At 27.6% G+C, this 288,358-nt stretch overlaps 40 protein-coding genes across 53 annotated transcripts; 24 read left to right on the forward strand and 16 right to left on the reverse strand.

Annotated features, from left to right (window-relative positions):
• Window positions 1–5,535: 5,535 nt before the first annotated feature.
• Bm7074 (Uncharacterized protein) lies at window positions 5,536–17,979 on the forward strand (the record flags this gene model as incomplete). Its single annotated transcript, XM_043076575.1, has 13 exons — window positions 5,536–5,716; window positions 9,513–9,568; window positions 9,975–10,215; window positions 10,579–10,777; window positions 12,156–12,380; window positions 12,901–13,008; window positions 14,022–14,164; window positions 14,425–14,582; window positions 14,701–14,867; window positions 15,057–15,187; window positions 15,298–15,696; window positions 16,061–16,321; window positions 17,855–17,979. 13 exons carry the CDS (start codon window positions 5,536–5,538, stop codon window positions 17,977–17,979), a joined length of 2,394 nt encoding a protein of 797 aa, XP_042932509.1.
• Window positions 17,980–20,063: 2,084 nt separating this feature from the next.
• Window positions 20,064–20,592, reverse strand: Bm1467 (Uncharacterized protein; the record flags this gene model as incomplete). The annotated part of the gene is made up of 2 exons (XM_001892826.1): window positions 20,064–20,222; window positions 20,491–20,592. The coding sequence occupies 2 exons, from the start codon at window positions 20,590–20,592 to the stop codon at window positions 20,064–20,066; spliced, it is 261 nt and encodes an 86-aa protein (XP_001892861.1).
• Window positions 20,593–22,145: 1,553 nt separating this feature from the next.
• On the reverse strand, window positions 22,146–23,482 carry Bma-cox-14 (Uncharacterized protein; the record flags this gene model as incomplete). Its single annotated transcript, XM_001892825.2, has 2 exons — window positions 22,146–22,312; window positions 23,383–23,482. 2 exons carry the CDS (start codon window positions 23,480–23,482, stop codon window positions 22,146–22,148), a joined length of 267 nt encoding a protein of 88 aa, XP_001892860.1.
• A 956-nt stretch (window positions 23,483–24,438) lies between these two features.
• Bm10728 (Double-stranded RNA binding motif family protein) lies at window positions 24,439–28,533 on the forward strand (the record flags this gene model as incomplete). The annotated part of the gene is made up of 9 exons (XM_043076576.1): window positions 24,439–24,519; window positions 25,124–25,384; window positions 25,662–25,769; window positions 26,290–26,357; window positions 27,067–27,150; window positions 27,296–27,425; window positions 27,661–27,810; window positions 27,910–28,111; window positions 28,274–28,533. 9 exons carry the CDS (start codon window positions 24,439–24,441, stop codon window positions 28,531–28,533), a joined length of 1,344 nt encoding a protein of 447 aa, XP_042932510.1.
• Window positions 28,534–30,483: 1,950 nt separating this feature from the next.
• Bm5426 (uncharacterized protein) lies at window positions 30,484–31,892 on the reverse strand (the record flags this gene model as incomplete). 2 transcript variants are annotated; one of them, XM_001892823.2, is made up of 4 exons in its annotated part: window positions 30,484–30,753; window positions 31,010–31,114; window positions 31,302–31,389; window positions 31,792–31,892. In XM_001892823.2, the coding sequence occupies 4 exons, from the start codon at window positions 31,890–31,892 to the stop codon at window positions 30,484–30,486; spliced, it is 564 nt and encodes a 187-aa protein (XP_001892858.1). The 2 variants fall into 2 exon arrangements, with proteins under 2 accessions (XP_001892858.1, XP_042932511.1); XM_043076577.1 differs by lacking the exon at window positions 31,792–31,892 and having other exon boundaries at window positions 31,302–31,373.
• A 3,330-nt stretch (window positions 31,893–35,222) lies between these two features.
• On the reverse strand, window positions 35,223–40,901 carry Bma-stt-3 (Oligosaccharyl transferase STT3 subunit homolog, putative; the record flags this gene model as incomplete). Its single annotated transcript, XM_001892822.1, has 15 exons — window positions 35,223–35,297; window positions 35,659–35,865; window positions 36,146–36,327; window positions 36,546–36,651; window positions 36,878–37,049; window positions 37,273–37,515; window positions 37,812–37,962; window positions 38,167–38,370; window positions 38,503–38,629; window positions 38,731–38,849; window positions 39,067–39,250; window positions 39,344–39,503; window positions 39,755–39,864; window positions 40,320–40,428; window positions 40,717–40,901. 15 exons carry the CDS (start codon window positions 40,899–40,901, stop codon window positions 35,223–35,225), a joined length of 2,334 nt encoding a protein of 777 aa, XP_001892857.1.
• A 2,831-nt stretch (window positions 40,902–43,732) lies between these two features.
• Window positions 43,733–44,674, forward strand: Bma-cutl-19 (Uncharacterized protein; the record flags this gene model as incomplete). The annotated part of the gene is made up of 4 exons (XM_043076578.1): window positions 43,733–43,949; window positions 44,156–44,231; window positions 44,397–44,487; window positions 44,669–44,674. The coding sequence occupies 4 exons, from the start codon at window positions 43,733–43,735 to the stop codon at window positions 44,672–44,674; spliced, it is 390 nt and encodes a 129-aa protein (XP_042932512.1).
• Window positions 43,851–44,390, reverse strand: Bm14258 (Uncharacterized protein; the record flags this gene model as incomplete). The annotated part of the gene is made up of 2 exons (XM_043076579.1): window positions 43,851–43,938; window positions 44,350–44,390. 2 exons carry the CDS (start codon window positions 44,388–44,390, stop codon window positions 43,851–43,853), a joined length of 129 nt encoding a protein of 42 aa, XP_042932513.1.
• A 1,110-nt stretch (window positions 44,675–45,784) lies between the features above and the next one.
• Bm4736 lies at window positions 45,785–47,499 on the reverse strand (the record flags this gene model as incomplete). The annotated part of the gene is made up of 4 exons (XM_001892821.1): window positions 45,785–46,153; window positions 46,502–46,594; window positions 46,985–47,177; window positions 47,360–47,499. The coding sequence occupies 4 exons, from the start codon at window positions 47,497–47,499 to the stop codon at window positions 45,785–45,787; spliced, it is 795 nt and encodes a 264-aa protein (XP_001892856.1).
• A 1,178-nt stretch (window positions 47,500–48,677) lies between these two features.
• Bma-rnf-113 (Zinc finger protein 183 homolog, putative) lies at window positions 48,678–50,937 on the forward strand (the record flags this gene model as incomplete). Of its 2 annotated transcripts, none has more annotated exons than XM_001892820.2 (6): window positions 48,678–48,884; window positions 49,130–49,378; window positions 49,702–49,888; window positions 50,260–50,458; window positions 50,571–50,677; window positions 50,816–50,937. In XM_001892820.2, 6 exons carry the CDS (start codon window positions 48,678–48,680, stop codon window positions 50,935–50,937), a joined length of 1,071 nt encoding a protein of 356 aa, XP_001892855.2. The 2 variants fall into 2 exon arrangements, with proteins under 2 accessions (XP_001892855.2, XP_042932514.1); XM_043076580.1 differs by having other exon boundaries at window positions 50,617–50,677; window positions 50,816–50,821.
• A 2,816-nt stretch (window positions 50,938–53,753) lies between these two features.
• On the forward strand, window positions 53,754–61,669 carry Bma-ndg-4 (F26F3.2 protein, putative; the record flags this gene model as incomplete). The annotated part of the gene is made up of 13 exons (XM_043076581.1): window positions 53,754–53,949; window positions 54,791–54,881; window positions 55,385–55,536; window positions 55,771–55,843; window positions 56,677–56,767; window positions 56,967–57,120; window positions 57,813–57,990; window positions 58,485–58,647; window positions 59,381–59,583; window positions 59,871–59,991; window positions 60,673–60,862; window positions 61,110–61,252; window positions 61,487–61,669. 13 exons carry the CDS (start codon window positions 53,754–53,756, stop codon window positions 61,667–61,669), a joined length of 1,938 nt encoding a protein of 645 aa, XP_042932515.1.
• A 523-nt stretch (window positions 61,670–62,192) lies between these two features.
• Bm17371 (Uncharacterized protein) lies at window positions 62,193–62,503 on the reverse strand (the record flags this gene model as incomplete). Its single annotated transcript, XM_043076582.1, has 2 exons — window positions 62,193–62,202; window positions 62,409–62,503. The coding sequence occupies 2 exons, from the start codon at window positions 62,501–62,503 to the stop codon at window positions 62,193–62,195; spliced, it is 105 nt and encodes a 34-aa protein (XP_042932516.1).
• Window positions 62,504–66,664: 4,161 nt separating this feature from the next.
• On the reverse strand, window positions 66,665–75,655 carry Bma-ceh-43 (Homeobox domain containing protein; the record flags this gene model as incomplete). 2 transcript variants are annotated; one of them, XM_043076583.1, is made up of 3 exons in its annotated part: window positions 66,665–67,168; window positions 73,208–73,398; window positions 74,944–75,655. In XM_043076583.1, the coding sequence occupies 3 exons, from the start codon at window positions 75,653–75,655 to the stop codon at window positions 66,665–66,667; spliced, it is 1,407 nt and encodes a 468-aa protein (XP_042932517.1). The 2 variants fall into 2 exon arrangements, with proteins under 2 accessions (XP_042932517.1, XP_001902381.2); XM_001902346.2 differs by lacking the exon at window positions 66,665–67,168 and having other exon boundaries at window positions 73,196–73,398; window positions 74,944–75,367.
• A 22,624-nt stretch (window positions 75,656–98,279) lies between these two features.
• Bm8463 lies at window positions 98,280–104,659 on the reverse strand (the record flags this gene model as incomplete). Of its 2 annotated transcripts, XM_043076584.1 has the most annotated exons (9): window positions 98,280–98,374; window positions 98,830–98,984; window positions 99,183–99,359; window positions 99,818–99,986; window positions 102,492–102,666; window positions 102,914–102,971; window positions 103,864–103,990; window positions 104,317–104,371; window positions 104,597–104,659. In XM_043076584.1, 9 exons carry the CDS (start codon window positions 104,657–104,659, stop codon window positions 98,280–98,282), a joined length of 1,074 nt encoding a protein of 357 aa, XP_042932518.1. The 2 variants fall into 2 exon arrangements, with proteins under 2 accessions (XP_042932518.1, XP_042932519.1); XM_043076585.1 differs by lacking the exons at window positions 102,492–102,666; window positions 102,914–102,971; window positions 103,864–103,990; window positions 104,317–104,371; window positions 104,597–104,659 and having other exon boundaries at window positions 99,818–99,975.
• A 7,927-nt stretch (window positions 104,660–112,586) lies between these two features.
• Bma-ilc-17.1.2 (Uncharacterized protein) lies at window positions 112,587–114,982 on the forward strand (the record flags this gene model as incomplete). Its single annotated transcript, XM_001894387.2, has 4 exons — window positions 112,587–112,694; window positions 113,434–113,577; window positions 114,500–114,688; window positions 114,875–114,982. The coding sequence occupies 4 exons, from the start codon at window positions 112,587–112,589 to the stop codon at window positions 114,980–114,982; spliced, it is 549 nt and encodes a 182-aa protein (XP_001894422.2).
• Window positions 114,983–115,695: 713 nt separating this feature from the next.
• Bma-slc-17.2.1 (Major Facilitator Superfamily protein) lies at window positions 115,696–119,552 on the reverse strand (the record flags this gene model as incomplete). The annotated part of the gene is made up of 9 exons (XM_001894386.2): window positions 115,696–115,878; window positions 116,069–116,310; window positions 116,624–116,756; window positions 116,986–117,135; window positions 118,067–118,206; window positions 118,311–118,406; window positions 118,541–118,628; window positions 118,826–119,062; window positions 119,310–119,552. The coding sequence occupies 9 exons, from the start codon at window positions 119,550–119,552 to the stop codon at window positions 115,696–115,698; spliced, it is 1,512 nt and encodes a 503-aa protein (XP_001894421.2).
• Window positions 119,553–121,925: 2,373 nt separating this feature from the next.
• Window positions 121,926–124,332, forward strand: Bma-ilc-17.1.1 (Uncharacterized protein; the record flags this gene model as incomplete). Its single annotated transcript, XM_043076586.1, has 4 exons — window positions 121,926–122,033; window positions 122,774–122,917; window positions 123,849–124,037; window positions 124,225–124,332. 4 exons carry the CDS (start codon window positions 121,926–121,928, stop codon window positions 124,330–124,332), a joined length of 549 nt encoding a protein of 182 aa, XP_042932520.1.
• A 713-nt stretch (window positions 124,333–125,045) lies between these two features.
• On the reverse strand, window positions 125,046–129,185 carry Bma-slc-17.2.2 (Major Facilitator Superfamily protein; the record flags this gene model as incomplete). The annotated part of the gene is made up of 10 exons (XM_001894388.1): window positions 125,046–125,228; window positions 125,494–125,735; window positions 126,086–126,218; window positions 126,332–126,481; window positions 126,720–126,859; window positions 126,972–127,067; window positions 127,213–127,300; window positions 127,399–127,635; window positions 127,914–128,131; window positions 129,161–129,185. The coding sequence occupies 10 exons, from the start codon at window positions 129,183–129,185 to the stop codon at window positions 125,046–125,048; spliced, it is 1,512 nt and encodes a 503-aa protein (XP_001894423.1).
• A 12,872-nt stretch (window positions 129,186–142,057) lies between these two features.
• On the forward strand, window positions 142,058–150,479 carry Bma-obr-1 (Oxysterol-binding protein; the record flags this gene model as incomplete). The annotated part of the gene is made up of 14 exons (XM_043076587.1): window positions 142,058–142,203; window positions 145,000–145,205; window positions 145,812–145,931; window positions 146,333–146,481; window positions 146,865–147,015; window positions 147,286–147,355; window positions 147,473–147,563; window positions 147,637–147,786; window positions 148,109–148,354; window positions 148,548–148,682; window positions 148,869–149,051; window positions 149,350–149,516; window positions 149,767–149,987; window positions 150,337–150,479. 14 exons carry the CDS (start codon window positions 142,058–142,060, stop codon window positions 150,477–150,479), a joined length of 2,178 nt encoding a protein of 725 aa, XP_042932521.1.
• Window positions 150,480–152,251: 1,772 nt separating this feature from the next.
• On the forward strand, window positions 152,252–154,105 carry Bm2930 (ShTK domain containing protein; the record flags this gene model as incomplete). The annotated part of the gene is made up of 5 exons (XM_043076588.1): window positions 152,252–152,315; window positions 152,504–152,581; window positions 152,824–152,907; window positions 153,650–153,826; window positions 153,981–154,105. The coding sequence occupies 5 exons, from the start codon at window positions 152,252–152,254 to the stop codon at window positions 154,103–154,105; spliced, it is 528 nt and encodes a 175-aa protein (XP_042932522.1).
• Window positions 154,106–156,687: 2,582 nt separating this feature from the next.
• On the reverse strand, window positions 156,688–157,860 carry Bm7896 (Uncharacterized protein; the record flags this gene model as incomplete). Its single annotated transcript, XM_001894822.1, has 4 exons — window positions 156,688–156,733; window positions 156,899–157,071; window positions 157,214–157,377; window positions 157,827–157,860. The coding sequence occupies 4 exons, from the start codon at window positions 157,858–157,860 to the stop codon at window positions 156,688–156,690; spliced, it is 417 nt and encodes a 138-aa protein (XP_001894857.1).
• A 1,128-nt stretch (window positions 157,861–158,988) lies between these two features.
• Bma-jmjd-4 (jmjC domain containing protein) lies at window positions 158,989–161,808 on the forward strand (the record flags this gene model as incomplete). 3 transcript variants are annotated; one of them, XM_043076589.1, is made up of 6 exons in its annotated part: window positions 158,989–159,091; window positions 159,686–159,890; window positions 159,978–160,118; window positions 160,392–160,635; window positions 160,984–161,136; window positions 161,500–161,808. In XM_043076589.1, 6 exons carry the CDS (start codon window positions 158,989–158,991, stop codon window positions 161,806–161,808), a joined length of 1,155 nt encoding a protein of 384 aa, XP_042932523.1. The 3 variants fall into 3 exon arrangements, with proteins under 3 accessions (XP_042932523.1, XP_001894856.2, XP_042932524.1); XM_001894821.2 differs by lacking the exon at window positions 158,989–159,091 and having other exon boundaries at window positions 159,691–159,890; XM_043076590.1 differs by lacking the exons at window positions 158,989–159,091; window positions 159,686–159,890; window positions 159,978–160,118 and having other exon boundaries at window positions 160,414–160,635.
• Window positions 161,809–162,176: 368 nt separating this feature from the next.
• On the reverse strand, window positions 162,177–163,667 carry Bm7897 (RIKEN cDNA 2310038H17, putative; the record flags this gene model as incomplete). Of its 2 annotated transcripts, none has more annotated exons than XM_043076591.1 (3): window positions 162,177–162,482; window positions 162,834–163,088; window positions 163,497–163,667. In XM_043076591.1, the coding sequence occupies 3 exons, from the start codon at window positions 163,665–163,667 to the stop codon at window positions 162,177–162,179; spliced, it is 732 nt and encodes a 243-aa protein (XP_042932525.1). The 2 variants fall into 2 exon arrangements, with proteins under 2 accessions (XP_042932525.1, XP_001894855.1); XM_001894820.2 differs by lacking the exon at window positions 163,497–163,667 and adding an exon at window positions 163,481–163,483.
• A 19-nt stretch (window positions 163,668–163,686) lies between these two features.
• Window positions 163,687–164,257, reverse strand: Bm17372 (Uncharacterized protein; the record flags this gene model as incomplete). Its single annotated transcript, XM_043076592.1, has 3 exons — window positions 163,687–163,771; window positions 164,163–164,203; window positions 164,249–164,257. 3 exons carry the CDS (start codon window positions 164,255–164,257, stop codon window positions 163,687–163,689), a joined length of 135 nt encoding a protein of 44 aa, XP_042932526.1.
• Window positions 164,258–164,932: 675 nt separating this feature from the next.
• Window positions 164,933–169,880, forward strand: Bm2745 (PHD-finger family protein; the record flags this gene model as incomplete). Its single annotated transcript, XM_001894819.2, has 10 exons — window positions 164,933–164,995; window positions 165,618–165,743; window positions 165,933–166,106; window positions 166,762–167,009; window positions 167,441–167,573; window positions 167,785–167,946; window positions 168,277–168,588; window positions 168,690–168,867; window positions 169,124–169,305; window positions 169,662–169,880. 10 exons carry the CDS (start codon window positions 164,933–164,935, stop codon window positions 169,878–169,880), a joined length of 1,797 nt encoding a protein of 598 aa, XP_001894854.2.
• A 5,188-nt stretch (window positions 169,881–175,068) lies between these two features.
• On the forward strand, window positions 175,069–177,854 carry Bma-unc-119 (Uncharacterized protein; the record flags this gene model as incomplete). Of its 2 annotated transcripts, XM_043076593.1 has the most annotated exons (5): window positions 175,069–175,207; window positions 175,747–175,857; window positions 176,090–176,204; window positions 176,582–176,754; window positions 177,742–177,854. In XM_043076593.1, 5 exons carry the CDS (start codon window positions 175,069–175,071, stop codon window positions 177,852–177,854), a joined length of 651 nt encoding a protein of 216 aa, XP_042932527.1. The 2 variants fall into 2 exon arrangements, with proteins under 2 accessions (XP_042932527.1, XP_042932528.1); XM_043076594.1 differs by lacking the exon at window positions 175,747–175,857.
• A 1,548-nt stretch (window positions 177,855–179,402) lies between these two features.
• On the reverse strand, window positions 179,403–181,593 carry Bma-sir-2.4.2 (the record flags this gene model as incomplete). Of its 3 annotated transcripts, none has more annotated exons than XM_001894817.1 (6): window positions 179,403–179,591; window positions 179,867–179,990; window positions 180,250–180,420; window positions 180,660–180,773; window positions 181,069–181,325; window positions 181,528–181,593. In XM_001894817.1, 6 exons carry the CDS (start codon window positions 181,591–181,593, stop codon window positions 179,403–179,405), a joined length of 921 nt encoding a protein of 306 aa, XP_001894852.1. The 3 variants fall into 3 exon arrangements, with proteins under 3 accessions (XP_001894852.1, XP_042932529.1, XP_042932530.1); XM_043076596.1 differs by lacking the exon at window positions 179,403–179,591 and adding an exon at window positions 179,614–179,622; XM_043076595.1 differs by lacking the exon at window positions 179,867–179,990 and having other exon boundaries at window positions 179,570–179,591.
• Window positions 181,594–183,117: 1,524 nt separating this feature from the next.
• On the forward strand, window positions 183,118–188,060 carry Bm7898 (Uncharacterized protein; the record flags this gene model as incomplete). Its single annotated transcript, XM_043076597.1, has 13 exons — window positions 183,118–183,228; window positions 183,567–183,709; window positions 184,131–184,290; window positions 184,665–185,084; window positions 185,206–185,306; window positions 185,536–185,589; window positions 185,685–185,817; window positions 185,944–185,984; window positions 186,142–186,276; window positions 186,513–186,723; window positions 186,947–187,176; window positions 187,422–187,641; window positions 187,863–188,060. 13 exons carry the CDS (start codon window positions 183,118–183,120, stop codon window positions 188,058–188,060), a joined length of 2,157 nt encoding a protein of 718 aa, XP_042932531.1.
• A 1,625-nt stretch (window positions 188,061–189,685) lies between these two features.
• Window positions 189,686–192,479, forward strand: Bma-nmad-1 (LD42289p, putative; the record flags this gene model as incomplete). Its single annotated transcript, XM_001894815.2, has 7 exons — window positions 189,686–189,786; window positions 190,353–190,524; window positions 190,692–190,817; window positions 191,032–191,261; window positions 191,531–191,611; window positions 191,867–191,984; window positions 192,414–192,479. The coding sequence occupies 7 exons, from the start codon at window positions 189,686–189,688 to the stop codon at window positions 192,477–192,479; spliced, it is 894 nt and encodes a 297-aa protein (XP_001894850.1).
• Window positions 192,480–193,145: 666 nt separating this feature from the next.
• Bma-apc-2 (Anaphase-promoting complex subunit 2-like) lies at window positions 193,146–199,232 on the forward strand (the record flags this gene model as incomplete). Its single annotated transcript, XM_001894814.2, has 16 exons — window positions 193,146–193,213; window positions 193,636–193,765; window positions 194,099–194,194; window positions 194,654–194,796; window positions 195,092–195,230; window positions 195,632–195,748; window positions 195,906–196,053; window positions 196,224–196,341; window positions 196,525–196,667; window positions 196,887–197,068; window positions 197,222–197,353; window positions 197,718–197,786; window positions 197,882–198,071; window positions 198,189–198,295; window positions 198,622–198,836; window positions 199,097–199,232. 16 exons carry the CDS (start codon window positions 193,146–193,148, stop codon window positions 199,230–199,232), a joined length of 2,133 nt encoding a protein of 710 aa, XP_001894849.1.
• A 1,022-nt stretch (window positions 199,233–200,254) lies between these two features.
• Bma-pyp-1 (inorganic pyrophosphatase, putative) lies at window positions 200,255–201,709 on the forward strand (the record flags this gene model as incomplete). Its single annotated transcript, XM_001894813.2, has 2 exons — window positions 200,255–201,077; window positions 201,501–201,709. The coding sequence occupies 2 exons, from the start codon at window positions 200,255–200,257 to the stop codon at window positions 201,707–201,709; spliced, it is 1,032 nt and encodes a 343-aa protein (XP_001894848.2).
• A 1,151-nt stretch (window positions 201,710–202,860) lies between these two features.
• On the forward strand, window positions 202,861–206,007 carry Bm4668 (Uncharacterized protein; the record flags this gene model as incomplete). Its single annotated transcript, XM_001894812.1, has 7 exons — window positions 202,861–202,975; window positions 203,266–203,366; window positions 203,519–203,656; window positions 204,701–204,837; window positions 205,123–205,258; window positions 205,531–205,762; window positions 205,865–206,007. 7 exons carry the CDS (start codon window positions 202,861–202,863, stop codon window positions 206,005–206,007), a joined length of 1,002 nt encoding a protein of 333 aa, XP_001894847.1.
• Window positions 206,008–207,518: 1,511 nt separating this feature from the next.
• Window positions 207,519–212,869, forward strand: Bma-vms-1 (conserved hypothetical protein,hypothetical protein; the record flags this gene model as incomplete). Its single annotated transcript, XM_001894811.2, has 12 exons — window positions 207,519–207,657; window positions 208,042–208,200; window positions 208,494–208,710; window positions 209,036–209,158; window positions 209,710–209,817; window positions 210,521–210,645; window positions 210,952–211,157; window positions 211,431–211,670; window positions 211,774–211,836; window positions 211,931–212,146; window positions 212,278–212,406; window positions 212,759–212,869. The coding sequence occupies 12 exons, from the start codon at window positions 207,519–207,521 to the stop codon at window positions 212,867–212,869; spliced, it is 1,836 nt and encodes a 611-aa protein (XP_001894846.2).
• Window positions 212,870–213,434: 565 nt separating this feature from the next.
• On the forward strand, window positions 213,435–215,544 carry Bma-idi-1 (isopentenyl-diphosphate delta-isomerase, type 1 family protein; the record flags this gene model as incomplete). Its single annotated transcript, XM_001894810.2, has 5 exons — window positions 213,435–213,460; window positions 213,986–214,122; window positions 214,574–214,815; window positions 215,037–215,211; window positions 215,417–215,544. The coding sequence occupies 5 exons, from the start codon at window positions 213,435–213,437 to the stop codon at window positions 215,542–215,544; spliced, it is 708 nt and encodes a 235-aa protein (XP_001894845.1).
• Window positions 215,545–216,177: 633 nt separating this feature from the next.
• Bm14054 (Signal peptidase subunit family protein) lies at window positions 216,178–217,567 on the forward strand (the record flags this gene model as incomplete). Of its 2 annotated transcripts, XM_001894809.2 has the most annotated exons (3): window positions 216,178–216,320; window positions 216,557–216,719; window positions 217,334–217,567. In XM_001894809.2, 3 exons carry the CDS (start codon window positions 216,178–216,180, stop codon window positions 217,565–217,567), a joined length of 540 nt encoding a protein of 179 aa, XP_001894844.1. The 2 variants fall into 2 exon arrangements, with proteins under 2 accessions (XP_001894844.1, XP_042932532.1); XM_043076598.1 differs by lacking the exon at window positions 216,178–216,320 and having other exon boundaries at window positions 216,606–216,719.
• A 1,277-nt stretch (window positions 217,568–218,844) lies between these two features.
• Bma-usp-46 (ubiquitin carboxyl-terminal hydrolase 46, putative) lies at window positions 218,845–222,776 on the forward strand (the record flags this gene model as incomplete). Its single annotated transcript, XM_043076599.1, has 10 exons — window positions 218,845–218,847; window positions 219,342–219,425; window positions 219,621–219,735; window positions 219,892–220,014; window positions 220,406–220,598; window positions 220,748–220,832; window positions 221,475–221,624; window positions 221,742–221,885; window positions 222,328–222,471; window positions 222,618–222,776. The coding sequence occupies 10 exons, from the start codon at window positions 218,845–218,847 to the stop codon at window positions 222,774–222,776; spliced, it is 1,200 nt and encodes a 399-aa protein (XP_042932533.1).
• A 2,766-nt stretch (window positions 222,777–225,542) lies between these two features.
• Bm7899 (Dual specificity phosphatase, catalytic domain containing protein) lies at window positions 225,543–230,001 on the forward strand (the record flags this gene model as incomplete). Its single annotated transcript, XM_001894807.1, has 13 exons — window positions 225,543–225,605; window positions 225,780–225,918; window positions 226,269–226,494; window positions 226,648–226,795; window positions 226,936–227,054; window positions 227,567–227,673; window positions 227,766–227,851; window positions 227,951–228,114; window positions 228,338–228,484; window positions 228,583–228,664; window positions 228,851–228,953; window positions 229,317–229,438; window positions 229,735–230,001. The coding sequence occupies 13 exons, from the start codon at window positions 225,543–225,545 to the stop codon at window positions 229,999–230,001; spliced, it is 1,773 nt and encodes a 590-aa protein (XP_001894842.1).
• Window positions 230,002–242,174: 12,173 nt separating this feature from the next.
• Bm17373 (Uncharacterized protein) lies at window positions 242,175–243,119 on the reverse strand (the record flags this gene model as incomplete). The annotated part of the gene is made up of 2 exons (XM_043076600.1): window positions 242,175–242,376; window positions 243,052–243,119. 2 exons carry the CDS (start codon window positions 243,117–243,119, stop codon window positions 242,175–242,177), a joined length of 270 nt encoding a protein of 89 aa, XP_042932534.1.
• Window positions 243,120–245,015: 1,896 nt separating this feature from the next.
• Bm205 (Uncharacterized protein) lies at window positions 245,016–245,225 on the forward strand (the record flags this gene model as incomplete). Its single annotated transcript, XM_043076601.1, has 1 exon — window positions 245,016–245,225. A coding segment is annotated over one exon (210 nt), but the record flags the coding sequence as incomplete, so codon positions are not given.
• Window positions 245,226–266,201: 20,976 nt separating this feature from the next.
• Bma-ncl-1 (B-box type zinc-finger protein ncl-1, putative) lies at window positions 266,202–282,642 on the forward strand (the record flags this gene model as incomplete). Of its 3 annotated transcripts, XM_043076602.1 has the most annotated exons (15): window positions 266,202–266,310; window positions 272,193–272,260; window positions 274,662–274,827; window positions 275,794–275,936; window positions 276,057–276,272; window positions 276,596–276,793; window positions 276,963–277,139; window positions 277,560–277,788; window positions 278,586–278,908; window positions 279,202–279,303; window positions 279,666–279,823; window positions 280,254–280,431; window positions 281,384–281,527; window positions 282,029–282,172; window positions 282,463–282,642. In XM_043076602.1, 15 exons carry the CDS (start codon window positions 266,202–266,204, stop codon window positions 282,640–282,642), a joined length of 2,535 nt encoding a protein of 844 aa, XP_042932536.1. The 3 variants fall into 3 exon arrangements, with proteins under 3 accessions (XP_042932536.1, XP_042932537.1, XP_001893127.2); XM_043076603.1 differs by lacking the exon at window positions 266,202–266,310 and having other exon boundaries at window positions 272,195–272,260; XM_001893092.2 differs by lacking the exons at window positions 266,202–266,310; window positions 272,193–272,260 and having other exon boundaries at window positions 274,755–274,827.
• Window positions 282,643–288,358: the final 5,716 nt, after the last annotated feature.

The following is a 288,358-nucleotide window of genomic DNA, read 5'->3' on the forward strand; positions in this document are numbered from 1 at the left end:
AACGTAATTTTACGCATTTGTAAGGTTTATTCTACAGTTAGCTGTCCAGTAGATTTGTTACTTTTGTTTATTGCATAATTTATAAGTATTAACATTAAAATGATCTAACTAGTTAAACATATCATAACAAATACCTTTAATATTTGCAGTACCATTTATTACATATGATAATATAACAAGCTAAATAAGTTATCAAAATAGCAAAATTATTAAATTGTTTTATTTTAATCTAGAAAATAACAAAGACTAAAGTAAATAACTAAGAATTGATTTTAAAAAAATGTTTTCCTCTGATTTTTCAAGATCAAATTTTTGACCATTTTAAAAATGTTCTTTTTGCTTCTCCTAATTTTTTCTTTTTTCTTCTTTTCTTTCTTTTTTTTTATTTGCTTATAAATTTAATTTCTAAACAAACTTTCAGTATTTGTCAACTTCAACATTCCAAAGCATTCATTGAAATCAATTCATTATCCTTTGCAAATATTTAAAAGAGAAAAGAAACGAAATGAAAAGAAAAGGAACGAAAAAAGAAAAAATGAAAAACTTAAACAAATTTTTGCTTCCCATTTTTCCTTCTTTTTTTTTTACTTTTTGTGAATTTTCATCATTAAATTATTGTCAAATGTTTATTGTTGTTATTTCTTTAAGCATTTAGAAAATCTTTTAAATATGCAAAATTTGTTGAAGATTATCAAAATGAAGAAAAAAAGTAAATTAAAATATTAATTCATATGCATCATTAAATGCTTGAAAATTTTTCATTCAAATGATTTGATAACTTAAAAAGATAATATTTGTTAATAACTTATTTAGTAATGACACTGATAATCTCTTTGTTATCTTTTGATGGAAGTTTACAGTCTTTTGTAGTTGAAATATTTAAGAATAAAAAACAAGGAAGGAAGAAAGCTTTTTTAAAAAATAATAAGCAAAGATTATTTAATAGAAAATATTAGTTTTTTTAGCAGAGAAAACAAACAATAAAGCTTAGATTATAATATATTTTAAATTTATGTGTTATTTTAACAGTTCAAGTCATCTTTTTTCTTGTTTCCATTATTATAACTTGGAAAAAAAGTTTTTTAAAAATAATTTATGCAAGAATATCAATCGCTTTTTATGGTAATAAAAATTATTGATATTCAAAAATAATTTTGTTCGATAATTAAAAAAATTTCCTTTGTACTTTACAGCTTTGCATTTCTGTTCAAATTTTAAATGAAATAGTTGTTGATAGGGCGTTAAATTGAAATGAGATGAAATGAAGTGATGAGAAGTGAAATGAAACGAAGTGAAGTGAAATGAAGCAAAGTGAAGTAAAGTGAAGCAAAGTGAAGTAAAGTGAGGTGAAGTGAAGTGAAGTGAAGTGAAGCAAAGTGAAGTAAAGTGAAGTAAAGTAAAGTGAAGTGAAGTGAAGTGAAGCAAAGTGAAGTAAAGTGAAGCAAAGTGAAGTAAAGTGAAGTAAAGTAAAGTGAAGTGAAGTGAAGTGAAGTGAAGTGAAGCAAAGTGAAGTAAAGTGAAGCAAAGTGAAGTAAAGTGAAGTGAAGTGAAGTGAAGTGAAGTGAAGCAAAGTGAAGTGAAGTGAAGTGAAGTGAAGTGAAGTGAAGCAAAGTGAAGTGAAGTGAAGTGAAGTGAAGTGAAGTAAAGTGAGGTGAAGTGAAGTGAAGTGAAGTGAAGCAAAGTGAAGTAAAGTGAAGTAAAGTAAAGTGAAGTGAAGTGAAGTGAAGTGAAGTGAAGTGAAGTGAAGTGAAGTGAAGTGAAGCAAAGTGAAGTAAAGTGAAGTAAAGTGAAGTGAAGTGAAGTGAAGTGAAGTGAAGCAAAGTGAAGTAAAGTGAAGTAAAGTGAAGTGAAGTGAAGTGAAGTGAAGTGAAGTGAAGCAAAGTGAAGTAAAGTGAAGCAAAGTGAAGTAAAGTGAGGTGAAGTGAAGTGAAGTGAAGTGAAATCAAGTGAAGTAAAGTGAAGCAAAGTGAAGTAAAGTGAAGCAAAGTGAAGCAAAGTGAAGTAAAGTGAAGCAAAGTGAAGTAAAGTGAAGTAAAGTGAAGCAAAGTAAAATAAAGTGAAGTGAATTACTCATTAAAATTAATTATCCAACTATCAATTCCTCATTAATTACATTTTAGACAATTTCCAATCAATTACATTTTGCCATTAATTACATTTTAGCTTTTAAAAATTTTAAATTATTTGAAAAAAGTGTATTATCAAAAATTTGCGTATTATTGATAATATTGAGTGCTGAAATGATTAAACATTTCAATTATCTCAAATTTTAATAATGTGTATAGTGAATAATAATTTTGCATTAAAATGGCAAGCAAATAATTTGAATAATAAATTCATCGAGTTAATTAACTTCTTCATTCATTCATACTCACTGCTTTCATTCTTTCATTTTCTAAACTTAAGCTAACATGATAAAATGAAAATGCTTATCTGCAATTCAATTTATCCATTTCACTTGTCCAATCCTGAAAAAGTACTTTAAAGTTGAAAAAATAATCCAAGCAAAATGATTAATAATATATAAATCATGTAATCAAAATATAAAAGCAAAAGTGGGTAACATATAGAAAGTAAATAAATAATAACTATATGCGATTTTCATCTTCCAAAATTTAATTATCATTCATTGCACAATAAATAGAAAACATTGCTAAATAATGAAATAAATAATTAAGGAATGAAAAATATCAAAATATTAAATTATATATATGTAAGAAAAAAATTCACGTGATTTAATTAATTATTGTTTTTCTTCAATTGTTTTAATTGCTAATTATTCATTAATTTGCAAAGAATATATTAATAGCAAAAAATATACAAAAAATAAAAAATAAAAATTATATGGAGACTCGTATAAATTTAATTTTCTACTAAAATTTCATTTTCATCTATTCTTTTTTGCATCCGAAAATTCATTGTTTTTTTTTTTCGTTTCATTGTTTACTTTCTTATATAATTTTTTGCAAAATTAGTGATGAATTGCATAGAATTGATGGCATAAAAAAGAAAGAAATATTTTTTCATCAACAAATCATAACTTTTGGTTTAATTTAGTTGCAAAAATTATTTTTCAACAAAATATGTATCAATATTCATTTTTTCCCTTCCTTCCGCTTCGTTTTTTATTTTTTCATTTTGTCCAAAATTTTTATTGGTAGGAAGAAAAAGAAATTTCGTGTGAATTAATAGACTATTTATAAATTTAATGTGAGAAGAGATGAAGTGCAAGTGGATACCGTTCATTTTGCGCCTTCCGTACTTTCTCGCTTTTCTTTTTAATTTTTTCTTCTTCCTCTTCTGTTCTCATATATTTAGAATTTTGCATTTAATGCTAAAATTTAAATTTTTGAACTGATTTTATTCTATTTCCTTTTCCCTTTTCATTTTTGTTTTCTCGCTTGTTAATTATCGTTATAATCCTAGTAATACTATTGTTAATCATTGTTAATTATTATCATACCATCATTATCAATTTCCTTTATTATCATTATTGTCAATAATAAATTATCATGATTATTACTTTAATGCTACCATTATCATCGCCATCACTATCATCTTCATCATTATTCTCATCATCTTTATTATAATCATCATTCTCTCAACCTTGATCTTATTATGGTCAGCATTATTATCATCATCAAAATTTAAATTGACCATTTTATTATGAGTGTCGTTTGTCATTATCACTATCACTGTTTCAATCTCACCATTATCATTGCTATCCTTTCAGTCTTATCATTATCATCATCGCTATTATCTTATTGTAAACTTTTCAATTATCATTATCATCATGCCGTTATCATCAAAATAATCTTACTAATATCATTCTTTTTGCTAATTGGTAACATGAAAACATATAAGAATTAGAGAGAAATGACATAAATAAAAAAAAAGAGAAACAAATGACAATAGAATTTGACATAAAAACGAATGAAATCAAAAGTTGGAAAAAAGAAAAAAATTCTACAGCAAAAAAAAAAACGAAGCGCTTCTGTCCTTTCCTTCTTTCCTCCCTTAATGTTATCATTTGCTTTTTTTCTTTCTTCAATTAGCTTCAAATAAATGATAAAGCGGTAATGTACAATGATAATAGCATTTATCCAATCTTATCTGAACGTTAACATTTCATATCACATTTTCACCTATTATCTCATATGTATATTTATTCCCAAACAACTGTTCCTTTCAGTCCTCTCATAAATTCATCATCCTATCATTGCACATTTTCATATATATAATCCTTCCTTTCTTATATTTCAATAATTCAATCAAAGATTTCTTCATATTTTAGCAAAATAGAAATCGATGAAGCGGTAGAGAAAGTGCTCGATTAACTGATTGATTGATTGATTGTCGGTCGATCGATTGATCGATTAATTGATTGTTTAATTGATCACATCCTTTTGTATTTATTTTGTCTTTGAAATGATCGATGTATAAATGTACTATGTATAAGTTCAAAATGCAAACATACAAATGTCGATGTACACATATATACATATACATACATACATGCATGCTTAAACAGACATACATACACAAATACATTCACATACACACATATATGGGCAAACACATGCACACACAAACAAACGCACATACACTCACATACATGAAGTTTGAAATTTGCAAATTTATCTCTGTGAAATGATCGGAGTCTGTCTGTCTGTGCGTGTGTGTGTGTTTCTGTCCATATGTATGCATGTGAAGAAAAGTTTGTCATACCAAAAGATACAGAAAAAATTTTTAAGAAAAGTTTTTGTATATACATATATATACTAATATGAGTACATGTATAGTGTATCTATGTATGTGTGTGTATGTATGTGTGTGTGTGTGTGTGTGTGTGTGTGTGTGTGTGTGTGTGTGTGTGTGTGTGTGTGTGTGTGTGTGTGTGTGTGTGTGTGTGTGTGTGTGTGTGTGTGTGTGTGTGTGTGTGTGTGTGTGTGTGTGTGTGTGTGTGTGTGTGTGTGTGTGTGTGTGTGTAGTCAATATACAGACATATTTGTGATCATTTGTCGTCGATTTGTTACTGATCATTACGATATGGATGTGCTAGATGTAAAGTTTGGGATAAGCTTCACGTCGGTTAGCTCAATGTTATTTCTGACAAGATAGCTTAGAATGAGTCTCTCTCTCTCCTTCTTTCTCTCTCTCTCTCTCTCTTTCTCTCTCTCCCTTTGCTCCCAGTTTTGGTTCCAAAATGTATTATTACAACTGTTACCATCGATGATTCCTTCCTCTTCTCTTCTAACAATTTACATTAAATAATTCTATTCTATTTTCATCCATTCCGGAAATTTTCCAATCATTCAGATTAATTCCAATTTTACTATAATTCATTTGTTTCTTTATTTATTTATCTTTTAGGTTAATTAATAATAATAATTGTTATTATTATTTATTTTTTCGAATTAAAAATTACGGTAGTATAACAACTAATATTTAATTGTTATTATTGAATTTTGGTAATAAAAATGATACGCAAATATTTCAAAAAAAAAAAAAGTTATATTTAAATTTATTTATGAGATGCCGGGATTATTCTCATCTTGGAAGCCACGTTTTCGAACACGTAAAACATCAGATTCGGAACGTTCATCAGTTTCTTCATCAGTACCACCATTTTTACATTCTTCTTTCTCGCCTACTCCGTCTAATTCACCAATGTCTAAACATTTGAATAAACGTATGGTGCATTTTCATGAAAATGGTAATTATTCATTTCTTTTGCTTTTTTTTAAAAATCTTTCTTACTTTTTATTTAAATATTTATTTCAACTTTTTAACGATTTTTGATTATTGAAATGTTAAAACAAAGTTGGTTAATCTGTTAATGTAATTTATTTCTTTAAAAATATTTCATTATTCAATCTGATAATTCCACTTAGCATTTTATTATGAATGTATGATTTAAATGAATACTTACATTTTAATTATTACTTTTCCTGTTATTATGAGTGCTTTTAGTTTATTTTAAAAGATTGACAAATTTTTTGCCAAATAAAATTTTAATTCTTTTTCTCAAATAATAAATAAACTGCAGAATTTATATTATTACATATAAATCACTTAGTTTAATAAATATTTAAAAATTAAAACGGATTATTCCGCCTTGTACGCCTTGTATACAATCATTTTTAAATCTATTTTGTAATATCAATAAATTACCACAATTTGATTTACAAATTCCTTCCACTTTTTCCACTTTTGTTATCCTTAGTTATTATGAATTATTATGCTGTTATCCAAAAACACATAAGTGAATAGTTACAATTAAAATGGACAAGCAAATAAGCAAAAATAAACAAATAATAAACAGAAACAATAAGGAAGTGAATAAGCAAATCATAAAGGGAGAAATAAACAAATAAAATTACGGAAAAAACATAACGGAAAAAGCGGAATAAAGGGAAAAAACAAATGAATTCACAAGTAAGCAAGAATAATAAAAAACAGATGAATATGTTATTATATAAAATAAGTAAACAAATAAATGCATAAATAAGTGAATAAATAAATAAAAAAAAATGCAAACTATAATTGCAATGAAATTTTTGTCATTTATTTTGCTGTCAAATAGTTTTTTCCTCTCGAAAATTTCAATTCCTTTCTTCAGTTAATTTGTTTGTTTGTCAAGGTCATACAATGAATTAAATGACAACATAACAAAATATGTTTTTTTTTCCCTTCTTTTTTCTAATCCGAAATTATATATGTATCCTTTGTATTAATTCTTTTCCATGTCTTTTTTTTTTAAACTTCTAACCTTCAAAAATTTCTAACAATTCCTTTTTCTAATATTCTCACAAAAAGCATAAAAGTTAACAATTTCTTTTTCCATCACATTAATTTCAATTTTAAGATTAATCAATGAAATATGAATAAAGTTTGAATATTATATAGTGCATAGAATATGAGTGAATCATCTCAGCCAAATTTGGAAGAAGTGGATGTTATGATAATAATCAGTAGCAGTAGCGCTATTCTTATTATTTTTATCATTATTATTGCTATCATCACAACTATTACCATTATTATTGTTCTCACCACTATTATTTATTGTTATTACCACTATTATTTATTATCATTATTGTTATTATTATCATCATTATTGTTATTATTTATTATTATTGTTATTATTATACAATTTCACTTATTTTGGTGATTGATGCACAGGCATATTTCTTAATAATAACAATAATTTTACTATTATTGCTACTATACTAAAATAATAGCATTAATGACAATAATAATAATAATAGCAATAATAATAATAATAATTACTATTACTAGTGGAAGTAAATTGAATTAAAATAAAATGAACTCCAATTATTTCTTTTTTTTTAAAATGAAAAATATAATTTAATTTTTAATTTATATAGCATAATTATAGAATGCAAGTATAAAATTGATTCTTTCTTTCAAATCTATTTGATAAATCCATAGCGGTAGTAAAAATATATTGAAGCTAGCAGATTGATAAATATGTTACTTAGCATTTTCAGTTGTATTGTCTAAATTTTAATTTTAAAAATTGATAAACTCTTCAAGACATAAAATTTGAAAAGTTTGCAAAAAAAGGAAGGAAAATTTTTGCTCCATTAAATTTTACGAATGATATAATGCAATGAAAGAATAATTAAATTAAAATTTCTCTATGTTAAATTTAATGCATTATCACATTTCATATTTCCATTATTATTTTAATATATTATGAATTTAATTTTTAAATTTCTTCCAGAAACAGTTTTAAAAGATAAGAAATATGATGAAACGATAGAAATGGGAAATTTTTGGTGAAAATAGCTGAATTAATTATATTTGACTTTTATAGAAACAAGAGAAATTCATTAATTCGATTAGTGCAATAAATATATGCGTAGATTACTGTGAATTTATCAATTTAATAGTCTATACAATAAATCTTAATAATATGTTATTTTTCATTTAAAATTTGTATACAAATTACAATTTCATCCACCATCGCTAATTTTTTCATTTTTAATTTTTGAATTCTGTCATCAAACATATATTATCAATTTCTTATTTCATTCTCAAAATTTTGTCAGTCAAAACTTTTCTACTCATTTTCAGCTTTTGTTTGCTAAATTTGCATCTGATCACCGATTTATTTTAGTTATCAGAAAAAAAGAAATCGTCATTTAATAATTAAAATTATTTGAGCTATTTTTAAAAGTCATACTTACCTGGTATTTTTTTTTCACCCATCTACCTTTTTCTATAATAGGATAACTTGAAAAAGCTGGAAATTATTATTTCCAATTTTTTAATCACTTATTTTTCAAATTTTATCTTTTGAGAGAATGTCGTTAATATATGTTGCTAAATTTGTCATTTTTGAAATATAATAGTAAATTACCATTATATTATCACAGATTTATTTATGCAGCAAATTAGAGCAAATTTAGAAAAAATTAGTGCGCATTAGGAATAATGCAAAAGTTACATTATAAATGATAATGAAAAAATTTGATTAATTGCTATTTTCATAAGAATTCATTTAATTTAATTACCAATGAAATGAGAAACAATGGGCTTATAAATTTTGAAAATTGATGGTAAATTTGGGAAAAGTGGTGAGAAAAAACACTGAAAATAAAATGAAATATAATTATTGTTGTCAGGAAGAACAATTGATAATGGGTGCGGGAAGTTAATTACCATTGTTAGATATGATTAATTAAAAAATGGAACATATATAATGTTTTATTGTAATAGATCTAATCTAGTTGATAGTTTCTTAAAGTGTAGAAATACTAAAATTCAAATCAAAGTTTGTTTTTGTTTTTCTGAGTTTTCAGCTTTTCTTTACTTTTATTAGTATAGCAAAGTTAAATAAATGTTATGCAGTAGCAAGGTCACATAAATATTAACAAGTAAATAAATCATTTGGATTGAGTGAAATGTACATTTACAAGTTTTCGTACTGTAGTAGAAATTAATTAATTGATAAAAATTTCAAATGATTAATTCATATTACGGAATAATTGATATTAATACTCTATGTGACAGCTATTTATTAGTAATTATTCTGATTAAAATAGATTAGACAAAACATTTCAACTAATTAATTATTTGAAATAAATAAAGTAATCTGATTAGCAAAAATAAAGTGCCGAAAAAAAAGTGAAATAAAGAGATAGGATAAACGAATAAATAATGAAAATAAGAATTAATATTTCTGATGAAAAAAATTTGATTAAAAATGTTTTATTATTTTTTTTTTTAAATATTTTTATCAGCAATGACTATTGCTAATGATAAAGAATGCTAAATAAATTTAAATTAAATTAAATAGTACACATGAGAATATTTTTTCAATTTAAGGGAATGAAATTTTATAGAAAGAAAAATTCAGTCGTTTAAATTGAAAAATCTAATTAGCAGTTTGAGTTAAAAAACAAATAAGCAGAAAAACTTCACCTTACACTTAGTTTTAAAAATGGATACTTTAAAAAATAAAAAAATGATATATTTTTTTATAGGACTGATAAGCAATCGGGATGGAATAGTGGATTGGAAACAAATTGATGATAAAAAGGTATGCGTTAATTGCGCTGGCAAACAATTCAATCATTGAATAAAATTTTAAAAGGAGAGAGAAAAAAAAGTGGAAAGAGTGAGATATCAATAATAAAATGAATTGTTTGTGTAAAATGAATTGTTGTGTTAAAATTAAATTTTAAACTATAAAATGAATTGTTGTGTTAAAATTAAATTTTAAACTCTTTCAGATTGACAATAAATCATTGAAATGTATAAATGAGGAATTTGTAAAGATTTTTAGAAGTTTTCTCTTTTTTTTAACAAAATATATTGAACATATGTTTAAGAATTTGAGAAATTTAAAAAGAAAAAAAAATTTTAAGAAGAAAGGAAGCAAATTTAAATAAATAATTTATTGATAATAAAAATGAAACCATTTTCATTTCTTTTTTTCTGTTAAGGCACCATTGGCAAGCAGTGAATTAGATGAAATGAAAGATGAAGCACAAAAAAGTGATAAACAATTCTTGGAGTTATCAGTATCACAGCAGCAATTCGAACAACAACAACAACAGCAACAACAACAACAACAACAACAACAACAACAACAACAGCTGCAAATGAATGACAATTTGAATGAAATAAAAAGTGTCGATGAGATTCATTTGAATGATAGCCAAGCAATTAAAAACAGATCATTTGGTAAATAATTTCCATTAAAATTAATGTATTATTAAAATGAAATTTATAAAAAAGAATTTACGAAAAAAATCACAGATAGCTCTCTTTTTTTTCAAAAATTTATAAAGTTAAAAAAAAAGACATAAAATTCCTTTCGATTTCACTCAATTTTCGATGCCTATTTTATTAAATTGCTATTTCCCACAGTAAATTATTCTTTTTTTCTCAATATTTAGTCAAAACCTAATTATGAGAGAAATAATGAACGACAAAAATTAATTATTGTAAAGTTTATTTATCATAATTAATTAATAAATTTCATTTAAAAAAAAATGAAAAATCTAATTTTTTTTTGTTGTAAATTCTTTAGAAGAATTATTTTAGGTGTGGTATATCTTGAATTAAACGATGAAGTTAAACGAGCTCTTTTGCCACCATCGGTGCGTAGCATTGATACTGTTCGAGCATTATTTCTACGATCCTTTCCACAGCTAACATCACAGTACCTTAGTCTACCATACGTTAAAATTTACATTCAAGAATCCTCGAAAGGACAACTTTTTTACGAGCTTGATGATCTCAGGTAAATATGCTTAATTAATTTGCAGTTAATAGCATTAATCATTTTATATTTTACTTAATATTCATCTAACTTTTTCTTTTTTTTGAACTTTCCATTGATCATTGCTGCTATAATTACTTTTTCGAGCAGCCTTTTTTTTAAAAAAAACGAGAAAATTTTGAAAAAAAAAGAGTAATTATTATTTGCAAAATGCGTAATTATTACAAATTTGATAAATAAAAAAAATTACAAATTTTACAATTTTTTTTCATTAAAAAATAAGCAATGTGGATTTAATTAATGCCAATATTCATTACTTTTTGTAAAGATTCAATAGAACTTTTCATTAAATCATAGCAGATTTTATAATTTTTTCATAACAAAATAAGCAAATATAAAAATTGCTAATTTCAAAGGCTTATGTAAATCTAATTCTAGTAATAATTAATTAATTAACTGATTAAAGAACTGTTAAGTTTTTTTTCATCTTTTAAAAGGGAAATAAAAAATGAAAATAATTCATTCAAATAAAAAAATAAAATGAAAAAATGTTGCGAAAAGTAAATAATAAACATCAGATGTAAATATTAAAGATGAATACAAAAAGTTTGAAGAAAAAGATTCTAAAATGGAACTTCAAACAAATTATTTCATTTATGATGATACAATGTATTGCTGTAAATGTTTGAAAAAGCGAAAGTTATATTTGATAATCTAACAAATGTTAAAATTTTTAGCAATTTTCAACTTCGATTTCAATAATTTTTATCGAGTAATCAATTAATTAATTTTTTTCTAAAAATTATAGTTATTATTTCATTGTTCAAACATTTTTTTTTGGAAAAACTAATTTAAACGAAATTCGCTTAGTCATACTAAAATAAATAGAAGCACACATTTTATGTATACAAAGCTTTGTATTCATTCTGTCATTCTAAAAACCGCCGAGTGTCAACCACTTCTTTACTTTTTTTCAGATCACCACTATATTCAATAAAGCAAAATTTGTTCGTTTGAAAAATTTTAAATTTGTTTAATTGGATAAGAATTTTGCTAATTTCTGAAACTTTTAATGAAGTTTGTTTAAATTCATTAAATTCTAGAAGCATAAAGTTTTTAAATATTCTTGTTCTGCTTTTTTGTGTTGTTAAAAAGAAATGACTTTATTTTTCAGCTGATATTTTGAAAATACTGAATTTTAAATTTTTTTTGAAAAAATTGAAATTGATCGGACTTGATTGAACTTTGAAAATCAAGCAAAAGATGCATAATATTCTAATATTCTTTCATTGCAATAAAATCAACAAAAACGAATAACAATTTAGCAATTAAAAATAAAAAAAAATAAAAAAAAAGAAGCAAGAAAAAACTTTCATAAATAATTACTTTATTTTTTTAGAGATATCAAAGATCAAGCAGTACTAAAATTACGTGAACAATCAAATGGATATCAAACGACACAGTCGAATCGTTTTATCAGTAATCATTCATCGCTTGACTATTTAAGTGAATCGGAAATTGATCTGATGGATTATCGGAATCGTGTACCGGCACATCGTTATCGACCAGCAAGTGCTTTAGATAGTCGAATGCTCTCTGCTGCGGGTACTATTAAATCAACCAGGTATTTCAGAAATATTTTTTAATTTTACTTTTTTTGGTAAATTGTCGAAATAGCATGAATTTACTGATAAGAATGGTAAATTTATATTGCTAGAATTACAAAAAAAAAAAAAAAAAAAAAAAAGTAGTTTTAATTTTTTGAAAATTAAAAAAACCATGATATTTAATAAGTGATAGTACCTCTGCAACTGTTTATTCATTTAATAATTCAAACGGTATTTTAATAATATTTTAATACTTAATAATTTGCGCAAGTGTAGCATATTTATTCATTTGGTAAGTTAAGCAATAATTAAATAATATGATTACCATAGAATAATAATTTGTTATAATAAAATGTTATTGCTACCATTGTTATTATTATTGCTTTTATTGTTATTGCTATTATTGTTGTTGTTATCGTTGCTGTTTTTGTTGTTTATTGTTTGTTGTTGTTGTTGCTGGTTGGTTGCTTGCTGTTTGGAATTTTTTATTTGAAATTTAGTGACAACTAATACCAACTAGATATTGTTTTATTTCAGATCTCCCATATCATCACGTTTTGATGCATACTGTGATCCTTATGCTAGTGATACAAGTAGTCAGGAACGTTCTGGATCAATTACGCCAATAATTGATAAGGAAGCAAGGCTAGTTAATTTTAAAATTTTAATAATCTGAAGTGAAATAAATTTTTTTATTAAATTTAATTGTTGTTAACAATTTAAGAAAAAAAAGCATCCATTACATATATTTTTGTCAAATGAAAAGTTTCAGTTCTATGATGTTAAACATTTCCTTTACTTGATAATACTGCAAAAGCAAAAATTTTTAGTTATACCACAATTCTTTTATCAAAACTTATAATATTTGAAAACATTATATATATTTTACAAACATAAAATTATACGATTAGATAATTTAAATATCAATTTACATTTAAGTACTAATCGATACTTTCATAGATTTAATAAATGATCTTTTGAAACCGAAAAATGCTCCAATTTATTAATTTTCATACCTTAATAGAATAATAAATGAAGAGAAAAAATAATCTGAAATAATAACAATCGTAACTTTCGTTTCTTTTTCTTCGTTTTCTTTCTAATTAAACTGCTCATTAATTTCTTCCTTTTCTTTTATGTCCAGTAATATAATCCTGTTCTTTTATGTAAATGCGACTGAAAAACTTGAATTTAATTATGGAAAGATATTTAACGGTATTATAAGTACGATTTTGCTCAATTAAATATGGCAAATGATTCATATGTGATATTTTTCTTTTTTTTTTTATCATTTCGATTCAGTAATTCTTGTCAACAATTATTGCATTTGAAATGCAATAGTGAAATGATGATGCCTCCCACTGACAATTATCAATTTAAAAAGGGAAAAAAATTGATATAATTTGAGGAGAAAGGAACAGAACTGATATATAAGAACAAATGTATTTAGTGGAATATTATAAAGAAATGAATTTTTAATATAAAATTCATTATTGAATTACTGTTCTTTCTAAAAATTTTCAAAAAAAACTTGTAATATTTTAAAAAAAAGTGTTGGAAATGGATCGTTTCTATTGTTTTTATTTAAATTTTGAAAAGCTTTTCCAACATAATTAATATGTTAAGTGTGATCTAAATTTGATCGTTGTATTGTTTAGATTCCGCATGGAAACGATGGAACGTCAATTAGCAGGTTTATCCTCTCTGGTGCATTCCGCACTGATAAGCAAAGGAATGAGCGAAACGAGCCAAAGAGATATGGAAGAATTACGAAAACAAATTTTAGCACTTCATCCAGACGGTTTCTAATAATCATTATTTTTAACACTATTACTATTATTATTATTATTATTATTATTATTATTTCTAAGCATTTTTTCTTATTGTACTGAACATTTCATAGGCATCTTTCGTATTGCCAACATTTATAATTTGGTTTACTTTTTTAATTGTGTGCTTTTGATAAATTCACTCTCTTCTTTATATCAATGATTTTAAAATTCAGTTTACATTTTAGACTGATTTAGCATTATTATTATTATTATTACTTAAAAATTATAGTAGCATCAATTGCATCAGAAAGCAGTATACCAAGCACTGATCCGTCATTGATAGATTCTGTATTTCTAAATGGTGAAACACAACAACAAATTTTAAAATTTAAACGACATATAATTGAAATGCAAAATCAATTAAAACAAATTCGACGTACAGTACAGGTATTTTTCATTTATTATTGAAAATAATAACCAAATAAAAAAAGGAAATCAATCAATAATTCTTCTTCTTTACTTTATTTTCTTAAGATATCGTAACTGTTATTAAAATTTATTGCAGATGAATACGCAAGCGTCACGTGATATTTTATCAGATGCATTTGATCGAGTTCATCAGTACATTGCAGATTATTTGGGTGCAACGCCACATCGCTCATCAGCGCACGTCAATGATACACTTAAATCGGAACACATTAATCAAGTTGCTAATCTTCAAAAATCATTGCAGTGAATTTTTTTTATTGATAACTTAATAAATTGATTTTTTTTTTAAGAAAAGAAAAGTGAAATATGCAAATTTATTGCTTTAATTAATATTTATTAAAAAGACAGTGATTTCATGAAATTCTTTGAGATAGAAATGGTTAAAAGTATTTGATAGAGACCAATACACACTAAATGGTATAAAATTTTCAGAATATTTGAAGAAAATGTTGAGGAAGTGAGACATTTGGTATTAAATACAAATCGGAAATTACGTATGAGTGAAGTGGAAGCATTTACTGAAACGCTTACAAGAATTGGTCGTAATGCAGCAAAATTAAAAAGTTTGCTCATTAATTTTACTTATTCATTTATATGTTACGAAAATTGCTTAACTTCTTTATTGGAAGACGTTTTCAAAGGAAAAAAAGATCAATTTTTTTTTTTTTTTTAGCACAATTTCCAACACTACAATATGAATTACAAAAGGAAATTAAAACAAATATGGAACGAATTGTTTGTGAGGAAAAATTCATCAAAGAAGAAACTGCACAAATTGATCAGTGCTTACGACGTTGTAAAACATTAGCCAATATGATGGTAACAATGAAAAAATTAGCAATGGTCCAAGACCCAAGTTTAAATGTCTCAAAAATTGAAAAGAATAACAACAATCGTACATTATTTACGCTTAAAGAAAATGATTCAACAAATAATTCTACTAAATTTATGCAAAATAATCAAATAAATGGTTGCAATGATGCAGTAAATATGCAACAACAAATGGTGAATGAAAAAATAAACGAACAAATATTACCGCCATTAATACCACCACCGCCAATTTATTATGAAGGTATTTCTCGTTTTTTTTCTTCACATAAATTTAAAATGTATCAATGATGAAAACAAATTACCAGAAACTTAAGCAATAAAAAAGAAAAGTATTTTTGAGTATGAAGTACAAATTACTACATTTTATTAATGGCAAATATTTTCTTTTGGTAGAAATAATATTTAAATTTTTTGATCCTTTATTTGATCTTTTAGTAATTATAGAAAAACATAAATAAATGATTAAAAACTTGTATAACGCAATATATATATATATATATATGGAGAGAGAGAGAGAGCATAGATTAATAATTGGGTGATAGAATTATTCAATTTAAATATTTATTAAGAAAAAATGACTAAAATAATTTTTGATTTTTATTTAGGTACTTCAACATGTAATTCAAAAAGAAATGCAGATGCGAATGTTTTGGATACAATCTTAGATGAACTAACAAATACGGTAAAACGTGATATGCGTTCTAAATCAAAATCACCCAATTCAACAATGTCAGTTTCAAATGGTCGAAATGGTCCACCAAAACCGCCCGAGCGTCATTCGACAATTGATGTTCGAAATCGTTTTACATCATCTGAAATACATGAAATGCAACGTCGAGCAATTGAAAGTGTTTCACCTATTGCAGGCTAGTTTACATCAAACATCGCAAAGTATTTCATCTAATCAAAATTAGCGAACATTTTAAGGCATTCAATCCATTTTGGATTAATTAAAGAAAGTATTTCTAAATTTTAATAAATTCGATGGGATGATGCTACAAAAAGTAATATAATATTCGAATTTAATAATTAGCCATTTCTTATTATTCATGTTTTATCTCAAATATTCGATTATCAAATTGCTATTTAATGGACTTTCATTTCAATAAAACTAAGTATAATTCAAAAAATTTGCATTTTAATAAAAAAAATAAAAATTTTATAAAAGTTTTCGCTTTTTTTTATTCCCAAAAATACTGTTATCATGATTTTCTTTCTCTCTATCTTTATCTCCCAGTCCCTTTCTTTTTCTCCTTTTATTGCACAGCACTGCTAATTAATTATCATTCACGAAAGCTTCCTTTTCTCCTTTCTTTTAAATCATTGTTTTGTTTTGTTTTATTTAACAAAGATTGGGAGAGAACGATTTATAAAAGAAAAAAAAAAAAAACGGCTCGTTATTTCTCTAAATGATACTTGAAGACATTGTTAGATTGATGTATTTGAATAAATGGCGCAAAAGTACTAGCGAACAGATGTCGATGTCTTTCATATGACAAGTGATGAACATATGGCAAAATATTTCTGCAAATTACTTATTCCATTCCATTTAACGCCTAAAAAAAATACTTCCTTTTCCACTTAAATTAATTATAAATTTACATCGAATTTTGGGGCATATATTTTAATATCACTAATATATTACAAATATACTTTTGTAAAGTTAAATAATTTTCAATATTTATCTTTACAAAATAAAGATAATAACTGAATTAATTGCGAAGTTCATGAAGTTTTATAATATTAATCAAATTTAATTAATGATTATTTAGAGATTAACTGGTGAAATTTAAAAAAATTTTTCCTATCTACAACAATATGATTGTATTATGAAAATTATGACCATCAATTGGATGATTGATATTGATGAAATATTAAAAAAAAAAAAAAAACTAAAAGTAATACAATTAATCATTGAATGACAACTTAAGCAGAATAAATCTTATATTATTTTACTTATTGTTTTATCAAAAATTCAACAAAGTAAATTGATAATTTTAAACAATCCTAATAATAAATAAAAAAGAAATTCGATTTTCAACATTAATTTTTAAGATTAATGGCAAAAAATCCAAGAAATAATAAATATGTGTGTTATAATTTACTTATTAAATCAATTGTTTTTTATAAAATAACCGTAATTTTAGCAAATAAACAGAATGTGATTAGAGAAATTTGTAACACTGCTATGTTACTATGGTGATAAAATGAAAAAACGATGAATTTTTTTAGCAGTTCAATAAAATATAATAAAACTTTGGTCTTTTTTTCTTGATGGAATATATATTTAGAAAAAAAAATAAATAGTCTAATTAATTATTAAATAGATGACTTAAGCAGAATGAATTAATTGACTATTTTTAAGAATGAAATATTTAAGTATTCAAATTAAATTTCAGGAAATCATTCAACAGTAGCAATGGAATTAGATGGGCGACAGGAAAAATTAGTGCAAAAGCAACGACAATTGCATAGTCAATTTGAACAATTACAACAATTATGTGCGCCATCTAATATTATTTAAAGAAGTGCAAAAATTTGTTTACTTTTCATTTTCTTTCTTTCTTTCTCTTTTTATTTATTTATTTTTTGTTTAACTTTGAAATTGTCAACAAAATTTTATAAAAAGAGGACAGGATTAAGAAAGAGAAAAATTTATGTAAGAAAAATTGTTTAAAATTATTCAAAATGAAAGTACAATTAAATAAAGAAAAAGAGGAAGAAAAGGTAAGAAAGGGAAGTTTAAATAAGAAAATAGCATGTTTTTATTAATTTAAAAATTTTATGGACTTTTTTTTGTGTTTTATTTTTTTTTTTCTTTCGCTTTTCTTTGGACGAGAAATAGATTGTATCTACTCACTACAAATAATTCGAAGTTTAATTAAATAATAATCAGTAAAAATGAGAAATTATGCATATTATAAGGCACTCACTAGTAATAATGAATAATTAAAATTAATAATTAAATTATAGATTGAACTGCATTATTTAGTCTTGTAAAAACAGAATTAATTTACATTTGTGATGAGAAAAGATAATGTATCATAAATAACCGGATGAACCGAAGCATTACGTTACGTATGCTGGATATTCTCATCCGTGTTTTTTAATCATTTCAAATTTAATTTGAAACAAATAGAAAACAACGATTTATAATTGTTTAATTTAATCTAATTTAATTTTATGTTTGTATGATACGTTCTTCTCGAAAATTTATTATAATATGGAAATAATATTAAAGTTGTTTTTCTCAACTCATCCTAGTCATTCATTTATCATTTATTTTATTCTTTCTTTTTTAAGACTTACTAAATTTCTCATTTCGAGTGATTATTTCATGTTAATCTTAAGTTAATCAGTTAGTAATTCTTTTTTCTTGCACATCTGAAATACAATTAACTGCACTAATTAGCAAAATAAAAAGAAAAATATCTTCTGATGATTAATATATGTGGGTTAAATGGTTTTAATTGATTTTTTTTTTTTTTTTGCTTGATATTTAGAACTGAAAAATTTTATGCGACATATTATCAAAATTATGTAAACGTAGAACCTTTCCGAGAAATCAATCAAATTCATACATAATCAATAAATGACTAATGCTTGCCTACTACTGATGATGCAAAATTGTAGCCTATTTTCTGCATATATTTATTTGATCAGTTTATCAGTCTGATAAAATTCTCGAGCCAAAAAATGAATAGCAATAAGTACAATGGTTGCAGAGCGAAAATTATTACAATGGCAATAAATAAACTTTAGTCATTTGCTTGTTTTAATCGTTGCCGCATAGTTTAAAAAATCTTGAAAATTTTCTTCCAGCATTTAAATTTTACAAATGCATCAACAAAGGATGAAAATTTCACACAAATAATCTTTTTTTTCTCCTATTTTCTTTTCAATCTAACAAATGTATATAACAAACTTTTGCTAACTTTTTCTTGTCTAAACACGAATATTCCAAACTATCCCAGTTCTTTCAGATCATTTTTTTTTTCAAAAATTCCCAGGTCATATTTTATTTAATTGTTATTCTAAACCAAACCTCAGAAAAAAGTTCGAATGAAAACATATACAATCTTAAAGCAATTTCAACCGAAAAAGAAAAAAAAAAAAAAAAAACTAACTAATTATTGAAAAGTCATACCAAAAAACAAGAAAAAAAAACCGGAAGAGTCGCATTTTAGTGCTTTACAGAAGTCAAAGGAGGTATCCAGATTTCGCGTATGCCATTTTAATATAATTTTACCAGAATGTATTAGCAAGGAATGAAGCTAGGTAATATATATTCATTTAAGGTAATATATAATTTTTCGAGCCAATTCAAACCAATATCAGTACAAGCTCAGTTAAGCATATTAGAAACTCCGGAAAAAAAATTCAAAAAGCATTATTAAATAGTTAGTTTATCAGGGATAATTTAAAAACGATAGTATTTGATAAAATACAAAAATTTTCAATAATCAATATCAAACATGAAATTTATCAAATGGATGTGAAATTCTAAATGTGAAATATTTGAGTGTTACTTGTTGTCTTATTCAATACCTCAAATACCTACACACTCATAATAACCATTCGAATGATTATTTTTGGTTCATTTAAAAACTACTTTTTTTCTCTCCTTGCTTCAATTTGTGATTGTACAGCTTGTGCAGATAATGAATCCATTTGTTTCAACCAATTCTCAAAATCTTCTAATTGTTGTTGCATCTGTTTCTTCCTAAATACCGTATAGTAGTTCACACCCATAAATGTGAATTTTATCTGAAATATAAAAACAAAGGAAACCAAAGAAAAAATGCATCCAGATGGAATAAGTATGCTGAAATTTCTTCGCTAATTTCAAAAAAAAAAAGACAAAAGAATTTATCCATAGATTTATAAAAGTGATTAATATTTGCATTAGTTATAGATCACTTTTTAGTTATTCATAGATATTATTTAATATTTTAACAATGAATTAAATTCAGAAATCATAAATACGGAAATTTTACAGATGAAAAAAGAATAAAGCATTAAAAGAAAAAAATACTTTAAATAATTCAAAAGCTGCTCCTAATAGTATACATGCCGGAAACCAATAAAATACATCCGGTCCAACTAATTGAATGAAACGCTTGCTACGTGAAAACATCTGGAAAGAATTTTAATTACATATTGAAATATATTAGCTGAATTCAAATTTCACGACAACGAGAAAGGATTAAAGAAATTTTTAATTAATTCTAGCATAGCAATTATAAGTTATTTTTGTGGGAAAAACGAAAACGAATTTTACAGAAAAATTTCACTGGCAAATTTCTTCTTATAGAGAAAAAACTAATTTCGATTTCAATAATAAAATCAGAAGGAAAAAAAGGACGAAGAGAATTAGAGTAACCGTAAAAACGATTAGGAGAAAGTTAACCATAAAATTAAACTTGAGTGATTGGTAATGCAGAAAAAAAACACTAGGCAAAAAACTATAATTACCACAAAAGGAAAATTTCGACAAAATTCAACCAATCAAAAAGAGAAAAGTGAATCATTCCGAAACTCTCCAATTTCCAGGAAATGGAAGAGTATTTCACATTTTACTCCATCTTTTCATGAATTTCAAAAAAATGACCGCCAATTAATTCCGATATTTCATATGTATTGATTAATCAAAAAAAGTATCAAGAAAAAGTCATCAAAAAATCGACGGATTTCATTTATTTCATCAAAATAAATAGTGCACAATGGTTGAATTACAAAATGTGAACAATGGAGGCATAACAATTTCACAGAGCATATTTTTATCAAAATAACAGAGAAAAAGAAACATGAAAGCGAAAAAAGAAAAACTAAAATATACAACTGAAGTACAATCAAAAACAATATAACAGGTAAAATTACAAAGTTGAGCAATTTATAACTAACTGATTTTACTTCTAAAAGCTTTTGATCTATTTTTTTTTTGCTTAAAAGTTGAATAAATTGCAAATATCACACTGATATATGAAATAAGATTTAACATCTCAAAATATTAAAATGTAACAGATGAAACCTACATTATTTTATCAATTGACCTATAATTTAATCAACTACTGGATTGATCAGACGAACTAACGCACCTCGTATTTTTTTTTAAAAATTTATGCAAGGATTGCTTTTGTCTCGTAATGAAAGATAATAATTTCACACAGCATATTCATTAAGTGGAACTTGCATAAGACTGCAAAATACCTGCAATATTTAGAAATTACATTATGTTTATCTGAATAAAACTATAATTCATGAAGTAGCACTTCGCCAAATGTTATAGAATGATCGCTATATAATACTGATAGCGATCATTCTATAACATTAGCAAATGCAATTTTTTAATGTCAAAAATAAAAGTATTAGTAAATGCAATTTTATGTCAAAAATATTCATACATTTTATTATCTCGAGCTTATTTCAGTGTTATAAAATAAGTATTTCCAATAATACTTCCAAAACTGAAATGTCAAAACTACAATAAATTTTGAAAATAAATAACTTTGCAATTATGCCTTTGCTAGAATAATAAGAAGCAACACATTTTATAAAAAAAAATTAGTTTTATAAAAATATTTTATAAAATTTATCAAGAAAAAAATGCAGACAAAAATTTTGGAAATAAATAAAACCAGATATAATGATTCCATTATAGCAAGTTAAAAACAATAGATGACTTATTTTTCAAATTTTCAATGAGAAACCGGCTTCATCAGCTTCAATTAAATCTTTCTCTAATCGTTCACGGTCTGCCTCACGTATTGGTTTCACCACTTTGTAGTACATCATAACATTAACCAAAGCTACCGATGTCATACATAATGCACCACCAATTAATACTACCACCGTGGCTAAAAGTTATACAAATTTCTTATACACATAAATATTTTTAAAAAAGTTTTTGGAATTTAATGGTATTTTTTTTTCTTTTTTTTTGGAATGTGTGAATACTGAACCCTAAGCTGAAATTACTTTGAGAATTTAAAATTTCCGCAACTGTTTATGGTCCTTTAAATTTAATTCAAAGATATGATTTTAGTCACGCAATTTTCAAAAGTTGATCATCATCAAAGTTATTTTAGTCGTATAGCTTTTTTATCCATAAAATTTACATTTCTCACTTTCATGAATTCATAAAATTTGCCTAAAACTATGCATATAAATCAACGAGAAAAAGATGTTCTTTTATTATTATCCAAAGAATTTCCTTGGAAGATACTACTTCACTCTGAAAGTTAACTTCTTGCTTTAACTTTGACTTCTTGTAATATTTCTAGGCTAAAATACATTATCTTCGAAGTCATATAAAATTAACTCCTCTTATCTTATCTAAAATAGATCATATCTCTGATAAAGACACATTGTCGTATTATCAGATGTACATCAATAATGAGTCATTAAATTAATACATACCTGAATCACTATTAAATAGATTACTGAGTAACAGATTACATTATCACAGCATATCTAATTTCTGAATGAGATAATAAATGAACTAACATTAACTAATAAAATTAGCCAGTTATTAAAGAAAATTACGTCCAATTGTTGTAGAATAATTGGTATGCCATTGGTTACTAGTAATTAAAAGACTAAGAGATTATAGAATACAGTTGTTATATTTATGCATACTCACTAACTAAAGTTAAATTTGAAAAGGAATACGCAGTTTGAAGAAAAACGCAATGTATAGTTATAATAAGTAAAATAATATATATATAGTAAACTGATAAGTCCTGATAATTCTGATAAGAGCAATTAACACATAAAGGAATGGAGGATGATCTGACAAAAAATTCACAATAAAAATTACAACTAATCAAAAAAGAGGAAAAAAAAATAAAAGAATAAGAAAAATTTCCTTACTCAAAAATTGCAAATTTTTCTAAGCTTGAGTTAAGCTGAGAAAATGCAAACTTACTACGATACATTTTATCAAGTACATTGTCGGTAAAAATACGTTTATGAAGTGGTCGTAAATCAGTTCGCTTAACTGCCAACCTTATCCACGATAATAACATATCCTTCAAATATTTATTATCCTTATATTATGTAATAAAAATAAACAATAAAAAAGTAAAAATAAATTTAGACATGTAAATCAAGCGCAAATTAAAATAAATTCAGAACTGTAAATAAAAGGCTGAAAAAAACTTGAGCGTATAAATTAAAGTAGAAATTGAAATAAATTCGAAAGTGTAAATTATAATAAAATTTAACCCATTCCAATTAATAACAAAATTGTATAACTAATTACAAAGAAAATATTAACTAAAAAATTCAACTCATTATTCCATTCAGTCCTTAGAATAAATTAAAATAAAATATAAGATACAAAAAAGAACTAAATTAGATAAAAGAGAACATAAACTATAAACTACCAAAATTCAACGAATCTAAAAATTTCTTTGCAATTTGTATCCAAACCCAACTTGTTAAAAATCAGCTCATTTCGTTTGTACTAAGTATTTTTGCATCAATCTCTGTAATCTCATTCTCATTTGTACTCTTTTCTTCCACCATCGCATACTGATCCTACCAAAAACAAACACTCTAATTCAATAAACTTTTCAATCTCTTATAAACGACCTTTTCATATGTCCCTATTGTCTCTGCCTTCTCTTCATTCTAAAGCTTTCTGCAATCTTCTCACAGTTATTATTTCTGGCAAATATTTTTATCATTTTAATTGTCATCGCAGTCTTCAACATTTAATTCACTGGAGACAGTTGCTCCATTTTAATTCAGTTTTTTTTTTTTTTTTAATTCAACGTGGCGAAATTCTCAATTTGGAATTTATTTGAATTAGGGCAATAATGATATTATATATGATTGAGCAAATATTACTATCTATGTATCATTATGAATTATGTCGAAAATTATCTGAATACTAAATAAAATTTAATTCAAATATTAAAGCATCTTCTGTTTTATTTGATATTAATTTGAATTTATGTTTCATGTTCAGTGGTAACACATGGTGGAGAAATTATATGATGTATTTACTCATGTTGATGTGCTGAAAAGTCGCGAACCGGAATATTTTATTTGCGAAAAGGTTAATGCTTAAGAATGATGTAAATATGATGAAAATGGTAAAGTTGTAGTACGAAATGCGAGTCAGCAATCATGTTGATAACACTAGAAATTTGCGCTTCTCTTTTGCATCGATCTATTTATTTCTTTCATATAGCGATTATTAGTAAATATATATCAACGAAGAAGAGTATAATTAAGGGTCAATATACAAATAGGAGAATAAATGGATAGCATTGATTACAGTGAATAGATCAAAAGATTCAGTTCAAGATGTTAAAAGTAGATAAGATAGGATAAGATTGTTAAGTTTAGGCTAGTATAGATGAAGAATATTATGTGAAAGGGACGAATCATTCATGCTAATCGGTCATATGTCATTAAAATTAAGGTTTTTTTAAAAAAAAAGTTTTAAACAACTGTTAATTATTATTCATAGATATTGATAGTTAATTGAAATTTAGCTGGAAATATTTCCGAAAAATCAGCTAGGAAGGCGCTTTTTTTTCCTTAGTTTTCTTCTGTTTCAAAAATTTATTAATTTTTGGATTATTAAATGATGAAAAAATATGATGCAAAAATTTTTACACTTTAACTTTTTATACTTCCTTTTTTTCTTATTTTAGCCAATAATAGTAGATTTCGACAGTTTGATTGGCAACAAAAATTCGAAGAGTAGCAAGGAAATTGAAAAGATGGAGAAGTTAAACGTGATGGATACCGATAATGAGCGAATAGTGGAAATGCAACAAAATGAAGAATTGTTAACTTCATCAACGGGAATATCAGTTACTCCCACGAAAACATTCGTTTCAATTTTGGAAGAGGGGTGTAAAAAATATTATGATGGATCACCGCCTGTTTTTACATCTAATTTCGTGGAAATGGTTAGTAACATTTTTCAGTTAAGTAAGAAAATTTTTTACCTATACTTGTAGTTGTACAAAGTTTTATTTTTATATACATATACATAGGCAGTTAATGAACGAATTTGGTGTTTTTAATGATATCTACATGCTTCTAGAAGATAGAACAGATCCGATTTTTTTACTGAGTTGTTGTGATTTAACATTGTATAAATTCAGGCATAGTATTTCCTCCAAATTATGATATAATAAAACATTTGAAATATTTAGTAAATTGTGTATAAGCTTATCATTTTAGCGTAATTTATTTGCAACTCGATGTGAATTATACGGCATCTATACGATGGGTTATGGAAGAACAAAGAAAATCGCTAAACAAATGGCTGCAAAAGATATGCTAAAGAAGGTTTCTTTTTGATTTTGTTTAAGAAAAAGACAGTTCTATTTTTAAGGAAATTATGATAAAAAGTTTCATTCGTATATGCATATACGTAGGCAAATAATTGAGCGAAGTTAACATTTGTAATGTTATCTTGCGTACTTCTAGAAGATAGGGCGGGTCTGATTTTTTATCGGCACTATCACTTGATTGCTCTTTGTTGGGGAATAATATAATTTAAGTTGAGGAATAATATAATGTAAACTTTTCATTTTTGATACTTCAGTCAGTATCACAAATACTTAATATTGTAAATGCTCGAACTCTCCATGTATGGGATATGTTGATTTTTACCATAATTGACCTAAAATTCATTAAGCATTCTATGATTATATCGGAAAATTTGCTTCACCTATCAGTTATATTATAGTTGCGAATGTTTATACTTTCAGACTGATTTGTTTAAAAGCTAAAAATTTTGGTCTTTTGAGAAATGGTTTTAGCATTTCTTTTCAGCAAATGAAACTAATTCTCCAGTTTATTTCAGATGATTGAAAAGGAATCATTCAGTGATTTCGGGCTCGGTAAAACAAAAGAAGAGGCACTGGCTAATTTGTGAGTAATGTTTTTTTTTTTTTTTTTTTTTTACATTTGTTGTAACATATTGGCAAATCAAGATACAGACTATATAAATTATAGCCAAGTATTTGTTGAAATAAAATAAATAATATTTTCCTTATTGCTTTATTAGAATAAAATTTGGTATCTTTATGCTTTTGTCTTATTAATAACTCTATGAATAAAGTTTAGTGTAGTTGTCGATAAATAGTTATTGAGAAACATCTGCTAAGATTGCATAAATACCGCAATTAAACCTGTTAACACTTAAAATTTTGAACTAAATACTAACCCGAAACTTTTCTGGATTACAAACTGGAAGACTGTATAACATCATCATTAGTATTAGTAACGCAGAGAATAACTTCCTAATTTCTTGTTTACGTTTAAGGTAACACCTTAGGTAAAGGTGTGAAACCTTGCATATATATATGATAATCTGATAGATGGTTAAAAAAATTTGTGTCCTTCTGTTTTTCTTTTTTTTTTTTTTTTTTGTATTTTCTTGTAAAATATACTTCTAGATGCTTATTATTTATGACAGTTATAATTCAAAATGTAGAAAATTTGGAAACCGAAATACAAATTAACCTTCTAAAACATTTGGTTCCGGATTTTTTCTTTGTGTGCTTTCGACATCTAAAATGGAAAGAAAATTAGGATTGTCTGTTGTACTAGAATTAAATGTGGTCCTTTTTTTTTGCAGGGAGAATTTAACGATAGATTTTCAAAATCGAGGAAGTACTGATGATTCTGTTGTAGAAAATTGGGTGGGAAAAGTAAATGAAAGGTTCGATTTTTTTTATTGTTGCAAAACTTTACCTGATATATTATAGCATTTTCTATTTTGTTTACGTAACAGGTAATTTGGCTATGAACTTAAGTTCAGACTTTGTTTTCAACAAGTTTTTAAAACTCTTGTCGTCCAATTTTAGATGTCAAAAGTTGAAATTATTAAATGCTACATATGAAATTGATGAAGAAGGGCCTACAAATCAACGGATTTTCATTGCTACATGCACAGTAGGGAAGATTCATGTTGTGGCGCATGGAAAAACGAAGAAAGTAAGTCAATAATAACTGTCAAAATCATTATACCATTATGTTTATCTATCTGAAAATTGTTTCTAGTAGTTCTTATTCTCTCCAATTTTGCTTTCTCTAAGCTTTTTTTTGTGTGTGTGTGTGTTTTTTTTTCTTTTTGCACAGTTATCAACTTATTTCATCTTCTAATCACAATCATCAGTGATTTGAAAACCTCTTTTCGAATTTTTTGAGCAGATATGGAAATGTTTTACAGATTGCAAAGACACTAGCAGCCCAAAAAATGTGCACTCAATTAGAAAACTGGAAAGATTTGGCATATGATGTAGAAAATGCGATGTTTCCTCTTGCTGCCGCTGCTGCTGCAAGTCAAGAGACTACGAGTAGTAATGAATCTGCAGCAAATGTAATTGTAGCTAGTAATTAAAGTTCAGATGAAAAAATTTAAGATTAATTGTTTAAATACAATTTCTTCAAATATATTTGTTGAGTTATAATTATTAAGAACTTGTCTCCGAGTGCATCAAGAGATGCAGTAATGCCTCTACAATCGTTGCAAAAAGTTCGTGCTGCATTTCAAAATGGCAATGGTACACAGGATTTTACAAAAAAATTGACTGAATTGATTAATTCGGATGACGAAAATATCAACAGAATTTTTCTGAATCAGAAATTGAAATTTATATTTCTTGAACCAGATTTGGATGGTATGTTTAATTTTATTTTGCAAAAATATTCTGCATTTTGATTTCATTTAAAAAACGAGAAATGAGGAATAGATTGAGAATTAACTCAAAGCAAGTCATGTGATGGGTGAGAATATAAAGAAAATGTCCTGGAGATTATAATTTCATAAAAAATTATTTCAGGTAACCTTCAGTGTATGTTGTCAATTAATGGTCCTAATGATATGAAGAATGCTTTCTATGGATTTGGAGCGACGGAAGAGGATGCAAAAGATTATGCTGCACGAATTGCACTCATACATTTGGAATTGTTTATGCGAACCCCTGAGCCAACACGAAATTCCACTAATTCATCAGAGACGCAAGTAGCGGTTAATTCATTAACACAAGCTAAAAATCCTCCAGAAAATGGAAGTCAAAATTCATCACCCGAAAAGCAGTAAGATATTATTAATCCGGATAATTTCTTTGCATTGATTTTTTTTACACGAATTTGAAAGTTTATCTTTTGAATGTTTGCATCAGGGAACCAAAATAAGATAACTACCAAAAAATATGATAACTTCTAAAACCGTTCTTTTGGAAATTGATATATATGAAATGGACAGTTATCTTTGATTTGATTTGGTTTATTTCTTCGAATGTTTTATAATTTATTTGATCCATTTCTATGTGATGACTCGATGTTTGTACTATAATTTTATTTGATGCATTCAATAAAACGATATCCCAGTACTCGACAAGTTGAAGACTCAAACTGAATTGACAAATAAAAAAAAATCTCATTTTTGTCAACTACTAAACTATTCACGTGAAATAATCTATTCTAGATTTAATTTCTAATAGTTTTGAAGATAAAATGAATTGCTACTACTATTACTACTTGTCACCATTTGCTACTAATTACTATCACCTGCTGTCATCTTCCATCACCGACCATCCGCCTACTGCCACTTACGACCTTTGATATGATCTGCTTTGCTACTTGCTACCACTTGCAACCGTCTGCTACCATTTGCCACCCACTGCATTTGCTGCTATGCTACTACTTGCCATGACACTTGCTAGTGGTCGACATCACTTTATACACTCGCTTGACCAACTGCTACTTACCAGTAATTTGCAACCACTGTCGTTACAAGTAACTCGCAACCACCCGGTGCCACTTGTACTACTTCTTACCGCTTGTTAGTACTTACTACCACTCGTTACCTCCTGCTGCAACTTGATAGCATTATATCGTAGCGAATTAATTGCATATTATTTAGCTATTTTGTATCATAAAAGAAAACTTTCAAATGTAAAAGGGACATTTTTACATTTATACGCTAATTTCTGGTATTAGTTTTATATATTTAAAAATTAGAAAAAAAAAAGGACTACATACTTCTTGCATAGTTACATCAGATAACACTGATTCATATTCATTCTATCAAAAATGCCAAAACAATTGTTTTTAAATTAAATTTTAAATCCCACCTATAAATATAGTAGCCTCATCAGAATTTTCCATTTATTATAATAGAAATGAACTACACGTTTCCTCCGTTATTTGTTTAATAAACTTTTCTTGTTAAATCTATTTATTATTTAATATTATGATACTTTAATACCTGCACAATTATTTTTTAACATTTTATGGAGAGATCTAAACAATATTTACCAACAAAACACTTCATTTAATTCACATTTTCACTATTCTATTTGATTCTTTCAACAAACATAACATTTATTCAAAAACATTAAGCACTAATACTGCTAAATACAATATAAGACAATATGCATAAAATATTAGAAATGAGGAACAATCATGAAATTAAAAAAGTATGCCTAAAGAAATATCAACTGCAAATTTAAAAAAACAAATTAAAATTATTTCATTGAGTCTTTCTAATATTGAAGAAATAAAGTGAATTAAAGAGATAATAATCGGATTTACCTATGCCATTATTGATCACTTTATTAATACAATATCGATAGTTCCTATCTTTCTTTCCTCAATTACACATCTTTTATAACTTTTTCCTTTTCCTAAGTAAAACGAATCCACTTTTATTTCTTTCGTTGTTGTTCATCGATTTCCATTTCAATTCGTACTTTTTTTCCCAGTTTACTTCTTTCTTTTTGCCATTCCTGCCATCATCACCATATACCAGCGATTGATTTATAAATAATTCATTCTTTTCCTATTTATAATTGATTCTAGAGATATTTTATATTTATAGATCCTTTCAATTCTACTAGCTTAATTAGGTATTGTTCTAATAACAACAGTAGTAATAAAGTAAGAAAACTTTTGGTCAAAAATGACATTCAGACAAGCAATTAGAAGAGCGAATTAATGCTTTTGATAGTACATATTAATGCAAAATTTTGAAACTTCTAAACCATTACTACCGGATTTTTTTTAAAACTTTAAAATTTTTGTAATGATCGAAAGACGGTGGACCGTATTTAGTTTCAGCTCTTTTTAAGAATGCTACAACCATACTTTCCACAACATGATCGAAAAAGTGATGTGCAAGAACGGTATGAAACATTGAATGGAATTCAAAAGAAAGACTAAATATTAGAGTACAAGAACGAGTATTGTTAACTTGACCTGCACTAAACTGCCATGTCGATTCCAATGTTTTGAATAGCGTTTTGTCGGTACAGACAGACTGAAACAATTGTTGTAGTTGTTATTTTCTTCAACAAATTCTTATAAATATTCATTATATTTGAAAAATACGCTTTTCCGATGCTAAAAGCTATCGACTAATCAATCATATTCGGTATAGTAAAAATATAACTTTTTAATATGCCGGAAGAAGTATAATACAGACAGTATTCATAGTATGTCGTCAAAAATACAGTTAAACAGAATTAAAGGCAAATACAGATATTCAGTGGTATTAAAATCATTCGATAACTTACTCGAACTATACTTGGTTTTACGGTAGAAACTCGAGACGTATACGTTTCACAAACAGGCGGAAAGCCGATCTTCAGCCGAGCAGTAAACAAATTTGGTGAATGTTTCTGGAAATAAGTTAACTTTTGTAATAACTGAAAAATACAGTGGAAGATTAATATCGTGAGATGAATTATGGCATAAGCCATAAACAAATACAATAAATGACTGTTCTTAGCCTCATTTAAATCATTAGTAAAATCGTCCTTTAAATACTTATTTATCTATAAAGAATAGAAAAAAAATGTAACTTACTGCAACACTGGCACCTTGACACCATGGTACAAATTGAGGATATTCGGATACATTTGCTGCGATATTGAACATCTCCTCTGCAGTGTACCTAACAGAAAATATAAATTATTCTAACAAACCCATATTCCTATTTAAAGAAAACAAACAACTAAATGATTTGTCAGGAAAAACAAGCCATTACTGACTGAGAAATAAACTTTCTCAACTGATTCTTACCATTTAAATTTTTATTCAGACAATCATCAAAGTATGATCACAACCTCAATTCTTATAAATGATAAATTAAGTTATTAAATTATAACTATCATTACTCATAATACATAGTCTCATATAATTAAAAAGCATAAATAGCTGTTTCAATCAAGCTACAATTATTTCTTATTGCATATTAAAACTTTACATTAAATTCCTACAATTTATATGATTTTCAATCATATGATTTTCAAAGTTCAAAAAATTTCTAGTTGAAAGAATGCATTATAATTATTACCCAACAAGACGTTTTTCCTGATATTCCTTTAAATTTGCCAACTGTTTCAATGAAAGGAATAAATTCCTCCGTGATATGAAATAGGCGTATTTTAATGCCATTGCACAATCATTAACATATCTAAAAAAGTCTTTAATAATAGAGAATATAAATCATTCAATTTAAAGCAATTTGGTACTTCAAAATCCTTAGCTATGAAAAAAATTTTTGACCAAAAATACGAAAAAAAAAAAAAAAAAAAACAGCCGGAGAGGTTACCTAGGAGCAACAGGAAAATTACTTAAACTATATTATACATGCAAATATAGCTAATTTATAAAAAAAAAATTGAAATTTCGGAAAGAAAAAAAGAAAAATAAAAAGTATGGACAAAGCAATTGCAATTTATAGTATGTGACATATATTCTAATTATACAGTTTATACTATTTTTCAAATTCTGCTATTATTTTAAGGATAAATTCTTTTTTGTCCGCAGTATAATGCTTAAAGTAATTTATTGCTAATAATTTTATGATAATTTATCATCGCAATGAAAACAATATAATCATGTCATTCATATTTCATTAATAAGATCAAAAAAAAAAAAATATATATATATATATATATATATATCAAAACCATAAAGCAAACAAAAGTATTTTAAAATTATTCTTAAAAAGACTGTTACATTTATAACTTAAAACAATTTATATAAGTAATAAATAATATATTATTATATTACATCGGGAATATTTACATAAGTAATAAAAATTATAACACATCGGAAATACTTTATAACTTAATGCTTTATTGAATAATGATAAAATAACACTTATATATTAAGTATAACATTGTAAAATGCAGAGAAACAAAATATGAAAGTTCTCTTGATTAATACATGACCAGCTTTTTTCAAATTGATTTATAGATTGATTACATGTTGTTCATTCATTATCATGTCATTGTTAGCTACAACAATTACTGCTATCATTAATTGTTTTGATTTATCTAATATTACACTCTTATATTTGCAAAGAATTTTATTTTATATTTGTGCCGATTTACAAATAAATGATAGGATAATAAATCCAGGAACTGTTGTAGTGTAATGATTCGGCACAAAGAAATAATTTATAGCAAACATATTTGATAAGAAAATTTTGCAAATTCATTTCAAAGTCTTAATAAATTGACCAACATTATTAGCAATTTACATGTGACCATATTTTTACAACTATAATCTAATAAAATAGACATAGACAACAAAAACAAAAATTCAGTAATAGTGAGCTGAAATTTAATATCAATTTTAGTGAACTGGAATGTGCTGTCAGTTTCAGTGGGTTGAAATTTGATACTTGTAATGTTCAAATTCAGCACAGCAAACGAAAATATTTATGTGTTATGCAAAATCGTAATAGGGAATTACTGTGAAAGTGACTTCATTTTATTACAAGTTGTAAAAATGCAAATAATATGTAAATTACAAATTATACTAGCTCGAATGTTCAAATATTTCGACTAATCTCTATTACTAGTTCATACTACTAATAAACTATAGAAGATTCAGTATATCCTGTGCCAAATTCTTCAATGCGTAGTTTTCTTTCAATCAAAAGACCTTTTATCTTTGACAACAGCTCATATAAACTAATAAAGTGTATTATTAAGCATTATGTGAATATAAAATAAATAGCTTTGCATATTGTTTATCGATATTGCAACAGCAATAATTACACAATAATATGAAAGAACAAAAATCTTCCTGGAATTTCATGAAAACTATGAAGGTCCATTATCAGAATTCTACTTGACTAATATGTCATTTTGCTGAAACAATAAGTTTGCTATTTTTAGCCTTTTCTGAAAGCATAATTGGTATGCGGTGTAGTAAACATCGAAAATGCTCAACTGAATAATCATATAATCTGAGCAATGCAAGTAATGACTACTATATTAAATAGATGAAATGATCTGTAATAAATTTTACTACAATTTTTTTAGGAAAAAAGGTATATATAACAAGACTAAACATAAGAGAGGAATGTGATCAGCAACAATAACGGTATTGTAACAAGCGAAATTCTTAAACACAAAGAAATATGCTAAATAACAAAAAAAGGTATCATTGCCAAGAATTTTAAAAAATGACAAAAGTACCTGAAGGCAAAGGAGAAATGTTCACCGTAATGAAGAAATTAATGAACAAACTTATTGATGAATTATCCTAAAAAAGAAAAAACTTTGCAGAATTAAGAAACATTTCCAGTTATCCACCATTAAGTACGAAAAAAGATTTAAACCTAAAATCTCACCTGAAAATCAATTTTATAGGTTAAGATAAGCCATCAGCTGATTAGCGATACTATCTCCAACAGGTCTGAAAATCTACTGAAAGAAGCAGGGGATCACAGGAAATTTAAAAAAATATTTAATAAATATCGGATGGACAAAACAAAATGAACAACGATATTAATAAATATGAGTACTTAGTATCTCATACAAATGACCTATCATTTTCTAAATTTGCAATTTTAATAATTTAAACATGATCAGTAACTCTTCTAAAGCTGAACTGAAGTGATTAAAAATCACAGTTAACAAAAACTGATACCAATATTTCATACCAATATTACATTCGAGATTAGAAGAGGGCTTCCAGTCTTCTAATAACAAACAACTTTTTTAAATTAGGAACAAAAAAATTTTCTAAAAATTGCAGTTATGTGACTAAATTTCCATTATTAGCACCATTTTCTATACTGCTACAAACGAAGAAAAAACTATGTGCTTCACAATAATTTTCTTTTTCCTATTTAGAAACGCACATTTTCATTTCTTCAAAAAATGTAATTTAAAAGAAAACTGTCCTCTTCCTACTTCTCGAAGCAAAAACTTTGCAAATATCAACTGCATAAAAAGTAAGATAATAAATTAGAAACGCATAATAAGAAAAAGAAAGTACAAAAATCAAAGGTAGAAACGTAAACTGATAGCTTCATAAAAACTTAGATCAGCAAATTAGTCACAGACTTAATACGAAAATATAAACGCTTGGTTTAAACTAACTTTAGTTACTCTATTGGTAAGTAAAAATATTACTTAATGAATTCTTGAATTGAAGACAGTGAAAGAAATTTAAGAAAAAATTGTTATAAAGGAACAAGTATATACGGAAACCAGTAACAAAGCATCGCAAATTAAGACATCATTTTTTCTTAACAGAAAAATATAAAAGAAATGACCAACCTCATTCGACAGATCTTTCGAAAAAAAAGTTCATTTTGATTGAAAGTAGTGTTTGGTGCTATAATATTTTTTAGTATTGTCCTTCTTTCTTTTGAATTTCTTTATCCTAAGTTCCCATAAATAAAAACATAAACGAACATTCACCCGACCAGTGCCGGCGAAAAACAAATTCATTTATACAATCTAGAAGATCGCAGAATTCTTAAGCACGCTTCGGCGGTCGATGTCCCTTCACTACTATTGGTTTTCCTTGCACGATTCCTTTCTTTGACTTATCCTGAAAATTATCATGATATATTGTCATGTGTTAATAATTTAAAGTGAGTAAAGCTTGACAGTATAATTTCTCAATAAGTTAATAACACTGAATTAAAATATTATAAAAAGAACTTTCAAAAAAAAAAAAACAAATAGCTAATGAAGTTTGGTAATTGAAACGATAAAAATTTTTAGAAAAGATCTCCACCCAAATTTTTCCAAAATCGAGGAATCTGCAACAAATGATGAGGGATACATTTGGAAATGAGTAATAAGGAAGTTTAATTCTCTCTACTAACGGATATTAAAATGGGAGATCAGTTCTTTCTATTCAATTTTCAATAACGACATTTGAAGAATGTATAAGTAAATATTCATACTTTTTTCGAATAGGAATGTAACGCTGGCTGTTTTCGCCTGTTCTTCTTTGGAATCACCGGTCTGTTCTTTTGCTTCAGCACTTTGTAAATTCTTACAAGCCAGTTTTGTGACGTATAAGCTTCTTCCAAGTGTTCCAGTACAACATTTTTTCGACCAATTACATAACCACGGGTTCTATCAAAACCTGCTGGTTTTCGATAACTCATCTGAAACTTGGTCTCATTTGAGTTCAAAATAATACAATACTTTGAGAAATGAGAACAGCACTTTTCAACCACTGATCATAATTGATTAAACTTATTGATGGTTCAAAACGTCTGGTCATAATTAAACCAATTTTGGTTAACTTGACTGTGTCCTGTCAATCTTATTCGAAGATGCCAGGATATAATAAATCCAACTATGTTTCAACATTATCTAATTGCGAGATCTGTGTCCCAACAAAACATCCTAATTTGATTTCACACCAATTCTTAAAACACTTACTTCAAAGTCTCCGAAACGATAATAACTTATTTTGTACATTACAGAACTTAGCATTGTTTCGGAAGCTTCTGCTCCAACGCTGTAATCACCCGATTCGGTGAAATAATTTGCTTCATGTATTTCTTTTGGATGTTCACCTTCAGCTATTCGTACCATCCACAGAAATTTATTAATATCATCACCTGAAAGAATTTAATCTTGCAGTTGGTGTCAGGATATAATTTTTTTTAATACAAGTTAGTAAATTCCTTATTTTTAGTGCAATGAGGCAAACGGATTTTATGCTCAAAATTCTCCTAAATCCTTTTCTTTTTTAGCTCACAGATCTCAAAAACAGATATTAAAGTAGAGACAAAACCAAAGTTATTTTGGCATTAAATTTAATAAATGAGCAACCAACCCGAATAACCAATGACGCCTCCAAAAATAACCAGAACATAGTCAACATCTAGTGCGCGCATAATTTCATACGCTGATGACTCATTTGATGCCATAGCTTTTCCAACCTAAAAAAATGATCATCCCAATTATCAATGACTTCTCTGAACAGTGAGTAGTACAGATTGAAATCATATTTAAAACAAAAGAGAATGCTAATTTGCTTAGAATGCTTAAGGAAAGAACATTACTTGGTAAAAGATTATCATTTACTATCAAATGAAAATCTTTCATACTGTAAGCTTTACCCAACGCCACGAATACTAAAAATAGAAAAAAGTGACAAATAATTACTAGAGCTATATGTGAGTTATTCCATGTATTGTTGTCCACTAAAGTAGTACGATTTGCCATACCAGCTATCTGATAACCATAATCCCACCAGCTCATCACACGAGCATTCTCCGCGGTATTTTTTCGTAACCAATAATAAGCTTCACGAAAATCATCCATTATTTCGCGACCTCTATAATAAACGAAACAAACCAATTGTTCTTCTCATCGAATTGTTCTTTCCTTTCAATCCAGTTCCAGAATTATTCAGAAATAATTCGAGATCGAAAAAAAAATAAAGTCACATTCAAATTATTTCATTTTTTAAAATGAATTCTGTGATCATCATAACGTAAGTGTTAAACACCTGAAACATATTATTGGTAATAATGTTTCATAAATATCAATAAGCCTACCCCTTAGAATTATGTGATTGTAAGACAACAGATGGATGAGAGTATGCATTGCTTGTAACATATGTACAATGGACAACAAACATTAGCAGCATTAAAACGAGTACTACTGAAACGATAGATCGCGCATTCATCCCAATTGACATTTCACCATTCTCCGGTGCTGCCTGATTCGTCCATGAACCACCTTTCCGGCCTTTTCCGACTTTATCATATAAATGCTTGTTTTCTTCTTCATTATTAACACTGAAATAGTTTCCCATTTTACCATCCATTGTTTACTAATCATTTATTATTACTTCAACATTCGTCGGAGGATGAACAAAATTTTAGGATAGTACAATTTGTAATGCTTTACCTTATTTTACATTTAGTTATTGTGTATTCACGACGATAAGTTATTTTAAATAGTAACAAAATAAATGAAAAACAACACGCACATACATTTCTTTCTTTTTGAAGAGTACAAATAGAAATCACATAGTTGCTTTTTCTTTTTTTCTTACAAGCTTCCTTTTTAGATAAGCCCAATGAAAATGAACCTTTTTGATTGATCACCCTCGTCGACCAGATACCTTTCATATGTATAAGAGAAGGCTATTCCAGAAAGTATGCAAACAACTGGAGTAAGCGTAAGCATTAAACGAACCATTACACCAGCAAAATAAACAGCCGTTACTGCATAAAGTATTACTGCAAAATACAATTGTGACTATTCTCATGATTATTTATTAAAAGCGAAAAAAGAGGAAATTTGCTATGCTGTGACTCTTTATACGTATTATAATTTCAAACTTGAAAATTCTAAAAATGTATGAATAATATCTAGGAAGTTGAAACGAAGAAAGAGATCTTTTATCTCTAAATAGAAATCAGAGTAATATCAGAATAACTTACCGAAAACTCGCTCATCATTAACATTTTTAACACAGTACCACAAACCCACCGGAAAAACAGCAGCTGTGATGTGCAAGTCGAAAAAGAATGAAACCCAAGTAGTGGGCTGATGTTCCGAAACAGATGCAATAATTGGTATATGAATTTTAGCATAACCCGTATCCCATAGTGAATAAAAACGTCCCGACCATGGTGCTATGTAGCCTATAAATATTTCAATGTATAAATGAGCATTTCAGAGCCATGTCGAGAGAGCAACTTAAGAAGCAGAAACTGTTCCGATGTACAAATTAACTTAATCGAAAATTGTAGGAAATTTAAGATTTTAAATCATACCAGCATATGTTAGGAGAACAATCGTAGAAATTCCTAATACAAATACTAATGAAACTCCACCGAAAAATAAAGTTATAAATTCCTTCCTCGAAACTCGATGTTGCATATATTTTAGTGCGGCAATAACCTACGAAAAATAGAATAATCCGATTGCTTATAAATAGCATTTAAAAAATCTTTCAAATTTCAAAATTAATAACGTGCGAGTGTACACAAAAATCTATTAACCTGTAACAAGCCGAAGATACCAGCAGCAGCCATATGTTCAGATGTTTTTACAGGCTGGAAGCCAACAAATGGTACTTGCATTGCCATTATTTGTCCCAAAACATAGAAAGTGGTATATGCTGGAAATAGGAAAACTACAGAATAAAATTAAAAATCTTTTTAAACAAAAAGGAACATATGGACTATTTCAAATATCAATATAAAAAAAACAATGCAATGAAGAATGAGTCATGTTCAAGATATAAATCACATTTCAGAGTTATATGAAAAAGGTAGAAAACCATCAAACTTGACCAAAATCAATATAAATTAAAAGGAATCCAATGAAAAGCTTACCAATGTAAAGCTTAGAACAATACCGGCCAATTAATATGAGGGTGAGAACATGTAATGGGATCAAATTTATGATGAACAAATAACCTCCCCAAGCTGAGACCATATAGAAATATGATAACGCAGTTAACGTTGCCCAAAACACGGAACCAGTTTTCACAGAACGTACCCATAAGAAATAAGTAAACTGCAACAAAAAAAAAAAAAAAAAAAAACATGATAATCTCTTATAAAAATTAATTTGAATTTTGGAACGCAGTGTAAATAGGTACATGTATACCTGCAATGCAAAAATTGCAATTGCTTCGTTGTCGTAGGAACCAGCAACCGAACGACTAGTATAACCAGGCGAAATAGCGATGAAGCATGCTGCAAACAGACCAGCACCAGGAGTCCAAAGTTCTTTCGTTAAAAGATATGTAGCTATTGCCGTAAGACCACTGAAAATAATTATATAAAATCATCAAAATAGGTCAAACTATGATTTCGTGTCGATAAAAGGCAATAAATTCATTTGAAAAATTAAATGATCTATAATGAAGTGAAATCACCAATGATGTCAAAATTATTTCTGAAGTATACAAATACAAATACAAATTTAGAAAAAAAAAAAAGAATCGCCAGGAAATATAATCAAATTAACAAATTGAAACTAGTTTTCGACTGCTGAAAAGAAAACAATAAATTATACCTAAACGTTGGAGCGAGGAAAACACAAACATCTCTGATATGTACAGAAATATTTAAAGCTGACAAAATGTAATGTATTGTTCCTGAAGTTACCATGAGTCCAGGATAAACCTGTGTTAATAACATCATCACCATTTCAACGAAAAAAAAATAGAAGAAAGTTATTTTGGAAAAAATATTACTTGTCAGCATGATGATAAATTTTGTTGAAATAAGTAGTTGAAAAGAAACTTAAAAGTAGAAACACTATTTACATTAATCATATAAATTCTCATATATTCATGATATATGTGAGGTGTATAGATAATAAAATACTGCGATAACTATACATATCGAAAAATGAAAATATCAGCAAATAAACTGATGAAATCATAGCTTTTAATGAGTACTGATCAATTCAACAAATCTCTTTTTCACACACACACACACACACACACCACACACACACACACACACACACACACACACACACACACACACACACACACACACACACACACACACACACACACACACACACACACACACACACACACACACACACAAAAGACAGAACTACAACTTACTGTGCCACCAACAATTCGTCCAAGTGGATACCATGCCCGCTCATCGAACCAGTTTAAGAAATTATAAAAGCCATGTTCAACCATATAATGTGTTGACCGATAGTTAAACCTGATATTTAATAAAAAAAAAAACTGCAACATATTTAAGCTACACTGCTCTTTGAATTAATCTCACAGTTTTCATTCCTATTACTCCATGAATTCCTGATGTCCAAGAACTAGATCGAAGTAGTGCTTATCAAACCACCATATAATTGTAACATGCTATAAAACTTTTTTAGTTTGCACCAAGTTAAGAATATACCTTACTAATAAGCACCAAAATAAAAAGTTTATTTCCAGAAAAATAGATAAGAGAAAAAAAAAGAACACGGATGAAAAAAGAATATGAACGAACCATGGGTCGAATTCATGAATGATGGATTCAAATCGTATAACAGCAAATAATCGTGAAGCAAAACCAACAAGCCACGCTAACACAAGGATGATAAATGTTAACAAACTGGTAATACCCAGTGAATTTGATGCTAACATTTTGTTGCTTTCAGTTGGGCCAGTTGAAGTTACCACTGAATCGACCATATGCAAAAATTGCAACTTGAAAATACTTCAATTTACAACAAAATTTTCACAAAATCCTCTTAGCAATGTAATATATTACCTAAAGTCTAAGTTTAACAAAAAAAGAGATTATTAAGTTGTATAAGATTATTAAACGTATAAAATTATTAAAAAATTCCATCTTCACCCACAACCATCGCACAACATCTAAACCTCAACAACCTCTTCCGAAAAAAAAAAAAAAGAAAAACACTTCCCATAAAAGCACGGACCGCATTTACGTATTTCTTCGCATGCGTTACGAAAAATGCAAATCTCAGCTGCGTGCAATGTCCACCTGCTAAATCGTCACAAGTTTTCACTATTCTCAACCGGATCCGTTTACATACGTATGCTACGGAAATATCAGTCGCATTTAATAATCTTATACAAATGCATTATCTTTTTATTAAACGGATCTGATTTAATGCTAATTGATTTACTTTTGTATTATTTTTTGCCTACTGTTTTATTTTTTTACTATTTTCTCTTTAATTTTTTTCGCTTATTCTTTTTTATAATAAACAATCGCTACTGTTAAATCTTATTTATACTGCTTATTACAACTGTAAACGATGGAAGAACAATGGAACCGAAAACTGAGTAAAATTCATACTGATTTATTAATTAAAAAAAAAAAAAACCTTACAAGTTTATATTTCCTGTAATGGCGAGAAAATGAGGAAGAACGTATAATTTCATTATATTTTTTTAAGAATTGCTTTTTTAATTTAATTCCATTTATTTAAAATAATATGAAACACACAAAACAAAAAATAAATTTAAAAAATTCGATATTTTTTAACAATTCTTTAACGTTCTTTTCTCCTAGTTTAATCAGTGATAAAGAACATAATTAATAAACTAATAAAAATTAAAATTGAAGTCAATGAAAAAATGAAATCCAAAGAAAACGGAAATAGATTACCTGTTTTGCATTAAATTATCAATGCTTATTGATTGCAAAAGTATTTAATAGTAGCATACATTATTATATTATTAATTTCTTGTCGCATTATATTGTAGTGTAAATTGTTGTCACATTTACTATTCATTCATTTATTTATTTCTTTCACATTTCTATACCAAATTTTTCTTTCAATTCTTTTTTCTTCCTTTTAAAAAAGAAAATAAACCAATTGAATTCAAACCAAAAAATAACTAATCATCAAATTAAATAAATTGAAGTAATAAAAACTTTCACATAATTATCAAAGGGAAAATTACTTTTGTGTTATTTGATTAAAGTAATAATAAAATTACACTACAGCTCATTTCTAATTTTTCGTTTTTGCTCTTCCCATTTTTTTTAAATGTTTTGTTGCGGAGATCAAATAAATGTATGAACTTGTTGAATTAAATTTGCATTTTATTGCCTTAAAAATATGCGAACAAATATGACAAACTTTTCATTCATTCATTGAAAATGTCAAACGAACGAATGGACGAAAGGAAATATTTGATGGCCCCAAGCCAAAGGCAAGTTTTAATTTTGATGACACTGAGAGAAATGACATTTTTTTCAAGAAGCACAAATAACTTCTCTCTTCTCTACCATTGCGTCTTATTCCGTTTCGTTCCGTCAATTGACGCTCCATCATTTGCACTTAATTTTTCCAATGTTATTGTTATTCGATTTATTGTTATTCGATGTACTTTGCACTAGTTCAAAGTAATATTTAATTGATGGCATTGAAAGTAATCGAAACTTTTTGTCAAAACAAAAGGTTTCAAAAAAATACTTTGCTGATGATAACATAGAATTTAATATAAGGTATAAATATTGTGATTTTAATTAATTGTTTATTGTTTTAAGAAATTATCAATAGCATATTTAAGTTTGCTGATATTAAAATTGAAGACATTTCAAATTCAACATTTCTTTTTTTTGAATAGTACCATTTGATAATAAATGATTTATGCATGCTTTGTGCCATTTTTAACAATTCTTTTAATTGGCAAAACAGTTTAATCTCGAGAGAATTACTTCTATTTGATAAGATTTTTTCATTTTTGAAAAAAAATTTTTATTTTTTGATTTATCCTTTGAAAAGAAAAAAGAAGGAAATGAAATAGAAAAAAAAAGGCATTGTAATCAATCTGCGGTTATTTTGGCAAAATCTGTCAGCCTCCCCCGTGAGATAGTAGTCCAGTTGATGTCACCATCTAAGATGACTTCTTGCTCAGTTCTTTACCATTTATTTCAAATAATTTTATGCAGCTTATGCCTGGTAAGTAAACAAATAATCGCAAGAAATATTCAAACGTTACAAACTTTAAATTTTTGTTCTTTTTTTTTGTGCAAAAAATTTTCATATAGTTGTATTGTCAATCTATTAACAGTAGATTGATAATGACTACTGAATAATTACTAGATTCGGTGAAAAATATTTTGACAGTGATTTGTTAAAAAATGGTATTGTAATCAGTGAACAGCTTAGAAGGAAACGAATATTTGAAATAAATGATGTCATAAGTATTCTTTAAGTAATTTACGTCAAATTATGTCCAAATTATTACTTATTTACTGATCAATTAATTGCAACAATATTATTTCAATTATAAGCTATCCTTATCAAAAATTCTTCAGTAAAACATAAAAATACGATTAAACTAATAAAAGCCAATAAAGAATAAGTTCTATAAAATTTAAATTTATTTTTCAATATCTCACTGATTGAATTTTGTATTGAATAAGTAGTTGAATTTAATATATGAAAAGTTTCAAATTTACTTTTTTTTTGTCAAATTAATGTAATCTAAGCTTGTGTAAACCGTTTTTTTTTCCGGTCTCTATCACATTTCCGTTTGCAATGAAATCAAAAAACGATCAATATATTAGTTTGGTAAATAACGAAGTTCGAGTACAAATCGATAGTCTTACCGTTTATGGAGGACATAATTTAAGTAATCCGGCAGATAATTGCACATTTACTTTACATCGTACAAATTGCAATAAACCACCAATTGAAGAGAATGAAACAATTGCATGGAATACTCGAATATGTTTTCAATGGCACTGCAATATTTGTAAGTTCTTATTTCTATTATCTTTATTATCTATTAAATAATTTATTTGTGATGGTTTCAATTAATTAACTAATTAATTTTAGTTCTAATTAGTTTTTACACTCATTACTTGTTTATTTTACTTTTACAGCTAAATTTTATTTAACTAATTTGATTTAGTCAACAAATATTGTATGCAATTAATCATTCCTAATTTATCATTATAGATGAACATGCAATTAGAGTTGAAAATTGTTGGGTTGGTAGCAAATATCATCCGGTATATTTGATAACAGCAGATGGGTATATGAACTGTTATTTATATTTTAAATATTATTTGAATAAAAAATTTAACATAATTTCAAAAAATAAATTGAAATTAGAAAATAATTTGGAAAAATTGTAATAAGATAAATCATACATGTAAATAATTAAAGATGACAATCTTTGGTAATCAATCATTTCCAGATGTTCATCTGAAACAACAATGATTAGTACACCACGTTATGATTCTAAAATGCAAAAAGCATTATCGTTAGGTTGGTTGTCAGTCCGACAAGTTGGTTTTACATATCTTCGATTAAAATGCCACATTCAAATTTGCCATGTTTGCGACGATGAATGCACATTATTAACAGTTAATCTTTTCTCCCTTTCCCTAGCATTTTTTTTTTTTTTTTTTAATGTTAATTTAACAAACTAGTAATAATATTTTTTTAACGAACTATACCTACATATAGGTATAGTTCGTTAAAAAAAAATTCAAACTCTTACTTTAAAATTATGAAGTAGATAAAATGATTCCTTTCAAGTTGTATTAGTAAAAAAAAAGTCCATATATCAACGAAACTTCTAACTTTATGAACACATCAAGGAATAATCCACTATCGGTTAGATTACATCAGCATTGTTCCAAGACATTCAATAATGAATGGCATTGAATAACATTATCATTTAGCAATCAGTTAAAAAAACTGAAAACTTTCGATCTACGCGGTGTTTTTAAGTGCATTGTAGTTTTTGATAAATTGATGATGAGATTTAGTTACAATAGGTAGGAGTTAATGTCTTTGGCTGGTTGTGTCTGTTAATAATTACAATTGGGTAATGATAAGTTGATAACCGATTTTTCTACATCTCTTGTCAAGAAAAAAAATCTTATTACGAGTCCAGATTATTGACATCTCACCCGAAAAAGGATATTTTTCAGCCACCAATGAATTGTACAGATTATTCAAACTCATACAATCATTATCGACAGGTAAACTTCTGGAATTCAAGTTCATATTTCAACGAGACTTGTAATTTTACCAGCTCATCAAGAAATGATCCAGTATCTTTAAATTTATACTTGTTTCTCATAATACATTTGTTCTATCATTATTTTATGTCTTAAAACAAGGTGTGCAACATAACCTTTGGCATTTTATGGTAGATTGCATACATTTCGTAAGCAATATCCGAGAAGTCATGGAGTTTTTCAACAAACATCAGCATGTTCTGGCCCTCTTCAAGGAGAATGTTCTAATATTTCTGTCTTTTTCCCCAGGAAAATTTCTGTAACTTTCTGTTTATACATGTGATTTAACTACAGCATTTCCATACAAAATAAAATTATTTATAAAATAAAAATTATGAAAACATCAAGAGAGGATCAGATCAAAACTGCTGCACGAAAAAGAAGGATAAAGTTTAGCAATAGAATAACATAAAAATAGCTAAGAAATCGCAGCAAAGCTCACTATTTCGTCAAGTGAAGTCTAAAGAATAATTGACAAAGTAATTCCCCATTTTTCATTAAATACGTAACTACTGAAAAAGAAATACAGCTAAAACCGGTTATTCATTATTAACTGTTATTCCAATCTATCAATTATATCTTTCAACGAGCAAAGAATATTTTGCTTATTATCACATGCTGATACTTTCTCAGGCCTTAATAGAACGGCCCTTATACCTGCCTTCTTTGCACCATTGAAGTCCTTCTCTTCGTCATCACCTACATGAAGCATTTCCTCCATTTGATTGATTTGAAAGTATTTCGCAGCTTTTTCGAAAATTTGCTTATTTGGTTTTTCCATACCTATTTCTCCGCTTAAAAGCATCATTTCGAAATAGGACGACAGCTTTAAGCCTTCCAGAATATTTCTAAGACGTCTGTCAAAATTTGATATTATACCTAATCGAATTTTCCGACTTTGCAGCTCCTTCAAATGATCGTGCACCTGTAAATAAGTTGCTGAAAACATTTTCATACCCGACTGTATTATAAATTCACTGTTTTTGAATTGGGTTCGATGGTTTTGAAATTGACAAAGAACTTTTATAACTCTGAAATCTAGCAATACCATAATTAAACAGAAAAAAAATAAGTACACCCGCTGACATGCACATATTTCTGAACACAGCGGATTCCTAAACGAAAGCTAACGATATCGGTAATAAAACAGTTTCGTTTAATCTAACATCCTAAAAAATGTATAGATAATTCCAGAAACGTTTCTTCTATCGAATGATTTCTTTCCTCTTGCCAGTTAAATACCTAAATCTAAATATCACAAATTAATGGGTACCTGATTGTCAACTAATTTCCATGGATCTACAGAACCGTAATAAACAAAAAGTTCATGAGCCACTTTGTCTATCCCGACACTATTCTCACCAACCTATAAAAAAGAAAAAAGTGAAGGTTTGTGAAATAAATTTAAAATTTTCAAAGACACATGCAGAATGCACTATCGCATTAGATCGCATTACAACCGATTTACTAAAAAATAGTAGTCTTATTCTGGAATCGAATTCAGATTAAATAAAAAAGAAGTAGTGGAAAGAAAATGCATAAAATAAGACATACTAGTATAACTAAGATTTTTTAATGTTTAGCGGACAATCGATCACGAATAACTGGTAATTCTAGGTCTCACGGGAATCATAGCAATTTTAAAAATACTTTTGATCCTGCAAACGCTCCAGATGATGGTATAAATCTAAGATTACTAGATAGTTAATAGGTTTATGTATGAAAAAAGTAGCAAATGATGAAATCTAAAGCTAACATCTGCGAAGCAATTCTTCACCAGCTCAATCCACCATGCTATTTCACCATCTTTCTTAAACCCATAACATAATTTTCGTTTCGACAAATTTTTAAAATTTAGTCGAAATGCATCATCTAATTCATCGGCATTGCATTGAACATTGATACGCTTGGCAAAATTTGCATATGTATGTCCTGGTGATTGTTTTAAACTACAATATAACTCAGTTTAAACTTAATTATTTGCTTTAAACTGATAAAAAAGGAACTATTATTACACTTTTTCCAACCTAACATACCTATCAACATATATTTTGTACAACTGTAAAATATGCGTGTCAGATCAAACAACAGTAATATTTAGAGACTAAATTTATCAATATATTATACTTACCGAATTAATGTATTCAACGCATCCAACGTTACAACACGAAGCTTTGTACCCTGGAACACTGGACAATTTGATGAAGTAAACCGCTGATTAATGTTTGGTAAAATGCTTTCCGTTAAACGTGATCCATTTGCTTTTAACATCTTCTACATACCATCCATATACTGAAAAAGAAAATGCATACATTCTGATCAATATGATATTTAAATCCTTTAACAGTCATTTACCTCGTTTACTAATCTTCACAAATCACAAACAAATTGATTGGCTAAAATAATTCCCAAATTTTATCCTAAAGCCTGAAGACGAAATCCGACTAAAAAATGAATTGGGAGCTTTTGTAGGAAACTTTGATATCTCTCCGATTTTCATTTTCACCAATTAATCCTGGAGGCAATTGCCAAAAAGTCTCATTTCAACATTTCTGGTTGAAAACTTTCTTAGTATGAGGAGAGATGAAAGATTGATAAAATAAGGTATAGTATGAGGAGAGATGAAAGATTGATAAAATAAGGTATAGTATGAGGAGAGATGAAAGATTGATAAAATATATGAAAGAGTGATATTTGGTGATTGAGAAGGAAAAGAAGGAGCAAAGTAGCATGCAAAATTATGGAGAAGGTGAAGAAGCGATGGAATTCATTGGATAATTTGGAGATAGTTTTATAATTCATAAACAAAAGTAAATAAAAAAGAAAAAAAGACATGGGAATGTGAAATGCACAGTGACTAAAAAGGTAAAAAATATTATGCTACTAGAAAGCTAGAATGATAAAAATAGCCACGTATTACAACGAAAGCAGAGAATGAGAGCACAACGAGAGATAGAAGAGAGAGAGAGAATAGGACGTAAAAATTGAAATAACAATAATACGGAATTGGTATTAATTCAAGTTGCGATAATTTTGATATTTTGCGAGAGATGTGTATTTGTGGAAGTTTTTTCTTCCATCGTTTTTCTCATTTTATTTGCTGGAATTGTTCCTGAAATTATTCCGCTTTCTATTTTTAATTATTTTCATGATCAATTTACAATATATTTGCAATATCACAATTGATGATATTAAATTTCTGCTTTCTCTTATTATGGTTATTACTGCAATGTCGAAATGAGATATCGAATTGATTTTTTAAAAATTATTTCCACTTAACTTCCTTACTATTAATTTCGTCCGTATTTAAATCATTCATGATTATTGCTTATGATAAATGTCATATTAGTTATTATTCCAATTTCATGTAATTATTGTGTGTCACAAGTAATGTTTTTTACATCTATATGTAACGCATTTGATTACTGTTTATTTCAGAAAATTCGAAAATGTCCAATCAGGAATTAACTGAGAAAGCAGAAGCATCATCGTCTATGACTGTATTTAGGAGCCGTAAAGGAGTGAAAGGAAATGTAGCATCAAGAAGAAAATGTATTTCTGAAATGTCGACTTCCTTAAGCGATAGTGAAGATATGAATGAGGTAGTCAAATATGTTGATGGAAGAAAGAAAAGAAAGAATCCGATGATACAATCGGTTTGTTTTCAACAAATTTGTATATCTCTTATCAATTTCAGAATTATTTCTGCTTCCTCCTCAGCTATTTTCTCTTTTTTTTCCTTTTCCCTTTGTTATTCCTTTGAAGAAATTTTTGATTTAAGACATTTCAAAATTTTTTTTTTTCACGGTTCGTTTACTATTTGTAAAGCATTCTAAATTTCCTTGTGAGATAATGAAATATTAAGCAAAAATCTTTATCAAGAAATGATAATCTTTTCTAGACAATCAACCGGAAAGTTCAGAAAACACTAGAATCCACATCGGATAGTACATCATCATCGGGTGAGGAGGAATTAGCTCAGAACGATCCGTTGCGTGTCACGTTTGCATCGAGTGGGACAGCAGAACGTGCTGGACCATCAGATATGGGTGCAACAGCAGTTAGTGAGATTGATACTGATGTAAAAAGTGATGCTCAAGCGCAGTTTGAACGGGTACAGCAAATTTTGAAAGAAGAACGTGATGATAAGGTGCACCTAACATCAGACTTGTTTTCTTCTTTTTTTGATTAGTTCTGCAATAATATTTTTTTCAAAGGTTAAAAATTTTTTTCATTTCAAAATTTGAAATTTTGAATAATCTGTATTCTATTCTAGCGCTCAGAAATTTAGTGAACTAATTTGAAGTCCTGCTTATAGATGCTTGACAGAACCATATCATGTCATTAAGCATTTTGCTATTGTTTTAAAGATTTAAACAATTACGTTCAAATATGGATCTATATTTTGATGTAGTTTATACAGCAATTTGTCAAGAATCGTGTGAATTAAAAGTTTTTAAACATATATTTCAGGTTTATCGTGGTGCAGCTCTGTATGGGGCCAAGGAGAAGAAAGATACGGTTTGGGGGAATGCTTCATCAGGGCTTAATCGATTTGGACCTATCAGAGCACCGAATTTTTTGAGGCAATCAGTAAGATGGGATTTTGCACCGGACATTTGCAAGGATTATAAAGAGACAGGATTTTGCACTTTTGGAGGTTAGTTCCAACTTATTTTCTTAAATTTACTGGTATAATTATTTCTATTATGTTGTTCGATTGAATTTTTCTCTTTCTTTTCGTTTTGATCATAATATTAAAGGGTTGGTTTTTTTATTAGTAAAACTTCAGATTAATCCAACTATAAAATTTCTTGAGATTACAAATCGAGGGAATTCTTTTATAATTATCAACACACTGTAAGGTCTTTAAATTTCTTTGTTAATAGTTGAAATTTCAGTGTTATTGTAGATGGTTGTTTGTTAGTCATTTATAGTTATTCATCAGTATTCAATCATTTTACTTTTTCCTGAAGCAATTGTTTACTTTTACTTGAAAATCACACTCTTTAAAAATGTTCAGTTTCATAGATTCATGTAAATTTCTACACGATCGTACCGATTACAAGCATGGGTGGGAAATTGAACGTGATTATACTGCTGGTAGGATGAAAGAGGATGATGATGACAAGTATCGGATAAGTAGTGAGGATGAAGAGGAGAAAGAAAGTGAACTGCCATTTAAATGTTTTATCTGCCGACAGTCATTTGTAAATCCTGTCGTTACGAAGTAAGTTTGAATTGAATTGATCATCAAATTTGGACAAATGATTGTTTTTCTTTTTTTTTTTTTTGATATTATAGATATAAGCATCTGCTTTCATCAGTTTGTTTTTTCAAAGGTGCAAGCATTATTTTTGTGAAAAATGTGCGCTGGAACATTTCCAGAAGACATCGAAATGCTACATATGCGAGCAGAATACAGTGGGAGTTTTCAAAGTTGCCAAAGGTAAGAATTTTTAAGAAAAAAAAAATTAGCGAAGGGATTATTAAAAGCAGATTTTTTATATTAATTTTTCCAGTTTTGGAGTCTTGCAAGCATTTTACTAGAAAATTCAAAATATTTTTGCTGAAATTATTTGTTTAGATTTGATTGCGAAACTGAAAGAGAATGAGGAAAAGCAAAAAGACGATTTAAAAAATGACGTGGAACACGAAAACGAAGAAATAAGAGATAATGAAACGGTTGGAGATGGTCGACTGAGTTAGCTACAAGCTTCCTTGTACTACTTGGTATTTTTTTCTTGAAATATTCGGAAATCTTTTTATATTATTATTATTAACTTTTTATTTATTTATTTATTTTTTTTTGTGTTCTAGATTTGTCTTTTATAAATTGATGATTGTATTTTAAGTATTTTGTTTGCTTTTTGATCTGGAATAACAATAGTTAGATAGTATGGAAATTTTGCGGTTTGATCTTTTTTTCGTAACAAGAATTTATAGAGCAATGGTACTCTTCGTCGTTTCATTCTGTGTATTTGAAAACTGATTTGTTAATTTAGTTGTTTTTTATCGAGTTTTTCACTTTCTTTTTTGAATTTAATATTAAAGAAGATTTATTAAATTTCGGTATGTTCCTTGTACTTTGTTTTACAAGAATTTTTTTTTTAATTGTGATGTTATTTTTTGTTGTGACACAATATCATTAAGGTGTGTTATATTTTTTGTTTCATTTTTTTTTTTCTTTTGCAATTCAGTTGATGATTTTAAATTGATTTTCTCATAATATTTAAAAAGGAATTAAAAATTTTTTCAGATCCATTTTTGTTTTATGCGTTATAAAAGAAAAAAACATGCATACAAGAGAAGAAAAGAAGAAAAAGAGCAAGAGATTGAAATGAGCGAGAACTTTTACAATTATTCTTTTAAAAATTTTATGATTGATCGTAAACTATTGTCTGCTAAACATACAAATATCATTCACAATGCACTAGCACAGCTCTGTTTGCATTAGTAACAATACCCTAGCTTTTTATTTTTATTTTTTATATATTCATTGTTTTACGGCGATAATATTGTTTTTATTTAATTGACTAATAATAATTATTTTGTTGCTTATTAAGTTTGTAATTTGTTCATCTTCCATGTTTTTTCCCTCCACTATATTATATCTTAATGATATATAATCTATAAATTATAATTGTTAGTTTAATTTTATCAAACAATTTAACTGAAATTAAAAGACCATCTATTAAATTAAAGATGCTACGAAAAGCTGTCCAAATGATCTCGTAAAGATTTTACATTAAGTTAATAATATTTTCATAAGAAAGTGTCAGCTGTTCAAGAGTTTGAGAATGCGTTTATCGATCTGTTGATGGCGAAATAGCAACAGATGTTTTAAATTAAATGCCTGAATCCTTAAATTTCTTATATTTATTTCAACTTGATTCTTGATTCGTTGGTATTGAATATTATGCAGAAGTATTAAGACATTATTTCTTTAGGCTTATTTAAATTTCTATTAATATTTTCGGAGAATTATAGCAATTATTTCTATTTTTGAAGGAATTTACTCTGATTTAATTAGGCGATTATAATTCAAATTCTATCAGTTGATCTTAATTGATCAAATACTCTCCAACAAAGGAAGAATATTGTGTAACTTTTTTTTTGGTTTATCTAATTACTATTTTTAAATTGAAGTTTTCTCATTTGTATTTTTTTTTTAACATTTAAAAGGAGATAATATTTAAAACATTCATAATGTATTGTATAATTTCTTTGCACAATTGATCATCACTAAATGCAGAAGTGAATACAAAAATTTTTGAAGCAAAATTGAATGGAAATAAAATAACACTCATTCCTTTCGTTCTGACATTGTATAATTTCATTGTTGTACAAATGAAACCTTCATTATCCTAATTTAAAATTTCAATTATATGAATACTTATGAACTTTTGACTTGAGAATCATTTGGATACAAAGTAATCAATTACCCTTAATTATGATTGAAATTTAAGCTGGTAAATGTTCCATATGACTTCCCTCCCTTGCATTTTATCAATATTTTGCTTCTTTCTTCTCTTCTTTGAACAAAATTTTAATACGTCTGTTTTGCATAACTTATAAGTTATTAAAATTAACTTAATCAACCAGTCTGCTAGTTACATATCTTTTCTATTAATTATAGCTAATTAGTCAGCACGAATTTAAGCTAATTTTAAGACTTTTATATTATAATAGTAATAACATCAATCAATATTAATAATGTATCGTAAATCGTTACGATTTTTAATGATTCATTAAAAAGAAATATATATTTATGGTTAATTCTGTTTCCTTTCTTTATCAAAAAAAGGAAGATAAAGCTAAATGAAATACTAATAAAACTAACATAATTGTATTTTTGACAAAATTATTTACTATCAGTAAATAGTTATTTAGGTTGATGAGACCGGAAATGTAAATATTTTATTATATCCGGTTTTATAACTAATTCTATTAGCAATCATTTAAAAATACAAAAATGATTAGATATCATTTTTAATTTTAACAAAATATCCTATTGATTTCATTAAAAGAAGCAGTAAAATTTTTTTTCTGAAATTTAATTTTTTTTAATGTTTCAAAAGGTTGATAGTCATCTAAATTTTTAAACTAGCAAAAAAAGGTTAACAGCAAATTAAAGTTATGATTAAATTAGTGAGCAGAATTTGAATGTGAAATTTTGAATTATGAAATTATAATTTCATAGGTTAGATCAAAAAACTGTACTAATCATTGCATAATAAACTATTCGTTGGCTCGAAAAATCATTCTTATCAGTAAATGATAAATGCTTAATGTGCAATTCACCTTATCATCAACGATTTATCATTTAGTTTGATGCAATGAAGCTCTACTGTCATTTATCATTGCTATCATTACTATTACTATCAATAGTGATAATTTCAATAATTCCAACTTGTCAAAGTTGCCTTTTATGCTATTTTCGTCTACCGGCAAGGCCTAAATCTATCGATTATTTATGGACGACAGTTTTGGAGGATATTAATTTTCCGGAAACAGCAACCGAAATGTGCGATATCACTCAACGTTTGCCATTTACAAATAGCTGTCGTAATGGTTTAGGTAAAATTTTCTGCTCATTATCCAATTTTATGGACAATAATTGGCGAGAATGCAATTTGGAAAATATTGATTATGAACAATGTGTGAACTGTTTACGGAATAAGACGAATATTTTACGTCAAACTTCGTGGGTTATTACGTGTAAGTTTATATTTTTGCTAATCTAAAAGACAAATTTTTTTTTTCTTTAATAATTGTATTTTAATTACGAATGAAAATTGATGCATTTTTTACAATTAGCAACAGCCTAATATTTCTTAGAAATTTTTTGCTTCACAAAGTGAAAATGTTTCACATTTTAATTAAAATTTTTTCAAACAAATATATTTGGATTTTTAGACAATATTTCAATTAATATGAAAATTCGCAAAAAAAAATGACATTTCAATCCTAGTTATTCAAAGTTATATATTTAATAAATATTTTTATTTTGTGGCATATTATCCATTAACAAGTCAACAATTTTTCCTTCCATTTTGAATTGTTGCCTTTTTGTGTTTTTTTTTTTTTTTGGAATATTGTAAAATTTGCAAATGGATTAGACTTAAAGATAAATTGATCTAATCGAAGAGAAAACAATTCAAACGAAGATTTTCAGTTAAATGATAATTAAATTAATAATTGCACATTTCGTGCTATTAGCTATTTTGCACATAATTATTAATAATTTAATTAATAAACACGCTTATCATATCTAATAGAATTTTAAAGAAGATTTTGGATGTTTTAATTATTTATTATTCATAGGAAAAAAAAAATTAAACAGGTAATAATTAAATTAACTATTATATATTTAAGTTATTTACCAAAAGGAAAGAGAAAGAAAATGAAATAAATGAGAAATTTTGGAAATATTTGTTGCACAAATTTTTAACAAATCATTAAATGCAAATGATTTTTTTTTTTTGCGTTAAAGAAAAAGAAATTCTTCTTTTTTTTTTTTTGATTTTCACATAATTTCAAAATGCGCTTAAAATTATAGGGTTGGATTCACTTGGGAAGATGCCGCCAGCTGTAGGTGAGGGAAATTATTACTGGTTGGGTGATTACGAACAATGTTCAATCTTACGACAGTTTGTTTATTTCTTTTGCTTTTTTTTCAAGTTTTTTACCTTTATAATTCTTTCTTTTTTTTGGATTAAATAAAATATTAAAGATAAATTAAAATCAAAGATATCAAAAATTTTTTAATTTACTAGTATTATTTTCAATCGTAGCAGATAATTATGATGAGATGTTTTAGTGATATGATTTTTTTCATTCAATAAAATTCTAATAAGTTCATATCAGTAGTGCTATTAAGAATACCTTTATTTTAGACTTGGACTTATTAAAATATAATTATGTCACTAGGCTTAAATATATAAAAAATACTCGTATCATAGGGCTTACAGATATTAAGAATATATTTATCATTAATTTTAGTTATTTTAAAACATAATCATATCACTAAACTTAGCCTTACTAGTCCATATTGAAATCTTATTCTAAGCTTTATTACTATTAAATAGATTTTTTTGTTTTTTATTCTTTAATTAATTGAGCCAACATTTTCCTTTATTGCTGTAAAATTTAGAACAAACGCGTTTGATGGTCGATACTGTCGGGTTGTTTTGGAAATTCCGGAAGTGTATCGATACTGTCCACAGTCGAATAGTCTTAATATTCATGTAGGATTATGCGCTCCATCAATGTGTACACCACAAGAAATTACTCAACTAGCTCAAAGTAAATTAGCAAATTTGATAAATGTTCAAAAATTTTCAGTAATTTAATATTAATTAATTTAACATCTGAATTATCCTACATTTTTAAAAAATTTTATGTTCCTTTTTTCTTCGAAACATTTTTTATTTTTTTTTTTAAGTGAGTCTTTATTATTAAAATAAATTATAAAAAAAAAAATATTTGTTAAAATTTATTGGAAGATTTTTTATTTTCATGTAATCAAAAAGAATTTAGTGGTGACACCATATGCGACAAGTGCAGAATGTGAAACACCTCTTCATTGGCCACTTTCTTCACAAATTTTTTTGTAAGTTCGCTCTTTCTTTGCCGTTCAAAAAAAAAAAAAAAAACAAAAAAATTAATCTTTAACACTCGAAGAATCTCAACTTCTTTATAAAAATTAATTTTTTTTTAAGATTTGTAACTAAATTTTATATTCCTTTAATTTAAAAATTTCTTTCAATTTCATTATAATATTTATATATGAATCCATCATTAAAAAAATCTGAAATTATCATATTTTTCCAGTAATTTCTTAATCCAAAAATTTTTAACTTTTTCTGTTTTAATTTTTTTTTTTAACTTGAAACATTATTGGAGAATTATTTTACAGCAGTGAAAATTCATTTTTTACGATAATTTTAATTATTGAATTCAGAATTGCAAAATTAATCTTTTAATTAAAAACTCAATGGAGGAACATTACTGCTTTTATTTTTTTTTTGCAATATCAAAATTTTATAATTGAAATTTTGAATTAGGAAAAAGCTGTCGATTGATTATCTATTTTCTCTCTAACTTTATTTGCCCAAGTTTTTTCCCATAATGATGAAAAAAAAAAAAATAATTGGAATATACTTTAATTGTGCTAGCATTAGAATAAATTGTGACAAAATTTTTTTAGCTTCTTGAAAAGAAGTTTTTTTTTTTTCATTATCACAAAAGTATGAAGAATTTATATAATTATTCAATTTCATATTATCAGTAAAGTAAATAAGAAATTGTGAATTATACTTATAATTTAAGTAAATTAACACAACGAAAAAAGAAAGTGAAGAAAAAAATCAATAATTCATATCATTTATCACATTTCTAATCAAATCATCTAAGTTATTATCATTGTGATATGATTATTTTCAGAATTACGATCATTTTTTGGTTGTGTTTTTTGTTTATTGGTACTTTTATCGATGTATATGATTGGAAATTTTTTTCAAATAAAAAATTTAAAGTATGAATTCTACTTCTAAATTTTATTGTTATTTACATTTATTTTCTGCTTCCTTTTCAATTCATTTTTTAAAAAAAATTGCTAATTACATATTTTTTTTTCTTCATTTATCAGCAATATCTTTCAACTTATTATATACGTAGTGCTAAGGAAAGTTAATTAAAAAAATATAATAATTAAAAATTAGAAATTTTTTCAGGCAATTGCTCAATGCTTATCAATTCCACGAAATGGCAATATAGCATTAAGTACCAAGCGTTCACATAATTATCATTCTATTCAGGGCTTACAAGTTATCACTGTATCAGTTGTTATCACAGCTAATTGTTTCATCTACATTCTACCGTATATTGGTATATTCATTTTTAATTACTTTTTCTCCTTTTCTATTGAATAAACAGTTTAAAGTGTAAAATTTTTTATTGGATTTCAGTTTTAATTACATTTTGAAAAAACTAATTTGAATGAGAGGAAAACGTGTTTAACTTTATTAACTTTACTATCACTGTCATTATTATTACTATTATTATTATTATCACTATTATTGTTTATTACTGTGATTGCTTAACAATGATTAAATTTGGGCTTATTTTTTTATTTATGAATTTTTATTTCTATTACTTATATTTATGAATATCCCAGCAGTTTGTTTTTACAAATCTTTGCTTGCATAGATTTATATTATTTGTCTTAACCTTAGCTTATTTACATTTATGGTTACTAGCTTACTTATATTTACAAAATTTTCATCTGTTTATACAAATTTTGACTTACTTATATTCGTATTTCTTAACTTACTTTTTTTTTTTTAAATAATTAGTTTTCATAACTTTGCAAATATTGGCTTTACATATATTTATAAACCTCGGCAATTTCTTATAGCATGCAATGATAATATTTCATTAATCTTCAAGTACTTCAAAAACTTACCCTACATTTTTTTTGAATTTCTTGTTTAAAAAATAAAAAAAAAAATGAATAATAATAATATCTTTAAAATTGAGTTTTTTCTCTCGAAATTTAAATAAAAGAAGCAGAATTTCAGAAAATGTTTTATTCTCATACGAAAGTGTCTATAGCTGGCAACTTCATCCACTAAATAATTTTACTTATCATATTGATGGTTTAATTGCTATCGATACTTTACTTTCATCATTATTAGTTCAACATATACTTGAAACAACCGACAATATCAAAAAACTCTATTTTAATCGCCTACTACAGTTTGTACTGAATTTTTAATATTTTTATGGCTCTTTAAGGAAAACTTTTAAATTGTTACATTAAAAATTACAAATTAAATTAGTTAGAACTGTTTTTCATTATGTCATAAATTTAATTTATTATTAGTATTATCATTGTTATTACTACTATTATTTATTATTATTAACATTACACTTTTCACTCATAAATTAATCAATTAAGATTTTTCTTCTTTCTCAGCAAATTAATGCATTTGTATAAGTTTTTATATAATCTTTTCATTATTCAACATATTTCACAAATTTACTTATATTTAATAATTTTATTTAGTAACTTGAGGCAAATATTGTTTAGATTGTATTTTAAAGTAACTTAAGTAAGTATACGCTTTATTTGTCATATTATAATCAAAAGAGAAAATATCACAAATTAACTAATCAATTATGCTAGTTTATTATTTATTATTATATTAATTACAGTCCACGTATTTCACGTTTAGAGATGCACATTTTAGGATACTTCCAGTATTTACATTCATAATTCTATTTATGACATTCCTATATGAACGTTTGTCGTCTGGACCAATATGGATGCATGATGATTTGATCGCACGTTGCAAACATTCGTGGTGGAAAAATATTTTATTTATCAATAATTTTTTTTCATCTCATCAAACGGTACTATTTTTTTTAAACAAATTTTCAAATTTAAAACTTTTGAAACTTCTTTAAATTTTGCTTTCACGAATCTCTTTCATATTATTTTATTAGTAATTCAGCAAATATCATTTAGTCATTTATTATTTTAAAAAAATCGGCTCCAAATAAGACACCAAATTTTATTAAATTTTTATCAAATTAGTTAATACTAATTTTTGGAAAGTCAAACTCGTTATAGTAATATTTTAAAGATATTGATGCTCCAGTATAAAAAAATTTTAAATAAAGCTGCTGATTAGCAAAATTAATAATAAATTAAATAAAGACAAATTGATTTTTTTTTTTTGTTCTAAAATATTTTTAACTTTTTTCATCTAATCTTTTTATAAGAACTTATTCAACATTTAAAAAATACTGTTTTTTTTTTCTTTTTTATTCAAAATCTGCTAAAAAATTCGTCAAATTATTCATTCAATTAATTTAAGAATTACTAATGAAATGATCATTGAGAAACTTTGAAAACAAGTTAATGATAAAAATAATGAGAAAACTATTGATAAGATAATAGCCTTATTAATTACTACTTAGCTACTTAATTAATTAACAATAACAATATTGTTGATATTAATTATTGATTGGTTTTTTAAAATATCATGAAAAAAAAATTATAAAATGATTAGGTGATGGAAATAATCAAATAATAATTAATGCATTGATATGCTGTATTTGATTAATTAAATGATAATTGTAGTGCTTAGATGGAAGTTATCTGTATTCCTTGATAGTACAATTCTTCCTACTTCTTCTACCAATGCTTTTCATATCCAAGCGCTATTATACAACGGTATTAGCTATTGCTGTGTCAAGCTTGTTAGCTTCCATTATTTATACATTTTATGAAATGTCAACTACTAAGCTGTCACCAACTTTATTGCTCACAGCTAATCCAATATCGTAAGCTTCGAAATATTTTGTTTTTTTTTTTAATAAATAATTTCTGAAACTGAAATTTTTTTTTAAATAAATTTTTTTAAAGGAGATGAAAAAGCTTTAATTTGAAAATTTTTAAATTTTGTGATATATTCGAAAATGAAAATCATTAATTTTTTTTTAACGATTTGTCTATATTTTTTCTTTTAATTTATTTAATAATTTCATTTTTAATTAGTATCTTTTTTTTTTCAATTTTTTTTTCTAAATATGATTAATTTTTTGTTCTTTTTTTCCTCAGAAAATTTCAGTCCTGAAATTTATGATACATACATTGATTTGCTGTACACAAAACCATGGGCTCGTGCACCAGCATTTCTTATCGGTTTTCTTTTTTCTTTTCTATTTACTGGCGAATCATCAATCAGTAATGTAAATTTTTTGACAAATTTAAATAAATTTATGAATTTTTATAAATTTACAACAGTAAACATATAACTAACGATCTCATTTTTAATAGTATATATATTTTTTTTTTTAGTATATTATATTTTTTTAAATATATTTTTTTTAGTAACTGAAATTAATTATTATATGCAATATATAATAGATAATAACACAACTTAATATTTAGTTATTTAAACAAGAACTAATCAGAATGAATAAACTTTATTGTCATAGCAATGCAAATATTACAGTCACAATCAGTAATCTTCATTATTGCAGTATTATAAAACATAACAGAATCACAATCAATAATATTTTTTCTTATAGCAATGTAAACATAACATGAGCACAATAAATAATCTTTATTGTTAGAGTAATACAAATATGGCATAATCATAACAAATAAGCCCTACTGTTGCAGCAAAACAAATATAACACAGTTGCAGTGAATAATCTTTATTCTTATAACAATGCAAATGCAAATATAACATAATCATAATAAATAATTCTTATTGTTATAACAAAACCAATGTAACATAATTATAATAAATAAGCCTTATAAGTAATAACCATAAAAGTGATACAAAAATATCCATTAAAAATAATAAATAAGGCTTAGAACACAAATATATTTTAAAAGATAGAAAAAAAAAAGTGAAATTTTAGAAATTATTATTGCTTGCACCATTGATACTTTTCTTATTTGGTATATTTGTCATTTTTGGTCTCTATCCGTATGCAATCGGAACTTCAGTTCCACAGATTTTCCTTGCTGCATATTCGGCACTTCATCGACCACTTTGGTCGTTTATTATTTGTTCATTAATTTATTTACGTTATCAAAATCGTAACATTGGTAAGATATTTATTTATTTTACATAGTTATTATAAGTAAAAAGAAAAACTTTTGTTTAGTTATTAACACGTATGTTATTTATAGATGTTTATTTCACTTATTGACTTTTTTTTAAAATATTTTTATATTTAGTTTATGTGTGTATTTGTTCTATAAATCATTGCTAAAACTATTATCACATATATTTACATATTCTTTCATTTTTTTCTAGGAAAAAAGAAAAAAAAAATATTGCTAAAAATTTCAGGTAGACTTTTGCAATTTCTTGAATGGCGAGTATTTTCACCATTTGCTAAAAATGTTTTTGTGGTATTTTTAATTTCGGAACCTGTATCATTATATCTTTTCTCATCATTACATCGACCATTACATGCCACTGTATGGTCTTTGGTAAGTTCAAATTTAAAACAAAATTTGTACTAAAAAAAATATAATCATACTGATAAGGATATCAAAATGAATTACAATGTAAGTTATACATATTATCGTCTTATTTAGTATAAATTATATGACACTAATTATGATTTTATTATAATTTTCTCTTATTTTTATGAATGTAATTATATAAATTTTTTTACAATCAAATTTAAATTTGTTTCAAATTTAATTCATATAAATTTATAGCTTAATATTGCTATTGGAACGATTATTCTATCAAATTTTGTAGCATTTTTATTGGATATATTGATTTCGATGCCAATACGAAATGTTATATTCCAACTGTTAAAGGATGAAAAATGTGATACATCAATTGATATTGATTATGCTCATACACTTATCAGTGATACAAAAAAAGACGTGGAATGAAATTAGTTTAAGATAATTAATTAAATTAATTAGCATTTATGTATTACCAAAATTACCTATACTCATTGTTTGTTTAATCTTAATGTTATCGATATTTTTATATAAAAATTTATATGCTATTATTTCTGTTACAAATTTTATTTCATTTCCATTCCAAAAAGAAAAAAATTCCATCAAAATCTCATATATGCATGTTAAGTTAAAGTTATATTTAGCTGTTTGTCAATTGATAACATAGAGCTAATTAATTAATTAGCTAATAGCAAAATTAATTTTCAATTAAATTGGAAATTTAACGACAAAATGGTATAGTTTTAGTAATTGTTTTAATTTCAATGAGAAAATAAATAAATAAATAAATAGAAATGTGGTTAATCCAAATTTTAAATAAAATTGTAACATTACAAAGGTAACGAAAAAATCAGTGAATTTTTGAAGCTTTCAAAAAAATATTTTGATAATCGGATATCAATGCTCATTTTTGGCATGTTACTGAATTATGAATCAGTTGTAGATGTAGAAATTAATTAAGCCTGAAAATGCTAAATCCATTTAAAATTAAATTAAAGAATAATTAATAGATTTTTTAATTCTAATTTATAATTTCAATTTGTAATTTGAGTGCTTAATATGATGAATGATCACTCACACAGATATAAGTATGATTCAATTTAAAAGTAAAATATATTGAAATTTGATTTTTAAAACTAGGATTTAAATTAAAATCGTGCAATTTTACCTGTTTATATTATCGTTTTTGCTATTTCTATCAGTTGAAAATACACTTTCAGTAATTTCAACATTATCAGTAGTTGGTTGTACAGATTTAATCATGCTTGATTTGCAATTAGCTGATTTATATTTCGAAGAATATTGATGATATTTCAGAATTGACATCGAAATATATGTCACCAAGATAGTTAAGATGACAATATATTGGTAAAATTTGTATATCAAATATTCATATGTTACATTCAATTCCAATCCCAAACTAATCCAAAACATTTTTGCAAAATGTTTGAATAATGAATAAATCTAAAAATAAAAAGTGTTATATTACAGGCATTTAAATATTTTACTCCATTATGATAAACTGAAAAAGGAATGGAATGAAAACAATTACTTTTCAATTACCGAATTTAAATAAATTCAAAAAAACGAAAAAAAAAAGGAAAGGAACAACAAATATGGTTGCATATGCTAAAAATAATCGTAACGATGAGCTTTTTAAATAAATTCTTTTTACTTCAACAATAACTGATTGTTTATTTAACAAATTTTGCTGTGATTATAATTTTGAAATGGATGAAAATGTTGTTTGTATGAATGATGAATACACCTGTTCAGTAGCAGCAATACTTATAGAAAATGGCGCAAAAAAAGAATGAAGGTAGAGAAGAGAAGAGAAGAAAACAGCTGTGTAAAGATTTAGTAATCATTGGAAAAATTTGTTTGCTATTTTAATCTAAAAAAAGATTAACTAGTAAATTAACTTTTTTTTTTTATTTTATTTCAGAAAATTATTTTTAAAAAATATTTTTTTACTATTAGTATAATATTTGTTCCTAATTTGTTCTCTTTATTTGATGAAAAATTTCGATTAATTTCAATGCCATCAATTAAATGTTATTTTGAAGTAATGCAATGCACGTCGAATTCATTTCACTCTCACATTGCAATAATAATAATAATAACAATAAATTGTGAATGCAGTGGAAAAATTAAGTGCAAATGATGGAGCGTCAATTGACGGAACGAAACGGAATAAGACGCAATGGTAGAGAAGAGAGAAGTTATTTGTGCTTCTTGAAAAAAATGTCATTTCTCTCAGTGTCATCAAAATTAAAACTTGCCTTTGGCTTGGGAAAATTTTCGGCATGGGAATTAGCGTTTACTGTTCCTTTTCAGCCATCAAATATTTCCTTTCGTCCATTCGTTCGTTTGACATTTTCAATGAATGAATGAAAAGTTTGTCATATTTGTTCGCATATTTTTAAGGCAATAAAATGCAAATTTAATTCAACAAGTTCATACATTTAAAAATTTCTATCACTCCATTTATTTTGAAATTTCAGAATTCAGTCACCGGAATGGAATGAATAAATTAATCAATGAATCACAAAAGTTCTTTTAATCTCTCTGATCAACTAAATTGAAATAAAAGCAGACGTGCATAAAACTCGAATAGAAATCGAACGATCGCAATTTTCACATTCTTATTCATTTCCTATTAAATCCTATTTCTGATTCTGCAATTCAGTTTATTTCATAGGAAAATTTTAATGAATTGGAATAAATTCAGTTACAATTTTCTGTTTAAATCTGTCATTAACATTTCAAAATTTCAATTTTCCATTTCTGTAAATTCTCCATGCTTTGTAAGCGGCATTAGCTTTCCTTTTCGATTTTATGCGATGAAATTTTTGTTTGGTTCTTTTTTTTTTTTTTTTTTTTAAAAATTTTGGTATCTCTGTCAAATCACCCTTTGTTATCAAAGTTCCTTCTTGTATAATTATCAGTGTTAAGCAATCAGTCCTATCACAGCATTTAATAATTCAGTTCATTCGTTTGCTAAATAACCAGACGGCAAGCGCACATAATCTCTCAGCAAGAAAAACTTATTCATTCTCCAAGTTAACTTTTCATCTTTATATCGTAAAATTTAAGCAATATTCTTTTCATATTTTTGTTAAAATTTTACCAAAAAAAAAAATTATTATCAAAATTTTTATCAAAAAATTTTCAAGAAAAGTTTTATTAAAAAAGTTATCAAAATTTTTACCTACAAAACAGTGTCACTATTAAATTATCATAAAATGATTGCAGTCAGAAATTTGTTGCCAAAATATTTTTTTTAATTTACCATAATTTAATAACAATCATAATACCTTCTTTTTTTACAACATATTTTATACAGGTATCGTTAACTTTTATTGCACCTTTATGATCCATTATCAGACAACAAATATAAATTTGATTGCCGAGGAGAAAAAGAATTATCAAATAAAAATTGAAACCCTAAAATTACATGTTCATTTCTCCGATGAATAGTATATCAAGCACTACTGAATTTGAATCTGAAATGAGACCTTTCAGTTTTTGTATATTTTCTAAAGGTAACTAAGCAAATACATGTCTGCTCTTACCATTTTCACTTTACAGTTTTAACAGTTCCATTCTTTTCCTTTTTAATTATTTCAATTCATTTTTCCTCTTAACTACCCCATAACCAGTATTTCAATAAATACAGTGCTTTTTTAAATTATAACTTTGATAGATAAAATATTACTTGAAATGTTTTTTAATAATCCCAATTTCAATAGGATTTGCAATTAAAGTTTTAGTAAGTTGCGACAATTTGATTGATATTACACTTTGTCTAATACTTACTTTTTACTTTTTACAAAGGACAGAGTTATGCAGAATAATGGAAAATCTTTTAATTTATTGGTTTTATCAGGTTAGATTTTATTTCACTTCTTTTTTATTTCATAAAAGAAATGAAAATTCTGTCATCAATGCTAACAAATTCTTTACCAAACAACAATTATTTCGTCTATTTTTGCTATTTGAATTTAATTCTGTTTTTTTTTTTTTTTTTTTTTTTTTTTGCAAGTCGTACTATTTGCAAAATAAAGATTGAAATGTAAAATATTGTACAGATTAGAAGGAGTGAGCTGAGTGATGGAAGGATTAAGAAGAGATAAATAAAAAGACGTACCTATAAATAGTATTTCAATATACTTACTCATAGCTCCCTGAAATAGAATGGTCAATAATAAGTAATAATTGGCATGAATGAATAATAATGGATCATTCATATTGCATTTTATTGTATGTAGTGGATCAGTCGATTTCATCCTTCATCGTCATCATTTTCACTATCACCATATCATTGTACTATTATACTGTCAGTGTCCCTCACTATTGTTACCAGTCGTTATCGATTCGGTTTTATTGAAAATTTCGATTACTTCGTGCTAGATGTAACCATTAAATTCGTCTTTTAATTGCTGATAGAATTTAAAAGCGTCTGAATACCTTTGCACACATACATTTATGATGCGATAGTTACGGTCAGTGATCGTTGTCACCATCATCATCATTATTTTCATCACTATTACCATTATTACTATTGTCATCATCACTATTATCATTATTGTTATTGTCACTACCATAGTCATCATTACTATTGTAAATTATTTGCCTCAAATAATTTCAGACATTCACGAATAGTAATGAATGAATTTTCTTTCTCAAAATGTGGCTATAGAAATCTCGAAAATTACTAATTCGTAACTTGTTCATTAAAATGAATGAATTTGAAAAGTTAGTGTAATTTTTATTTCTCATTTTTCTGCTTTATTTATTAGTAATACTCTTGACAGAAAATTTTTAATCCAGTAATATGCTAAAAAAAAAACTAAGATATTGTTTAAATATTTGCCAAGTCAAATTCTAGTTAGATGAAAAGTTTTAGTTAAAAAAAAAATGAAAAAAAAAATTACTCTAAATAAATAAATTCTCCGTTTCTAACGTGTTGAAATTATTGTAAAATAACAAGTCTTGAAATCATTTATCTCATGTCTGCAACAAAATTTCCGAAACAAAATAAAGCAAAAGAGAAAGAAAAGAAATTAAAAATTAGTTGAGGTGTGATTTGATTCCTCTTTAAAGTAACATCAAACAGAAATATGTTTTCCCCATTCTCATTCAGCATTTTTCATGCAATGTTTAAAGCTTATAAATTATTAATATTATTATTATTTTTAAATAATGAAAAACAATAAAATTAAAATAAGTCAATTAATTTTTTTCTTCAATCAAATGACTAAATTTTAATTCATCTTCTAATTTCATCTCATACAATAGCACTAAAATGCATATAAATTTTAATTAAAAATAATTATAACTCTGTACACACACAAAAACATATTTACCACGAAAAAAATATAAACTATTTTTACTGATGCAAATGACAAACATAATAAATTTTCATATGCTACTATAATAATTAGGTGGCATATAACTGTTAGGTTGTTGCCATTGATAGCCCGCCATTGGATCATAAACATAAGGTTTCACGTCAACCTGTTCGCAATATTTTTCAAAAGGAGGTAACTGGGTAGGTTGTTGATGTGGTAATTGATGCAGTGATGCTGGTGACATGTGTGATAGTGGACCACTTGTGACACCATGATGTGTACCAAGATGTAATGGTGGCCAGCCACCTTCTAATACCGGTGATGTGGTACCCTGTTGTTGTTGATGCTGTTGTTGTTGTTGTTGATGATGATGCTGTTGCTGCTGTTGTTGTTGTTGATGTTGATGTTGCTGTTGTTGTTGTTGTTGTTGAGCAGGTGAAGCTATTGTCCCATCAACTGAGCTACTTTCTTCCTCTTCACCTTCCTCATCATCAGTTCCCTGTCGATCACTGCTAAATCCATTCTTGGACATCTTTTTATGCTTTGAACGACGATTTTGAAACCATATTTTTACCTAAAATCAAACTTTTAGGTAAAACTGTTTGAAAAATTGAAAAAACTTTGCAATCAAGCTAATGAAATTTTTTTCGTAGTTGACACTATTATTAGATTTTATTCAAACTATTCCTATTCTCAACCTTTTTCTTTTTCACAAGCTAAATTCCTCTATTTTTCTTAACTCATTAAACCAACAAATCACAAATTATAATTCATATCAAATAAATAGAAAAGACTTCAATTTCAATTTTCTAGACTAGATAATGACATAAGTTATTAAAAATTGTTCTTTTTTTTTGCTTTAGATTTTAGTTTTTCATAACATAATACTTTTCAATAAAATTTATCAAAATTATTTATTTTAATGTAATTTATCTAAAAATTTTTAAAGAAAAATCTTAATTTTCTCAGCTTTGTTATATTCAGGATAAAAAATTGAAAAAAAAAAACCAATTGAAATTTAAAAGAAAAAATGAGTGAGCGTACTACTAATAGTACCATTCATTTTTCTCTTTTCCGTAATGGCATCTGACAAAAGTATTACGGTAGCCGTGAAGTACAGCAATCAGGAATGAAAAAAGAAAAAAGAGAAAAAGGGAGCAACTAACTCTTTTTTATTATTCATTTCAAAAATTCAATAAAGAAAAAAAAAGTACAGTGAAGTTGAAATTAACTTGATATGACAAAAAAAGTGAAAAAAGCACAATCATATTTGTTGGTTTTTTTAAAGCAAAAATCAAAGCTTTTTCATTACAAGAAGAAAGTGAAAAAGAAAGAGAAAGAATATTAATTAAATAAATGATAACCAATTAAACAAGCTTTATTCATTTCCAATTAACTGATTAATCACTAGAATTAACTGAATCGTTGAAGTTATTCAATTAATCAATTATTCGTCAATTACTTAACTCATTATATGAGTAATTATTTATTTTTTATTGAAATGGACTGAATAAATTTGACAAGAGAATACATATTGGGGAGGAAGGGGATGAATAGTTAATCCATTTGATTGATCTATTCATCTACATACAAACATACATGCATACACATACACACACATCACAACTTCCTTTCCGGATATACCCATCAACCTTCCCAGAAATGTATAATAGATGAAGAGCGGACGATAACTACCGTACCTCTCATCATCACTTTGATCAGATGCAAAAAAGAAAGCCGAAAAAAAAAAAATAGAATTTAAAATGAAAATTGGAAAAATTATGATGCATCAAAACGACAGAAAGGTGTAAGATGAAAGAATCAAAACGACCTAATCAATAAAACCGGCTGACCTTTGACCCACTGAATTTGATCCTCACATTCAAATATGGATGAAAAGAAATGAGAATAGCAATGCAATAGCGAGTTAAAATTGCATATAATAAATGAATTATTTCTAAAAACTATTTCTTCTTAAATGACGATACTGATATTTCTCTTTCTCTAATATTAAGCATATATAAATATATTCTATGCAATTCTTGCTTATTTCATTTAAGAATTCATTTACTAAAAATTTAACAATTTCTTCAAAATCTCAAAATTTTATTCAAATTTTTCGTTTTATTTAAATTTTATTTATTTCATTTATTTTTGCTTTCCTTTTCTTGCATTGGTAGAAACGATCAGATATATTAGAGATAAGATATATTTTGAAAGCAACAGGTGAGATAGATACTGATACGATATTATTGTGCCATAATTGGTTAGCTTTATCCATTTTTTTTTGCTCTTCCTCAATCTCATTTTTCCTTCCTCTCCCTCTCTCATGCTCCCTGTTTTTACCTTACTATCATTTTACAATAACAGGTGTGCAGGAACAGAGAGAGAGGTTTTTTTCTTTCTTTTGTTTCAAAGATAACGCCATCATAAGTAATATACAATACATCTGCTACCATGTATAACCACTGATTAAGATATTCCGTTCCGGCTTACGGAAGCTTTTTTTGTTGCTTTCATTTTTCCCTCCATTCATTCATTCTTCTTATCCCTGCTATCTTTTTTCCTTCCTTTTTTTTTTTTTAATCCAATCTTTTTTTGGTAGCTTTTTAAAAAAGATATTAGAAATTATTCCATTGCATCATTTTTTTTTTCATCTCTTTTGAGACAAATGTAAGCACTGAACTAAATTATTTCATTGTATCAGTTTTTCAAAACTCTTTTTGTGGACAATTTGAAATATATTCCTGTAGAATGTTTTTTTCGATGCAAAGTTAAATAGAAAGAGCTGTGAAAAAAGAAAGAAAAACAATGATCAAAAAATGGATATTATATAATAAATGACAAACAATTTTCATATCTATTAGTTACATGTGGGAATTACTGATTGCTTTTCAAGAACTGTCCAAATAACAATTAGCAATGAAGTAGTTAACTAATTAATTTCAATCGACACTTTAATATTTAGCAATGCGATAATAAATTTGGATAAGTTTATTCTTTGAAATAATGAAATAAATTGAAAAATTCTGTTTCATTGTAATAAAGTTTAAAAGCTTATTTTAGAAATCTAAAATTTTTAATGCGTCTATATAGTTTCAAACTTCAAGATGGTAAAATTTTTGGCTAAGAGATTTTACCATTAGCATTACAAAAATATTTTGGATTGTAATCTTAGTGTACAACCAGGAATCTTAGAGATAAGTTTCCGACTTTATACATCAAAGTAATCCGTCTGAGTATGTTCATCAGTAATAACAACTGTGACAATACTGTGAACTACCCCTGTCAATAAGATTTGTTAATCCGAAAAGAGTAATATTTTAATAACTTATCAAATAGATGTAATAGATAACAAAGATTTGCATGGAATAAGTTTATAATGAAATTTGTCAAACAATCAGTAAGCTTTACAAAGTTTCAAGAAAGGTTGAATTCAAATTTGAAAATCTAATTTAATGTTATAAGTAAATTTTCCGTTATCATTTAGAACTGTATAATGCCTCCGTTACTTATATATATAATCTTATAATTAGACAGTTATCGATTTGAGTGATGTGATATCTTACTGGGATAATATCAGGAAATGGTAAAGCGGAAGTTTAGATGAAATTATGCCGAAAAGTCCTGTCAGCTTTATTTAGTCTCCATCAATCTTCCAACTGGCTAATGACAATTTTAAGATTGCAATTTTTGAGTTAGATAACAAGAGCGAAGCAAATGAATCTAATATGAAACTATCCCGAAACTTATCCTGAAAATATAATACATTCTTGATGTTCAAATATTCTTACCTAATTTTTACCTTTTTTCAAAAAAAAAAAAAAAACTATCAGTAAATTTGGATTAAACAAAACTGATTGGAAGTATTTCCTTGTAATAATAATAATAATAATAAATTACTAAAATTTTTACGAAAATTTCAATACTATTTAAATTTTTTTTAGTTTTAATGTCATAAAATTATAGTTTTAACTTTTCGATTTTCTTTTTGCTTTTTCAGATATACGAATAATTTATATTTATAATAAATAAATAAAGGAAACAAAAAAGTTACCAATAAAACTGGTCCCTTTCCAAAAATTATTCACGAAGTTTTCTTTTTTTGAAAAGAAACGAAAACTCATTCTATCGACTATTTCTCATCTCTCTCTCTCTTTCTCTCTATGCCTTTCCTGTTCTCTTTCTTTCTTCTACCGTAATATTGGCTGTTGTTAATGATGGTGAGAATACTTATTGAGAGGGAGAGAGAGAAAAGGGAAGAGAAAAGAGAAGGAAGAGTATAGAAATGATGAAGAGAGGAGAGAAGCAAAAGACAATGAAATAGTGATTGAGTGAATATGAATGAATGGATAGGAATGATGCATTGAATGACTGATTGACTAGTTAGGGATGAAGAAAAGAGGTGATATGATAATGGCACCCTTATCATTTGTTTATCATGATATTCTTGATATCTCTATCATTTGTTTATCATGATATTCTTGATATCTCTATCATTTGTTTATCATGATATTCTTGATATCTCTATCATTTGTTTATCATGATATTCTTGATATCTCTATCATTTGTTTATCATGATATTCTTGATATCTCTATCATTTGTTTATCATGATATTCTTGATATCTCTATCATTTGTTTATCATGATATTCTTGATATCTCTATCATTTGTTTATCATGATATTCTTGATATCTCATCATTTGTTTGTCATAATCAGTAATTTTTGACTTTTTCACTTCTATTTTCCTAATTTTCACTCTATTCTGCTTTTTTTTGCCCAACAATTTTTACCCAATCAAAAATATTTTAAAAAACAGGAAAAAATAGGAAGAATTTAGAAAATAATACAAAAGAAATAGTTTAAGTAAGATTCATATGATATGTTTTGCAGAAACGTGAAAACGATGAGTGTTATATTTTCTTTCTTTTCCTTTTTTTTTTTTAAAAAAAAAAAGAAGCAAAAGATAATTACGAACAGATAGCCAAAAAAATAATGAATATATCGATATTATAACCGGATTAAACAGTCATTTTTCTTGTGCAACCGGAATAATAGAATAAGTTAACAAAAAAAAAAAATGTATCAATATTTTTTCTCCGAAATTTTTCGGGTAGAAAGAAAAATTTTAATATAGAGGAAAAAAGAAAGAAAATAAATAAATCAACCAATAGAATCTATTTATATTTTTGTCAAATTTATTTGTGGTAAAGTAATTCGAAATGTTCAATAGAAATTTAGAAATTCTCTTTGTCTCAAAAAAGGATTAAATTTGTTGACAAATTGATAAGACTAAAATTTTATTTTTTTTAAAATAAAAATGAATGCAACAAGTATTAATAAGTATTTAATGATAAATTGTTTATGATAGAAAATAGCATTGTCGAAATTAGGTGGATTTACAATCCATAGCAAATTTAAAAGTTTCAAAATTATAAAATTTTGAATAGCTTTGTTAAGTAACTTGAAATTCAAACAGCTATAACAATACTAAGACATATAACTTTCATAGTTGAAAAAAGTTGATTTATTATTTTACATTTTTTCTGTCACCGTAAGCATGCATAATAATTTCGATTGATTAAAAGTTCAAAAAAAAAAAAAAAAATGAAATAAAATTTTGATGTTCTTTTGCAAAAAAAATAAGCAAAGAAGTGTCTGAAATAATTGATTTTTCTAAAATAAATTAAATGGAAATTGAAAATTTCTAGTAAATTAAAAAGAAAAAAATAAGTGATGTGAATATGAATATGTCTGTACGTGTGGAAATGAAATATATGTAAAAGGAGGGAAAGAAATTTAGGTAGTTTATTGATTCCAATTCATCAAAATTTTGAAACGTGGATTGAGTAGTGAATATAAAACGTGAGAGATAAACCGTAGCAAGTTTAGCTGAATCAAGGATAATCCGGATGGATTCAAGGATTAGAGAGCTTAGCTAAGCTTCGATAAAGTTAAAATGATTTAATTTCATTTAAGCTTAGCATCAGTTATGTGATTTAAACCTTAAAGTTAAAAATAAGTCTGATCTCTTTAAATCAGTCTCATTTAAATCAATTTTAAGGGTAAATGCAATAAATAGATTGTGTCAATGAATAATCAAAGTTTGTTTGATCAGTTAATTTTAAATCAAATAGGATATTTTATACTCGAAAAAATTGTTATAATCAAAGTGAGACATAGAATTTGAAAAGAATTCAAAATTAATCAAATCAAAAGAAATTTAACTGATCGACTTTTTTTGGAACAAAAGTGAAAAAAGTGTACAATAGCAAGTTTCAAAGAAAAAAAAGAAAACTGAAATAATGAATATTAAGTTCCAGATAAACAATCCTTTAATTTAACTTTGAATAAATGAAACAACTGAAATTTAATTGAATTGCAGTCCACTAGTTGCTAATTAACTGCGCAAAATTTTAAAAAGAACTGCAGAATGAATTGTATAAATTGGAAATTAATTGATTTCTTGATATAAAAGTGGTTATTAATGCGTCAAAGCAATGATTAATTAGCTTTATTTATAATATCAATCACCATCTCATTGTTATATTTTACATAAATTAACAAATATTTAACAGAGAATAAATTTGTCATTAAATTTTAATTCCGTACCTGTGTTTGCGTAAGTCCCAGTCTGGAAGCAAGTTCGGCTCTTTCCGGTAATGCCAAATACTGCGTCTTATGAAACCTTTTCTGTAATTCTTGTAATTGTAAGCTAGTATATATGGTTCGTGGTTTTCGTACACGTTTGCCTTTTCCATTAATCCTAACTTCACCACCTTCGATAATTTTTGTTGAATGCTCTGAAATGAAAAACGCCCAGTAAATCAGAAATATTACAGAAAAAGTTTATTAATTTTAATTATAAGCAAAATTGGTAATTAATTTATATAATCTTTACTAATAGTTATAAAAAATCGTAACATTTTTAGCTAACTTAATTTAAAATACTAATGGAAATGGCAGAAAAAATAAATGAATTAAAAATTTTGCTAACAAAAGCTCTTTCGAATAATAAAATATTTATGATTGATTTATTAATTTTTCAGTATATCAACAAAGAAATTGAATTTATTAAATATAAATACAATGAAATAAAAAGGAAAATGTGCCAAATTTTGAGTGAAAAATAATTTGTGGAAAAAATGAGGGCTTCTGAAAATTTTTTGGCTTTCAACTTAGTTAATATATGTTTTTCATTTTATATTTTATTTTAACTACTTTTCAATTTAAATAATATTTAATTGATGATAGATAGTGATAAATTCATGATAAGGATATTTTGAAGGAAAAAGAGAAAAAGAGAAAAAGATTAGAACAAAGAGATTTTTCCAATCAGCGAGGAACTTTTTAGTTGATAGATAATCAATTTGACAGTTTCTGATAAATTATTGATAGTTATCGCATAATTAATTCATTATAATCCTAGAGATTCTTATCAGATGATAACTTTATCCTTTCCGCTTGGTACATTAAGAAATCATGATTGATAATCTGAATTAAAATTTATGAGAATTATTCCAAAATATTTGAAAGCGTAAAAAGGATGAATTTACGATACCAATGAAGACTGACTAATAATAATGATAATAACTAACTCACTTAAACATAATATACAGTAGCTTTTTACTTATACTTCAAAAATTAATTTTAAATGGATTTTCAAAGATTAAACTTCAATTCAAATTAAAAAAAGTGTAAACTAAACTTAAACTGAAAGAATAGCAATCAACTGACGATAAAATTTTGATGATTCTGATAACGGAATTCAACAAGAACTTTAAAAGATTTTTTAAGATAGGAAAGAGAAACAATATGAAATATACAAACAATACAAAAAATTATTCCTACTTCTACTTTTAATGATTAAGCTTTCTCCATGAAAGCAAACAATGCGTTGATTATTGGTTGGTTAGATTTTGCTTGGTTATAATTTAAACAAATAACCAATAATTATTGGAACGAGAAAGATTTAGAGCTGAGCCAGCTCATTCGAGAGAAATGAAAACACTGAAGCATACTAGAAATGAAATGGGAAGGCGGGAGAGGGAAAAAAGGGGTAGATCCCAAGGCATTATTACTTAATTACCCTAATGATCATCATTATCATCATTATCATCATCATTACCATCACGAGTGAAAGGCTACCTGTAATTTCCATAATTTATAACCATCTTGTCAAATTATTATCATTATTATTATAATTTTATTATTTGTTTATATAAATAGTGCAAATTAGAGATTATCGCATTTCTTTCTTTTGTTTCGGTGTTTTTCCTTTTTTTGTTTGGTATATTATGTAGATTAGACAGCTTTTATTTTTTTTTTTCTTTTTATAACATAATTACCTTCTGGTGAACTAGCTGACTGTTGATGATACATGAAATGTGTAGCGGCACCGGTTGCGCCGGTACCATATGGTGTACCGGATACAGTTGCAGCTGCAGCTACAGCAACTGCTGCTGATGCTGATGTTGGGAATGAATTCTGATAAAAATATGAAGACATTGGCGCGGTAGTTCCACGAGTAAAATCATGACTACTACCAGCTATGCTAGTTGATGATTGTAATGAATTGTAACAGTTCGATGGGCCAACACTATAAAGTGATTGCGGTGGTGGCGGTGGTGGTGGTGGTGGCGGTTGTGGTTGTGGTGGTGGTTGTTGTGATGACTGTTGTTGTTGTGGTGGTGGTGGCGGTGGTGGCGGTGGTGGTACAGATGTTCTTGCACCATAATCTTGAAATGTTGGTGGTTTTTGATCCATATCCATATATGATATTGATGATGATGGTAATAATATTTGATTTATTCCAGTTTCAATTATTGTTTCTTCTTCAGTTTCGGTTCCTATACCAATTATAGCTCCTGTTGTTGCTGCAGCTGTTGTTGTCGTTGCAATTGTTGTCGCAGTTATTGATATTGATAAGTCTGCAGAAGAACTTCTATTAATGATTGGCAAATTTAAACTGGCAATTTGTGAGGATAGTTGATGATACGTTTGCGGAGGTACGTCCTTATTGTTGTCCCTCAATAATGATGAAGAAGAGGAAAAAGACATTTTCAGTAGTTCTGCTGTACCCATTCAACCATCCAATTCATTCGATATACTTCAACTACAGTGTCCTCTACTACATACATACATACACAGACACTAAGAGGAAACATATAGACTAATATAATAAATTTACCTATTTGATTTGAAAAAGATGGGATGGAAATATATGATTGTCTAATGCCGTCTAACCCTACTCAAAAAAAAAATATAGTGAAAGAAGTAGGATTGATAGAGAAAGATGAATGGTTAAAAGCAAATGGAAATATGAAAGAGAAAGATGGTAGAAGGATGTGAAGAACCGCCCACTGAATTATTTTCCTATTTGTGATTGGTTCAGTCAGACTTGACACCTACCTTTTCATCCAATCTATTCTACCGCATTTGTCTTACTCCACCACCCTCTTTGTATGAATGATGTGTGCTTTTCTTTCATATTCATTCATCTTTACCTTTACCCTTTATCTGTTTACTTTATCTCTTTTACCTGTTTATGTCTCTAACATTAGTTTTTCAACTTTCAATGTTTGATAAATTATGCAATACGCATTACACTACATTTACGTATTGTCATACACGTACGTACGTAAATGTTTGAGGTATATAATATTGTATATAGAGAGATTATATAGGCATGTGTCTACTGTTTAAAATATAATTTCGTATTGGCATATGTGCGTACATAAAAAAATGAGACGTTAAAGGACCATCAGTAAACACGGCAGTGTATAAGGCAGAACTGCAAATGTGAAACGTGGATATAAATCATATATAAAGAGTAAGAAAGTATTCATAAACGTGATACATATATAACAAATGACAAAGACGTCATATGAAATACGTGTAACATAAAGCCTTACATCACACGTATGTAGCACAAAACACTGTTCACGTAGAGTATTATAATAAACGTAACTGTTATGTTTATTCACGTGAATAAATATATTTAGAGCTTTATAATAAAAGAAAAAATAATGAAAAAAAAATGTTTAAAATATAATTTCATATTGGCATATGTGCGTACATATGCAGTCCGATGCACATCGTTCAAGTGAGTTAGTGGACAGGCCTGCATGCAGACACATATGCAACATGGATGGCAAACACCCTGCCATGCATGCATACAGAACATACACATACACACATGCATACATACAGAGAGATACATGAATGTGTGAACTTAGGGAATATGAAATGTATGTGAAAATCAAAATTTTAAAATTATTCTTCGAAAAAAATTCATTTTTTTAAAATATATTTTATTGTTTACATGTGTGAGTGATCTCAGTTATAAATGAATCAAAAAAAAAAAGAAAGAAATTTTACCAATTATATATATACTAATTCTTTGATAAGAAATTGAACAAAAGAAAATTTTTATTTAATAATTAAAAAGGCACTTTAGTGATATGATGTTATCAATGAAAAGCTTCCTGTTATGATTAAAATAATAAACGAGTTATATATATATGTAAATGCATAAATAAACTAATCGCAAGTTTTTGTAAAATCTAAAGTTGTGCAATTTTTTTTTAATGATCAAAAAAGAAAAATGAAAATTTCTGATTTTGCCATTCTGCAAATTTAATAATAACTTATATGGATTAGTATTTGTTTGCAAGAAATTGAAATTATTCTGCTAATTTTTAAACATATGCATAAATTAATTTATTAATTTATTTACATAAATTAATTTATTATCTTTATTTTAATTTAATTTAAGCATTATAAGATGAACTTCGCTTCATGGTAAATATTTCAAACAGAAACTTAGAAAAATGCAATTGCATATATATATATTAGCAAATCTCATTAAAATCTCTTTTAAGATCCTGATACTTCTAAAAACTTTAAGCATAATAGCAAGTTTATCAAACTACTTAAAATATGCAAAAAAAAAATGATTATGAAGGGACAAAAGTTTATTTTGAAAATACTACTAATTGAAAACTGTTATTTTAATAAAGTCTACCTATTATTTCACAAAAGGCCGCTAATACACAAAAACTTAATGACTGTATATATAAAATTATGAAATTCTTACAGGAATGATTCCTTCGTATCTGAGTTCTGAGTAGTTTTAGAAATAAAAATTTTCCGCTTTTCAAATCTTGATACGGTCCATCAAAAACTCAATTCTTTTATCGATTTTTTATCCCTCAATTTACATCCATTTTTCATCGAATTAATATAATTTGTTTAATTTGAGCATAATTTATGCGTGCTATTTTGTTATATTCCGGATTCTCATAGAAATACGTATTCCATAACAGTTCTTCGAAGTTAAAGCAGTATATTGATTCATCCGAAATGGATTTCTTATACTGATTAGCTGAAATTTACAGAATTCAAATTGTTCATTGGGAATTGAATGTTGTGTTACATTTCTAAAATGACGCATTTGCTGCAATTTCTTAAAGATTGAAATTCAAACATTACTTAGTGGAATTTTAAAGAATTTGCGATCAATTAATAATTCCTTAGTTTTAGTTATTACCAAAAAAATTGTAACAATTCATATGTTTTTTTTTACTATATACTACCCTTATATGCGACATTTTTTCTTCCTTTTAAATTATTACTTTATTTTCTACTATTTTTTTCTCTGATATTTAGAAGTTCTGTCATTTGTTCACAGATCGATTAATAAGTATTAAATAAAAATGATACCACTTACTTTTGCTAGTGTTATCACTTCATTACTTATTTTGTAATATAAATTCAAGTAATTGAGCAAATGGCTTTCACTCATTTCAATTTCTTTTTCTTCTTTATTATAAAGCATATTTAGATCACTGCCCCATCTAAAAGAAAAACAATAATATTTTAGCAAGTGAATCAAAAAAAATTCGTGAAATTAAAAAAAAAGTGTGTAGTAAAAAAAGATGAATGAAAAAAAGGAAAAAAAAGAAAAAATGAAATTTATAAATTTAAAAAGAGAAAAAAACTTTAAATCAATCAAATTTTACAAATTCTAAATCATTTTGCCAACAAATTGATGACATTTGCTAGAGTCATTTAGTATTTGATACAATATTTGATTTTAGCTTATTTCAATGATACACTTTGAGGGTGCAAGAAAATAATGGCATTTTCAATTAAATTGCTTTAACTCATTACACAATTAAAACTTTAATAATTTCAATTAATTATGAAAACAACTTTTTATCATTTTCTTATCACAACAACCTATCACACTTTTGCTTTTTTCCTTCCTCATTATCACAGTATCAAATGTTATCATACTATAAATACTATTACTTGAGAAGTATTATTGCTGCAAGCGAATGATAATATTATTCAATATAATCTATAACTAAATAATAATAACAAATAAAGATTAAAGGAAAAACTGCAAATGTAGAAAAAAAATAGAAGAAGAGAGATAGATAAAGAAAAAAAAAGAGAGAGAGAGAGATCAGAACACTTCCCTAAAAAAAGGAAACGGAAGAAAGCTATCAATCTGAAAATGGATAAGAATTTCATTGACGAAGAGAAGGACACGAATGATTGTTAATGATCGATGTTAGTTGGATGAATTTGATGGACAAACTAACAATCATATAGGTGCTCTACACCAACAGGGTAAAAATGCTGCCCGGAAAGTTGGTTAAATTATCCTCATAACTGAAATGACACATAATTTGTGCATATGTATATATTTACTCGTTTGTGCATGCGTGTGTACGTCTGTATATGGATGGGTAACGGATAACGATGATGGTTGGTAATTATCGGGTAATTTACCTTTAGTGCATATAAACATATCCTACCGAATGCTATCTTAGTGTTTTACTTCTTTTTTTGCTATTTGAATAATGCTAACATGCATAATTAAACCAATAAATTATGTAGGTTATCTTTTAACCATCAGTTAAAAGTTTTATTTATTTAAGATAGAAAGAAAGAAGAAAAGAAAAAATAAATAAATAAAGAAGTGAAATAGAAAATCTATTTTAAAAAATTGCTGCATTATTGCCAAGAAGAAAAATTAGCCAAAATTTTTCGTTTTTTGCGTTTTGTTTTTTTGCCTTTTTTTTTATTATTATGTAAAATACGAAAAAATTCGAAACTTTGATTACAAATATGTATTGAAATTTGCTTTTTTCTTTGTCCATCTTTTTTTATTACTGCTAATTTAATATATTTTTTTAATTCTTACAGTTAAAATTCATTATGAAGTTGCATGCAAATTTTTTATAGAACATAAATTTTTTTTTTATATAAAAAAGAATATTTTTTTTCTTTTTTTTAGAAAATCATTACTTGAATTTTATTCCTTTCTTGTTCGTTGGAGCAATAATGAATCCTGCAAGCCTCAATTACGGACGGATTAACTGGCAATGCAATGCGCCACACCCAGTTTATTGCATTCCGGCTTCTGCATTATTATCCTTATTTTTATGCCATTTGTCGTCTGACTTGTTGCGCGCATATTTGCATGCAGCATTTTTTATTTTTCATCCGGCTATTGCTTGTTTTTGAAACGAGTTATAGAATGATATCTTCATAAATTCCAATGATACTTTTATGTTGATCAATTCTAAATAACATCATCTTCTAATCTGATCAATTCAACTGATATATCATTCATGCGATTAAACAATTACAGCAACATTTTCAAATTAATAGAATTTTTGAAATTTTCTTGCTAACTAATTTTCAAAAATATCCAAATTCGAAAAAATCTTTTTATTTTTAACTTTGACAGAATAATTAAATTTGATATGAAGCAAAAATAGTATCAATAGGAAAAGTGACTAAAGTTTTTTAAGGCACTTTTTTTCATTTGTTTTTTATTTCTAATAAAAAATAAATGAGTATACTTAGAAATATTGTAATTTTTTTTTGAATTTCTGTAAAATTTTGTTGAAAATTTTTTCTTTTATTACTTAGTCAAAATAACTACTCAAACTTTTTGATTTTTTTGTAGTTCAGTCTTTAAAAATCATTCTTGTAAACTTTTTTAGCTGCTTCATTCGGATAAATCAAAGCAAATAATCCATTCCTAAATAATTAAGTAATCTTAAATCAAAATATCAGTGTGATCAATTTGTTAGTAAACTAGCACGTATTCATACATATATTCATATATATGAAAAGTTAGACAAAGTTTTAATTTAATTATTCGTAATTTAATTTATTGCAGTTTTTCCTTTTATATTTAATAAAAAAACCATCAAATTAGTAATTGCATCATAATCTGAGTAGTTTAAATTAGCATTTTTCTTTTCTTCTTTTTTTCACTTTTTTTAAATTCTATCAAATTTTCATCAGCAAATTATTGTCCTTAAGAATTGCGGCATTGTCACCTGGACAACAAAAATTGCATAATATATTGATACATATAAATAGACATGAGATATTGCTGTCCTTGAGGACTGCTAAATCAGTTAATGTTATATACATATAAATATATATGATCAGATTGTTCTCTTATGCCTGTTATCGATAATCAAATCTTATCGCAATCGTAAAATGTCACCCATCACAAAATGTAACAGGTTGACATGTCCATCTGTCATTTGGTGGTAACGAAGCATTGAATCATTTCCCATAACAATTAATTGATAATTTTCTTGTGAAAAATTTCTTCTCAAAAAAAAAAAAATGGGAGAAAAACTTTTTTTTGAAAAAAAATTAGAAAAAAAAAGTAAAAAAAAATTTAGTAAATAGAATAAATTTATGTACAGTAAATTGATAAATAATATTATTTTATCTTTCTTTTTCCAAAATACATTAGAATTATTCCTAAATTTTCATATAAAAAAAAAAAAATTCCATTCTCACGTTTTATAGATTAATTTTTCATCTTATAGATAATATCAATTAAATTTGTAAATTGATATCATTTTTCTTTTTATTTAAATGATTTCAAATTAGACAACTCAAAGCTAGGATAAATTAAACAAATTTAATGAGCCAAGTATTATTATTCTTATGATGTGTGGATGTTTGGTGTTGCTTAAAAGAAATTTTACTCATTCAATGCAAATTTTAAAGGTATTGTCCGAAATTGTTCGACCGGAAAACTTCGAAATTCCCTGTCATCTAATACTACGAATACGATAGCTTTGAGAAAGGAAAGAGGAAGGAAGTGGCGGTAACAGAAAAAATTTTATCATACTTTATATGAAATTATATATTTCTACTTCCAAATTTCCCGATTATTCTTAGGGAACTAATTTATTCAACAAATTAGAAAATTTGATGGATATTGAAATTAATACTTTTTGGAAAGCTAAATAAAAAAATTTCAATCTATTATACAAAGCAATTTGAAATAACTCACTTTATTATTATCATTTCATTCTAGGAAAGGGAAAGTGGTAATATTTCAAAGAGCAAAAAATCTAAATTTTTAAAATTAGTAGTGATTGAAGATGTTTTAAACATCTAATCCTTTTTTCTTATCATTGAATATAGATTATTTCTTCAATGATTAGATCGAAAATTTAAACTTCTGTCAATATAATTCTAGGTTTTCAAGATTAACTTTGCTTAATTGATTTAGGTCAAAATTTTAGCTCATATTTTAGAGTTTGAAATAAAAGAACCATATGATCTCATAGTAACAATACTGGAAAATTTATTTTTTTAAAATATTATCTCATTTTGTTCCAAAATTTTAGATCAAAAATCTTACGAAATAAAGTAATTTAATTAAAAATAAAAATTATATAAATTTTAAAAATTGTACAAAAAACTATGTAAAATACAGTTTGAATTTCTTGTCTCTCATTTTTTCTTCCTTTCCTTGTTTTAATCATACATAAAAACAGTGCTGTTTTTTGTTTCTTATTTTTTCAATCAACAAATGATTTATAATCTTTCTGAAGTATCATCTAGTAGTAACAAATAAATCTCAACCTTTCAAGTATCCACTTAATCAAATATGAATCAATTTGATTGATTCGGGTAAGTGATTCATCTGATGAAATTACTGTATCAATTATTGTACATATCCATCCATCCGTTTGGATACTATATTTGTCAACTTGATATCCCGTAGTGAATTATGCAGTTTCTAAGTCTTTAATCGGACAGAAGTAACTATGTAGTTGTGGGATAGATCGATTGTATTCAAAACGATCAGTAATTGTTGCATCGCATCAGGGGGCAGGGGAGGGGGACCAAGGTATTGAGAAAGGGGATGACACTGGCATGTGGACACATGTTCCTGCACAGCAGGGGGTGCAATCTCAGGTATTCATAATTTGAAGCTTCCCTGTCCTTTTTTTTTTTTTTTCTTCCCATGAACCTTTTCATCCTTAATTCTTCAGAAGTTAGACATCGAAACAAACAATTACCGTATCAGGAAAAAGGGAATGTTGAGGGAAAGTGAAAAAAGGAAGGGAAGATAAAAGAATAAAATAAGAGAATAGAAGGGATTTATAAATAATAATTTAATGTGCGGTACACATACACACACACATACACACGTACACGTACACACACGTATAGAAGATAAGTACGTCAAAATAATAAAATAAAGTTTGAAAAGAGAAATTTTCCGTAAAGTTTGTAAAAATCAATAAGAAAAGAAGAAAAAATTCCACATAAGATAGCAGCAAAGGAAAAAAGAATTAAATAATGAAAAAAACAACAAAAAAAAGTTATTTTTGAATTTTTCAATCTTCTTTTTCTTTACAATAATATTTACAACGATTATAATATTTTGTAGTTATAAAAAAATACGAAAAAATTTGAAATTAAAGTGATGTTAAAGTTTTGTTGATACATTTCATTCTCATTGTTTCTCTTAAAATGAAATCAGTTGAAATCACAAAAACTTATGCATTATTTCCATTTGAAAACCTTTTCTCTCTTTCATCGCAAATTTTAGATAATCGAATTAATTCAAAATTGATTTCTTATGTTAATTTAGAGTCTTAGTTACTATTATTAAATTAACTATTTAGTTATTGCACAAAAATTAAATTTGTAATTTATGAATTCCATTCCTATACTTCATTAGCTAAAGTGTAAACCTGATGTAGTATATTCATAATAATTGTATTATAGAATAAATAAATTTAATAAAAATATGTTATATATATTTCAAATTAAAGCATATATATGATAAGTTTGCTTTACGTAAATCCCTACATAATATATTGAAATATTTGTGGATTAGAGCTTCGATATATTATTTAGTATTTAGGTATAAAATATATTTTTGAGAAAAGCTTTACCATATTGGTAATTATTTATGAAATTATTAGTGAATAGAATGAATGAATACATAAGGAATAAAGAAAATGAAGATGAAAGCAATAGAGAAGAATGAAAGGCTAATTGTAAGTCAATTAATTATTTGTTTAGATTATTACCTAGTATATAATCATTTTGATGAAGATTTTAAAGAGAGAGAGAGAAGGAGAGAGGGAGAGAAAAAAGGAAAAGGTAATCATTTATGTTTAGTAAATGTTTCAACAATTTTCAAACACTGAACTCGATAATATTTTGCTAAGTGAAAGTTTATACTTTCTCATAGATATGATGGGAAAGTCTATTTTCTTTTCTTTCTTGCAAAATTCAAATCCAATATATGACACTTTGACCTCTCTTCGTTTTTTTCTTTTTTGTCCTCTTTTTCTTTCATCATCATCGATTATTATTTGTAAACAAAGATTGGAAAGAAATTCATATCGATGACCGATGACGATTATACCGCCATATGAAAAATATTCTAGAAATGAAATGAAAGTATGAGAAAGTTCAAAGTGACCGTTGATCTTCTTGGACTTCTAAATAATATCTTCTACCCCACTTCTCATTGCTAAGGATTTACACTAAACAGAAAACAAATGAAATGAAAGATGATGTGAGAAAAATTTTTTTTTTCACTCAGAGAAATTATTGGCAAAAGAAAAAAAAAAAAAAAAAAAAACAAACGAATGTGAGGCAATCAGTGTCACTGGATGAATTGCATTTGTAAAACTTCACAATTCAAAATATTATTTATAATATTATGAAAAAATTTTCCATGAAATGTAGATGTAAACTATTGATTTGTTTTTTCATTTTTTGTTCTTCTTGCATTTTTCCATTATTCGGAATTTTTCAAAAGTAAGAAAGAAAAAGAAATATCAAAGCAAATCGACTGAAAAAAAAAATCATTATTACTATTTTAGCATGCTAACTAATAATTCATTTACTTTATTTTTTTGATTGCCAACATGAAATTTTCCTGGTTTCAATTTTTTTTATTAACAACTAATTAAGTCTTAATGTGCTAGTCGTTGACTATTCCAGCACTATAAATTTTGTTTGCCTTTTTGATTTTTTTTAGAAAATTATATTATTAAATTCGAAAATTTGCATTGTAGTGTAAGCTTAAAATTAAAAGTTAATACTTGAATGTAATATGGTTAACAAAATGCGGAAAAAATTAAGTTCATGATAATGATATTATCATTGATATATTTGTTAATGACAGCTTGATACTTTCAAATAATGTATACATCAATATTTAATTTTAGTTTTTTTAATTGTCTGATCTATGTAAGAATGAAACATAAAAGCAAAACGAATTTGAAACATAAAAAATATTTACCATTTTAATTTATTATATATTTAGAATTCTGATCTTATTCATTCATATACTTTTTTATCTTTAGATAAAGGAAAATACAACTTGAAATAAATGACAAATATTTTATTAAATATAATGCTAATTAGTTTACACTTCTATTACTTTTAATTAATTACCTATAGCTTTACAATATAATCATAACATATGATTTCTTCCTTCTAGCACTTTTCTATCTTTTTAATAAATATATTCATAGACTAATATATATTTATATGAATTGAACCATCTCAAAAAATCAGAACTTATTTTTAACTTTTCAAAAAGTTTTAATTTATGTAAATGCATATTAGTATAAGTATGTTTATGTATGTCCATGCATGTCTGTGTATGTTTGTGTCTGTGTGTATAGAAGTATTGAAATTATTAAATGTAAAGGATATATGAATGAGACAAGGATGAATTGCTGTTGATGATAGTCCACGGTTTTGCATCCTATTTTCATTCAGCATTACTTTACGAGGGACAGGAATTAGAGACGATGGATAGGACGAGGGACATGAGACAGAGGACAGATGACAGTGGACAGAGACCTTGACTACTGTAACTCTTTCCTCTCAAAATTCGTCCTTGTAAATATATGCATTCATCACAAAATCCTTCCCACTCTTTTATCTATCCTTTACTTTTCACTTCAATTCATACATTTTTCTATTAAAATCTTTTATTAATAAAACGAAAATTTTCAACTATTTAAAAAAGTACCTTTTACCTTCTCTTTCCTACCCTTACTTTTTACACAATTTCAGAGAAAGAAATTTTTTGGCAAAAAAAAGATTAGCAATATTGCAAAGAATAAGGATGAAATAGATAGTATAACAGATAGATGAAATGGAAAACTTTACATCGTTGTTAGGCAATCATTAAATGCAATGACATTAGCAATAGTAAGGAATGTGTAGTTTTTTTATCGTTGTTGTTGTTATTGTTGTAGCAATAGCACTTACTAGTGTCATACAATATTTCTCCTAGGCATATTTATTGTTCTAGTAATCGTTGTCGAGGTACAATATTTATTCAGATATATTTATTGCTTTAAGAATAATGATAGCAGCAGTGGTAGTAGTTGTCTTATTAAAGTGGTCATTCTAGTGATAATTTTTTATAAAAATAGAGATTAAATGCTAAATAAAAATCAAAAACTGAAACAATGGAAGTGAAAAATAAAAAATAAAAGAATTATTTATAAATGAAATTCAATACTGATTTAGCAACAAGTACAAAGAGAATATTAATAATTGGGATATTAATCTTTTTTTGGTTCAAAGAATGTTTTTAACAATGTTTAATATTTCTATTTTTTTCTTTAATTTATTTTATTTTAAGCATTTTAACTGTTTTTTCTTAAATAAAAAAATATTTAGGTTTTTAATTATATTTTAATTACACCTTACTTTTATAATTATTTTCTTTCATTTTTTTTTATTTTATGTTTACACTCAAATTATTTTAAATAATTTTTGCTTTTCATTCATTTATTTTGTTTAATATCTATTGGATTCAATTTCAAATTTAATTCTAATTTTAAATTATTGCTTATTAAAATAAGGAAAAAGAACCAAATGTTAATTAAAATTGATGGTTAATTTCTTCTTATTAAAAAATACGAATAATTATGAAAAGAGTTCTTTTCAAAAGTTTGAAGAACAGTTAACAAACCATAAATAGCTTAAATAAGAACACACACATACATACACATACATACATGCCTAGACATATATATGTGTGCAAATACAGGTATACATTTATATACGGATACGTTTTAGGTTAAAAAAGATATATGTACATACGTGCACACGCATGTACTTATTCACATGCACACAAGCAGGTCGCCATACATAGGGGACAAGTAGATGCATTGATATATGTTACGCTAGCAATTACGTACACGTACACGTACACGTACATACAAGGGATACACATACACGTAGTCATTCATATACGAACAGCCAGCATAAAAGTACACAAAAATTTAAATGTTTGCATAAATGGACACGTGGTGAAAGATAAATAGTGATGAAATAATATAGTATCATTATTTATTGAATACTTCATTATTCCTCAAAAAAAATAAAAAAAAGAAGAAGAAAAGTAATGTGAAGTGACGATGCGATGGAAAGGTAAGCGAGACAGGATAATTACCTGTATCTTCTTAATCCGTTAAGTAAACAGAAAAGTGTGGAAATGATTGGGTGCAATTATTTCTCTTCCTTTTCAAAATATGCATCATTGATGACATACGAATATAATCGTTATTGATGATGCCGAATAAAAAGGGATTTTAAAAAAAAAATTTTTTTCTTTTCAAACTTGAGAAAACAAAAAAAAAAAAAGGAAAAAGACTTAATTATAATCGAAAAAAAAAAGATACCGTAGGAAGAGACAGCAAAGAGCATGTGGAAATGAAAAAAGATTTAAGAAAAGAAAAAATAAAATAAAAAAATTATTTTTTCTCTTGTCACTAACAGGTAATCGAATGGGGACGAATTTGACATTCACCGTCATTACTGTCTACTATTATTGTCACAATCATTGTTACCAAGTTTATAGGTCAACGGTCCATCAAAAAGGAATAACAAACAATACAGGTGCGTGCTGCAGCTATTTACTACTAATTCCACCACTACTATTGGTTACATTTTGTTTTCTTTACATGAGGGACCAAAATTTTTTGTTTTCTTTTTTCTTCTATTACTTGTTTTAATATTTGAAATTAAATTCTTAAATAACATCATGCATGCAAGTAGCAAGTAATTAGCAGTTAGTAATGCATAAAATAATGATTTAATAAGATATATTAGATAGAACAGTATTAAATATGCATTTTACATATAATGAATAAGCAGACAAAAGTAAAAGCAATTTATTACAGATCGAAAATACAAATATTAAGTAGTTTTAACAATTATTAAGTAAGTTATATGCATGAGAAACTTGATATTAAGTACCATTATCAATGATAAAAGAAAGTAAGAGTGGTATTTTTCGAGTAAAGATCATTCAATCGTGTTTAATTTTTGTTTTCTTTTTTGATACTTTTATCTTCGTTTACTTCTTATTATGAAAATGCTCAGTAATCTAGTTTTTAAAAAGTAATTTATGAGAGAATTTGTTAATTTTTGAATTTAATTACCATCTATGGAGGCATTATACTTTTCAATTTCGTATTTTCCAATAGTCCTCACAAATTTCAGTAATTATTACTACCAATTATTGCAACTGCATTTGCAACGTTTTTTATCATTGTTAACTATTGTTATCAACTTTCATAATTATGATTGTCATTGTTTACTATTATTGTTGTTGCCAGAGCTTCTTCAAGCATACAATTAGTCATTAGTAGGAGTAAATGAAAATTTAATTTTTCTTTTGAATTATTATTTCCAATTATCAATTCCTTTCTTTTCTTCCCTTCGCCAAACATATGCATATTTATGTGTATAATATAATATTGGAAGAAGATAAATGAGATAATTCTCATTCTCTTTAATTATTACCTCACAATATTGCTCAGAGTTAATTGTCTAAATCGATATTTTTATATTGCAGTTTGTTGGCACTGGAAATTGCAAATGACATTAATGATTATAAGGTTTAAAACAATTTAAAATACTGTTAGCATAGCACCAGTAATGATGATGATAATGTTAGTAATGATGATTATAATGTTATAATAGTAATAACAGCCATGGTGACGGTGATGATAATGTTAGTATTGATGATTATAATGATATGACAGCACTAGTAGTGATAGCATTGCCACTAAATATATTTTTATTGCCAATTTCATTTGTTGTTGACAATGTTATTCGATTCGATACTTTTATGTGTTTGAAAGTTTCTTTGTTTCTATTACTATTACTATTTGCTTATTGTGCACTTATTGCATATATCAATTGTTCACCAATATAATAAACTCTGTCGGTTTGAAATACATTTAATTTCTTACTTTAAAATGATAATATAAAACCAATGTTTACTATTGTGCATGTGTGATTAAATCATAAAAAGAGTAAATTTGTAAGATTTGAAAAAAAAAATGCAAATTTAAATTGTTATATCATTTCATCATATCACAATAGCAAAATAACGCAATTAATGAAAAAAAAAAGAATTAATTTTGATGTAACAGAATTATTTCATCTTATGCGGTTTATTTTGTGCATATGAAAAGTGCATGCTGCAAGTTACGAATGCATGCCGCAAGTACATTATATAATTCTTTTTTTTTACAACTGAAAAAAGGTATGCAATAATGATTGATTTCTGATGTTTTATCCGTAGAATGGTAGCAAATCAGAATCGATAATTCGTAAAAATTTGAAACGGAATCCTCAAGCAATATTAGGTTGAGGTAAAGTACTTTAATATAACTTTTCTTTTTGCTTATGTAAACAGCCATAAAATGTATTTCATTGATATGAAATAAGAATTAAACTTTTTAAGATTTATCTTGAAATATAGTAAGGCCATGCTAATGTGAAATATACAAAAAAAAAAAAGGAAATGAAAATTTGTTTGAAAACTGAAATTAAAATAGAATTTAAAAAATTTGCAGTTTTTTATCGATTTTACAATTATCAAACAAATATATATAAAAGAAACAGATGGAAATACTCATAGATATCATTTTAATGCAACCATAATTACGAATTTTATCACTTTTCCGTTAGAAATGACGTTTTAAACTCATTCAAAAAAAATTTTTTTTCAGTTTCTTTTTTTAATTAATTTAAAAATTTTTAATCCTACAGTATTGTTTTCTAGTTTGTTTTTTTAGTTATAATTTTAAATAAAACTAAACATTCACATGCCTACCTGCATGTTCTAATATTTGCATGCATCATTTTAAGTTCATCAATGCATGCATTTTAACTGTGAGTAATGCATGCATTATAATAATACATTTAAATTTATATGTGTTACAATCATATATTGTCAGCGTGTCATTAATTAAAAATTTACTATTATTCGAAATTTGAATTTCACACAATGAAACCGACGATGAATTAATAAATAATATAAATAATTTTAAAATGGAAAATTCGAAACAAAAAAGCGATTTTTTTTCAATGTCAAATTCTTTTCAATGTCATTATTTTAGAAAAAAATTATAAAAATGAGCTAATTTGAGGGAATAAACATAGGGAAAATTCTTTTGTTAACGATGAAATGGATAGAAATGCTTAATTACAAAATAAGAAATAATAATAATAAAAAGATATTACAATATTTAATCACTTATCAGTTGCATTCTCTATTGCAATTAATTGAAACAAAATCATAATGATAGCAATTTTTTCACTACAAAATTAATTATTTTAAGTATCTTTTTTTTAAATCATTGGTCTAAATCTCAGTTAAAAAATTTTGTTAGAAAAAAAATGAAAAATAATAAATAAGTCGTTTTAAAAAGGTTTTTTCATCACTGTGGCTAAAATATGACAGGTGAGCAACATCTTATTGATGAATCTATCAAAAAAAAAAAAAAAAAAAAGAAAAATAATGTTCGTTGACCATATGTCTTTTACATCACATGTTTGTGACATCATAATGACCAGTAAAAAAAAAAGCGACAAAATTTAAATTTCGTAAAAACAACAAGACAAAATTGAAATTTCGTAAAAGCAATGAAACAAAATTTAAAATTCATGAAAACAACGAGGAAAATTTTAATATCACAAAAACAAAGGGGCAAAATTAAAATTTCACGAACAAAGATAAAATTAAAACTTTATAAAAACAAACGAAAAAATTTAAATTTCAACGAAAAAAAAACGAAACAATCTTTGCAATTCTTTTTTCTATGAAATATACTTATTTTCATATCCATTCAGTTCATTTTTTTCCCCTTTTTCTTTCTTTTTTTCTCTTTCTCTTTCTTTTCTCTTTTCGGTATGCTTTATTTGTTGATTGAAAGATTTTTTGAGTGGTTTTTTCCAGCTGAATGTGTGAAATGAAATAAAAATGGACTGAAAACGATGAAGATAATACCGTAGAAAAGAGGTCACAACCTCTTTCTTTACTACCTAAAATCTATTTTATGAGCTATTTTTATGTGAGTACCATCCTCCTACCTTTAACCGCTATATGTTACCCTATTTATCTTTATAACTACTCAATAGTAAATGAATGAATGAATGAGGGAACAGAAGGAATGAAGGAAGGAAGAGAAGGAATGAAAGAGGACAATAGAATGGACCACTTCGTTTTTTTTTTTAATTTTGAAATAACTTCCAAATAACCTTCAATGAACTCATATAGAATCGATCGTAAAGTTTAATTATTGCGCATAGTAGTAGTTATGTTTAAATAATCTTTTGAAAAAAATCTTTTTAAAAACGTTAAAATCAATCAATATGTATATTGGTTGATTGAAAATATAAAATTTAGCTTCAGAAATGTACAAATTTTCATCCCAATTAGCAATAATTAATAGAAACATGGATTGTTTAAGGCAAAAACCAAAAAAAAAAATAAAAATTAAATATTTAAAATTTTGCTTTTCATTAATGTAAATAAGAAAAGTTACAATTATCACAAACTGCAATTAATAAATGCAAAAAAAAGAGCGAAAAGCAATTAGAAAGTGAAAAATAATTGCTAAATGTTTGCATATTTATTTTGTTTAAAATAAATTCAAAATTCAAGTTTCAGTCAAATATTTTATACAAAGTGAAAGTAAAATTATAAGCATTAAAATTGCTAATTATTATTTGTTATGCAAAAATAATTTTTAAGAAATGTTAATTCTAGCTGAATACAGTAATCAAAAAGAAAAAAATTTGCAAGAAAAGAAATGTCAATGAATTGAGATTACCTTTTAATGTTAGGTAAATATCTAATTAAATGATATCATAGAGTCTTTTTCAATGAGAGGTAAATGATTTATTTGATTATACCTTCAAATCATTCAATCAGATTAACAATTATGCAAAAACAATGCATAAGTACTTTTTACTGTGTAATTTTATTTGTTTATTTAAATTCTTATTGTTTAACATCACTCATTCTCACCTTTAATCCTTTTTTGCGGTGTTTTTTTTTTTTTTTTTTTTTTTTTTTTTGTGACGAAAGTAACTTTTGATATAATTCAAATTTAGCTAAATTTGATCTAATTTTTCTTAGATTTCATTTATTAAATGTGAAAACAAAATTTTCTAATACTTTTTAATACTAATAAAAATAAATGAGAATTTTCAATTCAATTGCAAAATTTTGATCCTGCAGTAGATTTTTTGATAAAAAATGTATTTAAAAAGAATTAAATTAAGCTAAACCTGCTTAACTAATCAAGTGATTATCAGATAAAGTGAAATTATTTGCTTGTTCATAAATATTACGAATTTCAAAGAAAAATTAAATTAAAAAAATTAAAAATTGAAATTATTGGAAGTATCATCAATGAATTTGCCAAAAAATTATCGGAAATATTCAATTTTATTGGAAAAAAATGATGACCAAATTCGACAAAAAAAAATCTCACAAAATTTAAATCAAAAATTTGAAAAATTGTTAGAAAATAACAATAAACTAAAAAATAAAGAATACAGTGAGGTTTATCATTGTACAAAAGACAAAAATAGATACCTTTTGAAAATAAATTTTAATATTTCATTTTTATTAAAAAAAGCTTTTCTCTCTTTCTTTCATTTTTTTCTCTTAACTGAAAATAGTTATACAAATAAGAACTTATAAGCTGAATAATGATCAATAAGAAACTTCCGGTTATACTCCTCTTCCTCTCTCCCTCTCTCCCTCTCTCTCTCTCTTTTAACCAAACGGATACTATCGTTCTTTATTGCTTCGCTTATAGATTCGGTCACCCTTTCTTGTCCTACATTCTTTTTCCGGTTTTCTTATTCCTTTTCAATTCCGTTGCAATTTATTAGAAAAGTAAAATGAGGTTTGAATGGCTGCACAGGAAACCTAAATAATTATTTGCCACTTCCCCTCCCTCTCTCTCCCCTCTCTCTCTCTCTCTCTTTATAAGATTATAGTTACACTATAATCTTATAATTATAATATTGTTTGTATTTCTTTATTCCACAACAATTTTATCCTTATTTTACTCTCCTTCCTTTCTCTCTCTCTCTTTTCTGATAGAAAGGAAAGTAAAATTTTCATAAAAGAAATAGAAAAAGAGAGGAAGTGGTTAACATTTTAAGTATTAATAAAATTTCAAATTTAAAAAAAATTTAAAAAAGAATTTTATAAAATTTTGAAGTCACAAACAGTGGTGAAAGCATAATGAAAGATAAAATCAGATCATTAGATGACAGATATTGATTATGATAGAGTCTTCGTTTTAAAAACAAAAAGTTTTTATTTTATACTTTAACACATAAATGCGTGAAAACACGTATAAAATCTTTTACACGTACGAAATCTTTGGACACGCATAATTTTGCTATACAAAAATATAGAAATTCCTTTTAAAAAAACACACATAAGCCCTCTTTCCACTTATAGCACTTACAACACGTATGAGTAAGGACTGGTACGTAAGACACATGTGCAATACACGTATTTGACGTATGTAATCATATTTAAGTTATAATAAATAATATTCATATCATATCAAATTGAATAATAATAATATTTCTCTAATAAAATATTTGATAGAAAAAAAATTTTTTTCCTTCCTTGTTACTAAAATTTAGAAATGAATTTAATAAAACCCAATTTTACAATTCAAATATTTTTCTTTGTTTTATGTTTCAAATTTGTTTAATATTTATAATTCGTTGTTCTTTTTTAATAACTTTTAAACTCCAAACGATTAATTATTTATTAATTTTTTCATAAATAAAGTAATAGTGAAGGAATGAAGATAGTGAAAATAAAGAAATAAAATTTGAGAAAATAATTTCAATTTTTTTTTTTTTTTTGACTATATTTACGATTGTATCAAAATTTATGGATTTATTAGTGAAAGATAGCATTGTGATATGACTTCTACCTGAACCATTTTTTTATTTTATTGAAGCGAGCGGTATTGTTGAAAGAGTTACAACACACACACACACACACCTGCCAGGTATGTATCATTAGCTTCATCGTTGTTTCAGGTGTTCAAATCTCTTCTTAAGTCTTTTCTTTCTTTCATCAAACAAAAAGATTACTTTTTCTTAAGGGAAAAATTTTATTCCTTCATTGTTTGTTTTGTTTTTATTATCGTTTTTGAAATACTGAATTAAATTTTTGAAATGTTTTTTTTTTTTTTTTTTTCTTTTTGTAAAATTTTATCAATAAGTAATTTTAAAAAGAAAAAATAGTTTTAAAAGTTTTATTATTTTTAAACCATTATTAAAACTATTAGAAATTTTGAAATATTCTTTTGTGCGCTTTTACTGCTTCTTTCGTTTAATTTAATTTTTAAATTTAAATATAGCTTTTGATTTGAATTTCCGCATTGTCCTTTATGTTTAGAAAAAAAATAAAGAATGCTTTGATCACTGGGAATATCGCAATTTTTGTTTTCCCATGAGAGTATACAATCGGTTAAAATATGTAATTTTTAGAATTTTTTCAAGCCAAAATCAAGAAAAGTTATTTCTAAATTTAAAAAAAAATAAAATAAAATAATAAAACAAGCAATTTGAGTCTAACGTAATTTTCTTTAATGAAACGAAGTAAAAAAAAACAAAAGACAAAAGGTTGCCGATAATAATTAATTAATTATTTGAAAAACTTTCTTCCAACCACAAATAATTATATTAAAATTCAAATAAAAATTAAAATTGAAGAAATTGACAAACTGACATTAATTTGACTATTAAAAAGACTTTTAATTTATAACAAACTTTTAAAATGATAAGTGAACAATACTTTACAAAAATTTCTAAACTACTAACAGAAATAAAAAAATTGGCATAAAATACTTTTTGTAGGTTATATAATTTAAAAGCATTGTAAAAAAAAAAGAAAAGTATTAATATTAAAAATATTAAATTCCGTATAATTCTAATTGATAGCCAAATTCTTTCAGTCATTAAATCAATATTAGTTGCAATTAGTACTATTGGCAATTCACAAATTTAGTTTACAATAGCATTTATTACAATAAAATCTGCTTTTAAATAATTGAAATATTATAATAATTTAAACCAAAACTGAAAACATTAATATTCTTTGATCAAAGTTAAAGTATTTAATTTTATTCAATATTTTATTGTAAAAAGCATTTCAATGTGAATTTTGAAAAATAACGCCGTTTTAATCTGTGAATTTTCATTCCAAATAATAATAATTTCTTTTATTAATTTCAATTTTTCATTCTTTCAAAAACATTAAATTTTTTTCCTTTCTTCGCCCACCTAATCATTGCTATTGCTAATGAAAATTTTATTAAATCCAATAATATTCTTTTATTAATTAAGCATTTTAAATTTTTAATAATTCCAATAAAAATGATTTTTTCAGATTCAAAAAAAGAAAAAAAATTGATTTTTGTTAACGTCAACAATGTGATAATAGGATGAAAAGTTGTAATTAGTTTGTGCACATTAAAACTAAAAATGCGTGATGCAAAAATCTTTCATTATAACATTTAACGAGTAATACTGTTAAAAAAGTAAATTATATGTTGTGAAAAGATCAACAAAAAAAGGAAAAAAAAAAATGGTTGAAATAAGTAAATATCGTTTTCTACTAGGTATTTTGATTAAATTTAAATTTGTTTAAATTAAAAATTTGACAATAAAAAAAAACAAAAAAATTAAAAAATATGTTTTGTTATTGCTTCCTTTTTCTCAATTTTAATTCATCAAATTTATTTGCAGCAATTTATCTAATTAATTTAAAAGACTAATAAAAAAATTTTTTTCTACATTATTAATAGACTTATCCTCATGTTAAAACTGAGTTTAATGAAGTTTTATAATTTATAAATTAATATTTTGGAATAAAAATTTACTTTTTAAAATGTAAGAAAATCATTATCAAAGTAATAAAAGTAAGTTAGAAAACAATGATAAAAGTTTAAAATTTTTGAGTTAAACATGAAATTATTACTACATATTACTATAGAAAAAATAATATAATAAACTTTTATGAAATAAAGTAACCATTTCGCATTTTGCATAACTTTGCATTTTTGCTTGATTTATGTTAAATGCTTACATCATTTCGCGTCATTTTAGTTTACAGTTATTAATTTTTAGTCTAATAATATAATTAATGCCTTAAATTTCCAATCAATAATTACTTAATAGTAATTTGTCAATTTAATATTATAAAACTAAATAATTTGTTGAAAAATTATAGAAAAAGTTTTGTCTCTGTTTTTAGGATAGATGCGCTATTTACTAAATGTACTTTTGATATCTTTTATCTTTATCTTTAGTGTTGGCCAATGATCAGTAAGGTCATTAATATGTGACAAAAGCGCCCTCTGATGCAAATGTAATATAATTTTATTATACTTTGTGCATAATACTACAATAATGATGATATATATGTCATATTTTCTACTTACCTTTCCATTAGTTTCAGTAAGATATGCATTAATTTGCGCAAACGTTATTTTATGCAGACGTGCACTGCAACGTAAGTCTGTTTATTCCTTTTTGCTAATACAAAATTAATGAATTTTTAATGTTTAGTTTTTAATCAATCTTCTGACGCATTTTTAATTTTGTTTTTATGAAATATTTCTTTGATATTACTTTATTTTTAGACGTTTATTTAAATTTGCATAATTTTCGTACTTTGTCCTTCATTGTATATCGCTTTTAGATAATATTAAAAATACCCATTTCTTATTGTGAATCAAAAAATTGAAATATTCAAATTTGCAAGTTAAAATGTTTTGCTGTATCTGTTTAAAATATTACTTTAACTTAAATTTCATATTTAATTATATATATCGAAATGAAAAAAATGAATGTGACGAAAAAAAATTAAAAATGGTTTATAATACGACTGAAATCAAAACCAAAAAGTTCATTAAATTTTGATTTCCGGAAACTTTTTTTTTTCTTTTTTCTTCAATAGTTTGCATTCATGATTTTCGGAAATCATAAATTTCAAGAGTAAAAGAATCATTGTGGGAACGAATGAAATTATCCTTTGTCTGCATTTCGTCAATTGCGCATCCAAAAAATCCTTAAATTTTACACCAGAACTACTCCATAAAATTTCATGAAATTTGCTAGAATACTTTTAGTTTAAAAGAAAGAATAAATTCATATCCAAAAGAAAAGAAAAAAACGGTTCGAAAACAAAAGTCATTTTGAAATAATAAATTATGACTTTACCCGCAGGTAAGTGTGTTTTCTCTTTCTTTTTAGCTTTTTACCTGACAAGTGAAAAACAAAAAAAAAAAAGAAAAAAACATTTATAGATGAAATTTTAATATCATTAAAAAAAATAATAGCAAATTAAACATAGCAAAACACTGAAATATATGCAGAAAAGAATGATTAAATGGAATAATTAAATGGAATTACTGAAATTAATTCATTATAAAATATGTGATTTCAACTGAATGTTTTAAATTTTAACCTTCTTTTTTGATCTGTAAAAGTAACTTAATCAATGAATTAATTTGAAATAAAATTTTTCATGGCTTAATTACTTCTACATTTCTGCTAATATCAAGCGTATTTTGTGCTTATTTTATTTTAATTTAACATTTTGAAGGAAAAAAAAAGAAGCTACGAGGTTGCTTTAGCAGTAAAAATACTATTCAAAAACGCAAAATGCTAACGTAGTATTTGATTTTCTTCTGGTATTTATTGTTTACATAATTGATTTGAATTAACCAATTTTTAAAACTTTTGACTTCTGACTATAACATAAATTTCTTCATCCTTCATTAAGTTTATTTAATATTGTACACGTGATTATACGTGAGATAATTGTTAGAATTACGTGAACATAACGTATTCCAAAAAGCATACGTCTTCTACTTATAAAATCAAAAAGAAATTTAATAATAAAGCAAGAAAAAAAATCCGACTGATAACGAGCAGAATCATTGCGTTAAATACATACTGATTAACTGATAATGAATCATGGTATTTTATCATATCATCTGATCAATGTTATCAGTAGTAGTATAATAAATATTGGCACATTACTGGAAGCGTTTGATGGTATTACGTCGGTTGTGAAAGCACGTAAAGCTGAAATTTTTTTTTTCTTTTACAAATTCTGCTTTTTGTATGCCAAATTTACATTCTGCATCAAAATTTAGTATCAAAATTCTGTAACACGAAATAAGAATTTAATTGAAAATTTACTAATTATATTTCATTTTTTTATTATGTTTTTAATAGTCATAAACAGAATGGTAAATAATTAATTAATTAGCATATTATCAGTTGTTCCTCATAATATTCTCAAAATTATTTTATTTTTCTAAAGCTTTCGAATTGATAAATTATATTTTAAATTGATAAAACTTCACAGTCACTAAAATTTATATAAAAATGATCAAAATAATATATCATTTCGTAAAAAATCACATATGTTATTTGCTACTAGTTTTAGACGTATGAATTTTTCAAATTTAAAATTAAAAAATATAACAAATTAAACTTTGATGAAAAAAAAAAAAAAAGTAAATGAAAAGTGGAACATCTCTGATATGGTGCATCAACTTGACGATATTTAATTCGTGGACCACGATGCGATCCTTCTGACCACGGATTTGTTCGCAATTCAATCAGCAACCAATTGGAATCACTTTCAAAACGGATACCAATTAAATTATCTTTTGTAGAACATAAAATTCTAAAATTGCTACTATTCCTTAAAATAATATTAATAACATTTCTCTCTTATTTAATTTTTCATTTAAGTCAAAAACTTTTTAAAAAAATTTTCATTTAAAAATGTTTTTTTTTTTTGAAAAAATTTTTGCTTCTTTTCTATTCTTTCTCTTTTTTTTCTTCCGAAACTTTTTTCATATTTGGGTTTGAAATAACTTACGGATTAGCAATACTTTTAGCGCCCCAAATATAAAAGATATCATTGCATGGTTGATCCGGTGGAACGTTATCATCATCTAAATCTAAATCTTTAATGTAAAATTCGATCGTCTTTTCCGGTATACTTTTTATCAACCATTGGCAAAATGTTGCACCTGTTCGACCTTCCGGATATGTACTGCAAGTATTTTTTCATTTAAGTCTTATTTTTTCTTTTTTTGAATTCTTGAAATTATTAAAAATAATTTTTTATTATCACACAATATAAACTGTAATAAACAATAAATTTTATGTTGAAGATATCAATTGAAATTATTATAAATAAATATAAATAAACAACGATTTTTCATATATTTTCCCATTCGTATTTTATGATTCAATTCAATAAAATTTTATCAATTTTAATTAAATAAATTTTCTATTTATTATAACTTAAGTCTTAATTGTACAAAAAATCTTTCCATCTAAATATTTTGTAACTGTTTTCAACCAAGAAAGGAAATTTTAATTTTATTTCAATCTTATCTCTTATTCAATGCTATTTATATCTATTATTTTATGCAATAATTTTATTTAAAAATTTTCGAATTTCTGATTTAAAAAAAAAATTGAAAAAAGTAGAAAAAATTAATTAACCTAAGTGAAACAGTTCCTTGTTCATCACTATGAATGCCACATGATGGATCAGTGAAAAGTTTCCGTCTCGAAAGTTCTTCACAATTTTTTCCCTCAAATCCATATGCGCATTGACAATTGCAATCGTTTTTCACTTTACCGCCATTTTCACATTCCATATTGCATCCTTCTATAATTTATTAAATAAATTAACGATAAGAAAACGAAAAAATTGAAAATATTGAACAACTGAAAGAGAAGAAAAAAGAGAAAAAAAAATTTAATAAATTCTTTTTTTCCTCTTTTATAAAGTAGAAAATGAGAAAAGAAAAACCGGAAGAACCGGAAGCTAAAATAGCAAATATGATATTCGACTATTACAAAATTAATTTAGTAGATAAAATTTCACGTTCAGTTAAGACAATGATTATTAAAAAATTAATCGGTTTGTTCCATTTAATATTTCATTTAATTAATTAGAAAATATAAAATTAATTTTTGATTCACAATATCTAAAATATAACAAATTTCTATTCTATTCCAAAATTTTGTTTTCTTTTATTAAAAAAATTGAGGCTTAATTTCATATAAATATTTGAAAGAAATTTGTTTACGGTTTTATATGAAATTTCCTATTTCAAAAAAAAAAAAGTTCCTACCGAAATAATTTGAATAAATCATTTAATTTCATATCAATAAGTAAAAAATTTACATCAAAAATTTTAGACTGAATTTAATTTTGATTTTATGCAAAAATATTCCGAACTTGAAATTTTCATTTCATATTTTTTGCATATAAAATCAAACTAAGAATTTTCAACAAAAAATGAAAACAAAAATTGTTATATTTTTAAGCGGGAAGTGTCCTTTTTAAATTTTATTAGCAATGAACTTTAATTGCATGCATTTTTATTGAGAGTCTTAATTAGATTCAGTCAAATGATGAATACTTAATGACCTTTTGCTCCATCATCACTTAAGTCTATCTAAAATCTCACTAACTTATGCAACTAAACATGCAGAATGATGACCCATAACCCATGACCCATGACCTTTAGTGATGCAATTATTCTTTAATTTTATTTTAATAATTACTTCACTAAAGCTCATTTCATCCATCCAAAAATTAACAACAATAGTTGTAATCAGATAAACTAAAATTATTTTACTTTAAAAATTTTCCTTTCTAACTTTCTCATCCAAATTAAATCTTTGGTTTAAATGATTTTTTTTCTCAAGAAAATTTCCAAATTTTCATCATTAATAAAGGTAAAATGTTTTGATTATTAGTAATTTCAATCATTTAAAGATTTAAATTATCAATTATAAATGTTATTCCAATAAAAGTTAGATCTTATGTATATAAAACATTGACTTGTGAAGTAATTACAAAATGAAAAAGAAAAACTCGAAGAATAATTTATCAAAATAAAAACAATTGAAATTTTAATAGAAAATAAAATTCTTCCGTTTTCTCTTTGAATAAAACTAACAATAATTTATTTATGATAAAGTAATATAAATATGTCTTTTGAAATATAAGAAATTAGCTAAATTTAATTAATATTCCATTGTTTTTATGAAATTTCCATTAAATTTATTTTTGTAATTCAGTGATTCCTTCCTTGAAATGGACATTTTCTTGTAATTTTCAGCATTTTTATATGTATAATGTCAAATCATAGTAAGATAATAAATCGAATACTAAATAGAATATTCACACACTACCAAAATCGGAATGTTAAAACCGGAATGTTTTGTAAGTTCCAACCGGTTTTTATCTTATTCAAGCATTGTCATAGAAAAAAATTGCTCTTTAAAAAAAAATCAAAGAACATTATTTTAAACATTACTTAGCAAATAATAAATAATATAATATTCTTTGAATTTTTTTTTTTTGGAAGTACAATTTTTTTGAATTTCTTTTTTTTATGTTTTGCTTTTCCTTCGAAACTTTTTTATTTTTTCGTGAGAAAATAATTTGTGATATTTTTTTTTAATACAATAAAATATTTTTCTTAATTAAGTTCATTTGCACTAAACTTCTCCAATTTTCCTCCTTTCATTTTTTTTTCTGAAATTAATTAAAGCACTAAATTATAAAAAATATCGTAAATAGAAGGATCATAAATTATCGTCATTTTCTATAAATCATTACATTGCTTGTATGTAATATTCTTTTAAATGATTTAAATAAATAAAAAAGTTAACAGTCAATTAATTTGTCAGAAAAACTGATTTTTCATAAGTAATTTTTCTAAAAAAATGACTAATTTTTAACAAAATTCAAAAAGTTAATCTTTAAACTTCTTTTAATAATACTTTAAAAAATGAAAATTTTTGAATGATATTTTCAAAAAATGAGAAAAAAATTTCTTTTCAAATAAGACAGTACTTTAAATATTTATCCCTGCACTCATTTTTATTATTAATAAAGGGGGCAAAAGGTCAGGGATATAAAAGGATACCGGATATGGCTAATTCTAGTTCATAACAAATGGACATATGTTTATAAATGTGTATGTTATGCATGTATGTATGTGTGTGTCTGTGTCTGTCTATAAGTGTATATATGTTTCTTAGTTAAGGCGCAGATTTTCATGTAGCTGTTTTATGGATGATTAGATAATTAACGTTGTGAGCATGAAGTCAGTGCTCAGTGATTAATAATTAACAATAATTATAGGTGTTGTACCTGTACAGTTGTACATTGTGTTGATTAGATGAATCATTTGTGTGCGAATTGGTAGTGATGAATCGGTGGCAGAAAGTGCATGCGACAATACCGCCAGACATGCATCATCAGACCATGATGATACTGATGATGATGATGATAACAGTGTTAATGATGGTAATGGTGGTGATAATTCCTTTAAAGAAAAAAATTTTTTTTTTCATTAATTTGCTTCATTTAAAAAGAAAGAGGAATAAGAAATGAAATATTTATAAATAAATGTTTCATAAAATTAAATCTAAAAACTATTATAAGAGAATTGGAATAAATTTTTTGATTACTAAAATTTCATCAAATTTCTATTGATAATGATTGGTATTTGTAAATCAATTTAGTGAAAATTTCAATTTTATACTGCATTTACTTAAATTCTAATGAATTACATTTAAACATTTTCCATTTAAATGCATCGTTTGGTTCGACTTTTGCCATGAACAAAATCTAAAATTGACAATAATTGAAATGATAATGGATCTAAAAGTTGAAAATGACATATCAAATATATTATCTGATAACTTAAACAATATTCAAATTTTATAAAGTAAAAGTAAGAAATGATTTTAGAATGTTTTGAAACGATAGTAGAATTATGCACATTACGATTAATTATTTCATTCATTTATATAACATAATTTAAAATTATAATCCAAACTAAAGTAAATTAATGAATTAAGCCAATCAATGAATCTAATCAATCAGTAAAAAGTTGGATGAAATAGTTCTAAAGCCTATGAAAATATAAACGTCGCTATAAAATCTAAATTTATATGAAGCTAATTAAATTAATAATTCTATATCCCTTAAAAATTGAATCAACTTATGATTGTAAAACCTATGAAAAGAAAGAAAGGGAGAGAGAGAGAGAGAGAGAGAGAAGTGAGAATTTTATAAATGACCACTTATCGTCGGCTCAAATCTACTGCGCATTTCGGTCAATTGCTTTGCATTTGGTACTGATATCACTTAGAATAGGTATAATTTGAATATAAGTACTTGAATGTAATGAAGCAGAAAATTGAATCAAACTAATCGGAATATTTGATCTGAAGTGGTTGACGGAAGTCTTTTGAACAGAAAAATGGGGAAAAAAGGAATAGATGATTTAGTAATACTGAAATGATATAATTATTGTAATTTATTATCAATAGACTTATAAAAAAACCAAAGATAAAAAAGAAAAATTAAATCGAATTAAACTGTTAAGAATTAAATTTGCTTGCTATTACTCGAAATTTTATTTAGAAGCAATTTTTTGAGTTTTTTTTTTTCTTTTTTATTGGTAAATATTAGTGTAATGGAAAACAAAATTTAAAAAAATTTATTCTAAACTTACGGTGATTGCATGAATAAAATTGGTTCTATATTTCTATCTGTAAGAATAGTTGCTGGTTCAAATAATAAGCAAGTTTCATCACTGATTATTTCCATTGCTCGTTGCAAACATTTGTTGATAGATTCATCTGTAACTAATTTTAATTTTGAATTATATCTTTTTGATTATGTGGATTTCTTCTCAGAATTTTCATAAGCTTAATTTTTAAATTATTATTTGCAGCAAAAAATTTTCAATGCCATTTAATCTTTTTGGATAAAGAAATCTGTTTTAAAAAAAATATATTAGTTTAAAATTCAAAATAAATCAAAATTTTATGATTAAAAAAAGATTAATTGAGTGAAAGAAAAAAATGAGAAGAAAGAAGCGTATTTCATTTGATAATTATTAATTCAGTAAGTAAAATTTCAAAAAGATTTTCAGTAACAAAAAAAGACTTTCAAAATTATTTACCGTTATCGGAATGAAACTTATACGGAATTATTTCCACAGAATATGCATAAGAAATCTGAAAATTTTATTATCATTAACAATTATATACAAAGCCTTTTATCACTTCCTTATATACCAATCGATAATACAAATTTGTGAAATATTTCTTTCAGAAAATAATGAATTTTATATTAATTTTTTATTGTGTGTGCAACATTAAGATTATATACAAAATCCATAAATTATTTTATTTAATAATACTTATATGATAGTATCATAAAGACTATAAATTATTACCAACCAAGTAAATAATGATGATACTAGGATGCCACATCCAACAGATGCTATTACCACTGATTACCATTGCAGGTTGTTGAGGTAATTAGCATATATGTATGTATGATCAATGGATACACCTGGTTGTAGGTTATAGGACGTAACCTGTGTTAAATTAGCGATCCAATAATAGCACTAATAATACAAAAATATTTTAATCTCAATACTGATATTACTGCTAGTAGTAGTAGTTATTGTATTAAAAATAATTTTTGCACCACTAATAGTTGCAGTAGTAGCAGTTGTTACTGTTGTGGTTTTAACTGTAGTTGCAATATTACTTGCAATAGCAATAGTAGTAACTGCTTGTTGTTGCTGCAATAACTATAAATGTACTAGTAAAAGTTATACTAATAATTCTTGCTGTTTTACTTAGTAATAATTACTGATACACCAAGAGTAATAGCTGTAGTACTAGTAATAACAATAGTAGCAGTAGTAGTAGTGATGAACTGAACCGCCTTAAGCTCAGTAGGGTTAATGGAATGCTGCAACAACCATAATGAGACAAGAAAGCGGGGGGAAGTAGAGGAGGGGACGGGTGCGACATTAGTGCTCAACTGCAATTGACCATTGCAACAAATAACCAATATTCCATTCTGCTATTCCTATTCCAGGCTATTCTACTCTTTCATATTTCACCTAATTTACCGGATATTCAAACACCGTGGATCATTCCTTACTTCCTTATTTTAAATCTGATTTTGTTAAAGTTAATAGAATAGCAATAAACCTTACTTACTCTTTCTCTCTCTCTCTCTCTCTTTCCCTATACATGTATATTATTTGCTACTATATTATAATAATAATAATTATTGTCATCACTACTATTATTATTACTACTATTACTATCGTTATTATTATCATTTTTATTATTATTAATTATCACAATTTCGCTAATTTGTGACCATTTCCTGGCTTAACTAAAATACTTATCCTGAAATGTCCTACTAAACTATCATCTTAAACTGAGCAAATCATAATCTTCTCAGTGAAATATAACAACTGACATTATTACAATGCACTAATCAGGATTATCCCTTCATTATCATTATCCGGTACCATTTTCTTGAACACATGAATCAGAAAAAAAAAAAAAACGGATTGTCCTCAACTGCATTAGATAACAGTGTTACATGAACATTTTAATTCTGAATAATAATAATTTACAGAAACTGTAAAAATCACAATTACAAAAAGTTTTATAACAAATTTATGACAGAAAAAATATTGCCAATATTAAATATAAAACAGCTAATAACAATTCCATTGAAATAATCTAATATTATCAAATGGAAATGATAAAATTAACAGTAAGTGATTTAAGTAAACACAAGCCTTTATGGGTAAATTACTTTATATACTAAATAAATAATCCAAAATTTTTATGTATTAATACATATTCACTTTTTACGAAAAGGTATTTTTGATGTCTATATTGAATTTTCAAATAATATAAAATTTAAATTTTTAATAATTTAATTAATCAATAAAGGGATTTTAGTACAACTTGCAATTCGGATAACATTATCATATGTTTTTAGCTTAAGCACTGAGATCAATGGACGAGATTAGGAAATTCGAGATTTATGACTTTTTCGAAGTCTAATTTACGCAAAATAAAGTTTCAATAATTTTTTTCGTTACCAATGTTTCATGAAATTAAAATGAGTAAATTTAAAATGCTTACTTTAAAAATGAATGCATCAATTAATATGAAAAGAATGACATTTGCTTTGCTTTTTTTACTTAGCAAAAAATATTTAGTTCAATTGTTTGCTTTTAGCTTAATTTCTTCATCGTTTAACTAATTAAATATCCGATTTTCAGCATTTGAAATAAAAATATTTTCTAAACTTTAGCTTATTTCAAATATTAAGTTAACTGTCTTGCTTATCTTGCTTATAAAATAAGTTTTTTTTTTAACTTTCTTTTTTAAGTTATCATTTTTAGATCTTTCACTGCTGACATTTTTATTCATTCCAGTACCAACACCTGTAATATTGATATTTTGTACCAGCAATTTATTGTCCAATTTGGCCTATGAAAGTTCTTGGCCAAAAGAATTGATCAGAATGTAGCAATCACCATTTGAATTTTGTGCCCTAAAAAATGATTTAAAAAAATAAAAATAATAGCACTTAACAATTGAAAATATAAAAGTTTTATGATAAATGAAAAACAATGAAAGATTTAAAAAATTTTTTCTGAATGCCAAAAGAATATGATTTGTTCAAAATAATTCATTATTTTACTTTTTTGCATTTTTTTCTTTTAACAAAAATGATTTTGTTTTTTAGCTCTTTTTTTTGCTCTCAGACTAAGTTGAGTATTACTTGTAAGCTTCGGTAAAAAGAAAAAGATTCGTTAGCAATTTAAAAACAAACAAAATGCATTCCGTGTATATAAAATAAAAAAAATAGTTCCTCATTTATCATTTTAAAATTGGATGATAAAATTTGTTTTTCAAATTCTTTCAATGTTATTAAATATTATTCTTCATTTACTACTACATGCCTGAATGAAATATGAATTTAATTTGATAAATTCTGCTTGAAAAATTATCATTTAGTATAAAATAGTAAATCTAAAATGACCTGAATTATAATAAATTATCCATAAATTAAAACCTAATAGATTATTTATATAAAATGAAAGATGATAATTTTCCATGAACCAAATCTTACAATATAATTATATAAATTAAAGTATCTTAATTGATTTCAATTTATTTGCATATTGCTTATTGCTATTAGCAATAAATCATTTTTCACCTTTTCATCAACTTTTTGTTAATTTTTTTACCATTTTTGTAAGAATCATTTTATCATCTTTTTATCAATTTTAATACAAATTTTTAAAAATTAAATGAAAAAATAACTATTATTTCCAATTTTAACATTGTTTTTCCAATGAATAATTATGATTTTACTATTATTTTTTAAATTTTTACTCAACATTTAATCTTTGAAGTTGTGCAAGATTCAAGCAATTAGCCGTGCAGCTAACAGATCTGCACAGATAAGCCAATACTCAACAAATAGAACCATAAGTGTGACAGCACCAGAAGCTACTAAGAAAATACTTTAACTGGAAAAGAGATGATGAAGACATGAGAAGAGCAAAAGAGAGAGAGAGAGAGAGATTAATAATTTGTTTAAAAGAATATTATGTAAAATAGGATGGATTTTAATTTAGTAAATGATTTTTCTTTTTTCTAATATGAATTGTTAAATTTTGGTGAGAATTTTACAACACTTTAAACTATTTATTCACTTTATACATATAATAATAATAACAATAATTTGAATTAACTGTATGGTAATTATAGTAATAATAAATATGAATTTATCAATTCATTAACAATTTGCTAAGCATCCGATATTATTATTATTTTGCTAAGATAGCACACATTTCATCGGTAAAGTGTATCTTTTAGTAACAATGCTATTACAATATAAGTCTGATATATTTTATGAAGAAATAACTTTTTTTTCACATAAATTAAGTATAATCCTATAATTCATCTTACTGATAAAATTGTTGACAGTTAATGATTTGATTTCATTAGCAATTTTTTTAAATACAAATGCTTAAGCTATGACAAGACAGATCTATAAAAGCATTGTTAAATTTTAGTCTTCACAGAAGGTATCATTTAAAGGATGTGATATAAAAAGACTAAAATAAGTTCAAAAGTAAACAACTGAATGAAAAAGAAGCAAACTGATCAAACAGATTAGGAAAAGAAAAGTGTAGTGACAATTGACAAAATAAGCAAACAATTCACAAATAAGCAATTAATTAAAAATAAAAGCTAAGTAATCGGCTAAAAAAGCACTGAGCCATAATACAATTGAGACTTTTTCATTTACCAATAATTATTACTAATGATTGAGTAATAATTGTTGATAACAACCAGCATGGCATATCTTATCAGATATAATATTACTAGCAGTAATACAAAGGCTATATAATAAATACGATAAAGTAGCCAAAAAAATTAATCTCTTCCTGTAAAATTATTTTTAATAATTTAAATTAATTTTTCATGCTCTACTTTTTTGTTGCTAATGGTTCTATAATTTTTCAAAAACGATCTAAAATTTTTTCATTTAATGTTGCGTAACTATCTTACACTAAATTTAATTCACACTAAAAATTTAAATCATATAGTATATTGCATTTTAATATATTGTAAAAGTAATTTCTAGCTACGGTAGGCAATAATATGCAGCGAAAGGTTAGAGATAAACAATTTAAGTACACCAGTGATTTCGCTTATCATTATTTTACAGATTATCTTATCATGTGTCATTTGCTCCGTAAATTATGAATATAATTTGAATTGTTGAGATTGCAAGCATAGTCTGAAAAATTGTTATTTGTCAAATAATTACTTCTTAATGCAAACTGTTAATACATGTACTGTTGTTAATTTTAATACTTCTAATTCGAGTAGTTTTTATACTTAAAGTAATTTTCATTAACGGAAAGTTTTTTGCTATTCTAAACCTGATGTAAAGTTGCAATTAAAATTAGCAGTCATTTTGCTTTTTTTTTTTTCATTAACTTTCCAACTGTTCATTTTTATTGTAATTATTGGTGAAGAGGAAGCTTGAACAAATGAACTAGCTAATATATAAATGTAATTTGCATCCCACAGACATCACTTAAAAGAAATGTTAGTAAGCATGTCATGTCATGTCATTAACATTAAGCAATAAAATCATTGCCACAGTGAGTTGCAACTTGACTCAGACTGAATTGAAGAAGAGCTAAAGAGCTAAAAATTTAGCACCATGGTATTATTGTCGTAGAAATGAAATATTTTCTCTCTTATTTTTTCTTTTAACTTTCACAAATTGGATTAATATTTTAGATATTAGCAGTTTAAAAATGCTACAAAATTTACTACAATATATTGCGCTGATTATAACTGTTTTTTTTTTTTTTTTCTTAATACTTCGCTTCTTTTCCCTATTTAGCTTATAACAGGTCAATAAACCGGAAATCAACAAAAATATTAGTGCTTTTTTATTAGCTAAGTTAGGATTTAATTAGCTAAGTATGGCTAAAATTACCAAAATATAGCTCGATACCATAAAGAGATCATCTGAAAAAAAGTCATCTAAATGATTAAAAAATGATTTTATGTTATTGCTTAATATAAAATTAAGAAAAAATATATAGAATCTGAAAATCAAATATTGTTTTTGAAATCTCTCGGGAAGCAATCCTCTCGAGAGACACTAATTAACTAATCCTCATTTGACTATTTGACCGAATTGGCAATGTATTCGTATTCCATTTCGGATTCAGTTGGTTTATTGATTACAACCAAAACCACAAACATTAACCATAATAAAGCAGCAAATCTCTAACACATACCATTATCATTCATAATTATAAAATTATTTCTGAAGAATTCACTGTATTAATTCAAAATTAAAGTAAAATACAAATACTTTACATACAAATTGTTACATGCATAAACGTATGTTTTCATTTAAGATTACACATTACAGTATGACAAATTCAAGTGTAACAATATGTTACATAGGTATATTTATTAAATAAATATAGTGCCATAAATAAATGGCTGTAGTCATCGGATAAAGTATAATGATATTTGTTTGTTTAATATATTTAACAAGGGTGAATAATCATAACGGAACTACAAATGAATAATCATAACGGAATGCTATGCGGAGTACAGCACTACAAATGAATAATCATAACGGAATGCTATGCGGAGTACAGCACTACAAATGAATAATCATAACGGAATGCTATGCAAATAGTCTTGATTGATGCTATGCGGAGTACAGTACTAGCGGCATATGGTATGACCGGATACAATACTGTGATGGCAGTTTGTTCGATGCGCAATATAATATAGAAGAGATTTGTAACAACTATTTAGAGCAGAAAATCATAAAGAAGACCAGATCACAATATTATGTAGATTCCGCAACAAATCAATAAACTTAAAAAAAATGAAGTTTCTTTTTTACTAAATTGTTTTCATTCTACTTCTTACCTACAGTAAATGATAATATTATCTGAATAAATCATAGAAATTACAATAAAAAGCTTTAGTTTAGGAAATTTTTACAGTAAACAGTAAAAAAATTTTTTTTTCATTCTGTTAGTAATTTAATTAATTTTTAGAAATTAGGAAACCAAAAAAAAGGAAATAAACATAATATAGTGAGATCATCTAGTAGAGTTATATTTGCATAACATAGCTGCTACTGGCATAACTAATTCATTACTTATTTGATTATCCAGAAATTTATTTTTTGAAATTAAAAAAAAATTTAGATTAAAGGAATAAGACGAAAAAAAAGAAGTATTAGATAGCAATGAAGAATTTTCGTCTACCAAAAACGAAAAATACGGAAACATGGACTTAGGGATTTTAATCTTTGTAATTATTTACACTAAATAACTGTTTCATATCTAACAGTGATTATCAATTAATTTTTTTTTTTTAAAACAGTGATTGTCAATCAATATACAGAGGTTTAGAGTTAAAAAAAGATGAAAATTAAAAGAACAAAAAATGTAAAAAGTTGAAAATCATAAATTATCACAAGATGTACTTTTATCGCTTAGTTATTCAAAATCTGATTACTTTTGAAAAAAAAAATTCCTTAGAAGTGCAAATTTATCAATTTTTCATTTAATGGATAAAATAAGTTGTTAGTTTTGAATAACATACAATGAATATAAATATATATATATGTGTAAATTCTCGTAAAATGGTTATTTCAAAGCATTTCATGTGACAATTGTCAAAACTATCTGTTTCATTAGCAGATTAGCTTATCACATTATTCGTGATTTACTTATATTATTCGTAAAACATTTGGTACACTAATATTTTTATCACACGGCAAAATTTCTTTTCTAATTTTGCCTAAAAACATAAGTGGAAGAGAATTTAGACTGAAAATACTATTTATATGTAAGTTCTGCATGCATTTTTTAGAAAAATCAATTCATTCCAAAGAGTTTAGAATAATTAACAAATCACAAAGATCATTCAATCATTCAGTAATTAACTAACTCTTTTCCACTGTTTGATTTTGTTGTGTTGTAAAAAAATTTTGAAATGAAATTAGTTTTTTGCTTCTCTATTTTCTTTATTTTTTTTTTTTTTTGCACTTAATAAAATATAATACAGAATTAATGTATTGATGGAATATTCTGATAAATAATCATCATTGTTATTTCGAGAAGTGATAAATCATAACAGCTATAAGTTAAGATTATCACAAATAACAGACAATTAGAAATAATTAAGGGTACACGTAGCTACTAATAGTTAACATAATAATTAAGGAGGAGAATTAGCTAATTGCACATTTAATTATGATTTGCTGTTAATTTCACATTTGTACAGCATAATAATTATTTAATAACAAAAGTACATAAACAATAATGTAAGCAGAAAAGTACCAAATGATATGAGTAGTACTTGTATATGTTTTAGGTAAATAACTAGATAATCAAAAGTTGTATGGTAGACAAATAAAGTATGATGTAATAAAACTTAATCCAAATTAAATCGCTTATAAATTTATATTTGCCTATTTGTTTTGTTTATTATATGTTTATTTATTTAGCTTTTTATTTATTTAATATAGACAAGACAAAAAATTTCTTTATTTCATATATTTTTTTTTCATTATTTTCAGACACTGGCCCTTCTAGCTTCGCTATTGGAGCAGCCATTTTGGCTTATAATTTTAATTGGCTTCAATGAATTTAAAAGGTATTCAACTTTACGCAATTTAAGGCTACAACAATTATTGATAGGGTAAAATCATTTGAAAAAAAGCATGAAATGATAAGCTGATAATCTGTATAAACATCATTTGCTGTCGCATTTTCAGTAACGGACAATACGTCGCTAAGACATTGTTGGAATCAGGAAGGAATTCAGAATGTTTCTACCGCTACATCAAAAGAGATCATCACCAGAGTTTCGCGGAATGGTTGCACAGAAAGAACGCCTCGCATTATACGCCCATTGCGCCCATTTATCAGCAATCGTTACTGAATTTACAGGTCAGAGTAAATTACTTACTTTTGAAGGAATCCCGCGGGCATTTATTTCGTGCATTATTTCAGTTCTTGCTACTCTGTTGCAACTTTTCCTTCCCCAAAATTTAACTTTGACATCGATTTATCACACATTCAAATGGGAACTGTGACAAAGGTGTTCTATGTGGCAAATCAACAATTAATTTACCTGAACCATTTCAATTGGAATAAATTATCAATTTCAATGGAAGACTGTCAGTGTTTCATTCAAAGTAGCAAATATGGGGAATAGGGAATCTCAGATTCATAATGCTTATCACTTTATGATTGATAAAGGAGTAATATTCCACAAAAGAATATATTACACTGGAAAGAGATACAGAGAGATAATTCAATTCCGTTTACCTTTTTCGAATTATTGGAAATAAAAAAAAAAGGTAAACAGAGAAAGAATTTTGAAAACTGAAACTGAGTTGAATGTATGTAATTTCTTCGACTCCTCCTTTTGTAACTTTCAATTTATTCAGGAATAAATATTACAAAAAAAAAAAAAAATTTTTCCAAATCTCACAAATTTTGCTTATGCTTATGCCAGAAGAAAAATGCTGCCTTAATTCTGCAGGCGGAATAAAAAAGCACCGCGGAACTTAAAAGTTCAGTTCGTCGTAAGCTCTTCTCTAATCTCATAAATTTCTTTGAATATTTGTGGGGATTTTACCATTGTTCTTTACGCATCCTTTACTTTAGTTAAATGCACTGAAGGACGGAGAACAAGTAAGCCATGGAGTCGCTGACTGCGAAACCCCGGAACTCCCAGCAATAACACCGGAAGCACCGCTGAGAGAACGCGCATTGTGTTATTTTGAATATTTTCTGAATTATAATCCGCTGGTACGTCATTTTCATCTTTTTATACGGAAGACGGACTGCAATGCGAACCTTAAGATTTACATCAGGAACGTTTCTTCGGAAGACTGTTGAAGATATCTCTAAATTCCGGTTTGCATGACTGAAGCTTGAAATGCCTGAATTTCTTGTCAATTTACGATCAATCATATCCTTTTGTGCCAATTTTAATTGATTTTTACACTGAAAAACAAAACGAAGCAAAAAAATGATAAATTGCTTCGGTGCCAGGAATTGCACTGTTGCAATGTGAACGAATGAGCAGAAAAATGCGAAAGGAAAAAATTGAAATTCAAATTGTTATTTCAACTTTTATTCTTTGACGAAATCTGCTGACAACCTTTTTACAGTGACAAACAGCTCGAAATGTGATGAAACCCAGAAAAACAATCAGTTGAATAAAACTTGTTATCAATTAAAAAATCTTTTTGTCAAAATGATTGATAACGGAATTATTTATCAGCTTAGTTCCAATACTCTGATAATTATCATCTATCACGAGTAATCAATACTTCCTTCCATCACAATTATATCTCATACTGAAGGGGCGGGGCAAATTTAGGAATGATCAATGAATTCCGGAGTACCGGATTTCTGATTCGTCTCTCTATGATAGATTTCCATTTGCAATTCAATTTCAAACAAATAAATAACTCACAAAATGGCACAAGTAAAATATATTTTTTACATTCAATCGATCAACAAAGAACGCTTCAGAAAATGCAATCACAAATAATTTCTTTGAATGTTTTGAAATATTTTGAAGGAATAACGCCATTGGTCCGTTACCTACTAAATCGAAACATTCAGGGCAGAGCAATTACAGGAAAATGATCTATCATTCCAGCACTTTATGTACAGTGCTATTCTAAGATAGTAGTAGTAGTAGTACATTTAATGTTTTAAGAGAGTTCCGGCAGCTCTGGCGGAAGTACGCTGCATGTGCGCTCATCCGCCACCCAAATTAATCGGCAAGCGAATCTTCGAGTGTGAACCGCTTCGTTATCAAATTCGTGTGCTAAAATTTGACGAACTATGTCAAACATACTCGGAACAAACTGAAACAATCGCCCTAGCATGTATACCTGTGCTGCAGGTAAGTTAATCTACCTTTTTTTTTTTCACTTTCATGACCGATTTATTATTGTGCAAAATTTGTTTCTCATTCAAAGAATTCCGGAACAAAGCGAATAAGTTCCGATTTTATTTCCAAATTTTACTCGTTTCTAATAAAATTTATCTAAAGAACATCAGGACGATCGATTTGAAATCAACATTTCAGGCAAGTGCAAAAGCGGATGGAGAAATGAAATTCCTGGCTCCGGAAAGATTTCGAGGTCCGATCAAGAAGAGTGTCCAGTATGATTATAGTAATTTTCATGACGAATAATTAACAAAGACGATATTTTCCTCCTCATAGTATTATTACCTCATTGATTGGAGAATAAATATTCCGACGTTTATCTGTTTCCGCAATAAATCAGCGGCAGCAACGACGATATTTACCAATTTGATGTTAATGATTTGGGAATAATTATTTTTGATGAAAACTTTTTTTACGAACCATTAAACTGTGAAAAAATGGATAGCCTTAATTAGAGCGATAAATTTTGCTAACGTATACTTTTTGAGATTAATGTCTGTAGAGTAAGCTTACTTTGAACATATGTTTAAATTTTCGTATTAATAAGCATACATTGAAAGTGAACTTATCAAACAAAAAAATGAACAGAATCCGATTTCATGAACCACACAACGTTATTCCGAAACAATACTACAATTCATGAAAAAAATCAACAAAACTATTAAAAACTAATTAAAATTTACTGTCAACAAATAAAATCTTTTAGAAGAAGTCAATTTAAAAAACGAAATGGAAATATTAGTTGTGAAATGGAAATTGTTAAATTATGTAATACTAATGACACTGTGTATATCCCAAAAATGTTTCTTTACAAAATTAACATCAACAATTAACGGTCTATTGCGCTCGTAATTACGAATGGGAATAAAAGATTTCTCGAACTGATCGCTTCCAAAATACACAAAAATATTTAAGTTTAGCCTTCAAAAGAAAAATTATCTAATATAAATTTTTACTAATCACGGTGAGCTCTCCGAGCTATTAAGTGTCTTTTTTTCCAGTTCACAATTTTCTTCTTTGTCAATATCGCTCAATGCCCAAGGCTGCACTTCACCTTTGGCAAATAAACAGAAAATGGTAGTACCGGCCAATAAGACTCCACCGGTAATCCAAAAAACTAATTGCCATTCTTGTTGTGAACCCTAAATAAGTGAAACATTTCTTTTTTCATTAAATTGAATTCATGTAAGTAATTTCCTTTTTTTGTGAGGTTAATGGGAATTTGGCCGGTAAAAACATCTAAAAGTAAAATTTAAGAAATGCAAAATTTATAAAAAATTGCATGATATATTTTGAAAAATAGAGAAAGTCATAAAGTGGAATGAAAATTACCGTGGGAGTGAGATAACCAACCATCACCGGACCTATGATACCAGCGATACATGGTATCGTATTGCCGATACCCAATATAGGTCCAGCAAATGCTGGTGCAATGTCGAGATAACTGACCATGTAACCGGAGTATTGTATTCCGGATAAACCAATCCCAACGGTAAGGAATATAGTTACTAAGGTTTCCTGACCACAACCGCAATAACCGCTAGCTATCAAAAATACTGCTTGACTTCCAAGTGCTATAATTTTGGCAGTTATACATTAAATTATGGTAAATTAGCAAGCTTATACCAATTAATTTCGCTTCATTAATTCTCACTAATTAATTAAGCATTTAAGCACAAAACTGTTAAGTAATAACAGCTTATAATTTATATTATAGTACCAAAAATCAATTAATACGTGGAATATGTGAACAATTAGCGAACGCATTATATAAGATCGCAAAATTACGCTCAAATTTGTTATCATGATTTCCTGTGAATCATATTTTTCACTAATTTCAGGTTAATTTAACGAAATATAATGCCATAACTCTCAAAAGAAACCTACAAATGATCATAGCAAGACGTCGAATAGCTATAGTTGATAAAACATTTGCTTTCTGTAGTTTATCGGCAGTAAAACCACCAAAATTCATACATACGAAATATGTAATGTACGGAATTGCTGTCAAAAATCCAAGCTAAAATATATTAAATTAATAAACTTTTCACTGAAAAAATATTTTGGAAAGGATCAGCTTGCTAGCTCATTGGTGTGTAAGTAAAGATACGATATTAAGCGCTGAATTTTTTAGTGAGATTTGAATAAATACGACAAGTTTTATTCGACTACTAGATTATTTATGCTAGGAATATTGCGAATGCTATTTTAGCAATTTCGTTTTAAGAAATAATTGAGAATAAGCAAACCGAAGCGAAGTCTAATCCCAAAACATCATTCATGAATAGCGGAAGGGTGGTTATCATCATGTGACCACCCCAATCACCGGCAAAATGCCCACAAAAAACTGCCCAAACTGGAACTGATTTGAATATTGCAAGCCATGGAACAGCTCTTTTCTGAAATCAAAAAAATTTTTAAATTTGGAATTTAAAAAAGAATTGGATCAGAATTTCAACTCTTGAAAATGACTGCGAAATAGTAGCACCAAAAGGTCACTTTTATGATTGCATAATTGCGCATGCTTGTTAAGATCTTTTAATTCCCTCCCACAAACATTGATATTCCTTATTACCTTGTCGCGAAACTCGAAATAAGTATCCAAACAACTCACAAAATATATCAAATAAAATTGTATTAATTCATAACACTAAAATTTGTCTTAATTGAACATTCTCAAGAAATATAAAATTGTTTCAAACTGCACCTAATGAAGCAACCATTATTCCACCACTCATCTTTCCATTGTAGTTTATCTGTTTGTCTAGAAATTTCCAACTGTTAATAAAAGGTACTGCATTGTTTAATACGTTAAAAACTACTCCTTTACTGCTTGCAATGTCGAAATATTGTAAAGGTTTCCTAATCTAATAGTTATTTTTACGAGGAATTGACAATACCAAAACCCATCTCTCACTATATAAAGAGTAAAGATCATCTGATAGTCCTTTATTCAGTGTAATCATCAAGCGCTTATTGCAAGACAATGCCCACAGTATAAGGATGTAAATCCCTTAGCTTGGGTAAGTTAGCTACTTTCCCATCAATTTATACATTTATTCATTTCCATCTCATTCTTTGATACTTCATCAAATGATATCTGTATTATTGCTATAGATTGATACCTGCTTGCTAACGAATAAAATAGACTTTCACTCAACTCATCCGTCTATACTAACTATAATAATAAACAAGGAAGGCTCTTTAGCATACGAAAGTTCAATCGACTTTAAGCTATTAAGTAACAGACGTCCAAGTTTCATGACATACCTAACTAATGAATGATAGACGAATTTATAAAATTCGGCAACTAATCCAAAAAATCATTACTTTTTTTGAATCCGATGCTAATATATCAGCTAATGAATTTTCGATATAGCTTAGCTCCTTTTTAGAAATACGTTTGCTCTGAGATGGTCGATCCGAAACATAGGAGAACCAAAGAACACACCATAAAACACCTGCCGTACCTTTAAAAAAAGTACTTTTAATAATCATATAAAGATGACTCTTTAAAATATTAATTAGATGAATCTCAGGAAATTCAGAAACACAAAAAATTTTACAAATTTACCGATAACGTAAAAGATGGATGGCCAACCACCAGCAAATCCATATTTGCAAAGTAAACCAGACAGTGGCATGACAGCTGTATTACCTATTTGAGCACCTGTAAGAAGATTTATTTTGATCAAAAATTAGTCAAATGCATTGTCCAATCTGAAACCATTTTTGAAATAGGTTAAAAATTAATTCGGAGTTTTAATTTACTGTCAAATTCTTAAAGATAAGAAAAAGACGAACCTGCATATGTTACACCGGTTAATAAACTTCTTTCCAGAGGTGGCGCCCACATTGACCACATTGCATGGTACGCAGGAAATATGGCACCCTGAAAATTCGAAACCGTAAAATCTATATAAACTAAAAAACTAAATCCAATACTTGAACAAAAATATCTAAGAGGACAAAAAATATATGATATCTTATGGAAAAATAACTCGAGAAACATGGAAAAGTGAAAATTTGCTTGTAAAATTATACATTCAGCTTAACAACGATTAAAAATTACTAGGCTTATTATAATACCTGCATAAAGCCTATGATAGCTCGAGCAATAATGAATGCAAAAACGCTAGTTGTTGCGGCTATTGGGCTGAGGAGTGTAAGAACTGCACATCCTAGAACCGTAATACCAATCACCAAACGACCGCCATATCGACTGGCCAAATAACCACCAAGAATTTGGCTACTTATATAGCCCCAAAAAAAGGCACTTAATACATATCCTTGTACATCCTTGGTCCAAATAAATTCACCCATATACTGAAAGTAATTAAGAAATTAGATGTCAATAAATGCTTTGCAATATCTCTCTTTGCTTTTTTTTTTTTTACTTAATAATAACGTAAGATTAAGTTTGCAAAGAAATAGAATGCTTTCAATGCAATTCATTAACGCTTTTTTTGACACAATTAAATTTCCTCTAATGCTTTGGTTAAAGGAAAGAGAATTAAGTATTATTTGCATTGAAATTTTAGTTGAAAATGGCTGAATGAAGTGAGAGACATACAGCTTCCCTTTCACTCAATTCGCTATCATCCCGTGGCGCACATGTCGCACTTTTCTTGGTAACATTTGCATCATTGGTACCAGTTATCATTTCCACCGCTGTACTATTTACCATACAAACGATTGCAAAACTGACATCAGTACGTGACATGAAGACAACAAAAAAACCCACAAATCCAACTAATGCAAGGTTTAACCGTGCGGAACCCAAAAGGGCTGAAATGACAAATGAATTATGGTACATATATATTAATTAAATTAAAAACTTTTAGTAACTTTTACAACAATAATTATTGTTACACTTAAGGTAAGCGATGAGGAATTTGAAATTACGATTAGTTACTTATTTCCATCACTTATCATTTTGCTTATTGATATTTCAATGTTATCTTAAGAGTCGCAAGTCATCACAGATTCACAGTTGCTAGGCTCATTAGGCTAATTACTGTGCAGTAGTGAACGTGTGGGAATAACCGACTTATCAATACCACATATTTCATGGGTTTGCTTATCACTAATATAATAGGATCCATCGGGTTATTTTACCAAAGAATGAGAAATTTGATTAAATACTAAGATATTCAAATAGTACCGTTTAAGCCATTAAGTAAAGTGAATATTAAAACCTTAAAAGTCTAATTTAATTAACTCAGCCATATTTGTTGATCAACACTTCATAAAAGTTGGATCACATTGAGATTTGCATATGCCGAAGGGTTAAATGATGCTGTCGCCACAATGGCAAAGCTATAACCTAATGAACAAAGACTATTGGTTTTAAATGATTTTAATCCACTTTGTAACCTTAACACCCATAAAATCCCTCCCAATTTCTTCCTTTTGCTTGTATCTTTAAATATTTTATAATTAAGTTACATTTGTGTGTTAGATATCAATTCATTATTGTAATGTTGTATAATATTTAATGTTATCTGTGGTTTAATTACCCAAATTTGGGGTTTGAATAATAAAGTATTTCACGAAGACTCCCACAGTACACGTACACAGAATGGAATTAGTACAAATTCGAGATTCTACCCGTATCGAAGACAAAGAAGTCAACGATCTGAACTATCAAGAAAGGAAAACTACTTTGTTTCACAAGGGCAGTAAGAAAGAAATTCTAAATTTGCTTTTACAGATGCAATATGAAATCTATGAAATAAAAAATAGACACTAAATTCAAAAAATTTAAAATTTTTAACTGATTTAATTGCAGTGGAAATGAGTAATAAACCAATTTACCTGTTGCTTGAACCTCAGCTGTCATACTTATGAGAGTTGAAAACCACCAATGCAGTAGCTGAAACAATAGCACTAATTAATTCTAATAGTAATTTGTAGTAAACAGCATAAAACGGACGTTTTCTGTGACTTCATAATGTGAAAGCTGTATTTTCGTAAGAATTTAAATCGGTTTTAGCATTTAAATTGGAATTAATGTAGCTGCTAATAAGTGAGCGCCTGGTAATTACTTTTACCTTCATTTAACTAATTATAAATTTCAACAGCACTGAAACTTCGTCCTTTTATAACTTCGAAAATACAGCAATGGAGACAAAAAGATATTATATGCATTACCGAATAGAAAATGAGAATCAAATAAAGTTTAAATAAAAATTCTCAAAGTTATACAAAATTTGAACTGAAAATAGCAAAAAAAAATTTACTACTAATCAGACATATATAAAACAATAAATGCCTTAAATATATCTCATTAGTAACAATTAGTAATTGTGAAAATAGAAGTAAACATTACAGTACTTTAAATATGTAATTAGTCATTTGCAATAAATTTGTTATTTTTCTTTTTAATGATAAAAGGGAGAGAAGGAGTTAGACAAAGGAAGACAGAAGGAAGAAAGAAGAAAAAATTCACTTAATAAAATGAAGAAACTATTTAAAATATAACAACACTGTTTAAAACTAAAATTTTGAATCATTATCTAGAGAATATAATTAATGGCTACAGACAGATACAAAGAACAAATTTTAAACCGAACATTAACGTTAAACCAAAAGCCTTAATTTTTTAACGTTTGTGAAGAATTCCAATCTTTTCCACACTGAAACAAATTTGGATTAAGCAGAAAATGAATTGAAAGGGCTATTTGGGAGAAGAGAAATCATAAGTGAAAATATTGCATTTAAACAATATGTTTCATAAAAGTGACAAATTCATTCGGTAAATTAATTTGAATTGATGTTCGATTAAAAAAGTTTGATTTAATAAAATTTATTCAAATTCAGTTAAATAAACAACCAAATGTTAAGTCTATAACTTGGACGTAATGCTATTATTTCAAGTGAAAATATTTACTAATTTAAATTTTTAATTTTACTAATTTTACGCGTAAGTCCTACCTCAATATTCATTCTAGTACTATGGCCTGATAGTAGGTTTAAAAAAAATGAGAAATTGCAGAATAAATATTAATAGGGTAAATATTATTCATCGATCTCATATCATCACTACTTCTTTCCAAAAAAGTGCAAACAAATTTTAAACTATCTCGAAATATCTTAAATTTAGACAAATCATTTTCATTTGCTGTCGCATTTTCAGTAACGGACAATACGTCGCTAAGACATTGTTGGAATCAGGAAGGAATTCAGAATGTTTCTACCGCTACATCAAAAGAGATCATCACCAGAGTTTCGCGGAATGGTTGCACAGAAAGAACGCCTCGCATTATACGCCCATTGCGCCCATTTATCAGCAATCGTTACTGAATTTACAGGTCAGAGTAAATTACTTACTTTTGAAGGAATCCCGCGGGCATTTATTTCGTGCATTATTTCAGTTCTTGCTACTCTGTTGCAACTTTTCCTTCCCCAAAATTTAACTTTGACATCGATTTATCACACATTCAAATGGGAACTGTGACAAAGGTGTTCTATGTGGTAAATCAACAATTAATTTACCTGAACCATTTCAATTGGAATAAATTATCAATTTCAATGGAAGACTGTCAGTGTTTCATTCAAAGTAGCAAATATAGGGAATAGGGAATCTCAGATTCATAATGCTTATCACTTCATGATTGATAAAGGAGTAATATTCCACAAAAGAATATATTACACTGGAAAGAGATACAGAGAGATAATTCAATTCCGTTTACCTTTTTCGAATTATTGGAAATAAAAAAAAAAGGTAAACAGAGAAAGAATTTTGAAAACTGAAACTGAGTTGAATGTATGTAATTTCTTCGACTCCACCTTTTGTAACTTTCAATTTATTCAGGAATAAATATTACAAAAAAAAAAAAAAAATTTTTCCAAATCTCACAAATTTTGCTTATGCTTATGCCAGAAGAAAAATGCTGCCTTAATTCTGCAGGCGGAATAAAAAAGCACCGCGGAACTTAAAAGTTCAGTTCGTCGTAAGCTCTTCTCTAATCTCATAAATTTCTTTGAATATTTGTGGGGATTTTACCATTGTTCTTTACGCATCCTTTACTTTAGTTAAATGCACTGAAGGACGGAGAACAAGTAAGCCATGGAGTCGCTGACTGCGAAACCCCGGAACTCCCAGCAATAACACCGGAAGCACCGCTGAGAGAACGCGCATTGTGTTATTTTGAATATTTTCTGAATTATAATCCGCTGGTACGTCATTTTCATCTTTTTATACGGAAGACGGACTGCAATGCGAACCTTAAGATTTACATCAGGAACGTTTCTTCGGAAGACTGTTGAAGATATCTCTAAATTCCGGTTTGCATGACTGAAGCTTGAAATGCCTGAATTTCTTGTCAATTTACGATCAATCATATCCTTTTGTGCCAATTTTAATTGATTTTTACACTGAAAAACAAAACGAAGCAAAAAAATGATAAATTGCTTCGGTGCCAGGAATTGCACTGTTGCAATGTGAACGAATGAGCAGAAAAATGCGAAAGGAAAAAATTGAAATTCAAATTGTTATTTCAACTTTTATTCTTTGACGAAATCTGCTGACAACCTTTTTACAGTGACAAACAGCTCGAAATGTGATGAAACCCAGAAAAACAATCAGTTGAATAAAACTTGTTATCAATTAAAAAATCTTTTTGTCAAAATGATTGATAACGGAATTATTTATCAGCTTAGTTCCAATACTCTGATAATTATCATCTATCACGAGTAATCAATACTTCCTTCCATCACAATTATATCTCATACTGAAGGGGCGGGGCAAATTTAGGAATGATCAATGAATTCCGGAGTACCGGATTTCTGATTCGTCTCTCTATGATAGATTTCCATTTGCAATTCAATTTCAAACAAATAAATAACTCACAAAATGGCACAAGTAAAATATATTTTTTACATTCAATCGATCAACAAAGAACGCTTCAGAAAATGCAATCACAAATAATTTCTTTGAATGTTTTGAAATATTTTGAAGGAATAACGCCATTGGTCCGTTACCTACTAAATCGAAACATTCAGGGCAGAGCAATTACAGGAAAATGATCTATCATTCCAGCACTTTATGTACAGTGCTATTCTAAGATAGTAGTAGTAGTAGTAGTAGTAGTACATTTAATGTTTTAAGAGAGTTCCGGCAGCTCTGGCGGAAGTACGCTGCATGTGCGCTCATCCGCCACCCAAATTAATCGGCAAGCGAATCTTCGAGTGTGAACCGCTTCGTTATCAAATTCGTGTGCTAAAATTTGACGAACTATGTCAAACATACTCGGAACAAACTGAAACAATCGCCCTAGCATGTATACCTGTGCTGCAGGTAAGTTAATCTACCTTTTTTTTTTTTCACTTTCATGACCGATTTATTATTGTGCAAAATTTGTTTCTCATTCAAAGAATTCCGGAACAAAGCGAATAAGTTCCGATTTTATTTCCAAATTTTACTCGTTTCTAATAAAATTTATCTAAAGAACATCAGGACGATCGATTTGAAATCAACATTTCAGGCAAGTGCAAAAGCGGATGGAGAAATGAAATTCCTGGCTCCGGAAAGATTTCGAGGTCCGATCAAGAAGAGTGTCCAGTATGATTATAGTAATTTTCATGACGAATAATTAACAAAGACGATATTTTCCTCCTCATAGTATTATTACCTCATTGATTGGAGAATAAATATTCCGACGTTTATCTGTTTCCGCAATAAATCAGCGGCAGCAACGACGATATTTACCAATTTGATGTTAATGATTTGGGAATAATTATTTTTGATGAAAACTTTTTTTACGAACCATTAAACTGTGAAAAAATGGATAGCCTTAATTAGAGCGATAAATTTTGCTAACGTATACTTTTTGAGATTAATGTCTGTAGAGTAAGCTTACTTTGAACATATGTTTAAATTTTCGTATTAATAAGCATACATTGAAAGTGAACTTATCAAACAAAAAAATGAACAGAATCCGATTTCATGAACCACACAACGTTATTCCGAAACAATACTACAATTCATGAAAAAAATCAACAAAACTATTAAAAACTAATTAAAATTTACTGTCAACAAATAAAATCTTTTAGAAGAAGTCAATTTAAAAAACGAAATGGAAATATTAGTTGTGAAATGGAAATTGTTAAATTATGTAATACTAATGACACTGTGTATATCCCAAAAATGTTTCTTTACAAAATTAACATCAACAATTAACGGTCTATTGCGCTCGTAATTACGAATGGGAATAAAAGATTTCTCGAACTGATCGCTTCCAAAATACACAAAAATATTTAAGTTTAGCCTTCAAAAGAAAAATTATCTAATATAAATTTTTACTAATCACGGTGAGCTCTCCGAGCTATTAAGTGTCTTTTTTTCCAGTTCACAATTTTCTTCTTTGTCAATATCGCTCAATGCCCAAGGCTGCACTTCACCTTTGGCAAATAAACAGAAAATGGTAGTACCGGCCAATAAGACTCCACCGGTAATCCAAAAAACTAATTGCCATTCTTGTTGTGAACCCTAAAATAAAGCAAAGATAAACAGTATTTTTAAGAAAATTTGTTTTTGAAAAGTCGTCGCAACCGAAACCAAAAACAAATAAAAGACAGTGATGCGATCATTTTTTTTAAATCTAACTGTTTAAATAAACAAACAACCTTTTTTTTTTTCGTTTAGTTTAATAAGAAGTAAAGTTTGCAAAAGTTGTTAGGATTCAAATTAAAGAAATAAAAGTTTGGTAAACTAAAAGTAAAATAAATAAACCATAAAAGTGAATAAAGATTACCGTGGGAGTAAGTTTACCAACCATAAGTGGACCTATGATTCCAGCAATACATGTTATCGTATTGCCAATACCTAGCAGAGGTCCAGCAAATGTTGGTGCAATATCAAGATAATTGACCACAAAACCAGCGTACTGTACGCCAGACAAACCAATGCCAAGTGTAAGGAATATAATCACTAGTGTTTCTTGACCACAACCACAATGACCACTAGCTATCAGAAATATAGCTTGACTTCCAAGTGCTGTAATTTCAGTAGTAATGAATTAGCAAATATTCACTAATCTCATCCCTCATTCTTTCTCTTTTTTCATTCATATTTTTTATTATATTTCCAAGCTTATTATTTATTAAGTACCCACGTAACACGGCTGTAAGCTAAATCTGATAAACAACTAAGTTAAAAGATTAAGTAACATTATACACTAAATTGTAGAGTCATCTCACAATATATGAATGATTTTGTTGAAGCAGTCCAACTACTAAACACATTAAATATGTGGAAGAGATTAGCGGTAGGATAAAAGAGATTACTATTTACAACAGACCTAAATATGATGCTGGTATATTATTATAAATTTCAATGAAACCTACCAACAATCATAGCAAGGCGTCGAGTAGATATAGTTGATAAAATATTCGCATTTTGCAACTTATCTGCGATAAAACCGCCCAAATTAATAAATACAAAATATGCAATGTACGGAATTGCTGTCAAAAATCCAAGCTAAAGCATAGGGATATCATAAATTTTTTATTAAAAACTTCTCATTTTTTAACGTTCAGTTTTATCAGATTAACAGTGAATCTATTTTATGGAATGATTAAAAATTAGCAAACCGAAGCGAAATCTAATCCCAAAACATCATTCATAAAGAGCGGAAGACTAGTCGCCATGATGTAAGCACCCCAATCACCTGCAAAATGACCACAGAACAATGCCCAAACTGGTACCGATTTGAATATTGCAAGCCATGGAACAGCTCTTTTCTGAAATCAAAAAAATTTTTTAAATTTGGAATTTAAAAAAGAATTGGATTAGAATTTTAACACCTGAAAATGACTACAAAATAGCACCAAACGGTCACTTTTTATGATTGCATAATTGCTGTGCTAGATAAGATCTTTTAGTAGCCCACAAATATTGATGTTTTTCATTATCTAACTAATGAATGATAATCGAGTTTATAAACAATTAATCTGAGAAAAAATCCCGAAAAATTATTACTTTTTTCGAATCCGATGCTAATATATCAGCTAATGAATTTTCGATATAGTTTAGCTCCTTTTTAGAAATACGTTTACTTTGGGATGGTCGATCAGAAACAAAGAAGAACCAAAGAAGACACCATAAAACAGCGACCGTACCTAAAAAAGTACCTTTAAAAAGTGTCTTTAATAAAATTGTTTAAAATATGAATTATTTGTAATTAGATGAATCTCAAGAAATTCAGAAACACAAAAAATTTTACAAATTTACCGATAACGTAAAAGATGGATGGCCAACCACCAGCAAATCCATATTTGCAAAGTAAACCAGACAGTGGCATGACAGCTGTATTACCTATTTGAGCACCTGTAAGAAGATTTATTTTGATCAAAAATTAGTCAAATGCATCGTCCAATCTGAAAGAACTTTTGAAATAAAGTAGAAATTAAATTTTAGAGCTGAAATTGCATCAGATTTTTATTTGCGAGAAAAGGAAGAAATGTAAGCGAACCTGCATATGTCAAACCGGTCAATAAACTTCTTTCCAAAGGTGGCGCCCATACTGACCACATAGTGTGAAACGCAGGAAATATGGCACCCTGCAAATTGAAAATATAACGAAACATTATATTCATGACTGGAAAATTAATCGAGAAACTTGGAAATTTGAAGTTGAAGGACAATAAATTATTGGTACCTGCATAAAACCCATAAGAGCTCGCGCAACGATGAATGCAAAAACGCTAGTTGTTGCTGCTAATGGACTGATCAAAGTAAGAATTGCACTTCCCAGAACCGTAATACCAATCACCAAACGACCGCCATATCGACCGGCTAAATAACCGCCAATGATTTGGCTGCAAATATAGCCCCAAAAGAAGGCACTCAATACATATCCTTGCTCATCTTTCTTCCAAACTAATTCACCCATAACCTGAAATTCATTATTAACTAAATAATTAGATACAATTATTTTACATATCTTTTCTTAATGTAATAAATATTATCAATAGAGATCACTTCATAAAATAAAATTTAAAAATTTTTAATTTTTATGATGATTTATTACCATTCCACTCTTGCTAATAAACTTTCAAAATTTTCTTAATGCTTTTAGCAATTATAAATTACTTTAATTAAAACAGTAAAACAGTAGTGTTACTTCTAACACTGATTAGAAATGTAATATTTTAAATGAAATGACAAATATACCGTATCCTTTTCGGTTGATTTAGTTTCACTTTGTACTGAACATGTAGCAGTAGCTTTCTTGGTTACATTAATATCACCAGCACCAGTTATCATGTCCACCGCTGTGCTGTTCACCATGCAAACAATTGCAACACTAACATCGGTACGTAAAGCATAAATGACAACGCAACCCAAAAATCCAACTAATGCAAGGTTTAACCGTGCGGAACCCAAAAGGGCTGAAATGACAAATGAATTATGGTACATATATATTAATTAAATTAAAAACTTTTAGTAACTTTTACAACAATAATTATTGTTACACTTAAGGTAAGCGATGAGGAATTTGAAATTACGATTAGTTACTTATTTCCATCACTTATCATTTTGCTTATTGATATTTCAATGTTATCTTAAGAGTCGCAAGTCATCACAGATTCACAGTTGCTAGGCTCATTAGGCTAATTACTGTGCAGTAGTGAACGTGTGGGAATAACCGACTTATCAATACCACATATTTCATGGGTTTGCTTATCACTAATATAATAGGATCCATCGGGTTATTTTACCAAAGAATGAGAAATTTGATTAAATACTAAGATATTCAAATAGTACCGTTTAAGCCATTAAGTAAAGTGAATATTAAAACCTTAAAAGTCTAATTTAATTAACTCAGCCATATTTGTTGATCAACACTTCATAAAAGTTGGATCACATTGAGATTTGCATATGCCGAAGGGTTAAATGATGCTGTCGCCACAATGGCAAAGCTATAACCTAATGAACAAAGACTATTGGTTTTAAATGATTTTAATCCACTTTGTAACCTTAACACCCATAAAATCCCTCCCAATTTCTTCCTTTTGCTTGTATCTTTAAATATTTTATAATTAAGTTACATTTGTGTGTTAGATATCAATTCATTATTGTAATGTTGTATAATATTTAATGTTATCTGTGGTTTAATTACCCAAATTTGGGGTTTGAATAATAAAGTATTTCACGAAGACTCCCACAGTACACGTACACAGAATGGAATTAGTACAAATTCGAGATTCTACCCGTATCGAAGACAAAGAAGTCAACGATCTGAACTATCAAGAAAGGAAAACTACTTTGTTTCACAAGGGCAGTAAGAAAGAAATTCTAAATTTGCTTTTACAGATGCAATATGAAATCTATGAAATAAAAAATAGACACTAAATTCAAAAAATTTAAAATTTTTAACTGATTTAATTGCAGTGGAAATGAGTAATAAACCAATTTACCTGTTGCTTGAACCTCAGCTGTCATACTTATGAGAGTTGAAAACCACCAATGCAGTAGCTGAAACAATAGCACTAATTAATTCTAATAGTAATTTGTAGTAAACAGCATAAAACGGACGTTTTCTGTGACTTCATAATGTGAAAGCTGTATTTTCGTAAGAATTTAAATCGGTTTTAGCATTTAAATTGGAATTAATGTAGCTGCTAATAAGTGAGCGCCTGGTAATTACTTTTACCTTCATTTAACTAATTATAAATTTCAACAGCACTGAAACTTCGTCCTTTTATAACTTCGAAAATACAGCAATGGAGACAAAAAGATATTATATGCATTACCGAATAGAAAATGAGAATCAAATAAAGTTTAAATAAAAATTCTCAAAGTTATACAAAATTTGAACTGAAAATAGCAAAAAAAAATTTACTACTAATCAGACATATATAAAACAATAAATGCCTTAAATATATCTCATTAGTAACAATTAGTAATTGTGAAAATAGAAGTAAACATTACAGTACTTTAAATATTTAAACGATATGTCACATATATTTATAATTTTGTTTTTTAGCATTTGTAATATTTTTATTTTCACAATTTTTTTCCATAACTTTTTATTTTGTAACTTTATTTTGTTTTAAGTTTTTAAAGAAAATAATTAATCGACGTAAAGCGGAAAGAAAAAGTTGCAAAAAAATTAATTAAAATTCAACAAATTTGAGCATTTTGCTTCCATTTCTTCGAATGAAACTTATGAAAGATCAATGATATAAGTATAATTTGTAATGCCAATTTATTTATACAATGAATACTAATTATTACAGTGAAATCCATAAATTAACCAAAAAAAAGTCACAGAGAGAGAGACAGAGAAAGAGGAGAAAAGAGAGAATTAAATGAAAAAGGAATGAGAGACAGAGAAAGAGGAGAAAGGAGAGAATTAAATGAAAAAGGAATGAGAGACAGAGAAAGAGGAGAAAGGAGAGAATTAAATGAAAAAGGAATCGCAAATTTTTTTTTTTTGTGTGACATGGAATTGCATAGGATTAAATTTCAATTAATAAAATGAAAAAGATTAAGAAAAAAAAAATTAAATGCAACTGATAAAGCTTTCCCTCCCTTCTGTCTCTCTCTCTCTCTATCTCTCTTTCTCTGTCGTCTTTTCTCTCCTCTCCCTCTCTCTTTTTTCCCAACAAATTTTATTTTTGATTTTTAAATAATAAATAATTTCGAAATCAACGATTAAAGCTTAGCCAAATTTTTGAGCAAAAATTTGGATGAAATAATTACCTAAAATAAAAAAGAGAATAATTTAGATAGAACAAAAAAAAAAAAAGAAAAAGAAAGGAATAGAAGATGAATGTCAGATAATAAAGGATGGCATAAATAGTATAGGTGAGACTAAAAAGGGAAAAAAGATACGAATATGTTGGAATAGATCAAAGATAGTGAAAGCAAAAAAAGTAATTTATCTCGAAAGTATAGCTAATTCTGGGCCTTCAGTATGTGATATCTGGCATTCATTAGACTTCTATACACAGAGAGAGAGAGAGAGAGAGAGAGGGTGGAAGAGAGAGAGAGTGCCAGAAAGGAAGAAAAATGCAAAAATATTGAAATTAAATTTATTTCTTCGTTTTTCTTTTACATTTATTTCAGATGTTTATATGTATGCATATTTCGAAATGTATATTAAAGCATTTTATTTTAATTTAAATTATGGTATAAAATCAGGGATTATTTTTAATTTGAAAAAATTTTTGGTTAAATTATTTTATCACTAAAAATTTTTTACGCTTTTTCTAAACTGAATTAACCAATAAATTAGATTATTTCTCCTAAAATTAATTAAATATGAAAATTTAATGAAAATTTAAAATAATTGGAAATAAGTAATTAAAATTAAAAAAGGTATGAGATTTTTTTTTTTTTTTTTGTTAACAAAAATTGAAGAATGAGCGAACAAAATTTAAATTAAATAAATTAAAGTAATTATTATAGCTATATAAATATTAGCATACAGTATCATATTTTATTGATTTCCATCATTTCTCCATAACATAAAACAGGGAGGAAAAAAAAAAAGAAAAGGAAAAAAAGGGAAGCAAATGTTATGCTTCACGTTCTATTTTTGCATCATATGATGAGGAGACGAGAAAGGGTGACAAGTTTTGTTGACACTGATGAAATTATGAACTAATGTTAAGAATGGGTTGAAGGAAATGAGCTAACTGAATAATCAATTAGTTAATTAATTGATTAATTAACCAATTAATCAATTAATTGATGGGTAAAATTTAATGATTGATAATATCAGATGATTAGATTAATTAAATGACTAAATGCATTGAAAAGATATTTCATAATCAAATTTACTCTTATATTTTTCTTTGCTATCATCTAAGCGAGAGGGAAAGGATGAAAGAAGGGAAAGTTACTAAGTTTGATGGGTATAAATAGACAGGGAAGAAGAGAGGCGGGGAAAAAAGAAAAAATTCATTCATGTTTGAGGGAATTAATTGACGGGTGGGTAAAAAGGTGGGGAAAAGAAGGGAGAAAGGAAAGAAGAGGGAAAAGTCGTTAAGGCATATAGAAGGGGGCGGAAATGGAGAAATTATGAGGAATTAATAGCGCGGTAGAGGGAAAGGGCGGTAAAAGTGGATGAAATTTTGAGGAAATAAATATGGACGAGAAATAGGGAGGGAAGTGGAAATTGTTGTAAATGTGAGGGATAAGAAGATAAGAGCAGGGAAGGCCTAAAATTAGGGAAGGTAAACAGCGCGGGAAAGGAAAACACGGGCAAACGATTGAGAGGTGACAATGTATGAGATATTTCAATCCAATTTAATATTTGCCTGAAATATCTTGTAGTGATATTATGATAAGTGTTGTGTTGATACTGCAATAAATGCTGTGATAATACTGTGATAAATTTTATAAATAAAAAAACATTGTGATAAATGTGATAGATGAGAAACACTAATGAATGTATGTGATAACAACCATATATAAGTTTGAATTTTTTCTTCTTTTCCTTTTTTCTTTACATTTTGCCACCCAATGAGCGTACCATTTTATCAAAATGCATGTTTAAACAAAATTTCAAAAGAAAGAAATGAAAGAGATGGAGAGAGAGAGAGAAGAGAGAGATAGAGAGAGAGAAGAGAGTAAATATCTTTGGAATAATAACTGCAAATAACTAAACAAACTATATGGTTTTTTTAACAATAGGTGACAAAAAAAAAATATGCATTTAACTGTGAATTTACATCATGTAAATTTCTCAATTTATTTACGTTTTGTTTGTTCTACGCTATTTTCTGTTTATTTTTTTTTTTTCTAAAAAAATTTATTCTTTGACTCTTTTTTCTTTCAATTTCATTTAATTTCAAAACAAAGACTTTGCGTTACTTTTTATTAAATTTTATTTAATTTGCGAAAAAAAATATGATTCTTATTTAATTCAATTTACGATACAATCGTTGTTTGTTTTCCTATAATTTGCATTTTAAGTTAATTTATACCACAATACTTTCTTTCCATTTTTTTTTTTTCACTTCACATATTACTTTACCAATAATGTATTCAAAAATTTTTTCTCAAAAAATTGTATCTTGTTTTTTATTTAAAAAATAAAATTTTTTGTTTTTCTTCGTTTACTTTTTTCACTGTTTGCTTTTTTCCTTTTCTTTTAATTGTAAATTTTATTTTGCTCATTTTTATTCTTCCATTTTCTTTTATTTCAAAGCTTCTTACAAAATGATAAAGTGTAAAATTTGATGGAAGAAAAAAAAAACCCAAAACATCCAGTTTTTGGTGGAAAAAAAAATGAATGTTATTTGCATTTTTGCCATTGGTATTTTCAAAATTTTCAATGTCACGAATGAAAAACAAAAACAAAAAAGAAAAAAAAAATCAAAAGAGGTGCGCATTTCAGAAATCATTGAAGTTTATTATGTTTCATTTCAAAAAAAAACAGACAAACAAACAAGTGAAAAACAAATATAAAAAAGAGAGAGCAGACCAGAAGAAAGAATTTAGCGAAATGAAGTGAAATTTTTTTTACACTTAAATTTAAAAAGAATAATAAAAATGAATAACTTTAATCATATCATATTCCTCAAAGTTTGTCTAATGTTAACTTAAAATCGTATATTGATTACCTTTTCTTGACTTACTTTTTAGCAACTTAACAAAACAACATTGCACCATTGCCAATTCAATTAGAATAAAGTACCACTTGAAATAAAAAGGAAAAAGGGAAAGTGAAAGAGAGAAACAGACAGAGATAATTGAAAGTCATTGTTTTCAGGATTTTTATTTCAAATATGGCTTTTTTATAAGAATCTAAATTTTAATTTCGAGGAAATGACAAGATTTATTTTCATCATATGTACTTCAATTTGTTCTCTTACGTCAAAACCAAAATTGATAAACGTATGCATTATTATTTACTGAGCTTATAGAAGAAAAAAATTTCTTTTTCTTTTGTTATATTACAAACTATCTCCAAAAAGCAAAAAAGGAAAATTAAATTTTTTAAAAATTTTTGGAGCAAAAAAGTATATTAAATATGGAAAAGTCATAACTGTGAGATGTTATTATATACAACAAATTATTACATATTATTATTATTATATATTATATTATTATTGTTATTTGTTATATGCAATATTAACATTCATATTAATTGTTAAATCATCTTATTATTGCATTGTATATTATTATTATTATTATTATTATTATTATTATTATTATTATTATTATTATTATTATTATTATTATTATTATTATTATTATTATTATTATTATTATTATTATTATTATTATTATTATTATTATTATTATTATTATTATTATTATTATTATTATTATTATTATTATTATTATTATTATTATTATTATTATTATTATTATTATTATTATTATTATTATTATTATTATTATTATTATTATTATTATTTATTATTATTATTATTATTATTATTATTATTTTTTATTATTATATTTTTTATTATTATTATTATTATTATTATTATTATTATTATTATTATTATTATTATTATTATTATTATTATTATTATTATTATTATTATTATTATTATTATATTATTATTATTATTATTATTATTATTATTATTATTATTATTATTATTATTATTATTATTATTATTATTATTATTATTATTATTATTATTATTATTATTATTATTATTATTATTATTATTATTATTATTATTATTATTATTATTATTATTATTATTATTATTATTATTATTATTATTATTATTATTATTATTATTATTATTATTATTATATTATTATTATTATTATTATTATATTATTATTATTATTATTATTATTATTATTATTATTATTATTAATTATTATTATTATTATTATTATTATTAATTATTATTATTATTATTATTATTATTATTATTATTATTATTATTATTATTATTATTATTATTATTATTATTATATTATTATTATTATTATTATTATTATTATTATTATATTATTATTATTAATTATTATTATTATTATTATTATTATTATTATTATTATTATTATTATTATTATTATTATTATTATTATTATTATTATTATTATTATTATTATTATTATTATTATTATTATTATTATTATTATTATTATTATTATTATTATATTATTATTATTATTATTATTATTATTTATTATTATTATTATTATTATTATTATTATTATTATTATTTATTATTATTATTATTATTATTATTAATTATTATATTTATTATTATTATATTATTATTATTATTATTATTATTATTATTATTATTATTATTATTATTATTATTATTATTATATTATTATTATTATATTGTTGTTGTTGTTGTTATTATTAATTATTATTATATTATATTGGATCATATTTTATTAGAATGTGGTACTTCTCTAGGTAAAATTACAATAAATTATTTCGAAATTTGAAAATCAAGTCATGAATGAATGAATGATTGAAATGAATGAATCAACGAATGAATGGAATGAATGAATGAATGATTGAAATGAATGAATGAATGAATGATTGAAATGAATGAATGAATGAATGATTGAAATGAATGAATGAATGAATGATTGAAATGAATGAATGAATGAATGAATGAATGAATGAATGAATGAATGAATGAATGATGAATGAATGAATGAATGAATGAATGAATGAATGAATGAATGAATGAATGAATGAATGAATGAATGAATGAATTGAAATGAATGAATGAATGAATGATTGAAATGAATGAATGAATGATTGAAATGAATGAATGAATGAATGAATGAATGAATGAAATGAATGAATGAATGAATGAATGAATGAATGAATGAAATGAATGAATGAATGAATGAATGAATGAATGAATGAATGAATGAATGAATGAATGAATGAATGAAATGAATGAATGAATGAATGAATGAATGAATGAATGAATGAATGAATGAATGAATGAATGAATGAATGAATGAATGATTGATTGATTGAAATGAATGAATGAATGAATGATTGAAATGAATGAATGAAATGAATGAATGAATGAATGAATGAATGAATGAATGAATGAATGAATGAATGAATGAATGAATGAATGAATGAATTGATTGATTGAAATGAATGAATGAATGAATGAATGAATTGAAATGAATGAATGAATGAATGAATTGAATGAATGAATGAATGAATGAAATGAATGAATGAATGAAATGAATGAATGAATGAATGAATGAATGAATGAATGATGAATGAATGAATGAATGAATGAATGAATGAATGAATGAATGATTGAAATGAATGAATGAATGAATGATTGAAATGAATGAATGAATGAAATGAATGAATGAATGAATGAATGAATGAAATGAATGAATGAATGATTGAAATGAATGAATGAATGATTGATTGATTGAAATGAATGAATGAATGAATGATTGAAATGAATGAATGAATGAATGAATGATTGAAATGAATGAATGAATGAATGAATGATTGAATGAATGAATGAATGAATGAATGATTGAAATGAATGAATGAATGAATGAATGAATGAATGAATGAAATGAATGAATGAATGAATGAATGAATGAATGAATGAATGAATGAATGAATGATTGAATGAATGAATGAATGAATGAATGAATGAATGAATGAATGAATGATTGAAATGAATGAATGAATGAATGAATGATTGAAATGAATGAATGAATGAATGATTGAAATGAATGAATGAATGAATGATTGAAATGAATGAATGATTGATTGAAATGAATAGAAGTGCCACGGGACTGAAAAGTCTGTCAGTCACAACGACGGATGTTGCAGGTTAACCATTGAAATTTATTATTCAATATAAATTGAAATATATTGGATTACGTACAAACGTGCAGACGAGAGACAGACAGAGACAGACAGAGAGAGAGACAGAGAGAGAGAGACCGACGAGAATCCATCAATTTGCTAACAATTACACTCACTCGTAACTCTTCCTCAAATTGCAGAATTCATACAATATCTTTTAGGATGATGCAGTGGTAGTTACTATGAAATTCCCTCCTTATCTTTGTATTATTCTCTCTCTCCCTTTCTCTTTGTCTATCCCTGTCTGCCCCTCTCTCTCCCTTCCTTCTTCCCTCTATCTAATGCATCTCTCTTGATTCCACTTTTCGTGTAGAATAATTTAGTAATATGTTGAGATTAAGGTTGCTGAACCATAGTTCAAAGACTACTGAAGCCAATTTCAAAGCTCAATAACTTGCGAAAATTATTGAATCAAATTGATTGAAAAAAAAAGAGAAATGAAAAGATTGTAATTTGGTTGAGATTAATTAATTAATTAATTAATTAAGCAACGTTTAAATTTAAATGTTTGTTTACATTCATTGTTTTCACACCTTTTACTTTATATCCATTATAATTTTTCCCCTTTATATTTCCTTATTTAATACATTTGCAAAATTGTGGACACTGAATTGAAATTTTTATATATTTTCCTTTTTAAATGAAAATAAAAACAAAACGTGAAGACATGAAAATCTGTTATTTTATAAAAATGAGGGAAGTTTTAATGTATGAAAGACACTAAAATATAAATCACAACAAATAAGGCATTTAGCGGAAAAAAGTAAAAAGCGGAAAAAAGTAAAAAGAAAAACTCAAATTATAATTTCAAGACAAAGAAACAGAAATAAATAAATTGCTTACATTAATAGCTTTTTCTCTTATTTCTTTTCATATTAATGACAATCCAAATATCACTTTAAAATAATACCCAAAAAATTAATAATAGTAATACAAGTTAAAGAACAAAGTAATACCGAAAATAATCATTGATGTCATCAACAAAGCTAATAATTACAACCAAATTAATGATAATGCAAATTTATAAATAATTCGAATTAATATATATAATATTATCAATCAAAATAAAAAAAAAATCAAAGGTAGTCGGGAAAAAAATTTACATTCCCAAAATTTATTGTTTTCCCAATGAAAAAAAAAAAGTGTAAGAGAGGAAATGAAACGAAAAAGAAAAAGAGAGAAAATGAATATTTCAATGAAATAAAAGTAGAAAAAAATGTTTTCAATGTTTTAAACTATCTTTTATTTATTATTCATATGTTATTTTCTTTTCCCTTTCTTCTCACAATTTGAATGAGTTTTTGTTGATTTATGGTCATTGCAAATATTTCATTTTAATTTTTAATATGAATAATATGATTGAAGTATGGTAATTATAAAAATGAGAAATAGGAAGTTTTTGATTTGACTGACAAAGCAAAGTCCCTATTTTGTCACATTTCATTGATATTGTAATGAATTTTAAATAACAGTCATATCAATAAGCACACATATGAATAAATGTGCAAATTACATTTAATAATAAATTGGAGCTACTGATTAATTAACTTTGCACCAAATTAAATAGAAAAAAATTAGTTAATCAAATGTGTAAGATAAGGTAATATTGAAATGAAATGTTGATTTTGATAAGAAGTAGTTCATTTATTTATATTTTTATTTATTTTATTTTGTTTCATTTCATTTCGGTTCACCGACAGGAAAAAATATGAAATTTTTTTTATTATTTCTGTTATTTCCATTTTTGACAATACCTTTGAGAAAATTTATCAACCATTTCCTTTATGCAAATTTGAACTTTTAATCTAAACAAAATAGAGCATGTTGCAATCAGTTGTTTTATATTTTTGATCATCTTCAGCTGATCTTTATCTGATATTTTTTAGATATATTTGGATGACAGTGATAACTGATAATGTATCGCAAATAAAGTGCTTTTTTATATTGTCTGAAAGGTAATGACAATGATAATTGATAATAAATCAATAATAACTCAGTGTTTTCAGTATTATAAAATTTATTTGAAAGAAAAGAACGATTAAAATTTAGCAATAAACTGGTAATTAGCTTATAATCAAATATTGTATTTTCAGTGGATTAGTTTAAAAAATAGATTAAATGATGCAGAAAAAAGCGAAATTTTGTAGGAACAAAAAATCGTTAATTAAAAAATTTTTTCTTTTACTTAATAAAATGAAAGGGAATTTAAAAATATTCTTCTCTTTTCTGGAATATTTAAATCTATTATCGAAGTAAGATGATTAACTGATAACAAAACATGAATGAGAAATATAAACTATAACGAGTATTAGTGATAACATCAGATTTCAGCTGATTTAGTGACCCCATTTTAAACGAAAAATATTTAAATCAGTTTGTTAAATAATCTATGATGGTATGTTCCTTTGATAATTATTGAAGTAATAGCAATTTGGCATTAATTCCTTGCAAATTTTTCTTTTCCGTTTTTTCTCTTTATTTATTATTACTATCTTTTTTTCTTCAAAATAGTAAATATTTATTGCTAACTTAGCATAAAAATTAAAAATAAAAAAGACTGAATAAATCAAAAATGAAATATGTAATCAAAATAATTGAAAAAAAGTTTGATTAAATTTCAAAATTTTGATTCAGTTCAAAACTTATTATTATTGAGTAATATGCAGCAAAAATTATTTGCTTGTTATATAATTTGAAAGAAAGGAAAAATCGAAATTTTTCATTCGAGCGAAAGAAATGAGATGAAGTAATAAAGTATATTTGTGTAGAAAATACGCAAATTTAATTATTTCAGCTAAACGATTTTTGCGTAATTAAAAAATTTCAAACTACCAAAAAATATCATTTTAAACTAAAATGAAAAAAAAAAAAAAAAACGAAAACATGTGGTAAATTAAATTAAAGCCTTTTAATTTTTATTTTCTTCGGTTCATTTTTTTTTTTCTCCATTGTAAGCATTTCAAGCACTTTTCGTCGATGAAAACAATTCTTTTCTTTTTCGCCTAAGACGAATTTAAAAATGAAATTAGAATTTGATTATTAATTGGTAAATGAAAGTCGGCAAATATGTATTTAAATAAATAACTGAATGAAATATTATTGGGTAGACTTTAGATAAGATTGGGTGATAATGAATAAGAATATTGACTGAACATTGGGTAAGATGTTATTGACTGAACATTGGGTAAGATGTTATTGAATGAACATTGGGTAAGATGTTATTGAATGAACATTGGGTAAGATGTTATTGACTGAACATTGGGTAAGATGTTATTGACTGAACATTGGGTAAGATATTATTGAATGAACATTGGGTAAGATGTTATTGAATGAACATTGGGTAAGATGTTATTGAATGAACATTGGGTAAGATGTTATTGAATGAACATTGGGTAAGATGTTATTGAATGAACATTGGGTAAGATGTTATTGACTGAACATTGGGTAAGATATTATTGAATGAACATTGGGTAAGATGTTATTGAATGAACATTGGGTAAGATGTTATTGAATGAACATTGGGTAAGATGTTATTGAATGAACATTGGGTAAGATGTTATTGAATGAACATTGGGTAAGATGTTATTGAATGAACATTGGGTAAGATGTTATTGAATGAACATTGGTAAGATGTTATTGAATGAACATTGGGTAAGATGTTATTGAATGAACATTGGGTAAGATGTTATTGAATGAACATTGGGTAAGATGTTATTGAATGAACATTGGGTAAGATGTTATTGAATGAACATTGGGTAAGATGTTATTGAATGAACATTGGGTAAGATGTTATTGAATGAACATTGGGTAAGATGTTATTGAATGAACATTGGGTAAGATGTTATTGAATGAACATTGGGTAAGATGTTATTGAATGAACATTGGGTAAGATGTTATTGAATGAACATTGGGTAAGATGTTATTGAATGAACATTGGGTAAGATGTTATTGAATGAACATTATTGAATGAACATTGGGTAAGATGTTATTGAATGAACATTGGGTAAGATGTTATTGAATGAACATTGGGTAAGATGTTATTGAATGAACATTGGGTAAGATGTTATTGAATGAACATTGGGTAAGATGTTATTGAATGAACATTGGGTAAGATGTTATTGAATGAACATTGGGTAAGATGTTATTGAATGAACATTGGGTAAGATGTTATTGAATGAACATTGGGTAAGATGTTATTGAATGAACATTGGGTAAGATGTTATTGAATGAACATTGGGTAAGATGTTATTGAATGAACATTGGGTAAGATGTTATTGAATGAACATTGGGTAAGATGTTATTAGACGTAAATGTAATGTTTTAACCGATATTCTACTGATTTGTTAGTTTAATTAAATGATCGGTATGAGACGACTGTACTTGCAAATGGCATCATCAGTTTACTTTGTGTTCTGCTATTTATCATAGACACTTTCAGATTTCTATTTCAGTTCTTTCTATTATAGTATTATGGACCTTTTCAGGTAATTCAATTTAGGTTCTTTATAGTATCATAGACACATTCAGGTTGTCTATTTCAGGTTCTACCTACTATAGAATCCTAATCACTTCCAGGGGTATTTCAAGTTCTATCCACAGCATCCTGAGCACCTAAAGTTCTACTTATTATAATGTTCTGGATACTTAATAAATTCTGTAAAAACTGTCTATAAGTAACAACCATTAAATATTTCAATCATTTAAAATTTTTTCTTTTCTCTTTTGCATTTAAATTAAATTCCCAAATGATCTATTCGTTTCATCCGTGTAGCATACTTCACTTGGGATGTTGCATAGACAAAACGTATTCATTATGAATTGTAGTGCCACTTTTTTTTAATTTGTGTTTTTTTCGGCTTGACTTCCAATAATTAGATTGGTTGGGATTTTTGAGGATTTCCAGAGTTTCTAGCAATTTTAAAAGTTTCACTAAGGACTGAATAAAATATTTATTAATAACAGTGATATAATCAATATTTAAAATTGATTGTTAATTATACAAGTATAAAACATTTCGTAGCGTTTCAGCACATTTCTTTTTCTCTATCTATTTTGTATACATTTATTTGATATTCATATTTATATATTTTACATGCATTTCTTTTTTTATCGTCAAAATTAAAGTTCTTTTTTTCTTTTATCTTATTTATACTTTTATCTTATTTCTTTTTTTATTATTTATTTTTTTTTTTTTTTTTTTTATAAAATTAGCGCCATTTTAACAAAATCAACATTATAGTATAAGAATTATTTTTACATTGTGATTTTACGTTTGTCTGATTTCAAAATTTTATTAGTTATTTTTAAATCCTTTACGAAAATAATTTTTATAAAACTTGAATTTTTCGTGAAATTCTATGTGTCCATATATGTCTGTCATATTATGTGACGAATGCATGATTTTAATAACTTCTACGACATACGAAAAATTATTATAAATTAAATTGTCAAATTTGCTCTATCAAGCTTGTTTACAGATTTCAAAATTGGGAAAAACCATTTTTAAATGCCAATTGGAACTTCACGCTCCTCAGATTTATCACTAGAACTAGGCGAGAAATGTGGTTGGCTATTGAAGTGGACAAATTATATCAAAGGATATCGTCAACGTTGGTTTGTGCTCGATTCGTGTGCTAATCTAAGTTATTATAGGTTAGTTTTATTTCAACTGAATTTCATGAAAAAAATATTTCAAATGTTAAAGACTTTGCTAATACACTATCTCACATTTATTGATTCTTCTTTAAATATGAGAATGTACGTTTTTGTCGAAGTTGGTATATTGTCGATTCGATTAGGAATTTGCTGTTAAGTTTTGATGTTCTGAAACAAAAACAGGCTGATAGAAATCTAAAGTTTCATTTACTTCATATTGTTCCTATTTTTAGGAAAAGATTTTTTTTTTGCCGGATATCTGGAAGTTGGTATTTTTCTTAGATATGTAAGGGACCCAGTATAGATGAGAGCTTTTAGAAAGAAAGAAAATTTGATCTGATTTGTTTGAGTATATTGATTTAGTTGAATTCTGTGCTGTTTATCATCATTTGGTGTATGACTTCTCATCTTTGCTAATAGTGATTCTTTTACATTCTTTTTAAAATGTCCAAGCACAAAAACAGTTTGCTGTGGCTTTTATGATTTCAGATGTGTTAGAAATGTTCAGCAGTTTTACTTTCTGTAGTTTTAAAGATTGTTTGCATTAATTTCAGAACAAAATAAATATTTCGGGACGCTTGTTTTATATATATATATATTTTTTAACAAAACCAGATAACTTATGTATATACTTCGAGATCAAAGAGAAACTTTTAAGCCTGGATCCCAAATTTGAATGTTTTTTATTTATTTGGCAAATATGTTGATGGTCTGTCAATTTCAGCAAATTTTTTTTTCTTGAGATTTTTATTCCTGCAGTTGACATATGAATTGTCATGTTTACATATTAGAGATCCTAATGAATGCAATGGCTTTTCTATCCAATATTTTACAAGCATTTTTTTTTCTTTTTGTTAAATACTCTATGCATCACTATAGTAGCTAGAGAAAAAGAAAAAATTAGCCTTGCCACAAAAATATTTAGTTGTCTAATTTTTTCATAGTTTCGCCTTATTTTTTAATTAAATTCATTATCATGGGCAAAAAAGAAAAAAAAACGCTTATTACTCTATTTAAAACCTTTTTCTTTTTAAATTAGAATAAGGAATAGAAATTGCGATCAGAAATTGAATTGGTTGGTTACAATTTGGATACAATTATGAATTGAAATCATATTCATCATGTCGTTTTTTAATGTCAAGATTTTAGAAAATTTCTTATAAGCAATTTATAATAATGAATAATTGAACTTGGAGGTGCTCGTGAAAAGAAAAAAAAATATGTTTAAATTTTTGAGAAAGCAAACATTCGTTTTATTTTATGGCATTAATTTGATTAGTTATCTTTTTTTTTCCATTCCAAATCTATTGCAATCATTAATTAGATTTCGGGTTAGATAGAACTAGTATGTTGATATAAAACTATTCCCTCAATGAATGTGAGGTGTATATTTATGATCAGTTCCTATTTATTTAGGATTTTTTTCTTAGGCTTACAGTTCCCAGAACATAATATGCAAATTGCATATATTTGAAAATGGTAGATAAGAAATCACTTCTAACGTCACACTGGTTCTTTTTGAATTGAACTGCGAGTGAGTTTAGCAAAAAGGTTCATTTAGTATTGGCATGACTAAGTAAGCTGAAAGATTGTAAATTATATTTCTCAAAAAATTATATTAGAAGAAATAGTTCAATAAAGTATGAAACACTTTTTTTAAGATTTATTTTATTTTACACCATACATTCTTAAAGTGAAGTAAAAATGATAAAAATGAAAATTCACTAAAGAACAATAAACAAAAATTTCGACTCAATTCACTTTTCAGAAAATAAAATTTAGTTCCGACCATAATTTAATAGCACTGATACATTACATTAAGTTAAAATATTTATTGAGAAATTTCATGATTCATGTCACAATAAGCACTACTATCATTGAAACTTTGATTAACGCGGAATAATCGTCATACTTATATGATTTTCATCGTCAGAATTTTTTGCTTTGTTATTTAATACAATGGAAATAAATCGACAACAAAAAATGTCTTATATAATGTACCTCTCTTTTACTTAATATCTTCTAACAAATTTAATTCTATTTTTTTGTTATTTAATGTAAAAGAAATAAATAATAAAAAGATTTGATAAACATTGTCTTTCTCTTTTTTTCTGATTTTTTTTTTATTTTTTCTGTATGATTTTCTTGATGATGAGATAATATAATGAGATAACGACATGAGTGGATAAATGAAATTCGCAAACATATGTTCTTAAATTTCAGTGAAGAAATTTACCTTTCTGCTTTACATCTTGTATCATTGTCTGTTTGTCAGAATTTCTTGCTCAATTTCCGATGTTAGTATAGAACCACTGGAAGAATGCCTTTGCTGTGTTTTAGTTGTAAATCGTCACCAAGGTATTTCTGTAAAAATTTCCATAATGTTTTCGGATTTTTTCAAATAAATTGATTTTTTTTTTAAGTTTTAAAAATTAAAAAAAAAAAAAAAAAAGGCGAGCACGAAAAATGTATGCAACATAAGTCTTTCCCACCTTCATAAGAAAATGTGTTATTGCTGTACTAATTGTTGGAGCATTTCTGAAAAAAATTTAATTGACAGATAATGTTGGAAATATAATGTCTATTAAAGTATCGATGATATTATGATAGGAGATTAGTGGTGGGTCAAATGTTGATCATTTGTTTCTTTAAAAATGATGTGTATTGATACGACTATGTATGATTTTCTAATTTGATTCTTTAATTTTCGAGTGTTTCAAAGTAAATTTTAATGGAAAACTACATTTAGAGAAATTATAACAACATGAATCATATTTACCAAAAATTTTGCAGGAATTCGTCTGAAGTAGGACAGTCATGTCGCGGCAGTATCAATTTGCAAGAGGCTCGTATTCATGCAGACAAAGCAACGAACAGCTTGACAATTTCTGCACCATCACAAACATTTCATTTGAAAGCTCAAAATGAATTGGATCACGACAAATGGTTCCATGCACTCGAATGTGCTCGTCATCGCGCTGTTCGTGATGCTGAATCAGGTTTGTTAGAAAAAATTCTCTTTGATTTTTATTCCGCCAATTTATTTCCTACTCTTTCGATCATGTTATGAATTTTTCCTTTATGCTTTCCGACTTCGTATCATGAAAATAATTAACACTGTGATTCAAACAATAGAAATTAAAGGGAACTACTTCTTGACGACAAACGATGTTTGCGAGAACTTTCAGTGAGAAATTTTAATTTAATCCCTTTTATTCTATCCTTTTATCGTGTTTTTTTTTTTTTTTTCGAATAACAGTTTTCCTAAAATTATTACTGGGAAAATTCTACATCATCTTATCTTGCATTGGAAATAGTAAGAATACAGAAATATGTTAGAAGATGTTAGGAGATATTTAAGCCAATTTATCTCAAAAATTTCAATTTATCGGTTCATCATTTTCTATCATCATCATTATGATCTTTATTATCATGATTACGAATTAAAGAAGCGAATGAATGATAATTGATATCTGATTTTTCATGGATCAGATTTGTTATAAACGATTGCTAGTTAAAGTATTATTGAATATTTTTTCTGCTAGCGTTGTACATAATCTGAAATGAATTCTGTTTTGTGATATTTCTTTTTTGTCGTCTTACAGATGAAGATGATGATATTAAGATGAGCGTATCTGGTAACAGTGGTGCTGCAGCTATAGAAACAATGAATCGAGCAATTGCTGCCAAAATTTTTGATTTAAGAACATGCAGCTCTCTTATTTGTCTGTTTTTATTTTATTTTTTTTTTTCACTTATTATTAGAGGCTATTAAAAGAATTGTTAGAAGTTGTTATTTCAAATTAGGTTGTAATAATTTTCTGGGATGGTTTCCTTTTCTTTTTTTGTATTTGATTTTTTATTGACAATGCTATTAAACGAAAATATTTTTTACTGCTTACATTCAGTTTACGAAAATGGGATTTTATCTATGTGATCCGATAAGCAGAAAACAGTATACTGTTTACTCCGATTTTCAGCTCTGATTCGTTTATTTATTTTTCAAGATGGACTTTAATTTGGTTCATCTGATTTGCAATTTTTAGATTATATATCAAATAAAAAATCACAAATGTATTTAAAAAACCAGTTTTGCAGAGAATCTTAATTTATTCAAAAATTTTAGCGAAACATGGATCGGAACTTCTGAAAGCAATGAGTGACCTAGAAAAGACCGGAAAAATTAAAGCGTTGGCTGAACGCATCAACTTATTTAAAATTACAACTGCTGCGATGATGAAAGCTTGCGAAGAATTTGTCACTCTTACTGCTGAAGTATGATTTTTTTTTTTTTCTTTAAAGACATTTCAAAAGAAGAAAAATGGCCGAAATTTTATCAAAAAAGAAAGAAATGAAATTTTATACTAATAATCGGAAACTTTTAACAATAAAATAAATTAAGGAACGTAGAGTTAAAAAGAAAAAGCTGATAAATGAGGATTTGAAAACTTAAACGAAATCTTTTAAATTGTAGAATGATATAGGTTTTGTCCGCAGTTAATAACCTAAATAACTTTACAAGTTGGCTGTTTTGTACATTTTAAAATTCTGAAAAAGAGTTTTTAGACTTAAATCAAATTGCTCTAGGTTTATGCTAAATAAGGTGAGGAAGCTAATTATTTATTATTCAAATTAATCTTATCGATTAAACAGTATAGGAATCGAAAAAAGTTGGACGTTATGCAGCAAATGAACATGAACAACGCCTCAGATTGCAAGATCAATTAGAAGAGCTTGCGCAACAACATAGTAAACTTGAACGTGTGGCATATCGTTCGACACACAAAGGCAGTGTTGCTTCAGAACCACGTAAATCTTACAAAAATCTTTATGAAAGTCAAAATCAGTGTTTTTTTTTTTTTCCTTTTATATAATAAGATATTTGTTTTGATAAGGAAAATTGTAATTAAAATTCATCTCTTCTCGCATCTTCTAGAATTGATATGGAATATCTGCAACTTTCACGATGTCTTGCAGTGATAAGCAAGTGGTAGTATATTGCTGGAACTTTTCTGGTTCTACTTTTTAAATAATAATGATAAAGTTTTTCTTATTTTATTAAAAGATGATTTATTATAGCATTTTTGGATGCGGAAGAAGAATTTCATGATGCATATGATTATGTTTCTGATATGCATGATGATGGCAGGTAGGATGATTAATATTTTGCAGTTTTGCAACTAATAGAAAAGCATACTGCTGCGTAAACATTGGGAATTATTATCTGAAATAGCATCGTATCTTTAATTTTGTTTTCATCTTTCAGAAAATCTAGTTCTTCTCAGACTGAATCTATTGGTGAAGTGACAAATTCGAAATTATTTAATGCGGAAATTATTTATCCAAAAATAGTAAAGGTATAGATTTCTAATTTTATCCGTTATTGTTAAAAATGAAACAATAACGGTACACAGTAATATATTTTTGCAGTCGGAAACCAGGTTAACCCGTTCTGCTCCAACAACCCAACATTCACGACAGCGTCGTACCAAAATACCCGAAAGACCACAAACTTCTATCAGTTTGTGGTCTATTATGCGCAATTGTATTGGCAAAGAATTGAGCAAAATCCCGATGCCTGTATGCTAATTTTTAAATTCACAGATTATTTGGAAGGAAATAATCATTAATTTACAATCAGTTGTAGGATAGGAGACAAGTTATGCTAATGCCTAAGAGATTATAATGATTGGGGAGGAAAGCATCCGTTGTGTGATAATTAAATAAATCATCGAAATTATTCATGCTTTTATTTGTGCTCTTTTTTTCAATGCACGCATTGCTGTAGAATTATTTAATTCAAACTTCCTTGAATATAGCCCATGCAACAATTCCATAAATTTATACACACTTCTGCAGAGATATAACACAAATCTATCATTTCTCATCTAAATTTTTGCAGGTGAATTTTAGTGAACCACTTTCTGTGCTACAAAGGATTTCTGAGGATCTCGAATATTCTTACTTATTAGATGAAGGAGCAGAAAAGGCAGATTCACTTGAGCAAATGTGCTATGTAGCGGCATTTGCAGTTAGTGCATATTCGACGACGGGTTATCGTACAACGAAACCTTTCAATCCTTTACTCGGTGAAACATTTGAGTGTGATCGATTCGATGATCTTGGTTGGCGTTCTTTTGCCGAACAAGTGGGTATAAATTGTTTCTGGATTTTTCCCTGCCTAAATTAAAATGGAATTATGCTCTATGTGACGAGGTACTCCTTGCTGACCTTAGATAACATTCCATATAATTTTATAATTGTTTTAATGGGTAGATTTTCCAAACTTCGTCTATACTATGAAATACAATACGATAAAGTAGTTTCGATAAAGTTTTTAGGTAAGTCATCATCCACCAATAACAGCACATCATGCTGATGGCCGTAAATGGACTTTGCACCAGGACTTCTCGATGACATCACGTTTTCGTGGAAAATATTTATCAGTAACACCTGTCGGTTATACATATGTTAAGGTAAATTAGTATTAATTTCTAATATGAAATGTCAAATTTTCGGATTACTAAGAAATCTATTTCCTTATAACTAAGTATTCATTATAGTTACTGTACTGATTTAAAATTAATCATTATAAGATAATAAATGGTGATTGGTATCTAATATAATTTTCTTTTATTTGTATTAAAAAATCGTTGTTTCAGTTTCTTGATAGCGGAAATGAATATTCGTATAAGAAAGTTACTACCACAGTACATAATATCATCGTAGGTAAACTATGGATAGATAATCACGGTGAGATGTTAATTGAAAATCACAAGACTGGTGATAAATGTGTCTTGAAATTCCATCCATACAGCTATTTTTCGCGTGAACCTCCGCGAAAGGTTAAATTTCTTTGTTCTTATAACTTATGTTTTGTAAATTGTAGAAAAAAAAATGCTTCGATCAGAAGATCTTTAAATTATCTTTTTATTACAATGACTTGTATTGGATTTATGTTTAAAAAAAAATTATCCAGCGCAATTGAATCTCTAGGTAAAGAGGACATAGATTGTTGAGTTCCATTTTTGTGACTAACATTAGAAGTAAAATTGAAGTATATGTAATTAGAAAAAGATTTATTTTTTTTTTATTAAAATCATTCTTGCTGTTGTTTATTTTAAGAAAATCTTACTGTTGAAGATAGCTGGTTTCGTGAAAAATCCAATTGGGGAAGTTCACTGGCTTATCCAAGGTATCTGGGATAGCTATTTGGATATACTTAAGGTCACAAATGAAGTTAACACTGGTGAGAATGCACGCTTTGAGACGGATACACCAAATCGAATCTGGACGATCAATTCATCAATGTGTGTTATTTACATAGAAATTTTTTAGCTATTTCATAATGAAAACTAATTTTCAAATTATGTCTTATAATTCGCTCGAAAAATCGGACAATAAAGTGATTTGATTCCTCTAATATCCAATGGAAATCTTGTAGTGTTCACAAGTAAAAATTAGTTCCTATTGCACAAATGTTTAATTTTCTTAATTTTGAAATTCTTTTTTTTCTTATTTTTTGATTTCTCTTCAGACTATATATGATCAGAATTTCAGAGAAAATAGTGAGAAGATGTATTATTTCACAAAGCTGGCAATTGAATTAAATGAACCAGAAGAAGGTGTAGCTCCAACAGATTCACGACTTCGTCCCGATCAACGATTAATGGAAGACGGAAAATGGAATGAAGCAAATGAAATGAAAGTAAAAATTGAGGAGAAGCAGCGTGCAGTTCGTCGAGAACGAGAAATTTTAGCACAAAAAGCTTTACAAAGAGGTATTTCTTATCTTTGCAAAATTATTTCAAACATAATGCCTTTTCTTTATTTATATATGGAAACGAGACTTATTTCAATTTCTTTTCGTTGCTCTTTTTTTTTAATTCTTTTTATAAATTTCTTGTTTATCAAAAGAATTTAAAAATAGTAAACATATTCTTCTGAAAGTAATGTGATATTCTTATACCGATCTTCATCCCATTTACATTAACTTTACGACTTCAATCCTCTTTTAGGATTAGGACTTAATGATTAGAGATGAGCTGTTAAATATGAAATAAAATGATTCGTTTTTTTATTAAAGAGTTCGTTATTTTTTGAAGATTTTTTATTTTGCCTTTGCTTCAGGTGAACCATTTGAAGAATATAAACCATTATGGTTTAAAAAAGATCAACACGAAGAAACGGGTGCTTTGATACATGTATTTACCGGTGAATATTGGAAGATGAAGAAAATTGGTGATTGGTCTAAATGTCCGAGTATATTTTAAAACATTTTCTCTTAATGTGTATTTCCTACTTCAACTTTTTAATATTTTGGTATTTTGGTACTTAAGTTATTATAGGATCCCTAAAGCATCTTTTCCTTTTTTATTTGTGATACAACCGCGGGTGTAATGAAATGGTAGCTTTTATTTGTGGAACTTTTTTCCTTGTTTTATGATACTAAATTTTAGCATATTTTAAGTACTTTTATTGTACTAAGACTTAGTCTTATTGCTTTGCTATATGGGATGATTAAAGATTTATGTTGAATTTACTTTTGCTCACTGTAACTGATTTATAATGATCATTCCTCAGTTCAGCTTGAAGTTGTCTTTTCACTAGCTTCTCAAATAGCTAATGGAAAAACTTTAGGATGGTTTTATGAATTGATTTTATGTATATCAATTGTTCCAGCCCACTATTTACTATAATTTATATATTTATTATCATTATTATTATTTTTTTTTTGTCATTAATAATTACTATTATTATTAATTTTTAATATTATTATCACGATTATTTTTTTATTGTCATTATCGTTATAATTATTACTGTTACTTATACCAGTTGATTAGCGCATTACCGTTGTCCTTATTATTGTTAGCATAGCCATAGTAACGTTGTGTATATTTAATTCGTCTACGTCACTCTATCTTTCTCGGTTGTTGTCATTCATAATATGAACTACCTTACGAAGCGCACAATTTGCATGAGGAAAACAAAAAAAAAGAAAAATTATGTTTTATAAAATACGAATAAAGCTTTCTCTCATTTCACTTTTTGGTTACAAAATAAAAGTAATTTAGAAAATTGATGTGAAAAGATGACCTTTCCTAAATAGTTTTTTTTTTTTTTTTTTTTTAAAGGAAATAAATAGAATAGCAGAATATGAATATTCTTTGCTACCAAAAAAAAAGGTTTGAAGGTAGGGATTGTGGTACTACTATTAATTACTCTTCAATAATTATTAACTACTGTAATGGTCACATTGTAGTGATGTCCGGGTGCATTTCATATTGTGATGAAAATATTATTAGTTTTGTTACTATAACAATAAAGAATTGCATATTTCAATTAAGTTATATGTGATTCAGTTCAATTGCATATTTATTTTATTTATTCTCTGTGATGTAGCATTAAAAAAAAGCTGCCAAATTTGCTAGCTAAAATTAGCTTTTTAACAAAAAAAAACTTTCTGAAAACCAAACAAAAATAGCAGAATGTTGTAATTTATTCATTTCGTCCTCTAGTAGTAAAATCAAAATAATCATTATTTGTTATATTATTAGAACTAATAATAAAAATAATAAATAATAAACCATAATTATGGTAAATCATAAAATGAAACGAAAAATGGCCAAAGTTAGATTTAAAAAAACAAGAAACAAAAATATTTGCTTAGCTGTTTTAATTGATAACATCTCATGTTATGTAATATTACAATATTTGTTCAATTGTAATTTTGAACCAAAAAAGAGAACTTTTCATGCCATTTGATTTTTTCAATATTTGTAATAATAGTATTACTATTAACAAAGTGATTGATGATAAAGTAAACATATTTTTACGCATAAGCAATTTGACAAATGTTTTGATAGTTACAGTGAGAAAAATTCATTTCCTATTTGGTAATAAACAAAAAAAAAGAAAGAAATAGGATAGTCGTAATGATAAAACAAACATTACTAACATAAATGTGTATAAAATAAATTTACCAAATAAATTTTTTCCATTAATTTTTTTTTTCTTTTGAAAAGAAGCTATTGTTATTAAATAAATGGCTATTCTTTATTATTATTCTATTACCATTGTTTTCATACTAGTTGGAAGCACAAAATCAGGTTACAATTGATTTTTAATAATGAATTTTGTTTATTTCATCAGAAATAGATTATAGTTACAATATTTGCTGGGATAAAAAAATTTTCTTTTTTTTTTCGATAATATTAAGCAAAGTTTTGAAATTTTGGAAAAGTTTAGTTTGTCAAAAAATTTTTTTAGCTAAAATTTCTTCTAAGTTTTAATTAAGACTGCTTAAACGGAACGTCAAGAGGATGTTACAAAAATGAGCTGTGCTATAATAATCAATGTTATCCAGCTCATGGACGTAAGTTTATAATATTTCACTGAAATTTTCGCATATTTCATTTCATTTCATTTAAACAAAAAAGAAAAAGAAGGAATGAAAATATTCGAATAAATGAGAAATAGCTGTGATAGCACGAAAAACTAAGGTGAATAATTTGTAATTTGAAGTGAAATTATTGAAAATTGATATGATAATTGATAAAAAAAATGAATCCACTTTAATGTTTCGGAAATAAAATAAATTTTTGAATGCATTTTCAGCCTGCTTTAATGGTATATGTGAAAAAAGTTTAACGTGTGTAGTTGACAACTGTCTTGACTTATTAGCGAGTATCACAACAAAGAGTATGTTTTGATGTTTTCTTCTTTTTTTTTATTCTGAATTATTTTATTTTTTTTTTTATTGTTGTTGTACTCCTTTTTCCGCTGCAAATTTTAATAAATTTCAATATTTATTATAAGTATAAATGAATTATTATAATCATACAAATTATGTGCTAAAAGGAGTGATAATTTAAATAAAATAATGCATAATGCAATCGATCGCTGATATGATAAGAGTAGAAGATATCACTGAAATATATTCATTTCATATCTAATGATATGAAATATTTTTGATGAAAAAGAAGAAAAAAGAGATTAAAAATAGTTGTATATAAATTTAGTCTTTTTATTATATAATTTATGATTGTTAGTTATAGATGAAATTCACAAATTGATTTCAATACGAATAGAAATGAATAAAAAAAAAAACACTTAAAAATTAACAGAACGAAAAATGCATTAGTAATAGCCACAAAAACGAAACATTTTTAAAAATGATTACTAATATAAATAATATATCGTCATTGCAAATAAATAAATAAAGGAACAATGGATTTTAATTTATTAAAAGTAATTTAATGAATTGCTGCATAAAATATGACTAATTAGCAATGAAGAAGTTATACCATTTTTTATAAAGAAACGATTTTAGAATTAACTTCGAATGTTTTTGTTTTTGAAGTAACATTTCTAATTTTGATGATAAGTTTTAATTCTGTTTGAAATTTTATTTAAAATTAAATTAAAATGAAAAAAATTTCAGTGATAACAACAAATCCAACATGCTTCGATTATAGCCCATTAGGTGGTTTCAGTGATTGTCCCTCACGTGCACATCTCTGTAACAATCCTATTTATTACAATTTAATGACAAAACAATGTCCACGTACGTGTAATCGTTGTTCAAGTATTACTTCTACATTGCTACCACCGATACCAGGTAATTATACTTTTGGAATTACAGAAGAACATAAACAGTAAATAATTAACAAAACGGAACATAGCAATTACAGAGCAAATGAAATAAAGCTACTATTTTAACACAAATTTTTCCATTTTCACTTGAACAAATTAATATTTCATTAACACTACAGGTTGTTTTGATCGAGTTGGAGCAGATGGTCGATCAAACTGTGCGTCCGTTGCGCATCTATGCCAAAATCTTCTGTACTTTAATGTTATGAAACAGCAGTGCGCACGGACGTGTAAATTTTGTTAAAATGACAATAGCAATAATTATAACATATTGGAAATGATATACTGAATTCTTATACCAATTCCATTCCATTATTTTTGTAATACGTTCTAATCAAATTATCCAATCCAATGGTAAAAATGAAGAAATTATTATCTAAATTTCAAATGAAGCAAATTTTAGTGCAAAAAAAAATAAAAAAAGAACAATAGGAAGAATAAGACAGACAAAATAGATTGAAATATAAATAATAATAATAAATATTGAAATTAAAAGCTTAGAAAATGAACAGTTAAAGACAAATTATATTATTGCATCCAAAAACAATTAAAGCAAACATTATTTGCTATGGATATTAGTAATAAAAAATTTCTAAAAAAAATTTAAGTTAAAAAAAAAAGTTCAAATAATGTTATAAATTATATACATGTTATCATAGTATAAAATTTTTTTTGTTCTGCAAATACAGTTCTTTGAAAATAAATAGAGAAATTTCGTGTAACCTTTTAGCTTCTCGAAAAAAGTGGGCATTTATTTGCTCATCCAAATTTAAATTATTTAAAGACAACAACAAACATAAATAATAATATTAACAAATAGAAAAAATTAAAGTACTATTCTATAACTGAGTTTCATTTCTGTTAAAAACAAAGCATCAAAATTTCAAAAAATGTTACTGAACTGCAAAAATACAATTATTCTTGCATTTTTTCCATTTTTATTTTCTTTCATATTTTCTTTTTATAATTTTTTATCTTTTCTTTTTCGCCTCACTCCATTTTTATCTTTTACTACTTTTACCATTTCATAAAATTAATAAAATTCTGATCAATTTCTTTTCTATGCTACAACTTTTTTAATCTAATTTTTTTCTTTCAAAGTGGATATCTGTGATAATAACTAAACGGACACCACAGTTAATTAATGAAAATATTTTTCTTTCTTTTCCTTCTGCTAAAATGAACTAATTTCACTAAAACTCATCAACAAAATTTTAAATATATTTAATTTGCATATATTCAAGTTCATAAACTAAATGCATGTGAATTTATGAATTTTTAAAATCTAATACAAAAGTTTTTCAAATGAAACATAATTTTACAGCTGAAAATTGTTACCACTGTTTTACATTCATATCATTAATTTATTATTAAAACACCATTATTTTAAAAATTTAATCTCTGCCTTATTATGTGCTCATTTTACAATTTTTAATATGGCAATAATTCCGTTGATAAAAATTTCACTTCAAAATTTTCTTTTTCTGCAAAAATACTACTGATTCTTCAAGAAATTTTATAAAGCATTTATTTTTTTTAGTTTTTATCACTAATCAAAATACCCGGTGACAATTTATCAGTCTGTCATGTTTTTGGAATTTCCCACAAAACTGCAACAGATTAATTTTTAGAAATGCAGAAAAAAAAAATAGATTTCAATAGACGAAAAAATTTCGAAAAGACAATTCATATTTCATATTCGTTGAAAAAAAAAAAAAAAAAAAACATAACGACTACACAAATGAAGTATAAACAAATTGTAAATTGATTTGATATTGTTTAGAAAAAAACTAATAAATTCTTATTAAAATTTTTATCAGAAATTTAATTAAAATTATTTCAACTGAATAAGAAGCTGATTCGTGTAAAGGGTGTAATACAGATTTTATTACATATTTTGTAAATTATTTCGAGTTTCGAGACAAATATAGGGAATCACCTAAACTGTCATTCTTTGATTTAGTTGGATTTTATCGGTTTTGAGTGTTGCTTCTGAAACATTAAAATTCTCCCATGCTGACAAAAATTTAAATTGATTTTAGCAATTATGACCTTTCAAGAAAATTTTTCCATTTGCATTTCATTACTTTTGGGCTTTTTGATGAAACATACAATTCTAGGTTTTTCCATTCAAAAATAACTGTAATTTCCTGTAAGAAACTTTGATGCTTAAAAATTTTAATATTTTACAAAAACAAGAGGATATTTAGCATATAAAATAAGTAGCACTCATCAATAAAATAGACACCGGCTTATACCTTTTGAAAGGCTTATACCTCCGACAAATATGATTAAATCAGCAAATGTTAGATAAAAAGAAAGACAAATGCAAATGAGTGAACGAATAAAATAATATTTTAGTGCATATTCAGGTAGTTTCTTGCTGGAATTAGCCTTATTTCGAGAGCAAATTATTTAAACACATCAAATTTGTTCGAATCCATTATTTGATGAATTATACAAGAAAGCTTTCTAAACTTCTGTAACAAGAACAGATACAAAAACGATCTACTGCTGTAGAAATCTTCCGGGAAAATCAAAAGGAACAGTCGAGACAATCAGGGAATTATATAATAGGGAAAGATTCATTTCATCACGGTAAAAAATTTTAATCGACAAAAAATGAAAACATATCCCATGCCTTCTTTTGATAGAATTATATGAAAATCCTAGCATCCATAATTGACTGATCGGATAGATTTAAAAGATAACGATAGTTTCGTCTAGTTAATTCAAATTTAATTAAAAGCTTGCGCATGTTTCGACCAAATATACGCTACAAATACAAATATATACTATGAAATATGAGGACATTTCGGTTGACAATTATGCGTAGTGATCAATCCGGTTCAGTGCTCGCGAGACCTCAAATCTGCAAAAGCTTATCTAACATAATATTTAAGATAATGAGTTAACTAATTTTAGACTTTAATGGATTATTGCTCTGTAATTAAACAAAACAATTTCTCACCTAGAATCAGGCAACGTAAATTTTTTTTAACGAAAATTTTAAAACTTTGAAAATATAAATCATTACCTTAATTTAGCAAAAACTTCCAGATTCATTTCAATCTCCTCTCCATCAACAATCAACCAAACCTTCGGATAAAGGCTCTTTCGAATGTTCGAATTAGCCACAACCACATCAATACCCCATTTCATATCGTTATCCGGTTTTGCATGCCACAAGCGTAACATATGTTGCTTATTCTGTGAAAGAAAATTAATGCTAAATGATAAGTATATTTAAAAAAAATTGATTTTCAACGTTAGTATGTTTTTATGTATCAAAAAATTGAAACGGCACTTCTACCACATATTCTTTATTTTATTAAATCACATTACAACGAACCAAATCGGAAAAATCGCTACGCTCCAATACAGAATTAGGATCATCATGTTTCGTTAGCCGATTCAATTCTTCCAACACAGAAAATAACTCCTTTATTAACTTCGCATCGACATTTATGCATTCATCGTCAAATACAGTTCTCGTCCTTACACACCGCCATACTTCTTAAAAAAAGTAACATGAAACTGAAATGTATCCAAATTAAAATTTAATGAAATGCGATTCATGCAAACAAAACCATATAACTTACCCAAAGCTAAAATACTTCCAAAGATTTCATCATACACATATCAGCTAACAAAAACTTTGAAGCAAAATTTTAGGAATGAAAGATTTATAACATATGTGGATAAGCACAAAAAGATTATTGTAAACAAGCCAATTTTAATAAAAAAAAATATGTCTACCAAAATTAATATTTAGATATGTTAAATATAAACTGTTACTTTTTTGAAAAAAAAAAAATCTACAAATGAGTTATTTCTTCGGAAAGATAAAGTAGAAGAAAAACATGAACTACGTATACTTGAAGGATAATATGAATTCTGTAAAACAACTGGTATAAAAACATTTTGCATTTCTGACAAAATTCAATAGGAACGAAGAAACAAACCAGTAATAAGATCCGGATTCACATTCACATCCATCAAATCGATTGGAATTTTACGTGAACATCTACAGTTTTACTTCCTACAAAAAAGAAAAAAAAAAAAAAAATAAAATTGAATTGATTAGCAAAATTGAAAAAGACAAAACGAAGTAAAAAAAAAAACAAAAGCTAACTATTGATTAAACATCGAATTAACAAATCTCACCATTTCGACACTTCATCATCTCCTCAACATTTATTAATTAAACAACTAATTAAGAGATGCTTAATTAATAATTTCGAGTGGAAATTACAATACTTAAGCAAACTGAACTTTGTTCTTCTTAGCAACTTGAACCACAACCATTCTGCTAACAGTTAATTCCTGAATATTTTCTAAACATTTACTAATTAGTCCACCTGCTACCTGCTAATTAAACATTTATTAATGATTGTAAATTTGCGCACATTCATCCGTCACCTTACTTCCTCTCCATCACTGCACCTTCAATACTTTGCTTCTCTGCTCATCACGAGAATTACGTCAGTCATCACTGCATTCTCTTCCTAATGCCTACAGTTCTCCATTCACTCTTGATCACTACTCTTCGTACTATTTAAAAATCATTTATTTCTGTGTTTTCTTACGACCACTGCAAATATATTATATTATAGATTTTTATCAATCTTTGTTTTCTCCATCATATTAATACTATTTTCATTTGTCATTTTTTTACCCTTTGAAATGAATATGAAAGACGCAAAATCATTGAATTAAAGTTAAAGTGTAAACATGATTCATTATTTTGAGGTTGTACTTTCAAAAAAAAAAGAAAAAGGAGAAAAGAAGAATTGTATCTTAAAGCTATCAATATGCTTGGATAAATATTGAAGTTTAAAATGTAAATAATGTTAAGAAATGAAACGAATTACACTGAAATTTAAAATATTTGTGTTGCTACTAATGTATTTTTTTCCTCTCTTCACGAATTCCGAAATAGTATGTGAAGAGGAATAAATTAAATTTGAATTTAAGCAAATTTTTTGCAGATATTAATGGTAAATGACAAAAGTAATAATGGAAGGACAATTATGTGACACTGTATCATTTCCAGTGATAAACTTAGAAAGCACAAAGGCGCTCGATATATTCATTGATTTCATGCTCAAAAATCAGCCATGTAGAATGTACTCTAAAGCAATAGAGAAATGGAAAAGTCGACGACAATGGGTGAAATATATGAATGGAAAAAATATTGTAAATATCGATTTTTTCATCAAACAATATGGTTTATCTTTAGTTTCTCAAATTTGGAATATATTTAACATTTCTCAATAAATGCAATTGAAATTCTAACTTTAAGAAAAGTTTCCTTTTAAATAATTCACAATTTGTCTATTTCGTTTCCTATTATCCTTTTGTTTTTATCCATCCGTTTTCTTTCCTTTTTTTTTCTTTTTTCTAGAGTAGTAAATATGAAATTATCTTTTTGAGTTATAAATGTTCTTCTTTATCAATTTTTGATTGCTTTCATTTCATTAGTAATAAATCGTTTTGATGACTTTGTTTGGAAAACTTATTTTGAATTGACAATAGCACTGTGATTTAACAAAACGTTTGCAATATTTGATTCATGCAAGTAGTGAATGATATTAATAATACAATAATTAGTTAAGCTTTTCTCTCAATTATAATCTCTCTGATACTTCGTTCAGAAAATTCATTGCCAAACTTTTCCGATTTATAACTGATCAGCAAATTATTAGTTACTGACTTATTATCCTTGTTATCGTTACTCTTTTTCTTCAAAATTTATTATTCAGTTAATTTGTTCATTTCGTAGATTTCTGTATATATAATAATATCGTTATTCACATTATAGGGCATATGGAAGTACCATTGATCAACGAAAGAACTGATAGGATAATGGAAAATTGTGGAAAGTGTATAGATTATGAGGAAAAATCTTCATGTTCCCAAAACTCTAAAGAATGTCAAAAAATAAAGCTTAAAGATTATATCAAAATGATGCGAGAAAATAGTGGGTCAAGTAATATTGGCTATGCTAAAGATTGGCATTTTCAACAGTGAGTTAGTATTAGTTTAGTGAGCTGTCGTAATTTTCTTTAAAAAAAAAAAAAAAAAAAAATTTCTTTTTATTGATCTGTTTGCAGAGAATCGGGTACATCTTATGAAATGTATGGATTGCCGTCGGTTTTGCGCTTTGACTGGATAAACAATGAGATGTGGTCAAACGATGAGCGTAATCAGTTGGGCGATTATCGTTTTGTTTACCTTGGAGCCAAGAATACTTGGTTAGTTACGCTTTTTTGGAATAAATAGGTAAGTAAATAAGTAACATATTGAATCTTTTTTTCGAAGTTGTCCATAAGTTCACATGAAAAAAAAGAGAAGCAAAAAAGGGTAAATAATGTGAGGTGGAGCATTCATTTCATTATTAGAATTTACTTATGATTACAAATGCAATAAATTAGTAAATTTCAAAAGCAGTGTTGTTCAGAAATCAATACTGAATATGATTTTATCTAGGCTCACAGTATAAAACAATGAAAATAATGTTACTGTAGGACGCCATTTCACGTTGACGTGATGAATTCATATAGTTGGTCAGCCAATATTTGCGGACGAAAGCTTTGGTATTTTGTACCACCGAACAATGAGGAATACTTTAGAATTAGTCGTGATACATTTTTAAAAGATATTCGAACGGTTCAAGACAGATGGCTTGAGGCTGCTGTCGTATCATTTATTCAAGAAGAAGGAGAAATTGTTTTCGTTCCTTCGAATTGGTATCATCAAGTCCATAATTTGGTCGGTATAGCATTAATGCAAGTTACCAAGTTAAGATTTAAGATTTGCAAGAAAATATAAATCTCAATCCAAGAAATACAATTTTGAAAAGATTGTCTAATAACTGGGTATTGCATCCGGTCTGGATCGGTTTTCTTTTTTTGCTCCCTTCTGTTGCTTTTGCCATCAGCGGTTTGGATTGCATAATCATCAAAATTAAAACCTATGCTTTTTGTCAATTGATTTAAAATTTTTAGTTATATGTCTCATCATGGTTTGAAAATGACAATTATTTTGGCCGCGATAAGCTCAAATTACGTTTTCCAAGAGAGACTAGTTATTTTTTATAAATAATGTTCTTAAATTTAGGAAGATACAATTTCTATCAATCATAACTTTGTTAATGCAAGTAATGTGGATGTCATTGTCGAGTTGATAATTAAACGTCTGATGGATATAGACATTGAATTAGCCGATTGTAGATCTTGTTTCTCATCTGCGGAATACAATAGTTTTTGCGAGGTAATCATCTAATGTATAGTTGTTTCAGAGGTGATTTTTCGTGATGACTCAGATGCGCTTCATAAAGTTGTTTATCATTCAAATTTTCTTTTTTATTCAAAAAAATTCGAAAAAAAAAACTTAAAAAGTAAAAAAAAATATCACATGAGTATTCGGAAAATAAAATTGAGAATTTAAAAAAAAAAATCTTTGTCTAATTCCATTATTCTGTTGCACAGTTCTTTTACAAAGATTGTTTTTTATTAAAAAGATTTTAAGAATTTACAAGCAGGTTTGGTCACTGCAATAAATGATTGTTGAAGGAGTTGCACCAGTTCTCCTCACCAATGTTGTATTTTGTCCAGTCTTCACTTTTTTTTTCAGAAGATACTGGCTGCAGATATTCGGGTGAACTTAGCACAATTCAGATCATTGCTCCAACTGATTATAGATGATCGAGGAAATGATGTAAACGAATGCTGGATTTGTCCACGACATCGGTCATTCTCGAAGTGCAAAAAGGATGGCAATTGTCTTGAATTCATGCGGACAGTGATTCGAACAAATTGTGCTTGTGAAGTGGGGAACAATGTCATTTGTAATAACTGTCTAAATTTCATGAAACAATACGAAATTTCTGTTGCTGCTGAATGCCTTGCGCGGATTTGTCACATCGAAGAAGAAAGGAATTGACTCTTGGAACTAACTGTAACTTGTAATGATGCTTCCAGAAATCGTAAATAGTTCAAATTACTGTAACTGTCAAATGGGAAACAATGAGGTCTGTAATAACTGCTTAAATTCCATGAAGTTTTTTTTTAAATAAAAATATAATAGTGAATAACAAGCAATTCATACTTCAGTTTGTTATGAAACATGCACTCACAAGTCAAAAATTAAGTTACATAAGCTAAAGGTGAAATACTGTAACCATTTCAAATCCGCAATTTTGGGAGTTGTTATTGAATAAAGATGAATGACCAACCAACAACTATCATTTTTCGTCGGTTAAAAGCTCATGATATTCAAATTCCTAATTCTACAGTATCAGTTTCCATTCGTCAGCACGAAATATTTTTCTCCATACTCCAGAATGAAATGAGTAAAAGTATTTTGTATATTTGTTTGTTGCAATAATTTGTCAATTTTTTAATTTCAAACATGTTTACAGCAAACTCATTTTCATAGAAAATTTCCCGTACACTAAACTGCTCTTGCACAAGTTGATCATAAAAGTCTTGATCCCTCTGGTAACGTATTTTACTGCACAAATATATCACGGTATCATAGTCACTAGCATCCCGAAATAATTTCATCAACGGTTCAAATGTAATACCACCATAGATAAGATCGGCTCCTAGAACAATCTGGAAAATAACTGTAATTCATGGTTTAGTTTATAAAATTCCGAGAGATTTTTTCAACTTAGTAGAGTACAAAAATTTTTAATCTAATATTCACCATTCTTGACCATAAGAGCTTTCCTAATTATTTAAAAGAAAAACTCACACTACAATGTGTTCTTATATCTTGGAAAGAGAGCTTGCGTAGACTGAAAATAGTGGCTTTTTCAGATAATCGGATGGTTTTTTTTTTTTTTTCAGGTGATTTTTTAAGGACAAAGAGTAAGACTATTTCTAAATGTTTTTAAGTGCTTAACATTTTTTGCTTAAACTTTCCTAATTCTTTTATTTTTTATTCTGCAAAGAATTATGTACCTGATATTTTCGCGACAATTTGTCAATATTCCAATCAAATGCAAAAATTTTTATGTCACAATCGTTGTTTGCATTTTGACGAACATTCTCTTCCAGTAGACTTATAGCATTTACTCGATCTGTCACATGAATAAGCTTAACATTTTGATAGGTTGAAATAATACTTGGTAAGCCTAATCCGGCACCAAGTTCTAATACCGTTCGATTTGCTACTAGTTCTGGATGTTCCGAGATATACCGAGATAAGACAATACTCTAAAAAAACATTTTTCAGTACAAGTAGTAACAGAAGATTGTAGCAGTACTTGAGCTATGATAGGGAATGATATTTGCACTGCAGCAATCCTATTATAAAAATTAACAGTCCACAGAATACAAGGATTAGATTTAAATTCAGTCTTAAAAATGCTCTCATAACTTTCAAGTTGTGTTGAACGTGAAAAAAGAAAACCGAGGAAATCATCGTATATATAATGAGCCAGTTCTACCTTTATAACAAAGAGTGCTGAAAAAAAAATTAGTGGACTAATAATCCTTAACAATAATTGGATGCATCGTTAAACTAAAATATCACTATTATTAAATATCATACTATATTATGTATACATATTAATAATACTGCTAATAAGTACAGTGTGAGTAATTACCATCAGAGAATCATACCGAATCCCAAATCACTCCAGCGACTCCATTTTGTTGCCAATCTTGACGTAATTGAAATGTTCGTCCATTAATTGTTACAATTCTATGTTCATTCGAGAATTCACGCAGTATTATAGGCTTCATATATGGTGTTAAAGCGGAACAGCGCTCCTCGCCATCAGTATTTAACATATTGCATATCAATAATGAATTAATCTTCACACTGATACCAATATACAACAAAAGCATTAAAATACAATTCATTTATAGCATTTCCAGTAGATTTCGGGCAATTCCTAAATATTAAACAATTTTGCAACAGTTGTGAATAAATAAATTTCAACACAATTAGTTATTCTACATTTCAATTTTAAAGACAATTCCACTGAAATAAGAAAGAGTCTGTGAAAGTAAATTATAATTCATAACCAAGTTATCACTGTCCAGTCATTATATATAAATTTTGGGAACGGAAATTGAAAAGTGCAAGAAATGTTATATGAATGATTATAATAAAGTTCTCAGCTATAAAATAATGCCCAAAAGCACTTGAAATTCAGTTAAACATCCATGAGATTGCATGTAATAAGCCATAAAAAAGAAAAAAAAATTCTGAAAGTAACGAAAAAAGATGCCTAAAATCGGTCATGAAAGAATTCTGATAGTAACTTTAAAGAGAATACTCACAATAAATCATGAAATCCGGATTCCCGATGAAATTCCAAAATCTACTGATAACTTTAGATGAATTCGTGCGAAAAACCCGGAAGAACTCGCAACATCGTCTGAGAATTTCAAACAAAGCGGAAGTAACCAGATTACTGGGTAGGTGCACGTCCGAATTGCGACAGGTATAGTTTCAGCAAGCGATTTCACATGTTGTATTTCTTGATTAACAGTAGCTGGGAGTGTTCTTCAGGATCCGGAATATTGTTAAAAGTCCGGTTCAGTTTGCGAGAAATTTCGTTCTTCTTCCGGGACTATTTTAAATATTTATAAAAAAAATAGTCAGACTTAGAAAAAGTGCAGGTTTTAGTTTGGAGTTTGGAAAAGAAGCCAAACAGTGATTTGATTAGGAATGATGGGATATTACAGAAGAAATACAAGATGATAACTGATGATAAGAAATAGTTGTGATGAGGAAGAACTATGTGAGATGTTTATATTTGATAATAAATATTGCAGTAATGGTAATTTATGAATTTTATATTAATTAACTAAGATGATGTTTTTTTTTTCTTTTTCAACTGAATGACTTATTTTTGAAGTTTTTCGCTTTGGGAAGTAATTATTTTTATATTTGTACAGTAGAATCATTCAGTACAACTTGGTGATTTTATTTAATAACATTTGACATGAAAAAAAAAAAAAAATAAGTGAAGATGTTAAAATTGTTCAAAATATTATATAATAACGTCTTTTATGATATATAACTGTACTGATACGGTTGCATTATAATGGACAAAGAGACAAAAGATGGCAATGAACTTGTATACAATCAGGACACTGGCCTTCTTGAGGTATTTTCACACTTATCTTCCCAAATTTCCATATTTTTATTTTATTTGCATATTCATTTATCTTAGTATGTCTTTATGTAAATGTGTGAGTATTTCTATGCGTGTTTTTCCACGTTTATGTTTCTTTGCATATGTTTGATGTGTGTGTGTGTGTGTGTGCACGTGTATGTGTAATATGCATATATATGAATGTTACGTATGTAAATGACGAATCAGTTTTAATTTATCACGGATTAACGGAAAGTAAATGTAATCAGTTTTACGTGGTGATGAGATAAAAGTTTTTTCATAAGGAATGTTGTTAGTGGCAGTTGTGATGTTTATTGTTTTGCAGTATTAGTTCATTCATTTGATTAGCGAATAAATATGTAAATTATGAATTATGTTGACACATGAAACAGCTGTTAAATAAATAGGATGAAAACTGTATGAGTGAAAAAAAAATTGAGGAATGCATGCATATTGGAAAAATTAGTGAATGCTAGATCTCTCTCTCTCTCTCGAGATTACAAGAATTAAACTGTAATTAGGGACAAAACAAGCAAGAAACAAGTAAAAAACTTTTGGAAATAATCTTTTGGTCTGGATAATAACGAAGAGTATAATCTTTTATTAGTTGCAGTATATCGAGGCTTGCACTGCATGCCCAACAACAAGTAGCAAAACAAAAAAGGTTTCATCGGTGATAAAAGAAAAACCAGCTCGACGTTGGAAATCAATAAATTCTCAGTACTGTAGTTCTTGCATGGTACTTTTAAGTCTTTTTAAAATGGACATTCTTGAAAATTAATTGCCTATTTAAATTTCAAAAATTTGGAATGGATTTTGTAAATTTGTATCATTAGTTATCCGAATGTAAGTTTTGGCATCATTGTTAAAGTCTCAAATGATTGCTCTTTCGTCACATCAGTATTATCATATATACGGGATTTTGCAGGAAGGTGGTGAGCTTTTATGCTGTGATCGGTGCCCAGCATCATTTCATTTGATGTGTCATGAACCACCTATTGAACGAAGTTCTATCCCAAGTGGAAAATGGTTATGCAATCGTTGTACGCATGCAGTGGCAAATGATACCAGTCCGAAGGCAATCAAAAAAGTACCGAAACTGGTACAGTGATGTTTTTAACATTTTGATAAATGAATATATACATATATATTACTAGCTTGATTAGCATTTATTAGGATGAAAATAGATGCTAGAAGTTACACAAAGTGGTAATATGCTATATCATTATCACTAAAAATTTTTTTAGGCCGACTTTTGAACTTTTTAGGATATCTTGTGCAGATAAATTTTAGAGACCTATGCGGATTAGGAGGGTATCCCTTTTTAAGATTTTGAGGAATATTTTTTTTAATTATGTGACAGCATGTATCAGGACTTCAGCTTCTGTCTTACACTTTAGTTCCTTGAACTAAATGAACATTATTGTAGAAAAATATATAATTTAGATTCATGTCATTTTTTCATCTGTCTGAACTTGAAATAAAACCAAAATAACCGTGTTAGATTCAGCATTTTTTATTATTAACTTCAGAAATATAATTAACAGTATATTAATATAATTAACAGTATGAAGTCAGACTAAGTTGCTTTTTCTAGTTCATTAACAGTTGTTTATGTATACAATATTTTAACTAAAATCCTATTAATCGGGGAGATGATATTAGTTTTTTCTAGCAATTATAGAAGCTCTATGGATTTTCTGTTTTATCCAAACTGAAATAATATTGGTACAGCTTCATTTTTCTTCTTTTAACAGGATGCTGAGTGTTCCTCAGTAGATGCACGGCGAAATAATGCTACAATATCTGGCATTATGGAACAAAATACAGATAGTGGCCTTAGTGCATTAGCAGTATTAGCTGATGCAGCTTTAGCTACAAATGCCGAACAGTTCTCCATTCCGTATGATTTATCCTGCCAAATTCCACCTTTACCGTTTGACGAACGATTAACATCTACACAATTAGTACCACCACCGAAAGCAGTCTGTCATCTTTGTGCATCGTTAGTCGATCTTTTTACAAATTTTTTTTTAGAAGAAAATGGTGATTGCTAACCATTCGACGATGACGATTTGTACTTTCATATGTTACAAAAAAATTTCAGAAAACTCTTCTTTCATCATGATGGATAAAAATGAAAAACAACTTTTCTAAACATTACGATGGTTTCACAGAAATGTTAAAGGATATTTCAAGAAGGTTAAGTAAACAAGCAAAAGTACCCTTTAGGTTAACTGAAATCGAGCCTAATGCTGACCATTATATGAATTAAATGGAGATGACTGACTCATATTTCCCTTATACATGTGCATATGTATAAGGGAATTCGTCGTTTACGTCCAGATATTATGTCTCCATTTATTACTTCTTCGATTTCTATTATAAATCGAAACTATTCTTTTTACTTTCTGAATCCGTTTTGTTTAATTTTAGGAGAAATGAAAAGTCGACAATGATTCAGTGTGATTTTTGTTCACTTTGTTATCATCTCGACTGTCTTACACCTCCTCTTCCTTCGGTACCAAAAGATAAATGGATGTGTCCAGCTCATGTGGAACATATTTTGGTTAGAAAAACTATGTATATATTTGATTGTGGGCTGTTTACTTCGGTTTTTTTTTTTCAGAAATTACGAATTATGGTTTTATTTTGTTATAGTTACTTTGTTTATTTTATATTAGAAAAAGTAGTCGCATTTTTCTTTTAATACCACTGTGTAACTAAAGCATATTTATTCTCTTTTAAATTCAAACATTCATTTATTAGCACCATTTCAGGATCGAAAATTAGCGAAAACACTTTCGTTACGTAAACGATTACATATCTGGCAAAAATATGCTAGACAACCGATTGATGAACATTTAATTAAAATCTCATTTCTTAAAAAAGCTCTTCGGGAACGAGAAATAGCCGTAGAGGTGGAGGATGATACTATCAGGGTTGGTTAATCTATCGTATTATTATTTATTTAGTGATTTTATTTTCCTGAAATTTTTATTGTAATTTTAATTTTTAGTATAAATAATTTTTTATTTATATTAAAAGTTACCTTATTGGCAGAAAACCTCCCTTGCTTTGCTGCCAATAGTTTTATGGCTTTTTTCTTAACTGCAGTTTTTTTTTTTTTTTAGATTTTTTAACTAATGGACAAGAATAGGCGACTTTTTAGACAATATGCTGGAAATGATTTAACAGAAATTTTTGTTATATCTAATCTAATAAATTAATAATTTCAATAAATAAGTTTCATGTCTCATTTCAATTTTTAGACTCCGTGTTTCTCTGTCCCTGAATGTATCAAAGAATTATATGAGACACGATGGAACCAGTGGAAAAAGGATGAACTACCCAGTGAAAAGGAACAGGATTTATGGTTTAGAAATATTGTACGAATGCAAAAAATGCAAGTTGAACTGGATTTGTGTGGAGATAGGAGTACTGATTTGGACGAGAAACAGGATGAAGATAATTCTAAGAAACCGGATATCACAAAAGAATCAGCTACTGCTGGAACTACAGAGACTGGGCAGCAACGTCAATTAGAATCACAAAACGATGTGCATATGCAGTGTTCTGGTTTGGTAACAATTTGAATTAAAATTCAATTTTCAAAATATGGAAAATGGTTTTGTTTTCCAGAATTTTGAGTTATGCTCCGCTGTTCATTTTCTTATCTTTTCAGGCAAATTTTGTAGAACTACCGTTGTTAAAGCGTATTCGACGCGGTTGTCTGTCGTTGATGGAAAATCCGGAAACTACAGAATATCGCATTATTGGTTCTCTTGCCTATCAGAGATTAGAGCAGTTATTGTGTACGGCGAAAAGTTCTCGAAATATTAAAAGATTGAAATTTGAGAAAAGTTAGTTTTTTGAATTGTTTTCATATTTGAACAAAAAAAAAAAAAATCATTTAAGGACCAAAACTTTCTCCAAAAGAATAGCCATAGTCATTGCAGAAAAAAAAAAATTATATTTTGTTTAGGCCGTCGTCTTTGATTCATATTCTTAAGAAAAAAGCAAACCATGATGTTTTTTGTCCTGATAAAGATGATACTTTGTTCATATATTTTAATTGTAAAATTTAAATCAAACTTCATGCATCTCTTTTGGTTACAGAAATTTTACATGATGATTTGCCAGTGCTAGCCGTATTAAAAGCCAATGATATGGATGCTTATCCTATACAACAGATGAATACAACTATAGGCATCGATTCTTTATGTGATTTTAATTTGAGAGAAGTTGCGCCACTTTGTCGTGCAATCGCTGGACGTCATGCTTTGTTACTGTTTAATAAAGTAAGTCCTCTTATTTAACAGTAGTACAATTTTCTTTTTGTTTTAATATTAGTGTTGTACTTATTTGTTTTCTTAAAGAGATCAACACTGTTACTGCAAATTTCTCGTAAGGCTAACTCTTGCTGCAAAATTCAGAACTTTGTTAAATAAATTGGTCTATCGTTTGACATTCCGTATAGTATTACTGAACTTATTAGGTCGACCCATATTCTTCCTATGAGTTGCGTGAGTATAATTTCTTTTTTTGCTAATGAATGAATTTTGGATTTTTTGGTTTTATTAATGAAATTGTAACTCAGCTTATTAAGTGTACTTAAAAAATATTATGTTTTGACTTTTTTTTTTCCTTTTTAAAGGTTTCTCGGCGATTTGAGCTGCTTCTGAAGCATGGCGATCGTTTTCGTGTTGATGGAATAACGTATAGAAATAGCGATGATAGTTCCACAAATATTCCTTCTCTTTGTTCATGCACAGCTACAAATAGTGTGAACTACAAGCATGAAATTGCATACTTGCATCATGGAAGTATCATTGATATTGGTTGTGCACGATTGATTTTTGCATCTTTCTTTTAGGAATCATTTTTGCTTTTTAGAATAGACAGTTCAAGGTTTATACAGATAGCATCAGTCCAATATTTAAGTTATCTATCAGTTTAAGAAATAATTAGTTATTATTATGTTCAATTTTCTTTTTTTTTTTTGCAATTTTATCATCACATAATAAAATATAACATATTATTATTTATATATCTGTGCGCTCAATTTGCTAAGCTTTTGAAGAGAACTCAGTGTTGATGTATTTTGTAATTATTGTACTAATGGAGACTTGATATGTCTGATAACTAATGTTTTGATAATTCATGCATGCTCTGTCATAGGACAACAAAGAAATTTTCTGTCGAAAAATTTCAGTGAATTGCTTCTGTAAATTAAAAATTCTATGAACATTCCAAAGATGGCAATTAAATACGGTATGCTTATTCTGTCCTATTTGCCAATTCGATTTTAGTTATTGGCAGATATTAAACTGAAATAAAGGAGTGTAACTCTTTTTTTGAAAAAAAAAAAAAAAAAAAAGAGGAAAAGAGATGACTGTAATTTCGTGACCGTTGTTGATTTAATAATTTTTTTTTGTGATAAATTTGTTTTGAATTTTGATGGATTGTACTAAAAACAATAATGAATTTTAATGTTTTTGATTGTTGATCTGTTCGATTTCTTCATGATTTCATTCGCTTATTTACTAATTCACTCGTTTTTTTCTCTCTCTTTAATTTATTTTAACCATTAGATATTAGCTTTTCATTACATTTAGCCGTTTTGTCATAATTGGAAAAAAAAATGATTAAAACAAACATAGCTTTTTGTCAAATTTGTAGCTATTAATCGACCAATCCCTTGCAAAAATGTATCTTAATTTCCGAGATATTGTTGTACAGAATGTAGATTTCCTGATTCGATTCTGATTCCGGATTTTGAATTTAATATATTGGAATAAATTTTGATTCTGACAATGGCAAGGTTTTAATTAAGTCAAAAAATTTTTTGGAGCAAATCGTAGACGTCTTTTTCATTTTTTTTTTTTTTTTTCATTTCAACAACAGAAGAAAAAAGTAGACAATAGCTTGTAATTTGAGCTATTTAAATTTGAATTTTGGTGAAATAATCCGCTTTTCGTTTCTTCCTTTTTCCTTAAAGCGACAAGTTAAATCTGCTAAGGGTTCTAATCGATTCGGTTTTAAACTTTCTATTTTATCTATGTACTGCAGTGAATTACTCACATTTCATTCTTTTCTTCTATTCGCACAGTATTCTAAATATCTCTTTTGCTAGCATTTTATTAATCATAAGAAGAGAAAGTTAAAAATTTTACATTGAAGAGTGTTAATACAGATATATCTATGCAAATCATTTATACTTTCATTTTCCTTTTTTTTCTCCAACAAGGGTGGTTTATTATTCATTCATTTTTTATCGTATATCAGTATAAAATATAGCTATAAATAATGTTTCATTTATTTTAGCATATTTTTATAAACTTTTTTTATTTCAATCATTTCACTCATTTATTTTTGCAATTTTTTATTATTAATTATGAATGAATGACATTTAAACCTATTAATATTGATACGGGATGATAAATAGGATCAATTGTTTGTTTGCCATTGTCCAGAAATAAGCATTTCATTTTCAGCTTTCCTTCGTGAACTTTATCTAACTTTTTTCTGCTTTTTTTGTCTTTCAAACACTAAAATTAATATTTGTAATTAATTTGCCCTATTAATTATTGCTTTAATGTATCAAGTTAATCATCATATTAAATTATGTAATGTAACATTTCTATTTATTTGTCATCAAAATTAATAATAATAATATATTGTTACCATTGATTTAATTAAAAGTTTTGCTAAATGGATTCAAATAGATTGGAATGGTTTTTTTTTTTTTTTTTGCATTTCTAATGTTTAAATATTTAATGTAATAGAACTTCTTTATATTGACGTTTAATATAATCGAAGTTTTTCTTTTTTTTGGTTGAGTCATTAAAAAGATAACTTGGTAATGTATGTTTGTTAATTCTTTTCTCTAACGCAGTTTCATCTTTTTCTTTTTTCATTTGAATTTAGCATGCATATAAAATATTATAATAGTATATTCTTTGCAGGAAAAAATAATTCTTTTTTATTCTAAATGAAAATCCGAAATTTTTTTAAGATTTCTTATGTCTTGAGCATTTTTTCAAAAAGGTTTAAAGGCAGAAGAAAAAAGGAATAAAAAAAGTGAATTTTATTTAAAAAAGAAAAAATGAATTGATTACAAATAGAATTCTTTTTCTTCATTCATACTACGAAATCTTTCACCGATAATTAGTTTTTTTCTCATTTAATATTCTCAAAAGGCCTTTTTCTTTTCATTATTACCAAATTGAATTTATTAATACATTTAGATACAACATTCCTACAGTGTTAACAAGTATAGGTATTTATTTATTTAATAAACTAAAACAAAAATTGTAAACAGCACAGAAGTATTCAAATAGCGCTTTAATAATTCTTTCATTTCATTAAAATTTGCATATATATGTATATATTTTATTTATATATTTTACTATTTCAAAGAAAGTGTGGTGATATATATGTTGATTATATTTTAATGAATAACATCAATTCGTTTGTTTTCGTTTAATAAATTACAAAAGTTTGATATTATGGTAAGGAAATAGAATTGCTTATGTTTAATTTTTGTAAGGTATAATAGCTTTATTAGCAATAGGAATTGATAGTACTTTGATTTTCTGTTGACGAATAAAAACACTAAGAAAATTAAAAAGAGAAAAAAATTTTTGAAACATCAATTTATAAACATATATGTATATTCCGTTGTTTGAATTACTTTTGTTGAATCAAATTGATTTTTCGCTTGCTTTCATTTTATTTCACATTTTAGGCGACAAGAAAAATAATAGGAAGAAAAAGATGAGCAATTTATGTTGTCGTTTCTCTCTTATCGATCAGTCACTTTGAGGAGTTAAATTTTCCTCCTTTCCCTCTCTCTCTCTCTCTCTCTCTCTCTCTCTCTTTCCTCCTGTAAAGCAGTTTTGAAATTTAATGATGATAGAAAAAACAGACTTGTCACTTATTTTCATTTCTTTTTTTTCTTTTTTTTTGTTCCTGATTGTTTTCCCTAATAACTAAATGGTCATATTATTAATTAAAGAAATAACTCTCAACTCTGATTTTACTTTTTATCATGGATAATGTTTAGCAAATATATGGTCTTTTACTCTGCTGATTAATTAATTCATCAGTTGTTAACTTCAGTTCAAAATTATCCGTTAGGTAAATTATACTTTGTAAGACAACAAAGCATTAATTTATTTTTAAAGTATAAATAATATTATTAAGTGTTTGTTACGATTTTTCCATTCTCTTTCAGCAATTGAAATTAAGAAAGACATGCATACTTGCCATGATAATTTGTATTTTGTTATTAATTGTCACCAATCGAAATTGAATGTAATTGTTGGAATTATATTACAAGTAAGAAAAGGAGGAAAATAAGAATTAAGCTATCATTAAGCAATTAACTGCTTACGTATGGAATTTAGATTTGGCACTATTATTATTTTCACATAGTAACACATAAAAATAAGTCTAGGCCTAGGCACTCTCTTTCGTATTGATCTATCATCTATTCATTTTGTTTGTGACGAAAATGATAGTTTCTTTTTCTTCTCATATTTATCCAGTAATTAAATATGTGTATGATGTTCGGTGTAATATTTTAATTACTTGTATAAAAAAAAAAAAAACTGAGAAAGAATTAAAAATATTTCAAATATCGATTAACTTTGTCTTTTATTTTCTTTCTTCTCATTGTATGACTGAAAAAGTAATCTAATTTATGGATGGTAAAAAGGAAAAAGAAGAGAAAAGGATAGTATAATTGTTACAATTCGATCAAAAATTTTTAGACATGGAAAAGACTTATGGTTGTTTTGTGGAGTAAAATTTTGGATTGGTAAAAAGACAATATAATTTAATAGTATTTTTTTTTATAAACAAATAGTAATTCCTTTTTTTTACTAAGTTAATTAAAGTTGTTAATTCGATATTTCTATATATTTTTAAATTGTGTTTTCCATTTATTTAAAAATTTTTAAATATTTTTAAATTCATCATATACAAATGAAAATAAGCACCTTCAAATACTTTTAAGAATTTGGTCTTTCTCTATTCTTTTTTTAAAAAAATTTTATAACAAATTCAGAAATTCGAAACTTTAATCATTATCCCTTCTTTTTCTCGTTTTTGTTTTTTGTTTTCAATTTTTTGTTAAAAAGTAATCACAAACGTTTCAATAAATTCATAAGAATAATTGAGAATGAAAAGGAAAGAAAAAGAAAAAAGAGGAAATGAAAATATTGTTAAAATGCATTATACAGTATTATCTATATTATACAAATAAAATCATAAAAATGAGATAATTAGTTATACCTCAGTAATATTTTTATAAAGAAAATATTTATGGAACGCGGTCTAAATAAAATTCAATGAAATACAAGGGAATTCTTTCCCTCTTTTTTCTCTCTTTCTTTATCTCTCTCTCCCTCTCTCTCTCTTATTTGATAATAAGTTATTTCTTGTCATCATGGAAACGAAAAATAATTCTTATATGTGAAAGAATTTATTCTTTCAAGTGCTGTATATTAATGTTGATATGGTTATATTATTATTATTTCCTGTTTTACTAAATTTTGAATCAAATAATTATCTCTTTATGACATATATATAATAAGTAGTAATAATAACAAAGAAGAAGATAACAAAATTGTATCAGTGAAATGAAAAAATTTTCCCCCTCTCTTTGGAAGGATAAATACTAATTAAGAAATTTCCATAATTGAATCCAAAAATATGATGAGAACGATTTTTCTCTGTATTGATAGTTCATCATTTAAATGGTATAATATAATTAGCTTCTTTTTTTTTTTCATACAAATTAATTATTATACGATACTGTCTAGCTTCTTTTTTTTTAGTCATAATTATCACTTAAGTGATATTTTTTATCAGTTTGTTGAGGAATAAGCTTGATTTTATATTTGAAAAGCATACTTTTTAAACTTATTACTTCATTAATGTTGATTTTGTAGTGATAAAAATTTTATCACGAGTTAACTACTAACTATTTACATTTTTTGACTGTTCCATGTACATATATTTATGTAATTGAAGAAAGAGCAGCAGTCCTGGAGCGTATGATATCAAAAATGCGTCGGTGTTCATCATCGACTTCAGCAGATAATCGAATACGTGAACCACTGACGGAAGCAGAACTACGAGCACGACCGATAATAACACCCGAAGACGTATTACGCCTTAATAAAATTACCGATGGTTCGTTTATTCTTATATTATTTTATTTGTATATTCTGTATTTAAAATGCTAGTTGAACTTAAATTTAAATATAAATATTTGTTGTTACTTTTTGTTGCTTTTTTTCTCTCTTCTATGTTTTTTTTTTTCTTTTAATGAAGTTATAAATTATTGTAAAATTGTTAAAGGAATCAGAATAACCATCATTTTAATATTTTCATTATGTTGAGATAGTTGGCTATGATTATGATAATAAAAAGAATTTAAATAGAGGAAATATAATTTATTAAATTCATTCAAATGATTGAATATATTTATTTAATAGCTGAAAGTGATAAAAAAAAATTTTTTTTTAATATCTAAAATTCAATAGCAAAAAAGATAAATTAGCTGTAAAAAAAAAAAAAAAAAAAAAAAAAAATCAGTGATTGGATAGTTTTAATTGTTATTATTGTTAGTTCTTTTTTTCTTCCTCTCTCTCTTTCTGTTTCTTTTGTTTCCTTCTTTTAAAAACTAAACTCGGATTTGTCATTAATTTATATTATTTTTTCTTCGACAGATTATTTATGTGAACCAGATGCGAATATTTATGATATCGAATTTACAAGGTTTAAAATTCGTGATTTAGACACTGATCAAATTCTATTCGAAATTGCTAAACCTACTTCTGGTAAATCTAATTTCCTCTTTCTTTTGTTTTTCTCACTTTTATCTCAATTAATAATTTAGATTCATTAACATATCATAAATATAAACATTGTTTATTAAGGAAATATACGTTACTCATTTCATACCGTCACATTAGTGGATACACTGATATCTTTCATATTTCATGAATGAATGAATATTTATTTTATTTTTCATTTCATTATTATTTTTTTAAAATAATTAAACATTTCTAGAAGAGCTTGACATTGATGATTTAAATTTGGAGAAACGTGATGATACGAGTGCTGCTCGTTTTGTTCGTTATCAGTTCACACCTGCATTTTTACTTCTTAAACATGTTGGTGCAACGTAAGTCACATTCCATATATAGAATTAGGTGATGTGTTATGACGTCTGAGGGGCAATTTCAACAATTTTCAATTTTTTTCTTTAATTCTTTGTAACCGTAAATGATTAATGATTAACTTCAAAAAAAAATTTTATCCAATGTTTGAATTCTTGAATTTTATTATAACTATAACGAATTATTTTATGCATAATAAATATGTTCTTATTTTTTTTGAATTCATTCCTTTTTGTCATTTTTTTTCTTATTTTGATGTCAAAGCATTAAAAGAAAAATCGGGTAAAATTTGAAAAAAACTCGTGAAATTGATTAATTTTTGTTATTAATCATAGTTTCTTGTTTTTTTATTTTTTTTTTTTTTTTTTTTTTGTTCTTTCAGGGTTGAATTCAATGTTGGTAGTAAGCCAGTGAATAAATTTCGTATGATTGAACGACATTTCTTCCGTGATCGTTTGTTAAAAAGTTTTGATTTCGAATTTGGCTTTTGCATTCCGAACAGTAGAAATACATGTGAACATATTTATGATTTTCCACAACTCTCTGAATCGTTGAGTTAGTGTTTTAATAAACGAAATATCTTTTCATAATATTATATTCTTTTATTTGTTTATTTATTAATTTATTGTTTTCATTACATTTCATTTTTTTTTTTTTTTCATTTTTTCATTTTTTTGACTGAAATTTTACGTTAAAAAAAAAGCGAAAAACAGAATGTTTCTATAAACAATTTTTAAATTTGTGAATTTTTGTGAAAAAAAAAATTTGAATAAACATAAACAATTTGTGAAGAATTACTTATTTTTTTTTAATTATTTAAAGTTTAGCGATATTGATTTTCGACACTTTTTTCTGTTTTAATTTTTTTTCTTTTTATTCATTTTTTTTTTTATTTTAAGCAAATACAATTTGTGTTAATTTCTGAAGATTTTCATAAATCTTTAGTTGGAAGGCTAAACAGTGATTAATAGATGAAAAAAACGAGAAAAAATTTATCTAATTTGTTTGTGAAATTTATCCTTCCGCTTTTTTTCTATGGTAATCAATTAAATACTTTAAGTGTTTTCTTTTAAAAAGAAATTATTTTAAATCACTGATTGCTTACTTTATACAATGCTTATATTTAATCTAAAGATTTTTATTTCGTTTTTTTTTTTTTTTTTTTTTTTTTTTTTTGCTAAGTTATTCAGAAGAGAGATAAAGAGGGTTAATCGGTGAGAAATTGTCTGATATAATTTAATATCAATTAATATTTATCTGATATTTTGATTTAATAAGTTATAAAATTCACTCTCAGTTAAAATTATCAAAGATTGTTCATTCATTTCATATATCGTATTGTAAGTCACATTTTGATAACATTGCTTTCATTGCTTCTTTTAAATTGACATTAATTGATGCATTAACTTATCAACAAACATTTTTTTTTTATAATTTTTTCTCCAACCTTTCTATATTAAAGAATTTATTCCTTCAATGATTAAGATTTTTGTTAATTGATATTTAAAGAATGAAATTTAATGCTAACTAATTCTTTTTCAGTAGATGAGATGGTTTCAAATCCGTATGAAACACGTTCCGACAGTTTCTATTTTGTAGAAGATCGTCTAATAATGCACAACAAAGCAGATTACGCATATAATGGTGGTGACTAATTGTTACGACGTTACACTTCGGAATTTGTTTTTGTTTCTGTTTGTTCTCTTTTTTATCATTGATTTTTAATTGGTTTTTGTAATAATGAATGTAATAATTTTCATTTCCTGCAACTATTGTATATTTTTGATTGGTTTAAAAAAAGAAAATTAAATATTGGGAAAAAATTTTTTCTATAAAAAGAGTATTCTGTTCGTACAACTGTTCGCTTTTATATCCCTGATTAATTTTAGTTTATAGCAGTTCCATGTGTGTAGCATAATAGCAGTGTTAGTTTCTCTTATAAAACTTATCTGTCTTGAAACTTGTCTATCATATTTATACTGAATTTCAATTTCTATCTTTGATAGTTCAATGATAAAATTGTTACACTTCTTTAGAAAAGTTTATTCTTTTACCGGAAATAAAATAATTACTGCTCGAAATTTTCGGGTAAATGTTCCAATGAAAAGTTAAGAAAAAAATAAAAAATTTGGTAGTTTTTTTCTCATATCGTTTACGATTATAATTTTTCTACATTATTTCACGCCGTATTGCGTATTGATGATACTGTGCATAAATGTAAGATGCTTAATCAGTAACTTCTTGTTATCATTCATCATTATCAAATTCAGTGGTGAAGATGGTGAAGAGCAGAAGGAAAACTTTGGACAAAAATTTAACAAAAATTAATAGGAAAAGCTTATATTAGTTTGATCATATTTTTCCGGTTTTTTGAAATATAATGTATTATGAACGCAGTTTGGGTATTATATGTGATCAGATATTGTTATTCGAACAATGAGCTTTTTTCTTCTATCTCTGTCTCTCTCTCTCCTTCTATATCCTTCCGGTGACAAAATCAGTACTATTCCATTTCATTAATCCATTCCGATATTAACAAATGAATTTCTCATGCTTGGCATTATTGCAGCTGGACATTAAACGGCAACTAGTTTTTTTTTTTCCATAACTGAACAATTCAGCATAAACTGTTCGGTAAAACTTGAATGTTTACATAAACAAATGAATCACGAACAAGTATAATAGACGGAATTCTCATCACAGCACTCCATGTACCAACTTATCTTATTGTAATACTATTTGATCGTAACTGCTTATTTTATGATTCCTTGCGTATGTCTCACACCGCTGACCCGATGATACGAATAGCATCATTGGACAACAGCTTTATCTGAATAGTCAGATTTCAAGTTTGATCAAAACTTCCAGCTTTTTTCATTTAGCAGTAACTGACGAAAATAACGACTATGTTGATTATCAGTGTTGTGTAAAATAACCACACTGCCAGTAACTGTAACAATTTTTATCTCATGGGATCAACTTGTTCTTACATTTGCAAAATCTCCAACTATATTTCGGAGACAAACTTTCGAATAAAGCCCGGAAAGTTAACATTAGAAGTTTTCAGACATGATGTTTTACACGTCTCAAATAAAAAAAATGCCAAGCAAAAACACAAGATTTCCAAAACGAGACATTTTTTTTTTCCATTGTACAGACAATTTTCGAATAAATCATTGGACTAAATATCAACACCATGTGGCTCATTCCTCCTTCTCCTTCTTCAGTTTCCGTCGCTTTCTGTTTTTTCTGAACCTCTCCAGCGGATGGATAGAAAGAGGTACAACAAAATTAGTATTAAATTTCTGCACAACACCAATATCCATTGTGGTCAACAACATTCGCATCACATCATCCACACGAGCATTAATTATGAGATCGGCTTTCTCATCCTTAATTGGAGCAAACGTCAAATCATTTGTTCTGGAATATCAAGCAAAACAGAATGTTAAAATCAATTCTAAAAAACCCAACTGCTACTAAGAAAAAATCACTCAATAGCACCTAGGAAACATGAAGTCATATGCCGTGTGAATGTGTGAATTACGTGACTCTTCGGTAAGTGATTAGACTAGGTTAAATGATTAGAAAAAATACGACCATTCAATGAAATTTTGATAAATATTACATAAATGTAGTAATTTGCTAATATTTGTTTGAAAATTACATGTTTTGTTTTTGAAAGATTAATGATGACCATTTTACCACCATTTTTCTTGGCTAGAAGTGGTAGATCACCAGCAGGAGTTATTTGGAGTGTTGTACCCATGCAAATGCTGAGATCGGCATTTCTGTAATCACTAACTAATACCAACAATAGTAGCAATTCATCTACTGAATAAATTGATAGGGCTATTACTATAATCACAAAACTTTTCATGAGATATCGACCCATTTTGTACAATCAACTACTATTTGATGATGTACAGCACAGCACAATTTGAGGATTCTAGTAAAGACCTATAAGAACGAATCTAAACATAGATCATAATAAGGCCTCTGCTATGAAACCATTGCTGTTCTTTCCGCACAAGTAACACTTCAAAATACCTTGCGAATTCATTAGCTGCATAAAGATCTTCTTGTGGTAATGGATCTTCCCAGTCCAAACAAACGTCATGCAGCATTCCACGACAAGGCCGCCCGCTATTTGTACCTTCACATCGTTTCCCGGTAGGTTTTAAACCGATGCTTCCAGTTGGCGTAGTCCGATAATATCTTCTAGAACAAAATAATCATTAACCTTGTCCTGAAAACCGTCCAATATCCTTTCTTATTATACATCGCAGAAAGCAGACAACGAATAGACGAAAAAAGGCAGAAAATTTTTCTAAATCATCGATAGTATAATAGAGCAAATAATCTAGTGTTTTAAAAACTACAAACTCAAAAAATCCGATACAAAATTAAACTGATTCTGATGACAAAATGAAGTTTGGAATGACGATGATTCTTATTACCTGCTACATCTGGAACATTTTTCCAGGAATACATTTCCATGAAGTTCAGCGATACGATTCAACGGATATCCTGAACGAATGTGCAAACCATCTACATTCTGGGTAATAACAAATCTGAAATATATGATATATAGATTCAATATATGATATATAGATTCACAGATTTTAAATGATCTTAACAGCAGAAAAGGAATATTTTTCTGCTAACTCTATGAATTTTTGACGTTCATAATAGTTTTCAGAAGTTGTGAAATGTTCATATAACATAAAATAGAGACAGAATGCAAATATCCACAGCTGACGTTCCTGCTTTTTCTTTTCTGCCTTTTTTTTTCGGCTGTAAATTTCAATTTTTCAAAGTCTTCTTTCTTATCCAAATTTCTCACAAACAAAAATCCAAATAACTTACTTGACGATATTTCTGCTTTCCAGTGCGTTAATTCCGTAATGAGTATAAGTTGGAGAAGCTTCAACAAAACTAACTCCATCATCAACTGGTTCGTTCCGAGCTTCCAAAGTCCACAATCCTTTAGGACCGCGGAAATCTGGTATACCTGCTGTAGTACTGATACCAGCTCCTGTATGTAGCACACAACAACGACTTGCCAATAGTAACTCTGCAAGCTTGCCCACTTTTCGTTTCAGTTCATTATGATCATCGATAATCTAAATTCACATCATATAAAACTAAGAATCTAACAATTGGTAGTATAATTCAATTTCCGTCACTGACTACCATCGACGAAAACCCAAAAAAAAAAAAAAAAAAAATACTACAATTCAAAACACTATTACGAATGAAGAGCAATTATTGGAACAGGAAGAAGATATTAATGAACTCGATTTCGCGAACTGTTGAAGTTGCAACCTCAGGCAATCCTAGAACACCCTTATTGTCGTACGGCGACAAAGCTTTCGCATAGCTCATAGCCATTATACCACTCTTCAAAAGAAGTTTCACATGAAAGACATGTGCATCTCGTTACCTTGATCAGTTAAAAAATGTTTGCATTACTTCCAGTGCAATTGAAATTTTCTTTTTAACCTATAAATAATACTACTATTGATAGCTACACATGAAAAGGATGAATTTACTTATCTTTTACTGACCACTGATAACAATAACACAAAGCCATTATATTATGTTTCAAGTTTAGAGTTTGAAAGAGTAAAAACCGGAACCGAAGCTGTAACAACCATCATCGAAGGTTATGTATGACCTGCGAATGTGTGAGCCGTAAGCATTCAAACATACAAATGACTGCATGGAAAGTTTTAAACCACAAAAAATAGATGCAACAATTTCACATCGAGACATTCAAAATAATACAGACCAAGTCATTGGTGCGCAATGACATCCCGTCTGTGTTGGTTTTGTAGGCCATTATCATTGTCACCCAGCGAAGGTTCCCAGTGGATCTTTTTTGTTCCAATCTCTGTGGATTTTCGTTGGTCGTGGTTTGTTAACTTTGAGACTGGAACTGTCTGATTATTACACTTTTATTGTTTGTTGCAGTTATGTCACGACTGGTCGGTGATTTAAGTGGATTGAAGTGGTGTTGATAAGAAAGGGTAGTTGCACACATTTAGAAGGCGAGGAGTCAAAACATGACTATTGCGTACACTTAGAAAGCATCGAATAGATATTTACGCACGTTTAGAAAACTCGAAATAAATAGCTGCACACATCAGAAAGCAGGAAATGAATCCTTCCACACATCTGGAAAGAAAGGAACAGTCGCGCAGATTTAGAAAGCAAGAAATAAATAGTTGCACACGTTTGGAAAGGAAGGAATAATTGCACACATTTAGCGAACAAGAAATGTATAGTTGCACACATTTAAGAAGCAAGAAATAAGTAGCTGTGCATATTTAGAAAGCACGGGATAAATAGTTGTGCATATTTTGAAAGCAAGGAATAAATAGCTGTGCATATTTAGAAAGCAAGAAAAAATGTACACTTTTAGGAAGAAAGAAATAGGTAAGCGAAATGAATGTTAAGCTGGAAGGAAAATTTGAGAGAAGTAGGAACAAAAGAAAATTATGTAAGCCTTAATTTGAGCATTTTACAAAATGATTAAGCAGCAGTGGCAGTGATATGGGTATCAAAATAATTTGCTAATATGAAGCTGGGTATAACATATTCATCATTCGTATGCCTTGAATTGCAGATAATTTTTCATATCGTTTTTTAATAGTTAATTTTTCCTTTTCTTTCCTTACTGCTAACTCACAAATGTTGGGAGAACTAATTATCTTTGGTCCAGTTTTTCTCACTCTTTAGTGTTTCGTAGAATTTCGGTTTGTTTTCTAAATCTGTTTTGTCAAACCTCCTTATTCTTGATTTAAGGGTAAGGAGGTTTTCTTTATCCAGAAAAGTTTAATCCATCTATACATCATTTTCTTCGTTGATTTGTGTCATTCGATACGTGAAATATATATCCGTGAAACTGGCTAGATGATTTCCAAGGATATGGATGCTGATATTGATGTGACATCGATGACCGATGATGGTATCCTGAATCCATACAAAGTTTCATTAAATAGTGACAAGAATGTCGATAAGGAGGTTCCGTTTTTTCCTGTGATTTTTTGTTACTGGAAGGTTTTTAGAGATTGATTTATGTATAAAGAGGTTTGTCTATATGGTTTGGCGTTAATTATCGTAGCTTAAAATTGATCATGCAGACCTAATATAGTGCCCAGAATTCAAATAAATACTTTGTGCTGTATTGTATTTTGGTGAAATTATTTTCCAAGTCTATTTGGAAAGATAAGAGAATAAAGTTTAAGATTTTCAGTACTTACAATGCTATACTGGACGTGAGTCTGAAATTCGCGATCCAATGCACCATTTTATTTGTCTAGGAGTTCGCAATAATCACTGCATGGGAAGTGTTTTTGCAGGTTTATTTAAGTAAACTTACGGAAAGTAAACTCGCACAAGCGTTGGAAGAACATATATTTAACAGAGAAAGTGTTGAGCCAGAACAAAATGAAAGTTTCGAAAGCAGCGACGGTAATTCATATGGCACAAGACAGTCGAGAAAGTGACATTTAAAATCTTTTAATTAGTTTATTTTTCTTAACAACTGAAATGATGAATGAATTATATTAGTTTTTTAGCTGCGTATAGTAATATTTCGTGAAATATGCAATAGTAGTAATATATTTTATTGTTTAATGCATCTCGAAATTATATCTCAGGGGAATAGTATTTGAATTGCTATTATAGAAATCAGTGTTAATATTGATTCTCCACATAATTAGATCACTAAGATTACGCATACTTGAATTTGGTATCTGACAGTTAGTCTTACTTATTTTAGGAGGAAGTGATAGCATGACGATACTTTGTAAGTGGAGCAATATGAAAATCACAGTGATTTTATGACATTCATTTAACACATTGTTTTGTACATACTTTTTCGTTTGACTATTAATATTTGATATACATACTTAAAGACTTAGGAATCCATCACTGTGGCAAAGACCAGATGTTCGACGTATCGTGGAGGATTTCATCAACAAAGATATAACTTCAAGAGGTGCAGCCAACAAAATTTCTGATATTTTAGGTCGCAATGTTTCTCATTCTACTGTATTAACATATGCTAATAGGTTATTGCGGGTATGTCTTCACTTTTTTTTCTGTTCTATATTGCGTTTTTGTTTGTTTTAAGTTTGGGATCTGAAATATGAATTAAATGTTCAGCAAATCCTCGTAGCTTTTCCATGTTTTTTTGACAAAATTTTAAATAAGAAAATAGATGCATTACTGCATCTAGTTCTTTATCTCCAATATTTCGGTGGAATTTGGATTTTTTTTATGCTAAAATTCTATTTCTTTCTACTTCAAGCGGTCAAAATAGCTAACAAAATAGCTAACAAAAAAAAATAAGAAATTAAACCGTTTTGATAAAAACTGGTGATGAAATGAATGAAGAGATTGGTGATAAGGGAATATCTCGGCTGGATCACCATCACGGATAATCGTGATTTAAGGGAATAATAAAACGTGAAGTGGAGGAAGAACCAGCATATCAAGTTCAGGTTGAACCCGATGATTCACCAGCGCCGGTTGATGAAGTCGGATATGACGTGCATTTTGAGCTTGTGAAAACGAGTCGTGGTAACGATAACGGTTTAGCAATTTATGAAGACAATGGTTTTGTTCGTGTTTATCGCCGCACTAGTACAACGGGTCGAAGCGCATCGTATCGCTGCTCCACATGTGATCATTTATATGAAAAACTTGGCCAGGGTGAACGGCCAACAATTAAAATGCGTGATAGCATCATCGTAACGGATCCGTTTCCGACACATAATCAGTTGTGTACACCTACACCGGTGGATGTATTCCGCAGAACGCAGGAGGATCTAGAAGCACGGCAACTCAATATGTGTAGGCGTGTATTAACCAATGTAAGTTCTTTCCTTTTATTTTAAGATAGCTATAGATTGTACAAAATTTTTTGCCAAACATATATTCTTCTAAAAAAAAGCATAACTTTGGAAAATATGGTTAAGATAATACAAATTCTAGTCGCGTTTCAAGGAAATGAGGTGGGCAAGATCTTTCGATACCGTTGGATATGTGGTAAAACCACCAAATGAAGAAGAAGCAATCAATAAATGCATTGAAAGGTTTCATTACTATTTTCCCTTTAATCTCAGACAGATTTTATCCATATGAAGTTATGACGATTATGGAAATTGGGTGGAAATGAAATTTTACACCTATAAATTTCAAAAATTGTTAGAGTCTTGATTACCAGGTGAGGGGTAAAATCTTCAGAGATTAGAAGAAATCTTTATATTAATGTTAATTGAAAAAAAAATTTATAAATGCTAATTGAACATTATTCTTTTGCAGTTTGTTGACAAGATGTCGTGGCTCAACAGATATGGAGGAGGAGGACAAGGAAGCGTATGTTATTTCATGCTAGATTTTATTGAAAATTTGATTAGAGTTGAAAATAGCAGTTTATGATTGATAACAGGTTAATTTAGATTTGTTTTCAGTGTACTGAGAGACTTAATTGAAGGCTACAAGCGTGGAGAAGTTTCAAGTTTGACGGAACTTGCAAAACTGATCAAAGAAAATCTAGATATTGATGTATCTAGCCCTACTCTTTGTCGATATCTTAAAAAACAGGTCATTATTTCTTGGAAATTCCTGACTGACACTGTGAGTTTGCTATAGCGGATTATGTGTCACATATTCGTGTTCACAATTAGACATTTTTCCATGTTAATTGGTTTTGTATTTTCTTATTTATAGACCGATGATAAGGCTGACTCACCGACTGAACCAGATGAAGCGTAAGGTTTTTTTCTACTTTTCTCATTTCTGTTATGAGTTGACGAGTTGAGTATTCGCTTTTAAAAGACAAGAAAATTCGCGTTTGTTTTATGCCTCTTCCAGTTTAGAGAATATGTTTGTATTTTATTTTAAAGAAATATTATTCTGAATCTTCAGCGACACCGTTCTGATAGCTCGACCAGGACTTTCGAAGTACTTGAATGAAACACTCATTACTGTACCAGAAAATGAAGGCTTTCGGCAGTATTCGTATATGAAAACTTCATCAGATAATGTTCGGTCGTATTACAGGTCGGTGTGCATTTGTTTAGCACAAATATTAGGGAGTATACTTGGTTCATGCTTTTTGCTTCCTTCATTTCATCATCTTTACTGCTTTTCCCATAAGTCGTTCAGACGGAGAGACTAAAATTTCGCAAATTATTAACTTTTTAGCTTAGCATTACGAAAGTTTTCCGAAATCAAAATTTAGAAACTGAAGAAAAAAGCTTTTAAAAGCTGGGAAAATCCATGTATATGTGTTGCAGATGCCTTGGGTGTTCTCGTGCGAAGCGCCTTTATGGACCAGACCGGCAAGCATATGTAAAAGTAGAATATGGTGAGATAATCGATAGGCCACTTCACCATCGAAGATGTGAACCGCTGTCAGAAGAAAGTGTTTTAGTCCAAAATCTGGATCGTGAGTGTCGTAGAAGTATCAGGAAAGGTGAAAAAAATCCACGGGAAGCTCATGCGGAAGTTTGTTTAATTTGTGATTTGTCTTTTTTGATCACATTAGAAACTATTTTATAGATCTTTACCAACAGTGTATTGGATTCCTAGAATCTTTATGTACATTTCTGATGATGACTGCTCCAGTTGATTAGTTTTGTGAATACCCAATATTGATTTGCAGTATGCACTACGTGGCGTACCTTTAATATTCAAATGAAATACTGTTATTATAATTTTAGTATTTCAGGGGCTAGATAAAATGGCTGAAATAGAAGCATCATTTTCTGGAGATGAAAACATACATGGTACGTTGCAAAAGCTTTTCCCTTCATGGGAAAGAGTTAAAGCGGCATATTTCCGTCAAAGAGATTTGCTAAAGAAGGCAGCAATAGCAGCGGAACTAGGCGAAGGAACGTACCAAAGCAGTGTTCATGGTAGCGAAATTGGTCGCTATGAAGAAATTGAAGGAAATGAAAGGTTGGTTTATTTACTATTTATTGTGCCTATAAAATACGTTGGATTTATATATAGGTTGGGCTGTGCTTCTTGCCGGTTTTCTTCTATCAGAAGGTTATATATGCAGTGTGATGTGCAAGTATCGTTGTGACCTAAATCCTGCTAGCAACTTCTTTTTCTTTGATTTCGGATTGTTCCCGATGCGTAAACTTATATCAAGATTTATAATTAGCTCACGATATTTTATGCGAGACTTTGAGTTTCAGTTTCTTAGCACCTCCCGGCGCAGCAGTCGAGCTCACACCTGAGATGAATGCACTGAAAAATCAATTATTATTTGATGTACAGCAAGCCATTCGAAGAGAGGTCACACGAGCAGTTACTCGTACCACTACCCTGATGGAGCAACGGTTTGATGCGAAAATTATGCAAATTTTCGATGACATATTTCGGACGCAAAATGAAGACGAAGTTTTGGAAGCAGGGGTGAGTTTTATTTTGACACTTATTTGTTGCTCAGCAGTGGCTATCACAGTTTTAAAATTATGTTCAATCTTCTATTTCAAATTAAATGCAATGCTTAGGATTCAGAAGCTTAATCAACTGTGAAAATCAGTACAATGCAAAATAACGCCAACTAGCAAGGTAAGAGATGGTTGATAAATTGGGAGTTCTCATACCTAAATACGTAGTGTTTGCTTTTTTAGGTAATCGATGAATATGCACTCCAGGAATTCCCGTCAACTTCATCCACTTTGTCGTATTCTTCACAGAAACGGCGTCGTTTAGAGAGCATTGGAGGGAATGAAAGAATTAACGATACACCCTTTTCAATTCCTGCCTGTTATTTGAAGCGAAATAGATTGGTCATCCGAGAAGTTGAGAGAAAAAAAAGTTCTATCTAAGTTCCTTTGAATTAAAACTTCTGGACTAAAATTTACATTTAACCGGAACTCTGTGCAGTTGTGTAGATAATATATTTCTAATTTTTGGTCTTGATTGTTTCACATTGATGAAATTCTACGTTTTATAATTCTATTTGATGTATCTTGCTTACTGAGAGACTAACGAAACGGGAGAGGAGAGGGAGGAAGAGAAACATTGTATTCGTCAACTGTGATTGCAAAGTTTTGATCCATAGATGATTAAAGTATCTGAATTGTAATGATGTTATATACATATAATTGTATTTTCCAACTAGAATATTTTAGTAAGCTTTTTAAACCTTTACATTTTTGTGTTAAATAATTTTATGAATTTGACTCTAGAAAAATGAAGAGCTTTTACTTTCCAGGATTCACGATTATCATTTCTAAGGGACTGCAGTTTTTTGAATAACTTGCAAATTTTAACATCTTGAAATTAGTTTTTTTAACTTTTTCGTTTTTAGCTATTTCCTTAGCCAACCGATTTTGCGCTATTTTTAATTCATTAAATATAACGAGAGCAAGAGGTATGGAGTAATTAGAAGTGTGCTTAATTTGAGCAAGGATTCTGAAAATTCTGAACGTTTAAAATCATAAATCGTGTTGTATCTCATTCTGCTTGCTGGTAAAATGCAAGCAAGTTGCATGTATGTCTGAGATTTGAAATTTTTGATTTTATTCGGTGATCAGTTCAGCTGTTTCTATTTTTTGATTAGGATATGCCCTTAAGTATGCAAAACTTGGACTTCCAAATTGAAAATACTGGGAATAGTGTTATGCTGTAATAATTTTCAATTTAATTCATTTTTTTCTCGGTGTGCGTCAGCATTTCCACAAAACGTTATCCTGATTGTCTTCTTTGTTTAATTTGGATGTTTATAAAAAAGAAATTCTCTTCAACACGTTTGGTGTTCTGCGAGTGGAGTCTGTTACAATATCTACTACCCTTAATACAAGAAATGGTGGAAATATCGATAGCATGGCACTCCATAAGAGAAACACTTTCATATGAGGAACTGGAATTGACTTTATCATTTCAGCAATACGAGAAGTGTGGTTATTGATACTGCGAAATGCTACTTCGCATTATTTTTTACTAATGTAGAAAATGAGGAGTGATTTAGAAATCTTATTTTTGATAGTACTGCGACAATAAAAAAATGACCCTCTCAAGAAAAATGTACAAAAAGCATTGGTTAAGGATGTGAGCTAAGATTCACACATTTTCAGTTCATTGTAGTTGTTATGTTCATTGTTATTTTTTCTCAATTTTGTGTGTGGTAATTCTAGACATATAAATTGTAATATTTCTAAAAGTTGACCAGTTTACATGTATTTCTTAGGGAAAGTCAACCAATGTGTACTTTTGAACTAAATTCTTTAGGATTTTCTTTTCTGGTACGGCAGATTTTGCAAAGTTAACTTTCTGTATTTTGACGAGGAATGTCATCTCTACTTTGCTTAAATGGTGCGAAAAGAAATCCATTTGTGGGGATTTTAAATTTCCATATGCCCTTGAAGTCATCGGTATCAATTGAGTTTTTTTCTTGCATAAATTTGAAAAGAACGCTTAAATACTATTTATTGAGGTTGATAATTGACACATGATGGTGCAATCGGTACAAACAGAACCAGTTGAGGAAGAGAAGCCGAAATGTGGTTGTAAAGGAGTTCGATTTTGTGCTGCATGTAAAGATACATTAAGGTGGGATAAAATTCTTTCTGGTGTTGATATCTGAAGGAAGTCGTAAGTGAGATGCAGTGAGATGAAGACTTTATGGAAAAGAACTGATTTTACCGTTGTATTACGAATATTTGCTTTTTATATATTAAATAATTTGAATATATTCCTTACTATCTTTTTTCCGGTTATAATTTTATGGTCGTATCTGTTAGTATAGAGTCGCATCTGTTGACATTTAAGTTTGGAAGATTTATTTTTAATTTTTAATTTGAAGACGGAACAGTCCCAGTTTACTTGGTTCACTTCAACATAACTAATGAACAGCAGTAATATTTGATTAGTTTATATATATATTGTATATATGTACATTTTGGTAGCCTATAATATTTATATTTCATTGCTTAATGTATATTTTTATAGCCGAAAGCGCAAATATAATATAAATATAGTGTCAATGACACATGGATGACTTAATCATTTTACTAGTCGTGCCAATATTACGTCTTTATAAAATAATGAAATTACTGCAAGTTTATCCATAAAAGAGTAAGTGTTCATAGCCACGTATAACTGTTTAAAATATTTAGAGTGAAGAAACTAAGACTATGTGAAGAATATCCGTTTGCAAAATATAAGAAGTATGTTTATTCTTCGCATCACCATATCGCAATACATGATAATTCATTACCTAATCGTCCATCATTAGCTGATATCCATGATGTGGCTAGTAGAATAAACAAAGCCGAAAATAACTTTGAGGTAATCACTTAAAAGATGTTCATAGAAAAAAAATTGGAAAGTGGTATTATACATGTCTGGCTTATTTTTTTTCTTTTTTAAATGAAATATTTGTCCAGTACTTATGCATTTTAGTCGAAGCAGTGTCAGATTATATGTTATATGGTTATATAGTTGAAATTTTTTAGGATGATTTAGCCGTTCCTGGTCTATATGTTGTTATCGATTTCCTTAGCGAAGCTGAAGAGGTGGACCTCGTTAATGCAATTGATAAAACGGATTGGGTGCTTTCACAATCAGGACGTCGAAAACAGGTGTTCTATTGGCTTTTTTAAATCCTTCAACTGTTGTATTTCTAAAAATAAGCCCTGCGGTTGAAAGGATTTATACAAACTGTAACGGGAACGATCGTTGGTTAATAATGAATTAAACGTTTTTCAATCACTTTGCAAGTCCATTTCACAATTGATCATCATTAATGTTCATGAAAATTGATTACTAAACGACTCTAGCGCAGTCTGCTTATAGGATTACGGTCCACGTATTAATTTCAAACATAAGAAAATAAAAATGGATCGGTTTTTTGGGATGCCGAGTTACACAGACGTAATACTAAATAGGATGAATTCCATTTCCTCTGATTTGTTTGGTTCCTATCACCCGTTTGAATTATGTAATTTGGAATACAGGGATAGTCGGTGGTCAACCATTGAAATGCACTACGATGATACATGGATTTGGGGGGAACGCCTGATTTGGTTTGTTTGCATTTTTCAGTTTCTTTGTAGATATATGGTAGGTTTTTGTCAAAGGTCAGATGGTCTTTCGGATTTTTTTCAAAAAGAGATGAAAATTTGGTTCAATTTTTATCGTTTTAGTTTTTTCTGTAAAATCGTAAAATATTTCTTGATTTCTGAATTTCTTATTTTTAACTGAATTTAATTGTATTTTTTTCTTTTTCCAACGCTTGCTTGCATTTTGTTTATATCCTTTCTTTATTTCTGTCGTTACTTGTTGCCAGTTTTAGCATCAACCTCCTGACAAAGTCGGTACTGACATACGCAAATGACGAGAAACAGTTAATCATCTATGTCCCACTACCGAGCAGGTCTATTTAAGCTACACATTCGAATATTCATATCTTTTTTTGTGACGAAAATTTGCAACTGTAGAATCTTGTAATGAGATTGATTGTTAGAAAGGTTTTTTGATGGATAAATCAAGAATAAAAAGAAATGATGGTTTTTTTTTCTGTATTCTGCAGGTAATTTGATAATGGATCAAAGCGTGGGCAAAATCTGAATGATATATTCACATAGCTTTATTAAGCAAAGATTAGTGTTTAAGAAAGTAATATTGTTAGGACAATGGTGTGCATGTCTGATGAGATTCGCTATTCATGGAGGCATGCTGTGTTTCCGGAGCATATCCGTGGTCGGAGAATAGCATTGACAATGAGAGAACCAAGTACAGCTTTTAAGGTAATGCATCAAAAAGTATATTAATTTAAGCGTTTTGAAATCATCATTTAAAAGCTAAGTTTGAAGCAAAAAGCTGGCGATATATTTTAAAGTCTTGTACTAGCCATAGGAATAATTTCTGTCTGTATTTGGAATTTACGGTAGTTTTCGCTATCTAAATTTACGGGAGTTTTTATGATTTTCACTGTTTATACGAATCTCAAATTGCAGAAATACTTACTTGAATTAAGATTATTAAAAGCAGATTTCTTTTTCCGAATAGTCGAAAATCCTCGTTACTAACAGCTACAGTCATGTGATCTACTTTTTGGTATTTTGAAGTTTTATTTTTTTGCAGCATTATAGCACATTTTTCATTACTATCTAAGATCGTTTTTTTTTCTGACTTCTATAAACAAACTTTAAGTTTGTGTTTTCTTCTGTTTTTAGGAAGGTGGTGAGTTGTACGAAAAGTTTGGTCGGGAACTTACGCGCTTGGGAAATATTCGAATATGAGTTACGTTATCGTTGTTTTGTATGCAGTGATGTTGTAAATGAATGGAAAAATAAAATTATGAAGAAAAAGAAAAAAAGATCTCTTATTAATTAGTTTTTAGCTAAATATAATGTATATTTGAAATCCACTTTTTATTTCACTTTACTGTGAAATAATATCTTATTCATGCATTTCTGTTATTTGACTGTATTGTCGTCTTACGCTTTCTACAGAAAGGTTGAAATTTTCTTGTTGGAATGGGTGAGTAACATAATCAGTGGTTGACTCAATGAAATACAAATAGTATTTTAAATTTTCTTGGAGAAGAAATTTATCTTGCGATTAATTACAAGTTCTGTTATTTTTATCTACTCAGAAGCTACTTTTCCTCCCTTTCTAAATCTCCTATCTTCTCTTTCAGGTATTTTGACTTTTTCTGGAATTTTGGTGAAGCAGTTCTAGTATTCGAAGAAAAGGGTAACCGTTTTTCTAAAAAACGAGTGGTCGTTTTTATAATTGACAGTTCTGACGACTGGGTATTAAGTAGAAATACTGTGTATTATAACGAAGTTGTTACATCGAATTGACCAGATTTACTGTGGTTTATTCATTCTTGTTGATCGTTTGGCACTTAAATGCATGATGTGCTGTTTTCCACCACTTGCTCGAGCTTGCAGTAATTCGGGATGACATCATCCTCCTCCAATGAAGTTGTAGTCATGAGGGACCCAGAAAAGGGGTATGCATTGTGCAGGTAATAATTTCTTCAGTTCCGTGTAGTGCAAATTAGCTGAGGAAAAATGTAATTGGATAGCTTTCTATCCCAATTTTTCCATTTGAATTAGATTTTGTTCAACTACTCAGTTTTTATTGATGATGATTGTAACCAAAGTTTAGCTGTAATGTGTGCTTCTTGTTAATGATTAAATAAGCAAACGAAGGATATAATTCTGAAGGGTTCGAAAGAATAATTTCATTATGATTCATCATATTGTACTAATTTTCTAGATTCTCTTCACTGTACCTTTAATAATTTTAGATCTTATGCCTTCATCTTAACTCATGGTTTTTTTAATTTCTTAATTGTCCAATTTTCATTGAAAAAATTTTATCCTCCTCGAAAATCACTCCCTCTTCAGTGACTTTAACCAATGAAACAACTTAATTTTTTTTCAGAGAATTTGTAACAGCAACCATTCTTCCACGTTTTCGTAGAGCTGTTGTTCAAATGTTGACCCTTCCAAATCATTACATAATAAGCGCGTTACATGAAACAGTGATATCTATTGAAAACGTTATTGACAAGGTAGAGTTAAAAGTTTTCGAGACTTGTGAGATATAAATTGTGTAATTTTGTTCCTTAAATTTGGATCCTAAATCCTTGAAAAGATAGAAAAGCAAATAGTTATCTAAGGGATTTAAAGCTAGGTTGTCGTTCAGGAAACCTAATGAGGTAGTTTTAATGTAGCACATGATTTTATTGAAATATTTGAATAGTTTCTGAGCATAGTTCTATGTCATTTTCAAAACAAAGCTTTTGTCTTTAGTTATAACTGATTAAAATTTTGCTTTTATTTATTTTCCACAACTTTACTTTCATTGAAGAATTGTTCTCTAATTTATTTTACGGGTCTTCCAGAAAATTCGAAAAATTATGGTTGGAAATAACCATAGTGCCGAATATCTTAGAACGAGGGTTCTACATTTTGCTGGAAATATACTGTTTAAATCTGATGTTAGTTTTCGTTTTTGCTTTGTGCACTCATGTTTGATTTGCTTTGTACACTCCTGTTTCAACGCAGTTATTGAATCTTTTCTTGACTTACATGAATCCTAAGGATGCAAATTACATGCGTGATCCATGAATTGTGCTAGATGTATTGTGCATTTTAAAGCATAGCTGTTTGAATAAATGCAAATGAGCTAAATTTTCACGTAGATGCATTCAAAATTTGATGACCATTTTTTAATAACAATCTTTGGTATTTTTTGAATTCATTGTATGCTTTTCTCTACGCATGATAACATATGGTGTAGAGAAGGAAGGCCTTCCAAATGGATGAAATCTGAATGGTTTGTTAATGATAATAATGGTTAAAAGTATTAATAATTGTGCATGTATGTTATCATCTTTATTATGTTTGGCTTTTTTTGACTTCCTAATTGCAAAATTAGTTTTTATATTTCTTTTCAGATAGAGAGGAAAATGAAAATGTTAATGAGCAATGCATTTAAAGTAAGCTTTCTTTTATATGAAACATTGGAAGAAAAGGATAACGAAATATCTGTTTGTCATGAGTCTGTGCTTGTCATGCTTCGAGAAACAGTAATGCATTTGTTAGTTATTATCATTCATCTGTTTATTATATAGAGAAATGCTGTTTTAATACGTATGGTACATTGCGCACTTTACATTAGATGTGATGTGTTATCTAACTTTCAAAATACCTTTTGCCTGAAATGGCTTTGATCTGAAACCACTTTTTGTATTTTATTTTTTCAACAAATAATAAATAAGCTCTAAAAGATTGCAATTTTTTCTTGAACTTCGGATGAATTAATGTCTAAGCTTTTTGATCACTGCCGCAACATCCTTTGAAAATCGAGGCAACTTGAGTTGTAACATTTTCAGAATAGACCCGAACAGTTTCGATGTTATGTCAGTCGTATTCCAAGCTCATAATCAAGCAGTGTGGCATATCATTGCTAATATGGCAAAACGTAAATGTGCAATATCAACAGAATTGATATCACTATCTGATAACACTAAGGTATTTTCTTTTTTTTTTTTTTTTTTTTTTTTTGAGTTTTTGACGAAAATATAAGTAAGGAATTAGAGATTGATTTGACTTACCGGTATAGTACAATGATGAAATGACTTTTAAGAAATAAAGTAAATAATATTACTAATTTAGACATAATCCAAATTAGTTATATTATTCACTTTTTGCTATTAATTTACTCTATTGAATCTATCTTCACTGTAATTACATTACTTTGTTCACCCACTGATGTGACTAAAATAAATAATGTGGTTTAAAATGTACATCCATGTTTAAGATGTGCATCAGTATGAGAACTACACAAGTTGAACAAAAGATCCATAACTATAACATTCTTTATCAAATGATAATGAACTGAAAATGAAGAACTGATGTTTAGTGGTTTACAGCGATGTCAACGCATTACGGATTGGACTGTAATAATAGGTTTATCACGATTGAAGCCGACAAAAAAAACTCTTCAACAAGCAATGGAAAAATGTTTTATAACTACGCTTGCTGAGAAGGTATGATTTAATCTGAAAATGCCGACCACTAAGTCAAAGATGATGTTTGCATTTTTATAGAAAGCATAAGTGCATGGCGTAGAATTACTTACTAAGGAGGTATCGAATCGGAGACTGGGATATATGGTTGTGGTAATGAGAACATCTGTACCTTCAGATCTACAACTTTGTAATAGTTGAATATCCGCAGTCAAGTGGAGTGATCGATGATTTACGTTGTTGCATGCAAAATAATGGTGGTTTTGGACGGATGTTATTGATGGATACATTAACAAAAGATGTCGAGCAGAGATTGCTGCAAGTTGGTTAGCTTTTTTTTTTCTCTTTTAATATTTGCACAGTTCACAAAAACGAAGAAAATATTCCATTTTGATCACATTATAAAATAGCATACGATGACTTTCGCAGCATAAATTAAGCGTTTTGGTATTTCGTGTGGTGTAAGATATAACTTTTGAAAGAAAATTATTTTTAGGCGTAGGGACAACAGAAATTTTGGAGGGATATGCTAGTGCAGTCGAGTGCTTACGACGTTTGGATCCAACATGTGTAATTATGCAACAAATATGCTCTATAATAAGACAGTACATCAAGTAATGATTTAAAGTTTTGACTTGATAGTGTTTAATTGATGAGTTTATTCATGCATCAAAATATATGTTGTTTCTAGTTACTTAATTTGAAATTGTTAATGTGTCGGGAACGAATATAACTCACTGGTTGGTAACTGATATATCTACTATCGGCAATGAAATAAATCACTTTGACCAATTCAGACAACGACCCGATACGGTTCGATGTATAATTACTTATATTACCGGTGAAAAACGGGAAGAACTTAGTGAGCAATTGGCAATGCGAAGAACGGCTTTTTTGGATGAGGAAGAGTTGGTAGGAGTGAACGATGAGCTTGTTCCGGGTTCAGATGATACTGCTGGCGAGTTTTTTTTTTTTTTTTTTTGCTTGAATATAATTTCCAATTGCATTTTTATCGAAACTCATTTCCTTTCAAAAATAAAAAGTGAAAATGGTAAAAAGATAGGGATCAAGGAATGTTATTAAAGTAGATGTAGTACATTTTGGGATGTATAAGATCCGATTTAAAGCAAAGTCCTGTATTTTAGCCTTTTTTTTATAGAGCGTAATTGGATGGATTGGCTGCCAGATCCACCAGATGCAAATCCTTGTCAAAGCCGTCGATATCGACAGAATGCAGATGTTTTTAACATGCTGGTATCCGTCTATGGAAGTAAAGAAATATTTGTGAAAGAATATCGTGAACTGCTCGCTGAACGACTCACGAAATCCTGGAATCGGGATGTGAGTATTTGGATATTTAAGCAAAAATTTAAATTCTGAAACTGTATAAGGGATGTATTTCAATATTTGGATCATATTTCGTTATACAAAAGTTTTGACCAAAGGTAATTTAAGTAAATGTTTGGTTTCTTACGATTTCAAATCGCTTTTCAGCCACAGTTTGAGCAACGTTATTTGGAATTACTTAAGCTTCGGTTTAGTGAAGGAGAATTACAACAATGTGAAGTGATGCTGAAGGATATGCGTGATTCGGAACACATCGATTGCTTAGTGGATAATTTGCTGGTGAATTAATAAAATCCGAGTCGAAATTATTTCAGTATTTGTGGACAGTTTTTAACAACTGAAGTTATCTTAGACATTAAATATTGAATAATCTAATGAATTTAACTAAATAACCGAAGTGCATTTTACTCTAATATTATCCTGGAATTAAGCCTATCTAGACATCACGTGTTTTATGCTACATATATCTACACGTTCAAGCGTACTTTGAAAAAGAATGGCTCCAGAAAAAATTAAAAAGAATCAACCATATATATATATATATATATATATTGATCCAGTAACCCATTAGATACAAATGACAACAAATTTTTTACCTGTTATAAGAAATTATCGATGGAAATATTAAATGGTTGATTTTCAGCCATTTCCAATCAATGCGCGAATTATATCATCATTTTTCTGGCCAAAGATTGAAAATGAAGAGTTCACGGTATGCATTTTGCTTCTAGCTGTTCTAAAAAATTTAGTAATTTTTTCTCACTTCAAAATTCTTTCTTCATTCGAGCTTTTTTAATCGTTTTGTAGATGCCACAAGCATTGATGATTGGCTTGGATGAGTATGCGCGTGGATTCGAAGCACATAAGGGATCTCGAAAGTTGGAATGGATGAGTGCTGTTGGCTCTATCGAATTGGAAGTAGAATTGGATGATGTGAAGGCTGTAGTTGCTGTATCACCAGCTCACGCTGCTGTTTTATCATTGTTTACTAAGAAAGGTTTATTGTTTTATTTTTTTGAAACTAGTTAGCATTTAGTGGGCAATATTTTTTAATGCCATGAAAATAATTTCATTTGGTAGTGAGTGCTTCATTGAAAAGAGTAAAATTTTACAGAAACTTGGACAGTTGATGAAATGGCAGCTGAACTAAAAATGGACAAACGAAATGTTAAAAAGAGATTGGAATGGTGGCAAAACAGTGGTGTTGTATATGCTTCTGCGGTAAGTGATGAAAAAAAAAAAAAAAAAACACTTTAGATTTATGCGATTTTAATATCGCATAATCGAATAACTTATGTGTTACGAATAATTAAGAGTCTAAACAGCCATTCATCGAACTATGTTTTCTGTTCATGTTGTGCTCATATATCACTCATTATTATACTTGTTATCCCAGAACTGGTTCATGATCTCAGTCTTTAAATTTGCTACTCGGACTCATTGGATCTGCATTCAGTGGTTTCCTTATTAATGAATTTTTCCGTTGAAAAAAAAAATTCTTTTTATCTGAAAAAAATGAAAATTCTTTAATTTCATAAAATTGGCAGGGCGAAAGTGAAGCAAAAACCTGGCATCTTGCAAGTGGGACATCAAAAATGGAACGTTTGCAAGTTGAACACGATATGGAAGAGGATATATCAGATGATGACAAAAATGAAGATATGGAAGCAGTTGATGCATTGGAGCAATACTGGATCTATACTAAAAGTTTCATCGCTAATCAGGAGCCTGTCAAAGCTGAGCGGTTACATACCATCTTCAGGTAATCAGATCTTGTTGATTCTTTATTTCTGTCTTATACTAAACATTGTATTGGATAAGCTGATAATTGCATAGTTAATACTTTGCATAGGCTTTTGACGAAAGTTACGACAGTTGAAAGCAGGAAATTGCTTCATAGGATTTCTCTTTTAATATGTCCCCAGATTATTAATACTCCGGATTATCTGGAATTATTTAGCTGAATTCATCTTATTCATTTACTGCTTTAAATTTCGAATGAAATAACACTTCTTTTTTCAGAATGTTTGCAAGTCCAGGACAGCATGGACCCACATTGGAGGATGTTGTTGCATTTTTGCAGCGGAAAGTGAAACTGAATTTGTTATCTTGTGTAAATGGATTATACAAGGTTGTAAAAGATGCACCTGCTCAGTAATAAATAGATATATTATATTCGTAGTCGATGGCATTGTTGCATTGTATTGTGACATGTATGATCTTGCTGAAAATTAAAGAAAGTATTAAAAGATTGGTATAAATTTTTCAAGATTTAGAAAAATTCGTCTTTTATGATTACTTATTTCATACTCATTTTTTTGTGACGAAAGTACTGTTTTTATTCCTGATAAGTGGAATTACTAATTTTTTTGTTGCTAATGAGTTTCAAGATTTATTCTCAGATTCATTTTTCGAAAGTTATTGACGTTCTTGAATACTAAAATGTTTCCTCCATTTTTTAAAATTTGATCTGAAATCATCCGGCAGATCTAAAACATCACGAAATGAATTTGATTTTAAAAGAAAAGTGAAGTTTTAGGATAATGGACGTCGACTTAGATTAATCGGAAAATTTGTTTAAAGCTTTCACTGAGTTAGAATTAACAATATTTAAAGAAGCATTAAGGGAGTAACTGCTATTGCAGTTTTGTAATTATCCATAATGATTTTGCTTGCTGGTAAGTGACATAAATGGCATATTCGTCACTGTTTCACTGCTTGTTGCATTAGGTTGTCCATTTCATGCTTATTTCATTCTTCCTGCATGGTATTTCATTTTGCGTATTTTAGTATTAACCTTAAAATTCTTTTACTGCTTATCAGTGCTATCATATGCATAGTGCTATATTTAATATATTATTTGATTTAAAACCTTTCAAGGGAAGCAACCATTACATCTTAGTCCTTAGTTTTAAAGTTTCATTTAGTTGCTTGGTTAATAAATGGTTTCGCTTTCATCGTAATTTATCATTTATTAAGGGGAATATGAATTGTAAAAAATTGGGAATAGGAACTGAAATGGTTACAGTAGAATGTTTCCTTTTTTTTTTTTTTTAAATTGATTTTATTGATGTAAAATAAAATAATGCATCAAAGACCAATCAAAATAATTGCCAATTATCATAAGAATTGTTGGCTTAAACTAGCGAACGACTGATATAATGTTGATAAATTAGCTCAATGCATGTATTTTTCTTATTTTTAGTTCTTTATACGTGGGCTATATTCCATTATTGTATGCGATTGTTGTGCGGAAGTGCATTAGTTTTCCTGATCAAAACGATATTTCCATCAGTATCAGTACTTCCTTATTGTTTAAAAGTTTCCGGAGAATCATTAATGTCTTCTGCAAAGTATACTATCGAAGAATTTGGTTCACTGTATGGTTTGGATTATAGAATATATTTCAAGGATCAAAGTGGTTCTCATATCTCACCATGGCATGATATACCTTTGTTTGTCGATGAATCAAAGAAAATTTACAATATGGTAATTGAAATTCCTCGATGGACAAATGCTAAAATGGAAATGTCAACTAAGGAATCAATGACACCAATCAAACAAGATGTGAAAAATGGTGAACCACGATTTGTGGATAATGTATTCCCATTTAAAGGTTATATCTGGAACTATGGTGCTCTTCCTCAAACATGGGAAGATCCGAAACATGAACATCCAGCTACAGGAGCTTGCGGTGATAATGATCCAATTGATGTGATTGAAATTGGTTCTAAAATTCATCGACGTGGTGATGTAATATCGGTGAAAATTGTCGGCGTTATTGCATTGATTGATGAAGGTGAAACGGATTGGAAATTGGTTGCTATCGATGTAACGGATGAGAAAGCGGATCAAATTAATGAAATAAAAGATGTCGAAAAACATTTTCCGGGTCTTTTGAAAGCAACACGTGAATGGTTTCGTAATTACAAAATTCCGACAGGTAAACCGGCCAATCAATTTGCTTTTAACGGATTATTCAAAGATGCTGACTTTGCACATGGTATGTTCACTTTCTTTCCTGTTAACCAAATTATGAGAGCAAGTGTTAAAATATTTTTAGTGGCATCTTGGAGCATGAGCCATATTCCTGGTGATAAAAATTGATTGCCAGTTTGAGTCAAGTAAAATTATTGCAGTTTTCAGTGAATTTAGGATAAAATCGTCATTAGTTCGTTTCATTAAAATATTTGATGCTAATTAATCTGTTTTGAGTGATTTAAGATAATATCGACTTGTGCTAATTAGAGTAAATTTGGATTTATAATTCCATTAAGTCCAATTTATTTGATTATCCAGTTTTTTGTCTAATTTTGAAGTGTTGTATAGGAACTGTCTACTATATGTTATATGTTAAGATTTGGTATTGCTTCAATAAATATATTAAGTAGTATTGGTATCTCAGTTTAAATATGTTAATTTTTAGGTGTTATTTCTGAAACACATGAATTTTGGAAGCGTCTTGTCAACGAATCATCACCACAGCTAAATAGTGAAATGACGTGTGATGTTTATGAAGCAGCGCATCGAGCAAACATTGATAAATGGAAAAAAATCATAGCTGAACAGCCACCATTGGGTGCTGTGAAAGATATCCCGAAAAAACTGGATAAATGGCATTATATTGCAGAGTGATTTTGGATTTCGTTATTTTGACGGACATCATACAGTTTCAAATTCATTTAAGGTCATCATTCCTTCAATGCTATCATTTTAAGTAGATAGAGATTTATGTCCAATTTTTTTTTTTTTAATTAGCTTGACTAATGATCAAAAAATAGCCGACTAATTTTCGCCTTTTAATATAATTAAGTTCAATAAAATAAAGAAGAGGAAGAATTTTTGCAAGAGTTGTTAAGTGCATTATTTGCTAATGGCTTACGAAACCTGATTTTGTGAATTTCCAAAATATTCAGATTTCTGTTTCACGTTTACCATATCTTACAACAAATTATCAGATACTATAAGCGAACATAATCTTCTATGTTTTTTTTTTTTTTTTTTTCATACATTTTAGTATAATAAACTTCGATATGTTATTATTTATTGTTTTAAATTAAAAAGACATGTAAGTCATATTATAGCTTATTTTTCATTTAATTTTATGGGCTTCGTTGAAGATTCTTTTTCATATTAGCATCTCTTATCTTTTTTAAAAACAGCGATATTTGATTTATTTTTAAAAGTTGGTTGATTTTTAATAGTCGCTGATTATTGTACTTTTCCACATTGTTATTCTAATAAAAGGTTGATAAATTGTTATCACTTCTTTTTTTTCGTTTTTATGTATTGATGAAAGCTTGTATCTTAGTAAAAAATATTTGAAATGAGCAATAAAAATGCTAAGAAAACCAATAGAATTTTTTTGTTGTTTGATAATGTATGTATTTTTTTGGATTTTTTACAGAAATAAAAACAAAAAAAATTATTGCGAAAATGTTGCTATAGGTAGTGTTTCTAATTTGGGAATGTAATCGTTATCTTTTTTTTCCCCTTTTAAGATTACTATAGTGTGATGCGGAGGTTCTCATTTTTTTCACACCGTAGAAATTTAAAATTAGGAAATGAAATTTGAGTAATTCTTTTCCATTCATGGTTGTCAGTTAGATTTTCTATTCTATTTTGTTAAGTAATTGTTCTGAAATGAGCAATGGAAAAAATTAGTAGTGTTACTCTTTCTATTATTCAGTAGAAAATTTTTTCAATCGATATGCAACAAATAGGTAGGTATTGGTCGAGTAGAAAGACACTAATGAAACAGAGTTTCCAGCGAGTTGTCAGTACTAATGGACGAAGATATGGAACCATCAGAGGATGTTGACCAATGTGGTACCAGTAACGATGATGAGAATGAATTGCAGTACCATGAAAGAGCACAACAATTATGCGAAAAGATTGATAGTTAGTCTAGCTGTTCTTTTCATAATTTTTTAAGGCATTTCTGTTAACATATGACATATATTTGTTTGACTGATGGTTGATTTTTAGATCAAGCCTATAGTATTAGTAATTTCGTGACTAGGATGATTGTTTCCTCAGAAGATCATACAAAAAAGCTTTAAAAAATCTGGATAAGGCTGTTATTTGAGTAATAATTTTGTCGAAGCTAGAATTCTTGTATAACACACAAGAATTGTGATCTGGAATAATTTTATGATTGGAATATTTTATAATTTTGTTTGATATTTTAGAGCTGACAATGGCAGTGAGCGAAGGTTGTGAAAAAGATGATAATCTTCATTCTCAGAGATACTTGCAGCAAACCAATAACTTAGAAGAAAATCTTGTCAAGGTTAGATTTTCTTTCTTTTTTAGCAGAAAAACGAAAGGAAACCAATATTTGGTAGCATTACTATTTAGTCCGTACCCGTTACAAGGCGTAGTAGTTTGTGGATTTTTTTAAATGATTGCTAAGTAAATTAAAAAAGCGAGAGTATTTTTAAGACGCAGTCTTGTCGTTATATGATGACAGATGCAAAATTAACGAAATCCTTGTCGAAACTTATTGCCACAGAAGTGCAAAGTTTTCATGATGACTCAGCCAAGAGAACAATTAATTTGCATTCTTTTGTTCAAACATTGGTATGTTTAATGATTTTTTTTTTATAAATTTGATTTTTTGATAGAATAAAGTAGCCTTCGTTCCTGAAACCTTTCGAGTATTAATATGATAGTATTAATATAATTGGTCATGTCGCCTAAGTATGTCTTTGTTCAAATTAATATTATATTACAAATATAGTGTTTTATGTATTCTTTTTTTATGTACACAACAATATGATATAGATTTATTTTATTTGTTCAATTTTGTTGAAGCCTTTGTTGATTGCAAGGGATCAGATCATCAATTTGGAACTAACCATATTGGAAATTCAGAGGCTGATTATTTTTCATTAATTTTCCCTGTCGATAAAGTGATAATAAGGCTTAATTATTATCGTTATTGAACACTTCTTTAGCGGGATATTTTCTATCACGTAGACATTTTATGATTTTATTCTCAATGTTATCTTTGAATGTTCTTATAGGATAGTTTACATAGATAACTTTTTAGAAAAAATAAATTTTCATACTCTCCAAAAGAGAAAAAAGAAACAATCTATGTAGAAACATAGTGAATAAATGTAATAATGAGATTTTCATTTTTTTTTTTTATTTCTTTTTCCTTCAGTGCATTGCTATCGAACAAGAATGAACATACTGATAGCGGTAGTATTGGTAGGAAGAATGTCCGGTTAGGAAAAATTAGGATGGAATAAGGGAAATAATTTTTACTTTTCATAGCCTAAGTTGTAAGTTGGATTTAGGTCCTGGATTTCAATTTAAATTTTTTTGAAGCTACATTTGGTATAGAGTGGTTTAACAGAATTTCCACCAAATTTAAATAATTAAATTGAATAAAATCTTTTTGGTTTTCATCATTAAATTTCATCGGTTTTGACTATTCAGCATCAGTAGGGTCATAAATTTTTGTTTTGAATTTGTAAACATTTTTAGTCTTCATCGCATGGACCAAAGTTTCGACATTCAAAGGTCGAAATTTGATAGATTGTACAAACTTTCTCTCAGGATATTAATATACTACTGTGGCGATTCCAATTTATAGTGAAAAATATTTGTTTCCAGACAAATTTTTTAAAAAATGAATGTGGTTTAATCGAAGAAGATGGGAAAACAACGCTTGATAATCAGCAGTCAAGCTGGGCAGCATTCGGCAGTCATTTTATGAATATCCTCAACCTTCCACCTGCTTTATCATGCCTGTAATTGTTTTTCATTTTTTAGTTATTCAGTAAGATTTTTTCAACACTTCAGTTAAAAATGATTAGTAAATTTAAGGTTGGTAGTGATGCTTTGAACTTTTAAGCTAGTTTCGAAAAAAATTGTTTTTACAAAAAAAAGTGTTCTGAGTATTTAGATAAAAGGCATGGTACAGTGATTGGCCGGTCATTATTGCATTTCCATAGTATCACTATATATATATTACTATATTGGCTATTTTTTTTTTTTGCCTGTTGATAAAGCTAAACACTTTTTTTATCATTCAGCGGACCGTTATTGCTGGAGGAAATTCCGAAAGGAATGAATGATGAATTTAACAAAGTTGAAAAAAATTCAAAAAAGAAGGTCGAAAGGGCAAAATTAAAGCTGGATGAAAAAATAGTGCAGTTACGAGAAGTTAAAGTAAGTAATTAGCAGAGAGGAAGCATTTATTCAAATCATAAGGTTAAGTGACGGTCTGAGTGATCAACTGAAATAGCTGAAATCCATTCAAATTTTATAAAGTGGTCAATGTGTAAATGAATATTAAGGTTGTTAAGGTAGTAAATGAGATTGGATTTATTACTTTTTTTCCATAATGACTTTAAATATCTGCTTCAACTGTTAAATGAATGATGAAAGGATATAGTGACAAATAATTATGTTTAATTTTTAAAAGATATCAGTTTTTTTAGGAAGAGGAATTGCAACGACGAAAGGATCCGCTTGCTAGACAACTTGACAATGTCATGCATTGTTTGAAAAGTTGTTTAAAGCAGCGTAATATGATATCAATTAATTATTTCGAATTTTGCTTCCATCCAATGGATTTCTCGCGTTCTGTGGCAAATGCTTTCTATACATCATTTTTATTGAAAGAAAATAAAGTTGGATTGCATATTGGCGATGATAATATGCCACGTTTGAGTAAGTTTAGCAGCACAAAATGAATGATTGGAATACTTTAAATTTTTTCCTTTTGTGTGCAAATTATGATATATTTCCAATATGAAGATGGAAAATTTTTAGGTTTAATTGGTAATGCTGAACGTAAAGCTCTTGAGAAAAGTAGTGATCAGGACAATCGTGGTATTATAAGCTTTAGCTATAGTGATTGGCAAGAAACAGTCAAATTGTTGGATATCAGGGAGCCTGTTATAATTGATCATTAACATGCTGATCTCAATCAAATGTTTGGATCTAAACGCTTCGTTTTTGTGTCATTTTTTTTTTATTCTTTCTCCCGATGCATAGTGAAGCAAAAATTTTCGTCATTTTTTGGCTTATGTATTTTTGTTTCACTTTGAATACTTATTCTCAATTAGTGCTTCTAATGTTACTAATAGGAATTAAAACTGTGATGTGACTACACTTAGTTGTATCAGGATTTACTATTTTTGATTTAACTACTTTTCAAGGCTGTTAGATTCTTTACATACGGACAATGGAAAAATATTATTTGAACTAACTTCAAAGTCAAAATTTTGTTAAATACTAATACATAAAATCGAAAAATCGAATATTATATATAGCAAGACTTTTCATATTTCTAAACATTTTTGAAGGATATAGTTATGCTATTTATTGTCTTATGTGCGGTGCATACTTTTATGCCGATCTTCATCTATGCTCATCCTATGTGACCAATTAGTTTTTTGATGCATAATTTTATAAAAATTTCATAGGTTTCACTTTTCTTTCTTTTTATTTAGCGGTACATAACACGCTGTTTATAAATATGTTTTGGAAAATTTATTTCATCGACATTACTATGTTCACTTTTCATTTCAAAACAAAAATAATCCTTTATTTGCCTGTTTGGTTATTACTGGAGGTTACATGGGTTAATTCTAATTGAAATAAACAGCAATTTCGGTAGGATTTATTCTTATAAATTATTATTTTTTTAAAAAAAAAAATTATTCAAATTATCGTTCATAAGGAATAGAAAAGTTTAAAATTTTAATTGAATTAGTACTCCTTCTGAATTTGTGTCATATCCTTTATAAATATGCATTAATAGCTGGAAGCATGAAATGCTTTCATAATTGATAAGAAATGAAGGTAATGTATATTGTGATTTTAAATTAGAGCCGATTTTAAAAAATTTTGAATGCTGTGCGTATTATCCATATTCTTTCTTTTCTTCTATGTATTTCCTCTCTACTTCTAAAATAATTTATTTTCCGTTCTATTTGTGGCAGTCGAAATTGCTGAGTTGGTGAAAATCTGAGGTAGAGCAAACTTAAGTTCATGATAATACGTATACGGTAGTGTTTTTTTAATGAAATTATGTAAGCAAGGAATTTGCCATTTGTCATGTTTTAGCATAATGATAACTATATGTGTGTGTATATATAAATAATGTGTATATATTTTTTTTTAACTGTATGTGTATTTTTTTTTCTTTATCTTCGGTTGAGTGGTATAAATCTTAAATCTCAACTTTCAATTGTAGTTTTCTTCCACTGTTTATTATACTTTTCTTATTTAATTATGTTTTATTTTTCTTTATTTCATTATTAGAGCCTATTTGTCATATTTAAGTTAGAAAATTACTTTGTTGTATAAGTAATGGAAAGAAAAAAGATCGTTTAAAAAAAATTTGATAGTTTAAACCAGCGCTTCACACGTTATTCTGCTAAATCCTTCTTTAGATCTCGATTAGCTGTAATTTGATGTAATGATGAAGTCGGCATCTTCTAAAATCTCTTATTCGATCAACGATTCACGTTGGTCTGAGGCTGTGGTGGAACCGTATAACTTTATCAATGTTACAGAAGAAATCCAAATGGAATCTTACTTTGAAAAGCAAGATTGTGGTTAAGTCATTTCAAATATTTAATGTTTAATTATGGTCTTAAATCTTTGGAAGTTGCTTAATTTACAGAAGAATTTTTTGATTTTGGAGCCAAACTGAAGTTGAAAAGTCACTTGATTATTTAAATATCCTGTAAATCACATTTATTAATTATTTCTTACTTTATTTTGAGTTGTTATTTGCATCTTCTTAATGTATTTCTACTTTAAATTATACTGACATTCCTAGTGTTGTTCCATTCTTTTTTTAGTTGCTAATTCTTGTGCAGTCGGTTTGTACCATTTTTTACTTTATGTTATGTCTTTTTCACTTTGTTATAAATAATTCATTCTTTTTTTTTTTTATCTTGAATATGGATAGCAGTTTTTAAATAACTGTTTTCCAGGTCTTTCATGTACAATTTGTAAAGCACCTATTGATGAAGATCGAATTGACTTAATAGCACATTATAAATCTGACTGGCATCGGCATAACCTTCATCGGATTTTGAAAGGACGACCATTGCTCACAGAAGATGAGTTTGAGCAAGCGATGTCCGATGATGGTTGGTTATCAGAAATTTAGTTCGAAAAAAAAGATTCAGAACAGCTTCAGCTGAATAATTTATTTTAATTAGAAAAAATAGATTACTAAATAATTCTGATTTAAGTTTTTTTTTTTTTTTTTGTTTAATATTGTAAACTAGGTCTTTTACATTTTATTACGCTTTCACATTATTTTCACATAACTTTATAATGAATGAAATTTAATTTTATGTTAATTAATTTCTCTGTATTTTTTTATCAACTAGATAATTTTACTGCTTTTTGTTAATTTTGCAAGAATTTGTTATTGCAGATCAGCTGAGCTTATTGGATACGGAAAGTGATGATGAGATAAAGCCATATACTGGCGGAGCTCATGCTTATTTCGTAAGCGACGAAATGGTATATTCCATATATCGATGTATTTTACTGAAAAATGAGGTTATATCACGAAATTTGTTCAATCGTCCATTGGACTGTGTTATTTTGTTGCTTTCTGCTGGTCATTTCTGTGGTGGAATTTTCGAGAAGTAAGTACTGCCTTAATAGGAATATTTCGTATCAACTGTTGGATCAACTGTATCAACTGTTTGGACACTTCTGTAAAAATATTTAAATTTGCATTTCACAAAAATTTTATTTTTATATTGTATTATAGTCTATTACCTACGATCTAAGATTCTGGAACATTCTGGTTAAATGAATTTTTATATTGTATTATAGTCTATTACCATTATTACACATGAAATATCAAATAAGTGAAATTAGTTTGTGATACATAATTTTCGATTTGAATATACTGTGTCATGTTGCGAGATTTTTAAATTCTTGTTTGAATTTGCTGTTTTATTTTAGTAATAAACTATTGGTACACAAGAGTTTCCATCGTTATGTTATCCGAGCGAAACAGGGAACATCACAGTCAGTATCTGATGCACGAGGATCTGCGGCAAAAAGTGCTGGTGCTTCTGTGAGGAGGTTGAAAATTTTCTTAAAGAGTTTGAAACACTGATTAACATAAACTGCTATTTAACGAGCAATGAGAATGAGCAGGAGACAAATTTAGTGTTAGAAATGTTTATTTCTTGTCGGTCAGGAACAAGGCACTTGGTTGATTAAATTAGATCTTATGTATTAATGCTTTTTTTTTTTCATTCCCTTTACACTGTTTTTACTTTTTAATATATAAGTAGACGAGACTAGTTGATCGAGAGAGTGGACAGTGGTTATTGGAATAATTGAGTATTTGAATCGATACAGACATACAGTAAATCAATAATCCTCTACCCATCTTTTATTTCTAGTAAATGTTTTAAATGAAATCATTAATTACTGGATCATATATATTGTACATTAATTGTGGAGTTTTAATGGAGTTGAAATCTTCAAACATCTTTGTTTACTACAAAAAGATAATTGTCAGTCTTTGAGCTGTTTAATTTCATTGCTGTTTGAAGGATTAAGAAGATATTAACTTCTGTAAACGTTAGAAGTTTCATACTTCGTTTTACAATCTTTAATTTGTACAGATATAACGAAAAAGCTTTAAAAGAAGAAATTCAATGTTTGTTAGCAAATTGGTCGAAGTTATTGGAACAAAGTCCATTAATATTTGTGCGTTGTCCAATGTCGTTAAGGTAATACGTTTCTTTTCTTAAAATTATTTTAAAAAAGAATAATAGTTTTGGGCTTAAATCTTATGTATTAGTGCTTCTTTTTTTTCATTCTCTTTACACGGTTTTTACTTTTTAATATGTAATTAGATGAGACTAGTTGATCGAGAGAGTGACAGTGATTATTGGAGTAATTGAGTATTTGAATCGATACATACATACAGTAAATCAGTGATGTCTCCTTATTATTCATTCTTTTACAGCACTTAATGTGCTGATCCTGAAGTAATAGTTGATATTTAGAATTCTGTATTATACATCAAACCCAAATGTCAAACTCGTATACGTGTTGACCTTAACACTAGTATTGTCATTCATGGCAATTTAATCGCTCTGAACGGCCGAACCGTCAATTAATAATTGCACTAGAAAAAGTGGCTTGAATTAGGCCTAGTTTTCCCACAAACCACAAAATCATAACAAATCTTATAGCGCCACTCTTATGTCTATTGTCGATATATAGATGGAATGGATGTACTGTCATTTCCTTATACTATTACTTTAATAGCATTATTTATTGTTTTATATTGTTTTCTATTCATTATTTGCTTGAATATTCGCAGTTTCATGAAGAAATCGTGCTAAAGAATTAAAAATTTTAATTGTGGAGTTTTAATGAAGTTGAAAGCTCATGCAGTGCAGTTCTTTTCTTTTTTTTGTATTGCAGACATGTTTTTTTTGAAGAAACGAAAAATTTCAAATTACAAAAAGATGACGAACGTTTGAGGACAATACCATTCGAAACACGCCGACCAACGGTAGACGAATTACAGCGAACATGGTCTAGGTTGAGTATGTTTCCTGGTTTATTTTCTCCTCCACGCCTTTTTTCTCCCTTTTTTTTTTCAGCTCTTGCGGTACAGATTTTTGAGGTTCATTTTGTTTGACTTTTAAACCTTAAGATACTTTTCAAGGGTCTTTGATCTGCACATTATGATTGTTTAGAATAAATAGCTGTTCCGTGTTAGACAGAACTGGTTAATAGCCGTGTAGTATAAAATCGCGCCTCCATAAAATTTCTGTTACGTTGATAATGAGAATTAGTTGAAGTCGTTGAAATTTTTCTTTGATGTGTTTACTATTAAATCATATTTATAGAAATCATTCGTTCTCACGGGTCAGTAGTTAATTTCAATGAAGAACAAGAAAGACTTAAAAAGCTGCGTAAGAAACAGAAACGATTATTTCGGCGCAAGGTATCAGGAGTAAATTACCCGTCCAGTGAATCTCTGGAATCAGATAGTGATAATGCCACTGCTGAAATGAATCAACAACAACCTGAAGTAGTGATGAATATATCAAATGTAAAATTGTAGTTTTATTCTAGTATATGTTTGTGATGCTTAAAAATTAATTCACTGAAAAAGTGGGAAAAATATGTTTTGGCTGCAAAAGATTTCAAAATTCTGTTTGATTTCTGACAGCGCGGTAGATTTTTGATCGACTTGCATTGAGGAGCTGCCACTACCGATTTTTCCAAAACCTTTTTTTCTATTCATTGGGTTTCATTTCATTTTTCGGGATCAAATGCTGAAATTATTGTCAAAGGTTTTGGGTAGAAATCATATATATTTCAGCAAGGAAAACAAAATTCGGAACAATGTGAAGCAGTGGTGAATGTTTTGAGCGATGTAAATATCCAGGCTTTGTATGCTTCTATACGTTTAAATTCGGTTTCAAAACTGCATCAGCTGTTGGAAAGCAATGAGGAAAGCAAAGAAGAATTCTTGAAATATATCCGGGAAGTGAGATTTCCTCCGACTTCTTCAACTTTTCTGCATGTTGTAGCGAGAAGAGGTGCAGTGGAAATCATGGAAGTACGTATTCAAATATATAAATTTTCCATTTCTTTGATAAGGGATGCCATACATTTTCGTCTGCTTTTATGAGAGAATTTAAATTGTTCACTATAATTTCCAGGAGCTATTATTGTTAGGATGTGATCCAGCTGTGAAAGACAGTGATGGGAAGGTTCCTTACCAGGTATTTTACATCAATTTGTTTGCGAGTACATCATTAATATACTACCCTTATATCGTAGGAAACAAGATCTAAATTTCGGATTTTATCACGTTAGGTCGCCCAAAACCGAGCGGTTCGTCAAGCGTTTAGCAAATTTCGATCCAGACATCCCGATGCATTCAACTGGAATGTTAGCCAAATACCAGAACTAGCGGTACTGAGTGAAGAACAATTAGCCAAGGAGGCAGAAAAAAAACGAATCCAACGGGAAAAAAAGAAGCAACGTGATAAAGTCAAAAGAATTGTCAAACATCAAGAGAAGATAGAACAGGTAATGATTTTGCATTTCGTTTTTCAGTAACAGTTTTTCTTTTTAAAGACCACAAGTTCATTACTAATTAACCAATTAATTAATTACTAAAATTACCAGAGAACCGATTATTATCATTTTTTTTTTTTTAGGAACAACGTCAAAAGTATTTAGCTCTTTCTGATCGAGAAAAAAGGGCTCTCGCTGCAGAACGCCGTCTTGCTGCATCTTTGCAAAAGGGTTGTCAGATTGTTGAAAATGATGGTAGTCGTTGTTTCAAGGTCAGTTATTATTTGGTGATAAAATGGATCAATTTTTACAGACAAGAAATGTAACTACAACTTAAACATATATATCATTACATTAGTTAAATTTTTGATGCATGTTTGAAATTGGGATATTTAACTAATTCAGTATTGTTGCCACTTTTAGTATTCTAATTGCAATTATTATTAGTCTATTTCTCCTCTTTATAGTGTTAATTACAATTGCTATTATAATTGTCACTTACTATAAAAAGAGGAAGTAAAAAAACTTAAAAAGAGGAATAAGAGATCTTTTTTTTTATAAAAAGAGGAAGTAAATAATTATAATAATTGTTAATGGCTATTATTAATTATTATTTTCTTTTAGTGCGGTGTAGTTTTGATTCCTAAGCATTTTGAATATTGTGATAATCGTTTCTGCTCTCTCGCGTGCCTGCAGCAACATCGACGGGAACATCCGCCTCAACTTATATCCTGATAATCTTAATACAATAACTTATTTTGCTGTCAGTGGTTATTTTATTATATGTTACTTCAATAAATTTTTTCTAAAAGTTACGAGAGATCTTTTTTCTGATGTTATTGACACAAGGAATATATATTTCTTAGTTACGATTTCCCTTAAAATTCAATCAAGTCGAGGTTACAAATCGTAGTCGGTAATAGTTGATGTTTGCAATTTATGAATCATTCTTTTTTTTTTAAGGTGAAAGCAAGTGCTGCACTGCACTAGATCTATTGATTTGTCAATAATTTTCGCAAATATCAGCGATTGCTAACCTTCGCATAATTTTTAGGACCTATTAATCACTTCTGTGTTTTATAACTCTTGCTTTAGATTTATTAATGTTAGTTTTATATTCATATGATGGATGTGAGAAAAATCTTTTGGATGTGTTATATCGGATGATAGTGTTTCTTGACAAATTCGACATTCATATTTTCGTAAACTTTGATACTTAGCATTTAAAAAGGATTGCCGGTATTTTACCCTGTTCGTTTCAGAAACCTGTCGTTTTTGGAGAGTTTTAACACGGTTTGGGATGTCATCATTGGTTAAACTTTTGAAGTAAGTGTTATTTTTCTAAAATTTACTCTGATAGCTTTCCACTCTTATTATGTAACGTATGTAGTAAAGGAATCTAATTAGAAGTATATGGATGATTTATTCGGTGAAATTTAGTTAATAAAATATGTTAACAGAGTTATATTAACGTTCGAGTGTATAGTGGTTTTTGGGACAGTTGGTGAAAACTGCATTCTTATACATTCTGTAAAACGTAAATGGAATAACAATTTCCTTTATTTCAATGTCGAACAGTGATAAATTTGCTTCTCATAACATGTAAAATAATTTCACCGGAGAGCTAATATTCAGAATATCAAATTTCTTGACAATCATCCATTTTGAAAAAAAAAAAAACAAAAGCGTGCTTGTTTTTTATAAATCTTGATCCTCCAAGTTATTTATGGTTTTTGAGTATAATAAATCCAACTCCATTATTTTGAATGTGGTTTATAAAAGTACATTGAGTTTGGCAAGTTATTTCTTGTGAATTTCCAAAGCATGCTTTTTTTCTCTGTGTTTCTGCAGGCAGAAGAATAATCTATTCAGACCAGCAGTATTAAATGTGCAGAATAATTATTTGGATGAACACTGTATCATTGTTGATGAGAATGATAAACCTTTGCGATCTGAATCCAAACGGTTTTGTCACTCAGCCAAAACATGTAAGTTATTGTCATAGGTAATTTATGTTTTCTTTATGAATAGATAACAATTCAACTTTAAAGAAATTCGTGTTTTCAGAGTACATTTTTATGCTTGTTGGGTATTCATAGAATATCTCGAGGGAATTCAGTATTGTACGTATTTGATTTTCTGGTGGAAAATTACTGACAGTATTACTGAATGGGAGTCTGTCTTAGATAATTTTTCTACTATTTTAGTCTAAATGCTAGTTATACTATGATTTGTTCAGCTGTTTGGCATTTGCTAGTCAGTACATGCACATAATTTTTAGGCTTCGTTGAAACTTGGGGTTAGTTTATAAGTGTAAGACATTGTTTCAATATTATTCTTATTGAAGCATGAGAATCATTGGGAACTAAGTTCATTATATTGTAAATAATTATTGATATTGCTCATAGGTTTTTTTGCGAGTTTTATTTTCCTTTCCAGTAACCCTGCATCGTGCGTTTAGCGTTTTTCTCTTTACGGAAAACCACGAAATGATCCTGCAGAAGCGTGCTGTTCAGAAATTGACATTTCCATCAGTGTGGACAAATGCGTGTTGTAGTCATCCGTTGTGGAACGAAGATGAAATGTGCACTGATGAGAATAATGTTGGAATTCGGCGGGCTGCCAGAAGGAAACTTAATCATGAATTAGGCATTCAGTCTGTTGATATTGATCAGATGAAGGTAGGAAAATTTGAAAATTAGTTTTTTAGTAAATTCTGGACTTTGCTATTATCATCACACTAATGACTAAATAAAGTTTGCTGCAATTTAATGCTCTATTGAAGCTAACATAACACACAACATCACAGAGCATTACATACACTTAATTTAACTTTAAATTCTCAGTTAAAAAATTATTTATCATTTTTATAAAGCTTCATAAAGGTATGTGTTTAATTCAGGTCATGGGTCGTTTTTTATATAAAGCAATGCATGATGACAATTGGGGCGAACATGAGATTGACTATGTTATTATTCTACGTGGTTGTAATGTCAAACAAATTAGACCAAATCCGGAAGAAGTTGAAGCAGTAGCTATTGTTTCATCAATGGAGGAGCTCACTGAAATCTTGAAAAGTGTATTTTTGCCTTTCCTTGAACTCTAGAGTATTTATTCAAGGGCACGCTATTTTTGTTGTGAACTTCACTGTTTTTCAATAAAGTACATTCGGTTTGTATATGGTATATATGTGGTGATTTCATCGGTTTTCTGATTTTCGATTAATGTTTAATGTTTTTACTATATTTATTTTTTATTTTTCCTCAGTGAATTTCATTCCAGGTAGTGAGGCCTCATTCTCTCCATGGTTCAATTTGATTGTTCGAAACAATTTTTTGCAGACATGGTGGCATGAACTGGATCGTTTGGATGGGTTAAAAGATTTTAAAACGATACATCGACTAAATTGACTTTGTGTTACTCATCACTATCCATAATTTATTTACAAAAAATTATGAGAAGATCTTAACTACATAAAACAATCATAATGATAGATCTTTGGAAAAATGATGGGAAAAGTTGTACATATTTTTAATTTTATTAAGTTTATTATTGATATTGTTACTTCTGCGCCTATAAAAAATAAAAAGCTCAAGATTTGATACTTTGTTATTACCTATCGTTCAAAAACACGGATTTTATAAAAAATTTCTTCATCTATCCATTTATATACAGCTGTTACCAATTTGTATATTTATTTGCTCGGATGCATTTATTTATGTTTCTGTGATTTACCTTTTCATTTACTAAATGATTCAATTTTCTTGAACAAATATTCCTGGATTGTGCTTAAAATTATGAATGGAAAATCAAGAAAATATCAAAATGAAAAGAAACCAATTGCATAGTATATTAAATTTCATAGTCCTATAATTATATAACTTCAGTGCAGTACAAGATTAACAATAACTTGAAATGTGAAGTGTAGACGACCTTTATATTGACATCTGATTAAGCTTGACTAGTTGTGTGCGTGTTTCAACTATTCGTTTTTATGCATAATTCTCATTTTAATTTGCACTGAATATGTATTATTAGGCATAATGCATACGGCCTGGGCACGTGCTAATGCGATATTTGCGTTTGTTCTTTCTGTCTTATCAGCCTTAACGTTTTGCGTTTTCGTGTCCACTGTTTGGTTACCGAACTCGGCACCAGTTACTTTATCAGCGAGTAATATTCGCGTGTAAGTTCCTTATTGTCGATTTTTTTTAATGTCTACTTAGAGTAGCTGTTATATGCCAAACAAAAAGTTTATTTTACCAAAGGTATAGTACCATATTTTACTTATGGGTTGTTAGTCATTTCTCTGAAGTCCCTACTTTACACTGTGACTTCATTTAGATTTTATCTAGTAATTGCAGAATATTTTGTAAATTTGAGAAACCAGTTCTTAAACAAGGATATCGAGTTTGATTTCAGGAAGAATTTCGTAGATTATGCCTCAGAGGGTTCACGAAGTGATGTAGTAATGGCAGACCTGAAGATAAAAGTTGATGTTGCTCCCATATTTAATTGGAATGTTAAAGAGATCTTTTTATTCCTTGTAGCAGAGTACAGTACACCAAAAGCACCTCTTAATCAGGTACCAAATTTAAAAAAGAAAATGAAATTTTCTGTTGTATAGGAAAAGAATTTTTCCGTTGCATCTATTAGCATAAGGAGACATTCAAGTAAAAGTAATGAGAATAGGGTATTAGTTCGAGGAAGATAGAATTAGTAGGTATTCATCAGAAAGAATGTATGAGGTGCATATTTTTAAAGTTGGAGTAGGGAAAGAGAATGAGAGAGTAATGGGTAGGGGAATGAGATGGTAGTTAATTTCTCAGTGGATTATTTTACTTAAACATTTGTGAGTTTAACCACATTACAGATTTTGCAGTTCCTTATACTATTTATTCGTATTTCCATGAAGTAAGAGAACTGTGTCAGGGGCAAATATCCGATGTGAAGAAGTTATGTAAGCTAGATTTTATAATGGCAGTAATTGGAGGAGGCACATACCTTAGCAGATACGTCAGAAAAAGAGTGTATCAGATTAAGGACATGTAAACACTCGTTGTAAAATTGAAGAATGGCAAATATTGGCTTAAGAAAAAAAAAATTATAATTTTAAGATAACATATGTAATATATTGGAACATTTTTCAGAATAATTGTAATAGAGTGAATTTTTACTTCTACACAAATTTTCATGCAGATTGTACTTTGGGATAAAATCTTGAGACGTGGCGACTGGTCGGCAATACACGAAGAGAGCATTACACCAAAATACTACTTTATGGATGATGGTACCAATCTACTAAATCACAAAAATGTAACTCTTGTACTGAGATGGAATGTGGTACCGAATGCAGGTTATCTGGCAATTGCACAAGGTGAAGGACAATATCGGGTCGAATTTCCATCCAGTTATTACAGTGGTCGATTTTAGGAGATAATGTTAACATTAAATTTTTGTCTGTGATTATTGTTTTGTTGCTTTCTGTTGGACTTTATTTTTACACATCTAAATCTGGAATCAACTTACTGCATTACATCTATAACGAAATGACTGATAAATTGTCAGGAGGATTCTTTTTTTTCAGCTTAATCTATTAACATAGCAACACATACGCCTCTGCCTTCTTTCTATGTTCAAGAAAAGAATGACTGGATGAAAAAGGAAAGTTCGAATTTGTATTGCTCTATGAATACTCAATTCTCCTCTCTCATTTCTATACTTTTTAGGCAAATATTTATGAGATATAATTTTTCGATATTCAATAAATTAACAGTATAATGTAAAATGTTCAGCGAATAAACAATTAACAGTATAAACATCGTCCATTTTGCATATTTTAATGAACGAACAGGGAGAGAGAGAGAAGAAAGTAAGTATGGCGAGAGATTTTTGTGCTTTCATGTTACTTCATATCAGTATAGCTAAATTATATTCTTCCAGTAATAAAAGCTTCAATATAAAGTCTTAATGCTAACAACGAATGACCTTAGATCTACTGACATATGTGTATAAACCTCAAACTTCTCTTAAGTTCTCATCAGTTCCTCACTTAGTTTATAACAATTTTGCCCGGGTGGTATTTTACGGTGTGTGCATCATGTTATGTCATTAATTGGTACTTCAAAAAAAAAAAAAAGACTGGGTATGTTTGAAGTCGTAACGTGTACGTTGCTCACAATTTGTTAGTTACTTATTTACAACGTATAGCTATACAATTATTGGGTAGTTTTTGTTGTTACGGTAACCATGCTATTGCTTCTTGTATTCTTTTTTAAATTTATCAAACATAAATTTATTGGAGATAATGTGATTATAATGTGTACATCAAATATTTCTATAAACAAATTTTCTCATATGTGTAGAAAGTGTGATATTAGATGAGACAATTGTCGAGAATTTGGAGAGAGAATTTAAGATACATCGTGTTGTTTACATACAATTTGATGTGTGAAATAAAGCTGTACATATCTGACATTACAATCGGTTGATTAGCGGGTCAAGAATCATTATATATTTTGTTAAAGAATAGATTGTAGAGCGTGTAATGATACTGAGATATTGAATTTTTAGAGTACTGGTCAAGATGAAATTGTTTGAAAGATGAAGGCTAAGAGTGGATGGATTAAAAGTCAAGAGCTAAAGATAATTGCAAACAACGAAAATAAATTGCTGTGTTAATTCTATTGTTCAATTTATCCTTCGTGACCATGGTTTGCCTTTTTTTGTGTCTTTCTTTCCTTTTTCTTTCTTCTTTTTCTCTCATATATAATTATTTTCTCACTAAATATCATGTGAATTTAATTCGAAATAAGTTATAAATTGAAGAGTTATAGGAGGATGGCTTTAATGGAAGGTTTTAATCGGAAGGTTACATATTTATCAAATATTAGCGAAAAGAAGCTGTTTTTTCTTTTTGATTTCCCAATTCAAGGAAATCAAACAATTATGTCTTTATCAGAGATAAGTAATGAATGAAACATTGCACTTATATCTACACATACTCATGTAACACGAAATTCCTCATCCTTGCATTTGCTTATCATTAGACTTTCCATTGTTCACATCATTTCCATTGTTCACATCATTTTGTTCACATTTGTTGAACAAAAGCTGAAAAAAAACGTAATATTATTTTTGAAGAAAGTATGAACAAAAGTGCATTAAGACATCAAATCATGCTTTTTGAAGTACTGATTTATTTTAGGGTGCAAACGCTTCATCTCAACTAGAAAAAGAAATCGGTTCGGATCATTTACTGAGCAGTGATCATTTCTATGGACTGGTCAATGTTTGTGTTAAAATTATTTTTGCAAAAAAAAAAATAAAAGTGAAAAAAAAAAATGCTAGTTGAAATTTTTGATTAAATTCACGTGCCAGAATAAGGAAGTAATGTTTTTAAGTGCGAGTAATGTGTGAGAATTTTCTCAGTATTTAATCTAGACCTTTATTTCTTGATGAATTTATTTGTGTTTATTTATTTCAGTTCGGTAATACCTGTTATTGCAATTCGGTTATTCAGGCGCTTTATTTTTGCCGTCCATTCCGTGAAAAAATTTTGCAGTATAAACAACAATTGAAGAAATATGATAAGGAATCAGGTTGTATCATACAGCATTATAATACAAATCAGCATTTTATTTGGGATAATTAAGCAGATATTTTTTGACATTTTAAGATTCTTGTAATTAATCATATGTCCTCTTATGGTTTTTCATTTACAAATTTTTTTATTTCTTCGGATTCATTGATTTTAGGAAGAGAAAAAGAAAATTTACTGACTTGTCTTGCTGACCTTTTCCATAACATAGCAACGCAGAAGAAACGAGTGGGCACAATTGCTCCGAAAAGATTTATCACAAAATTAAAAAAAGAAAATGGCAAGTACACATTATGTTTATATCCGCTTTTTATACTGGTGAAATACTGTTGCAAACGAGAAAGATTAGTTCCATTATTGTCTTTTACATTTTCTTTTTTTTTCTTTTTTTTTTAAAGAAATCGGCGACTTTTGTATCTTGAAATGCTGAAAATTTGCTAAAAATCATTTTATATTTGCGTTTTATGCTACAGTTAATGTTAGCTTATTAAGCATGAAAGGAATTAAATTATGTTTTCCATAAAACATCGGAATTTTTTGCTTTTTGTTGGTAGCTTAAAATAGTCAAAATGTTGCTGAATAGCACTGCCTCTTTTTTCTTTGATGATTGAGCTTTCACGAAAGAAGCAAAAGATGCAAAGACTTGGGGACTAATATATGCATTATTTCAGGTATATTTGATAATTTTTCGCAACAAGACGCCCACGAATTCCTGAACTATTTGCTAAATACTATATCAGAAACCTTAGCTGAAGAGAAAAAAGCAGAAAAAATGGAAAAAATGATTCGTACAAACGGAATGACGAAGAAAGGCTCCAATGTTGTCCTTCCACCGTACGAACCATTAACATTGTGTCAACCAAGGTAAAGTTTTTTTTGGCTTTTCATTTTCATGCCATTTTTAATCTTAAAATTCTGTTGAGATTTTCATAATCAAAATACTAATAAAAATGTAAAAAAGAATTTGTTTGCATACTTAGCAATAAGATCAAATTAATCTGGCTCAATTTGAGTGGTTCAAAAAGTGATGCTACATGGATTCAAGAAATTTTCCAAGGAACTTTAACTAATGAAACACGCTGCCTTAATTGTGAAACGGTAATTTATTATTATTAATTTGTTTTAATAAGCACTTTTTTGTTTCATTTTGAATCTTTTCAAGAGAATTTTTAGTCAAATTTCTAGAACCGTACCCTGAAAATGACACAGATTTTATATTGTATATGGGAGTTTGGAGCAACTTGAAAACTGTGTCAAGTATTAAGAATATTTATAATTGTAATTCTGAAAGAATCGGTTATCATCGGCTGATTTAACGAACTTTTTAACATGGCAACAGAATGGTAACTTTTATTCTGTGAAGGCTTAATTACTTGGATTTCTTTACAGTTCTTCTGATTTTTAATTTAAAATGTAATTTGTTGTATAATTTTTTTTCTTCCTTCATAACCGATCCAAAACTTTATGTCTTCTAAACCTCTTATAGTTATAATGTTATTTCCGAAAGAAGAACTAACTGTTGATTTGATTTTCAATGCCTGTAACTTATCAGAAATGAAATACATTTGTTATCCTGCAGAAATGAATTAAAAAGGATGATGTAAGGAGTGATGAATGATTTTCTAATGAATAAGTGGTATTGATACCTTCAACAACTAGAACATATAGTAAAGATCATTATAGGAGGAAAGCAGATTTTTTGATCAAAAGAAATAATATAATCATCTTTTTATTGTTTAGGTATCGAGCAAAGATGAAGATTTTTTGGATCTAAGCGTTGATGTTGAGCAGAATGTATCAATTACACATTGTTTACGTGTCTTTTCTGATATGGAAACATTACAAGGAGAACAGAAATATTATTGTGAAAATTGCTGTTCAAAGCATGAAGTATTACTTGCCTCTTTTTATCATTTTTCTTCCATATTTCACATTTCATTACTTGCTTTTCCCTTTCTGTTTATAACAACAACTTGAATCTATGAAAGAAATTTCAACAATTTATAGGCTCAAAAACGTATGCGCATTAAAAAATTGCCGCAAATGTTGGCATTGCATTTGAAACGGTTTAAATACGTGGAGCAAATGAATCGCCATACGAAATTATCATATCGAGTGTTGTTTCCACTCGAATTACGTCTTTTCAATGTGGCGAGTTGATTATATTTAAATTTATTTTCTTTTTGTTGAAAAATAAAACTGAGGAAATAGTAGCATGCTGAGAGATGAGGGTATATTTCTTCGAGATCATTAAACTTAATAATTCTCATCATTCTATCTTAGCATTTGTTAGAAGTTCATGATAGGGAAGAGAACTACTATCATAGAACTATCCAATGCATTCTTAGAAAGACTGAATGATTCATGTAAGACTTTTTAGAAAAATACGATTTAGATTATATTTAAGATATTAAAACCTGGAACTTCTGTAAGATATGAAAATACATATTTTATGGTTCTCAAATGATGTTAGGTTGATTCAGAAGTTTGAGGTAATTATAGTTATGAGTGATATCATTCCGGAATCTCTCGGCTGCACAGTTTCTTGAAAATATGTCCTTTTTTTACTTTCATTATCTTACTGATTGTTTAGAGTGATGATGCAGTGAACAGGGATCGTCTATATGATTTATGTGCAGTTGTAGTACACTGTGGTTCTACTCCAAATCGTGGCCATTATATTACACTTGTAAAGTCACATAATTTTTGGCTTCTATTCGATGACGATATAGTCGATGTAAGTGATTTTATAATTTTCGAGGATGTCAAAGTACGAAGGTTTTCTGGAGAAAGATGTGGCGTTATTTTTCAAAGATTTCAATGATAGGAAAAAATAAGAACTTTAAGTTTTTGTATCTGTTGCAAAAAATAACTGATTTGTAGAAAATTGATCCTATGGCGATTGAGGATTTTTTCGGTCTTTCGGAATGTGGTGTACAAAAAAACAGTGAATCTGCATACATCCTATTTTATGAAGCGAGGGATGCTGTGAATACGGACGTCAGAGGAGGAGTTGGACAAGTTGCTAATGCATCCATTTAGTTTTTTATCCAAAAATCTTTTGTTTATAAAATTGCGATTTAGTTCAAGCAAAAAGGGCTACTTTTTATATAATCAATTTTATTTATTGTCATGTAATTTTAGTTCATAATTTGAAAAAAAAAAGCATATAAAAATGTTTGCTGGAATATACTGATTTTTTTTCTAATGGGATTTGTCAGTGTCATCTCAGGTCAGTCTATGTATGAAGTTTGAGTAAGAGATGAATATTGTTATGAGCTTTCTTGATTGACATGACAAATTCTTTTGAATAGAGGTTGTAGTTTTCGTTTATACGATTATGAATTAGAAGAATCAAAAAGCTTCACATTTTTTTTTCGATCATTGCAAATGTAAAATTTTGAGGGAGTGACAAAAAGTTGTAAAATAATGTTAAAAATTCATGAAGTTCGGGACTTAAATGAACTTCTAATTAATTTATGGGTATAGCTTAAAACCCTCAGTGATTTTCTTTAGCACACATGAGATAAACTTTTATTTGTATTTAGAAAAATGATTAAATATAATTTGATTTTAACTAAGTGCTTCTTGTAAAGGAAAAAGATAATATAATTTTTGGTTCATGGCCATTATATATATAATACGATAACTTTATATAGTGTACGGTACTTTCAGGAATTTGTAGAAAAATGGTCTTTTTCCTTAAAATTGCTTAAATTTATTTGTACAATAGTGGATTTTGTGCGCATCGGTGATGTAACAATTAGTGATAAATTTGAATATCTTACATAAAAAATTCGATCTGCGATGTGTGTTCAATTAGCGGTTTGGTAAACTGATAATGCATCAGAATCCTCAAATGAAACAGCATTACTTAATCTTACTAACTTATGTTGAAATATTGAAATTATTCGTGAAGGATTAATTTTACGACACTGTGAGCTATTCTTCGAGAATAATAAGTTAATCAAGCAACTGTGAGATCTGGTGATTGACATTATGAGCTTCATTCTTGCAATCTTGTATCAGAGTGAGAGAACAAATTAGAAGATATCTGGTTCTTTAAATTAGAAGATATCTGATTCTTTAACAAATTAGAAGATAGCTGCTTCTTTATACATCGTGTTAGTAACAAGCTTGTTATGCTGAAAAAATTAGCAAGTTTGATCCATGGAATGGATGCGAATAATATTTTGAGGAATAGTTGTTGTAAATTTTACTATTGCTATGCTGTAAATACTGTTACTACTTGTCGTACAGTATAATTTTAGAGAATTATCGGAACTGAACAAGGCAAGTGATTCAACTGCCTCACCTCTTGTTGAAATGGTATAATTCTTTGGAAATTATACCAATATAAATATTTCATTTAAGGTCATATCTCTACCAAAATGATATCTAATGCTTGATTCATTTTTCTGGAAACTATATCACACACAAACAGAAAGAGTCTTTGTTAGAGAATAAAACATAAGCATAAAATTAAAAAGCGGAAGGAATTTCTCATCAAAATAACTTAAAGAAGTAAAAGCTGAAGTAAAATAAAACAAGTGTGAGTAAAAATCAATAAAGTGTTTTCAAAAATACATGATACAAAAGGAAATAAATTTACATTTAGCAGAAAAAAGGTGCGATATTTGATATTTCTGAAGAAATTTAAATCTCTCACATCCTCTAATATTATTTGATTTTCAGTGATGCTTAATTGATACTCACATGTCAATGCATCACGATGACTAACTCACTATCCTCAGTTATGCAATAGCCTCTTACCTAACCATTTCATATCATTTTAATTCTCTCAAAAACTCTTCAAATTTGATAAACACGTCAATATGTTTGGACTCATTGCTATTTCGCGGTCGTCCAATGCATTAATATTTTCATATTTATATGCTTACTTCGAGTGTGTTTCATCAGATTGATGCCTAGCACTTTATGGTTTCTAATTATTTCAACTTTTTTCTTTTTTTGGTTTGCGAGGTCAAAGTTTTCTGAAAACATTCAATGCATTTGCAAAGTTTTGTAAAGTATATATTAGGTATTAGTGATACATCAGAATGAGAAAATGCATTTTTATTTGGTATACATTAGCAATATTTTGCAACGAGATAGTTTTACATAGATATAATAAGCTTAGTGTATATTAAGCGTGCGCTTTTGTGCGTAGAAAATTACGTATAGCACACTTAGCAGATGTTATTTGTATGTATTATGCATCGTAATAATATATGCTACATATAAAAATGTGATATGCTATAATTTATTTTGAACTTTTTTTGACTCATCAGCTTTTAGAAAAAGATTTTTGATTTTAATTTGTTTGTTACTTCACAGAAGTTCCTAATACTTCTCCTTCTGTATTATTTTTAATTCTTCCCATTCATTCATGTAGTACAAACATTTACTAGTCTCTTGTAGTAATAATTAGTTTAAAACATTCGAAACTGTTGACTATTAATTGTCTGTCACATGTTGCAGTGGGTCTTTTTTGTTTAGTTTCTTTTCAACAGATTAGGAATATATCTCATTCTTTCTCTTTTATAAAAATGAACACCCTTCCCGCTACTCTCACCCAAAGAATAAGTATAAAGTTATGCTATCGGTTGCTCTGTACTGATTAAATTTAATTTGTCTTTGGATCTACATTTTCAGGTAAGTCAGCATAATGTTATAATAAAAATATAAGATTAAATATGGTTATATGCATTCATGTGCTGCATTATTTTTTTTACCCAACTATAATGGACATATGTTTTTAAATTTGCTAAGTGTTACTGGTGTAAATATTTCAGATTTAATTTGAGAATGTCACTGGTAACGGTGCAGCGTTCACCGACACCAAGTGAAATTGGAAATTTAGATCAGACGGTAACGAATATATTGTTTTTGAAGTTTTATTTATCATTTTTATTAATACTCGGAGGAAATTCGGGAGATATAACAAATTTTATGTGTTTACCGCAGTAAGTTTTGATTTCTTGACGTTTTGACGAAATCTTCTTTCAGCATAAAGGTAATATTTATGTTTTTAATATTCTTCAGGATATCGATGCAACAGAATGTGGTTCGCCGACATTCAGAGGGCCAATTCCGAGTACAGAATGTTATTTTTACGTCAAAGGTACTGCGGTGATTTTGTTGCAACCTGATCGTACAAATGTTGGACGTAATAATACTGGTGGTAAGTGTTCATTTTAAATTTATTCCACAGTTCGAGTCAATATAATGAAAAAATAAGTTTTTAGAAAACTTAAATTATGTGCTTGTATGATAAATAAGGAATGTGGTTTCATGGACATAAGACTAAATTTTGGCACAGTGAATAAGTACATAAATGTTTGGCCATAGTGAACAAGAGACAAACCATGACATAGAAGTAGAAGATACACAAAAAGTATTAGAGGAGAGAATGATTTTAGGTAAGCTATGGAAATTTTCCTTATCAAAAGCATACTTCACTTTGAACAATTGATTTTTTTTGTTTTAAACTTCATTTGTAATGCCTCTTTCATAGTTTTTCTAATATTTCAGGTGAAATTGAAGAACATTTGCAAGCAATACTAAATATATTGCCTCCTCATGATAATCTTACAATGGCTGTAAGATTACAGCCAGCCACTGTTGAGGCTATCAGTTCAATAAATCATGCTCGTTATTTAGCTGTTGTATCATCTGCACGCCATCAGGAGATTAATTTTCAGAATGTCCGAGAAGTTGTTTTGCTGGGTCTTGATTGTCTTCCAAATAATAAAGTCGCGTAAGTTGACTGCTTTGTATTACTTGTTGTAAATTTTGTGTCTTTTTCTTTTTGCTCTCAGTATATATCAAATAAGGAAATTCATGGATCATACATGCAAGGAGTGGTTGAGCTTTAGTGATTTTTAGTCACTTTAAATAAGTTGCATTGTAGGATCGGTGTGACCATTCCGGTTTATGCTTCAACTCGAGTAAGTTTAGATGGTGACGGTGGTGTGGTTGTTGATTTTGATTCATCATTACATATATTTAGGCCTGTTTCTGTTCAGGCTATGTGGACCATGTTCCAAAGATTGCATAAAGTATGCTTTCGGTGTTTTTTTTTTTTTTTTTAATTCAATTTGAATTTTTGAAATTGCTTTTGAATTTGGTCAGTTATCTGGTGTGTGGTTCATGTCAAACTAAGCACTATGATCTTGTGTTATTGAAGAATGTTTTGTAGGAATTAATCGATGCACAAAATGCAAAAAATTCAGCGCAACAATTTGGAAAAGCAACGAAGCGTTTAATCGATTATTACAGTGAACAGGTATCATCGGATGATGCAATAATCACGATGTGGTTTGTTACTATAGTTGTAATATTTTTCTCAATTGTGATAATTGTTGACTTTGATTCATCATCAAACCTGTTTCTATTCAACCCAGTGTGTTGTATATGGTGGCTTCTCCTCTTATCGAGAAAAACCGGAATGAGTTAATCGGAAAGCGATGTGGAATAGAAATTTGAAGATTACTTCTTGAAGCAAAGCAAATTTCACAGTTTCTTTCTTGCATGTAATATCAAACTGTTAATTTTTCTCTTTATTGCTGAGAGTATAAAATAATTGCAGTAACGACTTCGCTACAAAATGTTTCTCTCCTTATTCTAGTTATAAAGAAGCAGACAACTTCACAAATTAAAAAATACGAAGTAATGGGGAAGAGAGGCGTATTGGGGAAGCTGATTTGATTCTTCATTAAGCTTTGGAAACATTAAAATTGGTTGCTTCCATTAAATTTAGCTTTTCGGATCTTTTTTTTGTAAAAAAGAATTGCACCACTTATTTTTTTCAAAATTTCAAAAATTTGAAGGGAGCGTTCGACATCATATTATACCACTGAAACCAGTAGCGATTTGGGTGCGACAAGTGCGGATGCTGAGCGACTCAGTCATGATTATCGAAGCGATGATGATTCCGGTAATCACTTTTTTTTGAAATAAAATTTTTATCAATGATTATATTTGTTTTTATGACCATCTATATTAGTTGCAATGTTATATCCTTTTCAGTGAAAGCTCTAATTTATGAACGATTAAAAGAAGTGATGCAAACTGTGGATTTGGATGAAGTTACAAGTAGAGATATCCGTTTAAAGGTAATTTTAAATTTATTTTTCCTTTGTAATTACCTGTGATAGACTAACAGTGTGCATATTTTCTCACTTGAAACTTAGTATTTACGGTGAATTATTCAGGTAGAACAAGGTATGCATATGAAACTGGACAAATACAAAGATTTTATCAGTCGCCAAATGATGGTTATTATGGGACAAATGGATAGAGCATCACAGATTTTTCCTTATCTTTATTTGGGTACTGAGTGGAATGCATGCGATTGGCAGTGGCTGGAAAATAATGGGTATGTAAGTTCATTTTAAGAGTACTATATAATATCATAAACTTTGATTTGATATAGATTAATAAGTTTCTTACAAAACTTAAATTTAATAATGATAAGTCTTATTTTCGTAAAGAATTTGAATTACAGCTTTACAATTCACAATTTTGCTTCAATGTTAACGAGACATAAAAATATGCTTTTGCATATGAGCTAATTTCTGATAGCACTTCACTTTTTTTAGAATCAAATATATTGTTAACGTAACGAACGAGGTGGAGAATTTTTTCCCTGCTCGTTTAAAATATCTAAAAATACGTGTCTCGGATGAGGCTAGTACTGAATTATTGAAATATTGGAATCAAACAAATCAGTTTATTAAAGAAGCAAAGTAAGGATTTAATATTTTTTAATTTTAAACTTAGATTTCTTCTTTTTATAATGTTTTTGGTGAATATTTTTGATCGCTTTTGCATTTATCTTTTTAAGAGAAAAAGGAGGTGCTGTATTAGTGCATTGCAAAAAAGGCATCAGTCGGTCGTCATCTACAGTGATAGCTTTCGCAATGAAGGTATAACATTTGTTCATATTTACTTTTATGATATATTTTACATTCCTTACTTTTTCGGTTAGTGAAAGACTTAAATTCATTTTAGAGAAGCTATTGCAGTCTTACAGGATGCTGTAACATCCTAAATGAATGATGATACCTATAGTTCTACAATTCTTTTAGTAATTAGTATTTTCCTTTTACTAGGAATATGGATGGGCACTTTCGCAGGCAATGGAACATGTGAAAAATAAGAGAGGTTGTATTACGCCAAATATTGGTTTTGTGGAGCAACTTAGAACGTTTGAAGGTAACCTGCAAGGCAAATTTAAAATTTATATTTGACTGTATAACCATACGTATTAGTCCTTAATTCTGATTTTTTTTTAAAAAAAACATAATAAAATGAAGAGGTGACTTTTTACTGATTTAATCATTCATAGGAGATGAGAAATGATATAGGCTTTGCATTAAAAATATGGAAGCAAAAAGAAATAAGATAACTTTTTTTTCAAAGGCATTTTATTTGAAATGGTTTGAAATAAATACTTTGAGAGATAATGTGATTTCTATCGCATTAAATGTAGTTCCAACAGAAGTCGAAATATAGTAATTATCATTAATACAGATTAATGCCATGTTACTTATTTGTATTTTACAATTGCTAATTTAGGTATGTTACACGCTTTCAAGAAAAGAAATCAATTTGATGTTACACCGTCAACATCAGCTGATCCTGTTGATTCAGTTCGTTTCCGTCGTATTTTGGACAAATATGATAGAAATGTTATGGATGTGAGTTTCAGTTTGGTCTCTCTGAACGTCGAATTTAGTGAATGTAGCATCTTTTTTGCTTCGTTAGTCATCTTTACAAATGAGACCTTATTCAGTGACAGTATTGATAATTAATAAAACGCTTGTTGACTAACAGAGGAAGAGCTGAGATTTATATCTATATAGCAAGGAGGTTTTATATGTGTCCAACAAATTCTATGTTTTGAGAAGCACAAAGTTTGTTCGATTTTTTAGATAGTAATATTTATAATGAATAATGTTTACTTATAGAATTATCTGCATTTTTCTGATTTTAGAATGTGGAAGTTACACGTTCTCGTATTAAAAATGAACGGTGTGCTGTAAATATGGTCAAAAGTCTGGTTGGTAGTTTTGAAGCGAAAGGTCGCGGTGATGGGCGTAATGCAAGTGAGCCACCGTTATCAGAACGCCGGTTAAATCGACCGCCTGTAACATTCCGGTTGCAAAGTATAACCGACTGGAAGTTCCGAGATCGCATAACTGTGCCAGTTTCTAACAGTTGCTCGAACCGGCAAATTCGTGCACTTACTATATTACAATAATATGTTGCTATTTGAAATTTTGACCATTTAATAGGCTTTCTAACTTTCTTTTAAATTTTTTAGTCATTTTGAAAGAAATTAGTAATAATGGGAGTTTACATTTTTCTCTTGTAATGTGGCTTAAAAACATAATATGATTTATAAGCTATCAGTTAGATAAGTATAAGATTATGGAAGGATGAATAATAGAATGTGATTTACCGTAGTAAAACTAATTTCATTACTTTGTCCGATTGATGTTTCTGATTAGTCACTTATGATGTTGTTTGTAATCCAGAGTTATAGCTTTTAATTTGATATTGGTTGAGGTGTTGAATGTTTTTAAAAATTATGAAGTTGTGCAAATTTTTCAAAATTTGATGAAGTAGAAGATATAGTATAGCTGGGATCTTGCGCTTTTGCGCTAATGCTCACCATATATAAAAAACATGATATTAATCAAATAGATTTTTTATTTGTTTCCCACATCAAATTGTACATTTTTCTAGATTTTTTAAAGATTGTATATGTTTTCTTCTTCTGTTCTAAATTTAATTCATTCATATGCTTACATATTCCGATTGCTGCTATGTTTTGTTCACGAGTCACGAGACCGGAAAGATATTCAAGATTACGTTTCTGGTACATTTGGAGATGAATGTTTTCTATGACGATCCTAATGAATATCCTCCCCAGGCTATCTGGTCTGCGCAATGCATATTAAAGAGGTGAGACAATATCAGCCAGGGTTACCATGTCCTCCTCTTTGTCTATCATCATTTTGATAACTATCTGCTTCTAAGTGTAGCAAGAAATATACCCTATCATTTGAAAATTCTTTGTCATAGTTGTGAATTGCTTTCATTTTTACGACGGATTGTATTGTATGTATGTTAATGTGATATTTGAAAAATGCTGTGAAAGATTGTTTCTGAATCATTTCAAGAATTTTAGCATTTTTTTTTTCAGGGTTTTTAAGTTTAAAAAGCAGTTTTCATGAAATTTGAAATTCAGATTTGATTTTGTTTTATTTTGTTAGATTACGCTAGTGTGCTATCTTTCTTTTTTCTTTTATTTTAGATTTCTTGATGAAATTCAAATATTTGCATAAATAGAATTTCATTGGGGTTGTTTTCCTTTCTTTTATATTGTGTCCCTCTTTTCCCATGCTCTTGGTTGATCTTTACATTATTCTGATAGTATGCATTATTTTACATAGGATTAAATTCCTAAGGTTAGTTAGTCTATGTTTTCTGTATTCGGTGATTATTTTCAATTTTTTGATTAACGGAAGTTAGGATTTAGTTCAAAGATAAATAGTACATAACACAAAAAAAGGCAGCCTAGATTAAGAATTTCAACATAATTTTTATCAGCTTACCAACAAAACTTAGAGAACGGTCAGAACAAGCTTTCGAAAAGTAATGGGATTTTCAAAGAGAAGTTGGAAAGAAAGGAGTAAATTGAAGTGTCCAGATTTTGACAGCTAGAACTACCTCATTTCTAAAGTCTTATTTGTTACTCTTCCAATTTCTATATATCTTACCTTTTTCCATGGATTGTAAAAGAAGGAAAGAAATAATTTCCAATGTTTTGCAAATGTGTACTTTAAATTTCAGTCGTCTTTCGTATATATAGCAAAATTTCATTATTTAAACGCCAAATCTCGCAAATTATATCAGTATTTGTCAATAATTGTCATTGATGATAAAAGATGAAATATTTTAACACCTTCTCATAAAATACTGCATTTATTCATTCCTCCTGCACGTAATATCATCGTAAAATGATATCATATCATATCAGGTAATGAAAATCAAAATTAACTGAAAAATTTTGCATTTTATTGTTTATTCACAATTTATCTCTAATGCCTAAATAGCTCGTTTAATATCTTGTTCGTTTAGCAAAATTTCTTTATTAATACGTGTAAAATCTTACATTATAATTACAAATCATTCTTTTCATCTATATATTTTGTAAAAAGTTTTAATTATAAGTGATTGATGAAAAAAAAGAATGTTTACTTTCTTTCTTTTTTTTTATTACTCAAAATGAAGATTTAAGTTTCCTTTAGGAATTATAGTACAATAGAGCATTTTGTTACATTCAGCAATTCAAAATAAAAAACTTAATTTTTTGATAGAGTTAAATTTCTTTCTGCAGAAGTTTAATTGAAAATTAGCAAATTAAGAAAGATTTCAATGGATTCTTAGTATCAACAATAGTAAATGTTTTGTATGAATTTTTATTTGAATAAATGTCTATTATATTAATCAATCATTAGCATTCTATGATTACATTGGATTGATCATAACATTAGCATTTTTTCCGGAATTTTCACAGTGAATACCAAATTAAATGATCATCCATTCTTAGCACATAGAATTATTATTCATTCCATTCATTCCATTCTATTCAAAATTTATCAGTAAATGAAATTTTATAAACTTTCATTCGGATTTTTCACAAATGAATACCAATTTTGAAAATCTGATCAAATTGCAAATAAAATAAAAATGGCGCAATTGTTGTATGTTACTCATTGTGCTTATTGTTTCCTATCGTGATTTGGTTGTTTAATTGAACAAAAATATTCTACTAACTTTGTTGTGACACGTGATTTCCGGTGTATTCAAGTGACAACTTTTTTCGAAAAATATTACTAAAAGACAAGGAAAAAAGTTAGTTTTATTAAATTTTGATTAAGCATAAGATAATTAATAATTGTTGCTTAAATGAATTTTCCTCAATGAATAACAAATTTATTGGCAATATTTAAAATTTAAAAACGGTTATTGCAAAGTTCACTGAACTTAACATTCATAAAAATCGCTTTGACTTTGAAAATGGTATTAAAGAAAGAAGGAACAAAATTTGTTAAAAGAATTGATTGCCTAAAAGTAAGCGAGTTGAAGTGAAAATTGAAAATTTTATTACCAGCCTCCTTTTTTTGGATAAGTCAAAAAATTTTCTCATCTCGTTTTTTCCTTTTTTAACAAATGTATATCAGGACAAATTTTATCAATTGCTTCAGTAATTCTACGGAATTCATAAAAGTAAAAAAAAAACCGATGAGGGACTTTATTTTCACATAGACTAATTCTTCAATACGACTCACCGTATGTTTAAATTAGGTTTAGATATAAGATGATTAAACTAATAAGCAGATAAAAATAATTCCGGAACTATATAATAATTAAATTAAAAGAATAGAGTAGCGATTTATTGTATTAAGTAAATTAAAACATTTATTCATTACTAATTTCAAAGGAAAGAAAAAAAAACCGAGTGTTTTTTTTTTTTTATACATTTTTTTCTACTTATTTCTAATAATAATCCAATCATTTATATCAGTCTTACAACTTTTTCTTCTTTTTTTCTCTCTCCCTGTCTTTTCAATTTTCATTTAACATTCATATATGATTTCATTTGAAATTTTACAATATTACTGATCATCAGGTTGTTCAATCTTGCAATCAAATTTTAACTTATACATATGTTCGTTTCTGTTTTTCTTTTCTTATTTTTAAACTTCTCTTCTGCTTCTCTCTTCCCCCTTTTTACTCTCTCTTTGTCATCACTATTTCTCGTTGTTTATCCTAACAAAAAGTGTAAATATTTGGATGAATGAAAAAGTGAAAAAAAAGAGAGCAGATAGAAAAACACTTAGTTCAAATAAGCAAAATCAAAATAAACATGAATAATTTTTATTTTATGTGTAAAATATCTGTATGTATGTGTGTGTGTGTGTGTGTGTGTGTGTGTGTGTGTGTGTGTGTGTGTGTGTGTATGTGTGTGTATGTGTATGTGTGTGTGTGTCTGTGGTGTAAATTAGTTTAGTTTGCACTTAAGTTCAAGTTTAAGCTCACTTTTCTTTCCATGTTTTCTTCATGAAGTAAATCTACACACATTCATTTATACGAATGTATTTGTATATATGTGTGTATGTGTTGTCCGTGCGTGTGTGTAATGTATTAATTTGTTTAGTTTGAAGTTAAGTTCAAATTTTAAGCTTATGTCAACTTTCCTTTCTATACTATTTGTTCGTCATGAAATGAACTATCGGAAGAAAAGCTTTCTTTTTTTTAATTTTTCTTTCAATTTTTAAATTAAATTTCATTCTTGTTAAAACTTATCAGAACGTAAAATGTAAATTTTAAACACAAGCACTTTGCATTATGATATTACAATAAATAGTTTTAAATTTGTAGAAAAGTAATTAATTTCAAATTTATTAGTACATATGAAAAAATTAGCAAACCTTAAGATGATTCACTATACCTAGGTAGTAAGAGTACTTTTATATAGCATAATTTATAGATATTAGGTGCTATCCAAAAATGGAACTTATTAAACTGAAAGTTAAACAATTTGTGGAACTTAATTTAAGCATAACATTGTAATAATTTAAACTAATAATTTTTAATAATTAATTTTTTGTTTTCTTATTTATTAAAATGCAGTAAGAAAATATTTCACTTCAATTTTAGCTTTTTATGTTTAACTCCATCAAGGAACTTTTTATATCAATCAAATAATCACTAAAATGCACTAACATTTTGAATTTAAAATCAGAAATCAAAAAAAAAAAAACTTACCAAAATTTTAGTTTAACAAAAAATGAAACAAAAAAAAGGAAAAAAGTTCCTTTCTAGTCTACTCAAAAGTTAACAAAAAAAACTTTTGTTAAAAAAGTGATGGCATATTTTGCAATCGATTCTCTTCCTTTTTCATTTTTTTTTTTTCATCAATACAAAGTACAAACAAATTTGTATTATTTAGCCCAATTAAATCAATAATTTACATATCAAAATTAAATTTAAATTAATATATTTCATAGCAACATACAATACATTTTTCTTGTTTCAGTTTAACGTTTGGTCTAGTTCAGTTCCTTCAAAAATGAGTTGAAAAAAAAAACATTTTTTTAGATAAATTTAATCGAAATTTAAATTTACATTTTCGAACTAAAAGTGATAGGTAATATGATGATTTGTCATATATTGGTTGTTTATTTTTTTTTTCTTTTTTCTTTTTTTGGATAAAAATGAGAAATAGAAGAGAGAAAGAAAAAAGAACCCTCAGTTCGGTTAAAAAAGAGATTTCAGATGATTTTTTTTTTTGAAAAAAAAAGCAAAAAAAACTGGAGCAAATGGTCTAACGAACTTGTGTACTTTTATATATTAAGAGAATGTGTATGTGCATGCATGTTGATGTTTGTATGTATGTGTGTGTATGTGTCACCGATGAGATTTTTTAAATGTATCTTTTGTATGTCTGTGATGAATTTTTTCTTCTCCAATAAAGTAATAAAACAAAGAGAAAAAATTACTTTATTTCCGTTTTATTTCCTTTCCCGTACCATCATCCATCTTAGTTTTTATTTTTAAAAAAAAAAAGAAAAGAAAAACTGTAAAAGGGCACTTTTTTGTCAAATAAAATTATTAGGTAACAACTACCATTTGCCCACATTGCATTTGCTCTCTCATAACGTTTGTTTGATTGTTTTCACGTACGTACGTTGTTTACGTTTTTTCTTTTTTTTATGTACTATCCTATGCCATCTAAATCCATATAGTCTAATCCATCTAATGAAAATAACAGCTCGTGTTATTTTCATTAATCAGTCACTTGCTACTACATCTTTTTTTTATCATTATTATTAACAAAATTCAATAAATTGAATTACTCAATTTCTTTTGACAGTAATTTATAAATCGTTGTCAGGAATTAATAAAATTAGTTTGAAAAAATTAAAAATTTTTAGGCCTTATTTTTTCTTGATGATTAATTCATAAATTAATCTAACGCTTTTATATAGATTTGAAAACATATAATATATTTTCACCATTCTTATCATCATTATTTCTTATCCATTTATCAGTATCGTTAACAATGTAAAATGATGTATAATGGTTGTCATCGTTTGATAACGATAACAGCAATGATGAAGCAATCATAAAAATGATGATAATGACTGTTAAGTTAGTGTAAAAAAATAAATAAACAACTTTTTTTTAGTGCATCTAGAAAAAAACAAAAACATTAAAGAATAAAATTGAGTTGTAATGCAACTATTATCCACCTAAAAATAATGATAATGAGATTATAAAATATTTTTCATTGTAATGATTGACTCACGTGAAAATCAACAATACTAATCGATAATTAATATTTAGTATAATGTACACACTAATTAAACTGTTAATCAATATTATCAATTGATAACCAGTACAAATATAAAATGATCATTGATATTTCTTCAATAAAAATTTTATCTTTATCTTATTGGATGTAATCTTTTAACCTTTGCCTCAATCATTTCATTCAAATTATTCCAAATTCTTATCCGTTTCTCCTGTCCAAAAAATTTTTAATCATCCGTTTGTAATAAGGCAAATTTTTCGGACAGCAGTTCCTTTTTCATTTGAAAAAATAGTAACTGAATAGCAATATGCATATACAAAATATTCCTGATATATAAGATATCCGAAATCTCTGATATATATTAACATATTCCTACACTTATTTGTTTGCCAAATGAACCATTTCTTTCTACTGCTTTATCTTGATATGCCGAAAAATATCCTGATAACGTTTGTCTTGACATAAAAAATATTTCGAATTGCTAATCTTGAAGCTTGAAGCATTTGCTAATCCATTTATTAATACTATTTCAAATTCTCATCCACTGCTTCCCAAAAATTTCATATCAATGATTCATAGTTCAGGATTTTTTTTTGTTTAAATTAAATTACATTACAAAATCAATTTTTTTTATTTTGTTTAAATTACGAAATCAGTATCCTGAATTGATAATATGCGAAATAAATATCATAAATTTTTGGCATGCAAATACATCGATTTCCTAATATACCAATTAGATATTCTAAGTCTTTAATATACAATCATCTCGAATTCCCAAAAATATACAAAATAAATATCCTAAATTGCCAAAAACATACAAAATAATTTATGATTTACATATTAAATAAGCCATTTTCTAATGCAATACTTCTCATTTCTTTTTCATTATTTTTCTTTCATTCATTAATTTGCAACGGACATTCATTTCATTATTGTTCTAACGATATATTCGATGTTTGAAATGACTGATAACAGAATAATAGTGCCAACATGTTCATGGCTCCAATTCATTCTCTTCTCCTTCTCCTCGATCATTTTCATATTTTCCTATCAATTTTATCACATCTTTTTATCATTTGTTCACCACTTTTTTCTTCTTTTCTTTTCCCTCAAACATTTTCTCTCTTTCTTTTGTCATATTAGCATTACAATGTAAACTAATCATGTATATATATGTATGCATATTTTTATAGATTAGATGAATAATCAATCTCTTCTCTTTCTTTTTCTTCTTCAATCGATTTTTTTATTGTCTCTAGTTTTAAAAAGCGATTAATTATTTATGATATCACTAAATTATTATCATCAGTGTATCTTCTTCATTCATTTGATATAGTTGAATTTATATGAATGTGTTGCATAAAAATCCACCATTATTGTGGTGGAGAATTACAATTAGCTTTCTTGAACGTGAAATTCCGTGTGCTTATAATTAACACACGCCATCCTGACTGTTTTGAGATTAAGCCGTTACATTTAGTTGCTAATAAAGTGAAGCATTACTGATAACTTGTTAAAGAAATAATTGCAAATATTTAATTTTAATCTAATTTGAATTCATTTTTGTATTTCCTTTGCATATAACATAATATGATACGATATGAATGATGCATCTCATTTCGCTACTCTAATTATATAACTTATTTTAATCACTCCTCTTTTCTCTCTCTTTTTCATTTATAGCAGTATGCTTACAAAAATAAAATAATTCATACATTTTAGAATAAATTGTAAATAAAATTTTTTTTGAAATTTTTTTCAAAATTTTAAGGAGTATAATTAATTAATTTAAACATAAAACGACAGTTACATACATTCTATTTTCCTTTCTTTCTTCCGTTCTCTCTCTTGCATATTCACTTCTCTCCAATCTTTTTTTCTAAATTTTTGATCATTGCTCAAAATTAAATGAGCAGTGAAAGAAAGGAGAATACGAAAAGAAAAAAAGAGAAATTTCATTGATTCAAGAAGAAAAAAAGATTATCCTCAACCCTACCATCGTCTAAAATTCATTTATTGAATTGTACATTTGCCTGATTTTTGTCTCATTTTCCTCTTCCATCCTCCATCTCTCTCCATCTCTCTCTCTCTCTCTCTCTCTTACAACCATTACCGTCATCACCGTTGTCATCATCACCTTCCTTCCTCTTCACCTTCACATTTCAATTCCACTCTACAGATTAATCCATTTTAGATGGATTGATTGATTGACTAATTGATTGGTGGTTGATGATTGATTGATTGATTCATTAATTGATTGGTTGATTAATTAATTAATAACAATCATTTATTTCATCTCTCTTGTTCTCCCAATAATTGTCGATAATTTTTTCTAGTAATTCTAAAATTAAAATTATTCATCCTTTTTCTTTATTATACCATCAAAAAGAAAAGACTTTTTTGTTGCTAAAATATTTTTGGGAAATAAAATTTAAAAAAGAAGGAAAAAAGAGAAAAAAATTGACAAAAGGAAGGAAAGTGAGCAAAAAGAACAATCTTTTCCGTTTAAAGGATAGAAGTATGGAAGAAACTTCTACCCGAAGAGGGCAGAATGCGGGGGAGGGTGAAAGGCGGGGAGGGTCGAAAACGGGGGAGGGTAGAAGAAACCTATTGCTTCATAACTTATTTCTTTTGTTTTTCATTTCCACATTATAGCTTCAATTTGGGATCAAATTTCATTTGTTACCACATACATCACAATAATCTATATATATATATATTGCACACACACATACACGGAGAAAAGTCTGTCACATACATACATACACCTACATTGACATGCACGCTGTCGTTTTCCTCTTTTTTCTAAAAAAAACTTCAAATGGGGAGAAAAGTACAGCTGATAATTCCTAGAAATAATTCTTTAAAAAAAAAACACTGTTCCATTTGTTAAAACATAGACACACATACACGTATATATATATTAGTATGTGTACATACACAAACATGCATACACGTCATGCATATATACACACATACACATACATACATACACTATATATAAGCGGTTAGAGCATTGTTAGAATTCATAATTCAGTAAGCAGAAGAGAAAAGTTATCCGTTGATTCCAGCTATCTACCTGATTGCTCACCTATGAACCTTTACCTACCTGTCTACTGATCTACCTACCTGCTAGTGTATCTATCTATATACTTTGAACTTTATCTCCTTGCATACTCGTTTCATCATCATATTTCTCGGTATTGTCACTGGTAATCGAAAAAAAAAAGAGAAAAAATGTGTTGGAGAGTTTGTTTATTCACACTATTGCAAAAGAATGCATTGAAGATATGAAGCAAGAAAGGGGAGGGAGAGGGAGAGAGAGAGGGAGAGAGAAGAGAATTTTGAAGTCTCTAATAATAAATAAGCTATCTGTGAAGATGAAGTCATGTGATAATTATTGGATATTAGCATTAGTAATGATAAGGTTATGATGATGTTATGATAATGGAACATTCGTGAATTCTTTACAAGTACTATTCATTTAGCATCATTACAGAATTTTCAATAACATTTTTGAATGGTTCGTTTTGCTACCATTAAGCAACTCGGTTTCTTAAAACTAGGATTAGCTTGGGTAAATAAAACATAAGGAAACAAACAAGCAAACAGAAAAATGAATAAGTTTATTTGTCATTAATTAATTGGCGGTAATAAATAATAAATGTTAGTAATAATGGTGACAGGAGTAGTGATAGTAATAAAATAATAATAATAGTAGTAATAATAATAAATGATAACAATGATAATAATAATAATAAATAATAATAATAATAATAATAATAATGATAATAGTAATGATAATAATAATGATAATAACAGTGATAACAATAATAATAATAATACCAATGATAGTAATAATGATAATAACAATGATAGTAACAATGATAATAATAATGATAATAATAGTAATAATAAATAATAATAATAAATAACAGTAATGTCAATAATTTTCAAATTCGTATAAGTTCATTAAAAATGTTTGATTTTTGAAAAAAGATAAAAAAACATAATTCATATTTTTTTTTGCAGTTTTATTAATATTAATAATCGCAGGATAATGTATGTATTAATGATTACCCATAATGCACTGATCTCTTACTATTTAATCTTATCCATTTAATCTGACTCATTATTTTTTGTTTTTAAATAAAAACATGGCAATAAAAGTATGATCTATTCCTATTCGTCTTAATGCAATTTTTATTTTAGAATAAAGATAATTAGTCATTCAAAAAGAAAAAGAAAAAAAATCAATCATTCTTTGCTATCTTGAAATTTAAATTCGCAAAAAAAAAAATGATTTCGAAATTGCACAAAAAAAAAAAAAAAATAAATAATTTAATATCGTTACAACAGTGAAATACCAATTCATAGATATTATTCGTATTTTTTTCGCTTCATTTTGTTTTTGTCAACTGAAGGTGACAATCGATTTTATCCATGAATCTATTTAATCATTTCGATTATCAACAAAAAAATTCAAATTTTAACAATTTGGTTTCATAATTTATTTTTCTCTTTTTATTGTTCTTGAATGAAAACTTAACTGTTACAAATTTTGATGAGCTATTCCGTTTCAAACGAAATGCGCCCTTTTTGATATTACATTGTATTAAAATAGAATTTGTTCGAAACCTGTTATTGATTCGATTAATATCTTGGAAAAAAAAAGATCCTTTATTAAAAAACTTTCTTGAATTTTTTTCAAAAAAGAAGTGGAAATTTTTGAAAAATTGAAACTGCCCTATTACACATTACCCTTATATTATGCTTTTCATTGCATTTCGTTTTTCTTTTTTCTTTTCACTTTTTTCCTTTATTTCTGATTTTTCAGCAAAATGATTGTTAGATATTTAAATAGCATCCATTTTTTCTTCTCTCTTACAAAATAATAGCTCTCTTTCAAGTATAGCATTTCGTCATCGTTTCGAGGTCGTTCAAATATTATTTTATTTGTTGTTGTTATCATAATTTTATAGTCACGAATTCTTTCCATCCATACATATTTAATAAAGAAAAAAGGAATTTCTTTTTTTATCCAGTATTTTTTTTTTAATTTCACTTTCATTATTAATAGTATTAATAATGATCATAGTGATATTCAATAGCAATAATGACAGTAATTATGATAATCACAATAATATAACAAAAAAGACAATAGTAATAATAATGATAGTAATGGCGATGATGACAATAGCGATGGCAATAACAATAATGCTAGTGACGATAATAATAATAATAATAATAGTAATAATAATAATAATAATAATAATAATAAAATAATAATAATAATAATAATAATAATAATAATAATAATAATAATAATAATAATAATAATAATAATAATAATAATAATAATAATAATAATAATAATAATAATAATAATAATAATAATGATAACAATAATAATAATAAAATAATAATAACAGCAATAATAATAATAATAACAATAATAATAATAATAACAGCAATAATAATAATAAGCAATAATAAATATTCCACATTCAAAAATTTCCTCTCTCCTCCATCCTAATATTTCCCTCAAATGGGAATAATGGATGTGTTTTTACAACTGTGAAATTTACATATTTCAAATTTTTATATGGGTCATCTATAAAAAAATAAGTGTACATGTGATAATATTTACTCACATTTGCTGAAATCAGTAAAGGCATAGTGAAGGAAGTATTTTTGTATTTCTCTTCCATTTTCTTCCTTTTTTCATTCATCGGACCTATTTTCTCTTCGTCAATCGGTCATTCGTCAGCAATCGTTGCTCCTTTCAACAAAATTTATTTTATACAATTTTTTTTTTTTTTTTCATCCTTTAACATTTTAAAAGATTTCGATTTGATCAGATTATTCTCTTCCGGAATTTAGCTGCTTATTTATATTTTATTATGCATTTGATTGGTTGATAGAATATTATTTCTCAGAGATATTGAAGTTATGCCATTGTGGTGAGCTAATTTTCTCATTTCAATTATCTTTTCAAATTTGGATGTCACTTTTATTACTTTTTTTAAAAAAAAAACTAAAATCTATGACAGAGTAGTTTCATTATGGTCGTCTTCATTTGATAGCCATCTGGCATAGCAAAAATAACTTATGATACTATCATCACTAGAAGCACTGCTTATCATTGTCGTATGTTCGCCTTGTAATCCCACTTGAGGCGTTATTGTCATGCGCAAAGTGTAGGCTATATGATTGGCAGGTACTATGGATGACTGTTCGTGTTCACTGAAAAACACCTCAAACTTTAGATGCTTCTAAAAAAAAAAAAAAAAAAAGAAAAAAAAAAGTTAAAATGCTCGCAATAATGCTTTGATTTTTTTCAATAATAAAAATTTGATACATTAAGTATTAGATTTAATAGTTATTAGTATTAAATTTAACTACTACAATCCGATGATGAAAATATATTTGGCGGAGTAATTATAAAATTCCATGCTTTATTCATAAAAGAAATTCTGGGCGAATCATTGTTTAAACGAATTATGAAAAATTTGCAATTAAAAAGTCGAGAAAATATCTAATTCAACATTATCTTGTTATATCAATTCTTAAGTTATCATTTCATTTATTATCATTACTTTGTTGAAATATTTTACGCATATTTCATTTCCGTTTTTACTAATTGTCGTTCCGGTTAATCCGATTGATACATCTCTCACATAATTCTTCTTGTCTCCTTATAACTTTATCATATTCTCTGAAATGTATTCATCTATGTTTAAAATATTTTAATTTAATTTTTTTTAACTCCTGTTATTTCAATTTAACCCATTGCATTTTTTTTTTTAAATTTAACTTCTGCGCATATATATACATCCATACACATACACACACACAACAGATACATACATACGTATTACATACACAATAGCTGTTCATAGTGCTTTAACCAGATTTTACTGCTTTTTTTGCACAAGTAGTTGTTGTGGTAGGTTCAGATCGAGTTTAGTAAACTTGTTCACTTTCATAATAATAAGTTTTATTATTTTTTATTTTTAGTTAATTTTACTTAGTCTTTCTATGTTGAGTAATGTTTTTTTAGCTTGAAATACTTTGGTGATTTAGATTTGACGGCGGGAGGGTTATTATTGCTATTTATTATTGTTAAAATTTTTAATTTTTTATAAAAATTGAAGTTTTTTTTTCGCTCTTTAATATTTTCTATATGTTTCAGCGTATTGTTAATCCCTTGCCTTCCTCATTTTTATCTTTCATTTTTTTTTTCATTTCCAATTTTCAATTATTTATTACGTAATCTATTCCTTCATCTGTCCTTTTCTCCTCCTATTTCTTCCTCTTCCAACTCTTTCTTTGTTCATATCAGTCTTATCAAACAGAAATATGATATCATGTAATTTGATTTAATCGATTGAATAGAGCATAAATTGAATGCATTTTTTTTTTTGTGTTTATCAGAAACTAATACTTGATTAATATTTATTTATATCGTTTAAAAAATAAAGGAAAAAAAATGCGAGAAAAGAGACTAACAGTGAAGAGAAAAGGGAAAATCATTATATGACTGACTGAAGGAACTTTTAAATTTATTTTTCAATATTTTCATTTTTGTTAGTTCATAAAATTTATTTGTTTCTTTTTTTCTCTATTTTTTTTCTTTTTTGATTGTTATTTATTATAGAGCAACTTTTAACAAGGAAGAGAGAGAGAGAGAGAGAAAGAGAGAGAGGGGTGAGGGAGGGGATGAAAAAAAGGAGAAGGATTTTGAGCTATTTGCTTAAAGGCAAGAATTGAGGAAAGCTAAGTAAGTATCACTACCATTTTTTCTTGTTGTTAACATTTATTCTTCATCAAAATGTTTTTCTTTTTTTTTCATCCCAATTTAAATTCTAATTCGTAATAAAATAAAGAAAGAAGGTGCTACTATCGTGTCAAGAATAATTTGACTTGTGCTAATTTAATTCACTTCAGTTCAATTTAGATATTTCTTTGGAACTTTTATGTTATTAAATTCTAAACTTATTGCATTCAGTTCATTCATTTTCCATTTTAATTAATTAATGCAAGAAGTGATGATTTAATGAAAGTAATTAAATTCTGAAATGATTGCATTCAATTCATTCATTTCTTTCTTAATAAATGATTATATAAGAATTATTAAGAAAATATCTCAAAATCAGTACATAATTGATTTGATTATTTTGATAATTACCAAAGAAAAATAAAACTTATTGGTGTTATTAGCTAATGAAGGTTCTATTAAAGAACAAAAAAAGGAGAAAGAATTGAGACCACTCACAAAAACAAAAGAATGATTTAGAAGAATTATCAGAAATTATTCATATTTGCTAACTAAATGATTTCAAGAAATAATCCTTAGAGATGTTTTTATCAAATAATTTATTTTTTAATTTTGTTTATTTCTTTATTTTTGTGTATTAATTTATTGATATTTTTTTGTTTTAATTGATGAAGAATGAAATAATACATCAATTCATCCTATCACTTCATTCCCTCCCCTTCTTCCACTTTTTTTCGTTACTTTATTTCATTTTATTATTTATTAGTTAAACGATGGAAAATAGAGAGAGAGAGAGGACAAGTAAAGAAGATGAGGAGGGATAAAAGAAGAGAGAAAAAGAGAGAGAGAGAGAGAGAAAAGGCTTAAATTTTGCTCTATAACGAAGGATCGATACAGGAAGGTAGGCTTTTTTTTGCACTTATTAACAAACAAAACATTCAGGATGGATAGGGAAGATAGGACAGGGGAACATTTGGCATAAGAGGAAGTTAGGCTTATTTCTCTTTCGTTCTTTTTTTTTTTTTTTTTTTTTTGGACCAAAAAAAAGAGCAATGAACAGGAGGAAGAATAGATGATGACGATGATGGAGATTGAGAGATAAAGCTTAAAGGATTTTACACATACGAAAATATATCGAATTCCAATGAAACAGAAAAGGATTGTAATTGCTGGGCTTCCTAACAGAAATCAAAAAAGGTGGAATGAGTGGACGAATGGACGAATGAATAGGTTAAATATTAATATATCGAATTTTAATGAAACAGAGAGTGTTGACGGTAGTGATATTGATGATGTCATGACGATAATGCGATGATAATGATAATGATGGTATGATAATACTAGTAATGATTAGAATAATAGTAATAATAATGATGATGGTAATGAATGGATGAATGAATAAATAAATAAATGAATCTAAAACATTAGTCGAATATTACTGGCGGTGATGTGATAATAATAGGCATGACGACAGTGACAATATTGGCAGTGTTAGTGATAATGGTGAGTGTGGTGATTTCAGTGATAAGATTGGATCCTTTCTTATTTGTCTCTTTCACCCTTATCATTAATGTTTATCCGTTTTAATACCGTTTTTATTCTGATATCTAAAAAATTGAACCTCCTATTATTAGAATATTGCAGTAATTTCAGAAATATATATATATATATATATATATATATATATATATATATGCAGAACACACACACACATACACATACACCGACATACATACATTTTACCAATGTAAGCCTAGTTTCAAAGCATAGTCATTTTCGTGGTTGCGATAGTATGAAGGATAAAAAGAAATGATGATAGAATATTTCCCGAGAGATAGATATTTCCCGTTCTATTTCTTGCATGTTTGAAAAGGCTTGTTAAAGTTACTCTAAATGGTTTTCCGCAACAATTCCAATAAGGAAAATGATATCAGAGAATTACTTGGCTATATTTTATGCTAGGCCTGTAAATCTCATCTATTCGCATCCCAATATAAATGACATTGCATTCAATTCCCTTACGTATTTTTATAATCGAATGAATAACTGATAAAGTTGATTAATGGTAATATTTGCTTCTTTGTTTTTTTTTTCCTTCCTTAGTTAAAATTTTAAATTATTATCGAAATTTTCACTTCTGTTATGAATTTATTTATTTTAAATTTTTTAAATTGTTACTTAATATCATATTTACTACCAACTTCTATGAGCGTATAAATTCATCATGTTTTTTCTTTTACATTCAGTTTTGTCTAACTTAATTGTCAACTATTTAGCTAGCATTTATTTCACCACTTAATACCTGAACGATTATTTAATAATTTCCAAAATTTATGTGAAAAACATTAATAAAAATTCATCAACTTATTTGAAATTCATACATAGAGTCTATTGCTGTTAGTAAAATTGTATTTAATTATAGATTAAGAGATAAAGAACTAAACAGATGAGAATTAATTTTCATGGGTACTACTGAAGTTATCCACCACAGCAGTTGGTAATAAGTTAATCTGCTGAGGCCTCATAAATGCTTAACACTCAACGCCTTATAATAAGTTTATCATCATGAATTCAAATCTAATTGGACAAGTAATTAACATTACTGAGCTTTTTTTATCCATTAGGTTAGAAATAATTCAGTTTTATTAGATTAATAAAAAAAATTAGATCAGAATCAAAATTTGACTCATTACGTCATGTTTTTTTCTTAAGCAGCAGAAAAATTATAATGTTATATAGATTTTATTGCACAAGAATAGATGATTAATTCAAATTAATTAATTTCGGATTAAAGATTATAGGTTAAATTTTAGTTTGATATATGTTATCATAAATCACATCGATGTGTGTTTCATCATTTATTTGCATCACAATAATCAGTTGCCTATAATATTTTCAATATTTAATGTCACCTTTGCATTCATTCTTTCTTTTTTCTTTTTTTTGCTTTGCCTGGTTCATGACAGTTGACATCTTTTTTCTTTTGTACAACAATTTTGTTCTCTCCCTCTCTTTCTTCCTCTCTCTCTCTCCTTTTTTTTTGATAAAAGATGAAGATTTTTATCACTTAAAAATACAGTCACTGTTTCTTTCCTTCCTTATTTATTGATTGAATTTTTTCCCTTAATAATTTCATTTTGTTTTATCAGCTCTTTTTTTTCTTAAGTTCTTTTTTCTTCGTTTGTTGAAAGATGATAATTATATTTAATGGTTGTTTTATGGAATATTACTGTATGTTATTAAATTTTTAAATTTTTTTTAAAAAAAAGCTTAAATTAAATTTAAGCATAGTTTTAATATTAAATAGTCACAGACGAAATCGATGTTTTTCTTAACAGATTATTGTGCATTTATAATGATAGTAATACTAATTCAATGTTTTTTCTTTTTTTTTTGCGACGTTACTAGTCGTTTGTAATAAATAATGAATGATAATCAAATGATAATTCATTATGAAATTTTTTTTATCATATATGGATGGAAATGTTAATATTTGTTTGGGCTAAAATATAATGATTACTTGATTGTATAAATTAGATAGTATTCAAAACGAATGTATGAATATCTGATTGAAAAAATGATATCTGATCAGATCCGATAAGAAAGTGATATGCCGATGACCAAAATAACAATGCATAGTCTATCCCAGTAAACAAAATATATGGCTCAAAAGATATTTTGATTACGTAGCCAAGAGTGTTAGGACCTTTCTATAGCTATAGATAATTTTTGGAACAAAAGGATGAATAAATCCAATAATAAATTAATCTGAATTGTGATTAAAATACAGTATACAGTGAGAAAGATTATCAATAGTAATAGCTCTAAGGTTTAATCATTATATTAAACTGAGCCATTGCTGAATTTGTTCAAAATTCTTTGAATAAATAAATATTAGAATAAAATTAAATATGAAGTTAGATTTTTTTATTGTGAACTTCAAAAACAAGGCGAAATTTTTTTTTCTTTTTTTTGAACTTACGAATTTCTTTTGAATTTCTTTCGTAATTTCGTTCATTTTTGTTCTTTAGAATGAACTTTAATGTTTGATTTCCAAGCGAATATTGTTGGATTTTTTTAAATCCTAAAATTTTCTTGTGATTGGTGAGTGTATATATGTTTGCATGTGTGTGTGTCTGTGTGTGTGTCTGTGTGTGTGTGTGTGTGTGTATGTATGTATGTATGTATGTATGTATGTATGTTTAAAAAAAGTAAATAAGTGAAAAATTAAAAACCTTTACGCTGGTGTAAGCATGAAATTTAAGAAGTTTTTAATGAATACTTGCAATGTTATGATCTTCGATCATTAAGATTTATTTTCAATCAACAAATTAATGAAATGGTAAAATTAAAAAGTTTGATGATAATAATAGAGAAATGTTGTGTGCAATATTATTTAACTATTTTCTTTTTCCTTTTTTTCATTTTATTCCATTTCATTTCCACACTTCAACTTCGTGTAGAAAGAGGAAGAAAAACGAAGCAGAAGAAAAAAAAGACAAATAACAATTTTAATGAATTAATTGAAGCGAAAATTTAACATGAAACATTTCCATAATTGAGAAAGAAGAAAAGATGTATGAAGAGGAGATAAACAAATTTAAAACAAACAAATTCTGATACTATAACAACCATAGTCATACATGAAATAAATAATAATAATTCATTTCTTTTTTTAATATAAATTTTTTATTTTCATTTTTTTGTGGATATAATACTGTATAAATTAAATCGTTTTTTTCATTTTCATTCTCATCAAACAATCACACTGCACTATTTTTTTTTTTACTTTTTTTTGCTTTCTTTTTATTCCCTTTTTCGTTTTTTCTAAGTGTAACATTAATAATTGCATATGCATCATATTTAATTAATTCGAAAAGTTATAAAAAGCAAATTCCTTTCTTTTCCTTTTTTTGTTAAAGCTTCATTAAGAATGATTGAAATTTCAATTTCAGTTAATCGACACTTTATTTCTATTCAATGAAACAAAATATTTGCAAAAAACTATAGAGGGATTTTTTTTCTTAAAGAAGCTAATAATTCATTGTATCTATTTATGCATGAGAATTTATAAATTTTCATTTTTCTTTTTTTCTATATCAGTAAAGTAAATCAGTTATCTGGTCATGATAATAATGATGACAACAAGCAATTTCAGTTATCCAGTTACAATGATAATGATGATGAATCATAAAAAACATAATGTATTAAGTTTCACTGTCAAAAATATTTAGCAATAATCGAAAACAATGTATACGGTAATTTTGTAATATCAAATATGCAAATGACATGAATGAATTGCATGAAAATCATGTGGTATTTTAAAAAAATCAAAAAAAAAAAAAATGAATCTTGAATTCATTTTATATAATAACCTGTGTGATGATATAAGTTCTTACTTTTCCTGTTCAGATATTCCGCTAACCTTCCTGACTGAGGAGAAATTAGAAATAACTTATTGCTTTGAAACTTTCCCTATCAATGTTTGGTATCTACCACTGCTTCAGTTTATAAAATTGGGAATGTAATATATATATGAAGAGGAGATAAACAAATTTAAAACAAAATAAATGAAAATAAACTCATATTTTTCTAAACTTATCTACTGCTTAGAAAATTACTACTATTATCGTTTCATTATTTATTATTATTATTGCTGTTGTTGTTTTTGATATGAAATGCTAGAAAACGAATGAAAATGGAATAATGAAATGTTCACTGTCAAATTTATGACGTATAGTCAAGTAACTCAGAAAAAGGAATAATTCCTTTGAAAATTTCATTTATTCGTTAATGATATTGTAGTGAAGGGAGACAGGGAAGAGGGAGACGAGGGACAAAGGAAGAGTGCGCGAAAAGGGAGAGAAAGAGAGAGGAAAAGATTGCTATAAAAGACATAGAATGAGTTTATTGTGATTGATGGAAAGATGTCGAACAATCATGATTCATTAGTGGCGAGTAATTAATGAAAGCTTCTAATTAGCTACAGCATAACATATATTTGATAAATAGTGACAATTTAGTTGACAATTCCATGATGCATAACATTACTTAAGTAGTAGTTAATAGTATCACAATTACTTGTACTGTATTAATATTAATATTAATAATTAAAAATATCACAGTTTATTGCTACAATTACTATTGTTACAATTAGTAAATGATTTCAATAGCTTTAAGTTTTATTACCTTGTTAATCATTGATCTTTCTTGGTATCACTTCTAAACTATCTTTTAAATTTTTGTTTCCAAGAATGCAATAATAGTAATAAAAGAACTATTACTATTAGACCATTCTTTTTTGCCAATTTGCTAAACTAAACAAATCAATTAAATATTCAGATTACATTTCCTCACTCAAATTTGTCCCATTCTCATCAATAAAATTAACTCGTTCATCTTAATAATTCATCCCTTGTAATTATTTCCAAATTATTTCGAATTTAACAGCAATTTGCTTTCTAGCATGCAGTGTCTAATGCAATTTGATTAAACTTTAATTAATTATTATTTGAATTATTGTAAGATGAAATTCCTGCTTCTGCGAACAAAAGAGATATGGAAATAAGCCTAACCTGCAATTTGCTTTTTAATTATATATATATATTATATATATATATATATATATATATATATATATATTTTTTTTTTCAAGTCTAACATAGCATTTCTTTTCAGTAGAAAAGTAATTGTCAAAAATAATTTGGCCTTTCTGATAAATAAACAAATAATCTTTTTTTTTTCCTTTTTATTTTAATTATTTGATTTATTAAATAAGGAACTGAAAGGGAGAGGTTGAAAAAAAAGCGCAAATATTTAGTAAGAATGAAATGAATAAATTAAAATCATATTTGCATATTAACAAAGTTAACTGCATCCTATAAGTGAAGATATATTTTTTTTGCATTTCACATTAATATTATACTAATATTCTTCTTATCAAACTACATAAATAATGCTACTCAGTTATGCATAGGAGAACTAGAAATAAATTAACTAAATTATCATATTCTAATTATAGAACTAGTCTGAATAGACCAAATTAGAAGTTAAAGTTAAAGTTAAATTGAACTATCAATTTGTCATATATAAATGTATGAAATAATTGAACTTATATTAGATAAAATATGGAAATTCACTGAAAAATTATTATTCATTTTTTTCTTTTTTCTATTGAAAATTACATCAATATGCAATATTAAAAAAAAAGAGAAAAAGATCATAAAATGACGTTATTTCATAACAAACATACATTTATGCATGTAGCAGTGAATACGTCATTGTTGTAAAGAAATTTTCTTCAAAAGTTTCATTTTCATTTTTTTACATGTTAAAGAAATTTAAAAGAATTTTTTGTTGTTTTAGTTATTTGGGCTTAAAAATTTTATTTTTTTTACTAAAATTTAATCTCCATTCCATTATCAAATAAATAATTTTGATCATTTGTTATTTTAATTTCACTGTTTTATTTTTTTAAAGTTTTTCATTTTGATAAAAATTCATTCTGGTGTAAGTAGTTGTTCTTATTCTTATTGTCATTATCATTATCACATTATTATTATTATTATTATTATTATTATTATTATTATTATTATTATTATTATTATTATTATTATTATTATTATTATTATTATTATTATTATTATTATTATTATTATTATCAATAACATCATCATTATTATCATTATTAAGCAACGGTAGTAATAAAGGCAATTTTCGTGAATGTATTTCTTCCATCTTTCTTTGTGCTTATGTGTTCACTTTGTTCATTTAGACGTTACACGCATTTTTTTTACGTTAACACTTTAATTTTAATGCATATATTTGCATTAATATCTTGAATGTATTATACGTAAGCGTTCTATGTCAAATATATATACATATATTTGACATATTTGATATTAAATTTGATCCTTCATTTACAGCAATAAAATTTTCATCTCCCCAAGGATCAGATTAACAATGCAGATGGTCTCCTATCGAGGCGCATTGTAAACTCTTCTTCTCGTCAACAAATCACATCGATTTGTGTTTTCTTCACAATATTCTTCGTTATCGGTTTTAATTTTAGATTTTAATTCAAATTTATATTTTCGATTGTTTATTTAATAAGAATTGGACTAAATTATTATTCTATTAAAAAATTGGTTCAATTTTATGAAAGTTTTAATTTCATATTACTAAAAGTCTTTTCTTTTTTCTTGTTGAACATTCAATTTATTAATTTTATGCATGAATTTACGTGTTTTTAAATAATTGCACCCTTTAAAGTAAAATAATAAATACTAAGTTATATTTATTATAAATACTGTAGTAGTAGATAGAAAAAATTTGAAATGGCAGTGATAACTTTTAGTCTTATCATGATAATATCACATTTATTAGAATGGTATAAAATTTTCTATCGTTTAGCAAAAATAAATGATTACTGATAAACGAAAGCAACATATAAACACAAAAAACAACGCTTTCAACAAATGAAATTGATTCATTATCTTTTCAAGAAACAAAAAACCAATTGAAAATGGCAAGTGAACTATCAAATTCTTGCTTTAGCTTCTTTCTCATCCTTTTTGTCTTTCTCTTTCCCTCTCTCTTCCTCTTTTTTCCTTCCACAGTACATTTACTTATTTATTTTTTCTTCCTTTTAAATGTTAAATTTCATGAAAATTTCCTGTTTTCACGAAAGTTCTTTTTTCAACATAGAAGTTGTTTTTCTCGTTTTTCATTTTATTTTTCTTATATATTTGTGTAATGTTTATGAAAGCAATTTTCCCAGTTTTTCATTTTCTGACAGAATTTCTGAGTAGGTAGACAATACAAATTACTCATATAACATATGAGTTGCTATAATTATTAATGTTGATATCGATGTCTGTTATCATTGTGGCACTATCACTGTTATTATTATTATTATTGCTATGACTATTCTATTGCTGTATTACTTATTTATTTATTATTTATTACTACTGTCATTTGTTATTGTCATTATCATCATTATTATTAATTATAGCTCTTGAGGTTTTTGATTTGCACTAAGGCTGAGGACATAATAATAGCATTTTCATTTTCAAAAGGAAAAAAAGTAATATCATTTTTTCATTTTCCATAGAAATAACTTGTCTATATGTTGATAATAATTTTGATAATTAAAATGATTTTTCTAACCAAAGTCTTAAATTTGACATTTTATTATCCCTTTTTTAAGTATAATATATTGTTGTGGAAGGAAATAAAATTGAAATTTGTCAAAAATAGTGAAAATTTGAAATTAACTAAATGCAAATCTATATATTAAAAAATAAAAAATAAATGTATACTTTTTTTATCGAATAATTTGTTTTATAAATAATAATAAATTTATATCGATTCAGTAGTACTAGTATGGTTTGTTAATGATACATTACTTACTACAAAGTATAATAAAGCTTTTTAATATGAATAGCTTCTACAGCTCGAAAATTACTCATTAATTTTGCACACTGCTTTGACAAATATCGTCCTTGGAATAATTCTTCTATGGTTGATTGGTTAATTGTCTCATTTCATTCATTCTTCTCTTTCATTTTCCTTTATATATTGTACTATATATGCAAATTTAAATTGCACCATTCGTCCATTACATCCAAATAACAAATATGCATCATCAGATGACCACCCATCAGATGACCATTCCTTTATTAATATGCTTACATAGTATTTCCAAACCGCAATGAACTATTTTGTGATTGTTTTTGAAAAAGTTATAAACATGAAAAATGCTATATTCATGAGAAAGTGACAGGCAATTATTGGTCTGAACAATAAAGTGTATCATTTATATTTTCTGATGTTGTTGTTGTTGATGATGACGATGATGATGTTTATGTTGATGTTGGCGATATTGCTATGCTTACAATTCTTCATCGTACTTTGTTTACCAAAATGGTCACTGATCTCTTGGTAAATTCCTGATTAAATTTACCACGTAAGAATTTTAATCATTTCTCACAAATATTAATTATTTCTTGGATCTTAATTTAGTGGAAGAAAATTTTTAGCATTTTTTTTTTTTTTTTTTTGTTCTAAATATGACTAATTATAATTAGATGTGATAATACAGTTATGATAATATTATTATGATTAAATATGTTAAATATACGTTAATATAACTATGATTATACATGTTAATATAATTTGTATGTTAATATGATTATATGTGTTAATTATATGTATTATATATCAATTGATAAGATGAATTTTATCAAATTAATTGGAAATGAAAATAGGAATGATAATAGTGATTGTTAGACATAATGCCCTATATAACCATTGAAAAACCAATAATAATTTGACTATTATCTCAGCTCCTATAAGAAAACGTAAGATCCTGATTTGTGATACATGAATTCATCCCGTTTTTCATTTTCTTCATTGCTCTTCTTCTTATCATTGTGTAATAGAATGAATGGAAGAAGAGAAGGACAAACTGTCTATCTGAGTTGGGAAAAAGATGTTTGGATGAAGATTTAAGAGAAGATGAAAAGTGGTAAAGGCGAGGGAAGGAAAGGTAAATGAATAGAAGAAATATTTTAATGGTTGTTGTTGTTGAACTTGATGAAATCTTTCATTTCGATTCGATCAGAGTTACTTGAAATACGAGCAGATTCATTCTCTGTTTGGCAAATAACCCTGATCTGATTGATCCTGTAAGAAACCCGATTTTTATAACTTCTTCCTTTTCTTTTATATCCCGAATCAGGTCATGTACCCACATATATATATTTATATATGTATGTATATTTTTATATATTTCATCCCATCATTCTCTTCATTTTACCTTTTCCTTCCTAATCTATCTACGCCTAAATCATTTTGAAACAGAGATATACTACAAAATGATAGATAATATTTTACAGAAACCGGCCTGCTTTATCATCATTGTCATCGTTTCTTCTTCTTTACCACTTAATTTTTATTCAAACTCTAAGCTTGTGACAATCGTTGAAATGAGGAACATATACCAATAATATATCCGGTAAAAATAGTCAGTGATTGTAAATGTGACAAATTACGGAAAACTGGATCCGGTGATATGATAAACGGAGTCAAATCAAGAGTGAATATAAAATAGCATCTTATGGTGGTAATATCTTCAAGGTAAAAGCACTTCTTTTTCCTTTTTTGATTCACTATTATTCCAGTAATAATTAATGAACCAAACATATTTGCATCTCTCGTGATTTTTTTTATATTCGGAGTTGTGTATTTTGAATATTGAATGGATTTTTTAAATTATTTAATGAACTCTTTGTTGATATTATATATATGATAATAATTTTGAGTACATATTAATTATCTTCTTAGTGAGACTTTTTTCGATTAATTTCTCAAAAATATGTGATAAATTTGATCGAAATTTTAATTAATTTTATCAAATGCTATAATTTATATCCAACAAAATTTTCATTATTATATCATTTACTGCATTTTTTGAATCATAACTTTTCCCTTATTTGTCATTACATTTAAATGATTAAATGGTCTGTCACCTCTTTAATAATTAAAAAGCAAGTCTTTCAAAAACTAAGGACAGAAGAAAGTAGAAAAGTTAAACAATTGAAAAAAAAAAAAAAGTACATAATAAATTATGAAAAACATATTTCACCATTTCGAACATTTATATGTTTATATCTCTCTTCCTATCCTTAAAACATTGTTATAAAAAAAAGAGAATAGAGAGATTTTTCTCCTCCTTTTTTATTCTAGTTATTTATGGACAAAAAATAAAAATAAATGAATTACCTCTCCTTTTTTCTACTTTTTCTGAAACTAAAATACTGTTTCTTTTTAATTGTAAAATATTATTAACAAATATGAAGCTTCAAAAATTGAAATGATTTATGTTATCTTCGAAATCACAATTTTTCAGAGCACTTTTATTAAACTATAATTTGTTAAATTTTAAATGTCAGTTGTTGCTGCTATTATTTATTATTTATCATTCGTCTATTATATTTGAATGAAAATTTTTGAAAAAATCGAATGATTTAGATGCTAATACTAAAAATTCAGTATATTTAACAAATTATACATAAATTTCTTATTAATATTCATCATATATATCACTACTATTTGCTTATTCGTATCTATTATTGTTATGCAATTAAAAATGACGAAAAAAAAAGGAATAAAATAAATAAACAAACTTGAAGCTAAAGCTAATGTCAAAGCCAAAATGACTGTTTCATTTGATAAATAAGGAAAAGAAAAGAGATGGCACAATCTTTCTTCTTCTCTCTTTTTTTTAACAATTTTCGATAATTTTTTCAAAAATTTTCTCATTTTCCTTCTTTCGTTTCTTCCATCTTTCCTTCTTCCATCATTGTAAAACTTGTTCATTCAATTTTTAACACACAATGTGAATGTTGACTGTTTTTCGATTTAATTAAATTGGTAATCCTTTAACTGTTAGATACGGGCATATACACCTCTCTCTCCCTCTCTCTCTCTCTCTCCCTCCCTCTCTCTCTGTGTCTCCTTTTATCTTTTTCTTCTTTCCTCTTTTGTTTCTCTTCGAAAAAGAAAAATAAATTTGTAGTAGTAGTTATTAAGTATGATAGAGTAATGATTATGTATATATATAATTTTTTTTAAATAATCGTTACGTTATTAACATTAAATATACTTCAAAAGAAAGAAAAAAAAGCGAAAGATAAAAATAATCTACCAATTAGCATTTCCATCTAATAATTATTATTGATGAATAAATTTAATAATCTCAAATTAATAACTTTATAACAGAATTAATTAAGAATATTTGAAAAAAAAAAAAAAAACAGAGAAAAGAAAGGTAAATAGTGTTAGAAAGAAACGAGAAAAAAAAAACATTTAATAATTTATTTATGCTTAATTATTGATTATATCTTTTTTTAATATTACCAAATTTTTTAATACTTATTCCTTTTCTTTCTTTCTTTTAAAATAGAACAAAGAAAATTTTCATGCTGTTTAAACATTTCTTCATCTTTTTTTTCGTTTGCAATTGTGATAATTAAATTTAAATTATTTTTTTAAATTCGTGCAATTTGTTTGTTTGTTCTTCTGTATGTGCATGTATCTATGTATGTATGTATGTATGTATGCATGTATGTATGTGTGTGTGTGTGTGTGTATGTGTATGTGTAATATGTTGATTTTATGAAAAATGAAATCAAAGTTTTGAAGGATTATTAGTTAAGACACATAGCATGAGAAAGATGTAAAGAAAGCAAATGCAGACTGCAAGCATTTTCTCTCATTTTATCTTTTCTTTGTTTTTCCAATTCATTTTAGCTTTTCATTCATATTTTATTTTCTTCACAATTAATTCTAATACTATTTTTTCTACACCAAAACAAATATGAGCAACAGTAAATAATTAGTAATTGGTAATTATAGTAATTATAATAATAAAATTAGTAATAACAAGAATAATAACCAATGATTAATAATAAATAATAGTAAATAAACAAGTAAACAATAAATAACAATATTAATTGTAATGATATCACGAATAGCAGTAATGGCAGTTGTTGTTGCAGTAAAAGTACTATAGTTAATATTGGTAGTACTAGTAAATAACAATTCTAATTATAATGATAGTACCACTAACAGTAATAATGTAGTAATAGTAATAGTAATAGTAATAGTAGTTGTTGTTGCGTATTTTTTATCCAAAAAGTGATGTTTATTTTCCAGTGTACTATATGTTTACTCCAATGTAGTATTTAATGTGTTTATTTCAAACTTTTTCATTCACTTTGTTTTCTTTACATTCTCTTTCTTTCGCATCTGTCTCCCTCTCTCTCTCTCTTTTCTTCTCAATACGCTTTTCCTTGCCCTTTGCAGAATTAGCAAATGTAGTAGTATTAACAATAACAATAATAGTAGTAGTAGTAGTGGTGGTGCTGATAAGTAATAAGTAGTATGTAGTAGTAATAGTAGTTTGTAAACAATTTATTTTAAATTTTTGGAATGAATTTTGTTGAAAGATTTTTAGAAAGACCAAAGAAAAAATTGAAAAATGATGGAAGATATGAAGGAAAAAGTAATTCAAAAAATTTTTAATTATAAATAAAATAATAGAACAAATAAAGGTAATATAATTTATTAGTGGATTAAAAAATTAGAAAGAAAATAACAACAATAGCAATTTCATCCATCAATATATGATTGATTAGTGAAAGAAGAGGAGAAAAAAGATTATTAAAATACTCTAAAAAATAAATTTCTAATTTCATCTGTTAAAAAGACGTATTTTTTCAACCTAATCCGAAGAAGAAATTCCTTTCTGTTTCTATTTTCAAATCCCTCAAATTTTAATATGCATCAGTGAATAATTCAATTGAAATTTGAAGAAGCATTTTACCGAAGAATTGCCATCGATTTTATATTGTTAATGGTATTTGTTTACTTCAATCATCACAATACTTTGTGACATATTTATTCCCCTCACACTACATTATTTCCATTAATCTTTGCTCTTACTGGATATTATTATTACTATTATTATTATTATTGTTATTGTTATGTTATGTTATTATTATTTGTTATCGTTATTATTTTATTAATCACTAATGAGTGATTATTGTTATTAGTACTAATTATCATAATTATAAAATTTAAATTGGTGCAGCAGTACATAAGCTGATTACGCAAATGCAATGGTATCAATAACGATAACATAATAATAATGATAATGATAATAATAGTAATAATAATAATAGTGCCATTAAATATTAAAAGAGTAATAGTACCTAAGTCATTTACACAAATGAAATAATAATAATAATAATAATAATAATAATAAGTAATAAATAATAATGGTTAGTAATATTAAAAAAAAAAAATGATAGTAATATTAAAAAATCAAGGAAAAAAGATTAAAACATTTGTTTTCGTAAAAAACTTTAAAAAAAAGACAGAAACCATCCTATCTACTCACATTTATATTACACTCTTGTTTGCATCAATCATTTGTCGTCATGAAAGAGAGAGAGAGAGAGAGAGAGAGAGGGAGAGAGAAAAGAAGAGCAAAATGTAAGGAGATTAAAGGTAGATTAAAGGGAAAGAGAAGAAAGTGAATCAAAATAGGGAAAGTTATTCAAATTTTCTCCGTAAAAATTGTGAAAAATGAAATGCTATTAATTTTTCAAGTTCTTTCCTTCTCTCAGTCATCTTTTCTTTATTTTTTCAGATTTAAAGTACCACAACATTTTTCAACTATTGTCGTTAAAGTTGATTTTTTTTCTTCGAAAATTATTTCTAAACTATTGTTATCGAAGTTAAACTTTTTTTTCAAAAATGAATTGTTCCTTTTACCTCCCCTCTTTTTCTCTTTCTCTTTATCTCTCCCATCTTTTTTTCTCAGTCATTTCATTTTCCCATTTTGTACGTTAAAATATTTTATAAATGGAAAGCATATATATTAGCTTTCTTTTTCTTCGTAAAATTTGAAATTTACTCAATTTTATAGACAACAAAGTGAGCTTTGAGAAACATTTCCATTTGCATAGGTAATTAACTCTCACGTCATTTCCTTTTCATTTATTTTGCGGGGGATGATTCGAAATAAGCAAGATATTATTATAGTCTAACTATAATTTCAATTAAATCTCAACAGTGCTTATAATCTTCAAATAAATTTTCACATTTCTTATTTCAAAAATTTTCAGAAACAATAAAGAACAGTATTAATTACGAACACGTTAAATAAAGAAAATATTATGTTTGTTTTTGTAAATGTATATCCTTTTTTCAGCTTATTTAATTTTGTAGTTTACATACTTAACAACAACAAAAAACAAAAAAAAAAAAAATGCAAAGAATTAATTTGCAATGATATATATATGCTTGTATGCAATTATTATGATTAATTAGATAACTGAAATTTATTAAAGTAATTGATTTGCTTATATTTTCATTTTTATTCAATTTTCTGTTTTTTTTTTTTTTTTTTTAATTAAAGCATATTATGAACTATTTATTTAGTTATAATTATAACTCACAAACAATCACATATTTTCCATTTCGGAATTTTCACCTGAAAGTAATAAAGAATACTGATATGTTTGTTTTGATTTTATCTTCCTTATTTATCATTGGATATTTTTATCACATTTTTCTCAAATCATTTTAAAAATTTAATCTTTTTCTTCACTTTTTCTTTTATCTTTTCTTTCATTCGTTTATCTCCTATTTTTAAATACAATTAGCACTAAAACAAATGAAAATAAGTATCTAGTTAAAAAATTTTCAAAATTTACAAAAAAATATTAGTTGTAACCCTTTGTGTTAGTTCAAAATTTTAAAACATTTTTCGCATAATAATTATATAAATAAAAACAAAATAAGAGGAAAACTAATTTTCTGCATTTTTTAAAATTTTATTTTCAATATTTTAAAAGTTAGGAAGCAACAATTTAATTATTTGTTTCGTTTTTTTTTCCTTTTCCTTTTTTTTCAATCACTTCGTCTTGGCACGGACACATATATATGCGTGTATGCGCGTGTGCTTATACCTGTATTGTTTATTTGTTAAACTAGAAGTTAAAATGAAATGAGAAGTTTAAACATTTCAATATCTTTTTTTAAAAAATTCTAATCATCATAGCAAACATCAGCAAAGATCACATCATTAGAATGTTTTTCTTCCTTCCTTTTTCAAAAAACTCCAAAAATTTCAAAAGTTCTACGATGATATAAAATTTGTCTATTTTTTTCACCTATTTTTTTATTTATAGCAAATAACTTTTTTTTTTTTTACTCGAATCATTTTAAAGATTATTTCCAAAATGAATCGATGATTAAATCTTCTGCAACTGCAGAATTATTATTCATAAATTGCTTTTTCTTTTTTTATGAATCAAGTACGAACGATTAATTTTTTGAATTTCTTTTTTCCGTACGTTATGCTTAGTGCAACAATATTATTAAACAATCAATAAGAACAACAACAACAATAACAACAACAGCAGATAATAATAACAAACAGTAAACAACGACAACATTAAACAATAATAGGTAACAAACAAAAAGTGAAGTTGTTGAAATATCTCTACATATAAATATTTCTAAAAGTAAAATACCTCTCTTTTTCCGACTTACTAAAAATGTCAACGTCAAATGGCAAACATGATTTCATTATTGGCACTTTTTCTTCATTTTCTCTCTCCCTCTCCCTCTCTCTCTCCCTCTCTCTACCCTTTTTCCTATTCCACTGCAACATTTTACTCATTCCTTCTATTTTGATTGACAATTTATGTTATGAACTGAAAACAGGACAAGGATTTTTCCCATATTTTTCAACTCAAATAATATAATAGTTTTAAAATAGCTATTATTGTTAAGTGTGTAATATAAAATAATAAATGTAAAGTAAATAATCAATTACAACTATTAATACTACTTCTATACTTTCATTTACTATTGTTTATTACTACTAATTATTAATTGTTCTTATTATTAATAATAGTATTACACTCCGAAACTTTTTCTGTCATTTTATTTCTGAAAAAAAAGCAATTTTATTTTTTATTATTTTTCATAACTTTTATTCTTTATTGTTAATTGTAATTGAATGACAATATTTTAAAAACATTTAGAGATTATTTCATCGGTCTTGATAGATAATTTACAAAATCAAAAATATTTCATTGAAAAACATTCCTTAATTTCATTTATAATTTGAAATCAGAAATTAATACTGAAAAAAAAAAAATTAGAAAATTAAAAAAAATGAAAGCAGAAGGAGGAAAAGTGAACGAAATTAAAATAAATTTAATTTAAAAAGAAAAGTAAAAGATGAAAATGTTTATTTAATGAATTTAGCTCTAAATAATAATATGTGAGCACTTATAATTTAATGATCGTTTTTTACTGCATATGAATTCATTTCTTTTTTTCTTATTATCAATCATTTCTTTCTCTATTTTGGCATATATTTCAAAGGATAAGAGAAAAGAGGAGAAGGAGAGAGAGAGAGAGAGAGAGAGAGAGAGAGAGGAGAAAGAAGGATATGTTGAATATTCCACCATAAATTTTCACCGGGAAATAAATTTCACCTCGATTCGTTCAGTAAAAGAAAAATTAATATATTTTTGGACTTTTTTTTTCTCGTTTTATTTATTTATCTTTCTTTTTTTTGATTATCACAATCTTTGTTCATCTTCACTTTACATTTCTTTGCATCGATTTTATCCTTATTTTATAAATATTCACAAATATATTTATACCATACATTCATTTAGTGTCTGTTTATGTATGTGGGCATTTTTAGTGTTTTATGTTATATAATGCTAACTACTACTTACTAATGCGAAGTACTACAACAACAACAACAATAACAACAAGACAACAACTAGTATGCTATTACTACTACTGCTGTTGGCACTACTGAAAACTACCAGTGCTTACTAAAGCACAGTAAGCATTGTTATTATTTCATTTGTACTTCTTAGCGTCCCAGTTTAATCTGTTTTGAGTTATCCTATTCGATCATTTGCTTATGTATTTGTTGACAATTTCACCTCCCAAATCTCTCATCAGGAAAACGGGGAGAGGTAGGTGATGGTAAGGGGAGGGGAACAATTGAAGGATGAAAGGATGAAGAAGAGAGGAGGAAAGGGAGGAGGATAAAGTGGAAAGGAAGTGAAAAAGAGGAAAACATATTGTTGACAGCATTATTGTCCCACCTGACATCCTACGCATGCTGTCATATCCTTGACATTTAACATTAGCATTTCTCTGCTTATTTCCTAATTGCTTATTTATCTTTTATTTAAGAGTTTTGAAACTAGTTTCATTCATTCTCTCTCTCCCTCCCCTTCTTTCTTCATTTTATGACATTTCAATTTACTGAGCAGTTCGGTATAGTTCGCCAATCATTTCTGGTGCTAATTTATTTATTAATACCACTTAACTTACTAATAGAAGATGCTTCTTCATCCAATCGTTTCTTCTTTCGTACTATTTAGCATCGAAGCTTAGAAAGACAATGAAAGCATATCGGATTTCTACTTATTCCTAATATTTCTTTCAAAATTATTTTATTATTTATATAAATATAAGTAAATCTTTTATCTTTTTTTTTTTTTTTTTTCGAAAAAAATGGATTTATAACATTTATGTTTATATAGGATTGACTGTTCTTGAAATATTTCATTTATAAAGCACTTATACTAACATCTAATAATTAAATCTGTAAAAGTTTTTCTTTTCCTCTTAAGAAATGGTGAAGAAAAAAAAAAGTTTTGAAAGACTTGATAAAGGACAAAAATAATATAGTACTGAACATTTTTAGGGAGGAGTGTAAACTGAAATTTAATTAATAAACAAAAATTGTGATGAAGCAATAAATGTGAAATACATTTTGATTGAGAGAAAAAAAAAGAATGAAATCTTTTCCTTTTCTTCTTGAAACGAATTAAATGAAGAAATCATGATTATTAAATTGAACAGTAATAACATTAACTATTATTGATTAAATTTAGTTCACTTTCAGTCCTCTCAAACCTTCCTTAATTGATTTTGCTAGAAAAAAAATATGAATAGTTAGTTTTAATATGAAAATTTACTAACAAGGAAAGGTCATGTAATATTGTTCGCCATGATATATATATATGATGAACTTGAAAACATTTTTTTTTTTGAAAAACGAATTTCAGTCTAAGAGCAAAATGATTGAATAACAAATATTGAAATTTAATTTGCTAATTTCTTCTTTTCTTTTTCTCTTTAATTTCAAATCTATAATATAAACGATAAAAGAGAGAGAAAAAAGAGTTTTATCTTTTAGTTAATGTTTCAGAAGTTCAATTACCATCATTAACCAAAAAAAAAAAAAAACAAACAAAAAAAAGGAAGGAGAATATAATATCTACTATCAGCTATCTTTAAATAGCATTGCTTATTGTTATTTGTATAGGTAATTCCTTTATCTTTACGTATTATTCTTTAACAATAAAAATTTGTTTAATATCCTTTTCTCTTTTTTTGTTTATATTGATAAAGATGATAAGTGGGAATGTTATCAACCTCCGTCTGTTGTCTCTTTCGTTTCTGCATATCCGTTCCGTCCTCCATCGTTTCCCCGCCTTTTAAGAAAATATCCCATTCACTGTTAATGATAGAATAACAATAAGAAAATGACTACAATCATCCTAAATTTACTTATCATTGAGAAATCCAATCAAATTAGCCAGCATTCTTCTGATTCATTTAAATGGTATTTCGTTTTTTTTTCTTTTTTTTAAATTTCGATAAGAAACTTTTCCTTTTTCTCCCTCACTCTCTCCCTCCTTTCTTTTCTCTTCATTCATCTTCTCTTGAATATTTTTTTTCTTTTGTATCGAAAGAGATGAATGAATGTTAAATAGAAAAATCAGATGGTTTCATTTAACAAATTCGTTACCATTAATAGCTTTCTCTCTCTCTCTCTCTTTCTCTTTCTTTCTTTTTCCCCTTCTATCTCATGAAATTACATTTATCTTCTTACAGTTCAGTTATCATATTTCGTTTTTTTTCTACCGACTGGTAGCATACATTCTCGTTCTTTTCTCCCTCTCTCTCAAAAGTTTCTCTTTTGTGATAATTTAAAAATATTAAGCTAATGATGTATGATGTATATAACAGTCATTCGTAATTATGGTGATGATGATAATAATAATAATAGTAATAACAATGATGATAGCAGTGATGACAGGACAACGATGATGATGATAATGATGATGATGGGAAGAAATCATGATAAAATTGGTTAATGATGTTGTTGGGTTATTGTGAGGGAAAAAGGAAGAGAATGATGGGAAGAGCTCAACAAGCTCAACAACATTAAATTTTCAAAACAGAAAAGGGAAGCTGGAGAGAGAGAGAGAGAGAGAGAGAGAGAGGGAATGAGAATGACAGAAGAAGAGAGAAAATTGAAAAAAAAAAGCAGAAAAAGCGATGGGAAGAGATGCAGGAAGGGTTTCCAGTGAGATTTCATATAATTTCTAGGCAGAAATTCTCCCAATCATCGTCGTTATTGTTGTCATCATAGTTTATCTAGCCTGCCGCCACCTCATTTCTCCTATATTATCTTCCCCGCACCCTGCCCACCCCACTGCCCGTACCCCTTCAATCTCGTCCTCTTCTCACCGCCTATTTCCTTGTGATGAATCCATCCATCCCTCCTTTGCCACCCAATTCCATAAATAGGGCTTTCATATATTTTCTCCACCCAAATTATTTCCATTAGTGGTAATAATAATAATAATTAATGGTTACAGAAGCGATGTGAACAACAATAATAATAACACTAATAACAGAAATGGTTATGAGAATATAATGGTTATAGGAATAAGAGTAATAATAGTAATAGAATGCTAATACTAATAAATAATAATAACAATAATAATAAGTGATAATAATAATAATAACAATAATAATAATAATAATGACAGTAATAGTAATAAAAATTATAACTGACAACCCGCAATGATAATCGGTAACAACAGTAATAAAAAATATTTATAAATAAGAATAATAACAGTAATGATATTAGTTAATGCGAAATTTAAAATTATACAGAAGAGTTTTCTTTTTTCTGTTCTCAGTAAGTAATTGAATCTGATAACAGATAAGGGAATAATTCTCATCACTTTTACAATTCAGCATATAAAACATATTATATTGCAATACACATATGTACAATGGTTAACTTATATTTGACCACTGGCTATCATTGTATACAATAAGCTTAAGGCTTGTTTCCTCATTTTGAGTTTAGCTATTTTATTGATTTCAAAATTTATTGCATAAATATTTTTTGTGCATGCATCCTTAATGTCATATATGCTTTAATGAGCCATTTTATACATCACTACTTAAATTCAATATTGTATATTAATTTAACTTAACATTTCATTTCATTTCCATTACCATAAATTATTCTTTAGTATCACCACATATAAGTATTTCATTAATAATTTAAGAAATGATTGATTTTGAGAAAAGTTAACAGATGAATGAAATAACTATTAGTAATTAGTATTATGGCTTATTTTCTTGGTCAAAATATGAATAAAATATAGCAGGAATGCATGAAAAGAAGAAAAAAAATTGATCAATTTTTTTTTGTTAACATTTTGCTTCTCAGATTTTTTTTTTTTTTTGCTCAGTACGTACGTGAACTGATGAATGATATTAAATGACGTGTAACGGCGTGTAACGTGTGGATTATGTATAATTATTTGTGATATGATGTTAACATTGTTTTTTCAGAGGGAGAAAGATGAGCGAATCGGGGTCGTTGGGGACAAGCTCGACGGGCTCCGATGCTACAACCGATCCTTTCAGCCAACTACTCGCCTCAATGGCTCGTCCAATACCTTGTGTTACAGGTATGTAATTTCAATTCAGCAAAACTTTTTTTTCTCTTAGGAAGTATTTATTCATGAATTAGCAGCAATAGTAGTAGCAGTATTAGGTAGGGGAAAAAAGGAAATATTAGGTTAATACGGTGTTACTGATAAATCAGGATCGGATTCAGGAACGGAATCAGGATTTGCAATATAAGGATGAAAAGTTAGTTTATGCGACGATTCGTTGCATTATTTAATGATTCCAGAAATGTATTAGTGAAGGAAATTTTCTTTTTGCGTTTTTTTTTTTATATGATTCAGAACTCGAAGAATTACATTACACTGATTGCGAATTTCCGGATTGGAAAATTTCTGAAAATAAGATGAATAAGAAATTTTACCTTTTTCATTTTGTTCCATGTTTTTTTTTTTTTTTTTTCTCTCTCTAAAAATATGGAAGTTTTGATTTAATCAAAATTGATCAAATATTCTCCTGAAAGAGAAAGAGAGAATGTGGAGGGGAGGGAAAAAGAGAGAAGAAACAAAAATGAATTTTTGATCAAACATTAGCATAAAGAAACAAATGGAATTAAAAGAGGTAATTTGTGGATTAGCTAATGAGCCTATTGTCACATTAAAAATATGATGCATTGGTGAATGAAATTAATGGTACAATTAATTTTTATAGCTTATAATAGTGTAACATTAGCTGAGATAGGAAAATTTTATTGAAAGATAAAGGAAAAAGAAATTGTTAATAATAAAAGAGAAAATGACTGATGAATTCGTGTTCTCTTTTTTGTAACAAAATGTAAGAATAAATTAAAATAGCTTTTAGGAGTTGCTTAAATCGAGAATCTGTCAAATTTTACAGTTTTTTTTTTTTATGTGTTCACGAAAATTTCAAATTGATAAATGTGCAGTCTTATCCCTCTAAGGTGTATTTTTAATGACATAATATAAATGACACTTTTTTTTCTGTTTCATTTCTTTTTTAGTCTTTTTTTGCCATATCATTTCATTATTATTTTTAATAGTTTTAAACTTTTGGAATTACAAGAAGATCTCTTGAAAAGATTAAACAAATAAAAAATAAAAAGGAAAAGTAGTTTAATTTAGCATCATTTCCTCTTTTTTTCTAACAAAAAAATTTAATGATAATTGGTTTTGTTTTGGTTTTTTTTTTTTTCCTTAAGGAATGATTATAATTGGTTTATTTATTTTATTTTCTTTTCATTTTTTTTCACATCTATTTGAGTTATATTATCATTATGTATCATATGAATATTAAATAAAAATTCCATAATTTAGTTTTTTTTTATTGATTCGAGTTTACAATCCATTAGTATTTATTTGATTTCTTGCAAAGAAAAAACAAAATTTTAATGTGAATTTATTTGAAAATTTCGATTTATTCATTGCATAAATATAATTAGTTATGATTACTTTTCTTAACAAAGTAATATTTCTTTTCAATTTTCATTTTCGAATATTCTATAAATTTGCAAAATTTTGAAAAGAACGAACTTTTTTTCTTCACATTTTCGAGTTATTCTGAATTTATATTTGAACAAATATTTGCTTAGTTAAACAATCAATTTTTGTATTTTTCATCGTGTTTGTCCTTACAATTTGAATGATAAATGAGAGAGAGAGAGAGAGAAAGAGAGAGGGAGGGAGAGAAAGAATGAAAGATTGTGTTTTTTCAACTATTACTATATTTACATTCTTTATAATTTTAGTTGTGAAAGTTTTGTTTGCTAATTTTTTTCAAAGTTCGAATGATCTAAAGGATATCGGATGAATAGAGAAAGAAGGGAGGGAGGGAAGAGAGGATATAGTTTTGCTGGTTAGACGTAATTGATTTGATTTTTTTTTTATTATTTATTTAAAGGGCTGTAATTATCATTCCTTTTTTATGCAGAATTGGAAATGTTATTTGATAAAATTATTTAATCCAAATTAGCAGAACTATGATTTGATGATTCAAGTGATTTAAATTTAAAAAAAGATCAAACTATGCATGCTTCATTTATTTATTGTATCCGTTTTTTTTTTTTTTTTCAACTAATTTGTTGTCTTTCATCAAGTTATCATATCTTTGTTTTTATCTTTATTTTTTTCAATGTTATAAGAAAGATACATCCAGGAATCTATCCCTTATTTTTTTTTCTTTCCTTTCTATACATATAAAGCAATTCATTTATTCTGCTATTTTTTGTTGGTTATAATAACCTGTTTTCTAATCAATAAAAAAAAAGAAAAAGAGAGTATTAAAGTTAGCAAATGAAGAAGTAGTAAAAATAAGTAAACAGATTATCATTTATTGGTGATAGAAGCTTTTGGGACACAAATTTCCCGCAATCTAAAGATCATTAACCATTACCGTACCCATGTGTGTGTGTATGCATGTGTGTGTATGTATGTGTAGTGAGTAAAATAAGCTGCGAAAAGTGAAGTATGCCTTTTGGATGTGGTTGTTTATGCTTTCTTCGTACTTCATCATATAAATTAAAATTTTAACTTACAACATGTATTGTATATGAATGTATATTTATTTATTTATTCATTTCTGATATATATGCATCCTAAACACATACACATACATACATACACACATATATACGTATACATATACATACAGATGGACACATGCGTACAGGAAAGTTTTGTGTAAGTTATTTGCTCGTTAAAGAGTGGTTTGGTTGCTGTTGGCAGTAGTAAATTTATAATGCATCAAATATATTTTGAAGTTTGTTCCTCTCGGGGATATATGATGAAAAAGAGTAAACAAGTAATGTGAGTGAGTCGCCTTCCATCCTCTTTTCACATACATACACATACACACATACACTCACATACATGTATATATATACATATACATACACCGTGGCCCCCGTTCCCCGCGTTGTTGTGTACGTTGTTGTCCTGCTTGTTTAATCGCTTTCTAGTCTTTTGTTATTGGATTGTTTGATGATCTTCGAACTCTTCGTATATTGATTGCGTCATCATACCTCATTTATTGACAGATAGATGGATGGATAGTAGAGTATATATACTGACTGGCATGTATTATTCAATTACATTGATACATAATACATACATAAACAGTAGATGGAAACATATCACTCAGTGTTAACAGTACACTATGATAACAGTATGCTTGTGATGAAAGGAAATAACATTTAGTAATTAGTGCTGACCAATATGAATATGTATGTATGAGAGTGAGGAGAAGATTTGACATGAAATAGTAAACAGTGATAATTGATGACAATAAAACTACAAAGAATAATAAGCAGCTCGTTTTGTTTATGAAAAAAATAACAGTGTTAGTATTCTGATGGAATCATTTTGACTAATTAGTGATAAATCACATTTTAAATTTCAATTTATTTTGATTACATTGCTAAATTGATGGCTGGTTATGGATCAGGGCAAATAGTAAACTATCTACTCATCGTTTAATAATGTTAGGTTAGGGTAGGGTAGAGTAATGCGAAAGGGTTGGTTATTGCGGAGAAGGAGGGTAAATTAGTGGGAAAGATTAGGGATGTTATTTGTGCTTTCATATGAAAATTGGCACAAAATATTTATTGTTCATATATATATATATGTGGAAAGCATTGGTCAAAGAGTAAGGGAGGGAAAGAGAGAGAGAAAAGAGGAAAGAAAGGAAGAAGAAAATTGAAATTGGCGACCAGGGTGATCTTGATGACGACAAAGTATACAAATGTTAGTAATTACAATAACGATAGTAATAATAATAATGATAAAAGTAAGTTAATAATGGAAAGTATTAGTAGTAAATGCAATGCAATTAAATAATTCCAATGGACAGAGATGGATAACAATTTTAGTGCTTGTGAAATGCTGCATTAAATTTAAAGTATTACTAAATATAAACTATGTCAATTATCATTTTCATTTAATGAAAACAATTTGAGGGAATATAATATTAACAGTTTCGTATAATTTTGGATGAACTAATTCCTGTTGTTATTTCCATCATTCAATTGCGTTAGAAAATAGTGTTGAAAGGATGAAGCAGAATTGGTACATATGAACGACAACAATTAGGCAAACAAATAAGTCATTAATCATTTTGATTGATTAATTTTTGTTAGTTACTTCGTAAATTGGTTTAAATTATTTTTATTTTGTTATCACTATTTATTTTTTCTTATTATCATCGCTATTTTTATTTCTTACTCTCAACTATTATTTATTTATTATTACTCTTTTTTGTTTTATTATTTATAGCTGTTTTACGACATTGTTTTTTAATTATTTATTATTATTGTTATTATTAAGTTGCATAATTCTGTGATAAGTGGGAAGAAGGAAATTGAAAATTCTTTTCTCATTTTTGTTTTTTTAATTTACTGTTAATAATTATATTAGTTTCACTTCTTATTTTTATAATATATTTTCATGAAACTACGTGAATTTCTTTTCACGTTTGATTTAAATGTAATTATTTCTTATGCTTTTCATTCAGCTAATATTTTCTTTTGAACATTTAAGTATTTTTCATTCATCCAAATAAATATATTTGTTTTATTTATTCATCTGTATATTTCTCATTTTTCATTCTATTTGTCAACGGAACGATTTTTTGTCGTGTCATCTTAAATTTCCATTATTTTCTTCATAATTGGACAATAAACAATGGTTTTAATTTCAAGGAGATGGCAAAAAAAAGAAAGCATTTTTTTTTTACTGAACTTTCGAACGAGAAAAGAGTGAAAGTTTAATTTTGTTTAACTTAAATTAATCTAATCTAAATTAACTTTATTGCTACCTTTCCACAATAAATTATAGTTTCTCCAAAAACAACGAAATAGGCAAAATTCAATTTCTGTGTATCTGAAAAAATGCAAATGCAAAAGAGTTTCCATTTTTTTCCTAATACATACTCATTTGAGCTGTTTTTTTCTTTTTTTTAGAAGGAATTGATCTCGATTTTAGTTTTCCCTTTTCTCTTTCTTTCTTTCTCTCTCGCCTTACCTCTCTCTTTTATTCTTTCTTGGGTCTTCCCAAAATTCTTTCGTAGGCTAATGTCAATTTTAATGCAGAATTTTTCAGCTTATCGTTGATTACTTTGTAAATTGCTCAAAAATGAATATTTTATTTTTCTCGACATTTCATCAATTATTATAGGAAATTTCCTTTAATTTTAGTACTTTCAATGTTATATCATGAAGAGGGAAAATATTGACATTAATAATAATAACAATAATGTAGTTAATGAAAAAAAAAAATTGAAAAGCTTATTTGAACTAAATTGCTTTATTTGTTATTAATCAATTAATTATAATTGAAAAATTATTGTTATTATTTTTGAATAATTAATTAGTTAATGTTTACCATTATTGTTCATTATTATCACTGGTTGATTAATTAATTACCATCATTACCATCCATTATTCATCATCTTATAGCATCGGGCAAAAAGGGGGATGGAGAGGAGGGTTTTCACCGCGAACAATTCCCCTTTCTCAACCCAGAATTATCATATTCCATCGAATGAGTAGGATTTGTTGGTGCTGTTACTGCTGCTACTGGTACTACTATTACTTGTGTTCTTACTACTACTACTGTTGTTGCTGCTACCATTTTTATTTTTGTTACTATTATTATTATTATTACCACAACTTAGCTTCTCTCAGGTATCAAGTCCTGAAAATATGTTTAAATCTGAATTTTATAGTATACATATACATATATATACAAGTAACCTATGCATATAAATTAACCTTTTTTTTTGTTTTATTTAAAAGTAGGAGTAAATGAAAACGAGCATACGAAACAAAAAATTGTACTCAGAAAATTCTGTGATAAAATAATTTAAAAAATTCAATTTTTAAAATTATGTAAGTATTATTAAATAAAAACTTTTGGAATTTTCTTTTTTTCAGGTATGTGCGAGCCAACACTTACTGGATCATTTGGTCTTGCGCCCACACCTCCACCACTTAATGAACAGGTATTCCTTTGCCTTCCCTTTCTTTTTTTTTTTTTAAATTTTCTGGTAGGATTATAATGTTGCAACATGCTTAAATCTTCAGTAACTGTATTTCGAAACGATTGTTTCCACTTAGTAGGAAGAAATAAAACAGATAAAGAAATGAGATGGCATAATTGAGAATTGGAAATTCGATTGGGCATTTTTTCTTTTTTGTAACTGTTAGATTTTTGGAATTGCCCATATTGTGTTATACACTTGGAAATATTAACATGGCTTATCATATGTCCGGAAAAGCTGGAAAAACGGAACATGAATGCCGGAAAAATAGTATATGAAAAAATAGTTTATGTTAACTGGGAAATTTTATATATTCAAAATGATGGACATTTTTTTTATTTTACTGCTTTTTATTAATTTTTTTCTGTTAACTTGAACTTGGAAGCTAATTCAAATAGGAAAATATTTGTATATAATACATCGTATATTGCATCTACACAATTTAATCGTTCGAATTTAATCATTAAGGTGGTAGTAATGTTAATCTTATTTTGATAGGTTATTATTTCAGCAACTTTGGAATGTACAATTTTTCGTTCTTTTTGATAGGTCAAAGTACTATATATTTGTAATTTTTAAAAAAACTTAGTAATAATGCATACGAATTTATATTTATGCAAAGAGGATTATTCAGTTAAGATCAAAAGGCGAAGTAGTGATTTTTGTTTTCAGTAATAAATAATGAGTTACGAAGGAAAAAAGTTTTTCTTTTTTCTGTGTTATAGAGAAAGAATAGTGTGTGTCAATAGTGTAATATTAAATGACGTCGAAGTATTTGATGTCATGTATAAACGTCAGAAGTTATTAGTTACATTAGAGATATTTAGGTAAATGGTAGGAATATTTCGAGAAAAGGGCAAGAAATTTTAAGGGGAAGTATGTTAATATATGGTGTTTATAGTTCCAATGTATCAGTGGCATACATTGATACATCGGTAAACATCAAAGGCATGAAGACACATTTGAATTGATTTGATCAGAATGAATTTTATTCCTTTATTTTATATCCATCAGATAAGTTTTTGCATCGTTTGCTGAAGCTACAAATCCATGAAACAGTTGATCGTTTTATTGGAAATAATTCGTATAGTTTTAAATTCTCAGTTGGCATAAGTAAAGAACAAAAAGTGTAATTATAGAAGGTATAATTTTCCAATAATTTTTTGAAAATTTTCCTGGTACTAATGGAGAATTGTTTATATAGATTTTCACATCTATTATTTACCTACATATTCATAAGTAATGATTTACATGCAAATTGTGTCCTTTAAAATAAAAGCCATCAACAGAATAGGAAAGTGAATGTTTACAGACTCGAAATATTTGCTGTGGTATTTGAAGGCTAAATATTGTAGTGAAACATTGTAGGCCTATAGAATTCATTCATGAATTTGGACTGATGTAACCGATGTAACGATAGAAGATTGAACTCTGAAAATGAAGCTGAAATGGTTTTTATAGGTCATGCATTCTTGAACTCAAATGATCTTTCAAATTCTGATGAGTCGTGAATATATATGTTTCATTTCGTTTTTATAATACTAAAGAACAAGTGGAATATATTTTAATCTTTTATGAATTCAAATTAGTAAATATAACGTTGGAAGCACTTTTTTTTTCGAAGATATACCAGATAGAGCGAATGATTGATCCAGTAGGAAATTGACTGTTTAATTCTTATAATTATGCTATTATTTCTGATTGGAACTTGTACAAGTATAGATTGTATGAATATAAGGAAAAAATTTGGAAGACCAAAAAATGGGAACATGATGTATTAAATCGTGGATTTGTGGACTGAAAAGCATCATGTTAGGAATTTTTGTCGTTAATATTTATATAACTTTTGTCTTCCGTTAAGAAAATCTTATATTTAATTCAGTGTGAAATTTCGAGTTTTACTGGGAAATATGTAATTGATTAGCTGGGCATTTGTCATTTGGAATTTAATAAGTAAATCAGGTATTTGATTCCTAGAAAATAACTAATTGACGTCGTTAAGTTGACGTCGAGTTGTTGAAAGAAGTTAAATAAGATAATGATTTATTAAATTCGTGTTAAGTAATTATGCAAGTGAGTTCCACTTGTTTGAGACGTAGTATCAAACTATTTGATTTGAAAAAGTGAAAGTTTTTATCCACTGAAGTAATTAGATGAGTTAATTCGATTGTTGAATAGGCATAATAGGCAGCTTGTATTTGAGTAATTCAGTTTGGTTTATTAAAATTAGATAAAGGGAATATTCGACAGGTTGAGGGACAAGCACCTAGTGCTTATTCCTATAAATAATTACATGGTTTTCTGCTTGAGTTGCAAGTGATGTAAACATTGCATATAATTTGGATGATTATAGATGTTGCAGGTGGTAAAGTGTCCGCTATGTTTGGAACCTTATCGTGAGCCAAAGGTTCTTGCTTGTTTTCACAGTTTTTGCAAATCATGCCTGGAACGGCAAATGGATGATAACTGTGCGGAAAAAATCGTATGTCCACAATGTCGCGTTGAAACACAGTTGTCAATACAGCTTGGTAAAGCATATTATATTTCATGATCCCAAACTGTTTGTTTTATTCATTACTGTCCGGTACCAAATATCCAATCTTTAATTGCGTACATATCCACCGGATATTCTGAATCAGAATTTTTTAATTCTGAATCACAAGGATTAGATGTTTTTCGAAAAAGGAATGAGAAACAGCTAGGTATCGAGGTAATGAAAATGAAAAAAGTGCTGAAAAGAAAAAAGGAGTTGTAATTAGGGAAGAAGGAAGAAAGGAAGAAATAAAGATCATTAACAGCTTCTCGTTGCACTGATATACCAAACGTTGCTGGTTTTTCCTTCCAATCATACGAAACTCTTCTGAACACGACAGAACAACGATTAATAGCATTTTTCTTTATCGGAGAAATAAAAAAAAAAAAAAAAAACACATTGATAAGTGTGATTTCTACATGACATTCGAAAGCATCCTGACATCTCATTTTTTTTTTTTAGATAAGAAAAACCTTGGTAAGCAGTATTTAAAGGCTATAAATAGGAAGAATTATTCTTTGGTTTTACTGTGCTCTTTCTTTAATCTAAGGGATGTTTTAGACTTCTTTTTTTTTAGATGTTTTAGACTGTTTTAGCTTGAAAATTTTTCTTCATCTTTAACCTAGAAAGTTGGATTTTAATGAAAGAATGAAGTTAAAATAAAAAACAGAGATTGATTGCAAGATGAAAGAGGGCAGTAGGATCTTATCTTTCATCAATCACGTGAAGAATATACATACGACATTGTTTTCGGCTGTAAGAAAAAATTTTTGTGAGATCCACTGACGTCAGCAAAAAATTTTTGCCTGAAAAGGTGATTAGATTGTGACGAAACTTGTTTCGATGCGGGCGGCAGCATTTTTTTTTTTTTTTTTTTTTTTTTTCGCAGAAATTTGTTTGAAGTTTTCTTTGGAACATACGACGTTTTTAAAGAATACATTGATGTGCATTGTATTTTCAGGCATAGAAAGTTTGTTAACCGATTATGGACTGGAAAGTGTTATGACTCGTCAAAATTTAGCCGACGATAAAGGATTGATATTTGGCTCACCAAGTTCAACTTCATCTTCACCACCATTGATTGAACCACCTTCATACGATCAGGTTTTTATTTGTTTTCATCATTAAAATCGTTTTTGGATTTTATTGGCTTGATTTTTTGGATCGGCAAATTCTTTAAGGAGATCGTTTGTTGTGCTTCAGTTAGCGTATGTCATTTTATAGAACAGTAATAAGAATTCATCATGTACGGGTTGCAAAAGCGGTGAACTTGCAAGCGCATTTTGCCAAGATTGTACACATTTTTTGTGTGCTAATTGTACTTTGGCTCATCAATACATGCATTGTTTCGAAGGACATCGAGTTGATCAGTTATCTCAGGAGGATGCTGCTGCTCTCGCTGCTGCATTTGCTGAAAAAAATGCTTGCAAATGCATACAAGTAGTGTTTATGTGTCATCGTTATTAACATGAATATCAGATATTGTGAAGTCTAAGAATAAATTCAGTTTTTTTTTTTTTTTTTTTTCTAGAAAAAAATGAGAATAGTCAGAGTTTATAATCATTATATAATTTATTATCATTTATAAGCATTTATATGCATGGAATATACTCAGATCGATCATGTACAGCTTATTGTCATTTCATCGTTTTTCACTCGGGCTACTTTTGCTTAATGGTCGAAAAAATGAGATATTTGTAGTCGACTAGAATAGAGTTAAGAATCACTGTTATGTAAGTGTGTTGAATTATATTCCCTTTTAGCATCGCTCACAACCATTGCGATATTTCTGTTTAACATGCAACCTTGCAATATGCATGGAATGTACTCAGGTCGATCATGTACAGCCGACGCATCAGTATGAATTAATCAGTGATGTGGCCGACAAACAGATGGCAATCATGGAAACATTAGTTCAGGATGCTCGTCTGAAGCATTCTGAACTTCTTGAAACCTATAAAGTATGCTTTGGTTTTTTCTTGTAAAGTTGGTTTTGGAGAAAGTGAACCAACCAGTAGCGGTTTCCAATATTTAAAATATTGAGCGAAAGAGGAATTTTTTGTAATCTAAGGTTTTATTTACACTGAAAACTTGATACACATTGATTTTTGTCAAAAAACAAAATTTTAGATGGTTGATGCAGCACAAAATCGTTTAAGTTGCTCACTGACCAGAGCTCACCAGAATGTGGACGATGCAACTCAAACGTTGATTCGTATAATTGAAGACAATCGTCGACAGATTATCAAGGATTTGGATAACGCTTATGGTGCTAAACAGTTGCAACTCACTGTAATTGACAAGAAGGTATGTTTGCATAAGATGTAATAAGGAATTAAATTTCACATTCTTCCTTTTCACCTCTGGAAGCTCATAAAAAAATATTTTCGGTGATAGTGATACAGTGGATGTGACAAGTTTGAAAAAAATTTCACTGAAGGAATATCATGGTTTATTGAGGGGCAATATCTACAGACACAAAAATATTTGTTTATAAGTTTGACATATTTGTCATTTTAGTGTATTTGAGATTAGCGTAGTAGTGTAAGATGGAAATAGTGATCACTAAGAGATGTTGATGATGACTGATGTTTTTTAGTGATGACTTCTTCAGTGTTTAAGGTAAAGGTACGTAAAACCATAGTGAACAATGGATTTAAATAACCAGAATAATTGTTGAATGTAAAAAATTTTGAAATTTGAGATTTTTCGAAAATCTATTCTTAGGTGCAACAGATGGCTGAAAAATTGGCACAGACAATTGAATTCACTTCACGTCTTGTTAAATATGCTGCACCAACAGAAGTAATGGTTTTCAAGCAACTTTTGCATACCCGTCTACAAGTATACTTTTCGTTCAATCCGGATAGTAATAATATTCTACAAACAACATGTGAACTTGATTTTCCACCGCTAAACTCGAATGTTGCTCGTCAACAAATTATTAGTATTATGGGTGCGTTTATTTTCTCTCCAATTAATATTATCGTAATTTTATTGTGCATTTAATTGATTTTGACTGGAATCTAAGTTATTGTAATTATAATCTCTCATTCCGTCTGTACTTCTTTTGGTAACTATTTAATCATTTTTGATTTGAACATATTTGATACAATAAATGTAAAAAAGTAACAACGAATGAAAATAAGTGGTGTAAAAGAATATATGAATTCAGCATATTTGGTGAATTCTTTTACATCAAAAAAATTACATTTGGTTACCTGCTTATTATTGCTTGATTTTATCAAAAGCTAGTTTAACTTTTAAAAAATTTATACTTATTTTAAATGTGAGGTCTTCTTTTCCCAGTAATAAGAGGAAGAGGTAAAATGACTGTTTTGATAGAAAGCAACAGAATTAAACTACTATCCTTGTTTTTCATCTTTCGCTGTCAAATAGTGTTTATTGTTTTCCGCTTTTCCTTTTCTGCGTTTTAATTTTTTTTCCTGTTTTTTCTTACCGGTTTTTATTCACAATTACGAAACGAATAATTATTAGTGAGGTGCTCAAATGAATTAGTTGGAAACGCTGAAATCTGAAAATATTTAGTGAATGACAAAAACCTAATATCGTATAATAATATCATGGGAAATTTAACGACCAATTGGGATAAAGTGCAGCATGTGTCCCAGTAAACCGTAGAAGGAGAATTATATGCATATCATCTTCCTCCACAAATAGCATTTGTACTTGTGGAATATACTTTTGCGATACTGTTTGAATGCTAACTTCTGGAATTGCGGACAACTTCAGGTCTCGTTCGAGGTGCATCGGAATGGCCTCAAGGAACAATATCATCAGCAAATGCAGGAATGCCTCCGGCACCAATTGGCCGACCAGCCAGTCGACAGTTGACTCGATCAGTAGCAGCAACCAACGGTGCATTACCTGTCAATAATTTCTCTGATTCAAATTTGGTACGACCGAAAAATGAATATGGTGGCTCCAGTCAAAGTCTCGGAACATTTGTTACAGTTGATAATGGCTTTAGTAATCAGTATGAGAAGTGGAGTATGGGACTTGAACCAGCTAGTGGTTTGCAACTTGCTGAGTCACCTGATTTAGAGCTTGAAAAGGTTTGTTTACAGACTGATTTCATTTTGAAAATTCCATAGAAATAGAAATGAACTGATGAATGAAGTGTTGGCTTATATTTGATATACTGTCATAATACAATCCTTTTTTTTGATGTCGATAAATTTTATTTGCGGTAGAACCAGTACGGTATGGTTATGCGATGGCTGTACCGTTGAACAGAAATGTTATTAGCCAAAAACAGGATCCAGATTTTCACGTTTTGCAGAATTAGGGTTTTCTTCTTAATTTCATTCGTTGATTTCAGGGCTGAAAATTGTTAATTCATTTGCAGAACATGGGCATTAGCAATCTTTATCCACCACGAGCGCAGATCAAGAGACAAAAGATGATTTATCACTGCAAATTTGGTGAATTCGGAGTTATGGAAGGACAGGTTATTATAGTTTTATTTACAGATATCTACAGTTTACAGTTTTACAGATTTTAGTCTCAGGTCAAGTCCAGGTTTGTGTTCAATTTATTTTATCACATGCATTACATTTTTATGAGCAGATGGTTTTATTATTTCATGGATTCATGTCATTTCCAGCCGCCGTTTGTTAAGAAATAGATTTGAAGCACTAAATACCAGTTCTATGTTTCCGGCATATCAGAAAACTCTTCTCTCTAGTGATACGGAACTTAGGATCCCAGCAGAGTTATAATTCATTCATCCGTAATTGAAATCGTGGTTTGATTGTACCCTTTTAAAATAAATTAAGGAGAAATGATAGAAAATGAAGAAATTTCTTTCAGTTTACGGAACCATCCGGAGTTGCGGTAAATGCACAAAATGACATTATCGTTGCGGACACTAACAATCATCGTATCCAGGTATTCGATAAGGAAGGTCGTTTCAAATTTCAGTTTGGGGAATGTGGTAAGCGTGATGGCCAGCTGCTTTATCCCAACCGGTTCGTATATTATTTTGCGAACTTTTTTGACGCTAATATTTAATATAAGTAGAGAATGGTGTATGCAAAAAAGATATCCAAGTAGAAAAGAGTTTGGAGTTTTTATTCATGTAACTTTGACTGGGAGTTGCTTTCTGTGTCAGATTTGTGCGGCGTATTGTCCAGTTGAAGGGTGAGTCTGTTCTGAAAACATTTATTTGGTAAGATAGTTCTTCTTAGATTCGAATTTAAATATCATAAATGAGCAATGTATCATTTTTTTTTTGAATATATACATGTAGGAAACATGTTAATCATATAGCGCTAATTTAACAAAATTTAATGACCTGGACCATATAGCTAAATTCTCGAAATTCTAGTATTTTAATTTACGAGGAAAATGCGATGAGTGGTCATTAAGCCTATTATGTCATGCGTTTATTATTTGTAGTGTGGCGGTAAATCGTCTTACCGGCGATTTTATCGTAACGGAACGTTCGCCAACACATCAGATACAAATTTATAATCAATACGGACAATTCTTGCGCAAATTTGGAGCAAACATTTTGCAGCATCCTCGTGGTGTTTGCGTTGATAGTAAAGGACGCATTATTGTAATCGAATGTAAAGTAAGTTGGATTTTATTCAAACTCACATCATTTTTAAATTTACTATTTCAGTATTTGAATAGGTTATAAATCTGTCACCAGGCAAGCAAAACTTGTGAGAATGCACATTTCATACACAGTTTCTAAGTTATTTGGTTTATTGTATGATGCATAATGATTTAATTCAAAATGAAATTTCTTTTTATATAGTAATCAGTTCTGATATGTTTGCGTAGGGCGCTTAAGGAAACTAAAATTCAAGTAAAGGAATTTGATCTTTTGAGTTTTTTTCAAGATTCGTGTGACTTCTGAAGTTTTCTAAAAGTCACAGTCCCAGCAACAGGTTCATATCGTTCCTCTTCCAACAGTTGTCTTTAGCTGTTGATTACTAATGTATATTTGGAGAATTATCTGATCGATCTTTATTTGCTGAAATAATTGCAACAAACGCAGTTGTAGCTTTTTCATATAAATGACTCAGTTGTTTTCGTATGTAAATCAAAAAAAAAAAAGTTAAAAGAAACCAATAGAAGGGGAAATAGTACGTACATTCCATGTGTTGGAAATATTGATAATATTAAGAAAAAAAAGTGGTAGAATTGATAAGTAAAATAGCAGTGTTGAATGACAGATGAACTGGAATTGGTGACTTTATAGGACTGATTAATTAAATTGAGAATATTCTATAATTTTAGAACAGAGACTCGAGACTGAAGTTAAGAGAATCAGGTGCTTCTTTTGGAAGATAGGATTCATTATCACTATTGTGAATTGGTGATAACTGTAACTGTAGTTAATAAAGGATAAGCCTCCTCTATTAGATGTTTAGTCAGTAATGGATAATTCTCGTTTTGTCCACAAACGCAAGTCAGATCGAATTCTTTCAGTCCAGTAGAGAAATTTTAGAATTGGATTTTAATTTCCCTAAATTTTAAATGTTTTATTTGAATCGAAATTTACTATGACATTTCAGGTTATGCGTGTAATAATATTCGATATGTTTGGTAATATTCTGCAAAAGTTCAGTTGCTCGCGTTATTTGGAATTTCCAAATGGAGTTTGTACAAACCACAAGCAAGAAATCTTAATTTCGGACAATCGTGCGCACTGTATAAAGGTTTGTTTAAACTGAAATGTTATTTATTCCATGCTTTTGTGTTCAATGTTTTCAGTGTACTGGAGGACCATTCAGTATTGTAGTAATAGTTCTGCTTTGAATAAGTGCAGTTGTCAGAAAAGACATTTTATAATTTGCAAAGTCTTAAATACATTGCTAATGGATCAACCTTTTTCGCAATTCTGCTAATTTCATTTAGCGTTAACACAAAAAGTTTAGGAAGAATTTTACACGGAAGGAAAGTTTATGGAGAATATTTAGTAAATAGTGGAGTCATAAGAAGGATGAAAATGAGAGAAAGAAAGTTCGGCATAATGGTTCGTGAGGTCGAGAAAATATATGAAATTCACTTCGAATCCTTGTTTCTCTTGACCCTAGATTATGAGTGTCAGTATGGCTGAGTCATATTCTTCCAAGCAGTCACAATCTAATGGAATAACTCTTTTTAATATAGCATTTTAATGGCATATTTTATTTATTTTAGTTGATGTTTTTTTACAGGTATTCAACTACGATGGACAATTTGTTCGGCAGATTGGCGGTGAAGGTATTACAAATTATCCTATTGGTGTGGGTATAAATTATGCTGGTGATGTTGTTGTAGCAGATAACCATAATAATTTCAATCTCACCGTCTTCAGTCAAGTGAGTTCACCACCAGTCATGTTTCAAAAATAAACCCATTAACTTCGTCAGATTGATTCAAAGTTTTAGTGATGAGTCTAGATCTCAGAAAATAGCGTGGTTATGTAGCCTACTAAAGTAATTTAACTTTTTTTTTTCTCACATAAATTTATCTTCATAATCAAAAAGGTTTTTCACTAAGCCTTGAATAAGACGTTGATCTTTCCTCAATATATACCTAACAGGTGAAATATCGAGAACAATGTATTTTTCAACCAAATTTTGTTGTCCTAAATGATGAACTATTTCAGGATGGAACCATGATCTCAGCACTTGAGAGCAAAGTGAAGCACGCACAGTGCTTTGATGTAGCACTTGTTGAAGACGGTTCCGTAGTATTGGCAAGCAAGGATTATCGCCTCTACTTGTATCGTTATCAGTCATCTGGCACAACGACGGCAGGGGCGGCGACAACAGGCAGTCCGAAATAACTATGTAAGCAGGCGGGACAACGAGTAACGCAATAGCCCGTTATCGAATATGTTAAAAAGGAAAGTCCGTGTTTAAAGCTCAAAGAAGAATTTTTGTCCTCTTATTTTCGAAAAGTTGCCAAATTTTGCTATCAAAAACGAAGAACAGAAGACAGGAAATCAAAATGAAGAAAGGAAAGTTTTTCAGACTGAAAAATTTGAACTTGCTGAATATAGAGAATTCAGTTTTAAGCTCGTTAGCCCTGTTCCAAGCCTGAATAATATTTGTTGATGCATTTTTTCTTCATTCTTGACGATATGTTTTTTCACTCGAAAAAACTGTTGTTGATGCTTTGTGTGCACGAAATATTTTCTGGCACCAGCTATTTCTTCGTGGTAATGATTTGTTATCACCATTATCCTCATTGCTAGCTTGTTTTATTCAATTGTAATTAGAGTGTTTTGGTCGTTGATCGTCATTGTTCCATTACTAGTCACACCATCCCATCACCACTCTCTTTCTCTCTCCCGTTGCCGCCAAGCTCCGTCGTTCCTCTCTAAGTTTTGTTCACAACAGCAATTAAGTATCTTCGAAGTAGAAGATTCTCATAGTTAAATTAATCGCTTTTCGGGCTCTTTTTATAACTGTAAATTTTGATTTTTTAAGTTTCTGAAATATTTTTACTCAATATGAGAAGTCCTAAAAGTTTTGTGATCGAGATTTTGTTTTTCGCTTTTTTTGCTTTTTTAAATCTTTTTTTTTTTTTTTTTTTTAAATCCTTGGTGGCGCTGACGGCCATAAAGTTTTTCTTAGAGGAAAATGGAGTGTTTGTGGGAAGAATCTGTTTTAGAATTCTGCAAGGATTTAAAACTTTTTATGGTATCGACATCATTATCCAAAAAAGTTTCATAAGTGTCCCTTTTTTGTTGTTCCTTTAAATGTTAATACCCATTTCAAATATGTTAGTAGTTAATTTTTAAAATTTCAGTGTTGTCGCATTCAGTTAGCAGGGCAAAACAAAAATCACTCTCATTCTTTACCTTCTTCACCATTTATATATCCTTCCCTTTTGTTCCGCATCAAAAATTCGCATTTCTCAAATTCGAACTTGAATTTTTTTGGTTATGATTGATTTTTTTAAATTTGTTGTTTGAGATATATGTGATAGCACGCTGCTCGTTTTGAGATCTGTTTTGTTCTAGCGGTTTTTTATTCTTCCTCCTTTAGAAATCACAGCAATTCAGGTCTGGTCCTCTCCTACTCCTGTAATTTTCATGTCCAAGATTTTTTCCGAAAAAACTGCATGTCTTGTTGCTGCTTTAGTCACCTTTGTTACTTACGTTTGGAAAATAGTCCTGGGTACGACCACTGACCTACGATATTTTTAAGTGTTTTAGTAGTTGAATTGTATAATTTTCTTTTTGTTCGCATCATGTAGCCTAAATTTAAGCTGTTTTATCTATAGCTGGTTGTTACATCATCCCCCACCTGTATGTGAGGGTGGATTGGCTTTTGCTTTTCAATTTTAGATTTATTTAATCGTTATAATTTCCCTTAAAAATCGACATTTGGTTTCCTCTAGACACGTCTCTTTATACATTCTTTCAATGAGAACCGACCCGGTGGTACTGTTGCATGTTTTGCTTTTTCCTCTTATTTCCTCCATCATTTGAGGATTTTTATTTTCATTTTTTTCTGACCTATGTTTCTCTTCTTGCTTGCATTAAAAATTCATTTAAACGGAAATAGTTTAAAGGCATCATAACGTAATTTTAGAGTTTCACTATTTTGTTCTTTCCTTTCATTCGTTTTTTCTTTTTTTTTTTTTTCTCAAATTGAAATATGTTTCTCCGGTTCTATTATTTCGTTGTTGTATTACTATTATGATTGTTTTTTTTTTTTTTTTTTATTAGTATTTGTGAGTTTGTTAAAAAGTTTTCATCTCCTACTGTTTCTTTTTTAAGTATTTTTATGTAAATAAATATGTATTTTAATATTGTAATTATATACGATTAAGTATCCTACTGCAACATATAGTGGCGCTAGTAGTAGAAGTAGTAGTCGTAGTACAATTTAATCTCACACAGCGTGTTTACTCTGCTTTTCATCCGTTAATAAAAAAAACAACAAAACAAAAACAAAAAAAAAATGAAGAGCGGAATTTTGTTTTTTCTTTCAATCATGATCGTCGTACTCCTGCTCCAAACTCTATTGTACATGTTATTATGTTGTATCCTTTCATGCCGTGCTGTATATTTTTCCACATACTTTTTGTGATACCTAGCGTATACATTATAGTACACTGTACTCTATTGTCTTTTACTCTTTTAGTTGACGCTTGATATTTGTGTTGCGTTTTCGTAATTTGAGTTTCAAATCCAAGTGAAATGGAATATTTTAAACTTCCTCGTGTATTAATTGAACTTTATTCTGAAAAGAAGATCATTTTCCTGTGCTTCATTTTATATTTATATATTTTTTAAATGCTACATACTTTCCAAATTTCATTTTTTGATTACTATTCCTTCAAAAAATTTCACGAAAATGAAGTAAAAGAAAAATTGGAAGGGAATATGATATAGACTTCGTATTTTTATCCCCATTTTGTTTTTCTTTTCTTTTTTTTCTTTTTTTTGTTTTATGTTATAATACCAGTCTTTAAAGTTTATCAAGATTTGAAACTGCAAATAAAGAGAAATTGAATTGATGAGTTTTATTAAACATTTTGTAGCACACTTCCTCTTCGCTTTTTGTTATATCTTTGACAACTCTCCCTACTTGTTTGGACTTTGCTTTTCCCTTATTTTCTCTCTTTTTCCTTTTTTTTTTTTTAAAAAAAATTTTCGTGTTAGAAGAGTGCTTTTCAAATTGAGCTTAAATTCGTATCAAATTCTCTTTCAAATATTTTTGAATACCTATGTGATACTTAGTCTCCTATCCTATCCTATCAGTTTAATCGGTTTAATAGAAAAGGAAAATTTTCTTATCTCTTCTTTCTCTTATCCTATTTAATTACTTTTATACATTTAATTTGTACAATACGGCTTTTATTCTCCTGTGAAAAACAAATGCATGTTTGGAGAAAAAAGAAATTTTGCTGTCAAATGCGACGATTAATGGATGAAATGGAATGATTTAAAAGAAAGAAAAATTCCGATTATTATTAATGATTAGTTTCTTCGATTCAGCGATTTCTATCAACACTTCCGGTTTGTTCTACATGTTATTTAACACTCTCATCAGAACACATCGTCATCACATGTATCAGATATTACTAACATTTAAGGTAAACAAAAGGAAGAAAAAGCTCTAGTTATATATGTGTGTTACCAATATATGTATTTTTCTTTTTTTTTTTTCAATTTCTCTGATTACAATTTGTTTGTTTGTTTTTGTTTATTCCTTACTTTTTCTCTCACTCCTCATTCAATAATAAAACTCCCACGTTTTTTACATCCTTATTCTTTCTTCCTTTAATACTTCAATATATAAAAGTTTTGTGTTTTATTTTCTCCTGAAATTAACTTGATGGATAGATATCGATATGACTTACTATGATTGCATCATAAGAACTTAATAAATGCAATCTTCATTTTCTCGTTTTACTTTTCTTCTTTTGACAAATTCTCAACTATCATTTTCTTTACAGTTTCATAAACTAACTTTTTTATTGCAAATTTTTTCCTTTCATTTATCGTTTCGGTTTCTCATCGAACGATTAATTACATTGTTACGATTTCAAAAATAATCGTAATGTGCGTGTGTTGCGATGAGACGTCTGAATCAAGAATAGATTACCGTTATGTGAAAAGGTCTTCATCAAATATTTTTATTTTTCCAGGATTTTCTTTATTTTTTTTTTTTGGAGAAAGAACAAGAAAGGAAAGATTTGCAAGAATTTTATTTGCCCTTGTTGTCGCTTTAAAAAAATTGAATATATAAAATATATATTCTATAAAATTGAATATATAAAAGAGTTTTTCTTTTTTTCTTCATCTTCTTGCTTCTGATCTTAAATTTTCTAAAATTTTTTCGAGAGAGTTAAAATTGTTCCAAAAAATATGCTTTTTTTTTTTTTGTGATTGATGCAGATATGTTGACTTTAATCAAAATTTTATTTTTACAAATCTTTTCCAAGTATAAGCAGTTTTTATCGATTCGCATTCGATCGTTTATCATACATCCAATCACCTTACTATGCTTTTTCATTGTCCATTTCTCTCTATTATTCAAATAAGTGATAAGAACGAAGTATGTCAAGAAATGAAATCAAGAATTTTTCATTCTAGTTTTCTTCTCTTTTTTCTTCTGCTGTATATGGAGAGAGATTTGGACGAAATTTCTTACTTTGTTGTGCTATTCATTTTTTGCTGTGTTCCATTTTATCTTAATTCAGTTGTTTATTGTTGCATAAGTTGTTTTTTTTTTTTTTTTTTTTTCTACTCTCTTTTTATGAAAGAATTCAAGAATTATTTAGTTTCATTTAAAATTTGAAACGAGCAGAGCTTTTCTCCTCTTTTTTTTTTTTGCTTCATTTTTTCTCATTATCCTTTCATCTCCTTCTCTCTTTAGAAGTCAAACAGACAGAATAGGAGTAATAACTTCTTTATATTCATTATTTTCTAATTTTTCGAATTAATAATGTTCCTAGCATATTATTTCTAATCATTTATAGATTTTACTCAAAAACAAGCCCACCATGTTTTCTCTTTTTTTTTGACTTTGCATTCAGTGATGTATAGAATATACTTCGTCGTCGATAATTTAGTCCAAGCAAAAGCATTTTTTTTTTTTTTTTTTGTGGTAATTTCTTCTTTTTCAACACTTTTTTTTGAGATGAATAGGAATGACATGCGACAGCTGTTGAATTATTTTTGAATTATGAGGAGATATTAATGATAATTGCTTATCTCCATATTATTTCAACAAAATTAGAAAGAGAAAATCGAGAAATGTTGCAGCTGATATCTTTATTTCTTTTAATCTTCCTTTCTCCTTTTTGTTTCGAAAACAAATTATAATAAATACATGCCTATATATTATTTCATTTTTTTCCTAAAAAAATTGCGTTTTCCGCCATTCTTTTTCCTTCATCCATTTCTATTATCAAAATTTTCCAAAACTTGATTTTTTTCTTGCTTCCTTTTTTTTCTTATCAAAATTCAAGATATTATGAGCGGCTTACTTGTGTAAATGACATGCTGTTAATTAGTAAAATGCTTTCTTTTTTTCGTTTTGTTTTGATGAAATGATGAAGTCATTAATGAGAGAAAAAAGGAAGATAAACGTTATTGCTATCAGTTCTTTTCTTTCCTTATCAATTATCGCCTCATTATCAACTTCTTTATGTCTTAGTTATCATTATTATCATCTGGTTAATAAATAATATTACCCTGCTGTTTAGCCCTCCCCACAATTATCAGTCCTTTTCTCCTCCAAATATTATATTATATATATATGTATATGTCTCCTTTTTCGCATGTCTTTCAACCATCATCTCGGTCTTGTAAATATCATACAAATGCATTACACGCACGTATACATACAACTACACGTACACGTATACAAACATACACAGTCTCTATCACGTATGTATACATGTACACACGCGTGCACGTACACACACACACACACACAGATATACTAACTAATCTTACAGCTTATGCGAGTATATTGTTGTTGTTATTATTACCGAAGGAAGTTAGCATATGTATAGCAAATTCTTTTTGTTTTGTT

This window comes from Brugia malayi (assembly GCF_000002995.4).
Source record: "Brugia malayi strain FR3 genome assembly, contig: Bm_v4_Chr1_scaffold_001, whole genome shotgun sequence".
Taxonomy (NCBI): Eukaryota; Metazoa; Nematoda; class Chromadorea; order Rhabditida; family Onchocercidae; genus Brugia; species Brugia malayi.